This window comes from Mangifera indica, chromosome 1, assembly GCF_011075055.1.
Source record: "Mangifera indica cultivar Alphonso chromosome 1, CATAS_Mindica_2.1, whole genome shotgun sequence".
Lineage (NCBI taxonomy): Eukaryota > Viridiplantae > Streptophyta > Magnoliopsida > Sapindales > Anacardiaceae > Mangifera > Mangifera indica.
Window position 1 is genome coordinate 3,578,641 of NC_058137.1, and position 283,901 is coordinate 3,862,541.

At 33.1% G+C, this 283,901-nt stretch overlaps 36 protein-coding genes, 1 long non-coding RNA gene and 2 pseudogenes across 55 annotated transcripts in view; 28 read left to right on the top strand and 11 right to left on the bottom strand.

Moving 5' to 3' along the window:
* The first annotated feature begins 6,013 nt into the window (after window positions 1–6,013).
* LOC123208595 (protein NUCLEAR FUSION DEFECTIVE 4-like) lies at window positions 6,014–8,076 on the top strand. The gene has a single exon (XM_044626133.1). It carries the CDS (start codon window positions 6,087–6,089, stop codon window positions 7,953–7,955), a length of 1,869 nt encoding a protein of 622 aa, XP_044482068.1. The 5' UTR covers window positions 6,014–6,086; the 3' UTR covers window positions 7,956–8,076.
* Window positions 8,077–17,635: 9,559 nt separating this feature from the next.
* Window positions 17,636–24,388, top strand: LOC123210754 (serine/threonine protein phosphatase 2A 57 kDa regulatory subunit B' beta isoform-like). Of its 2 annotated transcripts, none has more exons than XM_044629227.1 (3): window positions 17,636–17,795; window positions 17,970–19,141; window positions 23,747–24,388. In XM_044629227.1, exons 2-3 carry the CDS (start codon window positions 17,978–17,980, stop codon window positions 24,068–24,070), a joined length of 1,488 nt encoding a protein of 495 aa, XP_044485162.1. In that variant the 5' UTR covers window positions 17,636–17,795; window positions 17,970–17,977; the 3' UTR covers window positions 24,071–24,388. The 2 variants fall into 2 exon arrangements, with proteins under 2 accessions (XP_044485162.1, XP_044485171.1); XM_044629236.1 differs by having other exon boundaries at window positions 17,638–17,795; window positions 17,908–19,141.
* Window positions 24,389–24,854: 466 nt separating this feature from the next.
* Window positions 24,855–27,816, top strand: LOC123210778. The gene is made up of 4 exons (XM_044629258.1): window positions 24,855–25,123; window positions 25,208–25,318; window positions 26,781–26,849; window positions 27,466–27,816. The coding sequence occupies exons 1-4, from the start codon at window positions 24,980–24,982 to the stop codon at window positions 27,514–27,516; spliced, it is 375 nt and encodes a 124-aa protein (XP_044485193.1). The 5' UTR covers window positions 24,855–24,979; the 3' UTR covers window positions 27,517–27,816.
* A 1,340-nt stretch (window positions 27,817–29,156) lies between these two features.
* On the bottom strand, window positions 29,157–32,120 carry LOC123210770 (probable pectate lyase 12). The gene is made up of 5 exons (XM_044629247.1): window positions 31,785–32,120; window positions 31,008–31,468; window positions 30,257–30,699; window positions 29,600–29,808; window positions 29,157–29,388 (listed from the first exon to the last, which is right to left on the bottom strand). Exons 1-5 carry the CDS (start codon window positions 31,937–31,939, stop codon window positions 29,223–29,225), a joined length of 1,434 nt encoding a protein of 477 aa, XP_044485182.1. The 5' UTR covers window positions 31,940–32,120; the 3' UTR covers window positions 29,157–29,222.
* Window positions 32,121–42,170: 10,050 nt separating this feature from the next.
* Window positions 42,171–44,590, top strand: LOC123214740 (alpha carbonic anhydrase 7-like). Its single transcript, XM_044634709.1, has 7 exons — window positions 42,171–42,479; window positions 42,595–42,812; window positions 43,536–43,645; window positions 43,740–43,854; window positions 43,934–44,098; window positions 44,180–44,233; window positions 44,335–44,590. Exons 1-7 carry the CDS (start codon window positions 42,386–42,388, stop codon window positions 44,416–44,418), a joined length of 840 nt encoding a protein of 279 aa, XP_044490644.1. The 5' UTR covers window positions 42,171–42,385; the 3' UTR covers window positions 44,419–44,590.
* A 1,066-nt stretch (window positions 44,591–45,656) lies between these two features.
* On the top strand, window positions 45,657–49,401 carry LOC123225920 (alpha carbonic anhydrase 7-like). Its single transcript, XM_044650282.1, has 4 exons — window positions 45,657–45,672; window positions 48,167–48,384; window positions 49,111–49,220; window positions 49,321–49,401. The coding sequence occupies exons 1-4, from the start codon at window positions 45,657–45,659 to the stop codon at window positions 49,385–49,387; spliced, it is 411 nt and encodes a 136-aa protein (XP_044506217.1). The 3' UTR covers window positions 49,388–49,401.
* Window positions 49,402–54,213: 4,812 nt separating this feature from the next.
* Window positions 54,214–57,295, bottom strand: LOC123211248 (E3 ubiquitin-protein ligase RZFP34-like). 5 transcript variants are annotated; one of them, XM_044629864.1, is made up of 13 exons: window positions 57,137–57,295; window positions 56,685–56,784; window positions 56,507–56,594; window positions 56,353–56,412; window positions 55,899–55,931; window positions 55,712–55,789; window positions 55,582–55,625; window positions 55,426–55,466; window positions 55,254–55,336; window positions 55,078–55,169; window positions 54,902–54,971; window positions 54,747–54,788; window positions 54,214–54,658 (listed from the first exon to the last, which is right to left on the bottom strand). In XM_044629864.1, exons 2-13 carry the CDS (start codon window positions 56,753–56,755, stop codon window positions 54,509–54,511), a joined length of 852 nt encoding a protein of 283 aa, XP_044485799.1. In that variant the 5' UTR covers window positions 56,756–56,784; window positions 57,137–57,295; the 3' UTR covers window positions 54,214–54,508. The 5 variants fall into 5 exon arrangements, with proteins under 5 accessions (XP_044485799.1, XP_044485791.1, XP_044485806.1 ...); XM_044629856.1 differs by having other exon boundaries at window positions 57,049–57,278; XM_044629871.1 differs by lacking the exons at window positions 56,353–56,412; window positions 57,137–57,295 and having other exon boundaries at window positions 56,685–56,920.
* Window positions 57,296–66,046: 8,751 nt separating this feature from the next.
* LOC123193558 (transcription factor JUNGBRUNNEN 1-like) lies at window positions 66,047–68,680 on the top strand. Its single transcript, XM_044606596.1, has 3 exons — window positions 66,047–66,340; window positions 66,998–67,296; window positions 68,064–68,680. The coding sequence occupies exons 1-3, from the start codon at window positions 66,139–66,141 to the stop codon at window positions 68,496–68,498; spliced, it is 936 nt and encodes a 311-aa protein (XP_044462531.1). The 5' UTR covers window positions 66,047–66,138; the 3' UTR covers window positions 68,499–68,680.
* A 4,834-nt stretch (window positions 68,681–73,514) lies between these two features.
* Window positions 73,515–74,713, bottom strand: LOC123227054 (aquaporin TIP1-1). Its single transcript, XM_044651681.1, has 2 exons — window positions 74,219–74,713; window positions 73,515–74,125 (listed from the first exon to the last, which is right to left on the bottom strand). The coding sequence occupies exons 1-2, from the start codon at window positions 74,600–74,602 to the stop codon at window positions 73,751–73,753; spliced, it is 759 nt and encodes a 252-aa protein (XP_044507616.1). The 5' UTR covers window positions 74,603–74,713; the 3' UTR covers window positions 73,515–73,750.
* Window positions 74,714–85,058: 10,345 nt separating this feature from the next.
* On the top strand, window positions 85,059–86,289 carry LOC123193333 (zinc finger protein ZAT5-like). Its single transcript, XM_044606238.1, has one exon. The coding sequence runs from the start codon at window positions 85,305–85,307 to the stop codon at window positions 86,115–86,117; it is 813 nt and encodes a 270-aa protein (XP_044462173.1). The 5' UTR covers window positions 85,059–85,304; the 3' UTR covers window positions 86,118–86,289.
* A 2,818-nt stretch (window positions 86,290–89,107) lies between these two features.
* On the bottom strand, window positions 89,108–93,960 carry LOC123211566 (splicing factor 3B subunit 4-like). The gene is made up of 9 exons (XM_044630374.1): window positions 93,658–93,960; window positions 93,510–93,558; window positions 92,178–92,266; window positions 92,013–92,069; window positions 91,691–91,753; window positions 91,532–91,597; window positions 90,483–90,569; window positions 90,077–90,170; window positions 89,108–89,851 (listed from the first exon to the last, which is right to left on the bottom strand). Exons 1-9 carry the CDS (start codon window positions 93,760–93,762, stop codon window positions 89,337–89,339), a joined length of 1,125 nt encoding a protein of 374 aa, XP_044486309.1. The 5' UTR covers window positions 93,763–93,960; the 3' UTR covers window positions 89,108–89,336.
* A 2,542-nt stretch (window positions 93,961–96,502) lies between these two features.
* Window positions 96,503–99,279, top strand: LOC123212551 (poly [ADP-ribose] polymerase tankyrase-1-like). 2 transcript variants are annotated; one of them, XR_006501561.1, is made up of 7 exons: window positions 96,503–96,741; window positions 97,023–97,114; window positions 97,229–97,307; window positions 97,404–97,498; window positions 97,830–97,925; window positions 98,006–98,507; window positions 98,975–99,279. XR_006501561.1 is itself a non-coding variant. In XM_044631735.1 (6 exons), the coding sequence occupies exons 1-6, from the start codon at window positions 96,570–96,572 to the stop codon at window positions 98,090–98,092; spliced, it is 621 nt and encodes a 206-aa protein (XP_044487670.1). In that variant the 5' UTR covers window positions 96,503–96,569; the 3' UTR covers window positions 98,093–98,539. The 2 variants fall into 2 exon arrangements, 1 of the variants encoding a protein (XP_044487670.1); XM_044631735.1 differs by lacking the exon at window positions 98,975–99,279 and having other exon boundaries at window positions 98,006–98,539.
* Window positions 99,280–100,432: 1,153 nt separating this feature from the next.
* LOC123216212 (ras-related protein RABE1c-like) lies at window positions 100,433–103,501 on the top strand. Its single transcript, XM_044636613.1, has 8 exons — window positions 100,433–100,755; window positions 101,787–101,859; window positions 101,944–102,044; window positions 102,271–102,336; window positions 102,500–102,597; window positions 102,694–102,756; window positions 102,840–102,932; window positions 103,031–103,501. The coding sequence occupies exons 1-8, from the start codon at window positions 100,683–100,685 to the stop codon at window positions 103,112–103,114; spliced, it is 651 nt and encodes a 216-aa protein (XP_044492548.1). The 5' UTR covers window positions 100,433–100,682; the 3' UTR covers window positions 103,115–103,501.
* Window positions 103,502–103,847: 346 nt separating this feature from the next.
* LOC123216223 (ras-related protein RABC2a-like) lies at window positions 103,848–108,576 on the bottom strand. The gene is made up of 6 exons (XM_044636624.1): window positions 107,931–108,576; window positions 107,318–107,386; window positions 106,468–106,533; window positions 105,475–105,596; window positions 104,595–104,723; window positions 103,848–104,304 (listed from the first exon to the last, which is right to left on the bottom strand). Exons 1-6 carry the CDS (start codon window positions 108,067–108,069, stop codon window positions 104,194–104,196), a joined length of 636 nt encoding a protein of 211 aa, XP_044492559.1. The 5' UTR covers window positions 108,070–108,576; the 3' UTR covers window positions 103,848–104,193.
* A 2,998-nt stretch (window positions 108,577–111,574) lies between these two features.
* On the top strand, window positions 111,575–115,079 carry LOC123216234 (splicing factor 3A subunit 2-like). The gene is made up of 7 exons (XM_044636635.1): window positions 111,575–111,741; window positions 111,833–112,002; window positions 112,829–112,905; window positions 113,558–113,623; window positions 113,790–113,864; window positions 113,966–114,040; window positions 114,336–115,079. The coding sequence occupies exons 1-7, from the start codon at window positions 111,590–111,592 to the stop codon at window positions 114,768–114,770; spliced, it is 1,050 nt and encodes a 349-aa protein (XP_044492570.1). The 5' UTR covers window positions 111,575–111,589; the 3' UTR covers window positions 114,771–115,079.
* A 513-nt stretch (window positions 115,080–115,592) lies between these two features.
* Window positions 115,593–122,649, bottom strand: LOC123226664 (phosphatidylinositol 4-phosphate 5-kinase 9-like). Of its 2 annotated transcripts, none has more exons than XM_044651175.1 (9): window positions 122,444–122,649; window positions 120,122–121,512; window positions 119,506–119,673; window positions 118,712–118,877; window positions 118,182–118,292; window positions 117,732–117,919; window positions 117,264–117,409; window positions 116,458–116,614; window positions 115,593–116,093 (listed from the first exon to the last, which is right to left on the bottom strand). In XM_044651175.1, exons 2-9 carry the CDS (start codon window positions 121,387–121,389, stop codon window positions 115,829–115,831), a joined length of 2,469 nt encoding a protein of 822 aa, XP_044507110.1. In that variant the 5' UTR covers window positions 121,390–121,512; window positions 122,444–122,649; the 3' UTR covers window positions 115,593–115,828. The 2 variants fall into 2 exon arrangements, with proteins under 2 accessions (XP_044507110.1, XP_044507119.1); XM_044651184.1 differs by lacking the exon at window positions 122,444–122,649 and adding an exon at window positions 122,208–122,230.
* Window positions 122,650–132,314: 9,665 nt separating this feature from the next.
* On the top strand, window positions 132,315–139,612 carry LOC123193473 (WD repeat-containing protein 3-like). Its single transcript, XM_044606488.1, has 12 exons — window positions 132,315–132,584; window positions 133,046–133,261; window positions 133,337–134,458; window positions 135,372–135,494; window positions 135,828–136,009; window positions 136,123–136,354; window positions 136,501–136,710; window positions 137,183–137,311; window positions 138,038–138,106; window positions 138,284–138,406; window positions 139,036–139,086; window positions 139,169–139,612. The coding sequence occupies exons 1-12, from the start codon at window positions 132,348–132,350 to the stop codon at window positions 139,334–139,336; spliced, it is 2,862 nt and encodes a 953-aa protein (XP_044462423.1). The 5' UTR covers window positions 132,315–132,347; the 3' UTR covers window positions 139,337–139,612.
* A 337-nt stretch (window positions 139,613–139,949) lies between these two features.
* Window positions 139,950–141,141, bottom strand: LOC123225951 (expansin-A4-like). The gene is made up of 3 exons (XM_044650336.1): window positions 140,943–141,141; window positions 140,544–140,871; window positions 139,950–140,429 (listed from the first exon to the last, which is right to left on the bottom strand). The coding sequence occupies exons 1-3, from the start codon at window positions 141,139–141,141 to the stop codon at window positions 140,120–140,122; spliced, it is 837 nt and encodes a 278-aa protein (XP_044506271.1). The 3' UTR covers window positions 139,950–140,119.
* Window positions 141,142–145,125: 3,984 nt separating this feature from the next.
* On the bottom strand, window positions 145,126–148,300 carry LOC123213927. 4 transcript variants are annotated; one of them, XR_006501780.1, is made up of 7 exons: window positions 148,119–148,300; window positions 147,142–147,275; window positions 146,438–146,519; window positions 146,186–146,336; window positions 146,007–146,060; window positions 145,782–145,850; window positions 145,126–145,579 (listed from the first exon to the last, which is right to left on the bottom strand). It is a non-coding gene; the product is annotated as an uncharacterized LOC123213927 (long non-coding RNA). The 4 variants fall into 4 exon arrangements; XR_006501778.1 differs by having other exon boundaries at window positions 147,142–147,264; window positions 148,119–148,299; XR_006501776.1 differs by having other exon boundaries at window positions 147,142–147,249; window positions 148,119–148,296.
* An 866-nt stretch (window positions 148,301–149,166) lies between these two features.
* Window positions 149,167–150,022, top strand: LOC123194525 (thaumatin-like protein 1b). The gene has a single exon (XM_044607761.1). It carries the CDS (start codon window positions 149,285–149,287, stop codon window positions 149,996–149,998), a length of 714 nt encoding a protein of 237 aa, XP_044463696.1. The 5' UTR covers window positions 149,167–149,284; the 3' UTR covers window positions 149,999–150,022.
* A 3,744-nt stretch (window positions 150,023–153,766) lies between these two features.
* On the top strand, window positions 153,767–155,011 carry LOC123212513 (thaumatin-like protein 1b). 2 transcript variants are annotated; one of them, XM_044631677.1, is made up of 2 exons: window positions 153,767–153,927; window positions 154,248–155,011. In XM_044631677.1, the coding sequence occupies exons 1-2, from the start codon at window positions 153,876–153,878 to the stop codon at window positions 154,919–154,921; spliced, it is 726 nt and encodes a 241-aa protein (XP_044487612.1). In that variant the 5' UTR covers window positions 153,767–153,875; the 3' UTR covers window positions 154,922–155,011. The 2 variants fall into 2 exon arrangements, with proteins under 2 accessions (XP_044487612.1, XP_044487620.1); XM_044631685.1 differs by having other exon boundaries at window positions 153,769–153,927; window positions 154,251–155,011.
* Window positions 155,012–157,856: 2,845 nt separating this feature from the next.
* On the top strand, window positions 157,857–158,951 carry LOC123220342 (thaumatin-like protein 1b). Its single transcript, XM_044642538.1, has 2 exons — window positions 157,857–158,017; window positions 158,121–158,951. Exons 1-2 carry the CDS (start codon window positions 157,960–157,962, stop codon window positions 158,783–158,785), a joined length of 723 nt encoding a protein of 240 aa, XP_044498473.1. The 5' UTR covers window positions 157,857–157,959; the 3' UTR covers window positions 158,786–158,951.
* Window positions 158,952–159,091: 140 nt separating this feature from the next.
* On the top strand, window positions 159,092–163,373 carry LOC123220325. 3 transcript variants are annotated; one of them, XR_006503033.1, is made up of 11 exons: window positions 159,092–159,651; window positions 159,728–159,899; window positions 160,461–160,686; window positions 160,793–160,940; window positions 161,447–161,535; window positions 161,629–161,671; window positions 161,829–161,885; window positions 161,988–162,084; window positions 162,466–162,731; window positions 162,908–163,002; window positions 163,094–163,120. XR_006503033.1 is itself a non-coding variant. In XM_044642515.1 (10 exons), exons 2-10 carry the CDS (start codon window positions 159,746–159,748, stop codon window positions 163,190–163,192), a joined length of 1,008 nt encoding a protein of 335 aa, XP_044498450.1. In that variant the 5' UTR covers window positions 159,092–159,651; window positions 159,728–159,745; the 3' UTR covers window positions 163,193–163,373. The 3 variants fall into 3 exon arrangements, 2 of the variants coding, with proteins under 2 accessions (XP_044498450.1, XP_044498457.1); XM_044642515.1 differs by lacking the exon at window positions 162,466–162,731 and having other exon boundaries at window positions 163,094–163,373; XM_044642522.1 differs by lacking the exon at window positions 162,466–162,731 and having other exon boundaries at window positions 160,793–160,898; window positions 163,094–163,373.
* A 2,676-nt stretch (window positions 163,374–166,049) lies between these two features.
* LOC123209658 (histone H2B.3-like) lies at window positions 166,050–166,699 on the top strand. Its single transcript, XM_044627788.1, has one exon. The coding sequence runs from the start codon at window positions 166,138–166,140 to the stop codon at window positions 166,555–166,557; it is 420 nt and encodes a 139-aa protein (XP_044483723.1). The 5' UTR covers window positions 166,050–166,137; the 3' UTR covers window positions 166,558–166,699.
* A 1,282-nt stretch (window positions 166,700–167,981) lies between these two features.
* Window positions 167,982–197,776, top strand: LOC123200447 (protein SHOOT GRAVITROPISM 6). Of its 6 annotated transcripts, none has more exons than XM_044615674.1 (51): window positions 167,982–168,141; window positions 168,223–168,313; window positions 168,401–168,455; window positions 168,549–168,680; window positions 169,589–169,660; window positions 171,015–171,105; window positions 171,219–171,314; window positions 171,460–171,538; window positions 171,626–171,689; window positions 172,118–172,221; window positions 177,506–177,611; window positions 178,753–178,842; window positions 178,997–179,074; window positions 179,265–179,332; window positions 179,411–179,510; window positions 179,605–179,727; window positions 180,430–180,513; window positions 180,675–180,740; window positions 180,948–181,046; window positions 181,623–181,697; window positions 182,274–182,333; window positions 183,612–183,701; window positions 183,913–184,034; window positions 184,874–185,003; window positions 185,075–185,154; window positions 185,659–185,794; window positions 186,647–186,728; window positions 188,293–188,438; window positions 188,547–188,627; window positions 188,729–188,829; window positions 189,646–189,884; window positions 189,994–190,103; window positions 190,233–190,361; window positions 190,453–190,527; window positions 190,603–190,736; window positions 190,852–190,924; window positions 191,075–191,206; window positions 191,771–191,952; window positions 192,039–192,161; window positions 192,304–192,364; window positions 192,462–192,557; window positions 192,683–192,783; window positions 194,030–194,135; window positions 194,484–194,597; window positions 194,701–194,775; window positions 195,975–196,073; window positions 196,332–196,403; window positions 196,479–196,564; window positions 196,661–196,754; window positions 197,018–197,125; window positions 197,214–197,776. In XM_044615674.1, the coding sequence occupies exons 1-51, from the start codon at window positions 168,102–168,104 to the stop codon at window positions 197,352–197,354; spliced, it is 5,091 nt and encodes a 1,696-aa protein (XP_044471609.1). In that variant the 5' UTR covers window positions 167,982–168,101; the 3' UTR covers window positions 197,355–197,776. The 6 variants fall into 6 exon arrangements, 5 of the variants coding, with proteins under 5 accessions (XP_044471609.1, XP_044471670.1, XP_044471752.1 ...); XM_044615735.1 differs by having other exon boundaries at window positions 189,997–190,103; XM_044615817.1 differs by lacking the exon at window positions 197,018–197,125.
* Window positions 197,777–199,885: 2,109 nt separating this feature from the next.
* On the top strand, window positions 199,886–201,553 carry LOC123215303 (UDP-glycosyltransferase 73C3-like). Its single transcript, XM_044635343.1, has one exon. It carries the CDS (start codon window positions 200,017–200,019, stop codon window positions 201,499–201,501), a length of 1,485 nt encoding a protein of 494 aa, XP_044491278.1. The 5' UTR covers window positions 199,886–200,016; the 3' UTR covers window positions 201,502–201,553.
* Window positions 201,554–202,003: 450 nt separating this feature from the next.
* LOC123194895 (UDP-glycosyltransferase 73C4-like) lies at window positions 202,004–203,502 on the top strand. The gene has a single exon (XM_044608401.1). It carries the CDS (start codon window positions 202,004–202,006, stop codon window positions 203,450–203,452), a length of 1,449 nt encoding a protein of 482 aa, XP_044464336.1. The 3' UTR covers window positions 203,453–203,502.
* A 577-nt stretch (window positions 203,503–204,079) lies between these two features.
* Window positions 204,080–221,991, bottom strand: LOC123226017 (CASP-like protein 1D1). Its single transcript, XM_044650454.1, has 3 exons — window positions 221,701–221,991; window positions 208,430–208,559; window positions 204,080–204,298 (listed from the first exon to the last, which is right to left on the bottom strand). The coding sequence occupies exons 1-3, from the start codon at window positions 221,940–221,942 to the stop codon at window positions 204,080–204,082; spliced, it is 591 nt and encodes a 196-aa protein (XP_044506389.1). The 5' UTR covers window positions 221,943–221,991.
* Window positions 221,992–222,614: 623 nt separating this feature from the next.
* LOC123209604 (UDP-glycosyltransferase 73C12-like) lies at window positions 222,615–224,451 on the bottom strand. Its single transcript, XM_044627717.1, has one exon. It carries the CDS (start codon window positions 224,268–224,270, stop codon window positions 222,801–222,803), a length of 1,470 nt encoding a protein of 489 aa, XP_044483652.1. The 5' UTR covers window positions 224,271–224,451; the 3' UTR covers window positions 222,615–222,800.
* Window positions 224,452–229,307: 4,856 nt separating this feature from the next.
* Window positions 229,308–230,786, top strand: LOC123226036 (UDP-glycosyltransferase 73C4-like). Its single transcript, XM_044650489.1, has one exon. The coding sequence runs from the start codon at window positions 229,308–229,310 to the stop codon at window positions 230,784–230,786; it is 1,479 nt and encodes a 492-aa protein (XP_044506424.1).
* A 3,610-nt stretch (window positions 230,787–234,396) lies between these two features.
* Window positions 234,397–236,106, top strand: LOC123216354 (UDP-glycosyltransferase 73C4-like). The gene has a single exon (XM_044636787.1). It carries the CDS (start codon window positions 234,414–234,416, stop codon window positions 235,905–235,907), a length of 1,494 nt encoding a protein of 497 aa, XP_044492722.1. The 5' UTR covers window positions 234,397–234,413; the 3' UTR covers window positions 235,908–236,106.
* A 2,448-nt stretch (window positions 236,107–238,554) lies between these two features.
* Window positions 238,555–241,892, top strand: LOC123194154 (UDP-glycosyltransferase 73C6-like). Its single transcript, XM_044607316.1, has 2 exons — window positions 238,555–238,579; window positions 240,274–241,892. The coding sequence occupies exons 1-2, from the start codon at window positions 238,555–238,557 to the stop codon at window positions 241,761–241,763; spliced, it is 1,515 nt and encodes a 504-aa protein (XP_044463251.1). The 3' UTR covers window positions 241,764–241,892.
* Window positions 241,893–245,047: 3,155 nt separating this feature from the next.
* Window positions 245,048–246,815, top strand: LOC123214559 (UDP-glycosyltransferase 73C4-like). Its single transcript, XM_044634398.1, has one exon. The coding sequence runs from the start codon at window positions 245,082–245,084 to the stop codon at window positions 246,573–246,575; it is 1,494 nt and encodes a 497-aa protein (XP_044490333.1). The 5' UTR covers window positions 245,048–245,081; the 3' UTR covers window positions 246,576–246,815.
* A 4,016-nt stretch (window positions 246,816–250,831) lies between these two features.
* On the top strand, window positions 250,832–252,536 carry LOC123225878 (UDP-glycosyltransferase 73C4-like). The gene has a single exon (XM_044650200.1). It carries the CDS (start codon window positions 250,915–250,917, stop codon window positions 252,424–252,426), a length of 1,512 nt encoding a protein of 503 aa, XP_044506135.1. The 5' UTR covers window positions 250,832–250,914; the 3' UTR covers window positions 252,427–252,536.
* Window positions 252,537–254,047: 1,511 nt separating this feature from the next.
* On the top strand, window positions 254,048–256,897 carry LOC123225894 (annotated as a pseudogene).
* A 49-nt stretch (window positions 256,898–256,946) lies between these two features.
* Window positions 256,947–263,597, bottom strand: LOC123225887 (UDP-glycosyltransferase 73C4-like). The gene is made up of 2 exons (XM_044650212.1): window positions 263,439–263,597; window positions 256,947–258,707 (listed from the first exon to the last, which is right to left on the bottom strand). The coding sequence occupies exons 1-2, from the start codon at window positions 263,494–263,496 to the stop codon at window positions 257,278–257,280; spliced, it is 1,488 nt and encodes a 495-aa protein (XP_044506147.1). The 5' UTR covers window positions 263,497–263,597; the 3' UTR covers window positions 256,947–257,277.
* A 1,448-nt stretch (window positions 263,598–265,045) lies between these two features.
* On the top strand, window positions 265,046–266,179 carry LOC123226064 (annotated as a pseudogene).
* Window positions 266,180–267,406: 1,227 nt separating this feature from the next.
* LOC123209079 (UDP-glycosyltransferase 73C5-like) lies at window positions 267,407–269,166 on the top strand. Its single transcript, XM_044626831.1, has one exon. The coding sequence runs from the start codon at window positions 267,574–267,576 to the stop codon at window positions 269,035–269,037; it is 1,464 nt and encodes a 487-aa protein (XP_044482766.1). The 5' UTR covers window positions 267,407–267,573; the 3' UTR covers window positions 269,038–269,166.
* Window positions 269,167–276,020: 6,854 nt separating this feature from the next.
* LOC123213889 (UDP-glycosyltransferase 73D1-like) overlaps window positions 276,021–283,901 on the top strand; it is an 8,427-nt gene continuing 546 nt past the window's right edge. The window contains exons 1-2 of the mRNA XM_044633520.1: window positions 276,021–276,300; window positions 282,765–283,901. The exon at window positions 282,765–283,901 is cut by the window's right edge and continues 546 nt beyond it. Of these exons, the coding sequence (XP_044489455.1) occupies window positions 282,775–283,901 (1,127 nt within the window). The 5' untranslated portion in view covers window positions 276,021–276,300; window positions 282,765–282,774. The remainder of the gene's footprint in view (window positions 276,301–282,764) is intronic.

Here is a 283,901-nt window from a genome sequence, read left to right on the forward strand (position 1 = left end):
CTTATTTAATATTAAATAAGTTTGATTTGATGGTATATATATTTAAATATGATAAATAAAGTCTTAATTTAAATTTTCATAATAAATTTTTAGAAAAATATCAATTTTTATATTAATTAAATCAAACTTAGTTTTATATATGATTCAATTAGTTTAATTAATAGTTCATGATTCAACTAATTAATCTGATTTTTAAAATCATGTTTATTTTTAATCCAATTTAATTCGAAAAAAGAGTACCAAAATATGTATGATAGAAATGAAATAAAAAAAGAACACACATTTTTGTAGAATTTCTTGTATCTTATTTTCTAAAACAACAAAAAAAAATAATATTAAATGAATAGATTCAAAGTTCTGAAATTCTGAAATACAAGTCTTAGTTTTGAATTGTATCCTAGTGTTGAAAATTAACCCAATGGAGCCCTATTATATTTAGCAATGCAAAAGTCGTTTCAAACAAGTTTAGTTCTAAATTAAGGAAAAATACAAGAAAGAAACCCCTACCCTCATTGTCTTTGATTTTGAAATTTATAAAATAATAATAATAATAATAATAATTTAAAGAACAATAAAACTATGTGTACCCACTTTGGATACATAAATATGTACACATTTATATATGTCATCATGTGATTGGATGATTCTGAATTAATAATAAAATAATAACCAATCATATGATGACACATATGAGTATATATATATTTGTATACCCAAAATAGATACACATAGTATTGCTCTTTAAAGAAAGGTAACAACAATGCTTTCAGTGAGTTCTACTTGAATAATTAATCTGTACAAAATGGAGCCTACAGAAATCCCAAAATATATTTATCTCTAATTAGATAAATTCATACTATTTGTAAATGGCCAAATAAATATTCCCACCCAGAATTTGATAAAATGACATTTTTTGCTCTTTTAGTTTGAAAAAGCCAATTTCCTACCTAACTATTAAATTTGTTAAATTTTTTATAAAAAATATTGAAAAGATTTAAAAAAAAAAAAAAAGCCCATCTAACTAAGTATCATTGTGCTCTCAAAAGTTTATTAAATAATTTTTATACTCATAATTTATATTAATTTTAATCAAAAATAGAAAAATTACTAGTACAATTATACATAAAAATGTCAATGATATATAATTATATGTTTGAGATAAATTATTTTTTTTTTAAATTTTAGGGGGTTTTAAAATTCTTAAAAAGTTTGGGAATGTTTTTCAAATTTTTATATTTCCATATGCTTCTAAAAAATTATAACTATACCCCAAAAGAAATTAATAGAATGCAACAAATTAGAAATGCAAATTTTATATTAAAATTGTTAGAACTATAAGTATATTTTTAAGATATGTAGGGTGAATAATGTACATTTGGTCTCTAGTAAGTTATCAAAAAGGCCAAAGGACTGTTTTCCACCTAAGTTTAGATACGTTATCAAAGTAATACTTGTGAGGTTTGAAAAGTTAAAAGTATCACTTACCTGTTTAAAAACTCAGTTAGGATTAGAGATAAAACTGTTATTTAATAAAAAATTTAAAAAATTAAAATCTTCTTATGTTTGCCCCCTCAGTTTGAAAACTCACAATTCTCTCCATCTAAAGTTTGAAAAATCAATATTTTTTCCCTAGGGTTTGCAAATCGTCACCGGAGACGATCGTCTCTAGCCGTGTTGACTCTTTTTTCTAGTTTATCTCTTCCTATCGATCAAATCTCAAACACTGAAGAATCCGATTTTTTACAACGAAGACAAAATCGTCTTCGTTGGAGTGTCTTTATCTCTAAAGAAAATAACCATCAGAGGTCTCAAATAAAGACGATGTGTCTATCTGAGACCTTCGATGATCATCTTTGTCTCAGATAAAAATAAAATCGTTTTTGTCTGGGATGAAAACACTCTGTTGAAGACAATTTCATCTTTATTGGAGGAAATCGAGTTCTTCAATACTTAATATTTGATCAACAGAGAGAGATAAATCGGGAGAGAGAGTCAACACAGTCGGAAAAGGCGAACTTTGTTGTCTCTGGCAACGATTTGCAAACCCTAGGGGGGAAATGTTGATTTTTCAAACTTTGTATTGGAAAAATATGAATTTTCAAATTGACAAGGATAAAGGAATAAAACTTTAGTGTTTTTAATTTTTTTTGTTAAATAATAATTTTACTCTTAACCTTAATTGAAATTTTAAACTGATGAGTGAGATTTTTAGTTTTTTAAACTTTACAAGTGTGACTTTAAAAACACATTTAAACTTAGGTGAAAAATAGACCTTTGGCCTGTAAAAAATGATATTTATACTATGCACTGTGATATTTGGATAAAATAGATATAAATACCTTTTCATTATTAAAACTAAGATTTTAACAAATAAATAAGAAATTAGTTTTTTAAAACTTAATGGGTTGGAATGTCATCAACTAAACCTCTATAAATTATAGTTTATAAAACGATGTCGGCCTCATAATTGTGATTTGGGCCTACATTATTACTACATTCGCACGTCTTTGTAGTAGTAGTTGTGTTTTGGTATTATATTCCTTGCGATCAAAATTCTAGTAGACAGCTTTGACTCTGAATCACATGTCTGAATTTGCTTCTAAAATTCAGCTTTATACTCAACCAGTCGACGAGAGTGATGGAAAGTAAACGGTGAAAAAAACCCATGTGACACTCTGACTCCTCCACAAATATTTGCATCTTCCAAGCAAATTAGGCCACGCTTTCATTTTGGCATTTTCTCTTTGTCATTCGTCAACTCTTTAACAGTGAAGCTAGTCTCGTACGTTTGATATTATTGATAAGTTCTCTTCCTTTTGTAAAGTTATGATCCTTCGAATTATAATTTATTTGACCAACCATGAACTATATTTATAAATATACAATGAATGCAATGATTCTTGCAGGTTAATCATGCAATTCATGTACTAAAAACATCACTGTAGCAGCTGATCATAATATATATTGTTGTTGTGGTGTTGTCATTTTCCTGGAATTGACTTTCTCTAGAAGGAAGATGACGCTTGAGCTCACATAAGCGGCTGGAAGAAGAAATGCCATTTTCTCTGTGAAAATCCGAAACAACATCTCAAAATCCTCAGTGGAGTATAAAATATATATTTTATAATATGATATGATATATATAAAAATAATATATATTATAAAATATATTAAAAATTATTAATATGATAAATATATTATATATTATATAATATAATATATATTATCGATATAAATTAATATATTTTATAAGAGAAATAATGATATGATGAAGGTATATCGGATAAATTTTAGAATTTCAATTAATGTTATGATACTTTTCAAGATAAATATGTAAAAATATGAAATTTTTGTTATTTTATTATTATTATTAATAAAAAATTGTATTATATAATGCGATATAAAAAATTAAATTTTTGATAAATAATACGATATATGATTCAAATACCATTACGTGCATACAAAAATATCTATACTCAATATTTTGTTAGGAGTACTACGTTTTCATATTTGTTCTATTCTAATTTTTCATTTACATTTTAAAGGAGATATTAATTCATATTCTCCACACAATCTTGTATGTTAAATGAGAATATATGCCTGCAATTAATTTTCTATCTTGCCTGTAATTAGATTCCAAGGAGGAGAAGCAGAATATGAACATGTCACAGAAGCACGTAAGAACATGGAGCATGAATGAGATCACGTTGGGAATCCTGATAATAATTAAAAATAATAAAAGTAAAGATGCATGTGATGAAATTAACAGACACTTATAGAGAAAAGATCCTTAGATTTTCTGCAAGAAAAGCGACCGGACCGGTTATATACACGGTAAGAATCATGCAGCAAAGTTAAGATTGGGCAAAATTTGAATTGAATAATCCACGGGAACTCAACTTAATTAATTTATCTCTACATCTTACCAAACAAGAGCATCAAATCTCAACTGCAAGATCTTCTCATATGTAGTAGAATTATAAAAATAGTATAGTACATTTATGTCTAATTAATTTTATATTTACGGTCTAACTGAATATGATATAATTTATTCTCCTAATGCTTATAATAATATGATTTTTTTAATTAAAATTTGATAGAAAAAAGAAGTTTCTAGTATTAATTTGCTGAAAAAGGTTTTGAATACAAAAATGGATTAAATAAAATTTATCACCGGCAAAGACTCTTAAAGGTAATTTGAACGAAAAAAGAAAAAATTGTATGTACAAGAAAATATAAGTTCAAATCTTCTTTGACGATATATTAATATTGAACATTTGACTTAACATTACATGTATCTACTGTTTCATACACAAATACATACAAATACACAATATTATTGCTTTACAATAAGCTTTTCTTAGCCTATTTACAATAGCAACTTAGATAGATTGAAATAAGTAAAAATTGCAAGTGTCGGAATATATATTGACTTATAAGTGTGAAGATCGAAATCTATATTATACAAAACCAAATAGACTTGTATTAATGTCTAATCCACACACACTTATATACCACTTATTTTACTCAATTTTATTAGATGTGAGACTCTCTTTCTTTTTATTTGAGTTTCTAATATCTTTACACAAGTACAACTATCATAAACTGTTAAACCCACCATTTAGTTCAATCAATTCTCAACTAAGTGTGTTGTTATTGTTATTTTGAAATACTTAGAGTATTAGACCTGTTATTTGACTTATACTTTGATACTATTTGAGATTATATATTACGCTTATAAATATAGAGATTATAATGTATATTATATACAATCAATTAATTTATATTAAAGTCTAATCTATATATTTATATACTATTTATTTTAATCAATTTTTATTAAATGATAATTTCGGCCTAATAAGGCTGTTCTGTTGCCCCACCCCACTACTAAATTATTGACTTATTCAAAATTAACAGGGGAATAATACCTTTTCTAATATAATTAGTATTTATTTTAACTATTTACAAAAACTTTCCTCCTACTCGGTATACAGATAATGTTATGTGTCATAATGTCCCATTTCAATTTTTTAAATCACCAATTGGGAAGTAGGTACCTCACCGCCCCTTCCAAGAACCACTCCAGTCAATTGAAACTCTTATTTTTTTAATGGGAAAAGGACTATATCCTACCAAAATTTTAGTTTAATTTCAAACTCATAGGTACAAGAGATAAAAAACTTAAACTCTCACCTATAGCTAAATTGTCATTCAAATTTTTAGTTAGAAACAAAGATAAAATCATCGTTTTACCTATAAATTTTAAAACTTTAAATTTTATCATTTCCCCCCTCAAGGTTTTAAAAATTAACACTTTAACTCATCCTCAAAATTTGAAAAATTTAAATTTCACCCCTAAAGTTTGTTTCTTTCTCTGGCCACCATCAATGGCCGACGTTTTCCATCGATCTCCCATCTCAGACTACAAAGGACGACAAAAAATGACTCTTTATCGTTCAAATCTGGACGATAAAATGTCGTTTAGATCTGAAAGAACAGACAAAGGACGACGAAGTATCGTCCTTCAACATCTGGATGGTGCGACGAAGAGATCTCCGTCTCTTCATCACACCACTGCTGTTGCACTAGGAGAAGGAGGAAGCCGAAGACAACGTTGGAAGATAAATTTGAAAAGTGATGGTGAAACTACTATTTTTGAAAATTATGAGGGGTGACTGAGTTTGAAAAAATATGAAAACCCTAGGTTTGGGGGTAAAAATATTATTTTTTAAAATTTAAAAACTTTAAGTAAAGATGAAATATTAGTTTCTCAAACCTTAGGGGAAGTAATAAATTTTATAATTTTTTTAATATAAATAGTAAAATAACTATTTTACTCATTTTTTAACAAAAAAATAATAAAAATTTGATTATAGATGAGAGTTTATATTTTTCATTTCTCATGAGTGTGAGTTTGGGATTCGGCTAAAATTTGGGTAAAAAATAGTCCTTTTCCCCTTTCCCATATCCAACTACACTTCCAAATTCAACTATATATACAAGCTCGGCTCTTCTCCCTAATCATCACCACCCACGAACAAAATAACATTTATCCTCAAACTTTTGCATAACAACACAATACAACAATGGTGGCAACTGAAGTAGGTGGCGGCGGATTCAGAGATATGAGAAGTTTCGCCTTCCGTTTAATCACTGGCCGATGGTTCATGGTGTTTGCCTCTCTTCTAATCATGGCTGTCGCCGGTGCTACTTACATGTTTAGTCTTTACTCTGGTGATGTCAAAACATCTTTAGGCTATGATCAAACTACGCTCAATTTGTTGAGCTTCTTTAAAGACTTGGGTGGCAATGTTGGAGTCCTGTCAGGGCTTATCAATGAAGTAACGCCACCATGGGTGGTTCTATCCATCGGGGCTGTCATGAATTTCTTCGGGTATTTCATGATATGGCTCGCCGTCACCGGCCGCATTGCGAAGCCAAAACTGTGGCAGATGTGTCTTTACATATGCATCGGTGCAAATTCTCAATCTTTTGCCAACACTGGAGCTTTAGTTACTTGTGTGAAAAATTTCCCAGAAAGCCGAGGCAGTCTTTTGGGCCTTTTGAAAGGTTTTGTTGGTCTCAGTGGTGCCATTCTGACTCAGTTATACCATGCTCTCTATGGAGACAATTCAAAGGCTCTTATTTTGCTCATTGCGTGGCTTCCTGCTGCTGTTTCCTTCGTTTTTCTTCGAACAATTCGGATCATGAAGATCGTTCGCCAGGCGAACGAGCTGAAAATTTTCTACAAGATGCTCTATATTTCTCTTGCTCTTGCTGGGTTTCTCATGGTTATAATCATATTTCAAAACAAATTCAATTTCACCAGGCTTGAGTATGCCGTTGCTGCCTCATTTGTTGTTTTATTACTCTTCCTTCCTTTAGTGATTGTTGTCCCGGAAGAATTTGCTCTCTGGAAAAGCAAATTACAAGCCCTGCATAATCTTTCTCAGCTGAAAGTAGTGACTGAAAATCCACCAAATCCACCACCTGCTGTTGAATTACCACCAGTACAAGCACCATCCACCGCGGAGTCTCTTCCCCAATCCGCCGATGTTCCGGCAAGTTCAGAGGAAAAGTCAGTTTCTTGCACGGAGAACATCTTCAAGCCACCAAACAGAGGCGAAGACTACACCATTTTGCAGGCACTTTTCAGCATTGACATGCTGATTCTTTTCGTTGCTACAACCTGTGGAGTGGGCGGGACCTTAACGGCCATCGATAATTTGGGCCAAATTGGCGCTTCATTAGGCTATCCAGTTCGTAGCACCACCACATTTGTTTCATTAGTAAGCATATGGAATTATCTCGGACGAGTTGTAGCCGGTTTCGCCTCTGAAATCTTGTTAACCAAATACAAGATCCCTCGTCCATTATTGCTCACATTTGTGCTTCTCTTCTCCTGCATCGGCCATCTTTTAATCGCCTTTGGTGTTCCAAATTCACTCTATGTTGCCTCTGTCATAATCGGGTTCAGCTTCGGAGCACAATGGCCATTGATGTTTGCTATAATATCAGAAATTTTCGGCCTCAAGTACTACTCAACATTGTACAATTTCGGAGCCGTAGCCAGCCCGGTTGGTTCATATATTCTTAATGTCAAGGTAGCCGGTCATTTGTATGATAAAGAAGCCTCGAAGCAAATGGCGGCCTTGGGTATAACAAGACAGGATGGACAAGATTTGGCTTGTACAGGAGTGGAGTGTTACAAAATGGCTTTCATTATAATCACTGCGGCCACCTTGTTTGGGTGCCTTGTTTCGGCCATTTTGGTGCTGAGAACCAAGAAATTTTATCAGGGCGATATCTACAAGAAGTTTAGAGAGCAAGCCAAAGCTGCCGAGACTGATATGGCCACCAATGGAAATGGTGTTATACCATTGAAAGATGTTGATGAATCAAAAACCACCAAAGCCACCACTGAGGCCACCGCGATGACCACCGGCCATGACTAGAATCAGTTCAAATTAACTGATGGCTAGATTATGCATAATTAACTAACTTTTGACTCTGACCTTAATTACCAGGGTCTCCCTTGTATTATAAATTATGCTATTTTTATTTCTTTTTGCCTTTTTTTCTTGTTATTTGTAGAAGAAAATAAATCATTATGCAATGGATATATACTTTTTTTTAATTTTGTTTAAAACATAGAAAATATCAAACTAATTAACAACTATCTTCAATTCGTTAAAAGAATAATTTGAGTGATAAATAAGAGAGATATTAAGCTTGAAAGTATGTGTTCAAACATGTGTTATCGTAACAATTATTATAGTCTAAAATGCCTTTGTAAGAACTTGAAAACCCTAAGGTTGATATAGTCTAGAAATCTTGGGAAGGATAAAGACTTGAATACTTGAGATAAGTAGAAAAAAGCCTCAGGCGAAAGGTGAATGTCTAGTTGACAAAAAGTTTTATTTATAAGTTGAAGGTCTTAACATGAGATTGTAGAACCTGAGAGATAAGTTTTTTCGAGATGTTGCTCTTTTACACAAAAGAGATGGACTACAACAAACTCCCAAGTTGCAGGAGAAATGGTTCTCAAATTTTGGTAACAAATTCTACAACATAAATGTTGTGATAAAAGAAGGTTTTCTTTATCATGTTCGACCATTGCTATAATGAAAAACTCATCTAATTGTAGATTATTAAAATATTAAGACTTATTTATTTATTTTCATATGAAATTGTATTTTTTTAGAAAATATTTTTAAAGAAGATCGTGATCGTAAATAAAAATTATAATTATGAGAGCCCTACTAAGGATTAAAAAAAAAAAAAACATTACAAATATAACTAGACCTGGCCACGGTTCATGAACCGCCGGTTTCGGTTCGGAACCGCCGGTTCACGGTTCGAAAATATAAGGACCCTGAACCGAAACCGTAACAGGACGGTTCGTCCACGGTTCGGAACCGCCGGTTCCGGTTCATGGCCCCGGTTCGGAACCGACGGTTTCGGTTCGGAACCGACGGTTTCGATTCGAAACCGATATTGAACCATCAATTCTAATACATGATCTTGATTTAATTTTTAAATTATTAATTACAATAATTGAAATTTAAAAGAAAGGCTTGGACTTAATTTTTCAATTAAGCTTCCTACGTATCTTCTTGGGGTTTAGAAGAATCAAAGCCTACGTAGTTCTCTTACCTTTGCATATCTAATAGCTGGCAGTACCCCCTTACCTTATCATTCACCTCCACTATCTTGAGTATTATTTCCCGTCGTCATCGAACTATCTGTAGTTAAATCAAGCGATTCTTCATTGAAGTCTACTTTTATTTCTTGTTGTCGTAATTCGGCTCTTGTCCAATCGTCCACGCATACTTGAGCTTCAATAGATTCGGGAGCCAAACTTGATCGTCTCTCATCCAATATATTACCCCCTTGACTAAAAGCTTGTTCTACTGCGACAGTTGATACCGGTGCTGCTAGAACTTGTTTAGCAATAGCTGTCAATATTGGAAAAGTTGATGCGTGTCGACTCCACCATTCTAAAACTGGAAAGTCTTTACCTATATTGCTGTCACCAAACTCAAAAATAGTAGTTAAATAAATATCAAGCTCCGAGGTGGAGTCTAATGTTCCTCTTGGTCTTTTGCCCCTTTGCATCATAATACGATCACCATAACTCATATTTTGGGTTGATGATGGGGCAATAGGTGGTAGAGAGGAAGAAGAACCACCATAAATTAATGCATATTCAGCATAAATTTCTTTAATTAAATTCATAATATTAGTTATAGTTAATGGAATATTAACTTCATCTAATTGCAAACATTCATAGTATAATGTCAAATAATCTGTGACACCATCTAATTTAAATCTAGGATCAAAAAAACATGCAACAAGAAAAAGTTCTGGAATTATTTTATAGTAATTTAACCATTTTGTTTTCATTAAAGAAACAACTTCTTGTAAAAGAATATCTTGTTCGGCTTCTTGTAAAGCTCCAATAATATTAACAGCTTCATTTAAAAATAAATGAGAAGTGGGATAATAAACCCCACTTAAAGTATATGTTGCATTATTAAAATTTCTTAATACATTTAAAATTTTTGAACAAATATCCCAATGTTGGGGATATAATATAATTTGTGGCACATTTTGTGAAATAAATGAGCATAATAAATCCTTATAATCAAATGACTCGTTGAGTAATTCATATGTTGAATTCCAACGAGTCGGCACATCTTTAGGAAATCTTTTTGGTCTTTTATTATGTTGTTTACAAAATTTACCCCATTCTTTCATAATTTGGGGATGTGTCCATAAATATGAAATTGCTATTTTTATTGGACTAATAAAATTATTAAGACATTCTAAACCATCTTGTACACATAAATTTAACACATGACATGCACATCTAATATGAAAAAATCTACCACCTAAATTAGGTCTGCAAATTTCAATTAATTTATTTATTGAGGCAGTATTTGAACGTGCATTATCAAATGAAATTGAAAAAATTTTATAAAGTAATTTATATTCTTCTAATATTCCTTTAATTATTCTATAAATATTATCAGCCGTATGTCGTTCATCAAACATCCTAAATGATAAAATTCTTTTTTGTAATAGAAAATCATCATCTATCCAATGACAAGTTATACCCATATAAGAGTGAACTTGCCAATGGTCACTCCAAATATCACTATATAGAGATACACGTCCATTAAAATTTGTAAAAAATTGAATTAACTCTTTTTTTTGTTTTTTATATAAACTAAATAATGTTCTTTTTAATGTATTTCTTGGAATAGTTTTATATGCAGGATTTAATGCAGTTTTACAATAATTATTAAAACCTAAATTTTCACCAAAACTAAATGCTAAATGATCTATTGCTACCATTTTTGCAAATTCTTCTTTACTTTTATTATCACTATACATAAATAAAGATTTGTGTGTAGAAGAACCATACCCGGTTATTTGTGTTTGACCTCGGCTTTGTCCCATTTTTTCCGGATGTTTTGACTCCAAGTGCCTTTTGAATGTTCCGTATCCACCTCCTTGTTTGAATTTGTAAATTCGCCTACAATAATTGCAAGCAACATCAAAATTACCATCTTCCTTTTGCATTTTCTTGAAATGAATTTTGAAAATATCGGATGTAGGAATTTTTTGAGATTGTTGTTCCATCTCCATTTGTTGTTGATGTTGTTGTTGTTGCTCCACCTCTTCATATTGGTTTTCACTTTCTTGTGAATGAAAATCATCTATAAATTGATTTTCATTCACATTTGATATATGTGAATATTGACCAAATCTTCGTGAACCGGAAGAATTTCCACTACTTGTCATTTTTTGATAATAAATAAAATTAATTATATAAATAAATTATATGATTAATTATAAAAGATAATAAAATAATAATAAATAAAATTAATTATAGAAATAAATTCTATAATTAATTATGAATTGTATAAAAAAAATTGAAATTGAAATTAATAAAAAAATAAGAAAGAATTTAATTAAATTTAAGAAAATTTAATTGAATTGAAAGATTGAGAGAATATTAAGAGTTTAAAGAATGAGAATGAGAGTTTGAAGGATTGAGTGAGAGAGTAGAGAGATTGAGATTTGAGAGAATAGAATTTAAAGGGGTATATATAGAAAAAAATTTTTTTGAAAAAAATTAGAAATAGGGAGGTAAATTGAAATTTCAAAAAATTGCAGGGGACCAACGGTCCCCTGCAAATTTTCTTCAAAAGGCAACGGTTCCCTGCGCAGGGAACCGTTGCCTTTTTAAATAAAATTCAAAAAAAAATAAAAAAAATTTCAAAAAATTTTCAAATTTTTTGAGGTTCAGCACAGTAAACCGCCGGTTCATAAACCGGTGTGAACCGGCGGTTCCACGGTTTCAATTTATGTGAACCGGAACCGAACCGTAGAGCCACGGTTTCGGTTCCGGTTCACTGCCAGTTCCGGGTCTGCCGGTTCCGGTTCCAAGTTTAGCTGGGCCGGTTTCGGTCCGGTTCACGGGCCAAACCGGCCCGTGGCCAGGACTAAATATAACATCCCACCAATTTAAGGTGATCAACAGATGTGAGAACACGCAAAACATGTGATGTAATAAACATGGAAATTAAGACGCCTTCACTCTATTAGTAGGCAAATTATGTCAAACCACGTTAATATCGTGTCTCTTTCCGTGTTGTATTTTTATATTAGGCCAAACAACTAGTTCACCCCCAAGTTTAGTTGTAGTCTAGGTCTTGCCTATGAAGTTTGAAAAATCTGAAATCTCATTTATTAACTAATTGAGATTAAAATTTTTCATTAGAAGTAAAGATGAAATTATTATTTTATTAATAATATTAAAAAAATAAAATTTATTACAGTTTTCCTGTTAAGTTTTAAAAACCAACATTTTACTATTCTTAAAGTTTTTAAATTTTGAAAAGTCACATTTTTCCCACCAAAATCTTAGAATTTTTTTCTTTCCCTTTAGCTATTATCTCCAATAATCTGGAAATAATGACAACAAAGAGATATGAAATCTTTTTGTCTTTGTCATCGGATCTCTTCATCTTCTTCTAGATTTCTTTCTATGTGTTACCTAACGATTTAGGATAGAGAAAAGAGGTTGTCAATATCGAAAAGGTGAAGAAAAAATTCTATAGTTTGGGGGTGGGGGGGGGGGAAATATGATTTTTTAAAGTTAAAAAACTTTAGATAAGGATAAAATTGTTAGTTTTTAAAAATTAAAAGAGAAAATGTAACAAATTTTATATTTTTTAATATTATTAATAAAATAACATTTTTACTGTTACCTCTACTAGAAAATTTTAACAATAGTTATATTATGATAACATTTTAAATTTTTTAAACTTTATGAATATGATTTTGAAAACATACCAAAACTTAAGTATGATATAATCCTTTGGCCTTTTATATTAATATTTTATTTTGTTTTTCAAATTACCACACTTTATATCCTTTCTTTAACACAATTGTTTTCATACGTTAGCTAAAGAAGCTTTAAACTCCCTGCAAAACCTTTTGTACTGCAGCAGTCAAATGTGAAACTACTTGAAGTAGTCTACGCTGGATTCGAATTGAGTTAGTTCAAGTTTGAGTTTGACTCAAATAAATTTAAAATGAGTTTGTCATAATCGAATTTGAGCTTGAGCTTAGGCTAATTATCAGATTTTTTAATTAAAAATTTTGATACAAAACAATATCATTTTGATTAATATATATTAAAATAATATTATTTTAATAACGAAAAATGAATCCAATCGAATTTAAATTTAACTTTCACTAGTTTAAACTTAAATTCGAATTTAACTACATATGAATTGAACTAAATTTGAGTTTAAATGAATTTAAATTTGATTCAACTCAAATCTAACCTTAGACGGAAGAGATTAAATTTCCATGGTTGACACAAAAGAACAAAAGGTATTATGATATGATTTAGACATTTTCTTGCTTTTGGGAATCGGGTTCATCTATCTTTCTCACTTTCCTTCATTTTCAAAAAAAAAACAAACAAAAGGAGCATTTAGCATGCAATTAATGTGGAGGAATTGGGCAGATGCTGCGGGGTGTTTATGCCCACCACTCGTTCTTTCTTCCAAGATTTTGGCCACCAGCCCCACCACCAATAATGCAACACACCGCCAAAAAGAGCGAACCCACTCATTTACAGCCACATGCCATTTGATCATTCTTTCATCATCTTCACACTCTCAGCCCCACTGATTCATCGTCTTTTTTAATCATTTTCTTCTTTTTTCCAATTATAATTGACACGAAATATGCCGACTTATTATTGACTTGCTATTTCTGTGCAACATGCAGGGAGAATCATTAGGGCTTAGTTTGTGGTTTATTCTCACAAGATATAGGGTTTATATTCTCTCAAATACGTATTATTATTGTATTATATTGATAATTATATTTTTAATTAGGATTAATAAAAAGTGAAATGAGGCAATTGCCATTTTAGACGTCAAATTTGATCTGAATGGAAAGAAGCAAGAGAAGTTTCTTGCGGATTTGGATTGTCTGGCAGCCACTCGAATTTTGATAACAGCAACCACGTGTTGCATCCATAAATTACACAGAAAAAACTGAACACAGCAGTTTTTCATGACTGATGCTCGAGGATTTATGCTAGGAAGATGAACATGATACAGCCATCACTGTCTCCACTCTACGTAGAGAAGAAGCGTTTTTGAAAACGCTTTGTCTGTTTAGCTAATTTGCATGCCAACGCCAAATTTTAGGTACAAAAATGGAGATTGATGATAAGATGATGGGTGGAATGATTATTTCCCACTCTGAGACTAATTCTTCTGATAACCAAATTTGTTAAATGAAAAGTAGGAAATATCAGTTTTTTTTTTTTTTTTTTACTTTTTTTGTAAAACTTTTCTTTTCTATTTATATATTTTTTTTACCTTAATACCTTCTTGAGTACCTACCAATGCCCCCATCAACTTTCACGCATTGCTACTAATTTCGATACCAAATTTTTTATAAACATATCATTTTTTGAATAAATTATTGAGTCTAATTAAACATAATAATAATAGGTCATATCAGGTTTTAACAAATTGAATCCAACACAATTTACCTTATTTAAAAGTTGGGTTGACCTACAAAAATGTCAAAACTTACGACACAATCCAAGATACCCGGTAGATTGGCAAATTTTATTTTTAAGACTTACCAGATTTTTTATTTTTCGATTCTAACTTACAGGAATAATTTGATAGGTACCAGATGAAGTGGGCTAAGGCTTTTAAGTTACCAGGGCCGATGGTCCATTTTGATCATCACCAATTTTTGAGTCTCAAGTGTCTTAAAATTTGTATGTGGAATAAGTATTATTCTACTCTTGATACAATGATAGTACTTTATCAATCAAAGACATGTTGGTGTTACTTGTGTATTAATTATTTTAATACATGATGATATGATTAGCACCTTACAACCCTTGCTATTTTGTGAGAATTATTTTGAAAATACAGAATATTTTACATACAATACTAGTAAGTTTTATTTTGTATAAACTAAATAAATAAATCAATTAATCCCAAATTCGTAGGATTTATGTATAAAATATGAATTAAATATTTTAAAGTTATAAAAATACCTAAACCGTTATACAATTTAAATCCATAAAATTGTTGAGTTAATCTTTCAACGTGACTTAATCTTCCGCTTCGGAAACCTTCATAAATAACAACTTTCAATGAGCCAAGTTATATTACATTAGGTTTCGGAGTGAAGATCTAATCAATATATAGTAAAGTAATTGACCCTCTCATCAAATATCCAATAAACCTTAAGACTCACATTAATGTAGTTTACCCATATCATAATTTTTAAGTGTATTGAGTTTATTTGTATTAATCACTCAAACTCATCTATAAATTGTCATTAGAGTATTCAATTATCCTATTTTATTAAACCAAAATTATAATTAATATTATCCTAGTTAAAAAATTTCTAACCTATTAATTATATTGTAATGTTGCAATAATATTTGGTATATGCTATGTGTTATCACCAAAACATAAAGTTATGAACCAGATCAATGGGCATTTATAAATTGTTAACCATTTTACACACGTCCTAAAACTTTTGCAAGTTTCTCATTTTTCTCCTTTTCTCATGTGTTATTGATCTATAATAAAAGTTAAAGTGATGAAAATTTTATGCTTTTATTTGGAATGTGTAACATTATTCTTCTTACGCAAATAATTTATATCTTTTGATTGCATCAAATATACTCATATAGTATTTTATTGTTTTTTTATAATATTAGATTTGTTTATATAAATTTAACAGGTTTACGTCACAGTAGTCAAATATTTTATATTTAGATATGTGATCGAATGATTATTTTTTAACTGTATTTTTGATCAAACAATAATTTTTAGTTTTTTAAGTTTAAAAAATCTAATTTTTCACTCATTATCTAATTTTACTATCTAATTTTGTCGATGTATTGTAATAACTTTAAAAGTAAAAAAAAATCCCTATCTCTTTCACTATTTTGCTCTCTCTTAATATTTTCTTTTCCCTTCTCCTTCTGCCATTTCTCTCTCACCTCTTTTTTACTCTCTTGCTCTTGGGAAAAGCCTCAACAAGCTTTCCCAATCTTAGATCAAGCCTTTATCAGTTCTAGCTTTTCTTAACATTGATAAGGTCAGACCAATTTTTGTCGTCCAATCTATTAACATGTATATTCATGAGACCACATTTGACCTTTAGGTAGGTAGTTATAAACAACAACAAGACTTGCAAATACGGTTTTGTAGAGGCTTCCAAAGTCTCTATTGATTGTCGTTAGGTGTGATACCTATAGACTAGAGGCACCATACATAAATTTAACAAATTATAGTTTAGTTATTCTTATTTTAGATTTAAAAGCATAATAAATATGAGATTGACAAAGTGAAAATGAGTGGTGGGATAATAAATTAAATTAAATTAAATTAAATTAAATTAAATAAAACTGATGATAAGAACAAAGAAGATCTTTAAGTCTCTGAAAGTTACATGACTAATTTATTATGCACCACATGAACATATTCCATCCTTAAAATGAGGGAATTTGCCAAAATTATTCACAACAATTTTCGCTGCTATCTATAACCATAGCCATCACCTACCTCTACACTTCTGCATTATATCAAAGTCACCGCAACATCTAATATGGGGTGTTGATCAACCCAAAAGTTATAGTCATGCTTTGAAATTTCTAGCATCAAGTTATCTAGTCTTATAGTAAATCTCATTTATGTTGACTTAATCCAATATTTCAACATTAACGTAGGGAAATGTTAGTGTTAAGTGGCATTTCTACCTTTCCACATAACACGTTCCATTATAATTTTTTTTTTATGTACATCCGGATAGGCTGCAAAGTTTTACACTTTGGCCCTTGATAATACCACGTCGAGGTAACAAGATTCAAACTTATGACCCTTTATACCCAAAACAAATGTGCTAACAAAACTATAGTACCCCTTATCTCAACACACCCCCATTCCCATCCACCTACTCTCCTATAAGTATATGAATCCATTTGATCGATGAACACTTGAATTGAATATGCGTATCATTTGGGACGCAAAGATACGAGAACAAATTCGAGTAATCAAACCCGCTTTTACAATTTATAAAGATTTGTCTCCTATGCTATATGACTTTTTCTTTTTTCCTTTTTTTTTATTTTCACAGAGAAAAAAACAAATAATTTAATCTGTTATAATGTTTACGTTATAAAATATTAAAAAACGACTCTTATTTTTATTGTATATTTTAACCTATCACATTGGAGTGGATTATATATATATATATGTATGTATGTATAGTAATTTAAAGACTAGCAGTTATACTTATCAAAGGCATGTTAGTGAAAATAGAATAATCAGTTGCATAATAATAGTTGGGAGACAAATAATTTAGAAAAAAATAACAAAATGCTTCCATCTTAACATGACATCACATTTAATACACATCCTCAATTTCAACATAAGTCAACAACATCTTATCTTAAACAGCAAAATTCAACAATTATGTTGTGGGACCTGATCTGCCAAATCAGCCACCTGGAAGTAAGAAGCCTGATTGATAACAATGAGCCATTTTGCACACGATAAAAAATTAAAACTAATATTTAAAAAAAATGACCACTCTCCTCACTGCCTATGTCACTTTTTCTTTCTCTTTGATCTCTGCCGTCCGATTAATCAGGTGACCGGCATTCCGGTGATCTGGCTTTCTGCCTCGTTGAATCAACGGTCATGAGTCTGCAAATACCGGTACTCTTCTTCGCTAATTTCTCTCTCAGATCCACTGCTAATTAATTCAATCCTAAATTTTATTCAATAAATTTTATTTTCCTTTGTATACATGCACGTCGATCCATCCAAGTTCATAGGCTCCGACCAATCACAATATAACAACATTCGTCTGTTTGTGGTTCCAAAAATTAGGGTTTTCAATGTTGAAGAAGATCATAAAAGGAGCGCGAAAGCCCTCCAAATCGGATCCTAACGATACGTCTCTTTACGTATTCACTCCGCCTGCGGGTCGAAACCCGGGCTTAAATGTGGTAGTAAATCATGCTTCTCGGGTCGGGCCGGGTCAACAGATTCCGAGCCCCGGTGGGGCAGGGATGGTGGTGGCGACTCCCCCACCTATGGTTAGCATAGAATCGCTGCCGCTCTTTCGTGACGTGCCAGTTTCTGATCGGCAGAATTTGTTTTTGCGAAAACTTCAAGTTTGTTGTTTTTTATTGGATTTTTGGGATACTACGAAAAGTGTTCGTGAAAAGGAGATTAAGAGACAGACGTTACTGGAGCTTGTTGATTTTATTCAATCCGGGTCGGGTAAAATCACTGAGACTTGTCAAGAGGAAATGATTAAAATGATTTCGATTAATTTATTTAGATGTCTGCCTCCGGCCTCTCATGAAAACACAGGGCAAGAAGTGGGTGATCCGGAAGATGAAGAACCGTATTTGGAACCATCTTGGCCTCATTTGCAGCTTGTTTATGAGTTGCTTTTGAGATATGTTGTGTCTTCTGATACAGATACTAAGATTGCCAAGAGGTATATCGATCATTCATTTGTGTTAAAATTGCTTGATTTGTTTGATTCTGAGGACCCACGAGAAAGAGAGTATTTGAAAACTATTCTGCATCGGATTTATGGCAAGTTTATGGTTCATCGTCCCTTTGTTAGAAAGGCAATTAATAATATATTCTATCGATTTATATATGAGACTGAGAGGCATAGTGGTATTGGTGAGCTTTTAGAGATTCTTGGCAGTATAATTAATGGGTTTGCATTGCCAATGAAAGAAGAACATAAGTTATTCCTTGTTCGAGCACTTATACCATTACATAAACCCAAACCCATTGCTATGTATCATCAGCAACTGTCTTATTGTATTACCCAGTTTGTTGAAAAGGATTACAAGCTGGCTGATGCAGTTATTAGAGGGTTGTTGAAGTACTGGCCTGTGACTAATTGTCAGAAGGAAGTTCTCTTTCTTGGGGAACTTGAAGAAGTGCTAGAAGCTACACAGGCTGCTGAATTTCAGCGCTGTATGGTTCCTCTTTTTAGACAGATTGCCCGCTGCCTTAATAGTGCTCATTTTCAGGTTTGGCAACAACTGTTAACTTTTGAAGAGCCTGCAGTTTTGTTTGCATAGTCATGAATTTTCAGTTTCTGATCATTTTCTTGTGGAGTCATGTTTTTATATATATATATATATATTTTGGATTCCCTTATTGCAATATGTGGAGTTTTTGTTGCTTAATAACTTGTTGGGTCGAAAATTTTGACATTTTTTGTTAGTATTGCTGGTGAAAGTGATTGTGATTCTTTGTTTGGAATCAGACAAATTTGATTATCATTTTAAATCTGCATTCTAAAGAGAGTATCTGGAAATGTGTTGGTTATCTCTAGGAGAAGTTCAGAGTGTTTTTTCTGTGTTTCCCATATCTTTACCATAGTTGCTAATCATGGTGAAGAGGTCTTAGTGCTGTATTGTAGTCTAACTGTTCAGCATATACACAGTGCTTTTGTTTCTTCTATGATTTGGTGGTCCCCTCTTTTAGCTGATCTTTTAGATTTTTAATTCTGGTTGTCACCAATTACTGATTTTGGTAACTTATCAAGTTGTGGGGTGAGAGAAATTGTTTGACTAAGATAAGTAGAGGGGGAGATTTGAGGAAAAACTATGGAGAGTTTTATATATAAAGTTAAATTTTGAAACAATAAAAATTTCAAAGTTTGTTACGTGCCTTTGATAGCTATTTTTTTCATTAATTTTTTAGTGTTATTTTTTAATGTTTACATACACTATGGTTCTCATGTTTGATCTCATAGATTCAGATATTTGTGTAACTTGTCCTACTTTGACGATTGAATGTCAGAAGTCAAAATTATTCTCAACAAAAAACAAGGTTGGTGGGTTGTTTGTCAAATAATTTAATTATTAATAAATGCCGTCTTTTTTATTTTTAATTCTTTTCTCATCCATTTCAATTTTTTCACTTGGAGCTATTTTAGTCCAAGCTGTTAAGTATCAGGAGAGAAACTAGGCCTTTCGCTCTTTTCACTTTTGTTTCCTTTTAGATTAATTTATCTCTGTATTTTGAAGTAAGTTGATTTTTTTTGTTATTTTTGTTTATTGAGTTGGGGCTTTGTTTTGATTGTATATGTTGGAATGCTCTATTTGTTTTATTGTTCTATCTATATAATTCACAGTTAAGATGTCCATCATTTGCCTCCTTTTGTCCCGACAGTGTTATTGAAGCATCATCTTCTTCTTTTTCTTACCATTTGCCAAGACATGTTTTTTCAGTCATTGTTTTGTTTGTTGCAGTGTCTGGTGCAACATTCATTTATGAACATGATTGTAGTTAACACGTGGCTTTACGATATTAAGTTAAAATAGAAATTCAAAGTAAACTGTAACATGCACATGGATCAAAAAAAGAGAAAAAAAAATTTAGACCATCAATTAAGCACTGATCAAAATTTAGAGGAGACATCTGAACAAATATAGACCATTGTAAAAGCACACATACAATAAGGTTCAATATTAAATTACAGCATAAACACATAAGTTCTAATTGTCATGGTTTTCTCTCCATGCATCAAACATTTGTAATGCCAAGTTATCCTTCTTTGAAGACCATTGCTCTGATGCAGTTATTTGCCCAGTATTATTATGATCTGCATAGCTCTCAAAATTTATTAATATGATACTCCCATTGGATTGCTTTTTTTTTCTTTCTCACCATGGTTAATGTAGAAGACAAAAAGTTTTTTACTTTTTATCTGACTATATTTTACTGGGCAGAATGATGTGTCTTGACATAGTCAAAACAATATTCTATTCCTTTAGGTTAACAGGTGCATATTCATCTCTTTGTTTTGATAAATGATATCTTGCTCCTCTACATGATGCAATGAGTCTGGTAACATTTTGTAGGTGACATCAACATTGTAATCACAAAACATGTGAAGAATAAGAAAAGAGACAACACATTATAAGAAAAAAATTTCAAAAAAGTTATTTTAGGAGAAAATAATAAATTAATAAAAAAGAATTGAACATGAGAAAGAAACATGTTTCTTCTTTGATACTTCATGGCTCAGAAGAAAGAAATTGGTAATGGTCTATGAAAGATAGAAAGAGAAAAATTAGGTGAAAGCATCTGTTAACTTGAGAAGATGAAAAGAGTTTTCAGGATGGGATTACAAACACCTTGCGAATAGAATGTTGCTAGAGCCTGTGGGTACCATATCTCTACTGCCATGGTATGTCCATGTCATCAGACTATGAAATGAGGATAAGACTTGGATTGGTTTTATCCCACATTCCATAAACAACTGTGAAGTGTATGACACATTTAATGAAAAAAATTATTGATTTGACATGTAACTTGGACAAATTTGTTTCGCAAGGGTTGTCCTTGTTGATTGACTTCTGAGTTCTGACTATTGGATCAAATAGTCAGAATTATAAGTCTCCCAGTTATGTAAAATTTTGGGAGACTGGAAGTGAGAACCAATCTGTTTGCTACAAAACTTTGGGATATTGAATTTATTTAGCTTTCTAGAAAAATTATTTTTATTTTTTTCAACCATGAAAATTGTTGTATGCTCTATAAGATCAAAAGTTACTATCCATTCCTGCAACCTCTTTCCAAAGATTATATACTTCTGTTGAAATCTCCAGTTCATGAATCCTGGTTAAGAATTTATCAAAATAGCTAAGTTACAATTTGTCTTTAACAGTCTCTCATAAAGACAGTATTTCTACCTAAACTGCTAGTTCACGAATCCGTGACAAGAATTTATCAAAATAGCTAGATATAAAACTAAATCTTCTAGGTCCTATTATTTTATGTTCATGTTTCTAAAACACCAGACATTTAAACTGGTATAAACATTGAACTTTAGTACATTATGCACTATGGATTGTTACCATAGATAATATTTTTAGCCATACGTTCAGGTTCCAAGCTTTTGTAAACATTGCATTATTAGGGTATAGAAACTGCATTTATATGGTAAACAAGACAATTTTATGATATTCTATAAATTTAGGCAAAGAGATGGAAGAGCGAGTAATTAGGTACTAAGGAGACATTTGGTTTGGGTAATGTTTGATTACTAAAATAGAAAAATTACCTTGCAGATAGAGTACTTAAAAGATTACTGGGTATAAATGATTACTATGTTTGATAAAATTTGATAGGTATAAATAATTATTGTATTTGGTTAAAGGTAATAAAAGATTACTAATAAATTATTTTACTTAAATGCGTTTGAATATAAATATTTTAAAATATTTTTTATATTATTTGTCATATTAATTAAAAATAAATTTATTTTTATAAAAAAAAATTAATAAATAATAATTTTTCTATAATAAACTCAAGATTACCCTAGTAATCTTTAAATACCTAAGGTGAAGGTGGTAATTAGATTACCACCTATATTACCTGTCACGTCCGCATTGGTAATAGAAGATTACTGTAATTTTTTATTACTGACAAACCAAACAAGGGAATAAAAAATAGATTACCAAGATACTCTTAAAAACCCTTAACCAAACGCACCCTAAGTGTCCTGGTAGTGTGAGGACACAAAAATATATTTAATGATTCACAGAAAGATACAAACCATGAGAAGGGATGAATTGATTCTAGGCTTTCTTGGTTATTCCAAAAGCAACTATTATGGGGTTTACAGGAGATCTCGACTGTAGTTTTACCCTTTGCATTCTCTTGTTTTTATTTGCTTTTAGCATCTACTTTAAAGTAGTTACTCCTTTTTAATTCTCAAATGGAGTTGTCACTGGTCTTTGGTGCTTGTGATTCTGGTCAGATTTTTTTTTTTTAATTTCATATTTATTTTGTGCTGCCCCCATTTGATAACAGGCTATGAAGAATACAACAGTAAACTCATATGTTCATTTTATTTTTTCTCTTATAACTTTTCTTCCCCATTCTGCATTGAATATTCCTATTTCCCATTTGTGAGGATACATTCTTAATACCTTCTATGAAGGATGGATAGATTTCTGTTTCTTCTCAATAAATATTTAATATGCTTATGACTTTATTGGCCACTATATGAATTCTTAAGAAAATTCCTGTGGCTTTGTTCATTAGCTTTATTCTAACTTTACAGCCTCCTTTAGATCTCAATCCTTTGGCTCAGTTAACAGGATGGTCTCTTGCATTATTCGTCAACATTGTGTTTCAGATAATAGTGCATTTAGTGCTATTGTACTCCTTTATCCTCAATCACTAAGTCCTGTTAGCTTGGACTGGAAGGATTGCTCTGGAAGAGTGAAGCATATGTTTTCTTGATGAGTTCCTTAAATGAACTGGCTGGGCTCGTAGTTGTTTGTTTTATGGCCTAAGTAGGTTTGGATTGTTTGTTTTATTGCAGTTGACCGTGATGAAGATTTCTCAGGAGCACTTGAGGATAATATAGTTGGAGAGTGTTTTATTAGCCCCTAATATATATGATGTGGTTTAGTACATGTTTTTCAATATTTTCTAATTCATTAATTAAGTCATAGTGTTGTGGAGGATTTTCTTTAAAGGAAATGAGGTTTAGGTTTTAGCTTCTATGTGTATTAGAAGTGTGGGGATTGTATGTATGGTGATAAAGGTACTCTTGAATTTTGTAGTTAATAGTTTTCTTTAAAGTTTTGCTTAGGTAGTTTGCACTGCAGGTTGCAGAACGAGCCCTCTTTTTGTGGAATAATGAGCACATCGTGAGCTTAATCGCCCAAAACAGGAATGTCATATTACCTATCATTTTTGAGGCAGTGGAGAAGAATATCCAGAGTCATTGGAACCAGGCAGTCCATGGGCTAACTGTTAATGTTCGGAAGATGTTCTTGGAAATGGATATGGAATTATTTGAAGAGTGCCAGATTCAGTATACAGAGAAACAGTCGAGGGCCAAAGAGATGGAAGAACAGCGAGAGTTGACATGGAAGAGGCTGGCAGATGTGGCAGCTGAGAGAGGGGGAGAGTATATGGTTACGGCCTAACTGATTGCTGTGAGTCAGATGGCCCATCCTAAAAACATGGATGGTTAGACAGTAAAGATGACAATGGATAGCTCATCCCTGTTTTGGTGACATTTTTTTTCCCCTCTAAAATTTTATTCTCTTTAATATATATATATATATATATATTATCTCATTAAAGATATCAGAAAACAGCAGCAGCATAATATGTAATTTAACCAGTGTGGAATTTGTTAGTATGATGCTGCTGATTAAGAATTATTTCTAAAGGATATGTTGTAATTTTGTTCACCCATATTTGCTCCTATACAAAACCAAAAAAAAAAAAAAATTGAGTCACCCAGTTTGTATTATCACTTGTAAATTAGAATTGTTATTTTCGGATAAATTATGTGAAATTATAGATATTAATAATGGGTGGCTTTGAAGAGCCGCAATTATGTGGCTTTTCGGAACAGTGAATATAGACAGCACGAAATTTTGTTTATGGTTTATGGGTTACGTGGGAGAATTGAGGATGGCGAATCGTGTGAGTTGGGTAGATGGAGCTTGTCCATTTTTATCAATACACGAGTGAATACGTATAATTTATATGTGATTTCAATCGTGAAAAATAAATTTATTTCATATTTGTTTCCGGGTAATTTCGTCCAAACATAATGTATGTATTAGTTTTGTGTGTCTGATCCTTAAAAGGCTGTTCAATTTAGTTTGAATTCCTCTAATTTTGATCATCTTCCCACCAGTCTTTGCCATCAAGTGGTTAAAGCCAGCCACACAATAATATTATTATATATCTGGGATAGAAATAGAAGTGGGGAAAATCCTTTAGTTCTAGAACTCCGTCAACATCCAATCACTTGCTTTCTTATTTTCTCATCTAATCCCCAACACAACACAGCACGGCACAACTACTCAATTGGAGCTTTAATGTCGAAAAAAGGAGGGGCTGCACTCCAAAAGGATGCGCCTTGGAGGCAATCCTCTGGGAAACCTATTCCCAAAATCCATCACTCTCCTATTGTTCGTCTTCCCAATACTCCTTATTCTAATTACGCCCTTTCCATCTCCCAGGTGCCTGTTATCTTTAAAGCTTTTATAACTTATTTATTATATGCATCAATTTGATGTGGGTTTTATATTTTTATTTTATTGCAGCATCCTAATCCTGTAGGAACTGGGTTGGCTATGGATGCTATTGTTGAAGCAGCTGGTCCTGACTGCATCGTCCCTGGACAAATTAAACCCATCAGATTACTCGGTCTCAAGGTGCTTCTTCTCTTTCAATCTTCTTTTGTTATTATTTTATTTTTAAACTTAATATGTTCTACATATTATTAACCTTCTTGTGTTAACGAAATCATAGCTTCACTGTTATCCTTCTTTGGCCATTTTTATTGCTATGACATGGATAGTGCAGAAATTTTTTAATTAAGCGTATCTCTTCTCCAAGCAATATAAGCAAGATTAAATTTTTGTCATTTGAGAGGTGCCTCTTTTAGTCTTTATAGTCTCATCAGAAAATTTCCTATGCGAAATTCATGGGGGTGTATAATAAATTCACAATTCAGAGGTCTCTTCCCTCAATTTGTACTGTTGAAAACAGAGAACAAAAGAGCATAGTTCTATCTTTTTTCTTTTGTTTTCTATGTTCCAAGTTAATTATCAATTAAGATGAACAAAGACGAAATATGATAGGGAAGTCTTACAATAGCACGAAATAACAGTTATGTTGGCAGTTGTAATAACTACACTCTTATGTCGCTCTTGTTTGTGGACAATTAACTCAGAACACAGAGGAACAAAGATTCATTGCTAAATGTTCTTTTGTTCTCAGCTCCCTATTTTGCACATCAAGGCAAGAGGCCTTTGTGCTGTGTATTTGTTATATCCTTCTCAATTTTTGTACAGGAAATTTCAGTGAGATTATTGAAGACTAATAGAGGCACATGTAGCACTCAAATTACTGTATTCCTGTTCATATTGCTTGGAGAAGAGAGAATTATGCTTAATAAAATCTTGCATTGTTTAGTTTCCGACTACTGGATCCGTTTGCAACATGAATTAGCTTTTACATCTGATGCAAGCAATTGATATATGGACAATATTGAACTTGTAAAAAAGACCATTTAACGTGTAATTGAATATACATGTTATGGTAAGATAAAAATACCTTGAAATAAGATTTTGTTATTATTTGTTGCTGCTTTGCTGTTATTCCTGATATTGATTTGTTGTTGGTGCCTCTTGTTTATTTGGTGGTGCAAATGCAGAAATATGTGACTGTTACTTGAAGGAAATTTGATATATGTTTAGAAAGAGCATTGAAACCTTTGATTTGGTGGTCATTTAAGAAATTTTTTGTTTTCCTTCTGTGGAACATCCACTTGTTTTTGTAACAGATGTGAATGCATGGTTCTCTTTTTGTTTTTTGTGGTTATTTTATAAATTATACTATTTTCATTTTAAAGGTTGTAGTTGCTTCTTATGCTTAGACTTTTAGTTTAATGCTTTTATGAAGAGAATGTGAGTTATCCTACATAATGCAGTTTGATAGGGAGAACCTAAATACACTGGTCTTTCATGGTTCTTATTATGATGGCATGGCCTCCTTTTATTTCTTGGTCAAGTGTATATCATTGAAAAGTGCTGTTCCTATTTTTCCTTTTATTTTTTCCTCATATGTTTTCTGTTTCATCCTTACATGTTTTTCCTTTCTTGTATATGGCAGGTTTGGCCAATTGAAGTTGACCTTAAATTTTTAGAACCAGTTGGAAGAGAACTTAAGCTGCTTGGAAAGGTAACTCTCCATAATTTTAGATTCTCTTTTTGGTCTTTCTTAACGTTTTTTCAAGCAAACATATTCTATGTATTTCATATTCATTCTGGGTGAAGATTGTATGATTATTCTCGTGTATTGAATTGTAGAACTCTGAATAAGGTGTTAGGTCGCTTGATGTGAATAAAAAAGAACCAGTCTGTAGAACACTCTTTCTTTGATCCCATCTGATGTGATATCCTTCAACTTTGGCTCAGTACAAATATATCTGCATGTGATTTTAGGCTGACTAGTGTTTGAGTGATTATCATTCCTCCCTGATTGATTAGCTGGCTGATCTTATATACCTGTATGGTTTAGCAGACCTTAGCTGATTCAGTTGGTCTTCAGGCATCTGTCTATAAAATATCAACTATAATCTAACACAGTTTCAGTCTAGTAATAGAATGAGATCATTAACCTAATTGGAATCCTAACCCTGACTGCAAGTAAACATGCATGATATGCATCTCATTTGTGTGTTGATTTTTTAATGCTTTTTGTGAATTTGTTTGCTGTCTTCTTTCATATATAAAGCATGCAAATTTGCATAGCCAGTGGAGTTTCATAATCAATTTTATTGTTGCTCTGTATGCAGTTTATGGATGATGCAGTCAGCCTCATGAACAAATCCTTCATAGATCGGTAGTTGCTCAAGAGTTTTATTTGTTAAGAGAGCACAACTGCTGCCTGAGTATTCTGAATCATTCTTGTTATGCAGAAGTCTAGCCGAACAGAGTGACTGCAGATAACATTTTCTTCTGCACTAAATTTCTTTTCTTTTAGATCAAACAATTTCTTGAAAAGTGGATGTAGACATATGGAGGTTTAAGTTTCTTCAGTGTTTTTGGCTGCATAAATTTTGTCTTGTGGACTTATATACTATGACTGGAAACGAAGATCTGTATAATATCTTAATTTTGAATAAATATTATATTTTTTCTTTTAATTTTCACATTTTTAAAGAGCTGCATGCATAGCATTGTTCATGTCTGATGGATATGCTGCTTCTGGTTTATATATGTACTCATTGACACACTGAAAGAAGTGAACACAAATGAATAATACTGTTTATCCCAAATTGCTATTTTAAAAAATGCGGTGCATTGGCTAATTATGTCTCCCAGTTCATTAACTGCTCTAATGTACTATTGAAAGGAACCAAAACTCTTCTAGTTGGGAGCTGTTCTAGGTATTAGGCCGAGAAACTAATTAAGAAGATGAGCTTTCCTCTCGGCCAGTCAACACTCCATTCAAAGAGATAAGGGAGACGATATATGATAAGTGGGATGGAACTATCTGATGAAGCGACGGAGGAAATCTAGATGGAGATTCAAATTCTGGTCTTATGCCTAAAACTCCTATCCATATAATGTCTCTTTTTTCTTTATTAGTGAATAATTTAATAAAATATTGCATATGTTTTAATAATTGGCAGGTACACTAGCTATCCGCATATGCCATAGTAGAAGTTTGTAGTAGAAGTAACCCCTGCATGTAAAGCCAGTTAATGATGCAAAGAGGGGAGAAAGAACTCCATCCATACATTGAATGATGACCTCACTGTTTCTTTTGCTTTCTTTACCCAACATATTTCAGCTTGTATAGGAAGGCTCCAACCTCTCTTAAGTTTGTCACAGTTCACAACAGTAATGCTTACCAAGCGGCTATGCAAGGAGACAATTTGCACAAGGGGCCTTGGCATGAGGAAGATGACGAGTGATAACTTCTGTGACCCTTATGGGATTGCTTAGCTAGAGCATCGGATCAAAAATTAGATGGATGGAAGTAACAGACGATTCTGCTATTTCATGAAACAAATGATCTAATTTGTCAATTTTTTTTCAGCCTGCAGATCTAAAGAGGAGTGGTAAGAGTTGCAGGTTGCGATGGGTGAACTATCTTTGTCCCAATGTTAAACATGGTGATATAAGCATTGAGGAATAAATCATCCTTCAACTTCATAAACACTGGGGTAACAAGCAAGATTCTTTTCATAAATCATATCCATTGAGAATTTCAGGTGCTGAGCTATTAATAATATTTGTTACACAAAATCTCCCTCTAGGATCTTTTGATCAGAAGGGGGGAGATTACTTGGATCATAGATTAATTAATCTAAATAATTGAAATCTTATTAGCCTTACTAATCCAAGTCCTTATGCTTACAGTTGTTCACTGGACCCTCATAATAATGATTAAAAGGTTATGTAATTTTGGATTTGAGAATACTCAATAGTACTACTGGTTTGTTAAAAAATCTCTTGAGTTCATGTTCATCTTGTCTAATTTGCGAAACAGATCAAACCTTGAGGAAGTTCTTGCTTAAATTGTCCAAAGTTGTGTCTACAAGAACTAACAGATCACATTAAACTTTTCCCAGGTTGAAGAATACAAGAATAAGAAGCAAGACAATGCAATTAAAGCAGAAGTTGAGAAAGGCATCATTTGCTTTCTGCTTCCTGACCCGAATTTGGTTTCATCACCGGGTCCTCTGCTCCACATTCCCAGGTTGTTGTCCCTGCTCATTCATCCATCACACATAAAATCAGTATCACAAACATCTTTGAACTTAGTTGAGCTAAAAATTACAAATGATGGGTAAGTAGTGATAATTCCAAAAGCTGAGGGGCTGAAAAATGTAGAAAAAGAAAAAGGGAGGAAAAGAGAGAAAAAGAAAAAGTAAGAAAAGCAAGAAAAGAGGAAAAGAGGAAGTAAAAATTAGTGTTTACCTGCCACCAACACCAAGAACACCAGCATGCCAAGTGAGCTGCACGATAAGATCAGCTGATTTAGGCTCCACACTATAAGCTTTTTCATATTTCACCTCAACTCCGGCACCTGATGCCACAAAAAATGCACCATTCACCAGTATGTCTCCTTCTGATCTCCAATTCCATCCCTTCCATTCTCCCTCAGCTGTATCAACTCTCTTTGTCACCTGCACCACAATCACGTATATCTATTAACTTCAACTTTTTTACCTTCTCAAATAAAGACTTGCGATTGATCAGTGTTCCAGGATCTTTAAAAGCTCAGCTTATGATCATAATTCCTTTGTTTATCACATTCTATCCTTTATTCCTATGCTATGCTAGTATTTACCGTTAAGGCTTGGTTTAACTGCAGACGCTTTGATTAAATACAAATAAAATCCCAGAAGCTAGTTACTGCTTCTGCAATCAATGAAAATTTTCCTTTTTCTGAACAGTGTTTCATAATTAGTTTACATTAGACAATGCTATAAGCTTCTTCTTCAAATTTCAAGTGGGAACCCACCTTGAAAAAACTTTAATTTTCGGTGATTTGACAGTAGGACATTCAATTTCTAGTGGACGATTAATTTCAAAAAAGCATAAAGAAAACACGTAGAAAAACTAGGTCTATACCTCCTTAGCATTGGGATTCGAAGGTGCATTATAGCGATTTCCTTGGCTATTAATGGTGGGATTTCCACTACCACCAATGGCATACATTTCCCACTCTGTATAATCATTGTTCACCACATGAATGTATCCCCTTCTGCATCTTGGCATTCTCTGCACAAGCTTCTCCCCAAAGTGATTAAACGCTATTGTCACTTGCATTCCTGAGTCCGGCAAGTAGCCATCACTGTGACCAAGCAGCATTACTTCATTGTGATGAGAAAAATAATTGTTTGATATTGTGATGCCTGTGGAACCCATCACGGCATCAATCAGCCCGTCCTTGCAGTGAGACAGTGAACAGTGATCAATCCATAAGTCTTTGGACCCGAATATGGAGATCCCATCACCGTCCGACTTTGTTCTCCACCCGAAATGCGTTGGACTCGAGCGTACATTAGCCTCCCCTGTGTCGCAAATTTAGAAATTTGATTGAAAAAACTCTAATCCTGGTGGGACTTTTCAGAATAATGTAAAATCTTGGAGTTCCTTTTAAATGCATTGGATTCTTATTCTCTGGACCCCTCAAATACAAATGTGTTAAAGCTTATCCAAAGCAATAAAGCTTCCAGTTTTAATGTATTTAGTCAAGATAATGTTGTTTTACAGTTTTCACTGAGAAATGCGGATGGATTTGAGAGGATTTACTTTAAGATTTCTTACCCATGAAAAAGATGGATCATTTGAGGTTTTTTAACTTGCAGCAAAATCTTACCTGACTGCACACAGTGGTGAACATGAATGTTGTGAATGATGACATTGCTGATGTACTGCAGTGTAATGCAGCCACCGCCGGTAATGTGGACATTGGCGCCGCGACCGTCAAGGGTCTTGTAGCTATTAAAGATGAGTTCCTGAGATAGTTTTATGTGCATGTTGCTTGGGAACACTATCCACAGAGGTTGAGTCTGTATTACAGCATATCTTAGTGTGCCTGGCTTTGGAGTCACAGCATCATCATCCGAAGAATCAGTGACAATATAGTATTCACCATTTTTGCCCCCCATTGCATACTGGCCGAACCCAATGGCGCAATCAGCTAGCCGCTGGCGGTTATTGGCCCAGTCTGGGTCACATTTCCAGCAGTCGTCTATGGGGTTGCCAGTAATGCACGAAGATTGGTCCTTTTCAGAAATTTGTAGCGTCTGCCTTCTTGACATTGAAGCATTTACTCTTCTGCATTGCAAAAATGTGGAATCATTAGAAGTAGAAAGGCATAACAATAAAAATGAAAGAATGCAGGACAGCCAGAACAACCCAGAGCTCAAATAGTCAGAAGAAGTACAGAAGTCCTGCACTTATACTTCGCAAGCCTGAAACTTGAGGTTTATCATAGGGAAGCATGAAGCAATGCCTTTGGCTATCATGTGAACATTTTGACAACTTAATTATACGGAAAATGGAGGGTGAACCCAGATCAGACATGCTAAAAAAACAATGAGTTCTATGAAAAAATTACAGTGAAGAGTGCAATAGTGGAGCGACATTATACCTGTGAAGTTCTTGAACAACTTCTTCGGGATTGGGGTGGGGAGTAGGCAAGGTGAGGTTGAGCATTGCTTTACCAAGTGGGAAAAATGAGCTCAAAAGAGAGATCAAGACAATGCAGTTGCTGCGAAACATTGTTGTGGAAGAATGCTGTGGCATGCTTGCTGGTTCAGTCTTAAGAATTGACTGAGATGTTTGGTATCCCTTTAGTGCTCGGTAACATGCATTTTCATTATAAGATTTTGTTTAATAATGAGCACCAGTGAAGATTTATGAGTAGAAAAGAAAACATGACTTTGTTTTTGTGTTTTTTTGTTTCTCTCACTCATCCATCTTACAGTCTTGAGTGAGCCTGTAGGAGCTGATTTATAATCATGGTAATAATGGACTTTTGGGATTCGCTTTAAAAAATAAAAGACAAGCAACTTAGGGAGAGAGAGGGAACGCCTAGTCTCAGGGGAAGCGGTCTCAAATTTTCTCTGTGGGTGTAGGGAGGCCTTAATAATTCCACATTACTCAAAAAGTTCTCATAAATTTTCTTTTCAAGTTTGAAATTTACATCCCACTTCTTCCGAGAGTATAGATTTAGATTAACATTATGCACAAACTTGTCTTTTGTGTGTTGGATGTTAGACAAGTAGTATCATTTCTTGAATTATATCTGTGCAGTAAAATAGATTTGCAAGAGAAGGTGTGTTTAAGAGTTTGTATTTATGGGTTGAGCTTGTGAACCTTCTTGTGGTGTCGTTGTATTGGATGTTTTGCTAAGGGGGGCTTTGTTTGTCCTCTGGCTCCTCGCTTGAGGTTTCGGTTTGATTTGTTTATAACATACTTATTTACTCACCATATAAAGCCAGTTGATATGAAGCCAACAGTGTCAAATTTAAATCACGGTTCATTAATGTGTGAAGTTCTATACTTCTAAAAATTTTGCATAAAAATAATAAATGATAGATTATTTAGTTAATCATAGTAGAGATGACAATTTAATTAAAAAACCAGGTCTTCAACCCACCGTTCCTTAAATAAAGAGACAATTCCCAGATAAAAACTGAAATTGCTAAAATCTTCATAATCGAGAATGGGATGAGAATGGAGATATATATCTTTGACCCGTCTCTTTCCTGATTCATCCTTAAGTTTTGAATTATTACAAATATATCTTAAAACCTAATAAATATTTTATAATTTTCCAGCAGGAATAGGAGAGGAAGAAGAGAAAAAATTTTCCCACAAAGAGGGAAAGGAGATTCTTCATCATTACCATAATAAAAGTAAAACAAACACAACAAAAAAATTAAAATCAATGAGAGAAAAATAATTTATTTGGTTATTATAACTATTATTTTAGCAATTAATTATTTTTATTGTTATTAAAACTAAATAAATTTATAACTTTAATTAAGGGAAAAATATTCCTTAAAAGTCAATCTCTCATTTTTTTAAAGTTTTAATAACGAAAAAAATCTCATTATCATCTGTTATTATAACTTTTTTTATTAAAAATATTATCGTCATTAATACTTTGAATGGGAAAAGTTATACCAACATATGACAACGAGAATTTTTCTATTACTATAACTTTTTAATGATAGAAAATAAATTTGTAATTATTATTTTCCTTTCATCGAAGTTATAAATTTATTTAATTTTAATAAGAATATAAATAATTGGTTTTTAAAATTACGAATATAGTATTTATAATGATTTTATATATATATATATGTTCGTGATAATATTTTCACTAATGCTAATTTTTTTTTTTGTAATGAAGGTTTTCTTTTTGAAGATAAAGACAAAGATTAAGGTATTTGACTTCTACTCACCTCGTTGTTATCTCTAAATCATATATTACTTTATTCAAACTCTCCCATCTAGGTATTTTCTAAACTATTAGTTTATTAATAGCTTTATTTGTATCAATTGCTATCAAAATTTCTCTTCTGATATGTTTCTTAAGTTTCTAACTGTGATATTCCTTTATTCATTAACCAAGCTGAATTGGCAAGATAGAAAGGATAGAGAAAGTTCTTTAGTGGCTACAAAAGGTTACATTACATACATGGATTATGAACATCGATTCTCGAAACCAAAATAACGGATTATATGGAAATTCCAAACTTGAAGATTAGATATCCTATAAAGACTGAAGATTCTAATTCAACCCGCCGAATCCGGAACAACAGAGCGCTAAATATTCTGCTACTTTTTATGGGCATTGGGGACAACTCTAAGAAAAAAATAAAAGATAACTTAATATTATTGATCACCTTCTAATAAAACTCCTACTTTATCTTGTGTCTGCCCTTTCGTGTCTTGGGTCCCTCTTGAACAATCTTTTGTATTTAAATCTGTCTAAAGGGTTATTGGATATTTGGTTTTAATCCATCAAAGAGCTTCTGGGTTTGGCAAGCAAGGTACCCAATGATCTGAAAATCTGAGAATATATAGAAATACTATATATCTTTGGAACAATGAAGTTGAAAGTAAATGTGTTCATATTCCTTTCCTCTACAACATGTAAAGTAGAATACTCCCTAGGGTACCAAAAAAAAAAAAAGATATAAGGATTTAAAAAATGGTGAAATGGGTCCCCGTCCCTTGATTAAATGCTGAAAAAATGCACCCATTAGATACACCTTGCTGTTCTAATGAACTATTTAACAAGTAGGATTAACTAGTGACGGCTTAAAGCATTATTCATTGCATTTCCAACATTTAATTATCACTTCATCAGAAACTTATTTAATAATAAATAAATGTGTCTATAACTTTTTGTTCTTGGATACTTCCATGTTTTGTTTTTTGTTATATGGTCGTTTACTACTCTCCATAATTTTAGGTTTCTTTTGGCACGAGAGTCTATGAAAAAAAGAGTATATTAGAATAGAGCTATAAGAGCCTGCTCCTGTTAAGAATTTGTTAAGTATTTGATTAGAGAAATGCAAAAATGCGTATTAGCATTAATTTATCATGAATATGTCAAGCCAAATTCTTAGAATCATTTTCTTGAAAACTTTTTCGCTTAATATCATGAGCTTAAATTTCTCGTTTCCATTGTTCCAAACAATCATTCAGAGGCAACTGTCTATAAAAATACCAATAGGGATCTCAGTTTTGTGAACAAGAAATCACTATCTCATAACATTTGACGATAATGCGCCAGATTGGAAACAGTTCCTGCAGAAACTGAGACTGGCCCTGGAATTATTAAGAAATGCAGTTAGGTAGAAGATGACTTCTCTCACAGTCACTGCAAATGAGTCCCCACAAAGTTTCTACTTTTGACTTTTTTTTCATTGAATCAATTTGAAGGTCCCATCTCTATGACAAAAGTATGACTACAAAACAATCTGCTGCATATTTTCTTTGACACAAATATTCATGTAAATGGTCACTCACACTAGCGGTATCTTACTGTTTACCCTTCTAAATACATTAGGCCAAATGACTGTGTCCCTCCCAAGGTTGGTGCAAACCTACTTGTCATCCATTAATTATAAAAAATCTAAATATTTATATGTCTGTTAAATTTTATTATTATTATCAAGAGTAAAATTGTTATTTAAAATATTTAAAAAAACTAAAAGTTTATCATATATCCCTTCCGGTTTAAAAATCTAACAAATATCCCTATTCAAAGTTTAAAAAATGAATACTTTTCTCTAAGGTTTTTCCAATCACTGTTGCCAATTGTCGGTAGTGGCAATGACCGTGTTCTCCCTCCCTCCCAACTTTTCTCTTTTTCCCATTCTATTTTCGACCATCACTAACTTAGAAAAACAATCAACAAAGACATATCTTCGTCTCTAAACAAAGACGTGATTCATCTTTATCGACGGATTTTGTCTATCAATAATGGTAAAAAATAGAGCACAGTTGAGAGAGAAGCCAAGAGGGAGGGAGAACACCGTCGTCGCCATCTTCTTTAGTTGTCGACAGTGTGCTGAAAAAATTCTAAGGGAAAATGTAAATTTTTCAAATTTTGGGTGAAAGAATTTGTTAGTTTTTAAATCTATGGGGTGAAAATGTGATAAATTTTTAATTTTTTAAATATTTTTATTAAATAATAATTTTACCCTTGATAATTACAGTGAAATTTAATAGATAAGAGGATATTTGAATTTTTGATAGTTAATGGATGGAAAGTAGGCTCTCATCAAACCTTGGGTGGGAAATAGTGATTTGACCAATATATCATGATGCCTTCTTCTATTCAAATGTGAATAATTTTAGGTGATTTATGCAAGCAAAGTCAATAAGTGTCAGTATCGTTATCTGCTCTTAAAACTTTATCCAAAACTTGATAACATGTTCATAAACAAATTAATAATAATTTATATCCTAAATAATACAGGTAGGGCCTCCGTAATTACTGAATAACATGTAAACTAAGTTATGCATGCTTCGTTCTTAACTATTTTTACACCTAAGTCATAGCTAGTTAACAATCGTATCCTTCTGAATGGATTTAATATCTTTGACTATTTAGGTTAGAGGTAAATGCTTAAAGCTGTATCTGCTGGATCATTTTCCTTCAAAAACTGTTTCATAAATTGTATATTTTGGCAAACACTTAAAATAAAAATTTTCAAAACCAATTTATGATTTCCTAAACAAAATGCAAAGACATAGGCATCATCAAAATTCAAAACGGTCCTAAAATCTAAATTTTAACTCTAGGTAACAAGAATTAATATACTCAAAATTTCTACTCTTGAATATTATAAAATACGCATAAATTATCTTGCAAGCAAGATTTCATATTTTAATGTCAATAATTTTAGCCCCCTAAAACTTTGATGAAGCAAAAATTTCTTACCCTTTATGTTTAAAATGTTTAATTTCTCGTCCGTCCCTCAATTTTGTCAAAATAAACCATTTGATTTGATTATAAATTTTTGGGAGAAGGACTATTTCCCATCCAATTTTTGATACGTTCTTAAAATGTCATCCACGACAGATGAAAATCTACTTTTTCCACCCATGAGCCGTTAATATGGATGATATCTATTTGTATAAGAATAAAATATCGATTTTACCCTTATTAGATGAAATAACAAAAATATCCCTCAATTTAATCTGTCAAATTCATCCCAAAATTAACGTGAGAGTTTTTCCTTCACCCTCCTTAGGTTTTAGAAACTAACATTTCACCTTACCTAAAGTTTTTAAACTTTGAAAACTAACATTTTCACCCCCAAACCTAGGGTTTCCATATTTTTCAAAATGCAGCGGCCCCCATAACTTTCAAAACTAGTAGTTTCACGCCCATTCTTCAACTTCATCTCCCGACGTCGTCTCTGGCATCGTCACCAACCTCCTCCTTCTCCTAGTGCGACGACAGTGGTGCAACAAAAGATCTTCATCTCCTCGTCGCATGATGCGACGAAGAGACAGAGATCCCTTCGTCGCACCACCGTGCGACGAAGAGGTCTCTCTTCGTCACTCCACCCTAACGCCATGCCACGGTCTCTCTTCTTCACTCATCGCGTCGTCCAGACGCCACAACGAAAGACGACGAACGTATGTTCTTCCAGATCTGGGTGACACTTCGTCGTCCAGAACTAGGCGATGAAGGGTCGTCCTTCGTCATCATTTGTAGTTGGAGATGGGAGATCGGTGGAATGCGTCGACTGTCGGTGGTGGCCGGAGAAGGAAGCAAACCCTAGGGGTGAAATCTAAACTTTTTAAACTTTGAGGATGAGTTGAGGTGTTAGTTTTTAAAATCTGGAGGGGGAAATGATGAAATTTTAAAGTTTTAGGGTTTAATAGTAAAACAACGATTTTACCCCTTGCCCTTAACTGAAAAATTGGACTGTAGTTTGGTCATAGGTGGAAAAAGTGACTTTTCATCTCCCGTGGGTATGCGTTTGAGATAGGGCTAAAAAATAGGTGGGAAATAGTCCTTTTCCCTAAATTTTTAATAACTGTTTTATTTTTTTGCATAGTGGTTTTTATCAATAGAATTGATAGACATGCAAAAAATTGGACTTTCTAAAGGTAAAACATTATCATTTTATTAAGGTTCAGGGCGGGAAATAGTCATTTGGGCTATAAAATAAACCACCACAAAGAGTAGTTAGTTTAAAAGTTTTCAAATCTATGGGTCCAAGAAGATTTCTATAGTGGTAGGACAAAATGAATTTGCCTTTTGATTAAAATATAATTAACGGCTAAAGGTAGGTTCGCATGCAACTCGAGAGACTAAAATGTGGGTCATTAATTAACTTAGATTGTGGAGGAACCTATGAGGCGAACAGGGTGAACTGGGTCATGGGCACCCCACCGTTTTTAGAACCAGCATGGTAGTTGGTTTTTCCAATAGATTATTAACTAACCTGAGGTGGGAATTTAAGCAATTGTCTGGTTTTTGTTTCGTTCAAGTTGAAATTATTGACAAATTGGATGTACACTGTGGCAGTAAGAATAAATGTTCATTCACATGATTATATTAAAAAGGCCAAAGGACTTATTCCCAATATTCTCTTAAATTTCCATTATTTAACTTTAAAAATTTTAGTTATTATTTTATAAACGGTTAAATTAATTAATTTTAAAGTAAAATTATTATTTTATATATAATATTAAAAATAAACTAAAATTTTATTTTATTTTCTCTCTCTAAATTTAAAAAATTAACATTTTTCTCCTAAACTAAGTTTGAAAAAAATCATATTACCTTTTCTAGGGTTTAATTTCAATATCTGATCACTTTCTACTGATATCATCACCAACTATCTCTCCTTTTCGATGATTCCTCTTCCCTTTGATGTCATATGGGGTTAGGGTCTCATTGAGACAAACTGTCGAAGAAAGGGGCATGGTCAAGAGGGAGAGATGACTGACGATAACACCAAAGAAAATGGTCGGATATTGAAACTAAACCCTAAAGGGGAAATATGATTTTTTCAAACTTGGCTTAAGGGAGAAAATTGTTAGTTTTTAAAATTTAAGGGGGAAAATAAGATAAAATTTTAAAAGATTAGAGTTTCGTTAACTTTAATCATTTATGAGTAGGTAAATGAGATTTTCAAAATTAAGAAATAGAAACTTGAGAATACAATATACTTTGGTTACGTTCTCGGCTTGTTAAAAATAAAAATAATACTACGTTACATTTAAACTACTAATTTGGATAATAGTAATATTATTATATTATTATGTAATTTAGTATTTTTTTAAAAATTAAATAACATCCAACTGTCTATATTTAATTATTATTTTACACCATATAATCATATATCATAATTTTATTTATATTTGTTTTAAGATTGAAGAATTGTAAGAGGACATAGGCCAAAACAAATAACAACAAAAATCAGAATAATATAAGAATATTTTTCTTAATTGAAAAAAAGGATGGGATTATAACATATTAATATGTATGCAGTTCCCTGCTGATCTTTAAGCTTCTAGAGTTAACTTCAACTTTAGTCATCACCATCCTCTTATTATTCATGGCGCAACCCAATTCAGCCATCAAAACCAGCAGAAGCATCGACAAACATACCAACTTCGTGGCCTTCTTAGAAATATATCTAAAACTGGCTCTTGCAAGAGATAACATATATGTTCAATGTGTATTCAGCTAGAGGCTAGAGCTACTTACATATTGAAGGACAGTGGATACAATGAAGGTGGGTTGGAATTTAGAAGAAACCTAATAGCGAATTTTCTGGTAAGATAAGATGATGATTTACTTAGTTGAAATGAATGCTATAATGTTCAATCTGTGCTCCCCGAATCAATATTTGTGTAGGGAACAATCGATCCTGCAATTTTATGGCCCAATGGCCAAGTTACACCTTGCTTGGGTCAGGCCACTTGATTCCATTATCAAGCAGGGTGTGATTAGAGATACGAAAGAATATAATTTTTTAATTTTCATCAATTAAAATCAATTATTATATTTTTAAGATAATTTATATGAATAATTTAATCGTGTATTATAATTAAATTTTAACTTATTAAACTCATAATCTATAAGTTAGTAATATTAACTTTCTTTTTTCAATTGGATTGTTGGTTTAAATGATTTTTTTACATTTTCACTTATATTCCTTGATAAATTTAAAAATTTCCCTTCTATCATCAAATTTGTTATATTCATATTATATCCGTTTTTAGTTTTCATAATTGATGAATTTTTTAAATTTATTTTCTTTTCTTTATTATAATTGACGTTAATTCTCTGTTACTGTATGCAAAAAATAGAGTAAAATAATAACAAATTAGGTTGAATAGGAAAAACATAACTTAATATGATAATTTATTAAAATTTAGTTTGCAATAACTTAATATGAATTCTGATTATTCATAATCTAATAATAATAAATTGATTATCATATAATCAAATATTTTTATGATCATAATCTAATAATTATAAATTATGCTAAACAAACACTTGATTATAGATTATTTTTTTTAAGTGATGTAAGAAATGATTATCACATAATCAATTATCCAAAACTTAAACTTGGCAATTGTCTTAGAAGATGAAGATAGTATTTTAAGTAATGCCAGAATCTTAACTAGTAACAAAGTACAAAATAAAGTGCAAATATAAAAATCTTACAATAGATTTGAAAGCACAAAATAAAGTACAAATATAAGAATGCATAATCACATAACTAGTAATATTTCAAATAACAAAACACACAAAATACCATCCATGCTTGTAGTGAAAAACAATCTAAACAAAAACAACTCAAGAATCCCCTCTTTAAGCTTACCTAATTTTAGGGAAATACTATAATTGGTTATAGAGGAACCCTAAAACACCTTAATGTTGACACATGTGGGTTGCATGGTGAATAAGAGATGGATTTCAAATTATGACTAAAGGGCGATGAATTAGGTTTTGTTTATTAGGTTCATTAATTAAAGTGACAAAATGACCTTATTTTGTTAAAGACAAAAGAGTGGGTGGAAGGTTTAGGAAAATGGATGATTCGATCTTTATACGTAACATTAACAAGAATGATTCATAACTAATCCATATTAATTACTTCTACACTATTAAAATGCAAGCACCGAAAATTCGGCAAGACACATGCGCTTAAGGTGAGTGTGGAAAGTTTAGGCAAGGATAATTCGATCTGCATATTTAACACATGTACTTTGAAGTAGGTGTGGGCTTTCATGTACCCGTGTCTAGATATTTCTTGGATGTCTTCATGTTGTTTGCCTACATCTGAAAACGTGTGTGGCTCATTTCTTTGTCTTTTCTTATCCCCTAAGAATTTACCCACCCTCGCTAGTCACTAAGCATGTCATATATTAAGATTTAATTTTATTAAATACATAAGAAACTCATATGGTAAAACAAAATAAATATATATATTATCATATTATAAAGCCAAAAGTTGAACCACAGTAAACTATGCCTTTCTTGGTTGTTTCCTTGTATTAAATTTTTTTCTCTGGTTTGTCTTGTAGTTAGAATTTTAAATATGTTTGGCAATTACAAATGAGAATCCTTTCAATTCAGCTAATGCATCCAAGTTATATATGTTAAAGAGAGTTTGATAGAAACCTTGCAGAAGGATAAACATTCATTTACACCAAGCATGTATTTGAAAAACAAAACTTATTTTTCAGAAGTTTTCTTTAAGGTAAACTATATAAAAAGAGACTAAAAACTTATCCACTCAGTTCAAATTTTATTCATTTACCTTGCTTAATCTTAAAAAAAATATTACTATTTTCATATATTATGTAGGTTTGTAACTTTTTAACAATTCAACAAGTGAAAAATTAATTTCTTAAAATTTAAAAAATGAGAATTTATCATTTCATTAAACGTTGGGTGGGAAGTAGTCCGTTGGTTTTTTTAATTTAAAAAGCTGACATAACTTTTTATACCCTTTTAAAATTATTTTTTTCAAAGAAATTGCAATTTCAGTGAGACATAAAAGGATTCAAAGGTGAGAATTACTGGTTTTCCATATTTAGGTGAAACATGGTAACTTAGTTTTAACTGATTATCTCAACGGTTTGATGTAACTTTGTCACAAATTTTCTTTCCAAAACTGATTTAGAAAAAGGGTTAGGCCGAAATTAAAATTAGGAACGGGCTGGCAAACTGAAATATCAATTTCCCAAATTAAGATGAAATATTAAAAACAACCATCTGAATCGACATAATTATACCAACTAGGAAATAATTAGTTAAATATTTGTTCAACAGCGTTGCCTGATTAATTTCTATTGCTCCTTTTCTTTCCTAAAAACTGTTAAATGAATATTCCTATGGATATACATTTTCCTTTATTTGATTGTAATTAACTGTAATTTCTGTATTTCTCTTTTTAAGAATTCTAATTTCTTATTTGGCTATAATATAATTGTATTACAATTCTCTACTAATTAAATACACAAATTATTCTAATTCTTCAAATCCCTGCAAATAATTTTTAGTTTGTGTCCTACGAAGGGTTTTGGAATCCTAGAAACTTGCAGGAAATTCAGTGTTTTGTCTCTATCATCCAGCTATATATATGCGCGCGTGTGTGTGTAAGAGGTATCGCCATATCTGAAAAAGAATCAGCATTTCTCACACCTGCCATTGTTAGCTTCTTCTGCACGTTCGGCTTCTAGAACATGAAGAATCAAAGCAAACCCATCTTTATCTCTTGTTTTCTGATCTTTGTGCTTCTTTGTTCACACTCAATATCAGTCACAGCGCAAGAAGTTGGTAATAATTAATGCATAATCAATTAACGCATGATTTATTAGCTTGTTTTTCTCTTTGCCATATTTTGTTTCTGTACGAAGAGATTTAATTTGATGTAAAAAAAAATATGATGCAGAGGATGAGAGAGAGTTCGATTACTCAGAAGATGGTGAGAAGGGACCAGCACACTGGGGAGATCTGAAGAAGGAATGGTCAGCCTGTAAAATTGGAACCATGCAATCTCCTGTTGATATGAAGATTGGAAGAGTGAAAGTGATCTTCAAATCAGAAAATTTAAAGACAAACTACAAGCCTTGTAATGCCACTCTTAGAAATCGAGGCCATGATATTTCAGTAAGTAATAATTTATCAGCTCTTTAAACTCAACATATTGCGAGTAACTTTATAGATGATCTGCTCAAATTGAACTCTCTTTCAAGAACAAACATCTGCCCAAACACTCTACAATCTTACAGAAGACCTTTTTTTTTCAACCAAAAATCTTTCTTGTGTCAAATCAAATAGGTGAAATTATCGTAAATTAAGGGTTTAATATTGAAATGTGGTAGTATTTGAACCCAAACTCTTGTGGTAGGAATCACTCAAACTACCTTTAAGAGCCGATGTTAGCTTTGTAAAAGTTGATGAATTTAAAATTTCCAATTATAGTTCCTACGCAGCGAATCGGCTTAAGAGAAGACCTCCCGGCTTTTTCCTAAAAAGGGCCAGACTAAGAGCATCCTGCACATGGGTTAGTAAACGAATAATTGAATTTGGGGTCATATATTTTATGGGGAATATATAAAAAAACCGAATTTTAAAGGCTTAAAAAAATAATAAACTCTAAACTACATTAACTAACACATTGAACAAAAATACTCTTGTTCATTCACATAACGTTGATTGGATGAATATCTAATTGTTTTCTTTAATGAAATATATTCTTTTTTTGTGGACCATTATTGTTTATGACAATTGTACGATAATTATATTTTAATTATTTTAATCAAACTAATAAATGAATATATGTTATTGATTAAATAATATAGTCGTATTGTTTTTGCTTTGCAAATGCAGCTAAAATGGTTAGATTACAAAGCCGGAACCCTAAGGGTGAGCGGCGCCGATTACGTGCTTGATCATGCTCATTGGCACTCACCTTCTGAGCATACGATCAACGGCTGCAGGTAAATAATCTTGTATAATTATTACCTTTCATAAGGAAAAATAAACATCAAGGAGGCTTTAATTTATATGTTTATTGTTTAACTAAAATGTTAGGTATGACTTGGAGTTACACATGGTTCATACAAGCATTGACCCTAACGCTACAAACAAAATTACTGTAATTGGACTGCTTTACAAGATTGGCGCCCCGGATCCTTTCCTTTCTAAGGTAAAAGACTTTTACGTAATTTTATTTTGTTGATATCTTCTGTTCTCATTCTCTTGATTTTTGAACAATTGATTATCAGTTGATAAACACTATAACGTCCATGGCGGATAAACTGGAAGAGAGAGACGTGGGCATAATTAATCCAAACGATATCAACCTGGGTGGCAGAAAATATTTTAGGTACAAGGGTTCACTAACTACTCCTCCTTGCACTGAAGGCGTAATTTGGACAATCATCAGAGAGGTAAGTGTAAATCAATGTGATTTTCTTCTTATTTTCTAATCAGAAATGAAAAGCTTATGTCTGTTTTAATGGAGATCCCAGATAGACACTGTCTCGGTGGGCCAAATTAGGGCACTTCGAAACGCTGTCCATGATGTAAGTAACTAACTACTCTGATTTTAAGGCTATGTTTGACAATTATATCTTTGACTAAGCAATGAATTATTCTGATGTTGTATGATGAACAAAATTTGCAGTATGCAGAGATGAATGCGAGGCCATTGCAGCCGATCAATGATCGACAAATAGAATTATATTTTCCAAACCCTACTACTAACTAACTGGGAGGAGATTGCAGAGTTTGGACGTTAACCACTTCTCATTTTATAGAAATAAGAATGTATAATGAGAAACAACGTTCCAAATTTACATGCAGGCTGCAGCATTGTATTAGCCATGATTAGGGTGGCTATAGAATAACCAAGTGTATGACATTTCTTTTTCTTCTTTTTATTTCCTTTGTTTTACCCACACAGACCAAATATCAAAGAGTATGGCTAATTACAGCACATCATAATTACAGCAATTAAATGTCATCCTTTAGATAAAGGAGATTAAAAAGTAGCTACTCCCTTCATGAGAAATAATCTCACAAGAAGTAACTCAATTACCATAAGAAACCGAATCCGCAAATAATAACATAAGCAAATATAAAACAAAACGCTCTTTACTTTCCAGAAAATACCGCCCGGAAAATATTTTTGGGCCATAGAAGACACACTATATATAATAATGCATTATATCTATGTGAAGCTACGAATCCTGTCATACATTATTATTTATTCTTTTATTTTTATCCGTAGATGTGTAACTTTTGAGTACTATATCAAGTGATCGACCAAATTTGCCAAACTCAAGCTATGAATATGTTATTATTGTAAGCTTGAAAACAAGTTTTGAATGTATGTAATATCATAACACGTTTCAAATCTGTTTACCACTTTTTGAAATTTCCAGGACTTTTTTTAAGGTTTTGGTGATCGGGAATTCAATTGTTAACCAAAATCAAGCTAGCCTTTCAACTTCAAAGTTTAATAGTACGGTAGTACCTATAAGGACAGCCACATATGGTCACTCAAAGATTCGTTGTTCTTTGCGAGTTCATTTTGTCCTTATCAAAATCTCATAATAACTTGAAGAAGATAAAGAGACTCGAAGTCAAAATTTGTTAACCTATAATTAATTTAAGTTTATGTATTTTTTTTTAATTTTATAATGGCCAAAGGACTATTTCCCACCCAAGGTTTAGTAAAAAGACAGATTCTCATTTATTAACTTTCAAAAACTCAAATATCCATCTATCAGTTAAAATTCACTATTGAAATTAAGGGTAAAATGGTTATTTAACTAAAAATATTTTAAAAACTAAAAAATTATCATATTTTGCCCCCCTAGGTTTAAAAATAACATTTCCCCTCACCCAAGGTTTGAAAATTTTCCATTCCCCCTTAGGGTTTGTAATTTTTTTTCCAGTTTCTTCGGACGAGCAAAGCTAGCCTTTACCATTAATCTTCCGTCAATGGCCAAAGAAGAAGGTAGACAGATCTCAACCACAAGTAGAAGCATCTCTTCCGGCAAGTTTATGTATTTTTTTTTAAATTTTATAATGGCCAAAGGACTATTTCCCACCCAAGGTTTAGTGAAATGACAGATTCTCATCTATTAACTTTCAAAAACCTAAATACCCACCCATCAGTTAAAATTCACTATTGAAATTAAGGGTAAAATGGTTATTTAGCTAAAAATATTTTAAAAACTAAAAAATTATCATATTTTGCCCCCCTAGGTTTACAAATAACATTTCCCCTCACCCAAGGTTTGAAAATTTTCCATTCCCCACTAGAGTTTGTAATTTTTTTCCAGTTTCTTCCGGCGAGCAAAGCTAGCCTTCACCATTAATCTTCCGTCAACGACCAAAGAAGAAGGTAGACGGATCTCAACCACGAGTAGAAGCATCTCTTCAGCATTGTCATCGTGCTATTCATCTCTCTAAAGACGTCCAATGATTCGTCTCCTTGGTGTCTTTTTCATCGCATGATTTGTCCCTCTGATGTCTCTTTTGTCGCGCAATTCATCTCCCCAGTGTCTCTTTCGTCGACATTGGGTCTCCCCAATATCATCTGTCATCGATCGTCATTAGGGTTGAAACCTACTCATGGGTTTTAAAGTTGTTAGTCGTCAACAGTGAAAATTGACGACGTTTGGAGGGAGAGGGAGTGAGTGCTGGGAGAAATAGATTGACAAAGATGGAGACAACGACAAAGAAGCTCATCGAAAGAAACTAGAAAAAAATTCCAAACACTAGGGGGGAATGGCGAATTTTCAAACCTTGGGTGGGGGGGAATGTTAGTTTTTAAACTTATGGAGGCAAAATATGATAATTTTTTAGTTTTTTAATATTTTTAGCTAAATAACCATTTTACCCTTAATTTAAATAGTAAATTTTAACTAACATGTGGGTATTTGGGTTTTTGAAAATTAATAGATAAGAATCTATCCTTTCACTAAACCTTGGGTGGGAAATAGTCCTTTGGCATTTTATAATATTCTAAAATGGCACGATTCAATTTGAATCATGCAACCTTAGTGCTGAAATATGAGATTAGACACTAAACAAGCATATCAAAAACCATAACTTTTTTGAAGAAAATTAAAATTACGAAGAACACAGATAAAGAGAACTTTATTACAATACTTGAAATGAATTGTGAAATAAATTATCTATTTCCTAACAAAGTTTGATGAAACAAGTAGTTACTACCATAAAAGTTTTAAAAGGTCAATTTCTCACTCATCTAACAAATTCAACCATTAGTAGGTATTATTTATGTCATTTTATCTGAAATTATAATAAATGTATAATTAATTGTCATTTTATCCTAGAGATTTAAAAAATTTCAATAATACCCTTGTTAGGCTAAATGTGAATAGTGTTAAGTATTAGGGGGTGTCAAGTCATTTTTTAAAATTACTAGAGGCAAATGGATATTTTCTCCCCATCTTGTTTTAGAAATTATTATTTCACCCCCTCATGTATTTTAAAAATATCTTAACCCCAATAATTTGTAATGTGACATTAACATATCTAATTTGTTGCATATTGTTTAGTTTGTTGGGGTATAATTATTATATTTGAATCTATTGAGGGGCATATTATAATTTTAAAATTTTCAAAAATACCTACACTTTATTGAAATTTCAAAAACCCCTTTAAATTTTGCATTAACACTCTCCAATATTTTTAAAAATTTTAATTTTTTACAAATATAAAATTATACGTCATTGACATTTCTATCTATGTTTATATTAGTATATTTTTTATTATTTTTAATTAAAATTAAAATTAAAATAAGTAAGTTAAAAATTTTATTTAATAATATTAGCATATTCTCAATCAATCAATTAGATCAATAATGAATTAATTAGATCATGATTTTCTCAATCAATCAATCAATAAGAGTATGAGTAATTAACGAAATTATGTTCTGATTGATTGATTGAGATTATGCAAATAAATAAAATTTTCAAGATAATTTTATATAAAATACAACGAATTTTTGTTTAAATAATTATCAAATGAGTGAAAAATCAACTTTTGAAACATAAAAGGTAAGAATTTGTCATTTTATCAAACTTTAGGTGATAAATAGTCATTTAGCATTTTTTATTTAAAAAAAAAAACCTTTTATACTTACCCCTTTTAAAATTATTTTTTTTTTTAAAGAAATTGCAATTTAAGTTAGAGAAATAAAAGGATTCAAAGAAGAGAATTTGTGGTTTTCCTTGTTTGGGGGAGATATAGTAATTTACTTTTAGTTGATCCTTTGACAGTATCATTAGGTCGTTGGGGTAACTATCACCTATTTTCTTTCCAAATCTTTGTTCGCACTCAATATCAGTAGCAGCGCAAGTAGTAGGTAATATTTGATGCTTAATCAATCAACACATGATGTGTTAGCTTGTTTTCTCTTTGCGATATTTTGTTTCTGCAGGAAGAGATATAATTTGATGAAAAAAAATAATATGCAGAGCAAGTGAGAGAGTACGAATACGCAGAAGGTAGTGAGAAGGGACCAGCACACTGGGGAGATCTCAAGCCGGAATGGTCAGCATGTAAAACTGGAACCATGCAATCTCCTATTGATATAATCAGTGAAAGAGTGAAAGAGATCTCCAAGTCAGGAGATTTAGAGACAAACTACAAGCCTTGCAATGCTATTCTTAGAAATCGAGGCCATGATATTTCTGTAAGTAATATTTTATCAGTTACTTTATCTCAACAGATTGCATGTAACTCCATACAAGATTTGCTCAAATTAAATTCTCTTTCTAGAACAAACATTTGCCCAAACATTCTACAATCTCACAGTTCCAACACAGCAAATCAGCTTCACAGAAGACCTCCCACCTTTTTCTTGAAGAAGCCAGCCCCAGATCATCCGGCACGTGGGAGCTGGTTTGGGGTCAAATTTTTTATGGGAAAATTTGAAATAACCAAATTTTAAAAGCGATACTATTAATTCAACCAAATTGTATAAATTCTTTTATACAATATGGTAACTTATAAATGAGTGATTTTAAAGTATTTGTCATTAAGAAGAGTGATTTTAAAGTATGAGAAAAAGCATACAATTATATCACACAATCATCCACTATTATCTCAATTTGTATAATTTATTTGTACATATTATTTTTTATTTGAATTTTGAAGAGTTAAAAAAATAATCACATCTCTAAACTATATTAGCCAACACATTGAACAAAAGTACTCTTGTTGGCTCACATAACGTTAATTGAATGATTATCTGGTTGTCTTCTTTGATGAAATATCTAGATGAATGATTTTAAAATATTCCCCTTTTATAGATCCTTATTATGTTTGATAATTATACATTAATAATTTTAATCAAACAAATGAATTCATATTATTGATTAAATAACATAGTCTTATTGATTTTGCTTTGTGAACGCAGTTGAAATGGTCAGATAACAATGCTGGAACCGTAAAGGTGAACGGCACTGATTACATGCTTGATCAAGTCCACTGGCACTCACCTTCCGAGCATACCATCAATGGCCAAAGGTAAATAATTATGCATAATTAGTTTCCTTTCATTAAAAAATAAGAAAAAAGATTAAAGAGCCCTTTAATTGATGTGCTAATTGTTTCACTAAAATGTTAGGAATGACTTGGAGTTACACATGGTTCATAGAAACATTGACAAAGTAGCTGTCATTGGACTGCTTTAACATGGTTCATAGAAATATGTCATCATAATTAATCATTTGATTTCCTTATAACAGTTTATTCATATTGTATATATTTAATTTATATACATACAATCAATATGTCATTAGAATTGTAAAACTGTGAATAGAAAATCAAATGATTAATTATAAAAACTATTTATACACATTTGATGGTCATTCTAAAAATGTTAATAATCTCGACTTTATTTTGATCAAGAGTACAAGCAATGGTGATGTGATTATCATAGTATTAACAACTTCATCGAAATGTGGCGACAGTTTTCACCTGTCAAAGCTATTTGTCAACTGCTTGGTACAATACGGGTGCATGTTGTATATGTGTTCACCAAATAAACCGATTTGAGAATTTTTATATGGATAATTGTTCTAATATCTATAGAATACATCTTCTAATTTATAAGTACGTGTGACCCTTCGACTTGAGGTCATAAGACTGTCTCATACAAGGATCTATACAGTTTGATGTCACCCAACATGTTGTAGAAAGGATAGTCATAAAAGTGATGATTGGTCATACCCAGACCTCTACAGAAACTGTGGTGGATCAATATAGGATTTGTCACTCTTGAATATATGAGAAGATATCTCTGATGAGTATGCTGATAGACATCGACAACCAATCCAATTTGTGATCACAATGAGTTCGGGTCAAATTCTAATCTGAATTATTTAGTTGTTGATATTTATCAGTTCATATCAAAGAGTTTTTGAGATAGACACTATATATGTGTGTCAACCTGAAGAGATGCTAATTGACGAAGTGATAGTATTGTACTTAACTGTAAAGTTAATGAGATTTAAAGTTGTTCATTGATACTCTATTAACCGAATGACCATAATGTTTTGCTATAGATTAATCTATAAATTCAATCCAAATTTGGATACTACCGACTCAATAAAGAGCCTATGAGTTATACACAATAGGAGTTAATCGAATTTTGGAGGCATTAGATTATTTGAATTTGGTTTGAACTCAAACACATGATAAATCATGTTTTGAATCAAACTCATGTATAAATTAAATATAGAAATGATGCTTTAATTTAAATTTTGATAATCATGGGGTAGTTGGGTAAAACTAAAAGTCTAAAGTGATTTAAATATCCAATAGATTAGGATTTATCCTAATTAGATAATGTTGAAATTCCATATAGATTTGACTAAAACTCTAGCTTTCAAATCTGTGTTTAACTAGGATTGTAATTGTTGGGTGCATAAAACCATTGTGTTTTCAATTTTAGTAACGCCCATTTTTTTTGCACTCAAATACCCATTATATACACCTTATATTCCAAGTAGTTTTTCTTTGGCATACAAAGTCTCCTTCCATTCGTGTTTCATATGGATATTGAGGTTTTTCCTTCCATAGGTTGGAATGTAACATTCTTACCATGGAAAGATTGAAAGAGTCATCCAACTCACATATATATTTCTTTAACGTTTTTTGAATATTTTATACATATTTCGTGAATCTTTCTTCTTAAAACGGAATCCACCCATTGTTTTTTAAGTTTCTAAAAGTTTTTGTGTTATCTTTTGTTGTTTTTGTTAGTTTTCCATATTTTGAAAAGCCAACATAACTAACAACAACATATTATAAATACAATCAATGTACTCCAACTTTTTTTTACCATGATAATTAGGTAGCATTTCGCATTACTAAAAATCATATTTTTCATGAAAGATTAAACATATTGAGATTGATTATTATTTTACTTTTAAGAAAATTTAACAACTCATTTATGCTAATCATATTCCCATCTCACAATAACTAGTAAATATTTTCACCAAACCTTTCGATAAAAAACCTCTTGAACGTCTTCTTTGGACATTCATGAAATTCATGCAACACCTTGAAGGGGAGTATCAAGCTTAGAAAATATTGTCTGTTAACTTTCCTTGTAATCTCTGAATCATTTTCCTTGTACATAATTATAATCTTTTAATTTTAACTTACAATCCTATAGAATTAGGATAATGATTTCCTTGATTTATGATATATGTTGACTAATACATGTATAAATATCTTTGTTGATATTTGTTTTTATTATTAACATAATTCATTTTTCTCTCAACTTGACATGGTGTCAAAGCAGACATGATCCATCATCATTGCCCCTTTTTTTTTTTTCCCTGTTATTTCAAATATCTGTCTTCCAAAATTTTATCAAGATGTCTACAGGTAGAATTCCATATAATTCCTCCCTTAATTTCTTCATCACTCCGAGACTGCATCTTGTCTCAACCCTTTTAAATGATGATAATTATCCCTCTTGGAATCAAGCCATTACTAGTGCTTTAAGTGCCAAGAATACGCTTGGATTTGTGAATGGTACTCCAAAGAAACCAGATTTGTCATCCAATAATTATGCCACTTAGACTCGCTGCAATAATTTGGTTAAATTATGGATCCTTAATGTTGTATATAAAGGGATTGCTTCCAGTATTATTTTTAAGACATTAATATCAAAATGCGGTTTGATTTACAAGAAGGGTATGCCCAATCTGAAAACGAGTGTGGCTCATTTTTTTATCTTTTCTTATTGTCTAAGAATTTTATTAAATACATAAGAAACTCATCTACAACTATATATATATATATATAATCATATTACAAAGACAAAAATTGAACCATAGCAAACTATGGCTTTCTCGATTGTTTCCTTCTTTGTTTTTTACGGGGGTTTGTCTTATAGCAAGTATTTTAAGTATGTCTGGCAACTATAAATTGGAATCCTTTGAATTCGCCTTATGCATCAATGTTATATATGTTGAAGAGAGTCTGATAGACAGCTTTGCAGATGGATAAGCATTCATTAATTTACACCAAGCATTAAAAGCAAAACTTGTTTTTCAGAAGTTTTCTTTAAGTTAAACAATAAAAAGGGACTCAAACTTATAAACTAAGATCAAATTCTTATCCATTCACGTTGTTTAATTTAGAAAAAATATTACTGCTGTTACTTATTACGTAGATTTGTAATTTTAGCAATATAACAAGTGAAAAATTAACTTTTTGAAACTTAATAAAAAAAATAAAAATTTACCATTTCATCAAACTTTGGCCGAGAATTAGTCATTTGCCATTGTTAATTTCTTCTGCTGCATGTTGGGCTTCAAGAACATGATGAATCAAAGCAAACCCATCTTTATCTTTTGTTTTCTATCTTTGTGCTACTTTGTTCACACTCAGTATCAGTCGCAGCGCAAGAAGTTGGTAATAATTACAGCTTAATCAATTAACACATAATGTGTCAGCTTGTTTTTGTCTTGGCGATATGATGTTTCTCCAGGAAGAGATTTAACTTAATGTAAAAATATGATGCAGAGGATGAGAGAGAGTTCAATTACGAAGAAGATAGTGAGAAGGGACCAGCACACTAGGGAGATCTGAAGAAGAAATGGTCTGCATGTAAAACTGGAACCATGCAATCTCCTATTGATTTGAGCAATGAAAGAGCGAAAAAGATCTTCAAATCAGGAGATTTAGAGAGAAAATACAAGCCTTGTAATGCTACTCCTAGAAATCCAGGCCATGATATTTCAGCACGTAATAATTTATCAGTTATTTGAACTCAGCATATTGCATGCAATTTCACGGATGAATTTCAGTTACTGTCGTTGGAATCCTTAAGTGTGAATCAATGTGATTTCTACTCGTTTACTTATCAGAAATGAAAAACTTATGTCTGTTTTAATGGAGATACCAGATGGAAACTGTCTCAGAAGACCAAATCAGGGCACTTCGAAACGCTGTCCATTATGTAAGTAACTAACTACTCTGATTTTAAGGCTGCATTTGACATCTTTATTCTTTAGTCTAGTGTTGTATGATGAATAAAATTTGCAGTACGCAGAGAAGAACTGAGGCCATTGCATCGACAAATAGAATTGTATTCTCCAAACCCTACGCCTAGGAAGAGATTGCAGAGTTTATACATTAACCCACATTGCTTCTATGATTCTTCTCATTTTATAGAAATAAGAATGTATAATGACAAACAATGTTCCAAATTAACATGCAGCATTGTATTGGCCCTGATTAGGGTGGCTATGAATAAACAAGTACATGGCATTTTTTTGCTTCTTTTTAATTCCTTTGTTTTAACCACACAGACCAAACATGAAAGAATAAGGCTTATAACAAACAACAGCAGATCATAAATACTGCAATCAATCGAATGTCATTGTTCAGATCTACAAAATAATTCAGGTTTTCAAATTATGTACAGTAAATGGAGATTAAAATTTAAAGTAGCTACACTCTTCATAAGAAATAATCTCACAAAAAGTAACTCAACTGCCACAAAAAATCAATTCCGCAAAAAATAACATAAGCAACAATAAAACAAAACAAATAAAATCTTTGCTTTCCAGGAGATACCATCCAAAATATATTTTTGAGCCATAGAAGACATACTATATATAATAATGCACTATATATATGTGAAGTTCCAAATTAAGCTACGAATCCTGTCATACATGTACCAAGCTAATAGTGCATGTTATATATCTGTCATTCCCCCTTTCATCAATCGAAGGAATTAATATAATTAATGCTTCTAAAATAACTATCTATATAACGAAGTTTACAATAATTAATTATCGGCTTGCTAAATGTATGACACATGTACAGTACACCCTATGTTTAGAAAACCCACATAAAACACATTACCATTGACTACTTATCATACAGAGCATATCTTATCTAATTTCCTGTGATTTGCTTTTAAATTGGTCCAGTAAACAAAGGCTTTGCAGACAAAATATATAGAGATTGAAATCAACCATGAAATCAGAGTATCTCTAGGAAACTTTTTTTTTTTTAAATTATTAATAGTAGTAGTATTGACAAAGCCCTTTGAAAATGGGTCTGCATAAGAGAAAATAAAAAACTTCAACAAAAGATTGAGCCCCTATTATAACAAACATGTGAACAAGTTGGCAAATGACAGCCAAAGAATAAAGGAATGAATACCCAAGGTTATCCCCCTACTGTCTCTGGTGCACTTACTTCATCTGAGGACTTTGTTAACAACCGATAAAAAACCAGAAGTTGATTTTTGACTGTTCCTGAAGTTTGATTAAAGAAGCCAATCATCACATCATCTGAGAAATCCCTGGTGAGTATGAAGCAGGCCCCCCACGAGTCTTCCTTGTATTGTAGGAATTACAATTTGGGCATTTGTGGGCCAAGACATGAAAATTTACTTCTGATGATTCCCCACAATCATTACAGAGAATCCAAACCTAAATAATAATAATAATGCCAGAAGTAATATTAACAAACTGAAAAATCAATGTAGAAATCAAATATTGCGACCATTATATTCCTCACCATTTTGTTATCATACATTTGAGGCATGGGCGTCGACGCAACCTGAATTTTGTGAATTTTGTTTTTATAAAGTTTCAGTTAGAAATTATGACACAGATAAAAATGCAGAAATATTATAATTACTAAGAAAATTCAATTTTCTACCAAAGAAGTACCTCTTGGTCAAGCTTTTCCCACACTTGGGACATATCACAATATGATTTCAAGCAGATTGGGCAAGAGTACCTGAAAGAACTTCACTAATACATAAGCCAGCTGCCAATAATGACATAAAGAAATTTAAATCAATAATCATTTTACAAAATCTAGTCACAAGGAAACAGCACATCACCGGAAATGTCGTTCCATCTCCTTCACACATTCCAAATGAATAGTGTGTCCACAACGCAACACAGTTATGTCTCTTGTTGTATCAAATAGGAACTGCAGAATGATAGGAATTCAGTTACATTATTTAATAGAACCTTTAGGATCACTCTAGTTAAGCTTATCAGCCACTGAAATTACCTCGAAACAAACTGGGCAATTATGGTGCATTGCTCTTTCCACACATTTGTGTGAATCCTTCAACAAGTTCGAATAGCAACAACCTAAAAAGAATTACCTCCAAATTAAGTAACTCATTAAAGCACCAATTAAAATATTTCTCAAACAACAAATAATGAAGCTTCAATCTTACCACATTTGCTGCAATGGAAAAAGTTCTCCCCCCCACCAGTTCTGCATGCAATACCAACACAGCAATTTAGATAAAATGTCCATAAAGAACCATAAAGGTGAACAAGGTAAAACAATGGCAAGAAAATCGCAGTACTAATAGTGAAAATAAATTAACCTGCATATACCACATTCGTTACAATGGTATTGATTCTTCGAAACCTAATAACATAAATGATCAATCAGAGAGCGAGACTGATTTAAAAGACTATAAACTTCACAAAAAAGCCTCAAACTAACAGGCTTACATCATCATCAAAAAACTTGCATTTGGAGCAAAAATACTTCCCCATGCAAACCCCACAGTTAATGCAGTGTTGTTGAACCTAACGAAAACGACAACTTAGCATATGATTCATAACCTTTTCTTCATCATGTGCCAATTCTCAGTGACAAATTTTAATAGTATGACAAGAAACATTTTCAATAACTTACATCTTGTTCTGTGGCACACAAGGAACAGATGACCTGGTAAAGAAACAGAAAGCACAAGTAGTAGAGTCAACCAACATAATTCGAGAGAAACAAAATCCAATGGAGGAAAATCTTGCGTGAGACCATAAGCGTCTACACATGCGTTGAATAAAATCATTTATTTTTAAATATTCCCCTTTGTACTTTCCATTCAAAACCATCCCCCAAGTCAATTGAAAATCAAAAGATAGATAATACTTATTCTTAATGTTTGCAACTTTTGACATGGAATTCTGTTAACTTTTTGCAGACATCAAAACATTCTTAAGGAATTGTATCTATCTTCTCTTTATTTATATGTTCATTTTGTTCCAAAAATTTATTTGAACATAGTTCCCAAAGCTTATGCTACAATAACAAAGCTAAAATGAACTGTTATCACAATAAAAAAACTAGAGATGGTAATACAACAAACCCTTTTCAATTCATGGCGAGGAACATCGTGACGATGACGGGGATCAACTTCCATAGAGTTCTGTTATTAAAAACAAAAATCCCCAAGTTGTAATTTTATTAAATTAATTATCAATAATATAACTAAATTACAAAAATTTAGTAAAAAAGAAAACCTTAGATTCGTTATGGCAATGTCTGCAGCCAAAAATCTCATCACAACATGGAGTTCTAATTTTGCACCTCCTTCTGTAGTGCGAGCACCTTAATTATTAAAACAAATAAAAAAATCACAAATTTGAATCAGAAATCAACCAATAAGTAAATGAAAAATCATTTAAGTAAAAAAATTACCCAAAATCTCCATAACCCAGTTCCATTAGAGACTCTTCAGAAGACATCTTGAGCTGGAAGCTGATCTCCATTCTCTCAAAAGTTGTGAATTAGATATTACCTGAAACCCACAACTCAACAACTTCAACAATGCGTAATCAATATAAGAACAAAATGATGAAACAAGAAAAGGGGCTATATAACAAGGAGGACAGATTTTATTGCGAAAAACTCATTAGCCCAAAGGATTAATGGTAATTTTAAATATTTGATTATGTTCTGTTGTACGGATTTCCATATCGGGAAATTCTTGTGGAGCGACACGACAGCACTTGGCCGGCCAACTTTAATTATGGGAAAACAGAAAACAATTCTAAAACTTTACGCTTGGATCAAAACGACATCGGTTTTGCTTTGTAACAGAAAGATAACGTGGAAGACGGTGGAGTGTTGAGTAATGTAACGTGATGTACCGGTGGTCAAGGAGAGAGAAATGAAAAGAAAAGAGTGGCAAGTAACGTAACGGGGGCTGGCGCTGAGCTGAGATTGGTTGGGTTGGGTTGAGTTGAGTTGAGTGTTATGGGATCCGCACTGCATTTAACAGTATTAAGAGGTGAACAGTGAAGAAGATCACGCGCGTTTGGAAGATTTATTGGTGAACCTCAGCGTTGTCAAATGGGAGAAAAGTATAAAGTGTGAGTGGTCTCTTCTTACCTTCCGTGAATCATCTTTTCAAAAAGAATGACGTTTTCCTTCTTACATTATCTTTATCTACTAATTATTTTGTGAATTTATCCCATTTCAATAAAATAAATGATATTTTTTTTAAAAAAATAAAAGGGTAATTAATTAAATCAGACATTTTTTAACAGTAATTAAAATACAACTTTCAGATTATACTAATATCACAGTCATATTAGGTTTTTAGGTTAAGTATAATTTAAAAGATTGCAGTGTTGTTTTAATGATTTAGTTGGAATCGAAGAAACTAAAAATGTTTTTACATGATATTGAATTGATTTACAGACGAACTAGGCAACATTGACGGATCTTGACAATATGTGTAAAATTGCCTTGTCATTATTTTGAGATAATTATTTTGATGTTTAAGTTATATATTATAATTTAAAATTTACATTCTGAATGAGACAGTTTGCCGGATAAGGTTTCATAATTGGTCAAGATTCTTTATTTATCCTAAAGAAAGAGGATGGGATTTGGATATTTGTCAGAACGATCCAATAAAGTGTAGCAGCATGGTGATTGTAAATACGGATTAGCTCAATCTTGAGTGAACAAGAGAACAAAACCATCACTTTCCGAGAATGGTGAAAATGAAGCATTTCTTATCTAAATCAGGAATTTAGACATAAAGTTGAAGCAGACACACAAGATATTTGCACCAGAAGAATTTGGAAGATTGATTCTACAAAAATGGCTGTTTAATAAGATATCATAGAAACATCATACAATATGAGTAATTAATCAAAAACAGCTTTTATAAGGAGAAAACTTTGAGAAAATTTGATGTCTATTGTTTGAAGAAATCTCCAATATCATCATCAGCATCATTTGCGTTAACTTGTTTACAGTAAAGTCGGCAACCTTTCTCGCAAGCAGCTTCGCTTCCTTGGGTTTGTTTCTTGCAATTTGGCAAGCAATCTTTCACACAGTCTGGGGGAGACACCTGGTCGCCAGCTTTCCCAAAAATCACCAGACTCAGTGCCAACAACATCAATAACAATCCACTGCTTTTCATCGCAATTGTCCTTCTCGTTGATCTCTTTGTTTCTGTTGATCAATGAGTTTGAGATGTATTTAGAGAGTTTACTTGTTTAGGTTTATGTGGTTCATAGAAGTTGGGGATCGAGGAGGGGAAAATAACATATTAAGAAATGGAAATATTTGTGGAAAACTTTAATCACGGAAGGTATTAGGGTTTTGACATGTGCTTTAATCACAGTGCTGAATGAATAAGTCAACAATTCTAATAATATAATTAATGAAACGTGCGTTTAGTAAAACACAAACATGTGATTAACTGTGATTTATATAAATGAAAATATTAACATATGATTGACTGTGAATATGCAAATATTAAAAAGGAAATTCATAAATGAAGGTAAAATTACAATTTATGAGTTTATTCTGATAAAGAATATTTACCACATCAACTTTAATTTATGGGGATTTTGCACATAAAGTACAAAATCAACTCACATGTACCAAGCGCAGCTCCCCGAGAGCTTATTCAAAAGAGAGATTGCAAGCTCCATAATTGAACCAGTATATTGTATAGGAACTTTTTTTTTTTTGTAATGATTGAGGAGCTTGTCGGATTAGTTGGACAAATAAATTTTTGATACAATTGTTGAACTTATAACCATTGTATTAAGAAATTCAAGGTTCGGTTCGATATAATATCATCAAGTATCGAATTCAGTTTATTCACTTAAGATTCCACAACTCATCCATTCAAGCTAATCTTTAAAGTAATGTATAAAAATATTAACTCCTTCGAGAATAAATTCAGATTCTTATTGAGAAGTTTCCTTTGTCCTCTACTCGACTTCATTGATCATTTTGGAAGCATAATCCTACTTCTTTATCATATCGATATAAACACTCTCAAGATAAGAATACTTGAGTCCAAGATTCTCACAACCAATGACCTTTCTTAGACACCAAATTAGAAAGGGTGGGGTTGGCTCATGCCCTAGGTGAAGATTTTCGATAGCCACCACATGAGCTCGTTTCACAATTCGAAGATTTTTCTCCATAATTCTTGTTTTCCCCTCCACAACTCGCAACCTTTCTTTTGTGGCTTGGAGGTTTTCTTCTACCGCCCACAACTTTTCCTCAACCTTCAAGAGTGACTCCTTGAGTGGAGTGGCTTCTTCTTGGCCATCACCCCCGGTCAAGTTGTGTGTGCGGCCATCACTCTAGTCAAGTTGTGCGTGCCAAATATCTAGTTATGGACATGAAGCATAACTCACAAAACATCATAACTTTTGAATCTATTCAATGGTCACACAACTTGCATATACAGTGTATTGAATATTTTACATCTAACATCATCTAGACAATCACAAAATATTGATTGATCATGTGACATCTATTTGTGTGTAACAGAGGGAAAGAGTTTTCGCAAGACTACTCATACTCTCGAAAATAAAAGGTAATTATTATATGATAAAAATTCTTTCTCAAAGTCAACCAACAAATATAATTTTCATCAGGGACTAATGATCCATAAACAAGTATTATTCTAGCCCGCAATCTATAGAGTAAATCTAAAGTAAGATGTATTTTCTTTTAGAAGCCTTGAAACGAAAAACAATGATCACAATAATCATTTGACATTAATTAAATGTTTCTTGTTGTTATGGAATTATTGTTCCCAAAATCAAAAGTCACAATTGAAATATAATTATTCTGCAACACATGGAAACCAATACACTATTATAACTACTACACCATTCTAAATTTGTCTAATCGTAACTCTCCCTACTACAAATACACAACAATAAGAAAGGGAGGCATAACATGAGATAAACTTATAGACACTAAACAATATATTATACTACCAAGCTTAACATACAATTTTTTTTTGGCTTACTTTGTAATTTTGCGTCATTGAAAAAATGATGTCACAAATACAAGTTATTACTCTTTCCGATCTAACCACGTAAAAACTATTTTTCTCCTACTCATATTATTGTGATAGTTTGTATCCTTGTACTCAAATCTTTGGGATTTGGTGTGCTTCTAGTTTATGCACACTTTCACATTACCAATACACAAGGAGAAGAAGTTGTTGAAGGATTTTCCAAACCTGTTTTCAAAAAGTAAAAAGGGAAAAAAATGTGAAACTTTACAACTAAAGTTTAGCAGAATTCTTAAGGGTTATTTAATATGCCAACGAAAATTTTGAATTTCGATGAACAGTTAGTTAAATTTACATAAATATTTTCAATGACTGATCAAATTCCATTACTTCTGTTCGTTACCAATTCCTAGTAATAGATTCACATTTTCGAAACTATTAATCTTTTATAGTTAAAAGAGTTCTAAAAGTCAAAAAAATAACATAAATATTAGTCTTTTATAATTTTAAGAGTTTTAAAGTAAGAGAAGAAACCAAAAAAATTCTGAAAAGTGGCACAAAAGTGAACAAATGGTTCATAAAATTGCAAAACGAGAAATATAAAAACTTTCAAAAGTAAAAAAAAAAAAAAAACTCAAATTGATTAGTCGTATGCTAATATGCTTATTTTGCATTATGTTTAGAGTGTTATGAACGATAAACATAAAGATAAGGATGAGAATTATTATAACAAGACATTTACATAGAAGCCTACCCAAGTGCCAAGGCCCAAGATCATGTGAAGTAATAGCCAAAATTGACCAAAATAATTTGCATTGCTCCTATCAATAGTTCATCAATCTTTAGCGCTCCAATGTTGACCACTAGAGTTTTTATTCTTGCTGACCATCAAGACCATTTTTCATTTGATTCTCCAATTAGAAACACGTATTGAATTAATAGCTAAGATGAGACGATGACAGACATCTTTTCATTGATGAAAACAAAGAAATATTTTATCTTAGTTATTATCATCGTCAGAAAGAGAAAGAAGAAACCTAACTATCTAGAGGGGGAGAAGCTATTTTTCAAAATTAAAAAAGTTTTAAAGATATGATAAAATTGTTATTTTTCAAAACTTGAAGAGAAAATATGATAAAATTATATTTTTTTTAATATTATGAATAAAATAATAATTTTGATTTTGATTCTAATAAAAAATATTAATAAAAATTAAGTGATAAATAAATATTTAAATTTTTAAAAATTTGATAAATATATATTTGAAATTTTACTATTTCTTTGAGTGCGAATAAGTCTTTTGGCCTTCTTATATTTACAGAATCCTCTGGGAGCTTTGATTACGAAGACTGGAATGACGTGAAGGTTATTTAATTGAATAGTTTGATTGCGAGCTTGATTTCAAAATGCTTATGTCATAGGCATGACTTCTGAAGCTACCAAAATAATTGAGGTCAAAGAAACGAGGGTTTTCTTCTGTAACATCTTTGGTATGTGGCAGCGGATGGTTAATTTATGCAAACTTTTTGGCCTGATATTCAACATGCAACACATCTGTCGGTCGGTTTGCACCTTTAGGCAAATTTATCTTGCTAAAATACGGTAAAAATATTGAATCTGTCCTTATATCTTATATTATTTAAGAATAAAAAAATTAAATTGGTTAAATAGTTTGTAATATTTTGAATTACAAAATTTAAAAACAAAATCATAATAAATTATTTGTTTAAAGTGGACAAAATATTAATAATAGATTAAAATATTAGATTAAGAATGTTTATAACTATGGCCATAAGAAAATTATATACATGAAACACAGGGTTCAAATCATATATGATAGTTGGCATGTTTACACAATTTTAAACCCAGTTCAGCATAATTGAACCAAACATGAGGAAGTGGACTGACATTTTATCAAAGAGAAACTTGAAGCCAAGATAGTTCAATTTCTGTTTATAAAATCAGAAGACGAGTTGGTTGATATATTAACAAAGGTTGTCTCAAGTAAAGCGTTCTACAATTCACTAGACAAATTTTTTGTATGCAATATTTAGCTTTTGAGTTTTTCATGGGATGATGTTTGAATTCTGAATTACGCAATTAACAGACAGTCCTTAATTTTCTTCAGAAAGCGGAAGATGAATCTCTTGACTTCTGACTTTTTCTCTTCTGCCTTGGCTTTATCAGGGGTCATTAATCTCCGTAGACTATTGATCACGGAAATCTCTTTTCTTTTCATATTATTGTACCACAATTCTAGAATTCTTAGAATTTTCCAACACATTAAGACTGAACTCCATAACAGGGGCCAAAGTGCATAGACAAACAATGGAACTTCAACTTTTCAAGCACGTGGTTTCGGATGTAGTATTATATGAGCATATATACGAAGGATTAAGATAATTCAAACTTAGAATTTTCATCCTTTGATCATTAAGATAGTTTAATGTTGAAATATTATAAAAAAAATTTTGAAATCCTTATTTTTATGTTTGAAATTTTACCACTTTGTCACTCAAATTATTCGTGGGAGCCTGAATGTGATTGTATTATTTTTAGGAGAAAAAATCTATGAAAGAGGACTGAATGGCTAGAAAGATGAAGCTGAACTACCTTTGACTGACCAGTTGCTCATTCTTGACTTGGTAGCAGTATAGTCGAGTCAATCCTGGTATTATTAGGTTTGATTCTTAATTTTTTTTAATATTTATGGTTTAAATACAACTCTTTAATCAATGGTGACCCACTTTCGGCGCCATTCTCTTCCTTTTTGGATACAATTCCCATATGTTATAATTCTTTCGTTGTATATGCTACTGTGATTTGAAAAAAAATATTTGCACGGTCAAATGTTATGTGCTATCTCAGAAGAGACTATGAAGCTTGAAGGTTTTATTAGTCAAAAGGGTTAAGGTTTTTGAATTAATAATACTTATGGTTGTGTTAAAGAAAAAATACATATAAGTTGAGGAAAGTAATAATTTTGTACTGAAAAATACCAATATGGCTTTTGAAGGATTCGTTCAATGGTAATAAAGTGTCGATAAAGTAAGTATCAAATGAGCCAATAATATCCGGCCATGAACCTTTCAGATTCAACCTGATTAATAAGACAAGAATACAGTCAAAGGACATGTACCCTAAGTCAAGCTTTTACCTTGTCAAACATTGAAAACATACAACCAACCCAGGAATCCTGTGATTACTTTTCTGTAATTAGCGGCAAATTTAGCCATCCGTGGAAAGAGAAAAGCATGGTATTCAAAACATCATCAGAGTTAACAAAATGAGTAGGTTATTAGAATTTTTAAAAAGAATATTTAAATTTGAATTTTTATCATGTTTGTAAAATATATATTCTTTTTTCTATTTTAAACATATATTTTTAATTATGTATACTTATAATGAATATTAATTTAAACATTAATGATAATATATTAATATTTGATTGAATAATAATAATAATAATAATGTGTTACTGTATGATTAAGTGTTACTTTATTGTTAATTTAAAATTATCTAATCATATTATTATATGCATCATCATCGATTCTTAAATTGATATTCATTATAAATACACATAATTTTATTATTTTGAATTAAAAATAAAATAAAACTTAATTATATAATAATACATCATTATTAATATTTAATTTAGTATTTATTGTAAGTGTATATAGTCTTATTCATCCAAAAGTTACGAAATTGTTTAAGCGGCCTGGTCAAATATTAATTGCGACTTCTAGATTGCTAGCAAATATTTCAAGAAATCATATTTAATCTTGGCATCATCAGACAAGAAAACAAATGTACATTTATGATATGTAATTTGAACACTGTTGGATTTCAAAACTTTGATTATTATTCAACTCTTTCAATATTTTATTTGATCAAATAAAAGTATAAATTTGAAACACCAACACAAATTAACAATAACGTCAAATCCTTGTCATGGGATGCTTTTTACTTTCGTGACTGAATGATCTTCCTTCTATAGTAAACTATAAACGGAAATTCATGAAGTGGACTCATCATCTAATTGTTTCTTTCTTTTTTTTAAACATTTTTTTAGTTGAATATTACTGTATTATGGACATCTGGATAAGCTTGAAGTTACAGGGAAAATATTCTTCAAAATTGATCATTTACAAGGTCTCGATTCAAGTAGTTGCTGCATCTTCACGTAAAACATGTTAAATAAATGGTAAGACTAATGTATTACACATACAAGTGTGGTTGATCATTTATGTATTACACATAAATGGTGCATGATGTGCTTTTCCATTGGTGGGACTTTAGGTTCTAACAATTCTCATGTTTTCTTATTCACCTTATGTGATAGTTTAATAGTTTTTTTTTTTTTTTGGTTAACCTGAGAAATCCTTGTGGTAAACCCCCAAGGGCACGCAACCATCTAAACCCATAATTATGAACCAGACAAATCAAGAGGATAAACTTTATTGTGATATATTATGTTGTAATCACTTAAACTCTGGACCTTTGTAAATGATCTTTGACTATTCACCACTTAAGTCAACCTCTAGGGTCGATGGTTTAATAGTTTGACCAAACAATTAAACCTTGAACCATGATGGTTCAAAAAGTTAAATTGTGGGTCAAAGTAGTCCAACTGTAAAAATAAAAATTAACTTTATTCAGAGTAGATAAGACAACAAGCCTATGGTTCACATAAATAAGATAATTTAATAGTTCGACCAAATGATTAAATCCTAAACCATGATGGTTCAAAAAGTTTGATTGTGGGTCAAAGTGATATAACAATAATCAGACATGTAAACAAGATGGTTCAAAGAGTTCAATTGAGTTAGAAGTGCCCAATTATAAAAATACAAATTGGCTTTATCCAGAGTAGATAAGGCCACAGGTCTACTAGTTGAACAAGTCGATTTGGTCTCATAACCCTGCTTCCAAACCTAATGCAATTAAATTTAAACCTATGTCCTATATATAAATATTAATGTTTCAGAACTTTGTACTTCAGTTATCAAGATTGATCCTGTGTCAGCATTGTATGAATCGTAGGAAAATAAATTATTGTTTACATTTCTACAACTTATCGGAACGTCATCAGTCGCATTCTCTTGGTATACAAAGTGACATAACATTATTGATAATCAAGATTATTATAAAAATTAATTTTAATTAGTTTAATACAGATTTAACAACCCCCATTCTACTCTTTTTTCTTGTTTGTGTTTTGAAATTTGAACAAAATTTCAAATCATAAATGGATGCATTCAAACTTGACAGAGTTCTATTCCTTGTTATTATATGGCTGATTTTTCTCCAGCATTATGGTCCACTGGCGTGCCATCCCCTTCCACATAAACCTGATCGCCTCAAGATCTAACTTTTATTTCAACAAAATTCTCAATACGTTTGAAAAGGGTTTAAATCTTCTCCTCGGTATAAACAAATGAAATTTTAAATCAATCTAATTATAATTTACTATAATTATAATTCGATGATGCCATACATGCAATACCATTATAATAAACTAAAAGGCTTCACCATTTGTGTATCAGTGGCAACCAATAGGATGATTTTAGAATGATCTAATGGATTTAGGGTTTGACCTAGTATGATTTTATCTTATTGGGTATTAAAAAGACTTAAAAATTATTGGTAGTTGTAATACCTGACTGGTAACTGAGACTTATTCTAATATCTTATGGCTCCAGGAGCCTTAGGCTTTCAATGAAGTCAAACGAGGACGATTGACTTGACTTGAAGAAAAACCTACCCCTCATGCGACTTTTTCACATTACGAAAGAGTAAGCTCATGCTCAAAACTGGAGTCGCCATAAAATATTAGAATAGGTTTTGGAGAAAATTAGTCGATCCATTATGACCACTCAAAGCACTGCTTGCTTGAAGACTAGCTCTATGCATGAAGATGATGAAAAGCGGCTTCCGGGGTTTCGGTTTCACCCAACAGATGAAGAACTTATAGGGTTTTATCTTCGAAGAAAAGTTGACAAGAAACCCATCAGTATCGATCTCATCAAACAGATTGATATCTACAAGTTTGATCCCTGGGATCTTCCAAGTATGAATACGTACCCAGTTTAATTTCCTTTTGAGTTCGTTTTTAACGAACCATAATTGAATATATCATCATCAGTTTTAATTTTTATTAACCTAAAAAAGGGGTCTTGAGGTTCTTAAATCTATGTTAATTTGTTGCTATCTATTTTGATATTATTAAATCAAACGAAAGAAAGCCTTTGAATCTTAAAGAGTCAATAAATCTTATTCTTTGATTCAGCCAAAGAACTTGATCGAACTAATATTTTTGCTTCTAGCTTGCGTTTTTCTTAAGAAGATGAACGTTTAGTTTGCAGGTGCAGTCCTATTTTAAATTGAAGATGATGGTCAAAAACAATTTTTTCACTTTTCATTAATCGTTTCTTACAATAACTTCAATGGAAATCTGCTTCCTTTTCGTCTTAGATTTAAGAAGAAACCTAGAAATCGATAGCTGATCCAATTCACAGTAGATATAATAGCACTATGTGAAAGACAAAATTTTTCATAAAACCTTTTAATCAATGAGCTACCAGGGATAAAACCAGTAAAAATGTTAACTGTACGCTTTAGTTGGTTGGTCCCTCTCGATCAGTTATGTTTGGTAATCGTTGACACACAAAAAGGGTAATTCTTATCAATCTTCTTCTTGTTAATTTATGAATGAATTTTGGTGCAGAAATTACTACTACGCTGGACAAGGAAGGGTACTTCTTTTGCAAAAGAGGGAGAAAATATAGAAACAGCATAAGACCAAATAGAGTGACGGGGTCCGGATTTTGGAAAGCAACTGGGATCGACAAGCCTGTCTATTCTGAGGAAGGAGAAAAGCGAGAGTGCATTGGACTGAAGAAAACACTTGTATACTATCGTGGAAGTGCAGGAAAAGGCACCAAAACTGATTGGATGATGCACGAGTTTCGCCTTCCCTCCACTGATACTGCCACCACCAATGCTAAAACTGTTCTTCAAGAAGCGGTAAGCACAGTATATATACATATAGACACTCACAATTACTTACACAATTTTAAGTATATAATTCAGTATACAAATAATGTATTATCATATAATTAGATATTAATTTATCTTTAATTTAAAATCACTCAATCATATTATTATGCATCATCTATGTGCTCAATTACATACTTAAAATTGTTTGTATATAGTTTTATTGTATATAGAAATATGATATAATTTGATTCAAATTATAGTTTAGATTGAATTAATCGAATTCTAGCCGAGAATTAGATTTGAATATTCAAGTTTGAACTCAACATAGGTTACATCTAAATTAGATTATTTTCGAATCTTTTATCAATTTTGAGTTGAGTTTTCTGAGTTTAAGTTAATTTTAAGTTAAACCTTACTCAGATTTAACCCAAATAGAATCTATTCTAACTCTACATAGATGGATGAATAAACTAATGTCAACATGTTAATTAAATAAAGATTATTTGAGTTGAATTATTAAAAAAAACTCATAAGCCATTAATGAAAGTATCCTAAAATTAAATCTATATAAATTAAGATAATAATATCCGATTAAATGATTTTGAAATAATTGAAAAAATAAATAATCATATCATTTGATCACAAGTTGTCAATACAATTTTTAAAATTTACTTATACACATAATTTCATTTAAAGATTAAACCTTAAAAAAACAATTGAAGTAATTGAGAGAATCTTAAAAGTTATTTGCCTTTTTTTTTGTAAATTTTTTGTGTGTTTCATCAATATGGCAGGAAGTATGGACCATATGTCGAATCTTCAAGCGAAATGTGACATACAGAAAAAACACACAAGATTGGAGAGATTCATCTTCTTCTGCTAAACGTCATTCGACTTTGGCATCAACCTCTAAAACGTTTACTATTGATTCTAGCAACCAGGAAAGCTACATTAGTTTTGAAGCGTCTGGTGTTCATCATCATCTTCATCAACTTAATAAGCCAATGAAACCCCTAGTTGATCATAATATCAATTATCAGACGAACCAGCAGTACGTAGCTGCAGAGCAGTTGAGCAGTACCATTGTCAATTCTCCAATATCAGCAGCATCCTCTTCTATATCAAACTTTCAGAATCCATATGGAAATGAGTTGTTGGCATATGAGAATTGGGATGAACTCCGATCAGTCGTAGGATTTGCATTTGATGATACGCATACAGTCGGTTAAACGTGGCGATTTATGTACTTACATATAGCGATATTCAATTGAATACGCGTATTATCTATGTATGATGAAATGGTATACGTAGGATTTTATCGTAGATATATATAGTTACATATGTAGTTATCATATTTGTATGGACATTTTTAATTGGGTTGTGACAGTTTATTAGAATTATATAATAAATCAAAGACCTGATACTGCTATGGTGATTGATTAATTAGAAAATTTGCGCCAAAGTTTTATTTCCCCAAAGCATCAACGATATTTGTATTCTATAATATACGATATGTATTTTATAATATGATTTGATATGATATAAAAAAACAATACATATCATAACATGTATCAAATTAATACAATACAATAGACATATCCTAAACTTTTAGAAAAAAATGATAATATAGTAAGGATATATATAGAAATTTTAAATTCTCAATAATATTTGTAATATTTTTCAAAATTATGTCATATCAATTTTAATTTTTTATTATTTTATTAATATTTTAGTTTTTTATTTTTTAAAAATTGTATTATACGATAAGATATTTGATATACAATACGAAAAACTAGGTTTTCGATACCTAATATGATATACGATTCGACTGCCATAGTAAGTTTAGTGGCAATATTTAATACACTGTAATAAAAATATTTTGAGTTCAAGTGGTAAATTAACATATTACAATTATTTCTCATATATTATTATCATATTCAGGATAAAAATGTGATCATTCATCAGCGGAGAATATTTATTTTGTTTATTTTGGCTGGGTGAAATAAAAAATTTAAAGATCCTTTAAATAATTTGTTTTTAAAATCGTCTGGATATAGAGTGAACAAACCATATTAATCATAGGAAGTGTTATATAATTTATAGAGGAAACTATATGTATGTTTGTATGGTAATTAGCATAGCATAATCCTTATATTATATGTTTGGAGTCCTCCGAAATCCTTTGAAACTAATTAGAGGTTGATTATTTATCATAATCTAGGGGATTTATATATATATATCTACTTTTCCGATTTAAGTAATGTTATGTATACATTTTTTCAATATTTGATTGATTACTCAGAACATATGTCATTATATGTTGAATGTTATTTTATTTTTAATTCAAAATTACATAATCATATGATGTTATTTACACTATCATTTATTAGCTTAAAAATTCAATTTAAATACAAATATAAAGCCTTCAACCTATGCTACCTCAAATACGCTCAAAATATTTAAAAATACTATTTTATCCTTGGACATAGTAGTAGATATTATACGCATAAATTATTTTTTTCACCTAAAATCTAACTCTGCAAAAAAAAAAAAAAAAAAAAAACCTAAGGCTATAAAAAGAAATTTGTAATTTTACCATCCAAATAATAAAAATAAAAAAATAAACTCTTTTATAAATTTTATCTTAACCTTTTAAACATGACAATTTGATTATTTTATATATTTATAAAATTATAATTGTGTCATTGTAATTCCAATTTAGAAACTTTAGTTATCATTATAATCAACCAAAATCCGCTACACCACCATAATGAGCCACACTCCACCATATATTATAGCAAGTTTAGTTTTGAATTAATTATTTTTTAGATATTAAGAAATCAAAATTTTATTCAGGAAAAGACAAATAATTCAATTGATAATGATCAAATAAAATCTGAAAAGATAAAGTAATTCAACTAATGATAATATAAAGTTTTGATCTTGAACTTCAACAATTACTTCTTAAGTCTTGTAAATGTTTTATCCATTATAATCAAGTTTTAATCTTAACCTTAATTACGATTAATCAATCCAAATGAACAAATCAGAACGATCTTAAAGCCTTTAAATTTTAACAATCTTTAGCGAGCAAAGGTTGAAGAAACCGAAGAAGAAAAAAGTTTAGATGGCAAAAAAGTTAGACCCGTTACATTAAATCCTTCGTTGTTTAAAATATTCTAAAGCATCTAGATTTTTTATATTGAAATGTTTTATGTTAAATGCAAGTGAAAAAAAGTAAATGATGTTTAAATGATTAAAAGTTAATGGTTATAATTTATTTAAAGAGAGAGTGGGGTATCAGGTTAAAGAGTATAGAGTAACTTGTTGGAATAAAAAGTGGTGATTTAATGATAACAATAGTGGTGAGAGAGACTAATCTGACCTCTCTGAATATTGATCAGGCTAACATAGGCCACCCAACAAGAAGAGATTGAAACTGATAGAGAAAAAAACGTGTTAATGTAAATTTGATATATTCTGGTAATTTGGAATTATAGATAAATTATGAAAAATAAAATAGTTAGCCATAGCATAGTAATATAACTTTCTAAGATTGTGTTTGTGTAAGTTTTTTTTTTTTTTTTTGGGGTAAATGGACTTAAATTTTGAGTAAAAAAAAAAGTGGTTAAAATGTTCAATAAATGACAGTTTTCAAGGCCAATCTTTGAATGGGAAAATTTTAATTATTCGTAAACAGACTGGAAAACAAATTGGATGGGCCAACAACAGGTTGACCATTTCAGCCCACGTACAAAAATCCTAGTGTTTTAGGAACAGTAGACGTTACCAAATTGAATTGAAATAGAAATTTGAGTGATTTTGTCAGGGACAAGAACCGACCATATTGTGAGCCAAAATTTGAGGCACAAGGCTCGCTTTCAAAGGCTGAAGAATCCACCGTCCACGTGAAAAAAAACAGTGAAGCAGTTTTCAAAGAGTTGTCTTGTCGTGGACAAAACATGTCTTGAATAAAGCACATTTATTCGGAACTCAGTGGCTCCATTCGCCTAATCACTGGGAGGTCCCAGAATCTCCTTTTATGATCTCACGGACCATCTCAGCCATTATAAACCACATACCTCTTGTAGCTCTGGATAAACAAGTATCTTCCCTTCTTTGATGCCAAATTCCAATTCAGGCCTACCCATTGATATCAATTTAATGTTTATCATGCTATGATGTAATTCATAGAAAGCTAATCTTAGCACAAATACTCCACCAAAACAAGAACATATATGATACGTCTATGCCTCTTGATCATTTCCAAATGGGTAAGCTGGAAAGTAATGGCAAAATGTCTGTAGGGCTTGAATGAAAAGGGTATATGTTAAGGTACCAAAACTAAAGGAATGAGATTATATGTATAATTTTATATAAAAATAATAATGTATCATTTTATAATTATATATTATTTTATTTTTAATTTTTAACTATCTAATTATATAATAATATTATATTAATATTTATACATAAAATTATATATAAAAATTATACACATGATATTCACCTTTCTAAAATATTGATTGATAATGACATGTGGGTGGGTGACAAATTTACTTTTTTTCTTTTGTGGCTATGGTTAAGTAACGTAGGCCACATTTTTTTTAATTATGGAAAGCAATAAACGAGGAGGCCTGTGAAGGCTCAGTAGAGTAGTGCAGTGGTTGAATCAGTGAAAGAACTGGGAGTAGTATTTTTGTTTTTTTCCTTTTCGAAAAGGAATAGACTTAAGAATTACCGCAAAAATGGGAACACAAAGGACAATTGAAGCTGGATCCAATTTTTGAAAAGCATATGAAGCATGGTGAGTTTGATGGTCCTGAATTTTCACGTGCTGTGTTGCCTTTATTTTTTATCAGTATTGTGAGGAAGGAATCTCTATGTGCCTTGTGTACGTAACTCATGATGATCATAGCAGCAGATTGATTTCATATTTTTCCTAGTTTAAAAGACTAGTTCAATGGACACAATGAGTGCAAAAATAAGCTCATAGAATCAGAAATAGTCCAGAATTCGCACTTGACCACTTCGGCGGACATGAAAACAATGAATGCTTAAATGCGTTTATATTATAATAATGTAGCAAAGGTCAAGTGAATTGACATACGAAGCCTCTACACTTCCACTAAAAGACAGTCGGTTATGAAAATAATTCCCTCGTCCCTCCATCCCAAACAAACCTGTCTTTCTCACATTGATGGAATGTTAATTACTACATAATTATTGTCTTAGATACGGTAAATAAACTTTAAGGGAAAAGGACTATTTCCCATCCATTTTTTAAGCTTATTCCAAACTAATACTCACGAGAGATAAAAAACCATTTCTCCAACTCATGATCAAGCTGTCGTCTAATTTTTCAGTTAGGAGCAAAGATAAAATCGATATTTTATTATTTATATTAAAAAGTTATAAAATTTATTACTTTTCACCCTCCTTAGATTTTAGAAACTAACATTTCATCTTTAACCAAAGTTTTTAAACTTTGAAAACTAATATTTTCACCCTCAAATCTAAGGTTTCCATATTTTTCAAAATACAGTCGTCCCCCATAACTTTCAAAAATAACAGTTTTACCTTCATTCTTCAATTTCATCTTCCGACGTCGTCACCGGCCTTTTCCTTCTCCTGGTGTAACGACAGTAGTGCGACAAAGAGATTTTCATCTCCTCGTCACACGGAACGACAAAGAGACGGAGATCTCTTCATCGCACGATGCGACAAAGAAATAAAGATCTCTTCGTCGCTCCACCTAGACGACGAAAGAAAAATCTTCGTCGTCCTTCGTCTGTTCTTCTAGATCTAGAAGACTCTTCATCGTCCAGATCTGGGAGACGAAAGATCGTCCTTCGTCCTCCTTTATAGTCAGAGATGAGAGATCGATGGAATGCGTCGGTCGTCGGTGGTAGTCGAGAAGAAAGTAAACTCTAGGGATGAAATCTAAACTTTGAGGATAGATTGAGTTGTTAGTTTTTAAAAACTGAAAAGAAGAAATGATGAAATTTTAAAACTTTAAGGTTTTAAATAGTAAAATATCGATTTTACCCCTGTCTTTAACTGAGAAATTGGACGACAGTTTGGTCATGGGTGGGAGAAAGGGTTTTTCATCTCCCATGGATATCAATTTGGGTTTGGTCTAAAAAATGGGTGGGAAATAGTGCTTTTCCCTAAACTTTTATTTTAACTTTAATCATTTGGGATAAACAGAAAGGGTAAAAAGGGAAGAAAAGGCGGATAAAATCTGACAATTACAAAATAACTAGCAATTAAATCATACAACCCAGAGCAAAATAACACAGCATAATCACACGGTACAACATTTCAGTGGTGATGGTGATGAAGATCATCACGATTGAAAAACAGATCAACGCTCAGGATTAAACAACAAATTTTAAAAGACAAATAGAAACCCTCATAAACAAATTAAATACACAAGGAACAGAAGAGCCGCGCGTGTCACTTGGTTTGCGTTCATGGCTTAGTAATCGGCTGCTGTTGGCAGCTGTTCGTGTGAGCTGCTAATGAAAAAGAACTCGTAGACGAGGCCGGCAAGCCCACCGCCGATCAATGGACCAGCCCAGTAGACCCAGTGGTTTTCCCAGGTCCAGCTCACCAAGGCTGGCCCAAAAGACACGGCTGGGTTCATTGAAGCTCCATCAAAAGCTCCACCGGCCAAGATGTTGGCGCCCACAATGAAACCGATTGCAATTGGGGCAATAATTCCCACACTGCCCTTCTTTGGGTCAATGGCTGTGGCGTATACGGTGTATACCAAACCAAAAGTCATCACGATCTCGAAGACGAATGCGTTCCATACACCAACTCCTGATGACAGAGAAAAAGCTGACGTGGTCTGCGCATCACATAACCCAAAATTAGTTTCTAAAGTAACTGTAATTAACTAACTATATCACAAATTAAGAGTATTAAGAAGTGACTAACTTACCATGCCGTTGGTGGAGAATTTAAGCAGGAGGCAAGCGACGGTGGATCCGAGAAGCTGAGCGATCCAGTAGAGGATGCCACGCAGGAGGGTGATGTTGCCACCAACGAAAGCACCGAAAGTGACAGCGGGATTAACGTGACCACCGGAAATGTTGGCTCCGACGGAAACGGCAACGAAAAGACCAAAACCATGAGCAAGGGAGGCGGCAACAAGGCCAGCGGGGGTAGTGGAACCGTTATCAGTGAGCTTGTTGAAGGCCATGCCTGAGCCTTCACCGGCGAACACAAAGATTAGAGTAGAGATAAACTCTGCTAAGGCAGCTTTTAGGGCGTCGGGATGGGTGGCCTCACGGGGATGGCCAACGGCAATGTTTCTGATCGGCATAATGATCAAGATCAAGAGTAGAGATCGTGAGTGAGAAAAGTGTACAACTCACAGGAGCGTTCAGTAACTGGTCTCAACTTCATAAACTGGAGGTGGTACTTATAATCGAAGTGTGTACATGCTGAAAACCAGTTGTAGGCCGTTTCCGGTAAATAAAAAATGGAAATTAAAAAAAAAGAATTATTAATGTTGTAATCGGTGGTAGATTAGTGGACTAGTGAGAAATAATTTTAATAATTGGTGATAAGTGAAGCTACCGGCAGTTTTACTAAGTACAGCTCAGCAGTCTACAGTAAACGAAGATAGAGTGACACGTGTACGAATGACGTAACATGGGACTGACTGTAACAACAAAATTATTTTTGTCAATAAATTTCTGTTGAAGATATACATGAGATGAACACGACAAATTGGCATGCATCACTAAATAATAAAACAAAGGTGATGAGTCTAATCAATCTTGTAAATGTAGTAGTGTAAACCCCTAAAGTAGCTTCATAGGTGTTGGCTTGGAATCCTCGATAATGAAGTTTTGGGTTTAAGGTCGGCGAATTTACATCCAGATTAAATATTAATTTATTTAATATAATAATTACAAAATTAACCATTACTTAAAATTTAATTTACTTAATATAATGTTATATAAGAAATTTAATTTAAAGAAATTTTTCGTTAAAAAAATTAAAATATTCATATTTAGAGTTAGAAATTATAATTACCAAATTCATAGATTATGAACAGGATTTGTTTAGAAATTATAATTACCAAATTCATAGATTATGAACAGGATTTGTTAATAAATTTTTATTGAAAATATAAATGAGAAATTTGCTCTTTACACATGTGCATGCTTTGAGATTTATATTTTGTACCTTGAAAAAAATGTTTTGTAATATTATTTAAATTACAAAAAACGTTGGTTTGATGGCCAAAGAAGCATCTACACATTTTCCTTTTATTAAATCAAATAATATGATTTAAGATTTGAAAATAAAAATACTTAGTAAGACCATCCTGCGGTGGAGTTGGATATGTATTAAAAAAAAAAAAGTTTGTTTTGTTTTTGTCAGGATAAAATCATGACAATTGTCCTTCATCAATTACATTTAGTGAGGCTGTAGTTAAACTTTTATCTCCTAGAAAAATAATGACAAACGCACTCAATCAATAAATACCTAATCATTAAATAATAATTAATTATACAAATAATAAAATTAAATTTAAATTTGAGTTCGCCAATCTCCTTTTAAACTTATTAAACTTAAATTTTAAACTAAGTTAAATATTATAATCGAAAAAGCTGATTAAACTCCATAGATATTTTTTACGGATAAGCACGACCAACAGAACCCTTTTGTCTCCTTTCAATAATTTTTTTTTTTTCAATGAATAGCGGAATTGTACATGGTAATAGACAACCGTTAGTATTATCACATTGGTTTTTTAGTCAAATTACTTTAGAAAATTAAGTTGAAAGACGTTATTTTGTTTTCTTGTTGATTAACTACATAAAGTTCCAAGACTAATTTAAATGAATAATAAAAAATAAATAAAAAGATTCTTCGAGATGTTTTTTTTTCTCTTTTCTACACCCTGCTAAAAAAGGAGCTGAGCCCATAAATAAATAAATAAATATGCTTTTTATTCTACCGCCATGATTGTCGCAAATAATATTTTTGCATACGAGGCTAAATTACGAAATTGGGTTTGGTACAGTTAGGACAATAGTAGTCTTTCATATCTTTTGCTAAACTCACCAACATGTCATAAAAAAAGATTAAATAAACATAATTCTAAGTTAAAAAACAAAAAGGCTCTCATGGAAATCAATTAACTTTCCAGTCCAGGGGATCTTCACCATATAAAGCCGAGTCCTTCTCAGGTCATTTCCCTTGTAGCTTTTATTCCTCCTACTCTGTCATAATATTTTCTTAGAATTATTAATAATTATGGATAAGTAAGCTGTTAAGCAGGTGACTAAACCATATTAAAAAAATCTTTGTACTCAAATCTTCTGATTGTAGTGGATTCTTTATTAATAATTTGATTCATTTCAAAAGCAATCATTCATTCAGGATTTAATTTAAAAAAAAAAAAGATGTAGCATATATTATTATTATTTAATGAACATGTGAACAGCATCTATAAAAAACATAAATGTTAATGTAATCCTTGGAATTAGAAATATTGAAATGCGGGCATATGATGATTTTAAAACAAAACAATAACGTGGATCAACGATTGTCTTTTGTCCGGAAAGGAATTTGGGATCCCCTTTCGGTAGGCATTGTCAAAAAAGTGCCACAAATTGAACTCTTACCTATCAAGTAAATAAAGATGCATTTATTTTTATATGAAAATATTTAAAACATCTAAGTTCAATTATAACTCCTCCCACTTCAATCCCTTTGGCAAACCGCCCAAATTTCGACTAGGAGTGTCCTTGGAAAGCAACATGTTAGCTGGGTTCTTTTTATATTTATAGTAATTAGACTGCCTTTAATTATTACAACCCAATTTAATTTAAATTAAATAATATTTATAGTAATGGGTAAATCAATGCACCTTCCAGATTCGGTAAACCAGACAAAAGAACCTGAATACATAACTAGGTGAATCAGACAGGAGAATCCGTCCCTGTCATAATTGGTTGGTGGTATTAACACTTTTTTTTCTTATATTACTGTGGGCTTTTTTTTTCTTTATGATTAGACATGAATGAAATTGCAGGGTGCAGCGGATGAGGATTGAAGGCCGAGGGAGAAGGGCATGTGAAAAGTGGATCAAAATGATGAGGATGCAGGGTCAACAGCCTGGCAGCAATTTGATTGGTCTATCTCAATAGGTAGCAAACCAATAAAGGACAGCTGTCACATCTACTTTCAGTAGTGGTGAGCGTCCATTGTACACGTGGCCAATGACAAATTCACAATCCAAGACCCTATGCTGACGATGAAATTCTAGTCGGTTTATTTTTTCAGTCGGCAGAGGCTTCTGGTTCTAGTCTTCTCCCCCACCAAGTGAAAAAGACATGAACGATTAAAATGTTGAAAAATAATACTTTCAAGAGCTTTCTCAAATAAACTATAGTATATACAATGAAATGTAAGCGTCCAAAATTTCTTCATGAACATGGATCCAAGATTAGAACAATTTTGTCAGCAATCAATGATGCTTTTCTTTTCTGTAAAAAAGTCTAATAACAGCGACCTCATCTTCTCCTTTTCATTAAACAATAACAATTCTGCAGCCACACATCTAATATAAATTTTTTAGAATTGGGTTCAGTGGATTTATATATGTCCAGAAATTTCACGAGACAGTTTGATGGTGGGGCAAGATTCTGAGTTCATGATTGATGGAGAGGCAGATGAACAGTATTATCTTGTTGCAGCATAAGCTTGACGTTTAATTTTGGAGTATATAGAGTTGTCGATAGGCAGGAAGGATAAGATCCTCGACATTATATAAATAAATAACAAAATTATATTTTTTAAATAATATATATAATTATATGTATAAATAATAATATATTATTATGTAATTAATGTTATTTTATATCTAATTTAAAATTATTAATTATATAATGATATATTATTATTTATATTTACAATATTACTCATAAATAAATTAATTAAATTGCTGTGCTTGTGTAATTGTATATAAGGTTGGGTTCGGTTTGCATGGAACCGACATGAATTCGTAACATTTCTTACTTGCCACACAAATAAATATTTGAGCAGAAGAGCAACTTCTACTACTGGAGTACATTCCAAACAAAGAGCTTATTTGACAGAAGGCACACCTACTATGAACACTTTCATGGTCTAATCGTTTAAGCATTGCTCGAGCCCTCGAATGTCTCCACTTAATCCCTGACACACCTATTATCCTCAGAGGTGTGAAGCCCTTCCCTTGATTGATTGTAACCATGCCAAGCTTGCAGATTTTGGGCTTTGCAAATTGGGCTATGAAACATTTGCCCAGGCTCTTTGGGTTACACTAAAACTAATTACCTCAAAACCGGAATCGTTTTACCCAAAGTAACGTGTATAGCTTCGGAGTTTTACTTCTGGAGCTAACAACTGGACTTAAATCAACGCAAGGTTCAGAGACACTAGCTGAATGGACAGAAGAATGCAGGGAAAATGATGATTCAGGGGTTTGGGGTCAATTGTTGGACCTAAAACTCAAGGGTGAGGCTGATTTAGAGCAACTAGAGTGTTGGTGGACATAGCAAACTCGGCTCTAGTTAAGAATTGTGAAGGTAGACCAGATATGAGCTGCATTGTTGACAGGATTACGAGTTGTATGGAACTTCAATCTCATGATAAGCTTGAGTAGTTATCTGTATAGTTAAATCAACAGTCGTAACAAATCTTAATAATTTATTATATTGATTCTTTTAATTGTAACAAGTATAATTATTGTAAACAAATTTATGAACACCACTAAGCCTCGTTTTATAGAATTCTTTTGAGCATAGAGGGAAAGAAGAAGAGTGAAGAGACAAAAAGGCCCAACTTACTAGACACCGTGCAGGGCACATTTTTGCCAACTTTAAAATCGCCTACCGTGGCCTAAAATGTAGAGACTTTTTCTAACGTGCAAGGAAGTAGATAAATTTGAGTTTAATGAGGTTATGGGTGCAGTGAGGGCAAATAGTGAAGATGCTTACAGTAGGTTCTCCTTTGTGAGCCTTACTATGAGTATAAACTTGTATATAAATAATTTTATATTATTATATAATTAATATTATTTTATCTATAATTTAAAATAATCAAATTATATAATGATATATTATTGTTTATATTTATTATTTATGCTTAATTTTATTGTGTATGTAAATATTTTTTTAACCTTTAATTTTTTTGAACTTTTTATTTAATTATCTAAAATTTTATTTTACAGATTGTGAGGATGAATATATAACATAAGTAAAGGAATTGAAATGTTAATTTCTTTTAAATGGTTTCTTATAAAAATGAGGTTTTGCGTGCGAATCATGGTAATTGAATCATGAATTATGTATCTTATTATGTATCAAAAAGTTAATTTTTTATATTATGTATTTAGTTCATATTATATAATACAACTTTAAAAATATAAAATATTAAAATATTAATAAGATAATAAAAAATTTTAATTGATACATTATTATTTTAAAAAATATCATAAAAACCCTTAAACTTTTAAAAATTCACATATATACTTGTATTATATCATCATTTTTTTTTTAAAAGTATATAGATTCGTATCATTATTATATATCATATCGTACGATATGTTTATTATACGCATTAATTCAATATTCTATATAATACTATTAATTTTTATCTATATTATATTATATCATAAAATATGTATAATATATTGTAAGATATTGATACTACGATGCAAATACCCATAGGTGAAAGGTGTGGTGTCAATCTATAATGGTTGATGTGTCATTTCTTATACTAGGCCAGAGCAAGCCATCCTTTAAGGTGAAGGCCTAAGGCTCAATTTGTAGCCCAATACGGCATATGTTGGAGCTTCAACAGATTTCATACTGCCCTTTACGTACCCAACCCCATCTCTTAACTTCTACTTTATTGAGACTATTACTTTATGTTAATTATATTTCTAGTAATGTTACTTACAAGGCGGTGGAGTGTTGCCGCCAAAAACATGAAACACGGTTGAGGTGGACCCTTTTGGTAATGATTTTGCGATGAAAAGTTGACATTTTCCCTACAGAGAAGCTGCCTGTGATATCATTAAAAACAATAACATGATAAACATTGCATGCCTAATTATTAACTTAACATTTTGGCTTATAAATGGAATCATTATCACTTACTTTTATTAGATTTTTGAAGGTTACCTGGATACAAAGTAAATAGATTCAACAAAAAGGGTTAGCAGGAGCCTTTGTTAGCATTAAAGTTAGATTCAAACTGAATTTGTTTAAGTTTGAGTTTGATTCGAACGAGTCTGAAATAAGCTCGAGCTTATGCTTGAAAGTTCAATATTTTCGAGTTTAAGTTTTACAAGTGATCAATTCGTCAAGCTTAAGAGTTTAAAAATTTTGATACAAAATAATATAGTTTTAACTAATATACATTAAAATAACGTCATTTTAGTGAAAAGTTAAACTCAAAACTCGATTCAAATTCAACTCATTTGAAACAAATTTAACTTAATTCGAATCTAACTCTAGTTAGCATATTGTCTTGATGCTCAAGTCATAACAATATTTGTACTTTATGATTAAATGGACTAATTTATGGTATAAGAGAAGAAGAGAGTGTCTCTAGTTTGTCAATACTATGTTTATACGAATGCACGCTTTGGATTACCCTTGATAATGGTTATATATTTGTATGTTTTTGTGTGAGAGGGACATGTGCAATTGAGGTAGACCTTCAGGGTGATAATGTTTTATCACAAAAAATAAAAAATTAGTTTAAAGATAGATTAATTAGAAAATTACCAGTTATAAGTTATTATTATATTTTATAAAATTTGATAAAAACTAGTAAATATAAATAATTATTATATTTAGTTAGAAATAATAAAAGAATATTAAGATATTATTTTACTTAAATATCATTCAATATAATTATATTAAAATATTTTTTATGTTATTATATTAATTGAAAATGCAGTTATTTTTGTCCTAAAAAATTAATAAGTAAGAATATAATTGTAATAAAATTAAGATTACCTTAATAATTTTTAATAAGATGGAGACGGTCATAAAAATACTATTTAAATTATTTGTCACATCATCATTAGTAATAGAAGATTATCAAAATATTTTATTATTTACAAATCAAATAAAGTAATAAAAGTAATAAAAGATCGATTACCAAAACAATTTTTTAACACTTTTCATCGAACAATATCTCAATGTTTTTTTTTTCCCAAGTGAGTGCGGAACTATTGGGCTCACATACCATACTTTTTTGTCTTTGTTGAGTCCACAATTAAAGTGTTAGGATCTCAAAGTATAAAATATAAAACTTGAATCTCATATCAAAAAATATGTGTTTATGATGTAGAACTTACATGATTTTGGGCTCTCTGATCTTAGCAATTAGTTTTTAAGTTGTAGTTCTTCTAAGGTTCATATCATATGATATCAAAGCCACCATTCTATCCTCGTTGCAATTGTGTGACGCGGGTGATAATATCGACATTGCAATGTCTACTTAAGCTAAATAAAGAGCTAATATACAGCCAATCCATATGAGCATTGAGGCTGCAACGTGTAGTGATATGTTAAGATTGTCTCTCAACTACAATTGTGCGACAAAAAAAAGTGATATCAACCCCATATGGGCGTTGAGACTGCAGAATATAGTAATATGTTAGGATCCCAAAATATAAGATTTAGAACCTACATTACAAAATATAAACTTCTGATGTAAAGTTTATATAACGTCTTTCATGTGATACATTCATCTTATTATAGTATAGATTGATAATCACGGTAAAAACATTAACATCAACACTAAATATGTTACACGTGAAAGAACTACATGTTGTAACTACCTTACATACTAATTTTACGTTAGGTTGGTTTGTGGTTCAAGGTTTACAATGAAATAAGAAACAAAAAAAGAAAGTTTGTCTTGTGCTTCACGAGACGGCGAAGACGCTCTGAACCTTGCGAGCTTAATACCTAGGAGAGGATGAGGAGGTATTATTTTCTCTTAACTGGGATTTTTTTTTTTATAAATATATTAGTCAAAAAACCTAGGTGTCAAATGAAGGGAATATTGACACTTTCCACACAAAACCTGTTTGTTGTTACTATGAAATATAATTATAATAAAATAAGCTACATGATAATTTGTCATGCACCACTACAACGGCTTAACTCTTCTCTAGCTACATATTTGCCAATTACATTTAGAAATAACTCCCATTAACTACAAAATTATTTCAAGAAAAACCTATAATCAAATGGTGACCATTTGTTTCTTAGCAAGGTGAGTACAATATAAAAGGTTCAATTAATTAAGTTAAAAGCTTAGTATTTACGTATTTCGAGTTTTCTCTTTGGCAACTAGGAAATCTTGTCTGGTTTGATAAGACAGATAAACCCTGAGTGTAATTACTAGACCTATAATCACTATACTAGGTAAATCAGAGTTTTATAAACATAACAAAAGCTTAAACTCAGATTTTCTTCTTGAAAATTTTAATGTTTTACTGATTTTATTAACCCTTATAATCTATTTTAAGTTTTAATTAGTTATGTATTTCTTCAATTTTAACGTGAAACTACCTTTTCTTCTTTCACAATAATAATTGAAGCCCCATCTTTGTTAGTTCGAACATGTGAAAATAGAATAGCTAAGCTCAAAATAGTAATGGTAATATAAAAAATTGTTTTTGTTAGTGACTTGCTTTCCATTTTGTCAAACCAAAACCTTAAATTAATAATCGATAGTAGTAAGTTAAATAGAATAATGGCAGTAAAGGGTAGTGGAGAAGTAGTAGTAGAGGAGTTAAAGGAAACGACAATAACATGGTAAGTAAAGAATAACCAAATAAATCATAAATTAATATTTCAAACCAAATTCAACCCACCAACCAAATCCAGAAATATGACTGAAAATGTAAACGAGATTTTTTTTAAGATGCTTTCCTTTGAGTCACTAACTATTCATTGTGCAATGTTGTGGTGGCTTCTGCCATTACGTGCCCTTCATAATCCTCCTTTTCAATGATTCTTTACGCCAAGAATCTTCTCATTTTCACAACACACACTCTTCTCCTTCTCTTTCTCTATGCTCACTTCACACCCACAAACTCTCCCTTCAATCATTTCCATTAGAAATCCTCTTTCTAAGGTCACCGCCCTTCGTTTTATATTTTTATTATTAACGTTTGCTTGTTGCTTAATCAGTTTCTTGGAACATATACTTCAACTTTCAGTAATATTTAAGTTAATTTCTATATATTTGAACACTATTTAATTCTTGCATTCTTGACATTGCTACTAAATAGGAGGCAAGGTATCTCTTCTCTCGAATAACAATGTTATGTATATATATTTTTAATACACAATTTAGGTACATAAATGATATATTATCATGTGATTAAATGCTATTTAATTTTTAATTTAAAATCATATAATCACATAATTATATATCATCTGTATATTTAAATTATTTATCAGAAATACATATACATAGTTTTATTGCATAGCATTGTCTCCTATATTACATTGAAGGGTTGTCTCCTCTGCGTACAAAAAATTATATAGAAGGGTTTTCTCCTATGTTAGATAGTATGGAGGAAAAAAGGGTCATTTATAAAGAATTCAACAAAATTAACAACTGATGAGCTGTTTAATTAAAATTTTAGTTTTTTTCTTAATTAATTATTTCACGCCGTGAGGACAGAAGGATAATTAAGCATCAACTCACTGACTTCCTGTCCATCATCTTCCAAACCTCCATAATAATCTGCTGTATGTCTATTCTAATTTCCAAAACTCATGATAATTAATCAATCATGTTACACGCATATCGTGTCAAGACTATAAAAATATGCTTCACATTTAATTATTTCATTAGACAATGGAGCATGCCACTTCACATTGCTACATTTTCTATATGTTTTGGTCTCCAAATTTGATGCATGCTTGGTTATAAGCCCACTCCACATTAAGCTAATTATATTTGACTTAATAATTTGTTTAGGGTCTGACTAATTATATTTTTAGTGAAGGATACTTCTCTCTTTATCACCACATAAGTAGTAAAAAATTATGTAGCAGTAAGTTAAGTTTGATTAGAGAGATGGGTTCTTTTAGGTTTAACTTTACCAACTCTTAATGATTGGGTAAAGCATGTATTAAATTGGATCATTAAGGCGGCGTGATTGTTGGGAATTTGGCTAATTAATCTAAGTAAAAATGTGTGAAAAGGGTGGGTCAACTGCACATCTAAGTGTACTTCTCCCACAATCTTAATTTATTTACCCTTGATGAGTAGTTTGATTTGCAAAAAAAGATTCAATATATAAAAGAGTATAGTTTTAAATCTCTTTTTAGAATATATCAAAATTAAATTTTTAATTTACTTAATTTAATGATTATAGAGTCGATTATTAGATTTAAAGTTTGTTCTGTTTTGTATGATTGAATTTGACCAAATATAACGATTCAGTTTGGATAAAATTTCTCATTTAAAAAACAAAAAAAAAGACTTAATAGATTTTATAATTTAAAGGGTTATATAGTTATCCAACCAACCAAACAGTGCTAGTGTAAGAAGCAAATAAAAATTAATTAAAATAAAAAACTGAAAATTGATGAAAGAGAAGGAGAAAAAAAAGGCAAATTATGTGGTTCCAGGCTTGCAAACCAATCCTCCAAAAAGGAATCGTTGGCAAAAAGTAATGGGTTTGCTTGAAAGCCAACCGAATCTCACTCGTTTCCTCGCCTCCTCATACTTACATTGCATCTTCTTCTTCTTCTTCTTCTTCTTCTCTCTCTCTCACTTCAAACACCTGTTAATTTTTTCCTATATATACCTTTCTATAACTTCCATCCTTGGAAACGCAAGACTGGCATACTAAATTCCACCATTACTGCTCTTCTTATTTTCCTTTGACTCTCTTCCCTTTCTCTTAACCACCCAATTGCCTTTTTATATATATTCACATTCATATATACATTCAAATTCCTCCATTGCTCGTGATGGAAGTTCAGGAGGAAACTATGGCTCTTGTTATCAAAGGAAAAAGGACTAAGCGTCCTCGGCCGAACTCTCCACTTACGTTGCCTATGGTTTCTACTTCTTCTAGTGCCGTTGAAAGTGAAAGATTTAGTGACAATTCTTGTCCTACTACATCTTTTGATTTCGCCACAACCAGTACTGAAGAAGAAGAGGACATGGCGAATTGTTTGATCCTTTTAGCTCAAGGTCGAAGCTTTGAAAGGAAAGTTTTTACGGATGATGATCATCATCATCAGCTGGTTGAGAATTATCAGTGCAAGACGTGTAACCGGTGTTTTTCTTCATTTCAAGCCTTGGGCGGACATAGAGCCAGTCACAAGAAACCCAAGAATGTTAATGAAGAAAAGAAAACTTTGTTGGTAATCAAAGAAGACGAAGATCATATCAGCCAGATGAGCACCGCCCTTTCTCTGCAATTATCAAATAGGGCGTCTCTCTGTGTCAGCAATAACGTCAAGGTCAATAAAGTTCATGAATGTTCCATTTGTGGCGCTGAGTTCTCATCCGGGCAAGCCTTGGGCGGCCATATGAGGCGACACCGAGCGTTTATAAGCAATAATACGACGACGTCAACAGCTTTGAGTATTGCTACAAGCAGTGATCATCATCATCGTCATCATTTGGCGGAGGCCAAGAGAAAAAGAAATTTGTTGCACTTAGATCTTAATCTTCCGGCGCCGGAAGATGACTGCCGGGAATCGAAATTCAGCTTCTCTTCAAAAGAGCAAGTTATCGTCTTCTCAGCTTCTTCGTTGGTTGATTGCCATTACTAAACGACTGCAACAAACAACCTTTATCTTTATCTTTTTTTTTCTTCTTCTTTTTAATGGAATTGTGTTACGAAGAAAATGTCAAAAATTACCATTGTTAAATTCTGTATAATGTAAGTGATAATTGTTTATTCTTTGAAATTGATGGAAACGGAAATAAGAGATTGAGGAAACAGTGGATTAGGTTGCAAGAAAGCTAAAGCAAAAGCCAATAGGAGGAAAGGGTGAAAAGGGATGGCAGGCAAGCAAAGGCACAAAATAACACGACCTAACTCTAACTGCCCCTCTTTTTAAGGATCCAACTTTACACTCCATCCGTTGTACTCTCCCAAGCAACTTGCTCAACTTATCATTCAATCCAAATCTCATCATTAACATAAGAGTCTTAACAACAAATTATGTACATAAATAATACGTATAAATAATGATATATTATCATATAATTATGTATTATTTTATTTATAATTCAACTCTATCCAACCACATAATAACATATAATTGTTTACGAAGAAAGTTGTATACATAGTTTTACTCAGGTCTTAAATGATATGATAATTTATGTGTCAAATAATTACATTTTATAGAATAATATTATGTGCACAAATATTGAAATATCATTATGTGATTGAATAATTTTAAATTAAAGATAAATTAATACTCAATCACATGGTGACATGTCATTGTTTGTATATATAATTTTATTGAAAGACAAAAGCTTACATAAGATATGAAAAAATGAAGCTAGTTCCTTGATTTTGTCTTCTTTTAAATTGAATTAGAATAATAAAATTATGTGTACATATTCTGAGTATACATTTGATATGTCTTATTAAGTGATTGATGATTTTGAATTAAGGATAAAGTAACGTCTAATAACATGTTAACACACATGAAGTATATACTTATTTATGTTCTCACAATGGATACACATAATATTGCTAGTACTAAAAAGCGATTTGCCATAGAAATTAACATTTACAGAAGGCCAAAGGACTATATCCTACCCAAGTTTTAATACGTTCTCAAAGTCACACTCGCAAGAATCGAAAAACCCAAAGCCCCACTTGTGGGCTAACTGCTGTTAGAGGCAGAGATAAAATCATTATTTTACTAATAATATTAAAAAAATAAAATTTATTATGTTCACCCCCCTCAAGTTTTAATAACTAACAACTTCACTCTTACCTAAAATTTTCTAACTTTGAAAAGTCACATTCTCCCCCCTCAAAATTTTTTCTTCACCCCTCCGGCATTGAGGACCTCCCTTCTCCACCCTAAACCGTTGATCGGTGCATAGAAAGTGATTTGAAGTAGATCTCTTCGTTAAAGACAAAGAGATCTGACGACAAAGAGATTCTAGATCTCTTTATTGACGAAGAGATCTAGAGATCTCTTTGTTACTGATCTCATCATCTCTATTGACGAGATCTACTATATATCGTTTTACGTGTATAGTCAATTGTTTAAGGTAGAAAGGAAAGGTTATTGACATCAAAGATAATGGTCAAAAGGATGAAGAAAAAATTTTGGGGAGAAATTATAACTTTTTAAAGTTAAAAAACTTTAAACAAAGATGAAATTGTTGGTTTTTAAAACTTAAAGAGAAAATATAATAAGTTTTATATTTTTTAATATTATTAATAAGATAACAATTTTACTCTTATTTATAATAGAAAATTTTAACTATAGTTGACTCGTGAATAAGACTTTAAATTTTTTAAACTTTTACAGATGTAGTCCTATATTAAAATATGAATGTCCTGGATGCTTTGTGATGACTTTGGTAACGTTCTTGCGCATATTTATATTTTTGTTTTTGATGTTATGTTCATGTTCCCTCACGTATTCGCATCATGTTAAACCCTCTATTGTACTCTCCATATTCTTTTGTTATATTCTATACCACTGGTTCTATCCTAAATAAAGGTCCAATTGTTATTATTTTATTTCTGTATAAAATACATAAAAGTATTTCGGAAACTACTGAATTTGTCATCATATCATTTTTATGATATGTCCATCCAACTATTTTTTATACACGTCTTTTAAAGGTAAATATTTCTTATAATTTAGTTTTGTGATTTGAGTTCAAGGTTATAGAATATAATTTAAAATATTAGAATTTTTTTATTTAATTACAGAAAAGGATTATACATAATTTATATCTCCAATAAATCTATTTGCCTCTAAATAATATGAAAAATCAACATTACAAAATATTAATAATAAATCCTCCATTTCTAAAATTAACAAATAGAATCATATGAATATTAAAATGATGATTTTTTAATCTAAAAACTTCAAATTTTGAATAAATTTGACTGATTTGTTTGCTTCTTTATAGTCTAATTACAAGTGTTAAGTTGGCCTTTTTTTTTTTTTTCACATAAAAATATTTAAAAATTATCATCTTGATATATATATATAATATTAAAAAATATAAACTTTGAAGTAAAAAATGTCGAGAGTATAAATAGATAGTTGAAATACATTTGTAAATGAGTATAGATGGGATTATAAATAATTTCCAAAGGTAACGATGTTAATACAATTAAAAGATACCAATCAAAAAAGTATTTAGTAATTGAAAAATAATAAAATTATATATACACATTTTTTTTACATAATTTAAATATATAGATAACATATTATCATATAATTGAATGATTTTAAATTAAAAATAAAATAACATTTAATCACATTATGACACATTATCTATATATACAAATTATATATCAAAAATATATACACGTAACATTGTTCATTGAAAAAATATATATAGCTTTTTCAATTCACTATATTTTAGTACAGAAGCGAGTATACTAAGTTAAAAAACAATCCAAAGAGACTGAAAACCATAAATTAAGCTAGATTCAGACTTAGGGTGAAAAAAAGCAACTAATTTCTTGACTTTTTTTTTTTTTTTCAGATATATTTAAATGATTAATTTATTAATCTCTATTTGGGTATTTCTCTTAATATTCTCGGGAGAATTGGTTTTAAGAATAGTGAACTCCATTTTGTAAAATGTATTAAGAATTAGACAACTAATATCTCTACCTCTCTTTGCTAATCAATTTGGAGCTCAAACACTTTGTATTGTATAGACATTTAAACATTTAAAATGTTCTAACTATAAAAATAGTTAGAATCAGCAACCTTCAAAATAAAGACAAAAAATCACAAGAGTGATCACCTTCTTTCAAGATGATTCTCAAGTTTTCAACTTGCAGGTGGTGGAGGGACATTGGGCCGGGGTGGTGCTGCCATTCCCATATGTTGCATGGGAGGCCCTCCAAGCTGTTGCTGAGGGGGTGGTGGTGGCCGCCAGACAGGTGGTTGACCACTCATTCCCATTGGTGGTGGAGGTGGCCTTTGATGAATTAAAGGTACCTGTGGAGGTGGTGGCATGTTTGGTGGAGGTGGCCTGTACTGCACAGATTGTGGAGGCAGGACTGGCTGTGGTACTGTTTGACCTAACTGCTGAGGCTGACCCTGCCAAGCTGCTTGTCCACCTATGGGGATGGGTGGGAAGGCTCCAGCTTGTGGAGGTGGTGCTGCTGGCCGAACAGCTTGAATAGGACCCAGAGCAGCCCCATTTGCAAAAGGCCGAGGAGGCACGGGTCCACCAACAGCACCATTGGCCTGAGTATTCTGAAGGGTCGGAGGTCCACTAGCAAACAAAGTGTGTGGTCTACTCTTCTGGGTACCTGGATTGTTTGCTGCCAAAATTCTCTCTGCATCAACATGGGTAGCAAAAAGTCTATTAGTCAGTAATGTGATGAAAAAACTTGGATCCTTTCTCCGTACAAGGCAGGTGAAACACAAATCCCCTGAACATCTATAGAAGATAGGCAGCATTATTCATTTCACTTTAGAAATAACACACAATCATAATGCTAGGGCAAAAACACGAGGGAAAAAACCATAAAGGTGGCAGGCAGAAGTACACGAAGCCTCACCTGCTGGGGTACCATGGCGCTCTCCTTTAGTGTCTTTCTTGTATGCATATGAGACAGTAATTTGCCGGTTACAAAGGTATTGACCATTCATTGCCTTTAACAACATAAAAATCAATTAGAATTAGAAAACATTTTAACAAAATAGACAAAAACTAGTCATAAATGTTCATGAAGTACTGGTCTTCCAAAACTTCAGACTAAAAATAAGAAACGCCAAGAAATTTAGTTATGATAGTACAAATGCTGCAGTAATTCTATGAGTTGGAATTACCATCAAGCTTCATAAGCCCATACTTAGTTTCAACAATTATAGCTAAAATAAAAGCAACCAGAGCTTCTAGAATCAATGTCAGGTTTTCCTCAGGAAAAAATTGGCGGTTGTATTAGGTTTGAGCAGGAGACATACCTCAATAGCTGCATCAGATGCCTCAAAAGAATCATAACTTATGAAACCAAAACCACGGGAATTTCCAGTATCAGGATCTCTCATTATCTGAAAAACATAAATGTAAACATCTGAGTCCAACAACATAGAATGTCACCTTCAAATCAAAGGAAAAATTCAAGAGAAAAGACTCATTAAATAACTGCTGTTAATACAAGTTTGCCAAGAGAGAACTAAGATTAATAGACTTGCCTGTGGATAGGAAACATTTTCTTTAATTTTTTATTTATAGGTATATCAGGGTTAAGTTCAAGAGCCCCACGTTTTTTACACGATTGTTGAGCTCTTTAATTAATGAATTTGAATGGTTGAGATTAAAAACAAAAATCAAAAATCACATTATGTTTGTGCCTTGGAAAAAAAGTTGTAGAGCCTCTCACATGCACACAAAAAATGCAAATTGTCTCAAAACTTTATGATTTCTGTACAAATATTATAATTTTTCCGTCTCAATTAAGCAATACTAAGTCTCTAATAAATGTTATTATGCAAATGAATGCAATGCACCGGAAGAATTAAGTTGATTGATTAAACAATGAAGAAGTGATGACAAATATCCACGTGCAACTGTGCCATTTTTCTTTATCCTCAAATATTCTGAGGTAGGAAAGAGACTTAACCTATGGCACTATAATGACACTGACAGATTTGTTTAATATATATGGCTTGGAGAACCATTAGAACAAGAAGGTTTCAATTGGGTAACTATAATCATTGCTTGGGCTGAGTACAGAATTAAGACCTTCCATGTACATCACATAAGAATTCCCTTAGTGCTCTGGCACAACTTAGGGCCAGTACAGTAACACCTATATAATTTAATTAATCACATAGTACATAATGATGATAATAAATAGATTTCTTCAAATATATACAAAAGCAGATGGCAAACTGGTATTAAAAAATTATAAGCACAGAACAGATTAACTGCTTAAACATCCATAAAGCCAACAAAAAGACTGATATATGTCATACCAAAATAAGGATAAAACAGAAGTTGTTGGCATTACCTTAGGATTTGTAACAATGACTCCAAATGCACTGAAAGTATCATAAAGTAGTTTCTCATCCACATCCTGAAAAGATAATTCAGGCCAAAAACAAAGTCAAAACATGCATACATTGTTTCAAGAATGACTTAAGCTTTTGATACAAATAAAGCAACTCACAGGATCAAGGTTTCCAATGAAAAGGTTTGCCCCCACGTCTAGGCTCTTTTTATCTTGGGATGCCTGAATAATCAAACATTAAGATTAAAGATCATGAAAATCAATTAAAATCACATATAACATACATAAACTTTATGAGGAAAACTGTAGAACATATTTGAAATAAACATGCGTCATAATTTACAATTAAAGTACCAATAGATTGGAAAAGAGAAAAAAACTGTCGAACATATTTGAAAGAAAAAATACATCATCATTTACTATGAAGTACTCAAAATAAGAAATAGGGTAAGTGATAGATTGGGAAAAGAAAATTGAGTACCTTATTCACACGTATTGGCTTCCCATAAAGCTTAATCATGTTAAGCACCTTAATTGCCTGCACATTTAACAACAGAAAGAAGAGAAAATTAGGAGCTGAACTACAAAGTTAACTGCGAGATTAAAACAAGCAATGAAACAACTGTTGAAAGGGAAAATGACTTACATAATCAGCATCTTCTTCGCTTCGACACTCTACAAATCCATATCCTTGATGAAGGTTTGTCACTCTATCTTTTGGAACATACACATTAACTGATACACAAGCAAAAAAGAGATTAACATAAGCACAGTTAATTCCTTCTAGAAAGCTAAAATTAACAGCTAGCACAATTTTTACAAACAGATAGCCTTTTGTTACATTCTTATTTCAAAACTTAATTTCTTTACCCCAACTTTTAAGAATTCAATGATTTGAACCCAACAATGTACCATAATAAATGTTCTTTCAAATGTTTAATTCAAGAAGCATCTGATTCCCAAAAGTATAGTGAAACTTAAACATAATAGAGAAGCCAATTAAGCCTCAACAACTTGGTTAGAATAGGATGATTGTGGTTGGAACAGTAGACTGCGATTTCCAACCACAATCATCCTATTCTAACCAAGTTGTCAAGGTTTCATTGACTTTTGTATTCCACTACGTGAAGTGGTATCAGAGCCGATGGCTAGCCAAGGCAGAGGTCGAGATAGAGCAATCAACACCAACAAATTGAGTTGCATGAGATGAGGAAATGATTGAGGACTTGACCCGGGCTGTACAAGCCTTGTAACATCAGGAACAAGTGGAAGTCCAAATGGAGACACTCGAGATTCAAAAAGATCTTGAGGATGAAGATGAAACTGAGGAAGTTAATCCTTTTCATGAAGTTGGAATCGCCAACCAAGCAGCACAAGGTGGATTGGAAGAGTGGTTGCTACATTCTCTTGACTTGAATGGTGCAGGAATCAAGATTGAAGTAGCCAATTTTCATGGAAAGTTGCATGCAGAGGACTAGTTGGATTGGGATGCCAGCTTGGAGAGTTAGTTCAAATGGAAAACCTAAGTTGACAATCAGAAGGCGCTGTCTGTGAAGCTGAAATTGAAGGGTACTGCATTTTAATGGCGGAGGAAAGTTGAGAAGCAATGTGCACAGCATGGTAAACCCAAAATCAACACTTAGGATGCACGGCATCACATGGACTTCCCAAGCAAATCAAAGCATAACAGCAATACATTTTGTCAGAGCTTAAATACAATTGTTAGCTGTTTTTATGTGAAAAGGTAACTTAACACGATAATAGAGTTAGTTCCACCAAAATGTCTCAAATTCCCAAAACAATACTATAATCACATTGACCAAACAGTCTTGTTTCAAAGTCGCAATTATAATAATTAAATGACAATACTACCGTGTGAGATTATAATAGACTCTTGATGCAGCGAGCTAGAGCTTAACACTTAACTATCAGTTTAGCTTTTAGGAAAAAGTAAAAAGAAAAGAGTAATGAAATATACCAACAGGACCAGCTTGAACAAACAACTCCCACAGTAACTCCTCTGTAACCTGAAACCATATGAAGAAATTCAAATCATAAACATACAATGTGTGGAACTATAGCTGAATAATAGTAATAACACTAATGATAATAATAATTTTAACAACCTGTGGATCGAGATTGCCGACATAAGCAGTGGCGTCTTGGTTTCGCTCGGCAGAGTGTTGGCCGAGCAAATTAGCTCCGACTCCAGGAGCGATTCGAGTCGTCATGGATTTGCGAAACCTAAAACCCCCATGCTCTCCAGAAACCAAGAACGGGAGAGGAAATGGTGAACTGTGAAAGATGCAGCCAACAACGTCGAAGTAACGGCAAGGGAACTGAAGAGGCGGAGTCGCGGTGCCGACGGCAGAGGAGATGGCGTCACGTAAAACTGGAGGAGTCGAGGAGATGGGCGTAAAACTTAAACTATAAAACCATTTGCATAATTTTATTGGCCAAACGACTATTTCCCACCCAAGGTTTAGCGTTTTCTCAAAAGTCCCCCCTTTAACTATGGAAACACCAAACACCCACCCATGGCCGGTTAGATTTAACTAAACCCTAACGGCTGAAAATTTTATCTCCTTTTGCCCCCCTAAACTTTAAAAACTGAAATTTTCCCCCCGCCTAAGTTTTAAAAAATGACAGTTTCACCCTAGGGTTTGGTTTTGAAATCTCCGGTGACCTCTCCGGCTCCGTTGCCGACGGCCGCTCCCTCCGGAAGCAACCTCTCCTTCCGGCGATCTCTTTCCTCCCATTTGGAGGTCCGATCGACGCCCGGAGACGCCGTGGGAGACGAAGACTTCGTCGGGAAGACGAAGTTCTTCGTCTTCCCAGACGAAGCCGATGCCGTCGTCCTCGTCTGGGAAGACGGTCGTCTTCCCAGAGGTCTTCTTCTGGGAAGACGAAGAACTTCGTCTTCCCGACGAAGTCTTCGTCTCCTACGGCGTCTCCGGGCGCCGATCGGACCTCCAAATGGGAGGAAAGAGATCGTCGGAAGGAGAGGTTGCTTCCGGAGGGAGCGGCCGTCGGCAACGGAGCCGGAGAGGTCGTCGGAGATTTCAAAACCAAACCCTAGGGTGAAACTGCCATTTTTTAAAACTTAGGCGGGGGGAAAATTTCAGTTTTTAAAGTTTAGGGGGGCAAAATAGATTCTATTTTAGTTTATTTTTAATATTATAGCTAAAATGACGATTTTACCCCTACCACCATTAGGGTTTGGTTAAATCTAACTGGCCATGGGTGGGTGTTTGGTGTTTCCATAGTTAAAGGGGGGACTTTTGAGAAAACGCTAAACCTTGGGTGGGAAATAGTCGTTTGGCCTAATTTTATTCCCAAACGATAATACGCTATAATATGGTTAGTAATATATAATAATTTATATGTAAAATTATATCTATAACATTACCCAAACTTAAAATTTAGGTTTTACTAAATTTTTTAAGGCCAAATAGGGCTGGACTCGAACCGAGCCAGCTCAAGCTCGATTCGGTCGAGCCCAAAATGAGCTGGGCTTGGCCGAGCTTGAGCTGGCTAGGCAGATTTTTTATTAAAATTTTTTATACAAAACGACATCGTTTTGACCAATATATATTAAAAATAATATCGTTTTGATAACGAAAAGCGAGTCAAACCGAACTCGAGCCCGAAATGAGTCGATCTTAGCTGAACTCGAACTCGAACTCGAGCTGTCCATATATGAACCGAGCCGAGCTCGGCTCGATTCGAACCCAGCCCTAAGGCCAAAGGACTATTTCCCACCCAAACGATGCTAATTTTTCAAATTTTTATTTGTTAATTTTAAAAATCTTATTTATCTACCTATAAGTAATTAAAATTAACTGAATTTATTAGTTATATCAATTTTTTCCCTAAACTCTAAAAACTAATAATTTTTCTTAATTTAAGTTTTCAAAAATTGTATTTCTCCTCTAAGATTTTCAAACTTTTAGATCCAATTTTTCTAACGATGATCGATGATCTTCAGACACCGTCTTTTTTTTTGGTGTCTTCCCCTCCTCGACGTTTTCGTCCAGAGACAAAAATGACATCTTTGTCAATGATGACACCGAGGAGGGGAAAAGGTTATACGATTGAAAAGAAGAGATGGTGCCTAGAGATCGTCGGTCGTCGCTAAAAAAACTAGATCTGAAAGTTTGAAAACCCTAAGAGAAAAATATAGTTTTTGAAAACTTGAATTGAAAGAAAATTGTTAATTTTTAGGGTTTTGGGGATAAAATAAAATAAAATAAAATTTAAGTTTATTTTTAATGTTATAGATAAAATAACGATTTTACTCATAAAATTATTAAGGTTAATCATTCGTAGGTAGATAAATAAAATTTTCGAAGTTAACGAAGAAAAACTTGAGAAATCAGCATACTTTGGATGGAAAATAGCCCCTTAGCCATTTTTTAACTTATTTCAATCAGCACGCTATGCTTAACATGCAAATCAAGCATAAGCCCCTTTCAGGGTTGGATTTGTATTCGTTTTTCTTATTACATCCAAGTTTGTATTTAAACTTATATTAGTTTAAAAGAGACTTGTTTTGAACTTGTATGAGCAAAACTTATTTTGAGTATAGGTATACAAATTATATGATTTTAATTTAAAAGTAAAATATTTATTTAAAAGTGTATATACATAATTTTTAGGTAAAAATGTCTTAAAAAATCAATAAAATTATGTGTATATATTTTAGATTTATAAATATATATATATATTTATATATATTATCATATAATTAAGTGATTTTAAAATACGAATAAAATAATACTCAATTATATAATAACATATATAAATATGTATATATATTTATATATCTAAAATAAATAAGTATAATATTGTTAAAAATATATGTGTATAAATATTTCACACCAACCAAAATCATATTAAAATCCGACCGACCCGACCCGGACCAACAGTGACCTGACTGCCAAAACCCTAGGCTACCGACCTTGGACCTTTTTGAAGCTCTTTCTGTTTTCCAATTGAGAGAATCAAAAACAGAAACTGAAATTTAATTGAAAGAGTAATGGCGGTACCGCGTAATGGAATGATGGAAGAAGATGACAATGAAGAGGACAATGCTCTCTTCGAAGAAGATGGTGTCAATTTGGACCTCGAATCCGACACTCCTCCGCATCTCCGTGAACTCGCCGCCGCTGCTCAGCTCGGTGACGTTCAAGCCCTCCGTCTTGCTCTAGGTTTTTCTCTTTGTTCTTTGACTTCTTTATCGTTTGATTTCAATTTTTCAGCCATAAATGAACCCGTGGGATTATCTATCATCTATCAATTAAAGTTGTTTTGTTACGCTGGGACTTAAATTGCCACAACTTATTACTGGGGTTTTAGACACACGCACAAACCTAGTGCTTGGAATTGATTTGTATTATGTGCCTTAAAATACGAGCAGAAAGTAATGTGCAAATTTTTGGGCTGGTTTTCATGTAACATTTGTTCTGATGCTTTTTTCTTATTGCCGCAGATAACTTGAGTGGTAGCATTGATGAACCGGTTGAAGATGGAGACACTGCTCTCCATCTGGCTTGTCTATATGGCTATCTGCCTTGTGTCCAGGTTAGTTTTCTTATATTTACGATTAGAAATGGGAATTTTATAAATTCTATGAAACTTTAGGCAAAAAGAGCCAGAAAACTCTTTGATTTGAGTGTGTTCGTTTTCTTTTTATAGTTGCTTTTGGAAAGAGGGGCTAATATGGAGGTTGTGGATGAAGATGGAGCTATACCTCTGCATGATGCCTGTGCTGGAGGTGGGCGATTATAGTTGTTATTATTTTCATGTCCTAATGATTTGTACTCTGAAATTTTATATATTATATTGACTTATTTGCTGAATAATTTTGCAGGATTTATTGAGATAGTACAATTTCTCATTAACAGTGCTAACAATACTGCATGTGTGAAAAGGATGTTGGAAACTGTTGATGCAGAAGGTGATAATGTGAGTACTTCCTAAACCTTAAAGCCATTTCAAGTTTTAATCAGTAATTTCAAAAGTTGAATTAGCTGATTAATCCTCGTTCAATAATAAAATAACATTCTGTTTTGTGAACTAGGTTGACTATAGAGGTAGTAAATCAAAATTATTTACAGATTTATGTTTTCTTGGATGGAACAGTGAAGGGGCTTTTCTCTTCACTGCTGCCTGGAGTATGTAATGACCAAAATTATTAGATTAGGTGGAATAAGCTTTTAAATTTTTACCTTATTCATCAAAAATCCTTTTTTAACTGGGTCTTGTTCTTCATGTTCTATGGGTGTTACTTTTACAGCCTCTTCATCATGCGGCAAGAGGTGAACATGTGGATGTTATCAGAATTTTGCTCGATTCTGGTGCTTTGCCCACAAAGGCAAACTTAGCTGGGAAGGTTAGTCCACTTAAGGATCTTTGTGTTGCCCTTCAGTAATCGTATCATCTTTTAGTTTCTTATTCGTAATTTTTTGGCAGATCCCAAGTGAGTTAGCTGATCCTAATACTGAGGCTAGGAGAATCTTGGAAGCTGCTGCTAATGCTACTGCTACTGCTAATGCATAGGCTTGCCGGTAAACTTAACCTGCTGGTTGAAGATATTTTACCTTTTGGCTCTTGGGTGCTGTTTCTAGCTATTTTTATGGTTAGGTTACAGTGACAGGTTTTTAGATGGAGAGAAATCTGTCTCTGATCTCTACGTGGAAGAATTGAGCATACAACTATTCCATACATTTTATTTATGAGGAAACATACTTAATATAAACGAATCCTTATACAAGTGACATTACTTTTTTACGTCAGATTTACTGTCTGTTTGACAATACTCGTACAAAAACCAGTTGTAATATTGGTATTTGGCTTTGCATTCCATAAACCTCTTCAGCTTCCAAAAAATTTTTGTGGTTGTTTGGACAGGGAATCTATTGATTCCATGGAGATGAAAATGAATGCAAGCAAATGGTGTAGTCGTAAAGCTAAGGTATGAATAATTTGAGTTTGGTTGGGCATAAATAGTTTATAATAAAATTATATATACCTAATTTTGAGTATTCAATTGGACACTCAAATAATATGTCATTATATGAGTAAGTAATTTTAAATCAATGGTACAGTAACACACACACACTAAAATTTAATACACATGCAAAATTTTGATAACATTTTTTCATACAAATTAATTTATGGTGTGGTGGTGGGGGAAGCAGAATCCGGATAGGAGGAAACCCATGAAATTGGCAAAAAGAGAAAGAAAATCAGGGTCTATTTTCATTGGTGATTCCAGAGAATAGGGTGAATGATATTGAGTTTTGGACTTTTTTTCAAATTCTTGTTTGGTTTTTGGGGTTTGGAGAGAGGAAAGAAGAAGTTTGAAGTAGTAATCGTGAAGTTTATGCATAATTTTGATGAATGATGTTGAGGTTGGACTCTTTTCAATTTTGTGTTCAGGTTTTCAGGGTTTGGAGACAAAGAAAGAAGAAGTTTGAAGTAGTAAACGTGAAGTTTATGCGTAGTTTCGGTGGGGCGACAAGAAAGGAGAAGTGGCGGAATGCTTTGTAACTTAGTCATAAAAACGTTTGTCATTGATTGAGTAATGTAACTTAATTTCTATGGATAAGTTAACCAAAAACATCTGGACATGTAGTAACCTGAGAGAAATGAGGAAACTTACAGCCTAAACTAAAAGGCTGGAAAAATGTCATTAACACAAATCTTGAATGAGAAACAATGTAGGTAAATTCTCAAGCACCTAACAATTAGCGAGGCTTTTTAATATAAATTATGAACTTCTTAGATTATTTGTTAAACGGTCAAAATTGTATTATAATTATTCATAAGCTGTACCAAATATGTTTATTACGTAATTAATTATTTTAATTGGATGACAAAATGAGGAAATTGATTTTTTAAGACAAATCTTGATTGAGAAATAATCTTTCACAAATTTCTCGGGCACATAAACAATGATCATTTTTATTAGATTTTTTAACATAAATAATTAACTTTTGTTAAATAATATTAAGATTGTATATACATTTGTACCCATTTATGATTAACACATAATAATTATTCTTATGATTAGTGTTTTTAAAATTAGATTAAATCAATCAATTTGATTAGTTAAATTATAAATCAGTGTAGTTTTATATGCCAATTTAATCTATATAAATATTAATTTATTTAAAATTTTGTTAAACTTAGTAAACCTATTAAATTATAAAAACTATTTAAAATCAATAATTTATAATTAGTTTTTTCTTTATTTATATAATAAAATGTCGATTATTTAATTAATATATTTAAAATTATAATTTATATGTTTTATATAATTTATATTTAAAAATATAGTAAATGTTTGATACTATTTAAAAAATATATAATAATTTGATAATAGATTAAATTGATTGGTTATCCAATTAAACTGATCGAAACATGAACTAATGAAATACCCAATTCAATCACCAATTTAATTTTAAAAACATTGCTTATAATAATTATTTACATCATTATCAAAATTTCTGTCATTATAGATCTCAATCTTGATATATAAATAATAAAATTATGTGTACAATTTATATATATATAATTTATATATAAATAAAAATTTATTATTATATAATTAATTATTATTTTATTTTTAATTTTTAACAATCCAATTATATAATAATTCATTATTATTTATATATAAAATTATATATAAAAACTTCACACATCACACCTCTTATTTATATATAAGAGGACACCAATTAGGAGAAATATTAAAGTGAGCAAGTAACTAGTCGCGTGGACACACACGGCAAGGCCAGTTCTAATTATGGGAATAATAACTAATTGATAATATATTTACCAGATCATTGTCGTTCAATAAACCAACCAATCATTTGTTTCCACAGTGCCACGTCATCCAAACAACCGGTTCTTCTTCGGACCTAAAGACAGCAGATCCCTTCCCTGCTCAAGCCAAATCCTGAACTCAGGTTACTTGTGAGGTTAAAGGCAAAGTACTTGTTGCTCGACTCCTCCCTCTCTCTTGAGTCAGCCTGCCCAGCCAGCCAGCCTTCCTGATCAGATACGAGACTAGATCGCTCTAAAGCTGCAGATCTGAAAGTAAACAGAGAGATTTGTGTCTTGTTTATCGTAGAAAGCTTCGAAAGAAATGGCAGCTGCGCCGGCTAGGGCTCGGGCCGATTACGATTACCTGATCAAGCTCCTTCTCATCGGGGACAGTGGCAAGTATCTTTTCTCTTTGTTTATGTTGAATTCAAGTTAATTTTTAGTGATAGTTACTCAGTTGACTGAAACTGCGGGCTTTTCCTCTTCTTTATTTGATGGAAATCGTGTAAATCTGATTAGAGGTGTTTGTTCGCTATTATGTGATCTAATTTTTTTTTTTGTTATCTTGGTGGTTTGAATGGCTTAATTTGCATAAATTTCAAGACTTTTTGTGCTTATCACAATAATTGAGTGGTTTGTAATACTTCTCTCTTTTTTAATGAAAAATTGTAAGTTCAATCTCTCGAGTTTTTTCAATTACTGGTGTTGTTTGGATGGAGCTTTCAGCTAAAAGCACCTAAATGTGCTGTTTGAAAAATAACTTATCTGTGCTACTTTTGTTTTCAGTCTGAAATCTTCTTTCTGAGGCTGCACTTATAAAGAGCTTCTTTAAGTACTTCTTACTATAGCGTTTTTTTTATCTGTTTGGTTCTTGTATTTTCAGCTTTTAACATACAAAAGAGATTGTTGTGGTTGATTTCATTTCTCTAGTCATTATCGATATATGTAGCATTTGTTAGAAGACCTAATATGGTTAAGTTCATTGTACGAGATGACTGCTTGTGGTAAGATCTGACCTCCGGTTTAAATTTAAGTGACTTCATATTGCAGCCAGTTTGGTAACCAATTTCTGCAGCCCTGTAATTTCATGTATGTTTTGTTCTTAAATATTAATATTTGGTTCCATATGCTAAGCCTATCATCACTTCACCTGCAAAGCAGGGGAGTAGTAGAGTTTCAAACATCTTTTAAGCTAATCCTTGGACATGACTGCTTATACTTAAGTTTCTGCAATTATCAGTCCAAGCTTTTAGTTATTGTTTGTCTAACAGTTTTAATGTTCCTCATTGACCGATTGAATTAATAAATTACATTTTGGTTTTTGCTTATATTGAAGATGATCATTATTAGTTTGATGTATCTTAATGAACATAGTTATTTCAAGCTATGAGTCCTGTCCCATGCGTACTTATCTGTATATGTGCAGGGGTGGGCAAAAGTTGCCTGCTATTGCGTTTCTCAGATGATTCTTTTACAACAAGTTTCATTACCACAATTGGGTTTGTTCTTAACTCCTTAAATCTTGTACTGTTATTATTCTATTGTTTTTGTGCATTCTCCTGAACTTTTAATGCCTTTGTCAGGATTGATTTTAAGATTAGGACCGTTGAGCTAGATGGGAAGCGAATTAAATTACAAATATGGGATACTGCTGGACAAGAACGTTTTCGAACAATTACAACAGGTGCCTTCTTGTCTTAGTATTCTTAAAGTTTTTGGTAATTGGATGCTTATTTGTCTCTCTTTGCTTGAAAGAGCTAATCTGCTTGTAAGCCTTTCCAAGTTTCTTAACTGTGTCTGGTCTCCTTTTGGAGACAATGTTAATGGTTCTCTCCCTTTTTCCTCGTTATTACATTGGTTGAGTGTTTGATATGATCATTCAGAACCTTTATTTCTTCAGTTTTTTTTAGCTTATTACAGGGGAGCCATGGGCATATTGCTGGTCTATGACGTGACAGATGAATCATCTTTTAACAGTATGCTTTTAGCCTTCTCTTCAAGACTTTTTTCTATATATTTGGCAAATCATACTCATGCCTACTTCGTTCATTTCATTTCTTCTATGAGCTAAATTACTGAAATACAGTAGAAACTAAAAATTTTCATGTTTCTTATAACCTCTGGTCAATTATTATGTAGACATCAGGAACTGGATGAGGAACATAGAGCAGCATGCTGCTGATAATGTCAACAAAATATTGGTGGGTAACAAAGCCGACATGGATGAGAGCAAAAGGGTAATGAGTTAAACACATGGATAAAAATAACTTGACTTTTCCTTTGTAGAACTCTAATGGAAAGTACCCTTTAATATATTTTTATTCTTTTTGTAGGCTGTCCCGACTGCAAAGGGCCAAGCATTAGCTGATGAATATGGTATCAAATTTTTTGAGACGGTATGTTTGTACAACATGCAGAGGTGACCGAATAAAGCTATCAAATTTATTTCATCTCTGATAGTGTTGTGAAATTTGTGCAGAGTGCAAAAACAAATTTCAATGTGGAGCAAGTTTTCTTTTCAATTGCAAGAGATATAAAGCAAAGACTCGCAGAAAGTGACTCAAAAGCAGAAGTATGTATTTTCTTGACTGAACTTTCATGTGTCTGATGATTGATGTGATATATTAAACTGATGTTTCGTGATTTTGACATTGCCCTAATGCCATGCAGCCTCAAACTATCAAGATCAGTAAACCAGACCCCGCCAAGGGCTCAGCAGCTGCTCCAGAGAAGTCAGCATGCTGTGGTTCTTAAACTAAAAGAAGACCATGGTTGTTTGTGTTCCTATTGCATGTGTTACAGGCCAATGATGGGAAGTTGTTTCCAGCTTGTTCAGGAACAGAAACATGCAGCATCATCTGCTCATAATATTGTAATTTCTCCAAAAAAAATGTCGGAAGAAAATGTTTTAAATCCTATTTCTATGGCTGACCTGCAGCCTGCATAGGTTTACAATGATTTTATTTGGGTGTTCTTGTTTGTCTTAATAATTTATAGTAGGTCATGATCCTTACTCCCTAGCAAAATATTACTTTATTGTTGTGCCATGTTCTGAGACAGATAGTTATCACATTTATTTGTACTTTATGTTGTTTGGATCTTTTTGCATCTTATGTATATTTAAACAACATCTTCTCCGAAGATTGTGATGTCGAAATTCGAATTTGCGTACTCATGAAGTGTACCGCTTATACTAAGTTATCACCTTATTATTCATATGGTTCTAACAAAAGCCTGAAGTAGCAAGACTAGAGCTCATCAGTCTGAATATAGTAAAATAGGGTTTTATGAATCATCTGCTTGAAAACTGAAAATTTGAAAAAAAAAAAAAAATGAAAAACAAAGAAAGAGATTAAAGCTACCATTTCAATCAGCAATGTATCTTCTAGGCAGCAGCAGCAGGAGTTTTAACACCAGTGTAACTGAACCCAGATAAATCTGAACCTTTAAAAAGTATCCTGTTGATCCAGCAATTGGTAGATACAGCTTTTGTTAAATGTGTTCATCCAAACACTATATGAAGCAAGAATTAGTGTATTACAAATAGCATCAGTCCGAAAACTCACTCACTCATAATCAATAAAAAACATGCAAAGGCAAACCTTTACACAAGCTAATAGATGTTATTCGAGTGCCAACATCCCAGAATAATGCTACAACTATGGCAACTCAGTGAAAGCAACAGCAGCCACTAATAAATAACAGGAAGAAATTTCATATACATGATCTGTTTCATGATGTTAAGGGGATGCATAGTATAAGCCTTAAACAGGTGGACTAGGAGTTGATATTTTAGTCCTGCTTTCGTATTAATGCCTGCATGCTGTTGCAACTTATTGGCAACAGCCACCGCTGGGAGGCACCGGGTATTCTGGTTTCTGCTTTAAAATGTTTCTCTTGACTGCAGTGGATCCTTCTTCGAAAAGACTAGGAACCTCCATTATCTGTAAAATAATTCTCTAACTGTCAGAAGCAGAAAAGGAAAAATTCACATTCTGCATACATGTTTATCCTTGAACTTGTGTAACTATCATGGCAGCAGATAGCCAAGGAGTTATCATAGTGTTCGCTTGCAGAAGATTTAGAAAAAGAAAATAAAGGAAAAGGATTATTATTACAACTGAATTCTCAACTTTCGTATGCTCATTCAATTCTACATTCGAAATAGAACTTGTTTATTGCAAAATGCATTTGAAAACAGTTAAAATGCACAGAGGCTTTCTCAGAATGTTACCTTCAATGCAAGCTCCTCAAAGCATTGCTCCACATTTTCTCTAGTTTTAGCACTACATTCAAGGAACAAACACCCATGCTCTTTTGCAAGATTCATCCCCTCTTCTCTGCTTACAACCCTTTCAGAATCCTGGAATCATACCCAATTAAATTTAAAAATAATACAAGAATGAAACTAAAAGTAAAAGCCTCGTAATATCTGTATATCCCTATAATTAACTGGTAAGTAAATCATCCATGAGCATGAATATTTTATATATATATATATATATATATATATATATATATATATATATATATATATATAATAAAAGAAGACTGAGCATATTTTTCAAGTCATTAACTAAAAAGTAATACTATGTATACAACTTTGTACACAAATATTGACATATGATTGAATAGTTAAAAATTAAAGATAAAACTCGTAGTTTGTGTTTATAGTTTTATTGTTAACTAAATACATACAAACCCACAAATTTAGAATTTGACTGAAAAACCCTTCATAATTGGCCTTAAAATGGTAAGCTACGGAACAGCAGGTTGACTTTTGATTCCGGCTGAACATATATATATATATAAATAAAAGAAGACTGAGCATATTTTTCAAGTCATTAACTAAAAAGTAATACTATGTATACAACTTTGTACACAAATATTGACATATGATTGAACAGTTAAAAATTAAAGATAAAACTCGTAGTTTGTGTTTATAGTTTTATTGTTAACTAAATACATACAAACCCACAAATTTAGAATTTGACTGAAAAACCCTTCATAATTGGCCTTAAAATGGTAAGCTACGGAACAGCAGGTTGACTTTTGATTCCGGCTGAACATATGGGGTCAATGATATTTTTCCAAATAGCTATTATAAAACTTACTCTGTCAACTTTATTTCCAACAAGCATCTTGACACAATCCTGATTGGTAGAGTAAAGGTCCACTTCCTTGGCCCACACATCTGATAAGTTTGTGAAGGTTTCTCTCCTTGTGACATCATAAACTATTATAATAGCCAAAAAAGAAAGTCAATGCTTGTCATCTAAAGATTGGAGAATAATATATAAAAAAAATGGAGATTATTCACAAAGAGTTAACAAGATAATTCATTGGAGTCATGATTGACCAAATAAACTTGTAGTTGTGGAAATCAAATAAATTTCAGGTCAATAAGCCAGCCAATGCCAGCAGCCACATCCAACATTCTATGCAAAGTTGAGAATCCGATGCTTGCACAGTAAATATAACTTTAATAGAGTAACAGGTAAAAAAGTTCCATGGGGCCTAATTTGGCACAAGAGAATCAGATGTCACAATCCAACTATCCAGAGTACCATGCAAAGAGAAGATAGATGCTTGAACAGTAAAAGAATCTTAACTGGAATACTAAAGGGAATAATAGCACGCTGAAACAAGTTCTACTTTGGTTTAAGTCATGAAATTGTTCCATTCGGGAATGCAACAGTGTTAGACAGACATTGACTTAACCTGTGCTGATGTCGATTTCTGTGTTTCCTTCATGTATCAACCAACATCTTTATCTTTTGGTTTCCATAATCAAAACTCAATAACCCAATTTCATCTCAGTCAATCAAGCCAATTTCAGAAAAGCAATCTATCAGCAACTTATTTTAATGTATGGTAGTATACTATGTTGTAAATCAGCCAACATTTTTATCTTGGCAGTCAGCCTTTGATTACAGCCAACCTCCCCACCTGTCATCAGACATGTCAATGCCTTTGATTTGAATGTGTTATATGTCAAAATGAATAATCAGTTTCTAGTTGATAACAGTATCATCCTCCAAACAAGAGAGTAGAGTTTCTCTTAATGCTTTTAGAAATGACATGAAAATATATTGTTGATGACATACCAAGAATGATTCCTTGGGCACCTCTATAATAAGAGCTTGTTAATGTTCTGAACCTCTCCTGTCCAGCTGCAAGAAGGATTAATCTTTTGCTATTAACCATTTGATAGTGAGTGCAAAACAACTTTTAAAGTATCCTAAAGAGGAAAAAAAGATGCATATTGCCACTAACACTAAAAGAAGCAGAACTCTTAACGGTAGCTAAGTTAAATTTTATCAAGCAAGAGTATTATCTTCAACATCAGAACCGGATACAATGATAATTATTGCCACTCATTGTATTTGCAAAATAAAATAGTAGTTAAGCTGATTACAAGTTAGTGGCATGTAATAGTGGCAACATATTCTAAATACATAAATTGACCAAAAAAAAAATTTTTGCTTAGAAAACATATAAATGGATAGAGAAACGATGAATGAGGACAAGATCAGTCAAACTCAGGCACTAGAAATTAGACCTGCATAGCATAACGGTGTCAAGAAAGACACTCGGAGTATATCCTTTATAAACATAGTTCAACCATAAAAGTAAATTATATACTTGGATTCCAAGTGTTAACTGAAACAAGAGTTATCTACCAAAGAAGTTGTTAAGAAATTGCTAGGCCCCGTTTGGTGAACACATTTTATCAAGTTTTGGACTTATATTGCATCAGTTAAGACTGTTGCATCATTTAAGCTTCAAAGGATGGCAATGGCAATGACAATGACATGATAACAGACATACATATTGGTGATGAACATCAAATGTTCTTTGCATTCCTTGAGTCATTAATTTGATAATAAATATTCTAATTCTAATTCTTAAATTTGAACAGCAAAAATGAAAGAATAGACTACCGCAATTGCATACCTGTGTCCCAAATTGTCAGCTTTAATCTCTTCCCACCAACTGTAAACAGCTTGATCTTAAAATCGACACCTACACATAGTCAAGACAATACCAAAGAAACAACCATCTTTTAAGTAATCAAATCCAGGTAACATGTGAAAGTAACATAAGCATTAAAGAAGGAGAATCTTGTTAACAAAATTTATGATCAATAAATCAATAATACGGTTGTAAAGTTGATCAAAACTTAAATTTTTATGGGGGAATACATTTATGAACCGAGCAAATATTAAATATACAAAATATGCAGCACAGCTAAGTTACACAAAACTTCAGCAAATTATTCAAGTGCACACAGTGGCACTCACCAGCTGAGCTTAAAAACGCAACACTATCAGAGATCCAACACATATAGTCTCTGTTTGGAAACTGAGAAACTGTATGATTGAATCTCGTAATTCCTTCTCATTCACATAATCTCAACAGAACTCAACCCTTCAAAAAAACTAAAACTAGCTTAATTACTACTACTGAATATCAAAAACTTAACTTTGTTGGCTTATATTTTCTCTGCAACCAAATAAAATATTGGTATAAACTTTAATGAATTAAAGCAACAAGAAAAATAAAGTACCAATGGTGGGTGCAAGATCTCCTACAGAGCTTGAAATGAAGCTGACAAGAAGGCTGCTTTTACCAACACCTGAATCACCGATCAACAAGATCTTGAAAGAAAGATCATAGCTATTGCTTTGAGCTGAAGAGGATCCCATTGAATCAACAAACACCCAGTTGAGGTATTGTTATAAATATGCAACAAAGAAGTGAAATTTCTCAACTTTATTAATTAACTTTCAAACACAAGAGTTGTTTCTAATGATGATCAAGACTTGTAATTGTAATGATGTTGTTGTTCTCTTGCTTGTATAAAGCACAGTGAAAAAGAAATAATGGCATATATAAAAGAGAGAAAAAAGGTGAGTTGATGAGAAGTAGTGGTGGGCTGGGCATCAATGTATATGCTTTGTCAAGAGAGAGAAGCTAAAGAAAACGGCTAAGACCTGACACCAACGTTATTCTTTACTTCACTTTCCAAACACCACGCACTTTCACGAGCTTTAGTCGCGTGCCACAAACGCTCCGACTTTAAGGTAAGACGCCATTCTCATTCCCATTCAGCTTCATTTACATATGCCTAATTCAACAATTCTCTTCATATAATAAACAAGCTTCATTCATTCACCTAAACCAAACCCCTTTTCAATGTAAATTTATACAACTGTGTCTATGTCAGAATCATAAAAGAACCTAACTAGATATTGACTTAGTGAAAGTTCTTGGGAAGCAAGCAAGTGATCCAAGAAGGTGACACAGCAAAAAATAATCCTAACCACAGACTCTTTAACACCTCTAATGGGATTTAATTTTTTAGGCCACCTGAGAGATCCCACGTGGTTATTTAACAGTATGATGATACAACAATGATCATTGTGGGAAATGCTATTGATTCAAATTCTAAATTGGGTGGTGCTTCTATTTGAAATTTGTTCTTGTGGTTCATTAGTTGGCACATAAACTAAAATGTCATCACTGTGTAGGACCTGTTTACTTTAGTTTTTTCTAGAGCTTGTCCCCAGTCCCTTCAGGTGAAAAAAAATCAAACAATACTACGACAAAATTTCGATCCTCCTGTTAAATATGTTAAGGATAGATTAATAATAATATTCGAGAATACCAAATGAACCCTTACATTGATACCTTATGTGTCTTCTCCTGATGATAACAAAATGGGTCGTTGAATTAGAAATTACTAAGTCCAATTTCAAAGGTAAGTAATATTATATATATAAATAAATTGTATATAACTGATGTGGTTTAATTGGATAATTTTAAAATAAAAAATAAATAATCACATCACTCAATCACAAATTTTTACATCAATTTATATAAATAATTTTATACAATTTATTTATACGTATAATTTTATTCTTTTTTAGATCTGGCCCACTCTTTTGAAGATAAGACTTCATTTAAAACATCCAGATAAAGATACATATAAGTAAATGTAGTTGAAAGGTATAAAATTTTAAAAAGGTCATTAGATAATTTTGTGTGGCCAAAAGACTTATTCCCACTTAAGTTATAGTGAAACTTCAAAATCTTATTTTTTAACTTTCAACCTAAATACCCACTTATGAGATAATTTTTATTAAAAATTTTATTTAAGGTTAGAGATAAATTTGTTATTTATTAAAAAATCAAAGTTTTTATCGCATTTTTCTCTCCCAGATTTAAAAATCTCACATTTTACCCCCACCCAAAGTTTAAAAAATGAAAATTTCTCTCTTAAGATTTTTTTTCCTCTTTTTTTCGACAATGATTCACTATCATTGACTATCGATCATTTTCCCTCTCACTTTATCTCTCCCTCCTAGTCTCTTTCCCTCTCCTCTCCGACCACCAAGCGACAAAAATCTTCTGAAAATCTAGGCAATTTTTGTTTGGATTTCTCTTTGTTTGGAAGTCACTGTCTAGACAAAAATCATCTGGATTTTCAAATTATTTATGTCGATTAATGGTTGGAGAAGAATGTGAGAAAGGCCAATAGGGAGAGATAAGACAAGAGAAAGGATGATCGATGGCGAATGGTCGTTGGAGAAAAGAGAAAAAAAAAACTTAAGGGAATAAATTATCACTTTTCAAACTTTGAAAGAAATTTGTAGGGGGGGATTGTGAGTTTTCAAATTGAGGGAGGAGAAGTGATAAAAATTTAGTTTTTTTAAATTTTTTTTGTTAAATAACGATTTTACTTTTAACTTTAACTAACAGAAACTGTTTCATAAATGGGTGTTTGAGTTTTAAAAAATTAAAAGGTATAACTTTGGATTTTCATTATACCTTGGATGGGAATAAGTCTGTTGGCCATTTTGTGTTGATTCACTTTTTTTTGGGAATAAATCAAAGAAAGAATAAGCATCTCACCTTTTGTGATGGCTATGGCATCTCTAACCACAAATAACATTTAAAGTTAAAGATAACCCATAAATTTGGTTTAATTGTTACAACTATTTATTGGTATGGGTATGGGTATGCTCTTATTTAATTTCAGACCCAATAAGTTTGTTGATTAGGGCCCAATACTGTTGTCTTTCTTTCATCTCATATTTTTAAAAAGAGGGCAGAATTATCAAAAAAAATATTTTATTTTTTTAAATTTTATAGTAAATTATATTTACAGAGAATAATTTTTTCCAATAAAAATCTATAATTAAATCAAATTTATTAATTATTATATAATATTAAGCAATGTTTTGAGCTACAAGATTGCACCTTTTTGAGAGAATATTATGGTGTCCACAATTAGGGGTAATATAGTATTTTTATAAAAATTAAACGGTTAGAAGTAATATAATCAAGATATTTTTTTCATAACAAAATTAAATTTTTATAGAAAATTTATAGTTTAAGAATTCAAAGATTAGGAATTTGTGATTTCCCTAACCTCGGTGAGAAATTATAATAACAGTATCTGATAATTATCTAAGAAATATTCTGATAGAGTTCCGAGTTATAATATCTTAATGGATAATACTTTTAATAAAAAATATAAATACGAATATAAATATTAGTATTATTTTATTTAAATTTAAAATTATTTAATCATATTATTAATGTTAAAATATATTTATTTACCTTATGGATTATTCATTCATTCAATAAACTAATAATTTTTCATAATTTGGATTTTTGTCTAAAAGATTCTTATGAAGTAATCAAATTGTTTTTTTTTTATATTTTTTATTTAGAGAATTAAATAATATTATTTAAAGATATTAAATTATCATATTTTTAATTAAAAAAATATTTTATTATTTTTTATTTAAAGTATTAAACAAACAAATCGACAATTGTTTGTTTTGTTTTCTTTTCAAAATAAGATGATTAATTTGATAATTTTAATAAAATATAGTAAAAATTTGATTATTTCAAAGGAAAATTTAAAAATTAGTTAAAATTTAGTTAGTCTGATTTAAAAAAAAAAAAGTGATGTATAGATATTTTTAAATATTATTATCATTTCCAAAATCACTTACGTTTTCGAGTAAAATGACTCCACAACCCCTCCTATTTTTGACTAATTTAAAGTTCTTTTTCTTTTTTTACTTCCGCGCCTCATACTAATATAATTTCTTCCAATTGGGCGGATTTGGGCTGGGCCCATTACCCGCCCTCCGAAAATCCGATCTATATATCTAGCGTCGCTGCCCAAGACGCCAATTTAGCGAAATAATAATGGACAGAGAATGGGGTTCGAAGCCGGGTAGTGGTGGCGCCGCATCCGCCCAGAATGAAGCCATCGACCGTCGCGAGCGCCTTCGCAGGCTGGCGCTGGAGACTATCGATCTCGCTAAGGACCCTTATTTCATGCGCAACCACCTCGGAAGGTAGGTCCTTCGATCCATCTCCAGCTTTATTTATATACAATTAACTAGCTAATTATGTGATTTGTGTTGTGGGTTTTCTCTTTGTTTGTAGTTACGAGTGCAAGCTGTGTTTGACATTGCACAACAATGAAGGTAATTACTTGGCCCACACACAGGGCAAACGACATCAAACCAATTTGGCTAAGCGAGCAGCTCGGGAAGCCAAGGAGGCTCCTGCTCAGCCTCAGCCCCATAAGCGTAAAGTTTCTGTTCGCAAGACAGGTATTTTTTACCACTTCTTTCAACCATTATGTCAGATACTTAGTGTGCGTGATTACTGTGACGAGAAATAATTGATTTAGGTCAAATCTTTGCATAATTTATAGAACAGGATTTTTTTTAATCTAATTTGAGAGTGTATGGGTTACAAAAAATTAGATGGTATTACCTATAATTTTAGAATTGATAGTACCATGTGATAGTTGCAGGGGTTAATTAACCAGATTGGTACTTTCGTAGATATTTTGTGAGTTAGCTTTCAAATTAAGTAGGTGCCCTGATTTGATGCATGGTTGTGAACTTTTGCAACGAGCAATAAACTATTCAGAATAGTGCTATAATTGGAGTTGAGCACTGTAAATTTGTTTTGAGTATGGTGCTCCTGTGACCAAGCTGCTATTTTTGTTTTTGGTGTTGATAAATAGATGTTATCTTACCAAATTAATCCTGCTGATGTATTTCTTTTTTTCTTGATCTTAAAATGCTGAAGCATGGCTTACCCATGAGCGTATCAATGAAATCTGCTTCATGAATCCGTAGTCTTGTGAGTGCTATTTGACTTTGATTTTGTAACAGGTTAGGAGATATGTACTAGTAAGCCAATCTATGATGCTATTTAAGTAGCTCAGTTTGTGTTATGCTGCCATTTTTTATTTTTCTTGTCAATAACACTGAAAATGTTTGTGACATATGCTTTGTGTTTACTGTCTCACTGATTTTTCTTTTTCCTTTCTGCTAGAATTCTGCAAGAAATGTGGTATATCAATGACTTCAGAGCTATTTTTCTTTAATATATGAACTAATATGGATATATGTGGTGTGCATGCAGTCAAAATTGGTAGGCCTGGGTATCGCGTGACGAAGCAATTTGATCCAGAGACAAAACAGAGATCTCTTCTTTTCCAGGTGCATGATAATTCTTTTTTCATCTTTAAAGGAAACTGTGTGGACTTTTAGGTTGTGTTTATGGTCATGACAAAGTTTTGAATTGGACTTTATAATTAATTTCGGTCCTGGCCTCATGTCCGGGCCTTTTTACGTGATTGGACTAGTGCACCCAAATCTGAAAATTAGTCCTAAGATGGTGGAACTACTAGTTTTTCCCATAGTCATGGGACACCTTATAATCGGACAAAATAACTCTAAAAATTAAGCATTGTAGTTATAATTGACTTGAAATCATTGTTTTTAATTTTTTTTAGTTATTTTTAAAGCAAACAAATAATTTTCATTTAGTTATAGCATCATTTTTTTCAATTAAATTTGCAGTCAAAAGTTAAAATATCGTTATTTTTAGTAATTAACTATAAAAGTTCAGTTATCGATTGATATTTGCATAAAAAGAATGAGAACTTTTTAATATATTCATATCCTAGTTCTGTGCTACTCCAAACAAGGGATTGTACTTTATAGATCATCCTCTTCAGTCCAATTCCAATCCCAAAAGATAGTACAGTCCTGCCTTCCAAATGCACCCTTAATTTTTTGTGTTCTATTCTTCAATGATGTAATCATCTTATATTACTTGTATTTTAATGATAGTTTGGTTTTAATGTAGATTGAGTATCCAGAAATAGAAGACTTATCAAAACCAAGGCATCGATTTATGTCATCATTTGAGCAGGTAGGGTCCATTTGTACTTGAGTTCTGAACCTAATGCATTTTTCATGATATTTATGATTGTTTGCTTTCTCAATTTTATTGCACTAAATGTAGATTAATAAAGTTATAATTTAAGCTCCACTTTTGCTTGCATAAAGCAACCTAATCGTTTTCTGTTGTTACTCAGAGAGTTCAACCGTTTGATAAGAGATTCCAGTATCTTCTGTTTGCAGCAGAACCATACGAGATAATAGCCTTTAAGGTACATAAACCATCTACTTGCATGCTTTGGATAATTATTTTATCATATCATCTTGTTGAAATATCAACTTTTTTTTTTCTTTTGTGCAATTTATGTTTTAGGTTCCTAGCACGGAGATTGACAAATCCACCCCCAAGTTCTTCTCACATTGGGATCCAGACTCAAAGATGTTCACGGTTAGTTTGCTTCAAAATTTTGTCAGATCCAGTTCATTCTGCAACATGGTTGTTTTATGGGGGTTCAACCTTAGGTCTCTTTGAGTTGCTTGTAACTTCACATGGATTTTGAATTTTGGAGTAAGCTCAGCTAGTGGATCCAGCTTTAGTTTTGACTTCCATTATATATAGTTACTCTAGTTGCTCATGTTACTCAGCTGACAAGCTGAAATATCTACAACTTTTTGTCATTGGCAGGATAGGCGTTGATCTGATTGCAATTTATTTTCTTGTTTTGTCGATTTGAAATATGCAGCTGCAATTATATTTTAAAGCCAAACCACCAGAGGCAAGTAAACCACAAGTGACCCCTGCAGCAAATGGTACTTCAGCTCCAGGTGTTCCTCCAAGGCCTCTATCCCAACCACCACCACCACCACCACCACCTCCTCCACAGGGGCTACCACCAGGTGTGCCTTCTGGAAATCCCCCTAGAGTTCCGCCTCCGCCAATGAGTGGATCATTACCTCCTCCTCCCCCTCCAATGAGCAACGGCCCTAGACCCATGCCTCCTGGTGGAGCTCCGCCTGCTCCTCCACCCCCTCCTAGTGGCAGTGGGACAATGGCAAATTTCACTCCTGGTGCTCAAATGGGTAGGCCTCCATCAATGCCTCCTCCCCAAGGTTTTATGAGCCAACAGATGCAGAATCAGGGTCTTCGTCCACCTCCACCGCCTCCTAACATGGGGTAATAATGTGTCCCTGACTTCTGGTTCATAGCATATCTTAAGAAGTTGTCATGCAGCTGGTTGTGATACAGTATGTATGCAAGATTAACCCAAAATTGCAGTCTGCATGATACTTAATGCATTAGATAGTATTGGTTATCACATCTGATGTGTCAATTAAATTTAGAACTGTATCGCAATAGTTAGCTTAAAATTGTACTTTTAGTTGTCTTTTTGAGCGCTGTATTAATTTTTCCCCCAAAAGAACTGAGTACTGTTAAGATGTTGAAGTTGTGGAAAATGGTAAAACTTTGCAACGTGATTTTAGCTTTACCTGGCCAACTGTTAATTGGTGCTGCCGGTACAAATGCCAACTGTATGATGCCAATTTAAAGGCATACATAATTATGTAAAGAAAAATACTATATGCATAGAAATTTTGCTATGGAAATCCGTACCGACAAGTGTGAAAGCTGATAGGGCAGTTTAAATAATCATGTGGAAAAGAAGTTTGAGCTGTCTCATCAGTTTTCACGATATGTCGGTATTAATTTCTGTATCAAATTTTCGGTGCATAGGGCACCACTGTTACGAATAAGTTAACAAAATATATTTTTGTGTCTTTATAGCACTAAGTAATCCATCGGTCCTTGCATATTGCTCCATGAGAGTTCGGATGATTCCTGAAAATGAAAATATATAGCATTTCCGGGCAATGGCAACATCGAACACACCCACTTGATACATTCCAGAGCACCATTCGACCGACCACGTTCAGCCATTCTGGTCTATTTTACTTAGTACTCATGATAATCATATCGAAACTGAGTAGCATAAGGCATAATATAGGAAATTTGCAAGTGCTCCATTAGTCACAAAATGGAATAATTCTTGGTCATACAACGCAAATTCTCTTACCGTCAAACTCACCACTCCATTACACTCCTACTGGTCGATTACTACACAATACGTACAACCCCCATATAATAGTTGTGCCTTTAACAATAATTCTACAATAGGCAATCATGGGATGTGGCCTGGCATAAAGCTGAACTGAAAGAGGAGGCAATATCTAAAACTTTTTAACTTGTAATGGGGAAGACTTTCTTGATAAATTCTAAGAACCGCTGTGAGTAGAACATAGGGTCTACAGCAGAGATGGATACAGAATCAAATTGAAGAGATTTGTATGCATGTTCAATCTTCTTAGACATGTTGTAATCTTGCAAGATATCAATGATACCCAGGTACAGAACAACATCATATGACTGATGAAATAGATCTTCCTGCTTCCCAGGAATTAGCTGTGCCCTTGACGGCATGTTCACACCAAGCTGAATCTGCAGTCTGCTCACCAAGTAATAGTTTAAGCAAAATAAACAATTAAGTTCATGTACTGCAGGATATTTTAGTAGAAATCAATTTAGTCATAACAAATAAATGAGACTGATCAAATTAGGTATCTAAAATTTTTAACTTACTTAGCATGTAACATGTTTCATGCTCTGAAATCAAGCATTATTGGTTTCATTAGAAAGTAAACTTTTTATGCCTCATTTTGTTACGATTTATTACTCCAAAGGGTCCAAAGGTGCCTGAATCTGCTAAGGCAACTTTAGAGGGATGAACAGTCTTCTAAGTTTCTGATAATGCAAGGATATTATAATATGGCTTTGGTGATGATATTAATAAGGTGTGAAGATATTGATACCTTGCTGTACCAGGAAGAAGGAGATCCACCTCCTCATAACCAGCAGATGATGCTCGCAACCGGCTACCTCTAATGTGAGGGCCCACAACAATGCTACTATCATCTGTTCCACGGGGGACCAAAACAAGGCCATCTGGGTAGTTGGAAATTTCGTCCTCTAGAGAATGTGACATTGGAATACCACCAAAAAATTGATATCAGTTTACTCCCTAATATATTGCACAGCCATGCAAGCTATATTAACAAAATATTTAAATTCAGAGCAGAATCTGAGGATAAGTTCAAATATGAGGTGTCTAGGTCATGTACTACGAGTAAAATGCATCATTTAATCTGCCCATTAGATGAGACAGAATATAGGCAAGAAACCGACTCATTCTAGTCTAAGCAATCTGTTTTTTGTGTGCCATACGGAAATAGCTTACTGTTTACAGAATAATTTATAAGGGCCTCCAGCTTATTTAGGTCAGAGGCATACAGACCTTGATCTGGAAACTTCAACAAGCTATAATATGACTTTGACCAAAATAGCTCTAGTTAGCTTACCAAAAAGATTAAGAAAAAAGCTCTAGTTAGATTCAATTTACAACTCTTGTTTTCATTATGATTCTATCCACCAAAACACTACCGTATTTTATGCGTGGGTCTCAACCTACAGACACGTCTTTTTATCTAAACCGACAATTTTATTTAATAACTATGAAAGGATTTTTTTAAGTTATCTCTGTTTGAATTTTACACCAATCAGACTTAGCTGGCTGGCATGACTTTCTTATACAACATTCGACAGTAAATGTGATGCCTACCTTCCTCTGCAACAATTCCCAATCCATCTGCTTGCATGTTCATGAGAGAGCGCAAGTGCTGGGGAGCTCGATAATGCACACCCAGCAAAAGGCTGTAATCCATAATGTGCTGAGCTTCCAAAAATTTGCTGTCAGTTTCTATCTGCCTGCATCAAATAAGTTAGATATTATTTTTAATAATCACAAAGCATTTGTGTTAATTACATGCATAATACCAGTAATCAAAAAAATGTAAGTCTGATATCCAGAAAGGCTAGCCATCTATATTCTCACAAATGATGGTTATGGCATTCCAATAAATTTAGTTCATATAATATTACAGATAAAAGGAAGGCTAATGACATCAATACACCTCTCCAAATCATATAAAGTCTCTCACCACATAGAAATAGGAAGTCCTCTGGTAGTTCATATGTCACTTTGAAGACAAATATACAATGATGTCACAGTTTAGGAGGCATCACTTACTTTAATAAAGCCTCTCTCCAAGAAGGTTCCAGATAAAAGCTGTAGTTTAGATCCAAATCCTTTAGTGTTGTGTTCTCATCAATTTCAATGTTGTCTGTTGAGCGCCCCAATGATGAGCCCTTCAAATCAAATCTCCGATGAATCCTTAGTTCTGTGCAGAACATATTTCCCATCACTACAAAGCGAAACTGCAAAGTATGAATTAGTTTAGAACTATTAGCTTCTTGTGATAAAGAGCTTATATCATTATTGAAAGCAGGTTCCATGAACAGTAGCAGTGAGGCAAGCCATGGAAAAGCCAATGAGTAAACAATGCCATATAGTCTTTTGGTAAAATCTAGGAAAAAGAAATTTCTGAGAGTAATTACCTATGAAAAGGATCATCCTGAAATTAACAGTACATATCAAGTTAAAAGTATGAGGAAAGCAGTAATTCACTATGTTTAATACCTTTTGACCACTTGAAGGTTTGATCCTGTGAAGACCAAAAAATTTTGTTATGAGTGTATTTTCATATGACCTCACATGATGATGATAGGTCGGAAGCATTCTTAGAAGAACCTACACATTAGACCTCAGTTACCAGAAGCTAAAACCATTAAAGAAAGCAGAAATAAGATAATGAGCTAGATACAGAATATGAAAGATGGTAAATTAAGAATGTATTATGTATTAGGATAACAATGCTCAATTGAAAAGCATATGCAAAATGGATGTGATGAATGCTGTCTGTGGAAAGACAAATAATTAGTTAGTTATCTCCAAACTGTACGAAACACCCAAGTTCTTCCTCTCCATTTTGGAAACCTGGATCCCACTTAATTTGAAATGACCAAGTAACATAAGATTTATTGTAAACAAGTTCAAAAAAAGACATTTCCTGAAAAAAATGTTTTTGCAGTTTACCAATATAATGAAATAGCAAAACTGGAATAATGAAACAAAACTTGAGCACAAAGTTCTTGATTGAGAAGGCAAACCTTCACTTCAGATTTCCGGAGTGTCTTAATCATGAAACGATCATCTTGGGAAAGGAAAAAGACACTACCACTTTTCCCAGGAGAAGAAAGTTCCCTGAGAGCATCATTTCCACAAATGGACATCATGTAGTCAGCTGCATTAATTTTGAACATCTCCCTTAAATTCCTGTAATGAGTATCAAGAATGAAATTCCTAAAAAAAATATGGGAAAAGTATAGCTTGAGATCCACAGAAAAATATAAAATAGATATTTTGAAAGCCATACCAAAGAATTACAAGCCATCACCAATAGCTTTTTCCAAATATTTTTTTATTTTTCAAAATCTCAAGAAAAGTCAGGCATGCTTATAAACCCAGACAAAACAAAAATATCTGTTAAGAGTGTACCAAGAATTAATTCACCAAATGTTATCTAAATAGAGGTGCCCTCTGTCACACACTACTATAAGGGCAAACTAAAGAATTTGACCACATACTGGTAAAATAAACTGTTCCTTACTGAAACAAAGCACACAAGCATTTCTGCTTCATTTACGATTTTTAAATAATGAAGAATATGACAACAAGTATCCACTTCTTTAGAAGTGATTGTGTCCTATAAGATTTTATTTCAAACAAGTTCTCAACACTATTTATTTCCTGAAAAACAATTGTGTTTTCTGGTTTATAAATATAGTGAAACATCAAAACTGAAAAAATAAGTGAACCACCAACAATAAAAAGCAAACCCAACATAAGTGGGCGGCAAACTAATTTTTGTTGAACTGAAACAAAATGAGAAATATTTAGTAACCTAAAAACCATTGGGCAATAGTCTTTCCACTTGAAATCTTCTGATTGATGAGGCGGTGTTAGTTGAGACCCTTGTTTCGGAAAAATCATCCAAAAACTTGCCCGAGGACCAAAGTCTGATGCTCGAACTTCTCGCCTTTGTACAGGTGTTATTTTCCCCACAGTATATCTGACCAAATATAAGCATGATATAGCTTCAAAATCTCAAAAAAATATAATAAAGACAAAAAAAAAAAAACCAACCAAGATATCATTTATCTTACTTCTATGCCAAGTGAACTGAGTCTTTTCATGAGTTACACACATTGGACACCATTAAATAAAAATTACATAATTACCTCATTCAAGTAATAGCATGAAAATGTGTAGTAGCATACATGCTAAGTAGATCTTTTAGTTGTCTATAAAAGGACTTTGCTATATTGGGGTTATTAAAAATAAAAACAAAGAGCAGTTTACTAACTAATTGGCCTACAGTGATTGATGAAGAAAAGCATAAAACTATCAGGAAATCTTGGAATATACTAGCAGAAAATTTGTTTCTTCTTTATCAAAAAAGAAATATCTAATTAAGTGTCAAGTGAGCGAACATAACATAACCAAAAAAAAGAGTGTACCTGATTCCAAGCTGTAAACTGAGCATTAAATCATAACTCCTGTGACCTTTAATGATTGCCTCACCAGGTCTCTTCACTTCTTTCACTAGTTTTTTTTGTCGTCGTTTCTCTCTTCTAGAGGATTCTGAAAAACTGTTATTTAAAACAAGTTCACTGATCAAAACACCTTGCATATATTCACGTTCCACAATTGGTGGTACATTGGCATCACTCTCTTTCTCCAAGCCTTCTGAGAAAGATTCAGACAAGTCTAATGATGAATCATGTCCAATCACCTTTTCAATAGATACCTCAAGGCTCCAACGCCTTTCCAGGGAAACATTTCTGCTACGAGACTGCTCCAAATTTATTAAATTCCCCTTGGAGAGATTATCAGCTGAAATTCGACGACATCCTCTGTGCCCACCAATCTTGGCATTTGCCATATCCACTGAAGAAGTATGATGAGCATTTGCATGCATTTGCTTTCTCAAATCTGGCAATAGCCCTCTTTTTCTCAGAGCACTGAGGTACAGTTCTTGTGAAGCTGAACCCCAGCTGCCTTTGGGATAAAAAGATCCTTTCCCATCTTTTAAACCTCGTGACCAAGTTCCAACATAGCTACCACCATCACTCCATGTATACACTCCAATTCCATGCATCATACCATTTAACCAGCTTCCTTCAAATGAGTCTCCATTTCTCCAGGTAAGTGTTCCTTTCCCTGACATTTTCCCTCCTTTCATATTTCCCAAATAAATGTTGCCATTAGCCCAGGTATACATACCATGCCCTTCAGGTGTTCCCTGGATCCAAAAGCCTTCAAAGACATCTCCATTTGGGTAGACTTGACACCCCAACCCATGTTTGAGATTCAACTTCCATCTTCCCTTAAAGGTCAAACCACCAGGGCCAGTATAAGTTCCTCTGCCATGAATATAACCACCTAAAAATTCACCCTCATAAATAGCTCCAGAAGGCCACAGAATTTTTCCGTTTCCATGTCTCATCCCACGTTGCCATTCGCCCTCATATATACAACCATCTTGCCAAACATATTTCCCTGGACCTTCAGGTACATTGCCCAGTAATGACCCAGAATAGGATTCCCCATTGGTAAGTAAGAGCTCCCCGGCTCTAAAACCACTGGTTTCAGTTGTATGGACAGCTTCACCATTGGCCAATCTATTTATATGCTCTTTGTCAGAGATGGCTTCAAGAGACTTTGTTCTGTCTGCACAAGTAAGTGCTCCTCCGGCATTACCAGCAAGGGCCACAGGGCCAGACATGCACAATGCCCAAAAGGTCACAATTCCTTAGAAGATAATGTCTCAATATATGACAAGTAGAGATGTCATAGAAATAGCTTACAATGAAACCTGATGATGCCTAGAAAATCCTTGTCCTTTGATCTATGCAAAACAGAGAAAATAAACACTTATCAATAGTTGGAGAATAAAAAATTTCAAAAAGCATTAGATGACATCCCAAAAAGAGTCCTGCTTCTTAGTTATGGATCGATAAAAAATGAAAATGGAACACTTTCAAACAAACACAAAAAGGTACTTTGTCCACCAAATATGCTCATTCAAAGTTGTAGATGAACCAAGTATGGTTTCCAGGCTATAACGACATGAATATATGAGGGGTAAAATGAAGAATACAAGCTGACCAATTAAATAATTAAAGTAAACTTTGAGGCAAAAGCAAAGTGCATACTATTCTAAATAGGGCCAGCAATAGTAGAAATAGACTACCATATCAATTAAAATATTCCTTCTAACTATCTTTCAGCCTCTCAAACGGCAATGCAGGGAATTTATTTGTGATATTAATAAATAATTTCTTTTGAAAAGAATAAATTCACTCAGAAACTTTTTTTCCAAATGTCTTTCAAACCAATTTCATACTCATGTTGCAGGACACGAAAACAGAAATAAAGTAAAAGGAATCGAATCTCCTCAAAAACACCTTTTTAGTACTCAAAAGTATGCAGAAGAGACAATTAAATTACCCAGCTATTACTCGATTCCTATAGCCAGATGAGCGGCCATAAGAAATTTTATTACATGTTTCTTATCAAATGAAAATTAAACAGAATGAATACTTTTCAGCTTTATGAACGAATAAATCTGCCATAAAAACACGCGTTTAAGCCACAGCAGACGCTTCAAAGAAAACTTTATTTAGCTTCACCTTCTCTCTCCAAAAATCCAGCTACATAGCTTAGCTTGCATAAAACACACACCATATATAAATATATAACATCTAAAATCATTTCCAAAACAAATAAATTGAAGTATAAGCAGAAGCTCAAGAGAGAGGAAGAGCATGGCGGAGTACCTTTTAATGCCGGAAAGGGAGGAAAGAGAATCGAAAAGTGAGGGTGGAGAGAGAGGTAGTTTTGTGGTTGTTAAGAAAAGCTGAGCTGACTATGCTTAAAGGAAGATTTTACTTTTATTAAGTCGTAGATATTTGGATCGAATCCCAAGCAATGTAGACGTAGAGCTTACTGCCATTTAGCCAAAACATAAACACAAGGTAGGAGGAGGCTGACTTTATTGAAAAGCATCAGATAAATTCAACGCTAATTATATGTTTTCAGCTGAATTACTATGTCCCACCCGAACTTTGACGAAATGACCCACCCCTTAAGTTTGAAAAGTATATTTCTCACCCTTTTTTTTTCAATTTGTTAATAAACTCTATTAAAATTTGTATGAAGTCTACGTAAAGACACAATTGTACTCTATTTTTACTAAAGTTATATAATAATTTAGCTCCCAAAAAATAAAATTTCTATCCACCCTGAGGGTTAGACTTTCTTATTGTTATTATATTTTTGATTTATATATAATTTTTTGATGTCATTATCTTAATCTAAATCTACTATATCTCTTAGATCTATCACTTCTCGTACAATTCTATTATTGATGAAATCTATTTTAACTAGATTTTATTATAGCATTTTGTCATAGTCTATATTGACAAAATTGTTATTAATTATCACATGTTTTCTTTGACTCACTAAGTTGATGTTCATCAACTATCTATTTGATGAATTGACTAACTCAAGGGAGGAGTTTTGAGCAACATTCAATGATATGAAAAGGGTCATAAAAGAAACTTGTTCATGATTGATAATCACATATGTTGAAAGTATCCAAGAGGTCAAATCCTTCTCTCATCATTTCTTGAAGCATTTTGAGTTCATCGCATGCTTTTAAACTCATATTTTTCTCCTAAAGACATTGCCCATGATTGTTGTTCAAAGTAGCATTCGAACGAAATTATAATTACAAAGACATAATTTTCATTAAAAAATTCCAAGATTTAAGAAACAATAAGAAAACAAAAAACTTATATCAACACCCAAGAGAACAATTGTGCAAAATGTTTTAGAGAGAAAAACTTTTCTATTCTATTAAAGACAACCCAATTGTTAAACATATATACATTTTCAAAAGTGTCTATCTACATATAAAGTATTTTACCTCAAATTTTCAAAAAAAACTTATAAGATTCAATCATGAAAGTAATTTTAAAACTTAACATAACACCAGCAATAAGATAAGTAAATCTCTTATATTTTTTTCTCATCAATCTCTTAAACACATGAACAACGGAGATTTGAATATCCATGTCTTTAAAGATGATCTCATTCACTTATGTGAAATTCTCGACATAGGTAATTTGTTTCTTCTCCTTTAGAACAAAACAAACAATAAAAATTTATGTTTTTTTTCGACCCTTTATAAAAGTTGTGGTAACCTAGTGTAAAAAAAAGCAGTTTTTGTAAAAAAGTTTGGGGTGTTGAAGAAGTGGGAAGATTTATGGACTACAGCGGCGAATAAACCAACCTCCATGTCTAGTTTACAACGGACTTGAAATGAATTCAGTGTTGTTTTATAGAAGCAATCACTTAAGCAAGAGCGAGAAAGCAAATTGCTTGGAGTGTAGACAAGGATGTCTCTTGGCTTAGATTAGAGGTGTTTGCATAAGAACATGTAGTTATTTTGCTTTTGTTTGTGCACAATGTTTCAAAGATGATATCATATTCAATTATACATATAATATTACTTTTTTTTATTGTAGTGTTATATATATAAGCAACGATTTGTTATCATGTGATTGAATATTTTTTATTTTTAATTATCTAATTATACGATAATATATCGTTATTTGTATATATAAACTACTCTTTTTTAATAATATTATATGTGTAATTTTTACATATAAATAAAAATATGTCATTATATATTAGATAATTAAAAATTAAAAATAAAATATTTTTTAAATTATATTATAATATATTATTATTTATATATAAATTTATAGATGTAATTATATTGTTTTTTAATGTTTTTTTCAAAATTTTTTGTACGGTCAAAGTTATGCATAAATTTAATTTGATTTAGATAATCACCGCATCAGTAAAAGACAGTTCGGTGTTTTGACAGTTGAGAAGAAATCGCCAAGAGTTGATGTTTCAACTTTCAATCAGTAATCAATTAATGAATATAGGGGCGCCCTAATTAACAAGATGGTGTGCCCATGCTTACCTCATATGGCAGTGGATTTTTTAATATAATAAATTAATATTTTATTTCGCGGTTCTTTGAAGCCTAGAGTCTTCGACGTTGATAAATTGTGCAGATATTTAATAACAAAGCGATAAATACGTCGCTGTAAATCCTCCGTTCATCACTTAATTTTGATTTGGCTTGGTTTGTGGTTGATCGTGATTTGTTAAATTGGCCCCACACAAACTTGAAAGGAATCCGTCTTTTCCAGTATTTTTATTATTCTACACTGCGAATCACCTAATAATAACCCTTGTAAGACTAACAGCCACCTCAAATACTTTTATTTTCTAATTAATTACTTATTTAAATTTAATTTTTAAATATGGAGTGCAATTAATTTGGTATTGGTGTGATGTGGGTCCCATCCAGTATTTATAATGGAGATTAGTTGAAGCTGATGATATGACAATGAGAGCTTATCTTGTAATTTAAATTTGAACAGTGCTCAAGTTTATAAAATGTTAATATTAAAAAATAAATACATATTTAAGTTTCAAAAAAAAAAAATCCTCAAGGATAGTTTGGTTATTATTTATATTATGGTCTCCATCATATAGTAAATTCGTGAAAAAATATTATTTGCATATAGAATTTGTTCATATGTTAATGTATTATAACAGTTTCCTTGCTAGTTGCCATAAACTATATTATCACAAGCTGGAAAACAAAAACAGATCCAAATTAAGCAACAAAAATATTCTTCATTTGTAAAATTAATTAATTGTTCTTATCAACTAGTCACACTTTATTATGTTACAAGAAATATATTGCTCTTAAGTTTTCATAATATTATAGCTTTAGTCTTTACTTTATAATACGTCTTGGTTTAAATATAAATAATATTATGTATATTTATTTTTTATATACAATTTATATATATAGATTATGTATCATTATAAGATTAAAGATTATTTTTATCTTTAATATATACATAAATTATATATTAAAATTAGATATATATAATTTTATTATTTAAATATTATATAAACTATAATATATATGAAAGATTTTGTTGTACAAAAATATAAACTAGATTGATGATGTCCATGTGTTGGCCGTTTCTACGTTAATAAAATTTATTTTTAGTACGATAATGGACTGCCGGATTTGATTTCATTTTACCATAAACTATGTTAATAGAAGACATTAGTCTTATAATATATATATGGGCTCAATGGTATTTTCCACACCAGGGTTCGCCAGATTTGTCTTTTTCATCCATAAAGGTGTAAAAAAAAAAAAAAAAAAATTCTCATGCACAGATAAAATTCATATATTATTTTTAAGGCTAAAGCACTATTTCCTCTCATGTTTTAGCACGCTCTCAAAATTACACTCGTAATATTTGAAAAATTAGAAGTTCCACTCATAGACTAACGTTTGTTAAAATAAATAAGAGTAAAATCATTATTTTATTAATAATATTAAGAATATATAAAATTCATTATGTTTTTCTCCCATAATTTTAAAAACTAATAGATTTACCTATGTCTAAAGTTTTTTAACTTTTAAAAGTAGTATTTTCTCTCTCAAAATTTAGGATTTATTTTTCAAAGGCTATCCGACCACCATCTTTGGCCATCGGAGAAAGAGCTTGAACCCACCATCTCATTGGCCACCTCCAAAGATTATAGATGACACATCGAAGACGCATCTTCGTCCATTCTAGAAGAATCGACAAAGATCTATCTTCGTTGACTCCATCAATTCTTTTGGAATTGAAGAAGTCTTCATCGATTCTAGATGAATCGATGGAGACAAGAGTTTTTGTCGATTCTAGAAGAATCGAAAAAGATGCTCGTCTTTGTCGATTCATCTAGAATCAACGAAGAGATTGTCCATTTAAACGAATTGATGCATCTTCATTGATTCGTCTATAATTGATAAAGACGCATCTTTGTCACCTCTTTTTCCATCAGAAAGTGAAGATCTAGTGGCCAACGAAATAGTGGATTGAAGCGTTATCATTGGTTACTAGAGATAATGGTTGGAGAATGTCTAGAAAATAATCTCTAGGTTTGGAGGGGGGAATGTTACTTTTGAAAGTTAAAAAACATTAGATATAAGTGAAATTGTTAGTTTTTAAAACTATGAGAAAAACATAATGAATTTTATATTATTAATGAAATAACGATTTTACCATTACCTATTATAATAAAAGTTAGTTTATAGGTGTGACTTTGAGAATGCACTAAATCTTGGAGGGGGGGGGCAGAGAGGGGGAATAAGTCCTTTAGCCTATTTTTAAAAGTAAAATTCAACTGGAACGGAAGTAACAATGGTTTTACAAAATGAAGATCAATGGTGGTTTTGAAAAGCGATAGTTAATGATAGTGGAGGAAAAATGGGGATTGATGCGGGTGTGTTGAGATACGTTATTTAATTTTAGATTTTGTAATTAAGTTTTGTGTGAATAGTTATATGGGTGTAAAATGTTAAAAAAAAAATTAAAACTTGATATCTAACGTGGCAATATGCCATCGTGGTAAATGGTGTGTTGACATGCGAGTGGGTACCAAACTAGGCCAAAGGACTATTCTCCTCCTCCCCCATAAGTCAAAATTTGAGTGTATTCTCAAAGGTATAAACTAACTTATGTTAAAAGAGGTAAAGATAAAATAATCATTTTATTATGTTTTCTCTCCACAGTTTCAGAAACTAACTAAAGTTACTCTTGCCTTTTTTAACAGAGTTTAACCTATAAATGAGATTTCTGACTTTTCAAATTTTACAGATATGATTTTGAAAATACATTAAATCTTTCTAGGGGAAGAGGAATCGTCCTTGGGCCTACCAAACTATGTACCCAATTTTGGTACATGTAGTATTTTTAAAAATAAAAACATGATTTCATCTATTGTATGATATATATTACAAGTTTTTATTTTTTTTTGCAAGTAATATATATATTATAAGTTATCATTACATACATCCCTAAAATAAAACGACCAATTTCCTTGGGAATTAATCAGTTAAATCCTATTTAAACCCAATGCCATAATCAAAATAGTGTTCAATGCCATAAGTGACAACGTTTTGAGAGAGAAATTGGTGTTCAATTTTCGTAGACATTGCAAAATTGATGAAAGATCCTTTCATCATTTTACCACTGCACTGTGCATGAAAATATGTAAAGAAAATAAAACTAGAGTGAGAAAATGTCATGCTGACGGCTGACCGTATCTATATGGTTATTATGCTTTAAAAATGGTTAAATTAATGTTATTTAATGTAAATGATAAATTTATCTTTTTTTTTTTTTCATAGTATATAAAATGATGTAACATGCTGGCATATTAAAATAGCAACTAGCAATAAAATGTTAAAAAATAAAAATAAAATAATTAATTAATTAACTTTGAAGACAAACATGTCGTTTATAATTGTCTTCTCAAACATATTTCATTATTGTAGAAAGGCTTCTTAAGATAATTTTATATTTTCTTGATATACTATAAAGTTTATGGTTTGAGCTAATAATTTATTGTGACAAATAACTGGGGGCGTGACCAATGAAAGCAAGTTGGAGTCAATTTAAAGATGATTATTTTACAAGTGCACGCATGTCATTCCTATGTATATTTCTCTTAATAAACTATATTTATTTATTTTATCTCTTTCTATAGGCCAATTACATTCATGAATTCCACTCTAAGTCACATAAAAAACTCTTCTATATATGTATAGTTATATGATGTCATCTCACTTTTATTCTATTCTCACCAGTAACCTCGTATGTGTTTTGTTTTGTTTTAAATTTATATCCCATTCACTGATTTTGAAATAATCACAAATTATAAGATCGATTATTTCTAAAATTTGTAATACATTTTTTTATGCTTAAACTTTAAAAATGATATTTTTTCCACCTCCCTTTAAGATTTATTAGTAAATTTTGTTGTAAAATAACATAAATTTCTTTTATAGTTGACTTTTAAAATTTATATATTAATGTGATAAGTTTAATTATTTTTATATTTTTATGGTGTGTTTAATTTGAGTAATATTTTATTATCAAAATAAAAAAATTATATTAAAAATAGATTACTTAAAAGATTATTAAGATAAATTATACCAGTATATAATTTTACTTAAATATCTTTGGATATAATTATTATAAAATATTTTTTTATATTACTTGTTATATTAATTGAAAATAATATTATTTTTGTTCTAAAAAATTAATAAATAATAATATAATTAAAATAAAATCGATATTACTTGAGTAATATTTTAATACATAAGGTAAATGTGGTAATCAAATTATCACTTATATTACCTATGACATCAATTTGGTAATAGAAAATTATCGTAATATTTTATTATGAGCAAATCAAATAAGATATTGTAAAAAATAAAATATAGATTATCAAAATAATTTTTATTTACTGAAAAACAAATGACTCCTTCAATTATCGATGATATCAAGGATTTGAATTAAGAACACATATATTAAAACCATAAGAACTCTTTGAAGTACCAGAATTTGTTCATGTATGTATGTATGTATGTATGTATGTATTCTCTCTTTTACGTCCGCGTAAATTCCTTCAATTATATCAAGGTTGTGGAACTTCACTTTAACTTTATTTAGGGATCGGTTAATGCAACTAGTGACAAAAGAAATGTCAAGTAGCATTGTGATAGATCCACATGTAATCTACTTTTTATCCACCTGATAATTAAATGAACCAACCAACCCACCCCACAATATATCCACCTTTGAACCGCCACCTCTTAGACTCCACTATTGAAGATGCCTGGCCAGACCCAATTGCATGCATGCCTTCACTTTACAGAGAACAAATTTGGTTTATGATTCTACCTAACAACTATATGCATTTTAATGCTGCCACTTTCATGATATGTTAAAGGCCAAAGGCCTATGTCCCACCTAAATTTAGGTGCGATCCTAAAATCACACTCACGAGATTTAAAAAACCTAAAATCTCATCTTATGACCAATTGGATTAAATTTTTTTGTCAAAATCAAGGGTAAAATTGTTATTTTACTAATAATATTAAAAAATAAAAATTTATTACATTTTTTTTCTCTTAAGTTTTAAAAACTAATATTTTACTCTTTCTAAAGTTTTTTGTACTTTGAAAAGTTATACTCCCTCTCAAAACCTTAGAATTTTTTTCTTCCTCTCCGGTGATCTGAAAAGGACGACGACAAAATCTCTTCATCGACGAAGAGATATGGGTGAAGAGACTCCAAATCTCTTCATCGACGAAGAGATTTGGAATCTCTTTGCCCAGATCTTGGCAAATCTCTTCGTCTTCAATGAAGATATTCGTTCCAGATTTATTTACATGTATTGATCAATGGTTTAGGATGAAGAGAGGAGGTCATCGGTGTCAGAGATGGTGTCTGGAGAGATAAAGAAAAAATTTGAGAGAAAATGTGACTTTTCAAAGTTAAAAAATTTTAGATAGAAGTGAAGTTATTAGTTTTTAAAACTTAGAAGAGAAAATCTAATGAATTTTATTTTTTTAATATTATTAGTAAAATAACAATTTTACCTTAATTTCTAACAGAGAATTTTAATGGTAATTATGTCATAAGTAAAATTTCAAGTTTTTCAAATTTTATGACTATAATTTTGCGGACTTAAGTAAACTTGAGGGGGAAAAAGTCCTTTGGCCTATAAAGAATGTTCAATCTGCTACGAGCACATGGTAATCTCTTAGTAAACTCGGTCGGTAGCATGTGATTTTGACATATGAGGATAATGCCACTCACCAAAACAACTTAAAGTCTTTTGGTTTGGCCTTCTTCTCTTGTATGATCTCATCTTCCTATGATTATGTGATAGAGAAATAATGGGCGGTTCATAAAATATTACTAACCCATTTATCACCTTCTTCTCTTCTGCCGGCTACCGACCTTCTCCACCGCCGATTTCTTTTTATGTATTATTTTCCTATTTAATTAATTTGCAGCATGCCTGGTGAGCTCATATGGCTCATTCGTATCTATATAATATTCCCAATTTGTGGGCGCCTTCCACTATCGGCCATTTTCCCACCTGGTTCAATAACAAGGCTTTCCCAATAAGATAGGATTATGTTCTTTAATTTTTCCCTGTCTTTTCGTGTAAAAATATCTTATGGCACTATGTTATCTTAAACAGTTATTTTTATTTATATATACATTGGGATGACTCGACTTTCTCCATCTATAGATGATTTTATCTGTTATACATACATAGCCATCTCCTACCTGTTCATGGAGGACAAGAACAGTTAAATGTCTTTCTTATTGAGCGCCTGAGTAAATTGTGAGAGTGGAAAAAGGAAAACACAAGCGAATTTACTTTGTAATTTGCCAATTATTTGAAGGCCAAATAATTATTTCCCACCCAAGGTTTGATATAAATCCAACTTCCCACCAATTAACTATCAAAAATCCAAATACTTTTCTGTTTATTAAATTTCATTATTATTGGAAGGGATAAAATCATCATTTAATAAAAATAATTTGAAAAAATTATACACTCATCACATTTTTTTCCTAGATTTAAAAACTAAAAATCACCTTCCACCTTCCCCTCACTCAAAGTTTGAAAAATCACTATTTTTCCTTTGGATTTGCATTTTCTCCTTTGCCGCTTCTCCGACAACTGGAGCCAACAACCTCTGCCCTCCTATCTTCTAGACGAGGACAAATCATCAACCAATAGAAGGTCAGTCGATGATTTGTTGGTGAGGATTTATGCGATGCATAGATCTGTGGATTGGATGAAGACCTAAACTTTTTGTCTGACTGATCTGTGTGATGCATGAATCTGTGCATCATACGAATTCTTGCCATTGAATCATCGATTGATGATTTGTCCTCATTCGAGAGATGGGAGCGTGGAGGTTGGTCAACTTTAGTCATCGGAGAAGTGACGAGGGAGAAAATGCAAACTTTAAGGGAGATACAATGATTTTTCAAACTTTTAGTGAAGAGAAGGTAGGGGAAAATTGTTAGTTTTTAAACCTGGAGGAACATATGATGAGTTTATAATTTTTTCAAATATTTTTATTAAATGATGATTTTATTCTTAATAGTAATAATAAAATTTAATAGATGAATGAATATTTAGATTTTTAATAATTAATGGATGAAAAATTGGATTTACATCAAACCTTAGGTGGGAAATAGTTATTTGTCCTTATTTGAAACATAATGTCTCTGCATGGGTGGCATTATCCTCGGTTCATATGACAATCAGTTATTGTATCATTTCATGTAATGTTATACGTGTAAATAAATTTTATAAACTTATTTATATAATTTAATATAGTTACATTTGATTTAATGATTTTGAAATAAAAAATAAACAATGATATCACATAATTATAAATTATCATCTTAATTTATATAAATAAATTTATATAATTTATTTATATGCATAATTTTATTTGTATTATTTTGTTTGGTATTTCAAATTTACTCTACTCTTCAATGTTAAAAAAATAAATAATCCTATAATAAAGGAGGGCTTTTATGGTAACAGGAAAGGAGGAGCTCTTTAATAGTTTGGGCTTTCTTAGCCCAAAAAGTTGCCTAAATTTGGGCCTGGTATTTGACCCATGAGATGAGACGGAATACTTAAAATGATTAAACCCTTGAAAAACCTCGCTCAACAAAATTTTAGCATAACGCAGCCATGGTGAAGGCGTACCTAAGGTACGAACCAGCGGCTGCCTTTGGAGTCATAGTGTCCGTCGATTCAAACATCACATACGACAGCTCAGGCAAGCACTTGCTTGCTCCGGCTCTTGAGAAAGTCGGAGTTTGGCACGTCCGTCAAGGCGTCTGCACCAAATCCCTAGTCCCTTCTACTTCCTCACGTGCCGGTCCCTCCCTCGCTGTCACCTCTTTAGCCTCTTCACCTTCTTCTCTGGTATGTATTTCTTACTTAGCTTATGTTTCTTTGCTTAGGAGATAAGAAAAGTGGATGATTAATGAAGAAAAAAAATGATTCAATTCAATATATTTTACTGGTCGACCCATCTATTTGGAGAGCAGACATAAAGGCGCTTTGTATTGGAGGTTTTTGATAAATTTGTGAAACTTGACGAGGTATGCAATGATTTTAGGAAATAAATTATTGTTTTCTTAACTTCGAGGAGGTTTCTGGCGAATTTTGAAACTAGCTGGTAGGCATTAATGTAGCCAAACTTCATGAGATTTCTATTGAATATCTGAAAAAAAGGAACAAATAAGCTCTAATGGAATTTGGGCTATTTTTTTGGTCTTTTTACAATTTTTCAAAAATTTGACGGTTGTAACTTTTGTGGTTATGTCTGCACTGTTTTAAATATATTTTTAATTCTTAAATTTGGAAAATTGGTCTTAATGTAGGTGGCAAGTGGGTATGCCGATGGTAGTATAAGAATTTGGGATGGTGACAAGGGAACTTGTGAGACCACATTGAATGGACATAAAGGGGCTGTCACAGCTTTAAGGTATAACAAGCTTGGTTCTTTGCTTGCATCTGGAAGCAAAGATAATGATGTTATATTATGGGATGTGATTGGTGAGACGGGTCTCTTTCGCCTCCGTGGGCATCGTGATCAGGTTTGTTATTTACAGAATTTTATCCATATCCATAGCTTGGATTGTTTGCTGAGTGCTATTGCTTATTTCTTCTAGGTCACCGACCTAGTTTTTCTGGATGCTGGTAAAAAGCTTGTTAGTTCTTCCAAGGATAAATTTTTGAGAGTATGGGATCTAGAAACCCAGCATTGTATGCAAATAATTAGTGGTCACCATAGTGAAATATGGTCCATAGATGTTGATCCTGAGGAAAGATACCTGGTCAGTGGTTCAGCTGATGTGGAACTGAGATTTTATACTGTTAAGCATGACTTAGTTTACAGGAAATCCATATCTGATCTCAGTGGAAAAGAAAATTTGAATGATGCTGATACAGTCTCTCAAGATAAATGGCAAGTTTTGAAGCACTTTGGTGAAATTCAGCGACAAAACAAAGATCGGGTTGCAACTGTGAGATTTAGTAAGTCTGGAAATTTACTGGCTTCTCAAGTGGCTGGTAAGACAGTTGAGATATTCCGTGTATTGGATGATGCTGAAGCAAAGCGTAAAGCAAAACGTAGGATTCATAGGAAGAAAGAAAAGAAATCTATTAAAGGGGCAGTTGAAATAACTGAAAATGGAGAGACAAATCATGGAGCTGAAGATGACGGGAATAACCTTGTGGTTACAGTTCCAGATGTTTTTAAGCTGCTTCAAACAATTCGAGCTAGTAAAAAAATCTCTTCCATTTCCTTCTGTCCAATTAAACCAAAGAGCTCAGTAGCTACTTTAGCGTTGTCTCTGAACAATAATTCATTGGAATTTTATTCTATTGAGAGTTCTTCAAATACAAAAACACTTGCTATTGAGCTACAGGGACATCGTTCTGATATCAGAAGTCTTACACTTAGTGCTGATAACACTCTTTTGATGTCAACAAGCCACAATGCAGTGAAGATTTGGAATCCTAGTACTGGTTCTTGCCTGCGAACTATTGATTCTGGATATGGACTCTGCGGTCTGATTGTTCCTAATAACAAGTATGCATTTGTTGGAACTAAGAGTGGAACAATAGAAATCATTGATATTGGAAGTGGTACTTGCATGGAAGTGGTGGAAGCCCATGGCGGCTCCATTCAGTGGATTGCTGCCATTCCAAATGAAGATGGTTTTGTGACAGGAAGTGCGGATCATGATGTTAAATTCTGGGAGTATAAATTTAAACAGAAACCTGGTCAGGTATGATTCATACATTGTCCTGTGGTCTTTTAATTTGCCAGGTCTGTGCTCTGGAAATTCCTACAAGAAGAGCGTAAGACTGTGTGATAACAATGTGTAGAGAACATTCATGTTCTATTTGTGTGCTTTCATTTAAGAGAGCGTATATTTGAAATATTTCCTTTTGTTCACTGTGTTAGAAACAAGGTATATATGCGAGAGAGTGTCGGTAAGTGAATTCAAATTTTAGTCTTCTCTTGATACTTGTGGATGGTTATGTTCTTTTATAAATAGAGGACACTTGCCTTGGGACCTTATAATATGTTTGATGCAATTTTCATACCACATATATGGGTATTTTTATTTTCTAAATCATTTCTGACAGTTATAATTTATAGAGATGTGTACCATTTGATTTAGATGAGTTTTGGCCTATCCAAACTAAGCTAGAAATGGTAGGGCTCGCTAAATTGTAAACCAACCAAAGTAGTTATGTGAAGAACCAAACCATTTTAGATTGATACTTTGTTTATATACATAAATCAATCTTTCAAGTCAATAAATATGTTGACCCTAGAGATATAGATTGATACCTGTTTATATTTATAAGGAATTTGTATATTTTTGTTTGATTTGCATTCTTTGGTATGATAAAATTAGACCTAGACCAAGCTAAAATAAATTAGACTTGGGTTTATTCTACCTGTAAACCTTAATAGTTCCCTAAAGCGCACCTCAAACTGCCGAGGTGGCTTGTTTTGATTTTGTGTTTATCCTTCTTTTTTCTTTTTCCTGCACTTTTACAGTATCTGCAGATATATCTAAGCAGCTCATGTCTGAAATATGTTTCTTTTATATGATAGAGATTGGAGATTGTACCGTTCTTTTAGTGTATGATATGTTAGAATGCTAAATTGATTCAGTTGTTTGACAGGACTCTAAGCCTCTCTTGTTGTCAAATGTAAGGACTGCAAAGATGAATGATGATGTTCTAGCTGTTGCTGTTAGTCCTGATGCTAAGTATATTGCTGTTGCACTTTTGGACTGCACTGTGAAGGTTTATTGTTTTCTTTAATAGTGCCATATTTGAATTTTTACTTTAGTTGTTGCTCTGGTTTGACTTTTGTATTGTTTTCGATTTTATATGTGGAATTGTAATGAGAACATCTAAGTCATAATATTTTGGTGTGAGCCTCAAAAAAACTGTTTTCCATAGCTTCTTTCGTCTAACACAAGTCTTGCTCATGCAGGACTTGTAAAATATGAATTAGGTTGTTTCACAGTAATAGTCTTCCTTCATTAGGAGTACCTCCTTATGATTACTTCCTTTCTCTCTTGTTACTATAAGCATTTTTCTATCCTGATTCATTTCTGTTCATTTTTATTTCAGGTGTTTTTTGTGGATTCACTCAAATTTTTCATTTCCTTATATGGCCATAAGTTACCTGTCCTCTGCATGGATATTTCATCAGATGGAGATCTGATTGTGACTGGCTCTGCAGACAAAAATTTGAAGATTTGGGGGTTGGATTTTGGTGACTGTCATAAATCCATTTTTGCACATGCTGATAGGTGATGTGTTTATATAATTGAATAATGAGATTAGAATCTAGCGTATTGAATTTAAAATCTCCTCAGTAGAATTTGGAGTAAAATTTTGTTTAAACAACCTATTTGTTTGGCAGTGTCATGGCGGTGCAATTTGTGCGCAACACCCATTACATGTTTAGTGTTGGGAAAGATCGCCTTGTCAAATACTGGGATGCTGATAAGTTTGAGTTGCTTTTAACTCTACAAGGACATCATGCTGATGTTTGGTGTCTTGCGATGAGCAACCGTGGTGATTTTATTGTCACAGGGTCTCATGATCGATCTATACGTCGTTGGGATCGTACAGAAGAGCCATTTTTCATTGAGGTACTATCTGGTCTCAGACTATTACAGTGATAAGGTGGTATGGAGAAAATGATGATGTTGGTCCTTTCTCCTGATTGTAATCATGTTAAGCTTTGGCTTCTTATTTTTTTCCTTAATTTTTCCTGAGTGAAGTCTTGCCAGTGCAGGAAGAGAAAGAAAAGAGGCTGGAGGAAATGTTTGAGTCTGACCTTGACAATGCAATAGAAGACAGGTATGCACCCAAGGAAGAACTCCCAGAAGAGGGAGCAGTGGCCTTAGCTGGGAAGAAAACTCAAGAAACCCTTACAGCAACTGATATGATTATTGAAGCTCTAGACATAGCAGAAGAAGAATTGGAGCGTATTGCTAAACATGAGGTATCTTAGCATTCCCTTTATCTAGCAACCATCCGGATTTGATCTGTGTTTTTGTTGTTTTCTCTTAAGTCTTATGAGGTATATTAATGTTCCCTTATTAGACAACTGTAGCAACACTTATAAGAGAAGAAAGTTACCATGCACCGTACTGCACTGCTTTATACCCACTTAGATTAAACCACCTCTCTTAATCAAGAGAGGTATGATAGGAGTTCAAGAGTAGCTTCCCTCAGGTTGCACGGTCAAATAATTAGGATAATCTTGTTTTTCTACAACAAATATTAATGCTGAATGTCCTTGTTTTGCTCTTAAAAAAGCATTGTTTTAAGAGTACAGATAAAGTGTATGGAAATGGGCAGTGTGGTGCATATCTTGTATTCAGAATATAGTTGCTACAATAAAATATTGGCTGACTTTAAAGTACCCTATAACATTTTTATTACATTTGATACTTTATTTTTGTGATTTTCAGGAAGAGAAAACAAGTGGAAGTATTGCTGAGTTTCAACCAGATATAAGAATGCTTGGGCTCCCTCCCTCAGATTACGTTCTCCGTACACTCTCAAATGTTAACACTAATGATCTGGGGCAGACATTGCTGGTAAGCAACAGCACTTCATTCATTTTTTTTCCCATCCCGCATAGTATCCAGTTCTCTGAATAAAGAAGTAGGAAACCAAATATTATCAATTTCATTGTGCTAAATTATTTACAATTTTGTGTTGACGGAAATTTAGGATATAAAGCTTTTAGCAAATTGCTTCTGATGAGCATTGATTTATTTGACTAGTAACCTTCTGTGGGTTAGTTTTATCATAGCTAATTTAATACCTTCGGTCTGTATTTCCTATGTTTTAACTGAAGCTGTAAATTAAGTGCTCTGTATATGTAAGTTGTCCAAGTTAGGAAGTTTATCAAAATGTTGTATTTAGTGTATATCTCATCATTGTCGCCACAATTAATGTCTTATTTTGTTGGAGTTTGGTATATTTTTTTCCCTATCTTCCTCAAAAATGCTGGTTTTTGGTTCACTCGGAATAAATAAAAAAACTAATAAGAAATCTAGTGCATCTATAATAGTCTCATACTATGTGGGTTTGAAAACTATTGCTAAATAGACAAAGGGGATTAAGAAGAGGAAGAAAAATTGGACCTTTGCTTATAAAAGTAAAAAAAGATTGTGTCAGGCATGTCAAGAATTCACATATTTTCTTGCTGGGTTTTTTAAAGTAGTTTTTATAGTAGTTCTTGGATAGTTGAGCTCATCCATTTATCATATTTACAAATCAATTTTTAATTGAAAGTTTGATATTTATTTTCTGTTTAGGCCTTACCATTCTCAGATGCTCTGAAGCTTCTGTCTTATTTGAAGGATTGGGCTTCTAATCCTGATAAGGTATCCTCTTTGCACTTTTGATTATATAGAATTTTTGGCACTTGTAGTGTTACAGAATATACTGCCTTTTGTTATGCTTTGGGTTACCTATCTTCAAATTCCTTGCAAATGTCATTTTTATGGGTTTATGTATCTTGGTAAAATATAACTTGTAATACTATTATAATTGTTATGCAGGTTGAGCTCGTTTGCAGGGTTGCTATGGTGCTATTGCAAATACATCATAATCAGTTAATTACTACTCCAGCAGCTAGACCTGTGTTGACTGCCCTAAAAGACTTTCTATATGCAAGAGTCAAGGTAAATATATTTATATTTATAATTTTATTTTAAAGTATACATTTGTGTTCTGTGAGGTGAGTGGAAATTCTGTAATATGTTAGCTGAGTATCCAAAATCTGACCTTCTCCTGATTAAATTTGTTTTTCAGTGTTGCTCTGTTAATTCTGTACGAAATATCTTTTTGTATGATTTAACCTTGAAATCTGGTATTCCGAGAATTAATAGAATGAAGATGATATGTTATATATATGAGTGTGCTTTCATGTTTGCACAAAATTATATATTATTGATGTGGTAAAATGATCACATCTATCAATTCTTTGCAATTATTATCATTATTATTATTATTTCAAAATGGAATAATTCCTTTAAATTTTGTCATTGATAGAATGTAATTGCGTGCTACAAAGAATTTTATTGCATGAAATTTTGTTATGATGCTTGAAGAAGCCACCTGTTATTGTGATATCCATGATTGTATTAAATTTTCTGTATCAATGGGGTTCCTATCAATTTACTGAAATGATGGTGTCATTGTTTTTTCTTTTTGTTAAGAATTCAATCAGTCTGGCTGTTTCATGATAAAGAATATATATGATAAATTTGAAGATCACTCAATGACTAAAGGGTCTGTGAACTTGTATCAGGAACGGAAAGATACTGTTGGTTTTAATCTCGCTGCGATGGATCATCTCAAGGTGGGTGGTTGATTTTATGTCTAATTTTACAAATTGTTATAATAAACAAGCCTAAGATTTTAACTTTTGTTTGTGATTCCAGCAATTGATGGCTTTGAGGTCAGATGCGCTCTTCCAAGATGCAAAGGCGAAATTACAAGAAATTCGATCATATCAATCGAAATGTTTGGAAGCAAGGGCAGACACAAAAACTGAAAAACGAAAAAAGAAAAAACAGAAAAAATCAAGTGATATACATGCTTGGACATGATGCTGAGAAGTCAAATTTTGAAGGTATAGAATACTTACTACTGCACAAGCTGAAGATAACATACATGATAAAATGCATTGGTTGGCTCAAGAAAACAGGCAGTAGGAAGGGCATGTACAACTACAGGCACGTCTATTTTATTATAATTGATTTTTTTTTTTTTTTGGTTGTGGCTCAAAGCATGTAGAAAGAGGGCTTTGCCTCTCTAAAGTTTTGTTTATTGTAATACATGTCAGTGATATCTATTCTCTTATTTATAGGTTTTTTTATTTTTTATTTCTTCAATTCTTATATTTACAAAATAAAACTTGAAAAGAATATTTAACTAGGAAAAAAGTATTATAATTTTTTATATGGTAAAGAAATCTACTTTTTTGTGCATAAATGTTTTCAATAAAGTTATATATTTACTGTTTTGAATATTCAATTAAATACGTGGATAATTTATATGATTAATTGATTTTAAATTAAAAATAAAATATTATTTAATTAGGAAATATCATATTATTTTAATATTTAATTGTAATTTTATGTATGTAGTATTGTTCAAATGTTATTATCGTAAGCCGATTGTCCTATTACATCTTATAACTCGCAAAACTTGGGAGGAAATTGCTACAACTTACAAACCCCAAAAAAATCTAGAATAGAATGCACAACACTCGTGCTACCTAAAGCTCACCATAAGAAGCCTTGGTTGCTACAAATCATAGAATTGTTAGGATTTAAAAAAGAAAAAAGAAAAAAGAAAAGAAATAAACTAGGGATAATACAGGTTGGGTTTTACTTGAAGTTCTTGCCCTCAAAAGTTTGACCGAATTGCCAATTCTCAGGCACAACATGCCATGAGGTTGAGGTTCTACCATCACTTGTTCCAACTCGAAAAGTCAGTGACTCTCCAACCATCATCGCATCCGTCTGCCACTTTTGACCCCAATTTCGTGTCATTTCAGTCCATTTCAACTTCTTATTGCCCTTCACCAACATTTTAACCACATCTCCAGCTCCTCCTACATTCCACACAGACACTAAGTTGAAGTACGGATTCCCAGTTATTGTAAATCGAATCCCCCCTTGCTTTTGGCATGGAACCCTGCAATAATCAAACTAATTAACTCATAACCATAACTATTTCATGCATGCATGCATGCAAGCTTAATCACATGTTATTTTCGTATGTGTAGATGATGAAGATGAAAGATGAAACCTCCGATAATCAATGGAGACAATGCCGGCGGTGTACTCTGCAATCTCGTTAAATGCAGGATAAGCTATGTCAAAATGTTCACGAGGTGGGTTGCACCATCCGCCATTTTCAGTTGCTTGATTTTGACTTGGTGGGCACAGGTTGGTTGCTGTGACAATGAGCGAATGTTCGGGGTGGCAATACTGGGGGTTTTCAGTGCATTTAATCTCATAACAAGCTCCACAAATTGATCCATTGTTGAACAAAGGTGTGCTTACTGCTACTGTGCCTTTACCATATCCTTCTTTGCCAATATCTTCGTAGCCACAAGCTCCACCTTTAAGCAAATACAAATTTAGAAGCAACACAAAATCAAAGGCATGATAATTATATTAATATATTGAATAAAATCGGCCATACCAAATGATGCATCGTTTCCTTGATAGAAGGTGGCATGAGCCTTCTTCCAAGGACCTGGCATAAATTTTGGTTTTGGATGTTTAATATGGGCCACAGAAGCTTGACACTCAAGCAACATAGCAGCTAAAAGAAACAATATAAACACGAAGGATTTTGTAGGCAATGCCATGGCAATGTTAAAAGAGGATGGGTAAGCCATTTTTATGCTTTACTCCCTTGATAATTGCTTTTTTAAAGTTCGATAGATTGCATGGATATATATACTGCAGAAGAAATTAGCATGTTGTGCCTTTTTTAAGATATGAAATCTTTTGCTCCTCCTTGCAAATAGAAGGGCTACCAATTTTTCAGGAGTTTTGCGAGTCAGATTATCTTGCAGCAGTCGCCCACTCATTCACATTCTGTACATAGAATGGTCCTCCACCGGACGACAACCCATGCTATAAATAAATATATAATAAATAAGAAGCTATACAATGATGTAATAGAAAGAATGACAGACAATACATGATTCAAGGGGTTAAATTAAGCATATAGCAAATAAAATAAAATAAAAAATTGTAATATTTTTTGTTATATAAAGGCCTAACAATGCCACTGAAGTTATCCAAATAAGATAAGCCTTAACATAATTTTGAACTCTTTTATTTCCTCATATGACCTGTAGAGCTGGAGAGGATTAAATCAGGAGATAGGATTTCCAGTGCTCTAATTCCCTCCAACAAGAATATGTGCTTAGCAGCCATGGATAAACTTTTTTTTTTTATAATGACAGGGAATCTACCTAACTTTGTTAGACAAATAAACTCTGAGATACAGTGACTAAACTTACAACTATTGCATTGGATAATTCAATATTTCACTTTGTTATATCAATTTACTATTTAATCTCAAGTTAATCAGTCTAGGTTTTTCACATGAAAGAAATTATGCTAATCAAACTCTGACTTTTCATGAAGAGGTATTTTCGTTTAACCACTAAAACTAACCCTTGGTTTAGCAATGGATAAGTTGCTTTATGCTTCCATGTCTTTCGAGAAGTAGTTGATTTTAGAAATCCATGCAGTATAATGCAGTCAAAACCAAATCAAGCTTGATCTTTGTTCTAGCTCTAAATGGTCGATATGATAGGTATAAGGCAATAAGACTAGCTTGTTCAATGAGAGTTGACAGCCCACTTAAGAAAACCAGACTAAAAGTAATATATGAAGCTCTGGTAATAAACAAGAATAATGAGTCTCTCTCTCTTATCCCTAATAACAAAAGAAGACCTTATCGATGAAAATGTTACATACAGATTGGGTTGAAATCTTAATAAAACATGACAGTGTGGGATTCAAAAACCAAATTTCTGCTACAGTATATACTTCCTACAAGGTTGGAAATTGGAAGGACTTAAAGAAGTTGCTTACCAAATGGTTCTGTAATTGGCTACTGAAAGATCAAACTAACAATAATAGTACTGATATGTAAATTCTTCAGAAATATCTACCAAATCCAGCAAATGAAATATGTAAAGCATTGCAATGACAAGTTTAACAGAAATATCAACAAATTTGTCAATTACAGTGAAAGTAGAAGTGTTGTAAATTCTTCAGCAAAGAAACTGGCATAGAGGTTTTCTGAAACGTGATGGCAGATTTGTGAATATGTTATACAGTTCACACTGTTTCATGAGGAGAATTTGATTTACAATCTCTAAAGTCAGCTATATATATATATATATCCTCCATTGCATCTGTTAAAATCGTCACTATCTCCCTTGAAATTATCAGAGAGCTCTCCTAAAATGCGAGGGACCTCTTACCTATTTATTAGACCAAGCAATTCTGTCATTAGTTAAACCAAACCTCCAGGAGGTCAATGAAGAATGCCCATTCAACAAGCTTTAACGGAACAACTCTTTCATGTCAATAATCATGTAAAGAGATGCCTTTTGCCCCTAATCAGAAGTTAACATTAAGATGGATCTTCCTTTATTAACCAAAATAAAATTTTGCAGTTCAAGTAGGTTTTAACATTATGCACATTTTGGCTACATGAGAACTAAACTAAGATTGGAGCTTTATGCAGTTCAACTAGGTTTTAACATTATGCAGTTCAAGCAGGTTTTATTGAACTGTGACTGAAGCTTTAGGTGGAGTTGCAAGTTTTTCAGAGTTGAGCTGGTTTTGTTAAATAATTTTGGCTCATATTCGAAAATGCTTATCCTAAAGTTCCAGGATTGATGGAACAAACATTCCAATACAAGGAGAACAAGCATTCCAAACAACGTAATAATAGAACAGGTTCATTTAAAAAAGGAACAACTGTTCAAAACATCATTGCAGAGAAGAACTGTAACATCTCTGGTCCAATAACCCCGGCGCACTATCAAGATATTGTCCACTTTTGACACACAGTCCATCATGGGTTTACTTATGGGTTTTGCAACCCAAAACGCGTTTTGACAGTTAAGGAGCTCACAGGCTATTTAACCAATCAAACTCTCCCACCACTAACCAATGTGGGATACATAGACAGACCCAACATCTCTCCCGTGCTTTGTCGATGTGAGATTCGCCTAAGGGTATCACATACACCCCCCCCTTACGGGACTCAACATCCTCGCTGAGGTTTGCCCTACCATCGTTCAAGAGGATACGCGAAGCTGCTCTGATACTATTTGTAACATCTCTGGTCCAATAACCCGGCCCACTATCAAGATATTGTCCACTTTGGACACACAGTCCATCATGGGTTTACTTCTGAGCTTTGCAACCCAAAACGCATCTTAACAGTTAAGGAGCTCACAGGCTATTTAACCAACCAAATTCTTCCACCACTAACCAATGTGGGATACAGACCCAGTATCTCTCCCGTGCTTTGTTGATGTGGGATTCCCCTAGGGGTATCACATACACCCCCCCTTACGGGACTTAGCGTCCTCGCTGAGGTTTGCGCCACCATCGTTCAAGAGGACACGCAGAGTTGCTCTGATACCATTTGTAACAACCCTGGTCCAATAACCCGACCCACTGTTAAGATATTATCCACTTTGGACACACAATCCACAATGAGTTTGCTTCTGGGCTTTGCAACCCAAAACGCGTCTTAACAGTTAAGGAGCTCACAGGCTATTTAACCAACCAAATTCTTCCACCACTAACCAATGTGGGATACAGACCCAGCATCTCTCCCGTGCTTTGTCGATGTGGGATTCGCCTAGGGGTATCACATAGGCGAATCCCACATCGACAAAGCACGAGAGAGATGTCGGGTCTATCTATACTCTGTCTATGTATCCCACATTGGTTAGTGGTGAGAGAATTTGATTGGTTAAATAGCCTGTGAGCTCCATAACTTTTAAGACGCGTTTTGGGTTGCAAAGCCTAGAAGCAAAACCATGATGGACTGTGTGTCCAAAGTGGACAATATCTTGACAGTGGGCCGGGTTATTGGACTAGGGATGTTACAAATGGTATCAGAGCAACTCCGCGTGTCTTCTTGAACGATAGTGGGGCAAACCTCAGCGAGGACGCTGAGTCCCGTAAGAGGGGGTGTATGTGATATCCCTAGACGAATCTCACATCGACAAAACACGAAAGAGATGCTGGGTTTGTATCCCACATTGGTTAGTGGTGGAAGAATTTGGTTGGTTAAATAGCCTATGAGCTCCTTAACTGTTAAGACGCATTTTGGGTTGCAAAGCCCAAAAGCAAACCCATGATGGACTGTGTGTTCAAAGTAGATAATATCTTAACAGTGGACCGGGTTATTGAACCAGGGTTGTTACAAGAACGATCACTCCACCTATCTTTTCGTTGCCTGTACCAAAAGTATCTTAGTTTTTCTAAGAAGGAACAAACTGTTCCAAGCATGTCCATTTGTGAGAAATAGAACATGAAGGGAAACAAAATCATTCCATGGAGGAGTAAGAGTAATGAACTAGAACACCCATTCCATTGGACGGAAAGAAGAACTTAAGTCGAAGTATTATTATATTTAGGCTTCACTACATAAGGAAAATTCTAGTATACGCAATGTACAAGTTTTAGACATATTTTCTTCAGACTAATAAGACAACTTTATAGACACAAGCACATCACCAAACCACATAAATTTGTGTGTTTTGTGATTAATTGCTTTTGCCTTGATATTCCAAGTTAATTGTGAAACAGAAAACTAAACACAACAGAACACGTTAAAGCAGAAACAGAAAACTAAATTGTTTTAAAATAATTATTAATACAATAGATTAAATTTCACAATTTACACAGTAAAGCATTTTAACTAGAGTAACAAACATAACAAGCCGACACACAGCTCAGAGAGTCCTAATCAATACAATGGATCTCACTATACTCACATCAGAACCATACCAACTTTAATCTGACCACCGTAATCATGCTTTCAAAAAACAAATTTGTGACACCAGTAAGGGGCACAATTATCATATTCATCCCTATATTTCAGGAAGCAAATAACTCTGCAGGGGCATCAGAAGGAGGCTCTGATTGTGATGAATTTCCCTTATTATCTGCTGATGCTACCACATTAGGGGCTTTTAGTGCACCTCCAAGTTTCTGCTGCTCCTCGATGATCTTCTCCAGGTATTTCCCCTGAGCTTCAATTCTAACTTGTAACTGTCTTCGCACCTGAAACAAGTGTACCTAAACATATTACGGTTTCAATTACATGAAGGCAAGCAAAGTGTTCTGAAGAAATTTACTTCTATATATTTTACATTGTTTCCCATCGCTACAAGAAGAGGCCTTAACCCTATTTATGTTCTTTGTTTCAATAATTCGGACAATGATACCCCAATCCCACTTAAAAAAGAGAAGCATGAAACCAAACCTCAAGCTGCTCATGAAGACATTTTTGAACCTCCATTGTAAAGTCAGTGCTTCATTAATTTGCACTCCCCTGAAGAAGACAATGATATCCACAATGATATCCACAATGTTACGGTTAGCATCACTTGATCTAAACTTTTCCTTCAGAATGAGAACCTAAGCAAGAGTTGTGGGCCAATGAATGTACGAAGATGCAATGTTTCTGGAAGAGAACAAAAGTACACACCTGGAAGAAATCCTCACCAGACAGGCTCTCTCCAGAGACTTTCCTACTTAGAACCTACAATTTAAGGAAGAGTTCTCTCCAACTTCAGAAACGCAAACTTGAATGTGAAAAAGAACAAAATAAAAAGTGAAAAAAGTAGTGAAACAAGTAAATATTTAAAACAGAAATGAGTACTTTACCTTTACCAGGAGATTCTGGCAACAACTTAGCAAGATAATACTTTTACAACAAAAATGAAGACACTTTGCAATCGCTTTGAGAAATCAGGTACATCAACTCAATATCAGCATGTCTTGTACCAAAGATCTAGTTTCAACCGGATAATTGCACCTGCAAATGGTTCTTCACATGATAAATGGTCTTTCCAGGTATACCAGTGTTAGGCACATAGACAGAATAACTTCCAAAAAATTGAAAAGTTTTTCAAGAACCTTTATAATTTGGACAGCCCTCAATCCTCCACATTAAGAAGAAAAAGTCTTCAGATCCAGACAGGATATCCATCCATCAGTTCTGACGTACACAGAATATTTGTACATTTGAAATTTTCCATGGAAATTCCTCATACTCAAATTATGTTAATGTTGAAGCTAAAAGTCTAGTCCAAGTCAAATGAGATCATTTGGATATATACTTTATTAAAACTGCAATTAGCTAATCAAAATACTTAAGAGTTTTTGGACTATGAAATTCAACCCAAATATAAACCATTTTGGTAATATTGAGTTTTTGTTTGCTCCAAACAAACAAAGAAGAAAAGATTAACCTCAGAGAGCTTTACACATGCAGAAAAGAATGGAGTAATTTCTGCCAATATTCACACTACAAATCAATAAATAAAACAGTTCTCGGTAAATTTGTAAGAGGAGAGAGAGTTACCAGAAGCAGCTGTGCAATTAGTCTAGTATAGTGGTGTAGATATATATTAAAGAAAAACGCCAGAAAAGAACAAATCATTTAATTATCATAGGCATAGACACCAAGTTCTTCATAATATCTAGTAATCACAATTAGCAGACAAACTGTTTATTGACTTGATTCACGATTATGTTTCTCATCTGTCACCTCTTAATATAATCATTTAAATGAGAGAAACAACGAGCCAGATTATCAAATTTTAAATAAAAATACTCACTCTCTGGTCCAACAAGTTGCAAATTAGCATTCACAAAATCGTCATGAACATCTGAAGTCCACTGCAACCACTGCCTCCCAGATCCACCACCAGAAGTTGATCCTTTAACTGCAATTTTTCAAGCTGTTTAACAACTTGAGGTTTATGTTACACTAAGCATGCAGTTGAAAATTTCTTCAAATGAAAAATGTTGGATAGACTACAACTCAAACATACTTAGGAAAGATAAATATATATGATTCTGCTCTTGAGCTCCCACAAAGAGTAGGGTGTAATTGGTATCTTTTTCAAAACTGTATTCTGTTTTTTGGAATCCAAAAGCAGAAGAAAAAAAAATCTTTAATATATATGAAGCGAACGATCTGTAAACACAACTGGTTTAACTCGTTATTTATTTAAAGACTTTTTCATGTTCATTTATTTTTTGTGAAATAAGGAGACAAAGATTCCCAGATTCAAAAACAGATGAAATCTCTTTTCCCGTTTCTCCAAAGACAGTTTCGGGCACAATTACCAGATGCGCTTTCACTAATTTTGTTCTATAGAAAAAAAAAAAAACATTTTGAAGATACCAGATTCATCTATTTTTTTATTCAAATTCTTATTCAAAATTATGTTTCAACTCTTGCAAGTAGCAACCAACAGAAATAATTACCCATCTAATCTTCATAATAAATCCTTCAAATCTAATCAAGATAAAAAATAATTTTAAAAAAACTCTCAAGCACAAGTATCCCATACATTTCAGTTTCCAAATTAGGTAAGAATACTCATATCTCAAAAAGAAAATGCAGTTTCTCTGTTTCCCAATAACACCATAACTTTTTTGCTTACAAAAGATAACCAACAGGTGACATATGCAGGTATTTTTGCTTCATTTGTTATTGTCAACAAATCAAAATAGGTGAATAAATTCCAGAAATTCCATGAAAATGCAAACTTTAGAAAATAAAAGAGTGAGAGTTAGGAAATAGTACCAGAAAAACCAGAGAGCGAAGTAGAGTGTTAGAGAGAGTTTTGGGATACGAAAGTGGGATTGAAATTCAAGTGAAGTTTTCAAAATTAAAATATACAGCTCTTCAAAACAAGGGAGTATGTTTTGTTTGTAGCTGTAGAGCTCTAAACTTTACTGGTAGTTCGTTTGATCCGCTTGGTTGGTCAAGCTTCAAGACTGGTGGGTAGCCACTGGTTCGCCAACTGAATGTTAGACTACACCCCACTTTCTTTTTGAATTTTGCTCTTTCGGGGAAGTTTTTTAGGACTACAAAATACCCCATTTTCTTTTTTTCAATTTTACTCTTTGGGGAAATTATTTACACTTTTAAAAACTTTTTAGCATCCAATTTTTTAAACACCTCATTTTAAAATTCATTGAATTTCCAATTTTATTTTTATCTTTTTCAAATGTTAATATGAATTACAATTTTAATTATATTTATGAATATAAATTATCTAAAACTCAATTATAAGATGACATTTAGTTACCAGATTGTAAATATTATTTTGTTAATTTATTTTTTATTATTTATATTTTTTATTTAATTTATAAGTAATAAAAAATTATGACAATCTGTTATTACTAATGATAATATGACAGGTAATAAATGAGATATCACTTTTACTTTGAATATTAAAATATTATCAAATAAATTTTTATTTTATTATAATTATATTCTTATATATTAATTTTTTAAGAAAAATAATTTTATTTTTAATTAATATAACAATAATATAAAAATATTTAAAAATAATTATACCTTATGACATTTAAGTAAAATAACATATTAATATTTTTTTTATTTCATCTAATCAAATACAATAATTATTTATAACTATCAAATTTTATCGAATATAGTAATTATTTGTATCACGTAACCTTCTTAGTAATCTATCTTTAAAATATTTTTTTAATTTTAATAATAAAATATTATTCAAACCAAATACCCTTTAAGAGTCTTAAAAATAAGACCAAATTAAGTGAATTTGGATTTTAATAACACTAATTCTTCTTTTTTTTTTCTGTTTTTTAATTAATATTAAATTATATATAATATATAATAGAATATTACAGTAAAAACAATTTATATTTACTATTTTGGTGAATAATTTACAAGAGAATATGTATTTGTTTTGACATATTTAAATGGCTGATGAATTGATAAATGCAGGTGTTCATTCAGCCACATTCACATTGAAAAACAACTGTGCCTTCACCATCTGGCCAAGAATCCTAACCGGAAAAGGCAAACTAATTTTGTCCGGATTGGAGTTGGTCTCCCAAGCATCATCAACCTCAGACATGTCTCCTCCATGGTCAGGCCGCATGTGGGCTCAGAGCAATAGCACCAAGAATGCCTGTGGAAAGTTCACTTGTGCCACAACAGATTGCGGTGCTCCTGCGGTTGAGTGCAATTGTGCTGGCGGAATCCCACCTACTTCACTTGTCGTGTTCACACTAGCGGAAAACGGGGGACAAGATTTTTATAACGTTAGTCTTCTTGATGGCTTCAACTTGCCTCTTTCGATTACCCCACAAGGTGGAACCGACACTTGTCCGTCCACTAGTTGTCCGAAGAATGTGAACTTGACTTGCCCATCGGAGCTGGCGGTGAGCGACTCCACTGGGAGTGTTATTGTGTGCAAGAGCGCCTGTTTGACCTTTAATCAATCTCAATATTGCTGCACTGGAGATTTTTGTTTGCCAGAAACTTGTCCGACGACTACTTATTCTAAAATATTTAAAAAAGAAAGAATAAACTTAAAACTTTTCTTAGGAAGGTTACCTGGGCTGCAGCTCAGGCTATTCGGGACTGCATTAGAGATCCCTTGCCCTTCACGAAAGCAAGAAAAAATATAAATTTTCCGCATGAAAAGAAAGCAGATAAAAAAATCTTTCTTAAAAGGGCTTAACAATTAAAAAATTATAACATCATCGTTTATGACTAAGCAGGTCAAGCCATGCTACCTCAAAATTTCATTTATGAGACAGGCCGGGTTTCAAGATAAGGCTAAATATTACTCCCACCCTAAGTTAGTAAATTTCCCGCTGTTGCCTTTAGTTTCGAAAACTATCAATGTTCCTCCTGTCATTAGAGCCCGTTGATAAATTTTTCCCTCTGAGTTCTGACATAGGTTCAGAGATTGCAATGACGACATTGCCCAAATTGCATTATCAAAATAATAATAACAAAATAAATAAATACAATCTTAAAAATTAGTTATAAATTAAAAACACTTGGTCGAGGTCCCCAGCGGAGTTCAGCCCGCAGATATGTGGGCTATGCTAGAGCCCCAGGGCTCGGCCCCATCCGCAAATCGGCCCTTTACAGTCTGAAAAAAAAAAACATAATTAAAATTAAAAATAAATATACAATGATGTGGCAGGGCAATGTTTTTAAGCACACGGCTCAGTCCATTAAAAATCTCAGAGGCATAACCCAAAAGACTTTGGATCATATCCCGAACCCTGTCGTATGCAGACCAACACGGCCCATTGACAAGCCAGACCACACAGAATTTAGCCCGTGTTTAATTGGGATTAGCAGATGCACAAGGCAGAGAGAGAGAGAGAGAATCAACACAATTAATGTCTCCAAGGCCAGTCAATTTAACTGTAGTAGCTGCTAGACCTGTGATATTCATAGCTCAATAAATATTGGTGACCGGTGTTTATACACGGCCCATATTTTTCTAAAATATTTTTGGCTGAAGGACTATATCCCACCTAGGATTGCTGTTTTTTTCAATGACCTCTTTTAACTTTAAAAATCTTAAATACTCATTCATAAGTAGTTAAAATTAACGAACCCTAACTTCTTAAAATTTTAACTCTTTTTTTCTCATAAACTTTAAAAACTAAAAGTTTTCTCCCAACCTAAGTTTTAAAAAATGACAGTTTTCCCCTAAGGTTTGGTTTTTAGATCTCTAATGCCGTTACCAGTCGTCTATCCCTCTTGAAGTTTTCTCTCCTTTTGATGGTCTCTTTTCACCAATTTGGATGTTCGATCGATATTGAATGAAACTTGGAAGACAACGGGAGATGAAGAGTTTCATCGAGAAAGACATAGCTCTTCGTTTTTCAAAAGAAGATCGATGTCGAACGGGCATTCAAATGGGTGGAGAGAGACCGCCGAAGAGAGAAAAAGCTTCGGGAGGGATAGATGGCAGGCAATGTTGTCGGATTTAGTGTCGAAGATCTGTAAACCAAACCCTAGGGGAAAACTGTCATTTTTTAAAACTTCAGTTAGGGGAAAACTTTTAGTTTTCAAAGTTTAGGGGAGGAAAAAGAGATTATATTTTAGTTTATTTTTAATATTATAGATAAAATAACGATTTTACCCTTACTACCATTAATTTTAACTGTTCATGGGTGGATATTTGAGATTTTCAAAGTTAAAGGGAGGATATTTGGGAAGACAACAATCCTTGGGTGGGAAGCCAATATTTATCAAAAAGTTTTTATTAAATTTTTTATATGTTATATGAAATAACAATTTAAGTGCTCAAAATAATTATAAAATCAATAAAATATATGTATAATTTTTTACACAAATAATAATTTATCATTATATGGTTAGAAGTTGTTTTATCTTTAATTCAAAATCATTTAATCACATAATGACATATTATTATTTGTGTATAAAATCATGTATATAGTATTACTCTTATAAAATATTCTAGTCACATAATGGAAACCCTAATAGCTAAAAATTAGTCTTATCTAATTATAAAAGAACCATCTATGAAGGTGAAGTCACAAAGACATAAGATATGTCTTGACAGCTCAATTATTAAATTGTCTATAAAGGTGCGAGAGTGGCACATTGGACTGGGTGACATGGAGTGCATTGCCTAGTTTCGTGGAATTGCATGGGAATTATGGTAGTGTGCAACAAGGATAAGATATATCTCGACAACTCAGTTAATCAAGATATATGAATAATAGAGCAAATTATGGAGTGATTGAGATGACCCTCATAATCAAGGATGAGCAAATCATGGAGGAATTGTTGGTAACTCCTATAATCAAGCAAGAGCAATTCAAGGAGCAGTTTGGGGAGAAATTGTTGGGATTTGATTTAAAATATTGTATCATTCTTGTATAAAAAGAGACATAGAGATAGAGATATAGAGATACACAGCCATATAAATATACAGGCTTAGAGAGATACACACCCATATAGATATATACACATAGAGAGAGACACAAAGAGCACAGAAGTGTGGAAAGAGACATTGTGAGAGAAAATATAGCTTATAAGATATGAGTGAGTGGGTGGGTGAGAGACCATTTGTTAGTATCTTTTTGTATGATTTATACTTAAAAATAAAAGGTTGGGTTTAATCCTTAATTTCATTGTGTTCCACATGAGCGCAAAAGTCATTGTGGCGTTTTTCCTTGCACTTAGAGTGCGAAACCTTGAGCAAAGTATGGGGAATGTTGAGCAAAGTGTGGGTACACTTGGTTGCATCAAAGTGACTGTTTTGAACCCATTTGCAAGTTGAGAAATTGCTCCTATAATACCTAGCATGGTGGGGTCATATCCAACAAAAAGCAAATGGAGGAGAATGACCATTTGATTAGAGTAGTTCAAGATCAAGCTTCGCTTGCTCGATTGACGCTAATTTTGTTGGAGAAGTTACTAACGAAAAAAAAAATGTTAGAGATAAAGAAAATAAAATAATTAAGAAGAATAAAAATCATCAAAGAAATGATTTTATCAATGATTTTTCAACAATGCAATTGAGTTAAATTGACTTAACTCAATCTTGAGTTGGGATTACCCTTACTTGAATACGCACAAGCTAACTTAGATTGCATCCAACCCAACTCATGAGTCTTTCTTCATATATAGGTTGCAAAAGTCCACATATTTTAACTTGTATATATGTCTGTATAACATCTTCTAGAATATTCTTATCCCTTCTTATAATAATAAGAAAGAGTTTTAATGTACATAAATAATAATATATTATCATATAATTGATAATTTTAAATTAAAAAAACAATATTCAATGACAAAGTAACACGTTTTTGTTTGTACCAATTTTTGAAAATTGGATGGGACTGATCAATTCAACCGAGAACCATTTTATAATCTAGTTTGATTTTCATGGAATATTTGATCAATTGAAAAATCAATCCAATTTAGTGAAAATCAATATAAATAAACAAATTTAAAGTTAAATTGGTCCTTTATGTTGGTATATTTGGGGGTGTTTGATAGATGACATTTATATTCATGAATTGAATAATTTTATATGATTGTGAAGTGTTAATTCAACCTTTCATAAGCATTTATTCAATTATAAGACCTATATTGAAATTGACCGGTTAAACTATAAATCAATAAGGTTTGATTACTAACTCGGTTTTGAAAAAATGGGTTTATATAAAAATTAATATATATTATTTATGCACGTAATTGTATTAAATAGGGAATACTGCAAAATTGATATTATCCTCAGAGACATTAAGCAAGTCATAAACGTTTCTCTCTACTTAAAGAAATATATATTTTTTGTAGAATTCTTCGAATAGCAGATAGCTTTACTAAAGTTCTTCATATGGCAACATAATTTTGGCAGTATTAAAACGGTATTGATTGGCCTGTGTTCCTTTTATTATCATTTATTCCCTCCTCTCTGTTTAAATAATGCCTATATAATGCAACACTGGTTTTAACTTCTTCGCATTACACACTGAAAATTTTAAACAAGAAGAATATTCAGTAATGGAGATTCAATCTATCTTTGCTCTTACCCTCACCGTTATCTTCTTCTCTGGTAAGATACAGACTAACTCTTTTCTTTTTAACATTTTTCTGTTTTTCAATTAATATTAAACAGGATATATAATAACAACGTTAATATAACTTTAATAAATTATATTTATTTTTAATTTAAAATTAACAAATTATATGATAATATGTTATCGTTTATACACAAATTTTTAATTATATAGTGATTTATCATTGTTTGTGTATAAATCGTAATTATATAATAATATGTTATTGTTTGTGTATAAATTTATAATAATTGTTTGTATATATAATTTTATGGGTTGTTTTGACATATATGCATGGCTGATGAATTGACGCATGCAGAAGTTCATTCAGCTAGATTCACCTTGGAAAACCATTGTGCCTTCACCATATGGCCAGGAATCCTAGCCGGATCGGGCAAGCCGGTTTTGTCCGGGTTTGAGTTGGTCTCCCAAGCATCGTCAACCTTAGATATCTCTCCTCCATGGTCAGGCCGCATGTGGGCTCGAACCAACTGTGCCACCAACGCCTTTGGAAAGTTCACTTGCGCGACAGGAGATTGCGGTGCTCCTGGGATGGAGTGCAATGGTGCTGGCGGAACCCCACCTGCTTCACTTGTTGAGTTCACACTGGCGGAAAATGGGGGACAAGATTTTTATGATGTTAGTCTTGTTGATGGCTTCAACTTGCCTCTTTCGATTACCCCACAAGGTGGAACCGGCACTTGTCCGTCCACTAGCTGTCCGAAGAATGTGAACTTGGCTTGCCCGCTGGAGCTGGTGGTGAAGGACTCTGCCGAGAGTGTTATTGCGTGCAAGAGCGCATGTTTGGCCTTTAATCAACCTCAATATTGCTGCACTGGAGATTTTCGTTTGCCAGAGACTTGTTCGCCGACTACTTACTCTAAAATATTCAAAGACCAGTGCCCGCAGGCTTATAGCTACGCTTATGATGATAAATCTAGCACTTTCACATGTACTGGTGGAGCTAATTACGTTATCACCTTTTGCCCCTGAACTATCCAATTTCCTAAAAATGTCATTACAAATTTAGTTGTACACACATTGTTCTATTCAATTAATAAAGAGTTTGTTGTTGTTATTTTATATTTATGGTTTTATTATACAATATTTATTAAATATTTTTATCATTTGTATTTTATTTGTTTAAAAAAGAAAGAATAAACTTAAACTTTTCTTAGGAAGGTTACCTGGGCTGCAGCCGAGGCATGCTACTTCAAAATTTTATTTATGAGACAGGCCGGGTTTCAAGTGAAGGCTAAATATTTATGAGACATTGCCTTTTTAATAATAATAAATAAATGTCTTTTTAATCACTCATTCCAAATTAATTATTAGTTGGGACTGGAGGAGTCCAAGAGGCCGAGTACAGCCCGCAGATATGTGGATTATGCTAGAGCCTCAGGCTTCGGCCCTGTCTGTAAAATTGGCCCTATACAGTCTCTAAAAGAAATAAATTATTAAAAATTATTAAAACAATAATTAAAATTTAAAAATAGTATATGATGTGGCAAACCGATCCGTTAAGGCGCATGACTCAATCTGTTAAAGACCACAGAGACACGTCTCAAGAGACTTTGAGTCATATCCAATCCTTGTTATATTGCGGGCCGACGCAGCCCGTAGACATGCCAGCCACACTGAATTCGGCCCATGTCTAGTTGGGAGAAGCGGATGCAGCCATCAAAATAACTTGACTCTTAAGCATAGAAAAAACAACACAACTAACAAACATCTCCGAGGTCGGTCAATTGAACAGTGGAGGCTGCTAGACTTGTGATATTTCTAGGTCAATAAATATTGGTGACAGGTGTTTTTATAGGCCCATATTTTTCTAAAATATTTTCCTAAAAGCTTTTGTTGAATTATTCAGAGTTAATTGAAAGCGGTGTACCTCTGAAAGTACCAATAAATAAATGAAATAACAATTTAACAGCCCCTTGTTACAAAATTAATAGAATTATGTGTTCAGATTTTATATATAAATTTTAAATTATTATTTTATAAATAAGTATTAATTTATTTTAAATTTTTTTACTATCTAATTATATAATAACATAATATTATTATTTATACATAAAAATTATATACATAATATTATATTTATAAACAAACTTTATATGAAAATGAAGATACAAAAACGTAATTTTATGAAAAGTAATGCTCTCTCTCTCTCTCTCTATATATATATATATATATATATATATATATATATATATATATATATATATATATATAAAATAAATGTATATAATTAGGTGATATTTTATTATTAATTAAAAATTATTTAATTATATTATAATATATTTATATATTTATTAAAAATATATATATATTTAATTGGGAAAAGGATAATTCACCACCTAAATTTTAGTTGAAATTTAAAATTATATCCATGGTAAATAAAAAACCAAAATATCAACTTATAGACTAGCTGTCATCCATATTTTTAGTTAGAGATAACGATAAAATCATTATTTTACCTATAAACATTAAAACTTTGAAATTTTTATCATTTTCTTTCCAAATTTTAAAAATTAACACTTCAACCCATCCTTAAAAAGTCATCCTTAGTTATTCTTTGGAGTCAGAGATTAAAGATCGAAGGAAAACACCGATCATTAGTCAGAATAATGGTGACCGAAGAAGAAAACAAACCCTAAAGATAAAATCTAAACTTTTCAGACTTTGAAAATGAGTCGAAGTATTAGTTAATAAAATCTAGAAAGGAGAAATGATAAGAATTTTAAAGTTTTAAATTTATAGATAAAAATAACGATTTTATCTTTATTTTTAACTAAAAATTTAGATGATAATTAATTTATAGATAAATATTTAAGTTTTTTAATTATCATAAATAAGTTTTTGAGATTAAAATAAAATTTAAGTGAAAAATAACTTTTTTTTGTATATTTAATTTTATTGATTAAAAAAATCCTCACATTTTAACGAATATATCGCTCATATAAACTATATACTCCCGTCAGTCATCACTCGTAGATCGCGCCTCAAATTAAAATTTGTAGTATGACTATGATAGCGGCGTTAGAGTTGGAGATGTGCTTAACTTCCAAATTGACTATTAGGCCTATTGACGTTGAGTTTTCGACTTTTTCTGAAGTGAAAATTCAAGGGAGAGAGACACGACTATGGACTTTCAGTTTCAAAAACAAAGTTAGCCATACTTTTTGTCTTCATCTAACAAGGTTTACAACATTAAAGTATCACAAAACGAATATTCAGACAAAAGCCCATCTTATGTGCCCTTTCCAACTAGTTTCCCTTTGCCCCATCTAAATTTTAATCCAATCTCAATGTTAAGGGTGAAAATTGAAACACGAGTTTTTAAAATTAAAAATAAATGAAAACATGAATTTTTAAACTTTAAAAAAATATATTTTAATATTATTAATAAAATAATAATTTTATCTTTAATTTTAATAAAAAATTTTAACGATTATTGATTTGCAGACGGATGTTTGTATTTTCAAATAACTATGGGTATGTTTTTGAAATTGAATTAAGATTTGGGTGGGAAATAGTTCTATGGCATTTTCTCTTTTAAGGCATTACTAAAAAATGATAAATTTTCGGCTTAATTTATATCTTTTACTGGATTTCTAGATCAATCTAGATTATATTTTTATAATACGTGTCTTCGATATAACAAATTAGCAGACGTGGAAAAAAGTACCACTTCTAACATACTGTATAAAATTATATATCTAAATAAAAGAATTAATGGTCTAAAATTCTTACATTAACAGATTTCCTAGAAGCCTTAACCCACACGGCATGAGCACTTCCTTGACTGAAGACTTAAGACCTTTCAAAAGATTAGATGCAGCCCTGAATTTGCGGCAACATTTTAATTATGCCAGGACTCGACTTGTTTGCTTGTTGAATCTTCCACAAGAGGATTAATATCAATCGTCAGTAACGTATCACCGCACGGCTCCCAACCCTATAAATACCTCCACTTGTGCATCATTTAACTCCAAAGCAAGAGCATACTGAAACCAAACCGAAGCAAAATGGCCATCATGTCTGCTCAACTTATCTTTTCCCTCACCCTAGCCTTCCTCGTCTCCGGTATACATCACATTTCATTTCTTTATTACAGTTCATATATATATTTATGTAGTTGATGAGAGTATATATGTACTGATGCATATTTTGATTGGTTTACTTGCAGGTGCTCACTTAGCAACAGTGTCCATCACAAACAATTGCCCATATACCGTTTGGCCTGGGACTCTTGCCAACGCTAACCAGCCTCAATTAGCAGAAACGGGATTTGAGTTACCCTCCAAAGGAACAAAGACCCTCAACATCCCGGCTCGATGGCAAGGCCGTTTCTGGGCCCGAACCCAGTGCTCTGGCAGCTTCACTTGCGCCACTGCAGACTGCGGCTCAGGCCAAGTCGCATGCAATGGTAAAAGCGCAGTCCCACCGGCATCACTGATGGAAATAACGTTCCAGTCAGACGACGGACAGGATTACTACAATCTTAGTCTGGTGGATGGTTTTAACATTCCTCTTGCAGTTGCCCCACAAAATGGCGCTGGGCCGAAATGTGTCACAGCTTCCTGCTCAGCCAATGTGAACGCGGCTTGCCCAGCGGAGCTGCAATTGAAAGGAAGCGATGGGAGTGTGATTGGTTGCAAGAGCGCATGTGAACAATTTAAAGACCCGAAATACTGCTGCACTGGAGCTTATGCAGAAAATTGCCCGCCGACCAACTACGCTACCTTTTTCAAGAACCAATGCCCCCAAGCTTATAGTTATCCTAAAGATGACGCGAGTAGCGTTTTTGCTTGCACTTCTGGAGCTAACTACGCCATTACTTTCTGCCCATGAGGATGAGGGAGACCCTGAAACTCCTTGATATTATATACTAGAAAACTTATGTACGACAAAATAAAACTCAGTGCTGTTCTGGACTATCCGGATAATTTTCTTTCGAGAATTATTGTTATATGTAATAACTGAGGAAGAAATAATAAATAATTCTCATTATACTTTACATTTATGTCCATGTTTGTGCTTTTGCTCCTGTCTTGTCAATGGCCGATGGCATTGACAAGATTGCCCAACTGAAAAAAAAACATGAATGTCAAAAATAATGTATATTGACGAGACTGACCTGTTCTATATGTGTATTAATTGTCCTCTTTCAAATTATCCTTCTCAAATGTAAATATATCAATAAACCCCCAATTATAAATGCAAGGAGGCAACTAGTTATATTCTAAGTAACTTTCTGTCCAAGTTGATTTCTCACTTTAGATTTATTTGTTTCAATATTTCATATGATTTCAGTCCGGGTTATTTGAATCTAATGGCCTAAATTGTATACGCGAAGTATACTTTCTTTGAATTGAAATATAAGTATTATTCGTTCTATTTGAAAAGTAAACTGAGTAATAAATTAGATTGTAAAAAAAGTCTTGTTTCTGCAGATTTTTTTTTTTTTTATGTTTTTTGGAATTTTTTCTGAATGTAAAATGTGATTTTAGAAGAGGCACATGAAGATCATTATGAGTAAAATTATCATACTAAATGCTTCAAGAACTTGGGATAATTTTGAAACTGTGTGAATGTGGATGTTATCAGCCAATAGCTGTTGAGAGAGAGCCATAGTTAATTTCGTTAATAGCTTAGGATGAGCTGTAGCTTAACAAAACCGCATCAAAAAGGCAGAGAAAGGAGGAGAGAGATCGAAGGTAACCGAGGTTATTTACAATTTGATAATTTTGATTTGGGAAAATTTTTTTAAACTTTCTTCCAATCTCTCTGAAGATTTTCACACCTAAAGCAATGGCGAAGAAGACAACCCACATGAACAAGAGGCAGAAACTGAAAGAGATTGATAACATACCAAAATATTCTCATCAACCCAGAAGCCCTGCACCCAAACGTCGTCGTACTGACTTCTCTGTCTTCTCCAATTCTTCTTCTCTCTGCAATTCAGGTCTCTCTCTCCCTATTTTAATTGAATATGGTTTAATTTCATTGGAATTGGCTTAGCCTTTCTTCAAATGTGTGTTGCTTTTGTTATGGATTTTTCGTTCGTTTCTTTTTTTGTGATTTTGTAACATTGATGATTTATTACCCATCATTCAGTTTTCTCCAATATTAAAGTGCAATAATGTAGTAGCTCATTAATTTTCTGCTTTAGGTGACTGATTACAAAGGCTATGCGGTTCGGTTGAAACCCCAACCTACATTGTGATCTGATAAATTTTCTTAGTTTCATTGAACTAGAATTGTACTTCACTAGGTATAGAAAGATATGGCTGAGATACAATGAAACTTAAATAGAGTTGATTGGTAATTTTACATTGAAATTATGTTGTTTATTTTGATAAGTGGGCAAAATAACTTATCAAAATAAACAACGGCTAGCCATGAAGAATGAGCTTTTGATGCACTTTTCTTAATGTCATTTGATGTAAGGTTTGTTCAAGTATGCGAATCTGACACACTTTTTTTTTTTTTTTTTTTTTTGCATCTTTGCACAATTTATGAATAGGTTACTTACTGGGGCAATCCTCAGTTCAAGATGGATTGTCCTGTGCTACCATAAGCAGTTCAGCTGATGGGCAGGATAATAGGAAAATGATGCTTGAGCTCTCTTCGGCTCGCTCCTGCAAATCCCAGGGTCAAGGAGATAAATTATTTTCTAAATTCTATAAAGCTCCAGCAATGGAAGCAGAATCAGTTGTCCATGATGCAGTAATTGACCTTTGTGGTGACAGGTTTGTTGAGTTGCTATTATGTACTGAGACCTTGCCATGCAGGATGTTGTCAGTTTGAGTCCTTTTTTTCTCAAGTATTTACCTTTTATTTCTCTATGATATGTAGGAAACTTGGCAAAGAAATAAAGGATAATGAAGAGATATTGGATATTTCCCCAAAGAGAACACAAGTTCTAGAAAAAATTGGAGTTTGCTTAACTCCTGGAAAAGTGGTATGGGCTAAAACAGCTTGCCAGATGTGGTGGCCTGCTGAAGTAGGTTACTCTTTTCTTGTTGCACCTCAGTATGAACTCGGAATTATTTATGTTCATTTCTATTTTGACAATATTTATATTCCTTTTTAAAAATGATATAATGTGCTAACCCTTGAAGCCTTGCTCTTAAAGTTAGTTGCATAAACATCTTAAAAATTAGACATTAAGGAGGACTGAGATATTGCTTTGATTTTTCTCAAATGTGGACTCAAAGTGAAGATCTCTTTATTACGAGTGTTAATTCGATATTAATTACTTGCCTCAATGTTGAGTTGCAATTTCATTGGGGAAGTTCATGTTTAGGTCTGCATCGGAGATCTGACTATGTTCTGCGTAATTTATGGGATCCTTAAAAACTTATTTGACTTTTAAAAGACTTTAATGCATTTGAATGCCGTTTTTGTCATTATTGATGATTAAAATTCTTGAATCCATCACATGTGAGCATTTTACATGATGGAAAATTCTGTATCAGATCATCAATAGGATCCTGTTTATGTTTTCAGATCATTGAAGAGAAATCTCTTTCTATTAATTCAGCAAATCAAGGGAGTGATGGACATGTTTTGGTACAATTTTATGGGAACTGTCACAGGTAAGATTCCTAAACACTGCTTTTTTTATGTATCTTGAAAATTTCTTGTTCTGGGCATTGTATAAGCTAAAATATTAGTGAATTGCTTTTCAGTGCTTGGGTTGATCCAGCTAGAGATGTTTCAGAGCTTGAGGATGTGAGTATATAGGTTGCATTTGGCTATCCCTAAATATGAAGCCAACTTTGTCCCTTACTAAGCTAATTACATTCAACTTAACAACGGTTTAGATTAGTCACTCCCCCCATTTGTGTCAATGTGTAATATCATCTGCATGATCTTTAATCTTTTCCAGAGCTTTGAAGAAAGGTGCCTCAACTCTTCGGAAAATTTTCAAGATGCTTTAAAACAAGTACTTGCTGATCCCTAATGAAATTGCAATGATAATTCCATGATTACTGCATTTTGCACCATGTCAATTGTACATTTTTTTGTTCTGTTGTATTGTTTGCAGGCCTTGTTACAGAGGAAGGAACATATAAGTTCATGCCGAGAGTTTCTTGCAAGCCCTGATAGGTCCAATCTCTCAGTTCAGCAAGACCAGTTGTCTGGTATGCAGTTTGACTTGATATCTGTGTGATGCTTTCTACCTTAAACTATATCTGAAAAGTAAAAAGAGTTTCAGAGAGTATCACAAAGTTTAATATGGAAGATAACATCACACTGTTTATAACAGTTTCTTGTTTGCATTAATGAATTTTGTATAACATTACAACTGCTAATTCTACAAGCACCCATTTATATTACCTTCTTTTTATTTTTTTCATTTTTATAAAACTATTCTGTTAGGATCCCAAGTGCAAGGTATGAGACTTGAATCCTATATTGAAAAGTATGAGCAACTAGTGTGGGGTTATGGTCTTGGGCTCTCCCATCTCAATAGTTAGCTTTTGAGGTGTGGTTCTCCTAAGGTTCGTATCATTTGGTATCAGAACCATACCATGTCTCCCAGTTGCAATCGTGCGGCGCGGGTGGTGACGCCGGCATTGCAGTGTTCGCCTGGGGTTAGCAAGGAGCTAGCGCACAACCAGCTCGCGTGGGCGTCGAGACTGCGGAGCGTGGTGGTATATTAGGATCCTAAGTGCAAGATATGAGATTTGGATCCCACATTGGAAAGTATGAGCAACTAGTGTGGGGTTTATATGACCTTGGACTCTCCCATCTCAATAGCTAGCTTTTGAGGTGTGGTTCTCCTAAGGTTCGTATCATATTCATATTATATGATATAATTGCATCCCATTAGCTGCTGCGTATGTCAGTTTTAGTTGGGGTACAAGTGATTTTGCTAGTCTTCATTTCACTTTTCAAGAAGATAGTTACATGCGTCCTTTTCTCCCATTGCCATACTGATTTTGCAGCATCTTGTTTGCACAGGTAAATGGACTTCATCAACTTCCAGTGGATTGGTTACCAATCTCCCTAAAAGAGGTAAAGAAAAGAGAGAAAGGAAGCCGAAAATTCATTTTGATGTAAGTGGCCTTCGTAAATTTAGCCTATCTATTGACTATTGTGACTACTTAAATGGTAGCATATTTACAGTTTGTTGACAATCCCTTGTAGGAGGTGACATTTCCACTAAAATCTTCGAGGAAGATCCGCAGGTTTAAGATAATGCGGTACCTTGGTCTCATAGCTCCAATTGGTTCTCCATTTTCTTAGTTATGCATATGGAATTGGGTAGTGTCAATTGTTTGTTATCAGTTATAGCAATTTTGTAGGTGAAGAAACTTTCATCTTTATTCATCTCATCTGTAATCAAATGCTGTTTACTCCTCCATGTTTATATCATCAGTCCCATTCGGGCAATACTTAAAAAGGTTTTGGACCGTATTTAGCTGCAGTCCCCTTGCTTAGTTTATGTTTATGTTAAATATTTAAATTAAACAAGCCTTAATATTTAGATACTTATTTTGTTTATATTAACAATGTTAATTACAATGAAATGGGTAAATGCTAATCCAAAATATATTTAGGGTATGAGTTTCAGCTTAGAAAGATGTGAAAACGAAATGATATAATAATGTTAACTTTTAAATAATTTATCAATTAACGTGTCTTACAAGGAAAAGCACTATTTCCCACCCATTTTTTTGGTTTATCTCAAACTCATACCCACGGGAGATGAAAATCTAGTTTTTCCACCCATGACCAAACTGTCGTCCAATTTCTCAGTTAAGAACAGGGGTAAAATCGATATTTTACTGTTTATATTAAAAAGTTATAAAGTTATTATGTTTCATCCTCTTTAGGTTTTAAAAACTAATATTTCATCTTTAACCAAAGTTTTTAAACTTTGAAAACTAACATTTTTACCCAAATCCTAGGGTTTTCATGTTTTTCAAAACACAGCCATCCCCCATAATTTTCAAAAATAGCAGTTTCACCCCCATTCTTTAATTTCATCTTCCGACGTCGTCACCGGCCTCCTCCTTCTCCTGGTGCGACGAAGAGATCTTCATCTCCTCATCGCACCACTGTGCGACGCAGAGATCTTTTTTCGTCACTCCACCCAGATGACAAAGGACGACGTTTCGTCGTCCTTCGTCGCTCGTCGAGTCGTCTTGATGCGACGACGAAGGAAGACGAAGCGTCGTCCTTCGTCTACTCTTACAGATCTGGACGACGCTTCATCGTCCAAATTTGGGCGACGAAGGGTTGTCCTTCGTCGTCCTTTGTAGTCGGAGATACGAGATCTGTGGAATGCGTCGGCCGTCGGTGGTGGTCGGAGAAGGAAACAAATCTTAGGGGTGAAATCTAAACTTTTTAAACTTTGAGGATGAGTTTAGTTGTCAGTTTTTAAAACTGGAGGGGGAAAATGGTGAAAATTTAAAGTTTTAAGGTTTTAAATAGTAAAATGTCGATTTTACCCCTATCCCTAACTGAGAAATTGGATGACAGTTTAATCATGAGTGGAAAAACTGGATTTTCATCTCTCGTAGGTATGAGTTTGAGATAGGCCTAAAACATGGGTAGGAAATAGTCCATTTCCTTGTCTTACAATATAGTTTTGTGTATACATGTGAATAAGACTATATAGTCTTAAAATAGGGATATTAATTAAAATAGACAAAAATTTTTCCGCTTATACCTTTTTAGGCAAACGTACAGTAGTTTTACTTTTATAAGCAAATTTTTGTGTAATTCCAAAAATACCCTCCCAGCCTTGTATACGTAGGCACTGGAAGAAAGGTTTGAGTGCGTGGGTGCGTGCGGAGTGCGCGTAGAGTGCGTGAGTGCGTGTGGAGTACGTGGGTGCGCACAATGCGTGTGCAGTGCGCGCACTGTACACAGTGCACTGTACACAGTGCACTGTACATATATATATAATATAATATTATTATATATATTTATTATATTATAATATTATATATATTTAAAAATTATTATTATTATTATTTATATATATTATATTAAATATTTAATATATTTATTTATTTATTATATTTTTTTATATTATTTAATATATATATATATATATATATATATATATAAAAGAAAGGGTGCGCGCACTGCGCGCGCACCCTCACACTTTGTTTATATATATTAATCAGGGTGCGCGAACTGCTCACGCACTGCGCGCACCACGCACGCACTCACGCACTCAAGTTTTCCTTCCAGCGCCTACGTATACAGGGCTGGGAGGGTATTTTTGGAGTTACAAAAAAATTTGATTATAAAAGTAAAACTACTGTGCGTTTGCCTAAAAAAATATAAGCGAAAAAATTTTTGCCTATTTTAATTAATATCCCCTTAAAATATTTAAAGTGTAATAATTTTAAAATATTTAAGGGTATATGTGAAAATATACGAGACTAAATGAATACAACTGAATAAATCCATAACTGACCAAAACTCTCATGATTGTGCTTTGTGGTGGATAAAAATTTTGTCTTATCTTTATCAATTTTCGGGACTTTGGTTGATTGTTGAAATCACGAGATGTGAAATCAAGGGAAGACTGCAAGACGAATGGGCATATGAAGCAAAGACTAGAAAATTAAAAAAAAAAAAAAACTCAAACTAAATAGTTCTTATGTTTCCTATTATATTAACTTGATAATAATCGGTTATTGTAATTTTTTATAATATAATAAATCAACAAAAATAGTGCCAATTAAAAAATAAACTCTTATTCGCTCGGCCAAACTCAATCTGAATTTCTAAATAAATTATAACTATTATCAAAATAATACTTTTTTAATATTGGAAAAAATGCTAGAATATCAGAACAAATTCTACTACAAAAGAGTGGTCAGCTGCGGAAGGAACTGCCGTTCATTACAAAGATCGACACGTTGTCATCTCGTAAAATACCAATCCCGCCCTTCACTTTTATTTTTGCGCGAACCCTGGATTTACAAAATTTTCACCAAAATCGTTTACTCATTTCCCGCTGTGCTAATATAAAATCTCAACCATCCAGTTCAGTATTCTTAAAACTAACGGCATCTAGCGCTCGATCCGCGCCACTTAAATTCAGCCAATCATATCCCTTTCCAGTCCTCTATATATATGAAAGCCAATCACAAACAAAAATAAACGCAAATCTCTCATACAGTCTCTTCTCTTCAATTTTTTAAGTCTTTAAGCGATCCAAATTCCAAATGGCCCCGAAAGCCGAGAAAAAGCCCGCCGAGAAGAAGCCCGCGGCTGAGAAGGCTCCCGCCGAGAAGAAGCCAAGAGCCGAGAAAAAGCTTCCTAAGGATGCGGCGTCCGCAGACAAAAAGAAGAAGAGAACAAAGAAGAACGTAGAAACCTACAAGATCTATATATTCAAGGTCTTGAAGCAGGTCCATCCTGACATCGGGATCTCCAGCAAGGCCATGGGCATTATGAATAGTTTTATTAACGACATCTTCGAGAAATTGGCGCAGGAGGCATCTCGTCTCGCCAGATACAACAAGAAACCTACCATCACTTCTCGCGAGATTCAGACTGCGGTGCGGCTCGTACTGCCTGGTGAGCTGGCAAAGCACGCCGTGTCTGAGGGGACCAAAGCCGTCACTAAGTTTACTAGCTCTTAGGGTTTGACTGAATTTAGGGGTTTTATGCTTAGTTTGTAACTGAACTGCGTTTCTAGGGTTTGATTAGTACCTTACTAGTCTTCTTAATGCTTGTAATTTTCAATTGGATGTTCGTAATTAATGAAATTACGTCTGTTATTAATGATTGGTTTGTTTCTCGGGTTTTCGACACTAATGATATGTTGCAGGTGGGTTGGAAGTTTTCAGAAAACGAAATGGTTTATTTTGAAAATTAAGAGTCTCTTCATTGAAAAAAGAAAGTTAGGTTAGACTTTCGTTTGAACAGGAGATCTTTGAATCTTAGTTGCCAATGCTTAATCTTATCAGATCTCCTTTACTGCGGTAATTGCGGATTTTTATATCGAAAAAAAGTTGGAAAAAAGGGCTGCTTTCAGGAAACCAAATTACCAAAGTTTTCATAGGGCCGGTCTTCGGTTTGATCGGTTGGATCAGCTGTTAGACCGCAAAAATAATATTATTTAAATATACATTTTACAATATAACATAAATATATTTGTGGTCTGACCTTATTTAAATATTAAGACAACAATGTGTTGGGTCAATTGGGTCTTATTCTCATTGCGTAAAATAATTTAACTCAGGTCAAATTACAATTAATTGGTTTATATTTTTAGAAGGCTACCTATGGATTATTTCTAATTTAAGTTTTTAAAAATATATTTATGAGATTTAAAAACTTTAAAATCTCATATATGAGTTAATTTTTGTTTAAAATTTTAATCAGAATTAAGATGAAGATAGTTATTTAATAAAAAATTTAAAAAATTAAAGTTTTATTTATTATTATTTTTAGTTTAAAAATTTTATTATTCTTTTCATTTAAAATTTGAAAAATCAATATTTTTCATTTAAAGGTTTTAAATTGTCGTTGGAGATAATAAAATTCATTATTTTTAGTGATTGTTTGCAAATTTTAAAAGAGAAATATTAATTTTTTAAATTTTGGATAAAAAAATGTTAAATTTTCAATTTGAAAAGGATAAATTTAATAAGCTGTGGTTTTTTAAATTTTTTTGTTAAATAATATTTTTTTAATTTTTATTGGGATTTTAAACAAGAGTTAATTTATTATGGGATTTTAATTTTTTAAAATTTTATAAATATAATTTTAAAAATACATAAAAATTCGAATGGAAAATAGTCTTTATACTTTTTTAGAATTATAGATGTTTATCAATAAACACGGTAGGATTTTGCAGTTATATTTTATCATTATCAATTTTAAGTTTAATTTTTGGAAAAATATACTTTACATTAATAATATTAATTAGGATAAAAATCATATAATTTTTCTAATGTTTATCAAAATATAAATATAATTATCTATCTTTAACGGTAAATTTCGGTGGCACATGAGACAGAGAGAGAGTTATGTTCAGGCATTTTTACCATATGGTATAATTGGAACGCGGGTGTAATTTGTAGAAGTAGAATTTAGAAGCACCAACCGTACGATTTCCAATTTCCGTTTCTCTATCTTCCTTCTCATCTTTTCTCGCCCTCTTCAGTCACCTTGATTTATTATGGCTTCTTCAAGTTCAGGAATCCCCGTTCCGGCTAAAGGTTATTCCAATATCAACCTTCGTTTTGATGTTCATATTATTCTATTTCATGATCCAATCACACTTCCTTTATTTCTTGCAGAAGCCATTCAGGTCCTGGTCTTATCACTCGCAGATGAATCTCCTCTCGTTAGACGGGAATCCATGTCGTCTCTCAAAGATATCGTCGCCTTGTATACTTCCTTCAATTCTTCGATTCTTTAATTATCTCTTTACCCATTTCACTAATTTTCATTCTCTTCAATTTAATTGAATTGCAGGAACCCGCTCTTGGTTCTTGATTGCTGCTATGCTGTTTCTAAAGGAGGACGTCGGGTACGACTCTTTTTTTATTTATTATTATTTTTATTTTTTAAAATTTTACTTGTAATCTACAATTAAATCTTAGGTTTTGTAAAATGTTTTCAGCGGTTTGGGAACATGGCTGGGATATTTCAAGTAATGGCAGTTGGGATTCGTGCATTAGATAAAAAAGATGTTGATCCAGCTTTCATGGCCAAGCTCTCTAAGATTGCCACTGCCGAGATCATCTCTTCCAAGGTTCTCTACCTACTCACCATTTCATACTTCGTTAATTTTTCAGTATTTAAGTCCTTATAGGTTTCATTGGTGGGAGAATTAGAATTTACTTTAATAATTTCTTGTAGTAAATAAATCAGTTACTAAGTTGTTCTCTTGTATTTCAAGTCGTTGGAACTTAAAATGGAGGTTAGTTAATAAAAGAGGACCAACAGGTAATTATTAGAACAAAATAAAAGTATATATATTAAAGGAATATGGCCATACAAACTATGCTGTTGTTGACTATGTTAGGATTGGCCTTTTCTCTCTCGATTCAAAAGTGATTGGGCCTCCAATGATGGAGGTCAATGCCTTTCACCTTCAACATTGCACTCTTTGGCCGTGTTCTAAGAGTTGTTCACTTGAGCAGAGAGGCCTTGTTACATCATGCCAAAATCCATACTCCAACGTGACGTTCCACAATTGATCCCATGACCTTATGCTGCAGACATTTCTGGGACTTTAATACCACTTCTGAGGATCAAGCTGTGCAATCTTAATTGAAAGCTGAATGGTTTTTGTAAAGGGAGGCTGAAAGCCATTTAATTCAACATTAAAATCTGTGGACATGTTTTAAGAGCTGTTAACATTAGTGGAGTGGCCTTGTTGCATTTAGTTAGGGCTTATGCACTGGTTAAGGTCAATGACAAGCCAGGATTTTGTTTTGGTGGGGCCAACTTACAACAAAAAAATTGGAACTATATGCTGATTGGCAAAGGGCTGCTGCATAACTGATGTTTTAGTATTGGACAAATGTCTCGCATCCTAGCTTTTACTTTGGGATTTTCTTTGTCATGCTTCTTTGTTTCTACGTGCATCTTTCGACATTTAATCAATCCATTTATGGATCACCTCGTTTAAATTCATTTCACTTTTCATTGATGTAGGAACTAAATGCTGATTGGCAAAGAGCGGCTGCTGGGCTACTTGTTGCAATAGGCTCACATTTGCCTGACCTTGTAAGTATTTGCCGTCACTTTGTCCTTTGTTAACACAATAGCTTAGTTGATGTAAATATAATCCTGCGAAGTTACTCTACATGCCCTAGTACCCCAGGACGACTTGTGGTGGCTTTTTTCTGGTTTGTATCTCTTCAGATGTTTGTTATCTTAGAATGAGGAAGAGCAATATTATAAGCACACATTTTTGAGTATACAATTGGGTATATAAATGATGTATCATTATGTGATTAAGTGTTACATTATTCTTAATTAATAATTACCTAATCACATGATGACACATCATCTGTGTACTCAAAAGTGTGTGCACATAGTTCTATTGGAACGAGGAAATGTTCTTTATTACTTGCCATTTTTTTCTTCAAGATCACTATTCTTTTTTAATTTAAAAAAAAATTGAATGCTCGCTAGAATGTATCATCATGAGTCACATGATTGATAACAAAGTAAATAGTTAACAATGTTAAGTGAAATTTTAAGACTTATAGCAAATTAAATTGATTCAAATTAGAGAGAAGAAGGACACCATGAGAATAAGAAAGTAATAGATACACTAAGAAAGAGTAGATATATAGAAAAGTAAAGAGTTCTAACAGAGAATTTACTATGAAAGTATAGACAAGTTTAAGAAATTAAAAAAATGAATTAACTTCTGCTCTTACAAGACAAAATTTGTTTGTCATAAGAAAAGATTAGTGGGGTAGCAGTGGAAAACAACTCTCTGAGGCATATTTGTGCTTCCAAGAATTACAAAAGGATTGGTTAAGTCTGTCCACACTGAACTTGACATGCTTTTGCTGCTGTCTATAGCATACCTTTGTGTTCACATTTGATGAATGATAGTTGAATTTGAAATCATATTGTCTTATTATTTTAACTCAGAGGGTCAGCAGTTGAAATTCTATTGTAAAATAATGTCAAACAACATTTTAGTAATCTATGTTGCAACTAAAGAAATTAAAAAACTGGATTGTGAAAGGTATAATTTAATAAAGCTAAATGGTAGTACTGTTTGTTTAGTGTTTAATAGTTCTATTGGCATCTCACAGTTTATGTTTTTTTATGGATGTGTTGGATTTATTATAGTCACCATCTTTGTATAAAGTTGGATAGCTACTTAAAGTTTTATTTTGGGGGGTGGGGAAACAATACTGAAATTCATTTATTTACAATGAAATTGTTGCTTGAATTAGTGTCTAAAGATTCTGTGAAATGGCTTATAACTTTTGGATTATTCTCTTAATGTATTCTTTATTGACATTCTCTATATCAAAACACTATGCATTGACATTGTCACTCTTTCTACTGCTTTTGTTGAATCTGTCTGTTGCTGGATTGCTTCTGCTTTTGGCAGATGATGGAAGAAATATTTCTCTGTTTTTCTGGGGCAATATCAGCTTTGCCAGCTATGGTTCAAATACTTGCAGACTTTGCCTCTGCTGATGGTTGTCATCTGAATTCTCTTTTCTTCATGTTTATTGTTTGGTTGGATTCCTTTTGTGTCTGCTTTGCTTTCTGAAACTAATTTATTGCTTGTATTTTTATAATTCAATCAAAGCTTTACAGTTCACTCCACGACTGAAAGGTGTCCTGTCACGAGTTCTGCCTGTACTTGGAAATGTGCGAGATGTCCACCGTCCGATATTTGCAAATGGTATGTTCAATGAACATTTCCCCCATTGTTGGATATGTGCAATTTGATATTGGTGTGATTACATATCCGGTAAGCCAGAGCATGAAAGCTGGTTTTAACGTACCTAACTCTCATTTTTGGTGACATAATTGTTGTGGATTTCCAGCATTTAAATGTTGGTGCCAGGCTGCTGGGCAATACAGTCTTGATTTCCCTTCACATTCCTTTCTTGATGGTGACATCCTGTGAGCTCAATGTTCTGTTTTGTTTTACTTCTCAAGTGCCCCTATATTACAATCACTTAAATGTACTAAATGTTTCCTGTGGTGTAGGTCATTTTTGAATTCTGCTTTTGAGCTTTTATTGAGAGCTTGGGCAACGTCACGGGATTTTAAGGTTTGCTTGAATTTTTTTTCTTTTCTCTTCTTGTGTTCTTTTCTTCATTACTTTCTTTTTTCTTTTTTGCTTTGTTACAACTATTTTGTTATTGGATGTTTTTCCATTATTTATATATGTGTTTTCTTGGATTTTGTTTTTTAAGCTAGAGCAAATAGACAACATTATGGCTTTTTAGGACTTCTTGATGTGATTGCTAATAATTGCTTCTAGAATATAATTGTAATTTAATTAGCAACATCTTGCCTCTTCCCATCTATACTCTTGGATGTTCTTGCATATTGTATGAATTGTGCTACTCATTGTATATGTGCTTTTTGTTTGGATTAAAAAGAATTGAAGTAAAGAAGAGAAGTTTAAAAAAATAAAATATGAAGAAGATTATTATTATTTTCTTGCATTTGAAGTAAATTTCTTACTTGTAATAGGTTCGCACATCAACTGTGGATGCGCTGGGTCAAATGGTTGGTCTTATTGCGCGGACTCAATTAAAGAGTGCTTTGCCAAGACTTGTTCCCACTATATTGGAATTGTAAGATTAATTTTATCTCCAATGTTTCAACTAGTTACTAAGATGTTGCATTGCATATACATATTCTCTAACCCTAAGGGTTAGGTTAAGTGGTTAAGGACTTTAGTTTTAACCAAGAGGTTAGTGGCTTGACTTCCTTTGGACCATGGGTATGGCATGTTGTATTATATTATAGAAAAATAGGTAGAAGATAGAAGAGAATGGATTAAATTGGTACAGGTTGCTTCCTATTCCCTATTGTATTTAACTATTTATATACAAAAAAATTTAAAAATATGGGAACCAATCTCATGATCTTAGAAATGGAATCATTAATTATTATGAACAATGACTATGAATTCCTTAGTTAGGGTCAATAATTTACAAGAGAGTACTTAGCTTCCTAAATTATAAATTTCAAATTCATTGGCTAGGTAGGATTTTAGTTTGGAGATTTCTTCAAAGTGATCTACTCACTACTATATCATCCACATAAACGATTAGTATTGCAACTTGATCATTTACATGTTTAAAAAATATTGTAAAGTCTACACCTCTCTGTTGATATCCAAACAACTTTGTAGCCACACTATTGGTCCAAGGTGATTGCTTCAAGCCGTATAGTGCTTTCATAAGTTTACATAGCTTTCATAGAGTTTTTTGACGAGAAAGACTAGGTGGGATATCCATGTGAACTTCTTCCTTTAAGTCTCTGTGTAAGAGTGCATTCTTTATGTCTAGTTGATGTAAATTCCACCCAAACTGCACTAGAGAGTAAATTTCCAAATGGTGTTCACTTTGGCCATTGGAGTGAATGTTTCCTCATAGTCCATTCCATAGGTTTGAATGAACCTTATAGTCACTGGTCTTTCCTTGAAACGATTAACAGATCTATCAACTTTGTGCTTCGTGGTAAAAACCCATTTGCATCCTACTGTTCTCTTACTGGGGGGCAACGAAACAAGATGCCAAGTGTCATTATTTGTTAATGCTTTTATTTCTTCTTCCATTGCCTCCTTTCATCTTAGGATTTTTCGTAGCATTTTTCCAATTCGAGGGGATAGGCTTACAGGATAACCCTGATACAAATGCTTGATAGGACGGTGATATGGACTCGTAAGAGATAAAATTAGAGATAGAATGTTGTGCCATTTTTCTACTAGATTCTTTCAACAAAGGCTTTTCCTTCCCATCTTGTTCCTTATGGCTATTGTTGTTTTCCTCCACAGGTTAAGGACTTCTACCTTATGAATATTCTTCTCATCTTTCTTAATCTCCTCATCCTCATTTTTAGTCTCCCTTTGATCTGTAGTGCTAGTCTCATCTTCTTGTTTTATTGTCCAAGTTAAGTAAAATAGATGAATCAAACACCAACTCATTATTCATCCCATTCTCCCCTTGGAAAGGATACAATGGAAAGTCAAAATAGCCTTAGACTCTATGAATGTCACATCTATACTCACATAATTTTTTGGAGTGTGGATCATAACACTTATAACGCTTCTACATTATTGAATACTAAATGAAGAAGCATTTGAATGCTCTTGGGTCCTATCCACTGTGATTATTATTATGATCTCGAACTAAGCAAGTGTTGCCTATGACTCATAAGTGTACGAGTCAATTAAGTAATACATAAAGATGTTGGTCCCATAGGGAATGATATTAAGTGCTAGTTCGTTTTGTAATTTGAATTGGTTAGAGAAACCAAATATTTAATTCAGAAGAATGAATAAAAATGCAGCAATTTAATTAAAATCAATGAAGAAATTGATTAAAACAAAAAATCAAATGACTAATTATCAAGCAAACATATCTAGGGTTTAAGATTTCATCATGAATCACTTGTAATTGTTAACGGATCAGATCTAAAGCAATAAATTGAAGAGAAATTGATGGGTTGTTATCCTAAATTATTTAATTCTTTTTTTGAAGTTGATTAAGTGTGTAAAAATTAAGAAATTATCTACTTTCATGGTCAAGTATTAATCAAGACCTATTAAAAGCCTTTATGATGATTATAAAATCCACAAGGAACCTAAATTTATTTTTAAATAAAAATTTTAGGTTTAGAAATTGCTTGAACTAATTGATTATCTATCTTTCAATATAAAATCAATTTATAAACAAACTAGATGTTGGACCCAAAACATCAAGCAAGAAAGAAGCTCATAATTACTAAATCAAAGCTTCATCAACATTAAATTAAATAAAAAACCCATCAACAATCTCAAAAATTCATAGATCCATTATAAAGCCTAGGTAGGAAATTTAGCTACTCATATCTATCGTAATGAATCTACAAAAATCAATTTAAAAAAGATTTATCATGTTCAAAATAGAGGAGAAACAATTATCAAGAAGAAAAATGTTAGAGAAAACTCTCGAGTCTTCAAGCTTGATAGGCTAAATCCTCTCTAACTTGATCCTTGAGCTTGAATTTTGAATCTTCCTCTTGGATCTTGTGGTTTTCCTTTGAAAATTTTCTCGCCAAGGTGCCGTAGTCATTCTCCCCCATAAAGAGATGAATTTTTTCTTTTTACAGTAAGCCAACTCGGCCCTAATTTGTTTTCTGCATTTTTTTTTCAATTCCCATCATCAATTATGGGCATAATTGAATTGATTATGACCATAATTGACTTCTGCATCACTTTAACAATTCACGCCCTTTTCTTATTCCGATTCTTTAATTCTTGTCTCAATCAAGCCCGAACCTTACCAAATCATCTATTCAAAGTGTCAAATAAGAGTAAATCTTAAAAGAAAACTAAAATTAAGAAAATTAATGAAAATAAACTAAAATTTACCAAAGACAAACTAATTAAAAACCGTAAATGTGTGTATAAAATACACACATCAACAAGTGCCTGAAAACTCCTTGAGGAATCATGTAGGTTAATAGTCCTTGTAAGATTTCTAAGGGAGCCTTGAAGTCAAGTTCTTTTAGTTGCTTCTAGTTGATAAAATAAGCTTGCTAAAAAGGATAGAATCTCCCTAGTACACCTTTGGCACCCTTATAGTGAGCAAGAGTTCTTTATTTTCCTCCAGAAGATGTTGATTCTTCCTTTTTGCCACTCCATTTTGAGCTGGTGTGTTAATACATGTTTGGTGAACTATGCCATGATCCCATAGATAATCTGGAAGTGAATTTTCATTGAATTCAGCCCATTGTCACACTGCAGAAGTTTGATTTTTGCACTGAACTGACTAGATATCATTGCATGAAATGTATTGAAGCAAGATGTGACTTTACTCTTCACACTCATTAGTTAGACTCATGTTGTCCTATTGTAACAATCAATAAAACTCACAAACCATTGGTGCCCACTAGGTGAAACAACTTGACTAGGACCCTGTAAATTAGAGTGAACCACTAGAAAGGAGCATCACTTTTATTAATTTTAAGGTGGTGTTTGGTTAAGGGTGTATAAAAGTTATTTTGATAATCTATCTTTTATTACTGATATTCCTTTATTTGATTTGTTAGGTAATAACAAATTTCAGTAATAATTTATTATCAATAGTAATGTGACAAGTAATATAAAGGGTAATCTGAATGCTATCTTCACTTTAAGTATTAAAAGATTATCTAGGTAATCTTGATTTTGTTACTATTATATTTTTATTTATTTTTTAGAACAAAAATACTTTCATTTTCAAATAATATAAACATAAAGAATATTTTGGAATAATTACACCCAAAGACATGTAAGTAAAATAATATTTTAATATTCTTTTATCACATTCAACTAAATATAATAATTATTTATATTTACCAATTTTTATCAAATATAATAATAATTTATACTTAGTAATCTTTTAAGTAATCAATCTTTGGGGTAATTTTTCATTTTTGGTAATAAGAGATTTTTCAAACCAAATGCACTTAGTAATCTTTCTTTCTTGCCTCTTCTTCCTTGGTCAGGACACCTGTGAATTTGCTAGCAGGTTTCTTGGATGTTTCTATTCTTTCCACAATAGTCACATTGTAGAGAATCTTTGGTGTAATCTAAGCTTTGATTTAAAGGTCCTTTACCTTGAGAAGTTTGAACAAATATGCTTACCTATTTTGACTAGAGGATGAAGCATTGCGTATCTTCGGCTTTCCTCTTGATAAACATACGAATACATCTGATTTAGTGTAGGAAATGGATCTTGGCCAAGAATTTGCACTCTGATTTCATCAAACTCAATGTTTAATCCAACAAGGAAATCAAATACCCTTCCTTATCCACCACCTTTTGAATTGTGGTTGCATCTTCAACATACCTAGCTTGAAAATCTTGATAATAATTCAATTCTTGCCAAACAATACCGAGTTCAAGGAAATATTGAGCTATAGTTAACTCACCTTGCTGTAAGTCTTTGAAGCAGCATTCCAGATTTTCCAAGCTGTCTCCAATAGCAGATACCCTATGGCGATGTTAGGCTCCATTGTGTTTCTGAGTGAAGGCATGACCAAATAGTTTTCAGCTTCCCATTATTTCACTGCAGTAGCATTTCTGGGTTTCAGCCCCTTTGTTTGAGTAAGATAATCATTTAACCAACAACGTTTAATGAATGATTTGCAAGAGCAAGCCTGGCCAAGTAATTGCTTCTATTGAGCCTTATTGGGCTGATCTACAATGACGAATTCTCACTGAGTTATGAGTTTTCCACCATTTGATCCACCAGATGTTGCGGTGGAATTGGAATAAGCCTTTGCCTCAGTCGTTTTTCAAGAGATCTGTTAAAAAGAGTAAAAAACAGCTTCTTGCTGGACTATAATGCCCACAGGAGACAAAACTGCTGGAGAACCTCATGGCCAAAGATAAAGAATCAAGTAAGGTGGTTAGCAGATCTAGGATCTGATACCATGTAGAAGAAATAGGTAGAAGATAGAAGAGATGGACAGAATTGGGATAGGTTGCTTCCTATTCTCTATTGTATTTGTATACGACAAAATTTACAAAATATGGGAACCGATCTCATGATCGTAGGAATAAAACATTAATCAGCACGATCTATGATTCTGATTTCCTTAAGGTCAATGATTTATAAGAGATAACTATCTCTAATTTTCTGCCTATGATCATGCCAACACGTATAATCACAAGTTGTTCAAACCAGATACATTATTTTCTCAGTGAATTATGTGTTCTGTGTTTTCTGTGCTACTGTTTTCTATGATAGTATTGTTGATTTACTATTATCTATTTTTGTAAACACAAAGAAACATGCACAGTTACTATATGCTGTCTGTCTTTGTCAGGAATATCAAATAGAGATTACAGCTTATGTTTTATTTCTATTTTCTGTTATTTAGGTATAAAAGAGATCAATATACTGCACTTCTTGCAACAAGTAGTCTTTACAATCTTTTAAACGCATCATTACTTTCAGAAACAGGTCCTCCCTTGCTTGATTTTGAGGTACTGCATATGTTTTTCAATTATCCCAACTATATTGGTTTTAGTTTTAATTATCATCATCATCATCACTTCTTTTTGTAGTTGCTAATTAAGTTTAACTTCTACAAGTCAAATTTTGATGTGTTCTAAAGTCAAACAACAATTTTTATTAATGTATAATGGAGGAAGCTTGAGTTTATTTTCCTGATTTCTCATTTTGTTTTATAATCAGATTATATTTTGTATTCATCAGGTGATTGCTGCTGTTTAGCCATTCATTGGAAGTTCCCTCTTCTGACATCTGACATAATTCAGCTCTGTGACGATTAACCAAAACTTATGTGTGATTATCTACAAACTGACATGATAATGCTATGTTAAAAAAGCAAAATTGCTAGTAATTCTGTGTCTTTCACTCTTGTTAGTGTGGAGATAATGCTATTTGTTGCATATCATTTTCTATTGTTGTGTATTTAAAATTATTGATAAAAAAAATAACACTGTAAATTAGAAAATGAAAAAGAAACTTTCTGTTTTTAAAAAAGAACTCTTGGAGAAATATAATGACCTAAATAGTTTGGTGACAGTGTGATCATTGTAAACAAGGTGTGTTTTTATGATACAGGCAGACTATATTTATGGTTATGAAAATAGGTAAGAGAAAGAAGGATGTTCATAGACAACCAAAAAGGAATTGGCAATCAGATACATGAAAAAACACTATAAAGTGACAATACATATCTGAGTTCACCTTCTTAGAGGGTAAGGGGATTAAAATTGAAGTGTTGTTTTATTTTGAGAAGGGATTTGGGATTTTAGACAACAAGAATCCATGCAGTGGTAAATTTCTTCTTCTTTTTTCTTTTCCCAAAAAAATTAGTGCTTAAAAGCGAGTAAGAGACAGGAGAGGAAAATTTAATAAAGCTTTGTTATTTCTCCGGAAAACAAGCTAAAAGGTAGATGGTCCAACTAAGGTAGTCATTTTATGTGAATGCTTAGAGTACCATGTTCCTCTTTTCTTTTTGTATGGCTGATTTGCTTCCAATTTTGGTTTCATTTTTGAAGTAAAAGATTTTCATTGCAAGTTTTATTTGACTATGGAAATATAGATACACAATTAATTGCTAGGCTCTATTTTGATAGATCATATTTAAATTTGCAGGACCTCACAGTTATCTTATCAACACTGCTTCCTGTGGTTTGCATTTATAATGACTGTAAAGAGAGTTCATCTTTTTCAGTGGGACTAAAGGTCATCTTCTTCACTGGCTGGTGCCAGTCTTTATGTGAACGGTCATCATCTGAATATTACAAATTCTATTTATCATATCTGCCTCAAGATTTCTTTTGCCCCTCACTTGTGTTGTTTTTCTTTCTATTTTATCTTGTATCTTTGTGTGTTGCAGACGTATAATGAAGTTCAGCGGTGTTTTCTTACTGTTGGCTTGGTGTACCCGGACGATTTATTTTTGTTCCTTCTAAATGTGAGTGTCGTTTGTAGGGTAGTTTGGTTACACTTTAAGAGATGCATCATTTGTTGCAAACACGATGCTAATCATTGTTATTTTTCTTGTATGAACGACAAGTAATTTAGGATGTTTTTCTTTCTTGTTTAAAATATGGCCTAGTTATATGGTGTATTGCATATTATGATCCTACATGTTGTGATAGCAGAAATGCCGGCTAAAGGAAGAACCTTTGACTTTCGGTGCACTTTGTGTTCTAAAGCACCTCTTGCCAAGGTATCTTCTCTGCCTATTCAGTCAATACTCATTAATCCCTATTTGATTACATGACCTGACTTGTATTTCTTTTTGGAGGTCGTCTGAAGCTTGGCATAGTAAACGACCTTTGCTTGTTGAAGCGGTGAAGTCCTTACTGGATGAACAAAATTTAGGTGTCCAAAAGGCTGTTTCTGAGGTATGTGATTGTGGACTGCTCAGTCTTTATAGTGCTTAAATTGTTTGTGAGACACTTTCTTTTTCTTCTCAATTTTGTAATCCTTTGTTGGCAGTTGATTGTGGTCATGGCTTCACATTGCTATTTGACTGGTCCTTCTGGGGAGTTGTTTGTTGAATATCTTGTACGCCATTGTGCTTTGTCAGATCGGGATCAATATGACCATGAGAGCTCCAAGGTAGGGTTTGCTTTCATTGTAAAAACTATTGAAGGTTTACATCCAACTTTTTTATGGTGGAAAAAATTATATTAACATTGGTTGAAGTTGGTGATAAAGAAGTGGAGGAGAAATAGAGAAGAAGAGAGAATTGGGAGAAAACAGAGACGGATAGATTAGGGAGAACAACAAAGGGGGAATCCAGAAGAGTAAGAAATAATCAAATAGGGAGAAAACTAATAGTCAAATTTATTCATATACCAAGCATCTTTATGAAACTAAATTCTATTTAAACAATGAAATAAAAAGTTTAAAGCAATAAAATAAAAGTTTTATCTAACTTAGGGAACTCAATCCTAAAACATAGAAAGATAATGTCTAAATTGTCCTTTGGATCCTTCCTATATGTTCTATATAATTTAAGGCAGACAACTCAATCCTAAAATGTAGAAGGATAGTGTCCTTTGCATCATTCCTATCTGTTCTACATCAATTGGTTGGAACAAAGACATTCTGTTGAGATGCAACATGCTTACCAAAAGAATATTGTGAAACTATGTTATTATGACAGTGAGAATCAGCTAATTGTGGTGCATCATCTTTCAAGGGTCAAGTTTGGTGTTGGGGTGACCTCTATCACTTTGAAATATTCTATCAATCACCTAAAATGCATTCATTATTGATAAAATATTGCAATTTAATACTAATTTTTTGCTGGTGAAGGTAGGGATATTTGGTCCAGCAGAGCTAAGAGCAATATGTGAAAAGGGCCTTCTTTTAATAACTTTTACAATTCCTGAGATGGAGGTAGATATCATTGTCTTTTAACAGTCATCATAGTCTACTGCTTATTTTATTCTCATCAGTGAGAGCATAGTTTGTTAAAGGGCATCTCACTGTGCTTAGTGAATGCCCTTAACTTTTCACTCATAATATGATCTCTTATTGATATCTAAACTTTTGTGCAGCACATTCTTTGGCCTTTTCTATTAAAGATGATCATTCCACGAGTTTATACTGGCACATCTGCCACTGTAAGATGTTTTATGTGTCTATTTTTTTTTTAAAAAAAAATTATGCAAGCAAATGATTTCTTTTGTTGATAGGGGCAAGCAAATAAGTTTTAGTTCTCATGTCTACTGGCTATTGATGCATGTTTGATACTGTAAACAAGTTTTATTGGAAGGTGGATTTGGATTTGGCGTTCTTAAACTTTGTTTACATATATTTTTTCTTTTCAGGTTTGCAGATGCATCTCAGAATTATGTAGACATAGATCTTCTTATAGCAATGCCATGCTAGATGAGTGCAAAGATCGTGCTGGTATTCCAAATCCTGAGGTAGAATATCTGATGCCCCTTATCAAAAAGTGTGCATGAAAAAGAAAAAGTTTATTTTTTGATATCTATGACTGTCATATGTCACATCCCACATTACTAGCGAATGAGAGCTTTAGTCAATTATAAACCTTGGGCCCTCTCTACTAAATGGAGACATCTTGGGTGAAGAAAGCTTGCATGTTAATTGAAAAAAAATCCATGCGCTGGCTGGGCCCAAAGTGGAGAATAGCTACATAGGTGAGTCTAGGCTGTTATAATTGGTATTAGAGAAGGCTCATGACCCAATTGTGTGGTGTAGCAACCTCACAAGGAGCCAAGTTCATAAGATGGGAAGTTTATCACATCCCACATTGTTAGTGTATGAGAGCTTCAGTCAATTTATATACTTTAAGTTCCCTTGACTAAATGGAGTCATCTTGGGTGAAGGAGGCTTGCCTGAAGTTCTAAAACAACTTTGTACAGTCTAGTCTCCTTGGTTAGGCTTGAGTTGTTGCAATGACAAAGTCATGTTTCACTTTTTAGCCGACCACTTGTATAGTTGTCAATCATCTATCTGGGTGTGCATGATGTATTCAGGAGTTATTTGCTCGATTGGTGGTGCTCTTGCATGATCCTCTGGCTAGGGAGCAACAGGCAACTCATATTTTGATGGTAAGCATTCCTTACACTGATTATTATAGGCAGTTTACAAAACTTAAATGAAGTGTCATTGTTGCTGGGCATTGGTGTAGGTACAAGATAAAATCTAGGAGGTGCATTATCACCATGTTTTACAAAAGTATTAGATAATGGAAGGGAGCAGTTTGTTTTGAATATCTATTAGGTTTCAGGGTTCTGAATTATATTGGGCTTTTCTCATCTCTTCATCCTAACAAATAGGTTTAAGTTCTCTTCTTCTTGCTTCCTCTATCTCTATACTGTGAGTGAGTAATGTGTTTTTGCACTTTCTTGGCTGAGGTAACATGGAATGAAAGATGGAAAGGCTAATAAGTGTAAAGAGGGCATGTCAAGCCAAAGATAAAGGGATTTTAGATCCACTGTTTTTCTGTGGTTAATGTGCAGACATCAGAATCTTTACATTACAAAGAATTGTCCAAAATATTTGATTATGTTTTATTATGAAGCTCCTCATAACACTTTGAGGGAATCATGTAGCTTGGTGTAACAGTTCAAGGAATGGATAGGTTATTTTTAAATGACAAAATGACCCCCGTTTTGTACTTGCAGGTTCTCTATTATCTGGCACCTCTCTTTCCAAAGAACATTAACTTATTTTGGCAAGATGAGGTAAACTATCTTTTATTTATTTTATTTTTATGTTTTTTGGTAAAAAATTCATTAGAAATTGAAGTTCATGTTCTATTGAGCACAGACACATATGGTGGTTTATGGAGTATAGAGAAACTAAAAAAGTATTTGGACTCTCTGCCCTCCAGACAACAATGATTATGGAAATGCACAGAGTTGGTACTTGTTAGTTTTATTTAGTTTCCTTAAAAAAATTAGCAGACCCCAGGTTAAACTAGGATCTGTTAACTTTAAAATTTAGTGCTTTTTTTTCCTGTTAAGAAACTAAGATAAATTATTAAGATGATGGTGCTAAAAAATATTTAAAGGACAAGCCTGAAAAAGAAAGAAGATCGATAGACTATGTCCACTAATGATGCCCAAAACACCAGCCAAACAAAAACCTGAATATAAAAACTAAAATAACCTAGAATTTCCTTTTAGTTTAGACAAATGAAGAAGAAATAAAGATCCCAAAATTCTTTTGAGGCAATCCAAAAGTGAAGCTGTTAGACCCCCAATTGTAAGGTGTATTAGAAGAGGGGTGGTTGTTGGTGTTGGGGATCACGTAGACCAAATATCCCAAGTGATTCTCCATTCATGGGAAAGGGCCATGTGCCCAACTAGGATTGGGAGATTGAGACAATTTGTTATGTCTAAGGAATAAAATGGAGAGGCTTTGGGCAATAAGGGGTGGGGGGTGGGGGGTGGGGGTTTGGATTGGGAAGCTTTGGCTTTGGGGAGGTGACTCCTTGAACAACCGACAGTGCTCTTTTTGTTTTTGTTTTTTTGTGTTAACCCTTATTTTTCTTTCTCTGAGTATTGTTTGACTTGTATTTCTCTAATTTAAATCAATATCACACAGGCTAAGCTTTCCTCTTCCCTGTTTGTTACTAGCTTTTCTTTGGATTGCTGTTATTTCTCTGGTTTTCTTTGGGTTTCTGATCTGGTTCCTAAAAGAAGCGAAAAGCTGGAATCCATCCATGCAGAGTGGATTTTTGTGAACAGTTGGTCATTTAGCTGCCACATCATTGACTTTTGGGATATAATTTTTTTTTCCACTACTACTGCTGATACTGCTACTGCTAATACTACCATTGCTTTATTTACTCTTGTCATTATTTTTGTTTGTGTAATTTAAAAATATCGAGTCTATGATTCTGTTCATGAAGCAATTTATTTTCAATCATATCTCTTTTAACCCCCATGCTTGAAGTGCTTGTAAAGTAAATGGTTTGCTATAGAATTTAAATGGTTGTCATCCTTGGTAAGCTCTAGATTCCAAAAATGAAGGCATATGTTAGTGATACAGAAGACCTAAAGCTGGATCCTTCATACCAGGAGACATGGGATGACATGATAATCAATGTAAGAAGCTTTAGCTTTTATATATATATATATCTTTTATATTTAGGGAGAGGAAGTTCCTTTAAATCTGTTAACTCACCTCTATATTTAATTTGCTGCTGTCATAATATATAAGAAAGCATGACAATGTTATATAAGAAAGCATGACAATGTCAAAGGCCATTTTCAACAACTGGTAAGCTGATGTCTTTTTTTTGATATTTGGTGACAGTTTCTTTCAGAATCTTTGGATGTAATTCAAGACACTGCTTGGGTGATTTCTCTTGGATATGCATTTACTGAACAATACGTGCTTTATACACCTGATGATGAGCATTCAGCACTTCTTCACCGGTATTAATTTTTTGAATTTTCTTTCTTGAATTAATGAAACACTGGATGAAGCATTGCTTATTATTTTTTGGCACTAGAAAAAAACTCTTGGGAATTTGTAATAAAAAAGTACCAGTTGAGGAGTTACAACTAAGGACTACATGTCCATGAGATTAAAAAAGCCTTGGGAAGGCAAAGAAATCTACACACTTATATGTAGTGACTAATCAAAATAGATCACAAACTATAAAATTAGCCCAGAACCACTTCCCAATTGAGATGAAAAAAAGAAGAATCCTTGTGCTCCTTAGCAATTGAAGGCAAAGTGAAGAGGAAACGGACTTATACTGCTAACTTGCTACTGTTTTCTTCTGTTTTGTCATATAAAATGTAAGTAATTTTATCCAAATCACCTAAGAAACAGTGTATCTTGAAAAGGTTTGGTTTATTACCTCTTTCAAAGGCAACTACATTGTCTATGAGAAGTCAATCACAAGATTATGTGATGATCCAGGGCATCTTAGCTTCTAAACAAGCTTTATGTGGGGCTTCTTTTACCTAGTCTAATCTTGAAACTAATCCATTATGTTGCAGGTTGGATAGATTTCTTTCTCACCAAACTGGGAGGGAGATAGATGTTGTATTTTTATTATATTTTTATATATTCACTTTGCTTTAGTACTTTTCAAGGTGTGCAGTGTTGACATATTTGGTATTTATCTTAGGATGCTTTGTTCACATAGGTTTCTGATTTCAATTTATTCACTTTTCTGGAAAATTTTTTGTAGTCTTGTTTTCAATTAGAAGTTTGTATTGTTGGAGTCTTCTCTGTTGTTGTCATTTCATCTTTTCTTTTGCAGTTGCCTGGGTATTCTTCTTCAGAAAGTTGATGATAGGGCTTATGTTCGTGATAAGATTGATTGGATGTACAAACAAGCCAATATTGCTATTCCAAGTAACAGGCTTGGTTTGGCAAAAGCTATGGGATTGGTAAGTCAGAGTTTAATTCTTATAAATGCAGTTTCTCGATGCTTATCATTCGTCCATTAAATTGCTCCCAGGTTGCAGCATCCCACTTGGACACTGTACTGGATAAGCTAAAAGCTATTCTGGATAATGTTGGGCAAAGTATTTTTCAGAGGTCTGTGCCCATACTTAAATGATAATGATGTACTTACACCAACAACCTTTAATAAAATGTTTTCCCATGCATTATGTATTGAGTGATATGATTTTCTTCTGGTTTCAGAAAGATCTCTCCCCTTGTCTGTCCTCTCCGTTTGTTTCAGGTTGAATCTTGATGTTCTAATCATCTAAAACTCAAAATTGATGACCTTTTTTTCTTTCTTTCTTTCTTCTCCATTTTTGTTTTGGTTATCAGATGTTACACAGTGGTTCTTTCAAATCTTGAATCTAAAAATTTTATGGTTACCAAGTACCATGCATACGGATACTTAATTTTCTAGCTAAGAAATTCAAAAAAGCTACTCCCACAAATTCGAGGGGAACTTTGAATTGTGTTTTTTGGATTTTAGTTGTTGATGAAAATTGCTCACCGAGATCGGGCTTTATTGTGCAAACTGTGAGTATGCACAGAGAATGTATGGGCTTTGATCTGAACTATTTGCACTTTCACCTATTGCAGAATATTATCTTTCTTCTCAGATGGTCGTAGAATGGAAGAATCTGATGATATACATGCTGCTTTGGCTTTAATGTATGGATATGCTGCAAGATATGCCCCATCAACAGTTATTGAAGCCAGAATCGATGCACTTGTTGTATGTCGCCCTTTTGTTTGTGTTTTTGACTTAAAGATATCCTTTCATTTGGGGAGTGTCATATTAATTGGGTTTGTAGTTAAATATGCTATATATATTTGTTGGGCTCGTCCACAGAGCTTAAGCTGTTGGGGTGGCCTCTCTAATATTATGTTTTTGCTTCTTTAATTTCTGACCACTACCAAATCAAATGGTTTACCCACTGGGTTTTTCTTCTAGCTTATATTTTTGAAATTGGAAAATATGATAAATTTAATAGACTGACTGAGTAAACAGCAAAGCCCGATATCTCTGCTTGAGATATAAGTTCAGAAACACTCTCTGTTTAGAGGATGCTATCCTTATCTCTTTGATTATTTTGAGATACAACATTGTGCAGTGTTATCCCATGATGAATCATGGGAACAATTTAAATAAAACTCTGGTTATTACTCTTACTCAGTGGAGTCCTGGGATTCCATTTAACAAATTGCAATCAACTGAAGATAATTAGTTGAGCCAAAGTGGACTTACAATTTACTGTTCTATAAAGCGTTTTTTCTTTTTCTGTAATCAGTAGGAATGTGGATGGAGATGTTTTACTTTGTAATCATCTTGATTAGTTGAATATCAAGGCATTACATAAGTAAAAAGATAATAATATTAAATTTTTGTAAAAAAATTAAGAGAAAATAGTTATTTCAGCCAATTGGAGCCAATAGCCATCCTCTCAATGCCTTTGGTATTCTTAAGTTGATGCTTTCTATGTAGATTATAGTTAAATGTGCATGCTCTGCTGTTTTATTGTGTTATTATTTGTGTGACCCTTTTCATACAATAGATAACTTAGTTATATGCTTCTCTTGCCTGCAGGGGACAAATATGCTTTCACGGCTTCTTCATGTACGCCACCCAACAGCAAAGCAGGCTGTTATAACTGCTATCGATTTACTAGGTTTGTGTTAAATAGTTGCTGTTTTTATGTTATTATTAGTTAGGAATTTTTTCATACTTGTTTTTTTCGCATATTTCAATGAGAATTGTTATTTATATGGACTTATCAGTGCTTTCATTTACTAAATTCCTTACATGTTGCCCTTATGAGACTGCTGTCAAACAGTATTAATGACATTTTGGAGTTCACAATATTCTGTAAGCTCACTTTTAGTGGATGATTTTTGCGTATTTTCGGATTGGTTTGAGTTGGCATGGGATTTTATTTTCTCTTCTCCATTCAGTGCTTATTTTTGGACATTATGTATAATTTCAATAGTGACAGATTGGGTGTGCATAATTTTATTGGGGTGCAAAAGAGTTTCGGGCTGTCAAAGTTTTGTACTAGATGCATATGTAACAAGAGAAAGACAAAAACACTCCTAATGGGCTGAAGAAAGTTTTCTGCAATTCATATTAATTATTGCAGTTGAATGTTGTAGAGTTATATACCTTTTGCGTGCTTGATGGTGGTTAATTTAGTTGGTGAATTTAGAACAACTTCCTCATCTTTGTCAGCATCTTAATGCCTTTGATGATATATTTGAATGTAAAAGTGATTAAGCTTGAAACTCATAGCCACTGGAATAAAAACATAAAATCACTGTGTTTTTTTTTGTCATTAATAAAATGCTTTAACAACCTGAAGTATTTCTTCTTCGTTCATCTCAATTGGGAAAAGTTTTTGAAGTGTTTAGCTTGGGTTGGGGTTGTATAGAGAAATGGGTTCTGTTTCTGTTGGCATATTTTCGGATGCTAAGAGTTGCCCTTATTTATTATTGAGGATGGTTGGTTCCCTTTACACATGTAGCAATTTCTTTTTTTTTTCCCACTTTAACACATTTTGAGTTTCTTATTAAAAATGAAAAAAAAAATTTAGTTTCTTGTTTTATTCTCTTCCTACTGCAAACTTATCTCCTTAGGGTAACACGAGTGGGTCGGTAGATCCCCATTTGTTCTTTAGAGCCAAAAACTAGAAGTCAAGGCTGTGCTTTAGTGCAGTTGGTTTTTAATTTTCAATCATCACATCATCCAGAAAGCAAAATGCTGAGGAACAAAATCAACTCAATTGTCAAAATCAAAGAATAGTGTAGTTAACCAAGTACAGCTTTTATCTTTTAGGGTAGAAATGGGAGATTGATGTTTGGTCTGTCGGTGTATTTATCAACGCTAGTCTTTTCAGTTCTTTCATACTTTAAAAAATGTATTTGTTATCGTCCTGGTAGTGGAAGATTCGCTTCTCGTAGCATGTGGAGCACTGTGAAGAATAGTTATGTAATTTTAGAATCGAGGAGGCATATCCCTAGCTAGAACTTGTATAGTTTCTCTTACAACCTTCTTGAATTTGAATCTGTGGCATAAAGCCTGTTAATTGGCAAATGATTCTGTTTTCTAATATTTTATTGTTCTCAATATTGTGAAGATGTCTTAATTGGCAAGTAATTCCGTTTCTATTGTATTTTCTCTAATAAATATTGTTAATATCATATATGAAAATATCACATTTAGGAATGGTTATCATGCAGGCCGTGCTGTCATTAATGCTGCAGAAAATGGTGCATCTTTCCCTTTGAAAAGGAGAGACCAGTTGCTCGACTACATATTAACTTTGATGGGCGTAGATGAAAATGATGATTTTGCTGATTCAAGTCTTGAACTTCTACGCACTCAGGTGTTTTAATTGCATTGGAATGATTATGTATAGGAGCATTAATGTCTTGTCCTTGAAACTCATATTTGAACTTCTTTTGACCATTTTTCAATCTTGGTTATTCTTCAGGCCCTTGCTCTAAGTGCGTGTACTACCTTGGTTTCCGTGGAGCCAAAGCTGACAATTGATACAAGAAATCGTGTTATGAAGGTACATTTATTTTTTTTGATTATTTATCATTAACAATTATCACTTATTTTCATAATCACCTTGTTCACAGTCTAACGGAAGTGCTCTAAAAACTTTGACAGGCCACCTTAGGGTTCTTTGCATTACCAAATGACCCGATAGAAGTTGTCAATCCACTTATTGACAACCTTATTACTCTTTTATGTGCGATTCTTCTAATGAGGTATTCTTTAATTAGGAGGTCTATGCTTTTGTGAATGCCCTCTTGGAAAACATCACATGTTTCTTCTTGTTACAATTTTTGTTCAGCTCCATCTGCTTTGAGAGTAACCAGCTACTCCCGTAGAGCTTATTGTAGAGTCTTAATTGTTTTGTATTGCTGAGTATATCTAAAGCAATTAGAAAATATATTTAGTGCAAAAATTTAAGGAACCCCTGAACTTTTGTAAAATATTATTAATATCTCTCTCTTTTTTTTTTTTTAAATTATCAGGAACCCCTTGTTAATATTCCATACAAAATAGATGTTACCTTTTGAAATATCTTTTATACCCTCAACTATTAAAACCTTTTCTGAAAAAATATTGATTCTGCATTTTTCTGTGAAGGAAACATATAAGTTGGCCAATCTCCAGATTTCTTTTTTTGGTAATAAATGATAAAAACTATAAATTAAAGAAGAGATTGAAGTATGTATATCAGTCAATTAGAGCAAATCTTGGCATTGCCCATTAGAGACTCTGTTAATGTATGCTTTTTTGAGATTATGTGGGATTCTCTAAATATCAGTTTTACTAGTACTGCTATTGTATCAGTATTCTTTTGCATGCATTTGCATTTTCTTCTTGTATTTAGTTTTCTTTCTGGAGACTCATTACACCCTCTAGTCTAGTTGTCCTGTCAAGGTTCACCTTTAAAAAGAATCCCACAAAGAATAGGTGAAAACGTGTGGTTTTATTTTAAGTTATTGCACATGTAAAATCATGTACTGAACACTTAATGACCCATCTCCTCTCTGGAAATATGTGTTAACATTTAGTGGAGAGGATGGAAGAAGTCGAGCAGACCAACTATTGCATATTTTGCAACAAATTGATCAATATGTTTCTTCACCTGTGGAATATCAAAGGAGAAGAGGTTCTCTTGCAGTGCATGAGATGCTTCTGAAGTTTCGGACACTTTGTGCTGGTGGCTATTGTGCACTAGGCTGCCATGGGAATTGCACACACAACAAGCAGATTGACCGTACTGTGCACGGGAATTTTTTAAACTTACCATGTAATTGTGTTTCCTGAAACAACTAACTCTTCTGCGCTTTCCTCTAACTATGTCTTTTTTCTTTAGTTTTTTAGCTTATGGTATGACACATTTTCTGCTCATCTTTCAGCAGCATATGTATTTCCCAGTCGTGAAGCCCTGTGTTTGGGAGATAGGGTGATAATGTATCTTCCACGTTGTGCAGACACTAATTCTGAAGTTAGAAAACTTTCTGCTCAGGTATGAATTTTGTAGGCAGTTGGTAGTTTCTCCTATGGTTAAATACTTGCAAGTCTTTTATATAAAGTTTAGTAGCTCTCCAAATTTATTACTCAGAAATTTATTCTTCCTGAATTTTTATTTTGGTAGATTCTTGATCAGCTCTTCAGCTTCTCTCTTTCACTTCCAAGGTCTCTTGGTTCGAATTCAGTTGTGGATATAGAAATGTCTTACAGTGCGTTGTCCTCCCTTGAGGATGTTATTGCCATTTTGAGAAGTGTAAGTTCATTTTATGTCTTATTATTAGAAAATTGATGCCTGTTTATATCTGCTTACCTTCTAATTTTTGGTTCCCCTTCTGTGTACTCAGGATGCTTCTATTGATCCATCAGAGGTTTTCAACAGAATTGTTTCTTCTGTTTGTACTCTGTTGACGAAGGACGAGGTAAGATTCTATTTCACTAAATATGTTTTACAGTTTCTTTTAAGACACCAGCATTACTTGTGTGATTTCTTGAAGCTTGTAGGCACATTGCATAGTTGTACCACGGCTATATGTGATAGAATTAAACAGTCTGCTGAAGGGGCTATTCAAGCTGTAATTGAGTTTGTTACAAAGAGGGGAGCTGAACTGAGTGAAACTGATATTTCAAGGTTTTTCTTAAAAATATTTCATTTAGTTCTGAACTGAAGCTTTTAAATTCCTGATGTATATGATAGAGAAATAATTAAAAATATATTAGAAGGCTGATTATATCTTTGTCACCAGGACCACTCAATCTTTGCTCTCTGCTGCAGTTCATGTGACTGAGAAACATCTGCGGTTGGAAACTCTTGGTGCTGTATCTTTATGTCTATTTTTGTATTCAGAATAATTGGTGCTTAAGTGTATGTTTCTATTTCTACTTGTTTTCATCTGCTTTTAGTTGATTCAACCGTGGAGTTGCTTCATTGTGTATTGTATTTTCGTCTATATCCTTAACTATAAGCAGATTTCTTCTCTAGCGGAGAACACCAATTCAAAAATTGTTTTCAATGAAGTATTGGCTGCTGCTGGAAGGGATATAGTCACAAAGGACATATCTAGACTGCGTGGTGGCTGGCCCATGCAGGATGCTTTCTATGTGAGTTCCATTGGATTATAAGTTGGAAGTTCGTTTGTGTCATTTTGAATAGTTTCATAATTTTAGTATTATTGAGGTGTAATACTATTGGAAGTTATTTTAATAATGCTTATTTAATTTGCTGCAACTACAAATTATTGATGCTTATTTAATCTGTAAATAAATTATTTAGAGTACCAATTGGTGAGAACCTTCTGCTTCATGGGATGGGAATTTAGTGAAGTTGAATGTATGTTCTCATTGGCATGTGCAATGGCATTACTCTTTTCTTTTCAAGTCTGATTCCTTTAGTTCTTGGCAGGTTAGAATCTGCAATGAAGATTAAATCCAAGATTTGTTTCACTGGAAAACTTTAAATTGTCTCTTCAAATGTCAAATTTCATGCATGAAATGTAAAATACTCCTTAAGATGAATGTTGCCTATTGTTTACAAACTATGGAAGTCCTTTTATTTTTTATTTTTTTTCCCTTCTTTCTTGTTTTCCCCTGAAGAATTAGGGTACTATAGTCATGCAAATGATTTTTAACAGTTTAATGATTATATTCTTCTTTATTCTTGCATAGGTTTTCTCCCAACATTCTGTTCTTTCTTATTTATTCCTGGAGCATCTTATTTCCGCCCTTAATCAGAGTCCTGTTCTTAAGGGTGACAAGGAGAAAGGAGAAATTTCAAGTCATTTTGCTGATACTCAGATGGATGATGACATTTTGCAAGCTGCTATTTTGGCTTTCACTGCCTTTTTCAGGTTTCTGTGATCAGTTGTATTCAGCCATTTTTATTTTTTGTGGATCTTACATTTTCTAGATTTTTTATATAAATTTTACATTACAGGGGTGGTGGTAAAATTGGAAAGAAAGCTGTTGAGCAAAGTTATGCTCCTGTTCTTGCTGCACTCATAATCCAACTGGGAAGTTGTCACAGTCTAGCTAGATCTGGTCAGCATGAACCATTACGGTATGCATTGTATAATTCTATTCCTATTTGAATATGAAATTCTATATTTCCTGTTTGAATATCCTAAATCTTCTTCTTTCTGTCTTTTCATACTCAAGTCTTACTTATCTTTCTTTAAATGAATGTTTTCCCGTGTCTGCAGAGCTCTGTTAGCTGCATTTCAGGCTTTTTGTGAATGTGTTGGAGACCTTGAAATGGGAAAGGTACATGAACATATACGCAGAGCACTTTCCACTTCAATAATGGAGAGCTAGAGTATTTTTAATTAAAGATAAATTAACCGTAAAATTTAATCTGCAGATTTTGGCTAGAGGTGGAGAGCAACATGAAAAAGAGAAGTGGGTTAATCTTATTGGAGATGTAGCTGGATGCATCTCTATAAAGAGACCAAAAGAGGTATCATGTTACTGTTAATTATTTAATTGTTCAGTCATTGCACACTTACCTAATTCTTTTGTGCTGTTTTGGCCAAAACTATTTGAAACATTGATGTTTATTATTTTTACTGTCAACCTGTCCAGGTTCAAACTATTTGTTTAATTTTAACTAAATCCTTAAACCGGCAACAAAGTTTTCAAAGAGAAGCTGCAGCTGCTGCACTGTCGGAGTTCATCCGCTATAGGTTTGTGTAAATAATCTACTCTTGATAGATTTTATTTATATGTTTGCTTCATTTGTTTTATTGTTTCATGCATTTATTGAATGTCTTAATTGCTTTTCTGTATTTATTATTTTTCCAAAGTTATATGGAAAAAGATAATGGCTAGATTGAAGATGCAATTTCTTTTGACTGGTGGGGTGTCTGACCATGTGTTCATTTGTTGCAGGTTACTCTTTTAGCTATCTTTTTGTCCATTTTCTTTCTCATCTCTTTCAATTTGCTGTTTCTTTTCACATTCTTTTCATCTTATATCAGTGAAATTTAAATTTAATCAGACTAACTAAAGCAAGACAGCCCAAACTCTGCTTTCTGGAGATTGATATTCTCGAAAATTCAATTTGTTAGTTATTTTAATTTACTTCAGTTTGTATTTTTACGAAGTACGTGTAAACTAAACTAAGCTAATCCATCTTGGCCACTCTATGCTATATGTCAATAGTATTGGGTCTTGAGTGTTACAAATCTAACCGGTTAAAGAATGACATGGTCTTATGCGGGAACCAAGCTGGGTTAGACTCTCTCTGGCCCACACTGTGAGGTAGGTTTGGCTCTTAAATCAATTGACATGCTCTCACATTCTATGATATTGTCCACTCGAGACCTAGGTTGCACAAATTTGATTTTGGGATTCCCCAAAAGGCCTTAGACCCAGTGACCTTATCTACTAGGAAATTTGAGATTCTTAAAGAAACTCTCCTCATCCATCTTTACAATGTGGGATTCTGAAACACATTCCTATCTTATCTACATTTGGTCACCCTACTCTATAAGTCAGGATTGTTGGGTCGTAGGTGTTACAAGGTATTACAAGATAAACAATGTGTGTGATATCTTTTCTCTCAGAGCTTCTTGATTATGGGATGTTAGTTTGGGTATCATGTTAGCCTTTTATTGAACCACCAGTTCTTCTGTTCTTGCATTAATCTTGAAGTTCCTAGGGCCAATTAATAATTATTCTTTCTTCAGTTTATAGGTACTTTGCATAATTTGATGGGTCCATATGGTTTTGTTTGATTTGTTATACCAGCCACATATAGTCTGTTACTATAGTTCAAATGAATTTCTTTTCTTTTCATGTGTGCTTCCTTGCTTGTTATCACTCCTTTTCATGGGAAACTTGGAACTTGTATTCATTTATCTTGTTATAGTTCAATATGTTGAGTTTGACTTTGATATAAAGTACTTATAATTATTCTCAATGGTCCAGTGGTGCATATAATTCCCTATTGGAACAGATGGTTGAGGCCCTCTGTCGATACGTATCAGATGAATCTCCAACTGTTAGATGCCTTTGTCTAAAGGGACTAGTGCAGGTAAAATACCTGCTTAAGCACTATATCTTTTAGTAATAAATATTTTAATTTTACTTGCTATCAGTACTAAAACATTTGGTACAGGTTATATTTCCTTTTTTTTTCCATTATAATATTTGAATTTTCTTGATTGTTCAAGTTGGAATGTTTTGCCTTTACTCACATGCATGCAGATATTAATAACATTATGGAGACCAAAAGTTTGTAGATAAAATTTATGTTTCATTTAGTAGGGATGGGAATCTGGTCATAATTTGTCTATCTGAAGGCTGGCATGAACATCTGTTTATATAATATTTACTTTCTTTCTTTCTTTTGAAAATGAACTTTTTTAATTTGTTGTTGCAGATACCATCCAACAATATTTATCAGTACACTACTCAAGTTCTTGGTGTGATATTGGCATTGCTTGATGATTTGGATGAGTCAGTGCAACTGACTTCGGTATCATGCCTGCTGATGGTGATTCTCTCCATCTCCTTTTTTCTTTGTTTTTTTTCTTATGTTTCTAGTCCTGGATATCTGGCTTCATTGCTTTCTGGTCACATTTTCCCTTTAATCTTAGATTCTTGAGTCATCAACCAATGATGCTGTGGAACCTATTTTGCTGAATCTTTCTGTGCGGCTCCGAAATCTTCAAGTGCGTTTATTTACTTTCTGTGGTCTTTTCTCAAAAACTTTTACATGATTTTCTGCATTCACATTGTTTCCATTTTGTTGTAATTTATATAATATTATGATCCCAAATGCACGTAATCAGGATGGCCAATTATCAGGTTAAATTTGTTGTTTAGAAACAGGGAAGGTTCCATCTTTTCTATTATGCATGTTACTGTTTCATATAATTTTTATAGATAAATTTTGGAATTTGTAAGTTGGTGTGGTTTTGAAAATTAATGAAATTAAAGATTGGAAATATATTAGGTGAAAATGCATGATGAGAGGGATAATGCTTTTACAGATCTAAGAATTTCATCTACAATTGAGGTGAAATTATTCAAGCTGTTAGCTGGAAACTCATGAGTTTTCATGAATACTACAGTCAGCTAACTAATGACATTCGCTGACTTCAAAATAAGCTTGTGATGCTTCATCACAGTATTTCACCTCTATCATGTGAAAATGCTTGCCAAAGATATTTCATCATCCAATCAAACGACCTGGTGGAAAAGTATGCAATAAAAGAAAATGTTACAATCTTGGTCATAGCTTTATAATGTTTCTGTCATACATGTAAGATTAGGCATATAATGCTTATGTGAATGATAATTTGGCATAAAAATGGAAATTTTTGCTTTATGAGCGTGGATCAGTTATTCATATGACTGATTGCAACCTGATTTTTGTACGGTTAATCAAAGAAAATGTTGTAATCTTGATTATAGCTCTAAAATTTCAGTCATATGTGTAAGAGTTGGCATATAGCATTTATGTGGATGATAATTTGACAAAATGGAAATATTTTATATGAGCGTGGATCAATTATACATGCGATCGATTACAACCTATTTTTGTGCGGTTACTTCATTTAAGTAGTCAGAGTCATGCAGAATGTATATGTAACAAAAGAAGCACAACTCTCTCTAATGATGATCTGTGTGTCTATTTGCATCCAGCTGCGGACCTAAGAGTTGGTCTGTACTTAGGTAATCAGTAATTTTTATATTCATGCTTCAGTGAACTAGTGATGTGTTAAAGACTTCTATTAGTAGGGATATAGTGCTGAATATTCAAGCATATCGGAGGTTTTTAAGTTACTTTGTTCTTGACCTGCGCATTCTTTTTATTGTGCTCACTTAATTGAACTAATACATTATTTGATGTTCTTATTTGGAAAAGGCATGCATGAATGCAAAAATACGGGCAAATGCCTTTGCAGCATTTGGGATTCTAAGCAACTTTGGAGTTGGGGAACAACGGGAGGCATTTCTTGAGCAGGTCCTTTGTTTACTCTTATTTTCCTATAGGAGTCCTTTAATACATCAGTGTTTTTGTTTATGCTTACGTGCTTAAGATTGTTAACATAACATGGCCAAATTTCATTTGTTATTCTTCATTTTGCTTCTTCTCCTCTCTCCCCCTTTTTTCTAAGTAAAATGTCACTGTAATATTTATGTGTTCTTTCTTTATAGTTGTTTAATAAATTATGTTCCAGTGGAGAATATAAAAGGTAGCTAATGCAACCTGGTTTTTCAGATTCATGGCGCCTTCTCACGCTTGATTTTGCACCTTTATGATGACGATCTTAGTGTTAGACAGGCTTGTCGAGTAAGTGATTCTTACCTTCTTTTACTTCTCTGCATGAGACTTATTTGACAAAATTTTGACATGTTTAATGAATAGAATACCCTCAAACGAATCGCCCCTTTGATGGAAATGGAAGGATTGATTGGTTTGTTCAACTTACATGGTTTTAGTTCTGACCATCGGTATGTATAATGAATCTTAAATGAGCACATTATGATAAACTTTGTGGGTTCATGTCCCTCATCATGGCGCTTTTTTTTTTTTTTTGTATATTTCAGAGTTGACTATGAAGGATTTTTAAGAGATCTCGCTAGGCAGTTACTGCTTCATGCTCCCTCCAGAGTTGACAATTGCGTTGCATCAACCATACAGGTTTGAATTTTACTGATCAATTTGGATGTTTATTAAGAATTGCTCTTTGTTTTATATTTCACAATTGACTACAATGCGGTTTAGCAGCTTATGCAACCTTAGCCCATTTGCATTGGATTAGCAACTCTGAATCCTTTTCTGCTGCTTTGCTCTATTTCATATTTTTTTGTTGGACGAAAGCATTGCCATCTTTTCTCTTTGTTTTGTCTACATAAATACTGTTAAAGTATAATAAGAATGGTGACAAATCTTGGCTAATTTAGGCTTTTGAAGCACCATGGCCCACAATTCAGGCAAATGCGATATACTTCTCCAGTAGCATAATCTCTCTTTCTGATGATCAACGTATATTAGCTCTGTATTATACACAGGTCAATCTCCAATGTTCTTACTTACTATCAATTTGGTGGTATATTTAAATGTACTTTATTAAAAAGAAATTTTTTTATCTTCATTTAGGTGTTTGGAGTGCTGGTTGGTAAGATGAGTCGCTCATCGGAGGCAATTGTTAGAGCAACATGCTCTTCATCACTGGGCTTGCTACTTAAATCACCTAATTCAGCTTCATGGAGAACAGCTACACTTGAGCGTGTGGACTGATATCAGTGAGTTTATGATTCTGACCCTACTAAGAAGTAGCAATGTGAATGATATGCTGATGTGATAGTGTTAATCGTTGAGCTCTGAGCTATGACCTTTCTTTGATTCACGAAACTGGAAAATGTTGATGGCGATTATGGCTGTGTCATTGATGGTATCTGAACAGAACAAAATGGTGAATCAGGGTAGTAAAAGTTGTGTTGATGGTAATTTATGACCCTTTCTTTGATGCCAATCAAACTGAACAATTTGGCGAATTTGTTTTAAAAGTTGTGCTTATCTGCTGAATGTCTTGAAGAAGTTTGATGATGGTGTAACAGTAAAAAATGTACAGTTACAGTTTCTGCTTCATTTCTCATATGGTAGGTTTGAGTGATTTGTTTGTAAAGCGTGTAATAATAATAATAGCTTTCTTTGTTGTACATTATTTTGTAACTTATTTGAATAAGTTGCCTTTTTGGTTCGAGTATAAAGTTGCTCTTCCATGAGACAATAATTTTAACAAATATCCTAAATGTTAGTAAAAACTAATAGAACATTAGAATTTTTACAAAATTGACCCAAGTATGAATTGGAGATAAGTGGACTCAAACCAGTTGACATCTGCCACAGGGTAAACCACCGTCTTTAAGGCTTCCATTGATTCTACCATAGAGGCCAACAATGGACAATAACTCCTCTCTGAACATAGCTTACAACTTTCATCGTATTATGCTCTTCAAAGAGCAACTCTTCTCAAGATTTCAAAGGTTGTTTAGTTGGAATTCCATTCTAAGTAAGGATTCTTGTGATATTTGTGAAACTCTGAATTATTCAGTGTAGTGATTGTAAATATGATTATTGTATCTTAAGAGTTATCATCCAACAAATCCAGTCAAGGGTTTTCTAGTTAAAATTTTCATTTTTCTTTTTAACAAATAACAAGACTTAAATCCACTTGTTCCATTGATTCCTGATAGCCTTCTGTTATAAAATTATCAAATGAGATTAATGGACAGTAAGTAATATTTTTAAAGTCTAATAAAGATTTTCATAATTTGATAAAAATATCGGGGTCCATAAAGCCCCATATAAACAATTTGAAGTTTCTATGTTTATTAAAATAAATAATATTATCAAGTGACTAATTAAATATTATGGACGGTAACCAACCAGTGGGTTTAAAAATCGTCAATTCTGGATAAAATTCATGAATATTAATTACTTTATGTATGAAAGTTATATTCTCGGGAATACGATCATAGATAGATATGCCAAGAGTAAGAGATTTGTAATAAATCTCTATGGTTTGAAGGCCATTATTCTAATATTTGGATACTAAATAAGTTGATTAGAAATATTTAATCATGCTTAAAATATAGAAAAGGATACACCACCGCCGACCAATAATTATATAATGGATTGTGATAAACATCTCTTAAAATACCAATATGAGAAGTTTCATTGAATAAAATAGATTTTCCGTTTGAAACTAAAATGATTAATTTGAGAACAGATTTAATTCGTTCAAATAATTAGTAAATAATAAAAATTATTAAAAAAAGTATTTAAATCCAAAATAATTGACCAAAACAAGAAAAAAAGAAGAACTCTAATTGAATTGAATCAAATAACAATTTAAACTTGGGCAAATTGAATCCACCCTTTTGTAGGAGTTGACAACAGCTGGGTCATTATTAATTAAAATGAACCAAAAAAAATAAAAAAATTTAAACATAAAGAAAGCTTCATAAGTTACTAGGACGAATCTGACAAAAATCACATGGTATGAGCATCAGCATAAAAAGAATTCATCCCTCCTTACACAAAACACTTGCATATGAGTTTGTCTCTCTGTTGTTCTTTTTTCCACCTATCAGTCCATTCTTTTTAGTTAGTTAAATCTTCACCTATCATAACTCAACACATCACAGTCAAACTACCAATTTCAGGCATACTGCCAGACAATGTCAATCACCTTTCTGCATACTGCAAAATTGAAAAGCCTAAGACATTAGCCTCTTAATTGGCTGGAAAAAAGTCAGATTAAATTTTATGTTTTGTTGCTTCTGCATAGTGCAAACATATGGTTTCCTTGCTTTCTTGGGGTGTTCATGTTGTATCATTTATATATTTAATGGATGAAAATTGCTTAGTATATAATTTAAAATTTAGCAAAAATAAATTATTGTTATTTATTTTTATTTTAAAAATATATATTTTTCTAAACACAGGATATAAAAAAGATATTGTTGAGTAATAGCTTAATTTTACGATAAATCCTTCCATCAATAAAAATAAATTTTAAATGAAAAAATAAATTAAAAAAATTAATAATCAATGATGAAACAGTAGATAGATGCAACATTTATATGAAAATTATTTATATATATAACGTATCCATTAATTATATTTATATGTTAAAGAATATTTAAATTATTTATTTTCTCTTTAATTTAAAATTATTTAATAATATAATTATTTGTATTCTTTACTTTGCATGGCACAACCATTATGCTGTGGCCAGCCCAAAAATTCCCATTTTTCCTTTTTTCTATATAAAAACAAATTGAACGGTAATCCTCTGAAGATGAGCATCTTCATTGAACACAACTGACTAAGACTATCCAGACTTCGAATTTCTAATTCATCTCACTTTCTCCTTCCACTCAACCCATTTGCCATGGCTTCCCAATTACTTCATCATCAACTTCATTTTGTTCTCATACCTCTGATGTCTCCTGGCCACCTCATTCCCATGATTGACATGGCTAAGCTTCTAGCACAACATGGCATCATCGTTACAATTGTCACCACTCCCTTAAACGCCGTTCGTTTCCACTCCACCATCCAACGTGCTGTTGAATCTGGCCTCTCCATCCACCTTCTGCAACTTCAGTTTCCCTCGGCTGACGCTGGTTTGCCTCCAGGATGTGAAAATATGGACAAGCTTCCTTCACGTAATTTGATCAAAAACTTTTTCCATGCCATTAGCTTGCTGCAAAAACCCTTCGAGGAGTTGTTTCACAACTTGCAGCCCCGTCCCAGCTGCATAATATCCGGTAAGAATCTTCCGTGGACAGTTGATACTGCTCGCAAGTTTAAGATTCCAAGGATATTTTTCGATGGAATGGGCTGCTTTTCCTCAACCTGCACACACAAATTGGAGGTTTCTAAAGTACATTCAACTGTCTCCAAGTTTGAGTCCTTTGTGATTCCTGACTTGCCTCATCGTATTGAATTAACCAAAGTGCAGTTACCTGAAATTCTGAATCCGGGTTCTGAAGATTTGACAGAAGTTCGTGACAAAATCAGAGCGGCTGATAATACTGCAGATGGGATTGTGATTAACACATTTCAAGAGCTGGAAACAGAATACGTTAAAGAATATAAAAAGTTCAAAGGTGATAGAGTTTGGTGTATTGGTCCTGTTTCAGCTTGCAACAAATTGAATTTAGACAAGGCTGAGAGAGGTGAAAAGGCCTCCATGAATGAGAAAAAATGTTTGCAGTGGCTTGACTCGTGTGAATGTGGCTCAGTTATTTACGCATGCCTTGGCAGCATATGTGGCCTTACCAGTTGGCAACTTATGGAACTTGGGTTAGGCTTAGAAGCATCAAATCATCCATTCATTTGGGTGATAAGAGGAGGTGAAAAATCTGAAGAACTAGAAAGGTGGATCCTACAAGATGGATTTGAAGAGAGGACAAAACAGAGAGGACTTTTAATTCGAGGTTGGGCCCCTCAAGTATTGATCCTATCTCATCCAGCAATTGGAGGTTTCTTAACACACTGCGGTTGGAATTCAACGCTTGAAGGAGTGTGTGCAGGCCTGCCATTAGTGACTTGCCCATTGTTTGCGGAGCAATTTTATAATGAGAAGTTAGCTGAGAAGGTTTTGGGGATCGGTGTAAGTGCTGGAGTTGAGGTTGCTGTGACATGGGGACTTGAAGACAAAAGTGGGATAGTGATGAAAAGGGAGAAAGTAAAAGAAGCCATAGAAAAGGTAATGGATAAAGGTGAAGAAGGAGAAGAGAGAAGAAATAGAGCAAAAGAGCTTGGGGAGGTGGCAAGAAAGGCTATTGCAAATGGTGGATCTTCTTACCTCAACATGGAAATGTTAATCAAATTTGTATTACAACAAATTAGCCACGGCCCATCAATGTAATTCCAATGATAAATGATTGAACTACTTTGCTTAATAATATTTTTAAGCATTTAATCTAAATGTTCATTGTTAGTGCCAAAAAACTTCAACAAACCTCTAAAAAATGTTTTTTTTTTTAATGACTAGAACCCTTTTTGGCTTGATCGGACATGTAAAATCTGAATATGGTGACTGGACCTACAATTACTGTATTTGATAATTCACGATTTTACTAGTCACGGATTAATATAGTTTGAATAAGACCCTCCTCTTGGGGAATCTTGTAGCTCTACAATCTTTAGAAAATGTCACTTGCGAAAGAAACAAGGGACTGCCGGCCCTTGTGCCTAATCCTGACAGAAGAAATTGGGTTAGCTAGAAAACAGACAAATCAAATATAGAATTTATAGAGATATCCATCTCATAGGATTGATAAACCAATGTGCTTCTGCAAACTATTATATAAACTTCAAGATGCTAATTCAGATGCTCTCATAATTTTCTCATCTCTCCAAATTGAACCATGAGTTCCCAAGTCAGAAAGCTTCACTTTATCTTGTTTCCTTTAATGGCTCAAGGCCATATGATTCCCATGATAGACTTGGCTAAATTGTTGGCAGGTCACGGTGCTATTATCACTATAATAACCACACCTGTTAATGCAGCCCGGTTGCAAACAGTTCTTGCTCACGCTGCACGATTCAAGCTGCAGATTCAGTTATCTGAAGTCCAGTTTCCATGTCAAGAAGCAGGACTACCAGAAGGTTGCGAGAGTTTCGACATGCTTCCATCAATGGACTTAGCCTACAACTTCTTCAAAGCAATTAGCATGGTGCAATTCCCAGTTGAAATTTTGTTGGAAAAATTAACAATTAGGCCAAGTTGCATTATTTCTGACTTGTGTTTTCCGTGGACTATCCACACTGCCGCCAAGTTCAATGTTCCCAGGATTGATTTTCCTGTATTTTCTTGCTTCTATCTCTTGTGCATGCGCAACTTGCGAATATCAAAGATTCTTGAGAGTGTTAACTCTGATTCAAAATATTTTTTGGTGCCCGATTTGCCTGATCAAATAGCTATTACAAAAGCTCAACTACCAGGATCCATGCCTCAAGAAAATAGAAGTTTTGGTGATGAAATGATAGCTGCAGAAATGGCATCGTATGGGGTTATTATAAATACATTTGAAGAGTTAGAGTCAGCATATGTGAAAGAATTCAAGAAAGCCAAAAGAGGAAAAGTCTGGTGCATTGGCCCTGTTTCATTATGCAGCAATGACAACAAAGATAAGAATGAGAGGGGTAACAAGGCGTCCATTGATGAATTTGAATGCCTAAAGTGGCTTGATATATGCCAACCAAGCTCTGTACTATATGTTTGTCTAGGTAGCTTATATAATCTAGCATCTTCACAACTGATAGAACTTGGTTTAGCCCTAGAAGCATCAAAGAAACAATTCATCTGGGTTATCAAGGGTGGAAATAAATCAACAGAATTTGAAAACTGGTTAGAAAAATTTGAGGAAAGGATCAAAGGGAGAGGACTTTTGATCAAGGGCTGGGCTCCCCAAGTACTGATTTTGTCACACCCTGCAATTGGAGGATTCTTAACACATTGTGGCTGGAATTCAATACAAGAAGGAATATCTGCCGGGGTGCCAATGGTCACATGGCCACTATTCGGAGACCAGTTTTGTAATGAAAAATTAGTTGTGCAAGTGTTAAAGATTGGAGTGAGTACTGGGGTGGAGTTTCCGGTGAATTTTGGGCAGGAAGAGAAGGTTGGGGTGCTGCTAAAGAAGGAAGACATTGAAAAGGCTATAAGGATACTCATGGTTGAAGGAGATGAGAGAAGAATAAGAGTAAAAGAGTTTGCAGAGATGGCAAAAAGAGCTATAACAGAAGGGGGATCTTCATACCTCAATGTCAAAATGCTTTTCCAAGATATTATGCAACAAGTTACATCAACATAAACATACGAGATTGAGATGTGCCTTCATTTACATTATGTGTCTTCTTCCAACATTTATTTATCAGTCATTTTCTTGTGTGCTTCTTATTTTTCTAAAATTCTTATATTTGCTTAATTTTCTCACTTGCCATGCCGAGAAAATATGAGGCTGTTGAAAATTTAAGTAAGGTTAGAAAGCTAAAGGAGATGGCTACAGGTGGTATGTTTACAACTTAATTAGCCCATATCTGCTTGTAGGTAGGAGAAAATTTGTTTGTAAAGGTCCAGTTGTGACATGCCTGACAACTGTTTTTAAGGAGATTCGGATCTCTTGTAAATTAGGCCAAATTGGGTAAAGTTAGTAAATAGGTGGCATTCCTCAATTGAGTTAAAGCAGGAAGTCTAATATAAGAGAAGGAGATCCATGATATAATTTGGAAAAAAACACCAAAGGCATCTCCTTGGAAACATATTTAATAATTATACATGTGAAAAAAAAAAGGTACAATTACACTAACACATTTTGGAAGAAACAAAATCAGTAGAATCAAAAGAAACTAGATAATTGATATTAAACTAGTATTGCTCAGAAGATGATATGAGCAAAGACACAAGGTAATTAATATGTTAATTAGCTTAAATTAATTGATCACGACCCCGTTTGTGAAGAGAATATGGATAACATGCTGAGCAAAAACAGAATAACGGAGGCCAGAAGTGACATAGCAATGGATTTTGCTGTATGACCACAAAACTTGTCATAAATAGGACATACTTTTGACCACCCAACATGACCGTTCCCCTTCCATCCAACATATCCCACGGCACCGGCTGCTCCTGTTGCTGAAACTACTACCCCATAAATCAACTGCATCCAAACCCAACTTAACAATATTAATTAATTTGTTAGTTAAATTTTAATTGTTTTCCATTATTTTTTGCTGTCATCAACAAAGAAAACATAATATAACTTTGGCATTTTAAGCAAGTGTGATGCTCTAAAATCAAAAGTTTGTTTACTTATTCGAGTTTTGATTGATGTGATCACTAATGCATATGTTTTGATTCTCTTTACAAAGTTTGAAAAAAAAAAAAATTGCCATGGACAATAATATATTAAGATATGCTTACCACGTCCAACAATGCAAAATGGAGTAAGATATTTTTTGAGAACATAGGCTTGAAAATCTTCGAGAACATGGCTATGTTCTGCATAGTTAAATTTAGACATCTGCACGAGATAGTTGGTTTTCATATCGTATGTAGTTTTCTAAGCAACCTGCAAATGCAAAATGTGTGTAGTATGTGTTAGGGTATATAAAAAACATGATGAAGGATTCTTAGACATTGCACAAAAGGTGACAATCGTCTACTTTGTGGTGACTTATTTGTTTTTTAAAATATTTTTTTATAACTTGAATGTTAATTTTAAATATGTGTTTTCTTTTCTTTTCTTTTTCTAGAAAAATGTGTAATCTAGAAGAAGTTGAAGAACAAATGGGGCTTCTAGTAGAGCATTGAAATTTTGACTAAATTCTTGCTAGTTTGTTTTGTTTATTTCTAGTTCAAGTATCCGGTCAATTCTTTGGAGACTGACAGTAATAGCTTTTTTAATATTTGGTCAAGTTTCTTATAAAAAGAAATGTAATCTATTACAAATTACAGTGGCTGACAGAGAATTATAGTAAAATTTAGAACAATAGGAAGTATATACATTTTTAATTATATAATTGGATATATAATTAGATATATAGATAATATGTTATTATGTGATTAGGTGTTATTTATCTTTAATTCAAAATTAGTCAATCGCATTATTATACATTTTCTATATACCAAATTATGCACTCAAAAACATATACACATAATTTTATTATAAAATTTATTATTTTTGTTATACCTTAAGGGGCCGTTTGGTTCCAGTATTTAAAGATTACTTTGGTAATCTATCTTTTATTCCCTTATTTGATTTGTCAGTAATAAAAGATTACAGTAATCTTTTATTACTAATACTAACGTGATATGTAATATAAGTGATAATCTGATTATCACATTTACCTTAGGTATTTAAATATTACCAAGGTAATCTTGATTTTATTGTAATTATATATTATTTATTAATTTTTTGAGACAAAAATAAATTTATTTTTAATTAATATAACAAATAATATAAAAAATATTTAAAAATAATTATAGTCAAGGGCATTTAAGTAAAATAATTTACTAGTATTCTTTTATTACCTTTAACTAAACACAATAATTATTTATACCTACCAAATTTTATCAAAAATAGTAATTATTTATACTCAGTAATTTTTTAAGTAATCTATCTTCAAGGTAATCTTTCTATTTTGGTAATAAAACATTACCCAAACCAAACGTCTCCTATGAGTAATATTTTATTACCAAAAATAAAATATTACCATAAAGATAGATAACCTAAAAAATTAATAAGTATAAATTATTATCATATTTGATAAAATTAGTAGTTATAAATAATTATTGTGTTTAGTTGGATATAATAAAATAATATTTTATTTAAATATCCTTAGATATAATCATTCAAAAATAATTTTAATTTTATTTGTTATATTAATTGAAAATAAGTGTATTTTTATTCCAAAAAAATTAATATATAAGAATAAAATTAAAAAAATTAAAATTATATTGATAATATTTTAATACCTATAGTGGAGTTAGTAATCAAATTATCTGTCATAATAATATTGTTAGTAGAAGATTATCAAAAATTTTTATTACTTATAAAATAAATAAAATAATATCAATAATAAAAGATAAATTACCAAAGTAATATTTGATTAACTTGAATTAAACCGCTGCTAATTGTTATATCTTAATTGTTAGATCAGTTAACCGGCATTGTGCATGTAACAACAAACGTCAATTATGATGGAAAACATTATAGAATCCGATTACTACAATGGAAAAGGTAATATAAGTTATTTTTGCCGTTTAATTTTCCGTTTAATCTAACAGAAGTTATTGTTCATAGAACAATTTTTCTTTTCTAATTTTTTATTTTATTTGGTTAATTTGTGTTCGTTGCATTATTAATAGGTATTGGTTTTGTTGACTAACTTAAATGTGATTTTTATTTTGTTTTGTTTTTTTCTTGTTTGTAGAGATTTATAATAAATTATTGCGAAGGTGAATATGGATTTCACAAGGCCTACTAATTTCTAGTGTAGTTAACAGTCTGGGGGCATAAGCTCAAAGTTAACAATGACACAGAGGGACATATTAAAAAGATTGTGTTTTGCTATCTAGACTTAGATGACCATTGGTTTAGCACCTTAGTAATATATGAGACGGATTTGCACGAAGTGTGATGATCCATCGTGTGATAGATTTTCAACAACTCCACTTCCAGTTGTCACCTTTGTGGCCTTTTCGTGATCGCGTCTTCGTCATGGAGGCTAGAGGGAGCGTCGAAAGATGGAAGGTTGGCTGGATAATGTTGCCAAAGAAGGAATGACAAAACCTAGGGGGAAATGACAATTTTTCAAACCTTGGGTGGGGTAAATGTTTTATTTATAAACCTAAGGGGAAAATGTGATAGTTTTTTAGTTTTTTAAATATTTTTAGTTAAATAAAATTTTACCCCTAACTATAATAGTTAATTTTAACAAATTGGTGGGTATTTAGGTTTTTATAGTTTTATGGGTGGGATTTCATTAAACCTTGGGTGGGAAATAGCTTCAATTAAAATCATGAGCCTGCTTGTAAAGAGAGAAAATGGATAGCATGCTGAGCAAGAAAAGAGTAATGGAGGCAAGAGGTGACATAACAATGGATTTTACTGTATAACCACAAAAATTGTCATTAAGGGAGAAGGACTATTTCACCCCCAACTTTTGATGCGATCTTAAACTGCCACTCACGACAGATGAAAATCCACTTTTCCCACCGATGACCAAACTGTCGTCCAATTTTTCAGTTAGAGACAGGGGTAAAATCGTCATTTACTATTTAAAACCTTAAAACTTTAAAATTTTACCGTTTCCCCACTCCAGGTTTTAAAAACTAATAACTAACATATCTTCAAAGTTTGAAAAGTTTAGATTTCACCCCTGGGGTTTGCTTCCTTCTCCGGCCACCACCAACGGCCGACGTATTCGACTAATCTCCTATCTCCGACTACAAAGGACGACGAAGGATGACCCTTCGTCGCCCAGATCTGGATGACGAAGCGTCGTCTAGATCTGGAAGAACAGATAAAGGATGACGCGACGAGTGACGAAGGACAATGAAACGTCGTCCTTCGTCGTTTGGGTGGAACGACGAAAAGATCTCTGTTTCTTTTTCGCACCAAGAGAAGGAGGAGGTCGGCGACGACCCCAGAGACGACGTCGGGAGATGAAGTTGAAGAATGGGGGTGAAATGCTAGTTTTGAAAGTTATGGGGGGCGGCTGTATTTTGAAAAATATGGAAACCCTAGGTTTGGGGGTGAAAATATTATTTTTTAAAGTTTAAAAACTTTAGGTAAGGTGAAATATTAATTTCTAAAACCTAAGAGGGGTGAATGGTAAAATCATCACATCAATTTTGGGATGAATTTTACAGATTAAATTGAGGGGTATTTTTGTCATTTCATCTAATAAGGGTAAAATAGACATTTTACCCTTATGCAAACAGATATCATCCATATTAACGGGTCATGAGTGGGAAAAGTGGATTTCCATCTGCCGTGGATAGCAGTTTAGGAACGCATCAAAAGTTGGGTGGGAGATAGTCTTTCTCCCTCATAAATAGGGCATTCTTTTGACCACCCAACATGACTGTCTTCCTTCCATCCAACATATCCCACAACACCGGTTGCTCCTACCGCTGAAACTACCTCCCCAGAAATCATTTGCATCCAAACTCAACTTAACAATGTTAATTAATATGATAGTTTAAAAAAAGTATTGTGATTGGCAATAAAAATTTTTAATATATATATATATATATATATATCTGTGTGTGTGTGTGTGCTTACCACGTCCAGCAATGCAAAATGGAGCAAGAAATTCTTTGAGATCAATGTAGGATTGAAAATGATAGAGAACAATGTAACTGTTTTTATGATATTGTATAAACATGTAATCGATAACGCTATCACAAGATATCTGCATAAAAACAAAGTAAATCAGTTAATAACTTATATTTGTATTATGATAAATGCAAATAAATTTAACCTTTTCTTTTTAGGCCAAAAGACTTATTACCACCCAAAGTATAGTGAAATCTCAAACTTATATATTTTAACTTTCAAAAATTCAGATACCTATCTATCATTCAAAATCTGTTAAAATTTTATTTTAGTGTTAATGATAAAACCGTTATTTTACCAGTAATATATTTTTTATCTCATTTTCTTTTTAGGTTTTGAAAACTAATAACTTCATCCAACCTAAACATTTTCAGTTTTGACAAGTGACTATTTCCCCCACACACCTAAGTTTTTCTTTTCTCCCCTCTCCGACTATCACTCCATCACCAACACTTCCTTTTCCCACCCTCACTGTCAGAATAGTTTGGACGATCATCATGGGAGGCCATTCAACGAAGAGGGACAAGGACGAATCATCCCTCTCCATCGACAAATCGTCTTCGTCTCTTCCAAGATGAAGAAATCGGCAAAGAGACTGTCTCTTTGTCATCTCTTTGTTGCATGGGCTTCCAAGGTGATTGGCCAAACGATTCCAATATTGAGGGTGGGAATAAGAAGTCTTTGGTGATGAAGTGGTGGTTGGAGAGAGAAGAAAAAAAAAACCTAGGTATGACGGGAAAATAATCATTTTTCAAAACTGAAAATGTTTAAGCAAGGGTGAAGTTGTTAGTTTTTAAAACCTGAGGAGGAAAATGAGATAAAATAATAATTTTTTAATATTACTTATAAAATAACAATTTTACCCTTGACTCTAATAAAAAATTTTAATAGATTTTGAGTGATGGGTGGGTGTTTGAGTTTTTAAAAGTTGGAGGATATGAGTTTAAAATTTCACTATACCTTGGGTGGGAATGAGTCTTTTGGCCATTTTTTAATTCTTTTTCAAATATATATATATATATATATATATATATTTTGTGATGCTTCGACTTGTATCAATGAGAGAATAGGCTTGTAATGAGGTGTTGGTAGCATACTTTGATCACTTTTAGTCTTTACAAACTTCATTATTTAAAAAGAAAATTGTTACTTTTTCTAAAGTTTCTTCTTTCTATATATTTAAAGGTATTTGCCTCATGTGAATGTTACTGTGCCTTTAAAAAGCATGCAAATAATTGTAGTCAAAGGGGTTGAAAGTGTTACAGATTTTATATAATTGGAACAAAATATTGAAAGAATAAGAAAAGATGAAAGCTTAAAAGAGAATCAATTTATATATCTATTTCTCACTTACAAATGAAGAGAGGGGGGCATTTATAGAAATTATTGTCGCCCCTCCAGTTAAGAAAAATGACTATTTTTCAAATCAAATTTCCTCCTAAGGCAATAATGCAGCTCACTATGCATTCAATGCATTCACACCATGCTTTTAAATTTTCTTTTCACAAGGTGGAAAAATCCATCTTATATAACACTCTCCTTTAGATTTTCACCACTTATAGATAATTACATTAACTTTGTTAAAGAAAAACCCAGTAGAATAAAAACTAAAGCCAAAGAACATAATTATTTAATACTCTATTGTAATACCTTCAGATATATTTTAGGGGTAATTATATTTTTTGACCCTGTTTTGAGATATTTCCTATTTTAAATATATATGTATGGGTGTGTTTATATATATATATATATATATATATATATATATATATATATATATATATATATATATATATATATATATATATAAATACAAAAAGACAAAAAAAAAAAAAAAAGAGATAAAGAGAAGCAGATAAAGAGAAAAAGAGAAAAACAAAAGACTTTTTCATCATTTCCTGTCCATATTCCAGCAGCCACCATTCTTCATGTTTTTTCTTTGTTTTCTTGAAGAAAAAGGAAGGATTTGAAGGAGTTTGGAAGACAAGAAAGAAAAGAAAAGGAAGCACTTGGAAGCTTTGGTAACCAAAGATCTCCTTCCTTTCCCTTTATCTATGTTTATATGCATGTTATGTGAATATGTTAGTGTGTTTTGGTATTGATTTAAAGTGGTTTTGGTGATAAAGGAAGCAAAACAAAGAGAATGAAACCAACTTGCAAAGATTTGACTTGAAACAAGGTAAGGGGTATCATCCTTAATATCTTGCATGTTTTAGGCTTTTGGCTCCTTGGATATATGTTATAAATGATGATTTTGAAGTTGAGAAATGTTGTTTTGCCATTTGGGGTGTCTATGTGTGTGATTTTGTTGATGGTAGAGAGTTGGACATTATTTACAGTTTTGCCACTGCATTCGTCCCACGTTTTGGCTGCCTTATCTAATGAATTATGAGTTCTATTATAGCTTGTTGGAAAGATATTTGAATCCTCTTTCCAATGATATATAGATTGTATGAATTGGAGATCATTTGGACTGATAAATATGATATGAACCATAAGGACTGTTTTACCAAATAAACAGGGGAGAGTTTTTGCCACTAATTTCATCCGACATTTTGATTGCCTTAGCTAATGAATTATGAGTGCTATTATAGCGTTTTGGAAAGCTCTTTGAATTCTCGTTTCATTGATCTATAGCTTGTATAAATTGGGGATCATTTGGACTGTTAAATATTGTATGAACCACAAGGGCTGCTTTACCAAATAAACAGAGGAGTCAGTTTTTGCCACTGATTTCATTTCAGGTTTTGACTGCCTTATCTAATGAATTATGAGTTCTATTATAGCTTGTTGGAAATTTCTTTGAATCCTCTTTCCAATGATATATAGCTTGTATGAATTAGACACCGTTTGGATTGTGAAATTGTATGAAACAGAAGGCTGCATTGTCCAATGAACAGGGTTGTGAACAATATTTCACAGTTTTGGAAAGGAAAGGAAAGGAAAGAAAGGAGAGAAAAAGAAAAGAAAGAAAAGCAAGAAAAGGAATTTGAGGCTCAAGATTCAGGGGTCGTCCCAAGAGTATGGTCTGGTGAGTTATGAATAAATTTAGATGGAAGCAAAATTAGTAAGATATAAGGCCTGCATGAATGCTATAAACTATGAGGGGACACTTTACACTACACCGCTCGTAGTAGGGCACGTCCGCAATATGACACATCCGTAGTAGGGTTCGCTCGCAGTAGAGCATGCTTGTAGTAGAGCTCAATTTAGATTAAAAAATGGTGTAGTGAAAGAAAGAAAGAGAGCTCGAGCTTAGAAAAGTGCCAAATCCCTATAGTTAGCTTCCAGAAAGCATCAAATAGACACCTGATGGGACAAAGTATGACCCAAATAGTAAAGAATGAACTAGATTATCCCCTCGATTTCTTATAGGGGTTATGAGTGAGGTTGAGTCTCGAGAGTGAGTTAGAACAGGAAATGAAATAGTTTACTTAATTCTTTCCCTTTACTGAGTGTTCTTATCACTCACTTTCTTTTCTTTCATGATTGCATGTACAAGTGATCGAGGTAGTTGCGAGGCAGGGTCAGGTCAGCGAAGATAGATCCAACTGGAACATGTTATCTCTGGTTTATATTATATGCATACAATGACATGTTTTGGTCGACTTTTGACCTTTTTGAGATGATTGTATAATTGTATATGATTACTTCCTGTTTTCAGACGTTTTCAGATGAGTTTTCATATAAGTATATACATCTTTTGTTCGCTTCCAAATTTTCAGTTTTCTTGGAATATTTTCTAAACACTTTTAGTGATACGTTTATTTTAAAGTATTTTAAAAGAAAAAAAATTATATAGACGCTCCGGATATTAATTCGTAACATTTCTCCTTTGGTGGGTAGTACTTCTAGGGAGGGGTGTTACATCTATAAAGTAGGGTTAGACGTGCTAAAAACTTCCTCATTAAAAACATTATTAGGAAAACTTAATGGGACAAAACCTAGTGAAGGGAAAAAGAGTATAGTGCATATTTTATCCAATTTGTGATAATCTTCAAGAATATGCCCCTTGATAAATGCTCCCTCTGATGAATGCTCTCCCTTTTTGTAGTGAGATTAATTTGATTGCTTGTTAAACCGTCACATATCGATGTTATACATTAACTTTTCAAATATTGATATAGGTAATGTCTTGATAAACAAATATGCAAGATTCTTACTAGATTGTATTTACTTGACATCAATTTTTTGCTCTACTGGAGCTCATGAGTGTAAAAGAATTTTAATGGTATATGTTTGATTCTATCTCCTTTAATGTATCCACCTAGAGACGTCAATGGGCCGTGCCGGGCCGGGCCGGGCCGACTTCAGCAAGGCCCGTTGGGCTAATGGGCCGGGCCGGGCCCGAGGCCCAAACAGTAATGGGCCTTCGGGCCGGGCCGGCCCTTTGAAATATAAAGGCCCAAAGCCCGGCCCATATACTAACGGGCTTTAAACGGGCCGGGTCGGGCCTTAGTAAACGGGCCGGGCCGGGCCTCAGTAAATGGGCCGGGCCGGGCCTCAGTAAACGGGCCGGGCCGGGCCTTATTAAATATTTTTAAAAAAAGTTTTAATTAAAATTTTTAAACACAAATTATTTTTCAATTATTAAAATCGAGGACAGTACCCCGAATATTTTATTTATAATCCCTCACTTATGGCGGAGGAATACCGTGGTTACATGATAAAAAATATTATAAATTGTTAATAAAATACAAATAAATTAATTTACATATTGTATAAATTACAAAACATAAATAAAATTTATCTACTATATAATATTTATCTATTCATCTTCTACATCCAAATCTTTGAATTCTTCAAAGACATCTTCTGTCACACGATTCTGTAATTTAAAATCAGCTTTGATCCAATCTTTCATGCACATTATCGCTTCGACCATATTTGGATGTAAATTGGATCGTCTATCATCCAGCACACATCCCCCTGCACTAAAAGCGGATTCCGATGCTACAGTTGACACCGGAGGTGTTAGTAGATCTCGAGCCATGGCTGCAAGCACAGGAAAGGTTTCTGCCTTGTCTTTCCACCATGCCAAAACATCTAGTTTTTCAGCATTATATCTTTGAATAATTTCAGGATAATGGTCAATATTTATATAATTGTAAAATTGACTATAATTTGTACTTTGACTAACAGTTTGTTTACCTTTGCGCAATAAAGACCATATGCGTGACTTTTTTTTACCTGAACTACCAGAGCTTACCTCTGGTGCAGAACTTTGTCCAGTTTTTCCATATTTTTGTTCATAAATACTATACATATCAAATAAAAATTCTTGAACATATTCAACAGAATTTACATTGCTATTAATTGACAAATTTTCATTAATAACATCAAATAAATTTTGTAATCCATTAGTTTTTGCCCTAGGATCTAAAATAGTAGCTGCAGAATAAAGTAAAGGAATTTCACTCCAATATTTTTTAAATTTTTGTTCCATTTGCATACATATATTTTGAAAAGCATTATGAGAGTGACGATACCTATGTTCTTTAAATATATCACTTATTTCTACCATATTATATATTATAGAACAAGTTGTCGGATAATACACACCTGAGCAATGATCTGTGGCTGTTTTCAATGGCTCTAACAAGTTCATTAAAGCCATAGCTATTTCCCAATCTTGATCTGTCAAAAAAATAGGATCTTGCGAATCCATTGGTTGGGTATTGAAGTATCGTGTTATAGGAACTTCATACCCTTCGCATGCTTTCAACATGAGATATGTTGAATTCCACCTAGTGCTAATATCTATTTTTAATTTTTTCCTTCTTAACCCCATTGATTTACATAATTGATGATATGCTTGTACCCGTGATGGGGATGATGAAATATATGCAATGGCATGTCTAATTACTTCTAAATGTTTTTTTGCCAAACTCAAGCCATCTTGAGCGATTAAATTAATAATATGACATGCACACCTAACATGAAATAATTTTCCATTAAATGGAGGAGATAAATGATTATGCATATATTCAATAACTTTATTATTATTTTTAGCATTATCTAAAGTAATTGAAAAAATAGAATTATTAATTTTATATTCATCAAAAATATTTGCTAATGAACGATAAATTGCAAGACCATTATGTGGATATTCTAAATTTCTAAATGCAATAACTTTTTTGCATAATTGCCAATCAGAATTAATATAATGAGCAGTTGCACAAAGATACCCTATACGTTGATTTGTAGCAGTCCATAAATCAGAAGTTATTGAAATAACACCATTAAAATTACTTAATTCTCCAATAATTTTTATTTTCATTAGTTCATAATTTCTCAATATATCTGACCTAAGAGTTGACCTAGGAATTCTTCTAAATGCTGGTTGAATACTATTTTGCATCATCCATTCTAAAATTTCATCTTCTGCATAACTAAAAGGTTGATCAGAAGCAACGACATACCTGGCCATGTAATCTCGAACCTTCATTTGATCGTACGTAAAAGTTGACATTTCTCCCATATGTCCAGAACCGCTCGGACCTCCTGCTGAAGTGGCACCTGGACCAACAGATCGCGATCTGGTGAATGCAATTTGTTTTTGTCCTCTAAGTTCATGTGGAATTTTTTTACAGTAATCAGTAACATGTCGGCGAAGATGTCCCGTCCCACTTGTACTTGCACATGTTAAACAAGAACCGCAATGTTTGCATACTGCTCGACGAATTAATTTCCCCTCTATTGTTTCCTCTATTCTATCAAAGTGTTCCCATACCATTGACGTTTGTTTTCTTTTTCTCTCTGTCGAACAATGCGAACCTGTACCCGTACCACTTTCACCTGTTGGTGCTCTACCTATCCCACCTTGTGCATCATCAATAATATCATCAACGCCAGCATGATAATATTCAAATGGATTGAATTCATTTGACATTGGATCCATTTGTAATATTTTGTAATGATAAAATTAAAATAAAATGAAATTAAAAATATAATAAATAGTTGAGATTGAGAGTTTGAGAGATTGGGAGTTTGAGAGATTGAGAGTTTGAGAAATTTGTAATTGTAATTGAAAATGAAAATGAAAAATTGAATAGGTTTTTATAGGAAAAAATCAATTAATTAAAAAAAAATTAAAACAAAGTTTGGCAACGGCTACTGGCGCCAGTAGCCGTTGCCAACGGCTACTGGCGCCAGTAGCCGTTGCCAACGGCTTCTGCCTCTGCCTTGTGGCAGAAGCTAGCCAACGGCTTCTGCCACAAGGCAGAAGCTAGCCAACGGCTTCTGCCAAGGCAGAAGCGGTTCTGCCAGGCAGAAGCGTTCTGCCTGGGCTTCTGCCTGGGAGAAGCTTGCTTCTGCCAGGCAGAATTAGCTTCTGCCATTTGGCAGAAGCAGCTTCTGCCACCAGGCAGAATTACCTTCTGCCACCAGGCAGAAGCAGCTTCTGCCACCAGGCAGAAGCAGCTTCTGCCACCAGGCAGAAGCAGCTTCTGCCATTTGGCAGAATTTGCTTCTGCCATTTGGCAGAAGAAAAAATTAAAAAAAATTATATATATATGTGAACAGTGCCGGGCCGGGCCGGGCCAGCCCATGGGTTTAATATTAAGGCCCAAGGCCCGGCCCGATAAGCCCATGGGCCCGGCCCGGCACGCTACAGTACCGGGCCGGGCTTTATCGTGCCCGGGCTTTTCTTCGTGCTTCGGGCCGGGCCTCCATTCGACCCGGCCCAATTGACGTGTCTATATCCACCTCTAATTTAAGCAATACATGCTGCATTGTTTTTATATAATATGGAAATGTATTTGTTGTAGAAGGAAGACTGCATATATTTCGGATATGATGGATGACAGACCGTAACCATACGCATTCTTGCTTGGCTTCATGAAGAGCTAAAATTTTTGAATGATTTGAAAATATTGCAACCAAGGTCTATTTGGTGGAGCGCTATGATATTGTTATGTCATTATAAGTGAAAACATATTCCGTTTGTAAACGGGCTTATAAAGGTCAGAAAGATAATCAACATCTGCGTATCCAACTAAACTATAATTTTTAGGGGATTTGATAGAATAGAATAATCTCAAATCTCTAGTTTCACATAGGTAACAAAATATATGTTTGATTATGTTTTAGTGAGAGCTAAATCGGATTAATAAATTGACTGTGAAAAATATATCCGATCTAGTGCATTTGGTCAAATATAATAAGACTCTAATGACATTAAAATACAGTACTTCAAGACTGAGTATCTTTTCATCTTCTTCTTTAAAACGAAACAGGTCTTTTTTCGGATCTAGAGACCAAACAACCATTAGAGTGCTTAAAAGATAAGTCTTATCTATATTAAAATGTTTTAATAATTTTTTAATATATGTTAATTGATGAATAAGTGTTTCATTTGAATTATGTTCGATCTGCAAGCCAAGACAATATTTTGTTTTTCTCAAATCCTTCATTTCAAATTTGTTTTTCAAATATTTAACAGTTTTTAAGAGCTCTTTAGGAATCTCAATTCAATTCATATCATTAACATAAACTGCTATAATGATAAATCCTAATTCTGACATTTTTATAAAAACACATGGACATATAAGATCATTCATATAACTTTCTTTTTTTAAATATTCACTGAGACGATTATACTATATTCGTTCGAATTGTTTTAATCTGTACAATGATCTTTATAATTTAATTGAGTATATGTTTTTTGAATTGACTATTTTTACTTTAGACAATTTATATCATTCAGGGAGTTTTATATAAAATTCAGTATTCAAGTTTTTATATAAATAAATAATAACTACATCTATTATATGCATATTCAATCTTTCAGAAACTGTTAAATGTGCTGATAATTTGTTACAAATTTTATATAATTAGAACAAAATATTGAAAGAAAGATGAAGAAAAGATGAAAGCTTAAAAGAGAATTAATTTATGTATTTATTTCTCACTTACAAATAAAGAGAGGAGGGGGATATTTATAGAAATTATTGTAGCCCCTCCAATCAAGAAAAATGGCTATTTTCGAAATCAAATTTGCAGCTCACCATGCATTTAATGCATTCACACTGTTCTTTTAAAATTTCTTTTCACATGGTGAAAAAATCTACCTTATATAACAGAAAAGAACATTTTGTTACTTAAACTAATATCTGTTATAAACAGCCTAAACGATATTGTCCGCTTTAGGCTTCAGGCCCGCACGGCTTTAAAATGCGTCATTCAAGTTAAGGGTTTCTGGCCCCTACCTATATACACGCTCAGTGGACTGCACGAGAGCGATGTGAGATTTCAGGTCACAACACACCCCCCCATCGCGAATCGTGCTGATAACGTGTTATTCAAGTTAAGGGATTCTGGCCCCTGCCTATATACATGCTCAGTGGACTGCACGGAAGCGATGTGGGACTTCAAGTCACAACACACAACTTTCTCTTCTCTTCTCTGCATCCGGTTCATATAAAAGCATTCTCTCAATACTTTCTTACTTCCTTCCATCAATTCTTCCTTAATTTTTTCATCATTCATATTGATTAAATTAATTTTATAACACATTATCAACACCATCAGCTCAGGTATATTATATTTTTCCATTATGTCGTTATGCTGCTTATATATTATAAATACGGATATCCCAGTTGTGATGTCCCAGTAATTTATGTTATATTTCTGCTTAATTTTTCTTTATAATTGTATCATATTTGCAACCCGAAGATTGCAAAATTGTAAATCTGGACTTGAAGTCCTGAAACTCTTGAATCTAGATCTGAAGTCTGAAATATCATAAATCTGAACTTGAAGTTCTGAATTTTATTTGTAACTTGAAGTTCTGAATCTTATTTGTAACTTGAAGTTTACAAAATCATGAATATGGATCTGAAATCCTGAATATTATTCGTAACTCGAAGTTTACAAAATCATAAATTTAGACCTAAAGTGATAAATATCATTTGTAACCTGAAGTTTACAAAGATCAAGAATCTGGACTAGAAGTCCTGATATTATTTAAATATTTATTTTTATTGTATTCCATTTATTTGAATATTTATTTATTCGCATATTTAGTTATTGAATCTTTATTTATTTGAATTGTTTATATCCGATTTACAACCTGAAGCTTGTAAAATCGTGAGAATATATATATATATGGGCCTGAAGCCCAAAGCGATGTTATAAACAGCCTGAACGATATTGTCCGCTTTGGGCTTTGGGCTTTGGGCCCGCACGACTTTAAAGCGCGTCATTCAAGTTAAGGGCTTCTGGGCCCTACCTATATACACGCTCAGTGGACTGCACGGGAGCGATGTGGGACTTCAGGTCACAACACACCCATCCTATCGCGAATCGTGCTGATAACGTGTTATTCAAGTTAAGGGCTTCTGGCCCCTGCCTATATACACGCTCAGTGGATTGCACGGGAGCGATGTGGGACTTCAGGTCACAACACACCCCCCCCCCCCCCCCCAATCGCGAATCGTGCTGATAACGTGTTATAAACAACTTGAACGATATTGTCCGCTTTGGGCTTTAGGCCCGCACGGCTTTAAAACACGTCATTCAAGTTAAGGGCTTCTGGCCCCTCCCTATATACACGCTCAGTGGACTGCACGAGAGTGATGTGGGACTTCAGGTCATAACAATATCATACTTCTTTTCAGAGAAATTAAAGTGGTTGATTTAATAATTGATTTTCTCACAAATGTAAAGCATTTTATGTCCAAATATTTCATATGCACTTTTTATTATCACTACTGATTAAAAGCACCTCCAGTTTTTATTCTAGATTTTCTCCTATAGAAGATCCAATTTAATTAAAAGAAGGTGGAAAACTACGCAAATAATCTCCTTACATACATTTAACAAATACACGAGAGAAAAGAAATTACTTTTAATATAGGGAAATTACATTAAATGCCCAAAATTAAAGAGTGTTAAGCGAAATTGCCTAAAATTCTAAGGTTTAAGCAAAAATGCCATTAATTTAGAAAATGACCAAACTGCCTTTATATATAAACCCCACATTTCCCATGGATTTATTGTTCAAAATCAAAGCAAAATTCGGGTTTCCCACAGGGGCAACGGGTTTTCATCTTTTTCGTTAATTTTTCATATTTTTCGACAATCGAAAATGACAAATAAGGATAGGACATCATCCTACTTCTTGTTTGAATCAATTTATTGATAGGATTATTGAGATTTGAGGGAGATTTTGAGGTTTGAATGTTTCGGGTTCCGATTTTGAACAATGCATAAAATGTTTTGATTCTTTGTTGTTTTGCTTGAATTTCTTGAGGGGTTTTGTGTTATTGGATGTGTAGATTTGATTTGTGTTGAAATTAAAGGCTGGAATGACGATTTTTGGTCAGAAAATAGGTTAGATCTGCCGGCGCTACGTAATCTCTCATGGGAGCCCGTGGGATAAGGGGAAATTTAACGTGTTCAAAATTTTAGGAGGAGGGGGAACATGGGGAGATCCACGGGGGTCCGTGAAAAATTTTACATTGAACCGTGGGCAGTCCGTGAAAATTCTGGGTTGGGTGGAAATTAACTTTTTTAAAACTATAGGGTCTATATAAGACAGACTTTGAACGATCATAACTTTTGATCTAGGAGGAGTTACGGGGTCTGTAATATATCAACGCGAAGCTCGTTTCGAGCTCTATAAAGACAACTATTTTTCCGGTTGCACCAAATTTGGAGGCCAAAATAAAACTGTTTCAATGTGTATTATGCAGTTTTTTTGTTTTATCAAATTTAGGATTTTCGATTTTTATGATTTTGAGTTTGTTTGTGATCGGGCTAAACTTTTTTTATATGTAATTTTCAAATTTGATATTTGTAATTACGATATGCTTTTTTAGACACGTTTTATAATGTAATTACGAAATTTTTGATCGATTTTTCGGTTTTCTTGTTCATAAGCTATTTGAACGTGTAATTTTCAAAATTCAAATCTAGTTTTTTAGATTTTCGAGTAATTTTTTTATTATTGACATTCTAGGGTATTTCAATAGATATATTTATTCATAACATATTATTTTTAATATAGTTTTCACGAATTGATTTTTTTCGATTCGAATTCAGAAATACGAATTTTTTCTTTCTGAACGAACCCGTAGTAATTGATATTAAGTAAAAATGAAAGTAAAAGTGATATAAGAAATGTATATAATGAGAGTGAGAGTGAGAGTGAGAGTGAGAGTGAGGGAGTTTATATAAGGCCAAACGACTATTTCCCACCCAAGGTTTGATGTTTTCTCAAATATCCCCTCTTTAAATATGGAAACACCAAACACCCACCCATGAGCAGTTAAAATTAATGGTGGTAAGAGAAAAATCGTCATTTTCTCTATAATATTAAAAAATAAACTAAAATATAATCTATTTTTGCCCCCCTAAACTTTGAAAACTAAAATTTTCTCCCAACCTAAGTTTTAAAAAATGGTAGTTTCACCCTAGGGTTTCGTTTTGAAATCTCCGGCGATATCTCCAGCTCCATTGCCGATGACCTCTCCCTCCCGAGACATCCTCTTCTTCCGGCGATCTCTTTCCTCCCATTTGGATGCCCGATCGACGTCGGAGAAACCTTGGGAGACGAAAAACTTCGTCGGGAAGACGAACTTCATCTTCCTAGACGAAGACGAAGCTATCGTCTTCATCTGGGAAGACAAAGAGCTTCGTCTCCCAAGGCGTCTCCGACGTCGATCAGGCCTCCAAATGGGAGGAAAGAGATCGCCGGAAGGAGAGGATGCTTCGGGAGGGAGAGGTCGTCGGCAATGGAGCCAGAGATTTCAAAACGAAACCCTAGGGTGAAACTGCCATTTTTTAAAACTTAGGTTAGGGGAAAATTTTAGTTTTTAAAGTTTAGGGGGGCAAAAAGAGATACAATTTTCAAGCATTAGGGTTCTGTTAAATTTAACTGCTCATGGGTGGGTATTTGATGTTTCCATAGTTAAATGAGAGATATTTGAGAAAACATCAAACCTTGGGTGAGAAATAGTCGTTTGGCCTTTATATAAATGTGATGAAGGGTAATTTTGGTATTTTAAAAAAAAATTAGGGTGTTTTTACTTAGAAATAGAGAATTTGGGCATTTTTATTTAAAAATAGTAAAATTGGGTATTTTTTATTAATGGAGGTGTAATTTGGCCATTTATTATAATTTCCCTTTAATATATTACGTTTAACTAGGAATTTAATAGGAAAAAGGGATATGGTTTTCTTTTTTTTTAAACGAGCATAGGAAAGGTACTCACGCGAAGGCCGGCTCCTGACTAAACTTTGCTGTAAGTGGAATCTTCAATCCCACCGGAGCTCCTGGAACGGCCACAAGCTCTGTCTGCTTGCTGGTCACCATGAAAACAATTCCAACAAGTGTTGCTGCATATAGTGAGATCCTAATAGCCACGTCACCGATAAAACAATCTACACGAGATGTTGCCATTGACGGAGTTTCAGATTCTTGTGATGTAGGCAGTTTGTCGGCTGAATTTTCCATGGTTGTTTCTTGACTAAAATTGTTTGTTGTTTCTAAGGGCAAAGGTGGTGAGTGAGGCAAATATGACAAATTAAGTCATTAGTGTGTGCTTATATAGAACAATTCGGGTCGCAACCTGAAGAGAAAAACATGTTTAGCATTTGATACATATGTATTATTATATGCTATTCTGCATAGTCAAATTTAGACATCTGCAAAGATAATTGGTTTACTTTGTGGTGACTTACTTGTTTTTCAAAACATATGCTTCAATCATCAATTCTATACTTATAACTTGAATGTTAATTTTTAAAAGTGTGTTTTCTTCTCTTTTTCTATTATGTTGCTTTAAGGAAAGATTTCATGTTATCTAGAAAGAAGTTGATGCAGATTTCATACTGCATAAGCTTTTGCAGGCCAAAGACATAGGGATTAAGGTGGAGAAATGAAGTATAATTTTATTTTTTTAAATATTGTTGATTAAATAACAATTATATCTTTAATAATTATAGATTTTGTTAATAATTAAATTTTCGAAACTTAAGGGAAGTAAGTTTGATAATAAACTAAACCTTCGGCGGGAATAAGTCTTTTGGCCAATTGACAACTATGATGGGGATATAATTTTAGGGCCAACAAAGACTATATAGAAGAAACTAATACATTACGATTATTAAAAGCAGAAACAAGATATAATGGTAAATACAAACATATGGACGGTTTATTCATGCATTTTCACTGATCCAAGATGGTTGTCTTCATCAACATAGCAAGCCAGCTACATTTTCAAATTATTGAAACATACAACTGAAAACTATTCTATCTGAAATGAATAATGAAAGGTCAAGCAGCAATCTTTGTATAACTTGCGTAATCCTCTCATATATCAGCAGGCTTTTTCCTGGAACGAACTTGTTTTTTGATATCATCAAGTAGAAGAGCAGTGTTGATTTGAGAGGATCCCCCTCCTTGGACAGCTAATTTTGCCATCTTTCCAAGCTCTTTAGCTCTTTGTCTTCGTTCTTCTCCTCCATCCATCAACCTTTCCACGGCATTTTTTATATCTTCTCTCTTCACCAGCACCCCAATTTTTTCTTCTTCTCCCCACTTCACAGGATGTTTCACCCCAACACTAACTCCAATTTTGAGTATTTGAACAAGAAGTTTCTCATTACAAAATTGGTCCCCAAAGAGTGGCCAGGTCACCATTGGCTGCCCAGCACACACGCCTTCTAGCGTCGAATTCCAACCGCAATGTGTTAAGAACCCACCGATTGCACGGTGTGACAAAATAAGAACTTGCGGGGCCCAACCCCTGATCACAAGCCCCCTCTCTTTGGTCCTTTCCTCAAAACCATCTTCTATAAGCCATTTTTCTAACTCTTTGGATGTTTCTGTTCCCCCCCTAGCAACCCAAATGAATGGCCTATTTGATGCTTCTAAGCCTAACGCAAGTTCTATCAACTGTGAAGGAATTACATTACACAGACTTCCAAGGCAAACGTAGATTACGGAACCAGGATCTTTTGAATCAAGCCACTTTAAACATTGGCTATCATCAATTGCTGCTTGGTTACCTCTTTGAACTTTGTCCACGTAGTCTTTGTTGTATAGTGAGACCGGGCCAATACACCATACTTTGCAACATTTTTCCTTTCTAAATTCCTTAACATAAGCAGGCTCCAATTCCTCAAAAGTATTTATGATGACTCCATATGTGAGTCGTTCAGCTGCAGCAACTTTCTCGTTAAACGAATTTAGATTCATAGAATCAAATAGCTGAGGAAGGGTGAATTCAACTTTATCGGGCAAACGTGGCACAAGAAAGTAATCTGACTCCGAGGTCATACTCTCCGGGCCACCGTAGCGAAAGAAATTGTGCACGCACAAAAGGGTGAAGCAACAAAATCCATGGAAAATGAATCTTGGAATGTTAAACTTGGCAGCTATATGTGCTGAATAGGGCAAACACATATCAGAGATTATGCAATCTGGCTGCGGTTTTAACTGCTGGAACAATTTTTCTACTGGCTCCTGAAGTAACTGAGCTGCGTTTAAGAAGTCCAAGCCTGAGCCAAGTGAATCAATCATGTCAAGATTTTCACACCCTTCCCGAAATCCTCCTTCTGCACATGGGAACGGAAGTTCGATTATTCGGAGTGGAAGTCCGGATTCTGTAATCCGATTAAATGCTTTTCTGTTTCGAGCTGCATTAACTGGCGTAGTGATTATACTGATAATTACTCCACGCTGTGCCAGCAGCTTGGCTATGTCAACCATGGGAATCATATGGCCCTGGGCCATGAAAGGAAACAAAACAAAGTGAAGCTGGTTTTCTTCAGAACCCATTACAATTGGAGGGAGAGATGAAATTAATGATATGACCCAAAATTAAAAAAACTTATATAACGTGGTTCACAGAAAAGATCTTGGAGGCAATTCGGTTTGACATATATAAAATCAAGAATTGGAGGCATATCCAAGTTCACAAATTTTACTTTCGTATTATTGCAATTAAGAAGAAACAATTTATTGGAATACAACGTGGTTCACAGAAAAGTAAAGAGAATTTGATGATAATTTTACATAGAACATGTGGTGGCAAATACATTCAAAAGACATTTATTTTGAGTAATATTTTATTATCAAAATTAAAATATTATTTTGACGATTACTGAGTATAAATTTATTGTTATGTTTGGTAAAATTGATATGTATAAATAATTATTATGTTTGGTTAAAAAGTAATGAAATAATATTAATATATTATTTTATTTATTATATGAAAGATTAATAGGTATAAATTTTTTTATGTCATTTATTATTTTAATTAAAAATTGAGGGTAATTTTGTTCTAAAAATTTAATAAATAATAATAAAATAGTAATAATAATTAATATTGTTATTGAAATTTTTTAATACCTAAAATGAATGTGGTAATTAGATTACTCATTATATTATCTGTCACATTACTACTAATAAAAAATATTACTGAAATATTTTATTATTTTGTAAACCAAATAAAATAATAAAAATAATAAAAGATAAATTACTAAGATAATATTTAAATCTTCAAACCAAACCGACCACAAAGTTTTGATGATAATGCTATGGAAATAGCACATGACATTGCATCAACCGTGGTCCATGGGAATCATATGCCCTGGGCCACGAAAGGAAACAAAACAAGGTGAAAGCTGGTTTTCTTCAGAACCCATTAAAATTGGTGGGAGACGTGACCCAAAATTAAAAAAAAATTACAAATTTGATACATTTTTGGTTTGACATATATAAAATAAAGATCTTGGAGGCATATCCAAGTTCAAAAATTTTACTTTCGTAATATTTCAATTAAGAAGAAACAATTTATCGGAATACAACGTGGTTCGCAGGAAAGTAAAGAGAATATGATGACAATGTTTACATAGAACATGTGGTTACAAATACATTCATAGTTTTGATGATAATGCTATGGAATGACGTTGCATCAATCTTTTATAGATATATCATGAGTGATAAGTGGTGACCCAGAACGTGAAAACAATAAGAAGTGGATTCTCAATCATGAAAACAATCAGGTATACAGTCCACAAGTTTAATTTGGCAGAATGCTTGTATGAATTCCCTTTCCTTAACTCTCACTTCACATTTTGGAATATGCTCATACAAATTGTTAGGAGTTGGAATATGCTCATCAAGTCTCACTTCACAAGTTTGATAAGATAACCATTATACGGTTTATATTTAGTCAATAGTTAAATAATTATTATCAAAGTTGGAATATATTCCTGAACTCTCTCTCCACAAGTTTGATAAGACAATTATTATAAGGTTTATATTTAGTCAATAGTCAAATAGTTATTGTCGGAGGTGGAATATATTCCTGAACTCTCTCTTTACAAGTTTGATAAAACAACCATTTTATGGTTTATATTTAGTCAATAGTTAAATAGTTATTGTCAAAGTTGAAATATATTCTTGAACTCTCTCTTTATAAGTTTGATAAGACAACCATTATAGAGTTTGTATTTAATCAATAGTTAAATAGTTATTGTTGGAGTCTTGAATTTAAATCTTTGTTTAAATAGTTAATGATAATTAGTTCAGTCATCGTTTAATTAATTAAGTTAAATAAGTTTTATTATTTTATTTGGAGTCCTTATAACAATAGGACTTATTATCACCTTATTAATTAATTTAGTCAAGTCAAGTTTTATTATTCTATTTGGAATTCTTATAACAGTATGAGTCAAGTGAAGATTATATAAAACCTCAAATTCTTTTAGGTATATCTATGCAAAATTAATTTAAAAAAAAAAATTCCTTCTTAACCATAATTCTCTTCCTGTTGGGCCTCTCAAAGTTGATATGTTTGTTTCAATGACTAGTTGTTGACGCATTGTGTAAGTTCCACCACAAGTGTCTTTTCGTATTATACATGCAAGGGCCAAGTTGCAATAATTATGTTAAGTGTTGAATAACGGGGTGGAACAGTTGTTCGTATAAGAGTGTAATGCTCATTTCATAACTTGCTTATTGTTTTGAAGGATAAACAATCGTTTATGAAGTTGAGAATAATTTTTCTGATGGAATGCCCATTTCAATACGAAGAAAGTCTATTCTATAGTAGAGATAATTAATAGTGGGAGACGTTTGAGAAAAGTGGATAATGACGGATAATATCTTCATTTTTCTTTTGTACAATCTGTCTCATTGATTCAATTATTATACTTCATAATATATATGTAACCCCATGAGTATTGGCTAAATGCATCCAAGTCATCAACTTACAATAGGAAGCGATCTCGAACCACCTACCTAATGTTTACCCCCATCAACTCATGGCAAAGAAAATAGAGAACAATGAGCTTTATAACATCTTCGTCACACTCACTTTAGGATTGTGATTTGAATATCATGTGTAAGTTTAAATGAGTAACGATCAAAAACTTAAGGAAGTACCATCATCTCAATTTGGAGACTTTTAACATTGTTACATAAGATTAGATAATTACATCATCATTAAAAATTGGCTTTATGATCTACAAGAACTCTATAAAACCAAATTTAACGTCGGTTTTTTGTAATATAAACCAAAACTCTTTTATTGGGCCTCCGTTGTTCATTTGTCGGAAAAACGTTGAGTATATTAGTATGATGCTAAACCCAAAGTCACTCAGTCTAGAAAATGACCAAAATATATCCCCTTAAATATTTCCTTTTGTGTCATAGTTAACTTTGAGCAAATGTTTGGAATTGTCTTTGTGCCCCCAGATTGTTAATCGCACTTGGAATTGGTGGCCCCATAAAATCTGTATTCACCTTCAAGGTAATTTGCTGCAAATCTTTGGAAAAAACAAAAATCACGATGCATTTAGTCAACAAAACCAATGCCTACTAATAATGCAGCAAATACAAATCAATCAAAAAAAACAAAAAATGGCTACTTTGAACAGTAACTTCTATTACTGTTTCATTAGATTAAACAGAAAAGTTCTGTTAATTGATCTAACAATTAAAGTACAACAATATTAATAACTGATCAAACAAAATGGTAACATTTTCTCTATGAATGATTATTGTGTAATCGACATTCATGCTTTGATATGATTGTTTTTATCAGTTTAATCTTATCTATATAAATTCATATGGAACGACTATTCCTATCCTTTAGAGCAAACAGTCAATCAAGTTTGTTCCACCAGTTTATGTTCTATTGACATATATCTAACACCCTAAATGCGAAAACGTAAGTTTCCATGGGTGCAATCATGTAATCACCCCATCTCATCCTATAGCATGTTATAGCACCCAAACCAGCTCATAATGGGCATGTACAAACTCACATATTCCAGAATTCATAATTTCTCATATCTTCATGCTCACCATTATCGATTACAGGCGCCGAGCATGCATATCTATATTTACGAGTATCACAATTTAAGCTTTAATAACACAATTCGTAATTCCAATATTACATACTTAATACCAGGATCATTAACATGCAAATAATAGCAATTCCATAACAAAAATAAGATGGGAGGATCCAATTACTTGTCTTACGAAGATAGCACAAAATCGCCGTTGGAACTCAAAATCTCTATCTGTCTTTCTCCATCTAGAACTGGAATATGTATGATAATGTAAAACTCTCGCTTGGAAACTGGGCTCCTTTATATGGATTTTTATAAAATAATTGTCAAAATAGTTGTTTTTCCCTGATACGAACGGACGTTCAAGACAGTTATGGGCTTATATTTTGGAACCACATTTTTTCTATTGAAATTGGCATTCCATCGGAACAATTATTTCGAACCTCTTAGATGGTCGTTTATCCCTCAAAATGATATGCAGGTTATGAAATGGGTATTATACTCCAATATAAATGACAATTGGACCCCGTTACTCAACACCTAACATAATTTTTACAGCTTGACCCATGCATGCACGACACATCTTGGAGTTACCCAATGCATCGACAACTAATCATTGAAACAATGCAACTCAAACTTGAAAAGCCTTGAAGAAAAAGAATCGGGGAGTTTGATTTAAAGAATGTTTTATTATTAAAATTAAAATATTATCTTAAAGATAGATTACTTTAAAGAATATTGGATATAAATTATTATTATGTTTGAGAAAATTTAGTAAAAATGGATAGATATAAATAATTATTGTATTTAGTTGAAGTAATAAAATAATACTAATATATTATTTTATACCATTGGGTATAATTATTATAAAATATTTTTTATATTCTTTATTAGATTGATTAAAAATAAGATTATTTTTGTTTTAAAAAAAATTAATAAATAAGAATATAGTTATAATAAAATTAAGATTATCTCTTATATTATTTGTCATATTACTATTGGTAATAAAAAATTATAGAAATTTTTTATTACTTATAAACCAAACAAACTAATATAAATAATAAAAGATAGATTACTAAATTAATCTTTTTACCACCAAAACCAAACACCCCGTTAAAGTTAAAAAGAAAGTTTTTATTTTTTATTTTTGTTTTTAATTTTGCATAGAAAACCCTGAAAGAGGGGTTACTTGTTGTATTCAATTTACAACATAGGTATTTTTGTCCTTGAAAAATAATAAGCATAAAATGGTAACAAAAATAATAATTATGAATAGAATGGTAATAAAATCAAAATTATTTTAATAATTTTTTAATATTTGAGCTAAATGTAATAATTTGAATACCTTTTATGTTATTTACCACATCATCATTTTTAATATCTGAGATTGAGATAATAATTTGATTACCTATTATATTATTCATCATATCACCATTGTTAATATAAAATTAATGATTATTCTTTATTTTTTTCAACCAAAACACCCCTAATTTCATCTCTGCCAACATTTTTCATGGGTTCTGAAGAAAACCAACTTCACTTTGTTTTGTTTCCGTTCATGGCCCAGGGCCATATGATTCCCATGGTTGACATAGCCAAGCTACTGGCACAGCGTGGAGTGATTATCAGTATAATCACTACGCCAGTTAATGCAGCTAGAAACAGAAAAGCATTCACTCGGATTACAGAATCAGGACTTCAACTCCGAATAATCGAACTTCCGTTCCCATGCGCAGAAGGAGGATTACGAGAAGGGTGTGAAAATCTTGACATGATTGATTCACTCGGATCAGCCGTGGACTTCTTTAACGCAGCTCAGTTACTACAAGAGCCAGTAGAAAAATTGTTCCAGCAGTTAAAACCGCAGCCAGATTGCATAATCTCTGATATGTTTTTGCCCTATTCAGCACATATAGCTGCCAAGTTTAACATTCCAAGAATCATTTTCCATGGATTTTGTTGCTTCTCCCTTTTGTGCTTGCACAATTTCCTTCGCTACGGTGGCCCGGAGAGTATGACCTCGGAATCAGATTACTTTGTTGTGCCACGTTTGCCCGATAAAGTTGAATTCACCCTTCCTCAGCTGTTCTATTCTGTGAATCTAAAGTCATTTAGCGAGAAACTCATTGCAGCTGAACTGCTCACGTATGGAGTCATCATAAATACTTTTGAGGAATTGGAGCCTGCTTATGTTAGGGAATTTAGAAAGGAAAAAGATGGCAAAGTATGGTGCATTGGTCCGCTCTCACTATACAATAAAGACTACGTGGACAAAGTTGAAAGAGGTAACCAAGCTGCAATTGATGATAGCCAATGTTTAAAGTGGCTTGATTCAAAAGATCCTGGCTCCGTAATCTACGTCTGCCTTGGAAGTCTGTGTAATGTAATTCCTTCACAGTTGATAGAACTTGCGTTAGGCTTAGAAGCATCAAATAGGCCATTCATTTGGGTGGCAAGGTGGGGAATAGAAACATCCAAGGAGTTAGAAAAATGGATTATAGAAGATGGTTTTGAGGAAAGGACCAAAGAGAGAGGGCTTGTGATCAGGGGTTGGGCTCCGCAAGTTCTTATCTTGTCACACCCTGCGATCGGTGGGTTCTTAACACATTGCGGTTGGAATTCTAACCTAGAAGGCGTGTGTGCTGGCAAGCCAATGGTGACCTGGCCACTCTTTGCGGACCAATTTTGTAATGAGAAACTTGTTGTTCAAATACTCAAAATTGGTGTTAGTGTTGGAGTGAAACATCCTGTGAAGTGGGGAGAAGAAGAAAAAATTGGGGTGTTGGTAAAAAGAGAAGACATCAAGAATGCTGTGGAAATGTTGATGGATGGAGGAGAAGATGGAGAAGAAAGAAGGCGAAGAGCTAAAGAGCTTGGAAAGATGGCAAAATTAGCTGTCCAAGAAGGGGGATCCTCTCAACTCAACACTACTCTTCTACTTGATGACATCATAAAACAAGTTCGTTCCAGGAATAAACCTGCTGGTATATGAAAGAATTACGCTAGTTACACAAAGACTGCTGTTTGACCTTTCTTTGTTCATTTCAGATAAAATAATTTTTAGTTGTATGCTTCAATAATTTGAAAATGTAGCTGGCTTGCTATGTTGATGAAGACTGCTATCGGAGATCTGTGAGACTATTTTATTCTGCAAGCCCTTTGTTTTGGAGGAATAAAAGGTTTTTCTTGTTTAATTAACCATATGCCTTCTAATGTCATTCAAGTATTCTATTACATGCATATATTTTTTATTTAGTCAAACCAAATTCCTGTTTTTGTCGTCTATTTCTTTTACCACTGTGATTACTTCAACTAACATGGGTTATATTCAAATAGTTACTTTGCATATTTTTAAAATATTATCTTTGTCAATAATATATTAAGATTTTTTATGTTATCAAATTATTAAGTTAATAAATTATTGCTTTTAAATTGTCATCTTATTATTAATATTTTTTTCTAAATTATTATCCATATTACTTATAATTTTAATGAAAAATTATGAAATTTTTGTCCTAAGAAATTAATAAATTATAAAATTATAACAAAATTAAGATTATCTTAATATTTATTAATCTCTAACATTGAAGTGGTAATATGTATTGGGGCTAGCACTAGTTCAATGTTGAACTCAATTTCTCTTTCAGATGCCAACTTTGGTAACTTGTTTGAAAATGCATTTGTAAACTCACATACCATTGATGTGCTCTATAACTCTAGGCTTGAACTCTCACCTTTACTTACCACATGTGTTAGGTATCTTGTACACCATTTGCTCAACACTTCATGAGCCTTTACATAATTGATCATCATCATATCGTATTAGAGCGTAGCTCTCACCGAAATTGAACTCATCATCATCATCTAGCCTTAAGTGAACTTTCATCTTCCAATTGTCTATCTTAGCTATATATCTCCCTAAGAAATCCATCTCCAATATCGTTTTGAACTCTAATATGTCTAACACTATCATCTCTCTTCCTTTCATAATCGTTGTTTGACTGATGAACACCTTGTCACTTATCACACTATTGTCGTAAGGCAACTTTAATTATCTTGACTCTCTAGGCTACTATGGTAGGATTCAATCTTAGTCTCTTAACTATGCCATAAGCTATGAAACAATGCATGACTCCAAATTATATCTATGCATATAAAATGTTGTTAATGAAGAGTAACTTATTAGTGACTGTGGACAACCTTGCCTTTGCATATCTTTGGGCAATTGTGTAGAATTTGGCATTTGCACCCTCTACAATCTGTTTTGCTTTTGTTGGGATTGTTGTTTAATTCTTTGCCACATTTCCTAGTTGTCTACATCTGAAACATCGACCTTATCCAACCAAACACTCTCCCTGTTGTTATTTCCCACACATCTGACAAGTGAGGTCTCATTTTCTCTTTACTTAATTATTTTCCTTCTAGTTCTTCATCTTATTATACTGGAAGTGTCTTTTGCTCTTGTCAAATTTGTCTGTAATATGTGGCTCAACTTTTTGCCCTGTACTACCTAATGCAACTCTTGAAACTATCTCTTGAGTGATTCTTTTAACAAACACCTTAGGTCTTAAAACCCTACTAAGTGCCTCATTGTAAGTTTAGTGAGGCTAGGCACCTATCATAACATCTCATGTAATCTTTAGAATCAGTCCATGTATAAATTTCTTCATTGGGTTGTACTAGTCATACCTAGAGCATACCTCGTTAGAGCATTAAACCTAATGGCATATTCTTTTACTGGGTTACTTCCTTGTTGCAAATTAGTGAACTTATATGCCCTCAAGTAAGTCATGTTTGTGATCTTATATTCTTTGTCAAACAACCTTCTAAACTTAGTCCACGTCATCTTTGCCACCTTATGAGTCTTAATGGTCATCTTCCACCAAACCGTTACATCATCCCTAAGAAGGTAACTTGCATGTTTGACCTTCTCTGTATCGAACATTTAGAAAAGGGACATAACACTCTTTACTACCTCAAGCCATTGACAAGTCACTAGTGCCTGAAAACCTTAAGGGTTAGTTCATAGTCGGCTGTGTAACCATAGACTAGATGTAACTTTGTTTGGCCAATAAGCAATGTCATGTCACACTCTTTGGATGTTTCCTTTGGTACTATATTCATTGGCAATGCCAATACTGGCTTAATTGAACTACTGTGCTTTTGTAGCACCATTTTTAACTATATTTCTTGTGTCAATGATACATTTAGACCCTATTGTGAGATTAAAGTAGAAATATCTATATTTTGAGCCTTTGGTGGGTTAATTGTTGGGATATTTTTATTAAGTCTCTTGGATCTTCTCATCTTGATCCTAAAAACACCCACATTCATTATTTTATAAACATAACTTGCTAGTAAAATAAATTTTTACTTAGACACCCCATAGTCATTCAATTGGAAATTTAAGCCTTTGATTCTAGTGATTGAAAGCAACAACTTTAATCTAATCTTACCCTTGATCTCACCAACAAAGAATGCACATATTCTAGAATTGTTTGAGAGAGACAACAAGAAATCCTCTTTCGATCGAATGACAAACCCTCACCCTTTCTTTACTTTTTGTTTTAAGTTGAAACCTTGTGTTTTGGTTATGACCAAAATGCTCAGTTTCAAAACTCATTAATATCTTCTTCTTCCGTTACAACATTGCACCTTCAACACAACTTCAATTACAAAACTTCAGGCTTATACTTCTTGACAAAACAATTTTCTTAATCTTGTTACAATCAAGATTTCTTGCGAAAGTGATGTAGGTAGGATTTCCTTTTTCTTATTTATTTTTCCTAGGGTTTTCTTAAGAACAGACAATATTTAGGTTTGCAAATATTTGCTGAACATGCTTAGTCCAAATTACTTCATCTTCGTCTGGGGAGACAAAGAACTTCGTCTCCCAAGGCGTCTCCGACGTCGATCGAGCCTCCAAATGGGAGGAAAACATTTGTCTAAAGGAGAGGCTGCTTCGGGAGGGAGAGGCCGTCGGCAGAGATTTCAAAATCAAACTCTAGGGTGAAACTGTCATTTTTTAAAATTTAGGCTAGAGGAAAATTTTAGTTTTTAAAGTTTAGGAGGGCAAAATTAGGTTCTATTTTAGTTTGTTTTTAATATTATAGCAAAAATAACGATTTTATCATTATCATTGTTAGAGTTTTATTAAATCTAACCAATCATAGATGAACATTTGGAGTTTCCATAATTAAAAGATAAAAACTTGAGAAAACATCAAACCTTAGATGGGAAATAGTCGTTTGGACATGTTTTTATCTCTTCTCTTCATTTGCTACGACATACCATTAATGCTATTTTTTTTTTCATTTGTATCTACGTACAATGAATAGTGATTTGCCTTTAATGTTTTTAATGTTTTTTAATTACAGTTATAATTTACTTTCCTTTTTTGTTTCTTTTGTTACCTCAAGAATTAGAAGTTGTCACCAAATTTAGTCAGAAATGAAAAGAAAAGCCTGTGAGGTAACGTGGGGACCCCCTTTGTCCATTCTGTCATGTCCTGGTGATTGAAAATATACCATCAGTCCATCTATTTATTTGCTTGTTATGCAAGACTCCTTTGTCATATCTATATTTCATCGACAAACACAATTGCGCCCAGTTAATCACAATGGCTACCCTATCCGACCGCCGACACCAACACCGACAGCTTCATTTTATCCTGATTCCCCTCATGTGCCCCGGCCATCTTATACCAATGGTAGACATGGGCAGGCTCCTAGCACAACATGGTGCCACAGTCACTTTAATCACAACACGTCTGAACGCCGTTCGATTTGAAAAGATCATCGATCGTGACAATCAATCTGGTCTGCCTATTTGGCTTCTTAAACTCAGATTTCCTTGCACTGAGGCTGGCTTGCCAGAGGGATGCGAGAATGTAGATTCTCTCCCCTCTCCAAACTTGGCCAAGAATTTCTTTGATGCAGCCAGGATGTTGCAGCAGCCAATAGAGGAGTTCTTGGAAGAGACAAACCCGGGCCCAAGTTGCATTATTTCCGATAGATATCTCCCTTGGACGATTTACATTTCTCATAAGTTTGGAGTCCCTCGGCTAGCTTCTGACGGGACAAGTTGCTTTGCTTTTATCTGTTCACATAATATTCAGTCGTCCAGGATTCATGAGAAGGTCTCTGATTCAGAGTTCTTTGTGGTGCCTGGTTTGCCGGATAGGATTGAAATAACCAAGGCTCAGCTACCAGCCGTTATCAATCAAGCCTCAACGACCTTAAAAGATAGGTCAGAAGAAATGAAAGCGGCAGATGAGGCATCATATGGGTTGGTATTTAATTCTTTTCAAGAGTTGGAAGAAAGATATGTGGAAGACTGTCAAAAGGTAAAAGGAGGCAAAATTTGGTGCGTTGGGCCGGTATCACTATGCAACAAAGAAAACATAGATAAGGGGCAAAGAGGCAATAAGACTTCAATTGATGAAACTCAATGCTTGAAATGGCTCAATTCATGGCCATCAGAGTCTGTAGTATATGCCTGTCTTGGAACCCTTAGTCGCATATCATCTCTGCAGCTAATGGAACTGGGTTTAGGGTTGGAAGCATCGAAGCGGCCGTTTATATGGGTTATAAGAGAAGGTGCTCATTCAAATGAGCTCGAGAAATTGTTGTATGAAGAAGGATTTGAGAGAAGAACCAAAAATGTAGGACTAATAATAAGAGGGTGGGCACCGCAAGTATTGATTCTGTCACATCCAGCCATTGGGGGATTTTTAACACACTGTGGGTGGAATTCTATACTAGAAGGAGTTTCAGCTGGCTTGCCAATAATAACATGGCCTATTTTGGCGGAACAATTTCTCAATGAGCAGTTTCTTCTGCAGGTACTAAGAATTGGTGAGAAGGTAGGGGCTAGCATTAATATAAATATGGGAGAGGAAGAAAAGTTTGGAGTGATGGTGAAGAGAGAGGAGATAAGGAAAGCAATAGAGATTGTAATGGATAAAGATGAAGGCAAAGAGAAGAGAAAGAAAGCAAGAGAACTTGGGAGGACGGCAAAGAAGGCAGTTGAAGAAGGAGGATCTTCCCACTGGAATATCAAGTTACTAATTGAAGATATTCTCGAGGAATCCAGGAGAAGGCTTGGCATGTGAGCATGGGAGTGTGGTAACAATAAAACAATGCACTTAATTTTTAGTATCAAATTGGATATTAAGATTATGTGTTATTATAAAATTAGATTATTTTAAATTAAGGATGATATAACATCTAATTATATAATGATATATCGTCTTATTACTCAATTTGGTATTTAAAATAAGGTATATATAATATTGCTTGTATGATAAATAAGATGAACAAATAAAGATTTATTTTTTTGTTTCTTCTAGCATATCAATATTTTTTGTCATGTTTTGGTGTATTTTTAGCATTATATAAGTAGATATATCAATTAGATCGAATCAAATAGAGAGTTGGTTCAAAACACAAAATTGAGACTCAAATAAAAAAATCTAATCTAATACTATAGTATACCGGGCTAGACTCATAAACCTATCATACCAAACTTAAGACTTTAGTATTAAGCCCATAGCCCAACTGATACTGTATAAAAAATAAAAAAACATATTTAGCTACTTGTGGTAGAAGCAATTGATGCTTAACTTCTGCAATCTGACAGGCAGAAGCTAGTGGCTTCTGTGCCCATCTTGAATTTGTTTCAATTTGTTTAAATTATTTATTTTTTTTATATAAATCTATTCCATTTTTCTTTATTTTTAATTTTATTTATAAACCTCTCGATCTCAATTTTTTATTATATTTTCAATTTCATTTTCTCTTATTAACTCTCTTTTAAAAACTATTTGAATTTACAAATAATAATTCTTTATGTTTATAATTTTATATTTTATTTTATAAAAATGAGTAGGTAAATAATATAGTATATATATATTATTTATATTTTGTAATTTACATAGTATGAAAATTAATTTATTTATACTATGTTATATACTTATAATATTTTTTATTATATAACTATGGTATTCCTCAATCGTAAATGAAGTATTATAAATAAAATGTTCGAAATACTATCCTCAGTTTTAATAATTAAAAAATAATTTGTGCTTAAAAATTTTAATTAGATTTTTTTAAAATATTGTTCAAACAGGCTGGGCAAGCCTTACTAAGGCTCGACCCAACCCTATATATATAGGGTCGGGCATTAGGCCTTCACATGTCAATGGATTAGCCTGACCCAAAGACCCATTACTGTATGGGTCTAAGACCCGATTTGGCTAGAAGGTCCATTATTGTATAAGCCTAAGGTCCAGTTAGGAGGCTCATTACTATATAGGCCTAGGGCCCGACCTGACCCATTAGCCCGATGGGTCAAGCCGAGCTGGCTTGGCCTGATCCATTGACATTTCTATATGTGAGTTTATAATTGATATACAATTATTATCCATCTTTAAAATAATTGTAGTACTTTTAATTTGGCATAAAATAGTGCAAAAAAAAAATTTTAATTGTTAAAACTAAATTGAATTATTCAAAATTTGTAATTTAATTTAGGTTGTAAAATGATTTAATTTAGATTAAAAAAATACGAAAAACAATTTATGATTTGGTTTGCTGTATAAATAGGAATGAAATAGGATCAAACTATAAATCTTTTTTATTTTTTATTTTACAAAACGATATTGTTTTATTACTTTTATTAACAAAACTCGCACTCGACTTCTTCCCTTAGCCACTTCATTTGTTTTCCTCAACATAACTAAACACAACTTATTATTAAGTCCTAAGAATTTTTTCAAGTGGTCGGTTATAGCAACCCGTTTTTGTACCTCAATGCCACCATGATCTTGATAAAAAAAAAAACTTGTTATTCCATGTTTTCTGGGTATAAAGCTCTTGAATCTTGTTCCACAGAGTGTGAGCATTTGTCTCTACAATAACATGGTTCAAACCATTATCACCTACTTGTTGTCTTGTCTGATGTACCCAGAAACTAATCTATGAAATAAAATCCACTCCACATCACCCTTCCTTCGTATCTAATTTCTCTGTAATAAACACCAACAACAAATAATAATCCTTCAATGATAAAGTAGATCTTTCATCGTTTCTTTTTATATATGATAATATGAATGGTTTATTTAAATCAATCATTCTACTTGTAGTTTTAGACTTTGTATTCAAATTACTACTCCATTGGGAGAGGACACAGTGCCGAATAATTTGTTCTCCGTCTGCTCAAGAGGGCTGATAAGAAGAAACTAGAAAAAGGAAAAAACAGTGATTTGTAAAACTTTAATACAGCAAATAAATCACACAATCACCCACAATAACACAATAATGGGAATACAAAAATTCTCTCTGAATAAAAAGTTGAGGCATACACCAGAAGATTTTTGCAGGACAAAGAAATTTTTTTTTACCAAACTGACGTATCAAAGGATCATTAAAATCTATATTTGCAACTCCAAAATCAGTCTCTACCATTCATAATAAAGAACAATGAGACACGAACCACCATGTAACTTGTGATCAAGATGGATCGAACCAGTACAAAAATTAAGAAATGTCTTCCTTCTTTTCTCTTTGTCTTTCAATCTTTTCAAACCTCTCAAACCGTTGAATCGGTCCTCATTCTATAGGAATCTGAACTTTTTCTAAGATTTCACCCGCGTAATATTCCATATGTATTTTAGCTTTGTGAATCTGACTTTAAAAAAAACTAATGGCAGTCTTTGTAATTAGGAGAATAAGTTTGAGGCAAAGTTTGGGTTGTAGTTAATGTCCAGGGGCAGTTTAGTCTTTGCATTGTTAAGCCTTTACCTAATGGATATAAACCATTAGTTTGGTTTATTGACAAAATGAAGAGAAAAGAGGCATGCTGTTTTAAAGAAAAGGAAAAAGCAGAAGCCTTTTGGGTCAAAAATTCTCATTGGCTCTTTATACTCTCTTTGCTAGGGTTTCTAGGAAAAGTTTCAATCTACTGTTTTTTCTTAATCTAACTGTCTAAGTTCTTGAGTTGGTATATATAGTCATTGTGGTGCTCAGATTTAGAGAGAATTCATATCGGTAATGCTAGATTGGCTTTCAATTCTATAAATTGTACTATATTTTTACTAATTAATAGATTTTGTTAAAAGATTTCTCTACTTTGAATGTAGGGTTCTAATATTTAGATCTGAATCAAATATATTACTGTATTGATTTGTGCATTGATGTTATCATACTATTTTTGTACAATTCTTGAGTTATAAATAATCTGGATTTTGATTAATATTTGAACTCGATAATCTTAAAACATTAACAAGATTTAATTGGGCCATCTTCACATAGAGGGAAACGGAAACCAATTAGCTTCCAGCAGACTTGGACTCATGAGTCCACAAGAATGCAGGCTTGTGACCAAAATTCTGTGATTGTAATCTTTCATCTAATAATGTAAATAAGGCTGAGGCACTATTTCCCGACCAAGTTTAGTTAGATGATAAATTCCCGCTCATTAACTTTAAAAAACTTAAATACTCATTCAAATAGGTCAAGACAGTAGATTGCGAATCCACCATCTGCGGGTTCAATTCCCATCCTTCACCCATTGCTTATAATTAACTATTAAACTTCTAACTAATTAATAGTTATAATTCTTTGTTATCATTATTTCTTTTTCTGCTTTTGTATTTGCATTAAACATACGTTACAGTTAGAGGTAAAAATATTATTTAATAAAAATATTTTTAAAAATTAAAAGTTTATTATATTTTCTTTCCTAAATTTAAAAACCAACAATTTTTCTCTAGCCCAAGGTTTGAAAAGTAATTGAATCCCCCCTTAGGGTTTCCTTTTTCCTTTCTCTAATGACCATCTCTGACAAAGGGCCTTCCCAGACACATTTTTTCCAATTGAAGCATGCCAATCTTTGGTTGAAATCGTTAGATGAAGACAATTCGTCTTCGTTTGATAAAAAAATATATCGTCGTCTGATCTCTAATGAGAGAGAAAGATACAATGAAGGCCAATTGTTGGCCGAGATTGAGGTGATCGTCGAAAAAGAGAAAAGAAAACTTTATGAGAGATTTGATTATTTTTCAAATCTTTGATTGAAAAAAATTATTAGATTTTTAAACTTAAAAAAAAAATATAATCAATTTTTCAATTTTAATTTTGCATAGAAAACCTTGAAAGAGGGGTTACTTGTTGTATTCAATTTACAACATGGGTATTTTTGTCCTTGAAAAATAATAAGTATAAAATGGTAACAAAAATAATAATTACGAATAGAATGGTAATAAAATCAAGATTATTTTAATAATTTTTTAATATTTGAGCTAAATGTAATAATTTGAATACCTTTTATATTTTTATCACATTATCATTTTTAATATTTGAGATTGAGGTAATAATTTGATTACCTATTATATTATTTATCATATCACTATTGTTAATATAAAATTAGTGATTATTCTTGATTATTTTCAACCAAAACACCCCTAATTTCATCTTTGCCTACATTTTTCATGGGTTCCGAAAAAAACCAACTTCACTTTGTTTTGTTTCCTTTCATGGCCCAGGGCCATATGATTCCCATGGTTGACATAGCCAAGCTACTGGCACAGCGTGGAGTGATTATCAGTATAATCACTACGCCAGTTAATGCAGCTAGAAACAGAAAAGCATTCACTCGGATTACAGAATCAGGACTTCAACTCCGAATAATCGAACTTCCGTTCCCATGCGCAGAAGGAGGATTACGAGAAGGGTGTGAAAATCTTGACATGATTGATTCACTCGGATCAGCCGTGGACTTCTTTAACGCAGCTCAGTTACTACAAGAGCCAGTAGAAAAATTGTTCCAGCAGTTAAAACCGCAGCCAGATTGCATAATCTCTGATATGTGTTTGCCCTATTCAGCACATATAGCTGCCAAGTTTAACATTCCAAGAATCATTTTCCATGGATTTTGTTGCTTCTCCCTTTTGTGCTTGCACAATTTCTTTCGCTACGGTGGCCCGGAGAGTATGACCTCGGAGTCAGATTACTTTGTTGTGCCACGTTTGCCTGATAAAGTTGAATTCACCCTTCCTCAGCTGTTCCATTCTGTGAATCTAAAGTCATTTAACGAGAAATTTATTGCAGCTGAACTGCTCACGTATGGAGTCATCATAAATACTTTTGAGGAATTGGAGCCTGCTTATGTTAGGGAATTTAGAAAGGAAAAAGATGGCAAAGTATGGTGTATTGGTCCGCTCTCACTAAACAATAAAGACTACGTGGACAAAGTTGAAAGAGGTAACCAAGCTGCAATTGATGATAGCCAATGTTTAAAGTGGCTTGATTCAAAAGATCCTGGCTCCGTAATCTACGTCTGCCTTGGAAGTCTGTGTAATGTAATTCCTTCACAGTTGATAGAACTTGCGTTAGGCTTAGAAGCATCAAATAGGCCATTCATTTGGGTGGCAAGGGGGGGAATAGAAACATCCAAGGAGTTAGAAAAATGGATTATAGAAGATGGTTTTGAGGAAAGGACCAAAGAGAGAGGGCTTGTGATCAGGGGTTGGGCTCCGCAAGTTCTTATCTTGTCACACCCTGCGATCGGTGGGTTCTTAACACATTGCGGTTGGAATTCTAACCTAGAAGGCGTGTGTGCTGGCAAGCCAATGGTGACCTGGCCACTCTTTGCGGACCAATTTTGTAATGAGAAACTTGTTGTTCAAATACTCAAAATTGGTGTTAGTGTTGGAGTGAAACATCCTGTGAAGTGGGGAGAAGAAGAAAAAATTGGGGTGTTGGTAAAAAGAGAAGACATCAAGAATGCTGTGGAAATTTTGATGGATGGAGGAGAAGAAGGAGAAGAAAGAAGGCGAAGAGCTAAAGAGCTTGGAAAGATGGCAAAATTAGCTGTCCAAGAAGGGGGATCCTCTCAACTCAACACTACTCTTCTACTTGATGACATCATAAAACAAGTTCGTTCCAGGAATAAACCTGCTGTTATATGAGAGAATTACGCTAGTTATACAAAGACTGCTGTTTGACCTTTCTTTGTTCATTTCAGATAAAATAATTTTTAGTCGTGTGCTTCAATAATTTGAAAATGTAGCTGGCTTGCTATGTTGATGAAGACTGCAATCGGTGATCTGTGAGACTATTTTATTCTGCAAGCCCTTTGTTTTGGAGGAATAAAAGGTTTTTCTTGTTTAATTAACTATATGCCTTCTAATGTCATTCAAGTATTCTATTATATGCATATATTTTTTATTTAGTCAAACCAAATTCCTGTTTTTGTCGTCTATTTCTTTTACCACTGTGATTACTTCAACTAACATGGGTAATATTCAAATATTTACTTTGCATATTTTTAAAACATTATCTTTGTCAATAACATATTAATATTTTTTATGTTATCAAATTATTAAGTTAATAAATTATTGCTTTTAAATTGTCATCTTATTATTAATATTTTTTTCTAAATTATTATCCATATTACTTATAATTTTAATGGAAAATTATGAAATTTTTGTCCTAAGAAATTAATAAATTATAAAATTATAACAAAATTAAGATTATCTTAATATTTATTAATCTCTAAAATTGAAGTGGTAATATGTATTGGGGCTAGCACTAGTTCAATATTGAACTCAATTTCTCTTTCAGATGCCAACTTTGGTAACTTGTTTGAAAATGCATTTGTAAACTCACATACCATTGATGTGCTCTATAACTCTAGGCTTGAACTCTCACCTTTACTTACCACATGTGTTAGGTATCTTGTACACCATTTGCTCAACACTTCATGAGCCTTTACATAATTGATCATCATCATATCGTATTAGTGCGTAGCTCTCACCGAAATTGAACTCATCATCATCATCTAGGCTTAAGTGAACTTTCATCTTCCAATTGTCTATCTTAGCTATATATCTCCCCAAGAAATCCATCTCCACTATCGTATTGAACTCTAATATGTCGAACATTATCATCTCTTTTCCTTTCATAATCATTGTTTGACTCATGAACACCTTGTCACTTATCACACTATTGTCGTAAGGCAACTTTAATTATCTTGACTCTCTAGGCTACTATGGTAGGATTCAATCTTAGTCTCTTAACTATGTCATAAGCTATGAAACAATGCATGACTCCAAATTATATCAATGCATATAAAATGTTGTTAATGAAGAGTAACTTATTAGTGACTGTGGACAACCTTGCCTTTGCATATCTTTGGGCAATTGTGTAGAATTTAGCATTTGCGCCCCTTACAATCTGCTTTGCTTTTGTTGGGATTGTTGTTTAATTCTTTGCCACATTTCCTAGTTGTCTACATCTGAAACATCGACCCTATCCAACCAAACACTCTCTCCGTTGTTATTTCCCACACATTTGACAAGTGGGGTCTCATTCTCTCTTTACTTAATTATTTTCCTTCTAGTTCTTCGTCTTATTATACTGGAAGTGTCTTTTGCTCTTGTCAGATTTGTCTGCAATATGTGGCTCAACTTTTTGCCCTGTACTACCTAATGCAACTCTTGAAACTATCTCTTGAGTGATTCTTTTAACAAACACCTTAGGTCTTAAAACCCTACTAAATGCCTCATTGTAAGTTTTGTGAGGCTAGGCACCTATCATAACATCTCATGTAATCTTTAGAATCAGTCCATGTATAAATTTCTTCATTGGGTTGTACTAGTCATACCTAGAGCATACCTCGTTAGAGCATTGAACCTAGTGGCATATTCTTTTACTGGGTTACTTCCTTGTTGCAAATTAGTGAACTTATATGCCCTCAAGTAAGTCATGTTTGTGATCTTATATTCTTTGTCAAACAACCTTCTAAACTTAGTCCACGTCATCTTTGCCACCTTATGAGTCTTAATGGTCATCTTCCACCAAACCGTTACATCATCCCTAAGAAGGTAACTTGCATGTTTGACCTTCTCTGTATCTAACATCTAGAAAAGGGACATAACACTCTTTACTACCTCAAGCCATTGACAAGTCACTAGTGCCTGAAAACCTTAAGGGTTAGTTCATAGTTGGCTGTGTAACCATAGACTAGATGTAACTTTGTTTGGCCAATAAACAATGTCATGTCACACTCTTTGGATGTTTCCTTTGGTACTATATTCATTGGCAATGCCAATACTGGCTTAATTGAACTATTGTGCTTTTGTAGCACCATTTTTAACTATATTTCTTGTGTCAATGATACATTTAGACCCTATTGTGAGATTAAAGTAGAAATATCTATATTTTGAGCCTTTGGTGGGTTAATTGTTGGGATATTTTTATTAAGTCTCTTGGATCTTCTCATCTTGATCCTAAAAACCCCCACATTCATTATCATATAAACATAACTTGCTGGTAAAATAAATTTTTACTTAGACACCCCACAGTCATTCAATTGGAAATTTAAGCCTTTGATTCTAGTAATTGAAAGCAACAACTTTAATCTAATCTTACCCTTGATCTCACCAACAAAGAATGCACATATTCTAGAATTGTTTGAGAGAGGCAACAAGAAATCCTCTTTCGATCGAATGACAAACCCTCACCCTTTCTTTACTTTTTGTTTTAAGTTGAAACCTTGTGTTTTGGTTATGACCAAAATGCTCAGTTTCAAAATTCATAGTTTCAAAACTCATTAATATCTTCTTCTTCCGTTACAACATTGCACCTTCAACACAACTTCAATTACAAAACTTCAGGCTTATATTTCTTGACAAAACAATTTTCTTAATCTTGTTACAATCAAGATTTCTTGCGAAAGTGATGTAGGTAGGATTTCCTTTTTCTTATTTATTTTTTCCTAGGATTTTCTTAAGAACAGACAATATTTAGGTTTGCAAATATTTGCTGAACATGCTTAGTCCAAATTAAATACTCATTTCCAAACACAAAAACCAAAAATGTCACTAGAGTTCTCTATAAAATGAAAAACAGGTATGAAATGTTTTAATCTCTTCTCTTCATTTGCTACGACATGCCATAAATGCTTTTTTTTTTTCATTTGCATCTACGTACAATGAATAGTGATTTGCCTTCAATGTTTTTAATGTTTTTTAATTACAGTTATAATTTGCTTTCCTTTTTTGTTTCTTTTGTTACTTCAAGAATCAGAAGTTGTCACCAAATTTAGTCAGAAATGAAAAGAAAAGCCTGTGAGGTATACGTGGGGACCTCCTCTGTCCATTCTGTCATGTCCTGGTGATTGAAAATCTATCCATCAATCCATCTATTTATTTGCTTGTTAGTGCAAGACTCCTTTGTCATATCTATATTTCATCGATAAACACAATTGCGCCCAGTTAATCACAATGGCTACCCTATCCGACCGCCGACACCAACACCGACAGCTTCATTTTATCCTGATTCCCCTCATGTGCCCCGGCCATCTTATACCAATGGTAGACATAGGCAGGCTCCTAGCACAACATGGTGCCACAGTCACTTTAATCACAACACGTCTGAACGCCGTTCGATTTGAAAAGATCATCGATCGTGACAATCAATCTGGTCTGCCTATTTGGCTTCTTAAACTCAGATTTCCTTGCGCTGAGGCTGGCTTGCCAGAGGGATGCGAGAATGTAGATTCTCTCCCCTCTCCAAACTTGGCCAAGAATTTCTTTGATGCAGCCAGGATGTTGCAGCAGCCAATAGAGGAGTTCTTGGAAGAGACAAACCCGGGCCCAAGTTGCATTATTTCCGATAGATATCTGCCTTGGACGATTTACATTTCTCATAAGTTTGGAATCCCTCGGCTAGCTTTTGACGGGACAAGTTGCTTTGCTTTTATCTGTTCACATAATATTCAGTCGTCCAGGATTCATGAGAAGGTCTCTGATTCAGAGTTCTTTGTGGTGCCTGGTTTGCCGGATAGGATTGAAATAACCAAGGCTCAGCTACCAGCTGTTATCAATCAAGCCTCAACGACCTTAAAAGATAGGTCAGAAGAAATGAAAGCGGCAGATGAGGCATCATATGGGTTGGTATTTAATTCTTTTCAAGAGTTGGAAGAAAGATATGTGGAAGACTGTCAAAAGGTAAAAGGAGGCAAAATTTGGTGCGTTGGGCCGGTATCACTATGCAACAAAGAAAACATAGATAAGGGGCAAAGAGGCAATAAGACTTCAATTGATGAAACTCAATGCTTGAAATGGCTCAATTCATGGCCATCAGAGTCTGTAGTATATGCCTGTCTTGGAACCCTTAGTCGCATATCATCTCTGCAGCTAATGGAACTGGGTTTAGGGTTGGAAGCATCGAAGCGGCCGTTTATATGGGTTATAAGAGAAGGTGCTCATTCAAATGAGCTCGAGAAATTGTTGTATGAAGAAGGATTTGAGAGAAGAACCAAAAATGTAGGACTAATCATAAGAGGGTGGGCACCGCAAGTATTGATTCTGTCACATCCGGCCATTGGGGGATTTTTAACACACTGTGGGTGGAATTCTATACTAGAAGGAGTTTCAGCTGGCTTGCCAATGATAACATGGCCTATTTTGGCGGAACAGTTTCTCAATGAGCAGTTTCTTCTGCAAGTACTAAGAATTGGTGAGAAGGTAGGGGCTAGCATTAACATAAATATGGGAGAGGAAGAAAAGTTTGGAGTGATGGTGAAGAGAGAGGAGATAAGGAAAGCAATAGAGATGGTAATGGATAAAGATGAAGGCAAAGAGAAGAGAAAGAAAGCAAGAGAACTTGGGAGGACGGCAAAGAAGGCAGTTGAAGAAGGAGGATCTTCCCACTGGAATATCAAGTTACTAATTGAAGATATTCTGAAGGAATCCAGGAGAAGGCTTGGCATGTGAGCATGGGAGTGTGGTAACAATAAAACAATCCACCTAATTTTTTTGTATCAAATTGGATATTAAGATCATGTGTTATTATAAAATTAGATTATTTTAAATTAAGGATGATATAACATCTAATTATATAATGATATATCGTCTTATTACTCAATTTGATACTTAAAATAAGGAATATATAACATTGCTTGTATGATAAATAAGAGGAACAAATAAAGATTTATTTTTTTGTTTCTTCTAGCATATCAATATTTTTTGTCATTTTTTGGTGTATTTTTAGCATTATATAAGTAGACATATCGATTAGATCGAATCAAACAGAGAGTTAGCTCAAAACACGAAACTGAGATCCGAACAAAAAGATCTAATCTAGTACTGTAACATATTGGACTAGGCTCATGAACCTATTAAATTGAACTGATGACTTTAGTATTAAGCCCATAGCCCGACTGATACCGTATAAAAAATATAAAAAATATTTAGTTGTTTGTGTCAGAAGCAATTGATGCTTAACTTCTGCCACAAGCCTTCTGCCTAGTAGAAGGCAAAAGCCATTTTGCCAGGCAGAAGCTAGTGGCTTCTGCGCCCATCTTCATCTTGTTTCAATTTGTTTAATTTGTTTAATTTTTTAATTTATTTATTTATTTTTATATAAATTTATTCTATTTTTTATATTTTTAATTTTATTTACAAATCTCTCTATCTCAATTTTTTATTATATTTTTTATCTTATTTTTTTTTATTAACTTTCTTTAAAAAATTATTTGAATTTGTAAATAATAATTCTTTGTGTTTATAATTTTATTTTTATTTTATAAAAATAAGTAAATAAATGATATAGTATATATATTTTATTTATGTTTTATAATTTATATAGTATGTAAATTAATTTATTTATATTATGTTATAAACTTATAGTATTTTTCATCATATAACCACGGTATTTCTCCATTATAAGTTAAATATTATAAATAAAATGTTCAGGTTACTATCATCGATTTTAATAATTAAAAAATAATTTGTGTTTAAAAATTTTAATTATTATTTTTTTAAATATTGTTTAAATAGGTTGGGCAAGCCCTATTAAGGCCTGACCCATCCCTATATATATAGGGTCGGGCTTTGAGCTTTCACATGTCAATGGGTCAGCTTGATCTAAGGACCAATTACTGTATAAACCTAGGATCTAGTTCGGCCAAGAGGCCCATTATTACATAGGCCTAGGGCCCGATCTGATTCATTAGTCCAATGGGTCAAGCTGAGCTAGCTTAGCCTGATCCATTAATATTTTTATATATGAGTTTATAATTGATATACCAATATTATCCATCTTTAAAATAATTCTAGTACTTTTAGTTTGGCATAAAATACTGCAAAAACAAAAAAAATAAATTGAATTATTCAAAATTTGTAATTTAATTTAGGTTGTAAAATGATTTGATTTAAGTTAAAAAAAATGAGAAAAACAATTTTTGATTTGGTTTGCAATTTAAATAGAAATGAAATAGGACCAAACTATAAATCTTTTTTTTTTTTTCACAAAACGATGTTGTTTTATTACTTTTATTAACAAAACTTGCACTCGACTTCTTCCTTTAGCCACTTCATTTGTTTTCTTCAACATAACTAAACAGAACTTATTATTAAGTGGTAAGAATTTTTTCAAGTGGTCGGTTATAGCAACCCATTTTTGTACCTCAATGCCATCATGATCTTGATAAAAAAATAACTTGTTATTCCATGTTTTCTGGGTATAAAGCTCTTGAAGCTTGTTCCACAAAGTGTGAGCATTTGTCTCTACAATAACATGGTTTAAATCATTATCACCTACTTATTGTCTGATGTACCCAGAAACTGATCTATGAAATAAAATCCACTCCACATCACCCTTCCTTCGTATCTAATTTCTCTGTAATAAACACCAACAACAAATAATAATCCTTCCATAAAGTAGATTTTTCATCGTTTCTTTTTATATATGATAATATGAGTGGTTTAAATCAATCATGTAACTTGTAGTTTTAGACTTTGTTCTCCATTGGGAGAGGACACTGTCGAATAATTTGTTCTCCATCTGCTCAAGTGGGCCGATAGGAAACTAGAAAAAGGAAAAAACAGTGATATGCGTGATTTGTAAAACTTTAACACAGCAAATAAATCACACAATCAGCCGCAATAACACAAAATTTATCTTGTGGAAAAACTCTTTCAATATAAAGAGGTGAAAAAACCATGCAACAATAATAATCTCCAATATATATAATCAATAATGGGAATACAAAAATTCTCTCTGAATAAAAACTTGAGGCATACACCAGAAGATTTTTGCAGGACAAAGAAATTTTTTTTTACCAAATTGACATATCAAAGGATCAATAAAATCTATGTTTGCAACTCCAAAATCAGTCTCTACCATTCATAATAAAGAACAATGAGACACGAACCACCATGTAACTTGTGTTCAAGATGGATCGAACCAGTACAAAAATTAAGAAATGTCTTCCTTCTTTTCTCTGTCTTTCAATCTTTGAATCGGTCCTCATTCTATAGGAATCTGATTGTATTCCTATTAAGACTCTCAAATCCTATTTTAATAGGATTCATATCGCTGTAATAATTGTATTCCTCTTTAAATTTACTTTTTCTAAGATTTCACCCGCTTAATATTCCATATGTATTTAGCTTTGTGAATCTGTGACTTCAAAAAAAACTAATGGCAGTCTTTGTAATTAGGAGAATAAGTTTGAGCAAAGTTTGGGTTGTAGTTAATGTCCAGGGGCAGTTTAGATTTTGCATTGTTAAGCCTTTACCTAATGGATATAAACCATTAGTTTGGTTTATTGAGAAAATGAAGAGAAAAGAGGCATGCGTTGGCTGGCTGTTTTATTTAAAGAAAAGGAAAAAGCAGAAGCCTTTTGGGTCAAAAATTCTCATTGGCTCTTTATACTCCTGGGTTATAAAGACTCTGGATCTTGATTAATATTTGAACTCGATAATCTTAAAACATTAACAAGCTTTAATTGGGCCATCTTCACATAGAGGGAAACGGAAACCAACAGGTAGTTTACTTGGTCCTCTTATGGTAAGGATGTATTAGCTTCCAGCTGACTTGGACTCATGAGTCCACAAGAATGCAAGCTTGTGACCAAAATTCTGTGATTGTAATCTTTCTTCTAATAATATAAATAAGGCCAAAACACTATTGCCCGCCCAAGTTTAGTGAAATGATAATTCTCACTTATTAACTTTAAAAAACTTAAATACTCATTCAAATGGGTGAAGGCAGTAGATTGTGAATCCACCATTTGCGGGTTCAATTCCCATCCTTCACCCATAGCTTATAATTAACTATTAAACTTCTAACTAACTAATTGTTATAATTCTTTGTTATAATTATTTCTTTTTCTGTTTTTGTATTTGTGTTAAACTTATGTTAAAATTTATTATTAGGATTAGAGATAAAAATATTATTTAATAAAAATATTTTTAAAAATTAAAAGTTTATGATATTTCCTTTCCTAAATTTAAAAACCAACAATTTTTTCTTAATTCAAAATTTGAAAAGTGATTGAATCTCCCCTTTCTCTAATGACCATCTCTGACAACCGGCGTTCCCAAACTCATTTTTTCCAATTGAAGCATGCCAATCTTTGGTTGAAATCATTGAAAGAAGACAATTCGTCTTCGTTCGATGAAAAAACATATCGTTGTCTGATCTCTGATGAGAGAAAAAGACACAATAAAGGCCAATTATTGGTCGAGATTGAGGTGGTTGTCGAAGAAGGGAAAAGAAAACCTTAGAAGAGATTTGGTCACTTTTCAAATTTTTAACTAAAAAAAATTATTAGATTTTTTAACTTAAAAGAGAAAATATGATCAATTTTTAATTTTTTAAATAATATAATTTTAACAAACTAATAAATATTTAAGCATATTAAAATTAACATATGGAAACTTATCATTTCAGTAAACCTTAGGTGAGGCATAGTCCTTTGGCCTCTAAGTAATAGTAAAATTATTCTCGATTCGAAGGCATTGGTTTTTATTTGTTTAAGCAAAAACTCATACCTTCCAGAATCACAAAACTAGTTGCCATTTGAACAGCTTCTTATTATTTTAATAAAAGAGTTTTATCATATCAATGTTGCCAATTTTCTCACGTAAGTTTTTATGTTCATTATTTTCCTGACAGGTTTATGAATCCATTGTTTTTTCCTATGTTTATGTATGCCCTTGCGTCACAAGAGAAAAAAAGCCAACTGGAAGAGACCCAAGAAACCGCTATATTAGTCATCATTGAAGCTCCTACTTCTTGTCAAACACTCTCAGCATTTTATTTGCAATGGCTCCTGAATCACAGCCTTACCAAGTCCAACCTCACTTTGTTTTGATACCCCTGATGGCTCAAGGCCATCTTCTCCCAGCGGTAGACATTGCCAAGCTATTGGCACAGCGCAACGCTGTAGTTACTATTGTTACAACACCTCGAAATGCTGCTCGATTTAGCAACATAACAAATCGTTCCGTTCAGGCCGGGCTTCCTATAAATGTTGTACAAATTGAGTTCCCGGCGACTCAAGTTGGGTTGCCTGATGGGTGCGAAAGCGCAGATGCAGTTCCTTCACTAGACTTGTTCAAGAATTTCTTCACTGCAATGAGGATGATGCAAGAACCAGTGGAAAAATTGTTCCAGGAGCTGAAACCAAGTCCAAGTTGTTTAATTTCGGATAGAAATTTCGCATGGACAGCTGATGTCTCTTCGAAGTTTCAGATTCCAAGGATTTTATTTGATGGGACAAATTGCTTTAGTCTCTTTTGCTCCCATAATCTGCATAAATCTAAGATCCATGAGACTCTGTCCGACTCAGAGTCCTTTGTAATACCAGGATTATCTGACCAATTCACGTTTAGAAGATCTCAGCTACCTGGTCTCTTTAATCCAGGCTCAAATAAAGATTTCAATAAATTCAGAGAAGAGGTGAAAGCAGCAGAAGCAGGGGCGTATGGGGTCATTGTTAACAGTTTTGAAGAATTAGAGACAGAATTCCTGAAAGGGTTTCAAAGTGCAACAGGAAGTAAAGTGTGGTGCATTGGACCAGTGTCACTGTGTAACAAGGATGACTTAGATATGGCTCAGAGAGGTAACAGCGAAGCCTCAACTGAAGTGAATCCCTACTTGAAGTGGCTTAATTCATGGCCAGCAAACTCAGTCATTTATGCTTGTCTTGGAAGTCTCAGTAACCTTACACCTGCACAATTGATAGAGCTTGGTTTAGGCTTGGAGGCAACAAACAGGCCGTTTATTTGGGTTATAAGAAGAGGGCAGCACGATATCACAGAATTGAACAAGTGGTTAGAAGATGGGTTTGAAGAAAGAGTAAAAGGACGAGGGCTATTGATAAGAGGATGGGCACCTCAGGTTCTGATTCTGTCACATCCCTCAACTGGAGCATTCTTAACGCATTGTGGGTGGAATTCAACACTAGAAGGGATTTGTGCCGGCGTGCCAATGATTACATGGCCTTTGTTTGCTGAGCAGTTTTTCAATGAGAAGTTAGTAGTGCATGTGTTGAAAACTGGTGTGCCTGTGGGGGCTGAAGCTGTGATGCATTTGAAAGAGGAGGAGAAGTTTGGTGTGCAAGTGAAGAAGGAAAAAATAAGCGAGGCTATAGAAAAGGTAATGAATGAAAATAATTATGAAGAGAGAAGGAAAGAAGCAAGAAAGCTTGCAGAAACGGCAAAGAAGGCAGTAGAAGAGGGAGGATCTTCTTACCGTAACATCACTTTGTTAATTGAAGATATCATTCAGCAACAAATGAGCAAAAGGGAGAAAGTGATGATGCAAGAAAATTAGTGATTACACTTGCAATTTCTATATTTTTATGTTGTCTGTTAGTTTAAAAAACTTTTGTAGCACTGAAGCAGATATGCAGAGTAATAAAAAGTATGTAGAGTTTTGCTTAATCTCACATTAAATAAAAGGAGGATGTTAAACTCAATCAGGTATGCATGTTGGTTTTAGAAGAAGAACAAAAAAAAATGAATGAAGATGAACAGAGCTGATGCAGCAGAGAAAACACCAAAAAATAATTGATATGTTTCAGTCAAGATATTATTTTTTATTGCTTCTAGATCTGTGGACTCCTTGTAAGTGTTTTCATATTGCCGCTACTGTAATGAAAAAACATAATTAAGCATAGGCCAAACGACTATTTCCCACCCAAGGTATGCTGCAATCTCAAGTTTCTATCCTTTAACTATAGAAATACTAAATATCCACTCATGACCGGTTAAATTTAACGAAACCCTAACCCCTGAAAATGTAATCTCATTTTCTCTCTTAAAAGTTTAAAAACTAACATTTTTTCCCTAAGCTAAGTTTGAAAAGATCGCATTTCCCCCTTAGGGTTTATTTTCAAACCCTTTCACTTTCTCCGACGCCATTGTCAGTGTCTTCCTCTCTCGACGATTTTTCTTCTACTAACGGCCCTCCTCAACTCTACCCCAACCCATCCGGCGCAGAGAGACGTCGTCTTGAAAGAGAAATCATCTTCCCAGATGAAGACAACTCGTCTTCCCAGAGGACGACGAGTCGTCTCGTCTTCCTAGGCGACGACGATTGGAAAGACGAAGAACTTCGTCTTCCACGGCTTCTCCGATGCAGATCGGGCGTCCAAATGAGAGGAAAGAGATCGCCGGAAGAAGAGGATGCTTCGGGAGGGAGAGGCTGTCAGCAATGGAATCGAAGATGTCGTCGGAGATTTCAAATCGAAACCCTTGGATGAAACTGTGATTTTTTAAAACTTAGGCTGAGAAAAAATTTTAGTTTTTAAAGTTTAGGAGGGCAAAAGTATATTCTATTTTAGTTTATTTTTAATATTATAGAGAAAATGACGATTTTACCCTTATCACCGTTAGAGTTTTGTTAAATTTAATCAGTCATGGGTGGGTGTTTGATATTTTAATAGTTAAAGGGTGGAAACTTGAGATTGCAGCATACCTTGGGTGAGAAATAGTCGTTTGGCCTTAGGCATACTGCCAAAGTAGTGTGTAGACCGTAAGAGATTACAACTGATTTTGTCGGCATTTCTTTTATCTATTGAGGCTTTGTCGCCTCTCTCCATTTTAGACATTGCTTTTTACTAGATTCTACTTAGAATGTGTCCATTAAATCACATGCTTGATCTGAAGTTCACATATTTGTTGTGATGAGCAATGAATCTGGCACAGTCTCTTTCCAGAACTATATTGCTTATGTAGGCGCTTACATCACTAGCTATACTGAAAGATTTTGAGGAATCCAAACTTTTCTGTTGTTATTCTCACATCAAGGAACAAAGGATGTTAGTTGAAGACACACAGAAAGTTAGTTGAAAGCCAAATCTAGGATGTAAGCTCCAGGTTAGATTTGTTTTTAACAAAAACTAAATTCTGAATTTTCAACCTTACTTTGATACGCCCCTCCAACATAAATAATGGCCTCTCCAAACCAACTGCTTCAATTTGTTTTTCTCCCACACCTGGCTCGTGGTCACTTAATCCCCAGATTGACATGTCTAGACTGGTGGCACAGTAGGGTGTAAATGTTACTGCCATCATAACCCCTCTAAATGCTTCGCAATTCAAAACAATTTTTGCCTGACCATTGAATCCAGGCTCCATGTCCAACTTTACCAAGTTCCATCTCCATACTCAGAAGCTGGCTTGCCTCACGGATGTGAGAGCCTGGATGTACTCCCCTCGCGAGATATGTTTAAAAATCTCCTTGTTTCCATTAGTATGCTGCAAAAGCCAGTTGAAAAAAATTCTTGATGAGTTAACATCCTTGACCCAGTTGTATAATTTCTGATAAGAATCTTGCCTGGAGTCACCATTCCGTTCAAGAGTATCGAATTCCAAGGCTCGTATTTGATGGGACAAGTTGCTTTTCTCTGTTGTGTACCCATAATGTATTAGCTACTAAGATTCATGAAGGTGTTTCTGAGTTTGAGTCATGATTCCTGGTTTGCCTGATAGGATAGAAATAACAAAAACTCAGCTACCTAATGCTGTCATTTTGGGCTCACTGGATACTAGGGAAATGTGCTATGAGATTAGAAACAATGAACTAGCAGCCTACGGAGTGGTAGTGAACACTTATGAGGAGCTGGAATCATCATATATTAAAGAATTTTTGAAGTTTAGAGGTGATAAGGTTTGGTGCATTGGACCAGTGTCATGCAACAAGGAGTTTCCGATAAATTCGAGAGAGGTGACAAGCTTCAATTGCTAGAGACCAATATCTAAATTGCTTGATTTACAGGATCCTATCTCTATAATCTATGTTTGTCTGGAAAACCTTAGTTGCCAGGTGGCACATCAATTGGTAGATCCTAGCCAAGGCTTTGAAGCATCCAACCAAACTTTTATTTGGGTTTTCAAAGCTGAAGTAAAAAGTTCGCCAAATGGATATCAGAAGAAAATATTGAAGACAAAATCGAAGGAAGAGGGCTGATTGTTATTGTTCAAAGTACAAGCTTCACAACTAAGGAGGCGTTTGATTTGAGTAATAGTTTATTATTAAAATAAAAAAATTATCTTGAAGATAGATCACTTAAAAGATTACTGGGTATAAATGATTACTATGTTTGATAAAATTTGATAGATATAAATAATTATTATGTTTGATTAAAGGTAATAAAAGATTACTAGTAAATTATTTTACTTAAATGTTTTTGAATATAATTATTTTAAAATATTTTTATCTTATTTGTCATATTAATTAAAAATAAATTTATTTTTGTCTCAGAAAATTAATAAATAATAATATAATTATAATAAAATCAAGATTACCTTAATAATCTTTAAATACCTAAGGTGAATGTGATAATCAGATTATCACTTATATTACCTGTCACGTTGACATTGGTAATAAAAAATTGTTATAATATTTTATTATTGACAAACCAAACAAGAGAATAAAAGATAGATTACCAAAGTAATTTTTAAAAACTGAAACCAAACGACCCCTAAATGTCATAAAAGAGACAAGATGATGTTAAGACCTTTTTTAGGTGTTGGTAGTTGTCTAGGACTAGTGGACCAATTTTGAAAGTAAAACTTGGACTCTTGTTCTCAGCAATCAAATACAGTATGAATGGCAGTTGGCCAATGAACTTGTTGGGGCATCCACTATTTCATAATCTATACTTAATTTTATTTCTTTGTCAAAAGAATATGTGTTGGACAAAAGTAAAAATAAGGCCAACGGAGTATTTCTCACCAAAGGTTGAGTGCAAAGGCAAATTTTCATCCATTAATTTTAAAAAATCTAAATACTCACTTATCTACTAAAATTTATTGTGAAAGTTAAAGGTAAAATTGTTATTTAACTAAAAATATTTAAAAAAACTAAAAACTATTACATTTCGCCATCTAGATTTAAAAATCCAACATTTTCTCCACTAAGGTTTGAAAATTCGTCATTCTCCCCTAGTGTTTGAATTTTTTTTCAATTTCTTCTGACGACCAGAGCCCCATTCATCTTCAGTTGGTGACCAAAGAAGAAGGTCAACAAATTTCAATCACAAGTGGAAGCATCTCTTCAGGGTTGTCATTGCTCGATTCATCTCTATGACGACGTCGTGCAATTCGTCTCCCTGACGTCTCTTTCATCGTGTGATTAGTCTCTCCAACGTCGTCGTTGTGTAATTCATCTCCCCAGTGTCTCTTCTGTCTAACGTTTGGTCTTTCCAACATTGTCCATTGTTGATCATCATTAGGGTTGAAATCCACTCGTGGGTTTTAAAGTTGTTCGTTGTTGACGATGATCATCGCACCTCAGGTTCTGATTCTGTCACATCCCTCAACTGGAGCATACTTAACGCATTGTGGGTGGAATTCAACACTAGAAGGGATTTGTGCCGGCGTGCCAATGATTACATGGCCTTTGTTTGCTGAGCAGTTTTTCAATGAGAAGTTAGTAGTGCATGTGCTGAAAACTGTTGTGCCTGTGGGGGCTGAAGCTATGATGCATTTGAAAGAGGAGGAGAAGTTTGGTGTGCAACTGAAGAAGGAAAAAATAAGCGAGGCTATAGAAAAGGTAATGAATGAAAATAATTATGAAGAAAGAAGGAAAAAAGCAAGAAAGCTTGCAGAAACGGCAAAGAAGGCAGTAGAAGAGGGAGGATCTTCTTACAGTAACATCACTTTGTTAATTGAAGATATCATTCAGCAACAATTGAGAAAAAGGGAGAAAGTGATGATGCAAGAAAATTAGTGATTACACTTGCATTTTCTATATTTTTATGTTGTCTGTTAGTTTAAAATACATTTGTAGCACTGAAACAGATATACAGAGTAATAAATGTTGCAGAAAAAAAAAATAAGGAGAGATTAAAACTGAAGATCTACTACACTTTTATTCATAAATCAAGAGCCTTTATATATAGGCATTACAGCAACAAAATTCCAGAAAAAATGCAACTAAAGTCATCAACTGAAGCCCACATAAATGCAACGTAAACTATCCCTAAAGAATAGGACAAACTGACTTTTTCAACAAGACTTATTCTTCAACAATAAAAAGTATGTAGAGTTTTGCTTAATCTCACATTAAATAAAAGGAGGAAGTTAAACTCAATCATTTATGCAGAAGGAAGATGGTAAAGATCCAAAAACAAATTCATAATGCATGATGAAATTTGACAGAAACAGTCTAATTATATTATGAATGGCCTCTTGCTTGTTGAATGATATCCTCAGTTAACAAGGTAATGTTATTGTAAGAAGATCCTCCCTCTTCTACTGCTTTTTTGGCCATTTCGGCAAGCCTTTTTGCACGTTTGTTTATCTCTTCTCCTTGATCTTCATTCATTGCCTTGTCTACAACCTCTCTTATTTTCTCCTTCTTTACCAGCACCCCAAACTTCTCTTCCTGTCCAAAAGGCACCATAACATCACTCCCTAGCGGCACTCCAATTTTCATCACTTGAGTAATTAGCTTCTCGTTTATAAACTGTTCAGCAGACAAAGGCCATGTAACCAATGGCACGCCTGCGCATATCCCTTCTAAAGTTGAGTTCCACCCGCAATGTGTTAAGAAAGCTCCGATTGCAGGATGCGAAAGAATCAGAACCTGAGGCGCCCAGCCTAGTATCACTAGACCTCTTTCCTTCACTCTCTTTTCAAACTCATCTTCTTCTAACCATTTCTGGATTTCCCTTTTCATTTCACCTCTTATAACCCAAACAAATGGCCTGTTTGTAGCTTCTAATCCTAAACCAAGTTCCATCAATTGTGCAAGTGTAAAACCATTGAGACTTCCAAGACAAACATAAATTACAGAATTTGCAGGCCATGAGTCAAGCCATTTCAAGCATTGATTTACATCATTTGAAGCCTTGTCACCTCTCTCAGCCTTATCTAAGTCATCCTTGTTACATAATGAAACCGGGCCAACGCACCATAGTTTCTTTCCTGTGGCCTTTTGGTAGCCTTCAACATAGTCTGGTTCTAGCTCTTCAAAACTATTAACTATCACCCCGTATGCACCAACCTGACCTTCTCTCATCTTTCGTCCAAGAGCCTTGAAGTCTTCGCTCAATCCTGGATTGAACTCACCCGGCAACTTGTTGGTCGTGAGTTCAATTTTGTCGGGCAATCCTGGAATCACAATAGGTTCAAACTCAGATACTTTCTCATAGACCTTAGATTCTTGTAAACTGTGGAAGCACAATTGGGAAAAGCTACTCATCCCATCAAATATTACCCGAAATGGAATCTGAAACTTGGCCGCAATATCAGCCGTCCAGGGGAAATTTTTGTCTGCAACCATACAACTAGGACTCGGCTTTAGTTGCTCAAACAATTTCTTTACTCGCTCCGGCAACAAATCCGTTGCTCTAAAAAAATTTTTGATCAAGTCTCGTGAAGGTAGTGTTTCTGGAGATTCATACCCTTCAGGCAGGCCAACCTCAACAGATGGAAACTTAACCTCTAAGACCTGGATTGGCAGCCCGACTTGAATGGAACGATCAATGACGTTGCTGAATCGAGCAACATTTAGAGGTGTGAGAACAATGGAGACTAAAACATTACGTTGAGCCAAAAGCTTGGCAACGTCGATCATGGGGATGAGATGGCCAGGAGTCATATATGTTATCAAGTATAAGAATGAAAGAAGATCAGGAGTATTAAAATGCTGAAGAAAAGATCAAGCGACAGATTAAGAAAGTTACGCCGGAGCAGAGTTGTAAAGTGAAGGAAAACTTGAAAAACAGAGGAAGATATGAGAGAATTTTCTGCTGTATTTTTCTGCTTCTGTTTCGTTCATAATACAAGGCTTTTTTAACATCACTAAAACAATGAAGCCATGCTTACATTAAATGCAAACCATACTTGACTGAGCAAAAGTACCAAAAATTATGGATCATCACACATTCTAAAGTTCAACTGCCTTGAATAAGTAAAATACAAAAACAACCTCAATATTTAACACTCCTCCTTTGAGGTTATTGTAGTAACACCAAGCTTAGTTCTTAAATACTCAAACTGTGGCTTAGGCAAAGCTTTGGTGAATATATCTGCAACTTGATCTTTGGAGGAGCAGTGAGCAATTTTAATGTCTCCAGATTTAACAGCCTCTCTGATTGCATGGAACTTAACACTGATATGTTTTGTTCGGCCATGGTAAACTGGATTTTGAGTGATGGCTATGGCAGCATTGTTGTCAATATGAAGCACAATCCCATTGTTCTGCATTTGTCCAAGGTCAGTGAGTAACTTCTTCAGCCAAATAGCTTGGTTTGAGGCATTTGAAGCTGCTATGTATTCAGCTTCAGCTGAAGATTGGGCAACTACAGCTTGTTTCTTTGAATTCCAGCAAAAGACAGCACTTCCAAGTGAAAAACAATAACCTGAAGTGCTCTTTGAATCTGAAAGACTTCCAGCCCAGTCACTGTCTGAGTAACCAATAACATCACAGCTTTGAGATTTCGAAAACCACAGTCCAAACTCTATTGTCCCTCTAATGTATCTCAAGACTCTTTTAACAGCCCTCATGTGAATTAACTTAGGTGACTGCATGAATCTTGATAGCAAAGAGGTAGAGAACATTATGTCAGGTCTAGTGGATGATAAATACAAAAGACTTCCAATTAAGCTTCTGTAACTAGTGACATCTACAAAATCACTGGATTCCTTGTCTTTAAACTTTTCATTTGCAACTAGAGGAATGGTCACAGGCTTGCAATTCTGCATATTAAACTTCTTAAGCAAATCAGAAGCATATTTGCTTTGAGAAATAAAAATGCCATCCTCAAATTGATTAAACTCTATTCCCAGAAAATATGTCATCACACCTAAGTCTGCCATTTCAAATTCACACTGCATATTGTCTTTAAATTTTGAAATGAAGCTTAAGTCTCCTCCTGTCACCAGCAAGTCATCCACATACAGAGACACAACCATTTTTACTTTACCTTTTCCATACTTGACATACAAAGTGGATTCATTTAGGCTGCAGAAAAAGCCTTGACTAAGTAGATAATTATGAATTCGGGTATACCAAGTTTTTGGAGCTTGCTTGAGGCCATAGAGTGCCTTATGTAATTTATACACTCCATCTTCTTTACCTTTCACAACATACCCCACTGGTTGCTCAACATAAATGGTTTCATCAAGAACACCATTAAGGAAAGCCGATTTTACATCAAGGTGGTAAATTTTCCAATCTAAATTAACAGCCAAAGTAGTCAAAAGTCTGATGGTGTCATACCTTGCCACTGGAGCGAAGGTATCAGTGAAATCAATTCCAAATTGTTGTTGATATCCTTTCACCACTAATCTTGCCTTATGCTTATTAATTGACCCATCTGGATTGTACTTGGTCCTGTAAATCCATTTTACTCCAAGCACTTTGTGATCTTGAGGCCTTTCTACCAAAGTCCAGGTTGAGTTTTTATTTATCATTTGAAGTTCATCATCCATAGCAGTCTTCCACTCATTACTTTGGACAGCTTCTTCATAAGAGCTTGGTTCAACTAGTGCCATATTACACCTGTTGTAAACATCTTCAAGAGATCTCATTCTAGTTTCAGGAACATTCTCATCATCACTGGAATAAGATTCATCTTCAGACCTTTTATCAAAGTTGGGCCTAATTCCAGAAGGTTGTTCTGTTTCTTCATCAGCTTCCCAATTCCAAGCTACAAGCTCACTGAATTTTACATCTCTGCTTATCACAACCTTTTTTGTTTTAGGATTATAAATTCGAAATCCTTTAGTAAGGCTGCTGTAACCAATAAAAATTCCTACTTCAGCCTTTTCATCTAGTTTTGTTCTTTTTTCCTTTGGTACATGCACATAACATAGACAACCAAACACCTTCAAGTGATCCACCTCTGGTTTGTTTCCATACCATAACTCATGAGGAGTTCTATAATTTAAAGCCTTGGTAGGAAGTAGATTTAACAAATATGCTGATGTGTTTGAAGCTTCAGCCCAAAACTCCTTAGGGAGTTTTTTCTCAAACATGAGACACCTAGCCATTTCCAAGATGGATCTATTCTTTCTCTCAGAAACTCCATTCTACTGTGGAGTGTAAGGGGCAGTGAACTGATGCACTACTCCTTCAGCACAACAGAAATCAGCAAACTCTTTAGAGGAATACTCACTTCCATTGTCAGTTCTTAAAATTTTCAACTTGAAACTGGATTGCTTCTCCATTTCTGCTTTAAATTTCTTAAACAAATTCAGAACTTCAGTCTTTTGTTTCATAAAATAAATCCAGCAGAACCTTGAATAGTCATCAACAAATAGCAAGAAGTATTTGCTTCCATTTAAGGAAGGAATGCTCATAGGTCCACACACATCTGAATGCACTAAATTCAGTCTTTCAGAAGCTCTAGAGTTGCTGCTTGCAAAAGGAGATCTAACTTGTTTACCCAACTGACAAGTTTCACACACATCTTCAACCTCATCAACTGTTGGCATTTTTAAAACTATTTGCTTGGCATGCATTTGTTTCAAAGTTGAGTAACTGAAATGGCCAAATCTTTTGTGCCATAATTGTGAATTAAACTCAACATGATGTAAAACATTGTCACACAATTGCATCCAACTTATTTCAAAATTTTTATTATGCATTTCAACTATCATCAATTCATTTCCTGCTTGATCTTTAATTGAGCATGATTTGTTTTCAAAATGCAAAGAATAACCCTTATCAACCATTTGAGCAACACTCAGCAAGTTATGATTTATTCCAGGAACATAAAGAACATCATTAATGATTTTGGTACCTGTTTGAGTTGGAATATGAACAACACCCTTTCCTTTAACTTCCAACAATTCTCCATTACCAATCTTCACTTTAGATGAATAGGAAGTATCCAAGTCCTGCAAAATTGATGCATTAAAGGTCATATGGTTCGAACAGCCACTATCTATCAACCATACTGATTTGTCATCTTGTTTTGCATAGCTAGAGGCAACAAACAGGTTTTCTCCTTCATTATCCTGCTTTTCTGCATTTTGAGCATGCTGCACTGGATGATTTCTAGCTTTGTTTTTGCACACACGATCAATATGACCAAGCTGTCCACATAATCTGCATTTTACATTTGGTCGAAACCAACACTGATTTGGAAAATGCCCCTTTTTTTTGCAATGAGGACAAGGGTTGTATTTTCCCTTTTTCTCTCCACTTTTTGAAACTTCGCTGCTATGTTTACCTTTATCTCCTCCTTTCTCAAAGTAATTTTTCTTACTGGAATTATATCCAGATTTTTTCTCATACAGCTTGGCATTAAAAGCTCCTTCGACTGACTCCTCTTGTCTAAGTGCTCTTCTTTGATCCTGAGCTTTTAGAGCATTGATTACTTCTGATATGGTGAGCTCAGAAAAATTTTTTGTATCCTCAAGTGAGGATATTTTTGACTCATATCTCTCAGGAATACTAACGAGTACTTTCTCAACTATCCTCTGATCAGTTAAAGTCTCTCCAAACAATCTAATTTGGTTGACAATTTTCATTGCTCTATCAGCATACTCTTGAATATTCTCTGTCTCCTTCATCTTCAACACTTCGAATTCTCTTCTTAAGTTCAAAACTAACATCTGTTTTGAACGTTCACTTCCCATGGAGTCTTCCCTTAGCCTATCCCAAGCTTGTTTAGCTGTCTCACAGGCCATAATCTTGGAGAAGACAGCATCTGTAACAGCTTGGTGTATCACAGACAAAGCTCTGGGTGCTTTGGCCACTTCATCCTCATGCATCCTCAACTGATTCAGAGTAGGATTCGGTCCTAAAAGAGGTGGTTCCCTTTCCTCCTCAACATATTGCCACAGGCCAGCACCTCTCAAGTAAGCTTTCATCTTAACAGCCCAGATATGGTAGTTTTCTCCATTATAAACTGGAGGTGACATGGAAGAAGAAGATGTTGAAGCCATAAATTTTTAGAAAAAACACAGTTCAAGGAATTGTTATTTTTTGAGCCTTCAACCACACAGCCCTTTAAGAACAATAATGCTCTGATACCATGTTATCAAGTATAAGAATGAAAGAAGATCAGGAGTATTAAAATGCTGAAGAAAAGATCAAGTGACAGATTAAGAAAGTTACGCCGGAGCAGAGTTGTAAAGTGAAGGAAAACTTGAAAAACAGAGGAAGATATGAGAGAATTTTCTGCTGTATTTTTCTGCTTCTGTTTCGTCCATAATACAAGGCTTTTTTAACATCACTAAAACAATGAAGCCATGCTTACATTAAATGCAAACCATACTTGACTGAGCAAAAGTACCAAAAATTATGGATCATCACACATTCTAAAGTTCAACTACCTTGAATAAGTAAAATACAAAAACAACCTCAATATTTAACAATATAAGGTATTAACACAAAGTGAGATTGGTAAGTTTGAGAATCCATTGCAAGAAGTTTCATTGAAGGAGAAGATGATTACATTTTGAGATATATAGGTACGGCTTTGCTGAATTTTCTTGGTTTGACTGCTTTGTTCTATTAAGACGACTGCGAAGTTTGTTGACAAATAATAGTGTCCGCGACTTTTTGACGTAAGGGCACACGCAAAGAGATAGAGAAATGAATGATTGGAGGCGGCTGCCTGAAGTGTTCTGTGGCTGCAGTTTAAAGTTGACATAAACAATGTAGTTAGAACGCTACTTACCTTTCTCAGAATTTTCAAATCGGTTGACGGCGATGCACAAATCCAGGAGATCACTGAGTTGATAAATTTATATATGGTTGCTTCAGAGGATTCTTGCGTCTGTTAATTAGGCCTCACAAATATAAAGTTGGATCTACATATCAAGTGGGTTACGCTGCCCAATTCCATCAATAGTGTTGTAAATAGACTGCTCGAGCGTTGTCTCCATCTTTATTGGATAAATCTTTTTCCATGCCTTCCATTCACTTGGTCCCTCAACCAAGATATTCATTTTTCTATACGGGTCAAATAATTTTTCCGCTCAAACTTTATGAGACTACTTTCACACTCTGGAAATTTTAATTTCTAACCACGGTGGCGGAAAAACGAAAATAACCTATTTTTATCGAAATTAACTAATTACTTATCCCCAAAAAATTTATAAACTTTATATGCACCACTAATAAATAATTATAAAATTCAAACTAAAAATTACAATAAATCATGATTAAGATTCTGAATTTTGATTGTTCGCAACTGTTTTTTACTCATTATATTTTCCTCTTCCAAGACTCAACCAATAATTGTGTCATCTCTCTTGGAGGTTAGATCAACTGTTAATGTTAATTTCTTCTTCTCTTCCATCGTTGCCACCACATTGTCTTCTCCTCCTCAATCGAGTTCTTCTCTAACTCCAACCATTTCTACTTCTTCAATCTCCCTTCTACCACCTTAAACTCCTACTTTAGTAGAGAATGTCACTCCACCTCTCCACTAACTTGCAACTTACATCTTCCATCTAGAAACTTTTGCTTCCACATCTATGGACTCCTTGTAAGTGTTGTCATATTGCAGCTATTGTGATGAAAGAACATAATTAAGTATACTGCCAAAGTAGTGTGTAGACCGTAAGAGATTACAATTGATTTTGTTGGCACTTCTTTTATCTATTGAGGCTTTGTCGCCTCTCTCCATTTTGGACATTGCTTTTTACTAGATTCTACTTAGAATGTGTCCATTAAATCACATGCTTGATCTGAAGTTCACATATTTGTTGTGATGAGCAATGAATCCGGCACACTCTGTTTCCAGAACTATATTGCTTATGTAGGCGCTTACATCACTAGCTATACTGAAAGATTTTGAGGAATCCAAGCTTTTCTGTTGTTATTCTCACATCAAGGAACAAAGGATGTTAGTTGAAGACACAGAGAAAGTTAGTTGAAAGCCAAATCTAGCATGTAAGCTCCAGGTTAGATTTGTTTTTAACAAAAACTAAATTCTGAATTTTCAACCTCACTTTGATGCGCCCCTCCAACATAAATAATGGCCTCTCCAAACCAACTGCTTCAATTTGTTTTTCTCCCACACCTGGCTCGTGGTCACTTAATCCCCAGATTGACATGTCTAGACTGGTGGCACAGTGGGGTGTAAATGTTACTGTCATCATAACCCCTCTAAATGCTTTGCAATTCAAAACAATTTTTGCCTGGCCATTGAATCCGGGCTCCATGTCCAACTTTACCAAGTTCCATCTCCATACTCAGAAGCTGGCTTGCCTCACGGATGTGAGAGCCTGGATGTACTCCCCTCGCGAGATATGTTTAAAAATCTCCTTGTTTCCATTAGTATGCTGCAAAAGCCAGTTGAAAAAAATTCTTGATGAGTTAACATCCTTGACCCAGTTGTATAATTTCTGATAAGAATCTTGCCTGGAGTCACCATTCTGTTCAAGACTATCGAATTCCAAGGCTCGTATTTGATGGGACAAGTTGCTTTTCTCTGTTGTGTACCCATAATGTATTAGCTACTAAGATTCATGAAAGTGTTTCTGAGTTTGAGTCATGATTCCTGGTTTGCCTGATAGGATAGAAATAACAAAAACTCAGCTACCTAATGCTGTCATTTTGGGCTAATTGGATACTAGGGAAATGTGCTATGAGATTAGAAACAATGAACTAGCAGCCTACGGAGTCGTAGTAAACACTTATGAGGAGCTGGAATCATCATATATTAAAGAATTTTTGAAGGTTAGAGGTGATAAGGTTTGGTGCATTGGACCAGTGTCATGCAACAAGGAGTTTTCGATAAATTTGAGAGAGGTGACAAGCTTCAATTGCTGGAGAGACCAATATCTAAATGGCTTGATTTACAGGATCCTGTCTCTATAATCTATGTTTGTCTGGAAAACCTTAGTTGCCAGGTGGCACATCAATTGGTAGATGTTAGCCTAGGCTTTGAAGCATCCAACCAAACTTTTATTTGGGTTTTCAAAGCTGAAGTAAAAAGTTTGCCAAATGGATATCAGAAGAAAATATTGAAGACAAAATCGAAGGAAGAGGGCTGATTGTTAATGTTCAGAGTACAAGCTTTACAACTAAACGCCATGAAAGAGACAAGATGATGTTAAGGCCTTTTTTAGGTGTTGGTAGTTGTCCAGGACTAGTGGACCAATTTTGAAAATAAAACTTGGACTCTAGTTCTCAGCAATCAAACACAGTATGAATGGCAATTGGCCAATGAACTTGTTGGGGCATCCACTATTTCATAATCTATACTTAATTTTATTTCTTTGTCAAAAGAATATGAGTTGGACAAAAGTAAAAATAAGGCCGAAGGAGTAAAAACACATATTTTCACTCATTAATTTTTAAAAATCTAAATACTTACCTATCTATTAAAATTTACTGTAAAAGTTAAAGATAAAGTTGTTATTTAACTAAAAATATTAAAAAAAACTAAAAATTATTATATTTCACCCTCTAGATTTAAAAATCAAACATTTCCTCCACCAAGGTTTGAAAATTCGTCGTTCTCCCCTAGGGTTTGAATTTTTTTTCAGTTTCTTCCGACGACTAGAGCCCCATTCATCTTCAGTCGGTGACCAAAGAAGAAGGTCAACATATTTCGACCACAAATAGAAGTGTCTCCTTGGGGTTGTCATTGCTCGATTCATGTCTATGATGACGTTGTGCAATTCGTCTCCCTAACGTCTCTTTCATTATGTGATTAGTCTCTCCAGCGTCATCGTTGTGTAATTCATCTCCCCAGTGTCTCTTCCGTCGCACATTTGTTCTTCCCAACATTTTCCATTGTTGATCATCATTAATCCCACTTGCAAGTTTTAAAGTTGTTCGTTGTTGACGATGAAGATTGGTGACGTTTGGAGGGAGAGAGAGTGCCAGTAAGGGAGAGAGTGCTGGGAGGAAGAGATTGACGAAGATTGCGATAAAGAAGCTTGCCAAAAAATCTGGGAAAAAAATTCCAAACCCTACAGGGGAGTGGCAAATTTTCAAACATGGGAGGAGAGGGAAAAAAATTATTAAATTTTTAAACCTATAGGGAAAAGAATGTTTAGTTTTTTTATTTTTTAATTAAATGATAATTTTATTTTTAACCTTAATAGTAAATATTAACAGATTTGTGGATATTTAAGTTTTTAAAAATTAACAGATAAAAATCTGCCCATTCACTAAACCTTTGGTGAGAAATTCTCATTTAGCTTAAAAATAATAATAATAATAATAATAATAACAATAACAATCATTATTAACTTCAATATTTTCGAAGAGAGATTATACTGGTATATCTTTATTGAAGATATGGAAAATAATTTGGGTATCTAATTCTTATTATGTTCAAATCTACATAATTATTGATAATATGTTAAATTTATAGTCATTTCAAGTACCAATAATTAAATTGCCCAACTTGCTGCGATTAACAAACAGAAGTTAACTTTAAAAAAGAAAGGCTAGAGATAAGCTTGCAAGCCTATAGAATACAACAAGAAATCGTTAAATCCCCATTATTTAAGATGCTCATCCGCTGCCACTCTGCAAAGCTCTCCTCCAATGGCTACCCAAACTCACGGCCAGCTTCGCTTCCTTCTTGTTCCTCTGATGTCCCAGAGTCATCTCATCCCCTTCACAGACATGGCTAAGCTCCTTGCCCACCACGGCATGGCCGTTTCAATTATCATCACACCTCTCAACGCAATCCGATTCAATGAAATTATAGATTATGCTAAACAGTTGAACCTCAGCATCCAATTCATCTCCCTCAAGTTCCCTGGTGCAGAAGTCGGACTGCCCGAGGGATGTGAGAACATGGATTCCCTCCCTTCTCCAAGCTTAGCCCCAAAATTCTTTGATGCAAGTAATATGTTACAAAAACAGCTAGAAAATTTGCTTGCAGAGTCAGAAATAAAGCCTGATTGTATCGTTTCTGATCTTTGTCTCCCTTGGACTTCAAATATCTCGATTAAGTTTAACATTCCAAGGCTCATCTTTCACACAGTTTCATGTTTTTGTCTCTTGTGCTGTCACAACATTGAACGCCATAAAGTTATGCAGAGTATCACATCTTCATCGGAGCCATTTTTGATTCCTGATATCCCTGATAAGATTGAGTTTACGGAACCCCAACTGCCTATGACAAGATCAGACCTTTCAGATGGTTTTCGAGCCCGCATGACGACGTTTAGAGAAGCTGAAGATTCGGCAGAAGGGATTTTGGTGAATACTTTTGAAGAGTTGGAACCCAGATATGTTGAAGAATACAATAAAGTGAAGAGAATTTGGTGCATGGGTCCACTTTTCTTTGCCAGCGATACGTTTGCGGGAGAAAATTATAACAAGGCCCCCATTGACCACGAGGCCTTGCAGTGGCTTGATTCGAAGCCGCCAAGCACCGTAATTTACGTTTGCTTTGGTAGCCTTTCACGCTTGAAATCTCAACAATTGATGGAGATTGGACTGGGATTAGAAGCCTCAAATCATTCATTCATCTGGGTTATCCGAAACGGAGATCAATTAACGGAACTGGAGAAATGGTTTGAAGAATACAAGTTTGAAGAGAAGATTACAGGGCGAGGTTTGATTATTAAAGGCTGGGCGCCTCAAGTTTCGATACTGTCACATTCAGCTACCGGGGGGTTCTTGACGCATTGTGGGTGGAACTCAACGCTGGAAGGCGTGACTGCGGGGAAGCCGATGGGGACTTGGCCGATGTTTGCGGAGCAATTTTACAACGAGAAATTGTTGGTGGAGGTTCTGAAGATTGGAGTGAGAGTTGGGGTTGAGACGTCTGTGCCGTGGGCGGAGAAACAAAAGATTGAAGCTTTGGTGGAGAAGGGAAAGATTAAGAAGGCGGTGGAGATGGTTATGGAGGAAGGAGGTGAAGGAGAAGAGAGAAGAAGAAGAGCCAGAGAGATTGGAGAATCGGCCAAGAAAGCTCTCAAAGAAGGTGGGTCTTCCTACTTGAGCACGACGTCTTTGATTCAACACATCATGAAATTACAAATCAGTCGTCAATGATGAAACCCATTAAGTTTCAATATTTATTTTTTTAATAACAAGCAAAGGCTAAAGTTAAAGGTGCCTTTAAAGTTTACAATTTAGATTTGGCCAAAGGACTATTTCCCATCCAAAATATACTGTTATTTCAAGTTTTTTTTTAATTAATTTTGAAATTTTCATTTATCTACTATAAATAGTTAAAATTAACAGTTTCAAAGGTAAAATCATTATTTTATTTGTAATATTAAAAATAAATTAAAATTTAATCTCGTTTTCTCCTCAAAATCCTAAAAACTAACCATTTTCCCCGAGACCAAGTTTTAAATAATCACATTTTTCTCTTAGGGTTTAGTTTTCAATCCCCGGCTCCAAATCCAACACCATTGCTAGTGACAAAGCTTTCCTGACACATCACCATGCTTCAACGATCTCTCTTCTCTTCTTTGAAACGTCGAGCGATACAGATTTGGCCTGAAAAAACGAAGAACTTTGTCAGGAGACCAAGCTCTTCATCTTCCTAGACGAAAATGAGGTTTTTGCCTTCGTCTGGGGAGACAAAGAGCTTCATTGCCTGACGAAGCTCTTCATCTTTTCAGGCCATATCTGCATTAGTCGACGTTCTAAAAGAGGAGAGAGAGACCATCGAAGCGTGGTAATGCGTTGGGGAAGCTTCGTCGTAGGCGATGGCTGTAGGGATTGAAAACTAAACCCTAAGGGGGGAATTTCATTTTTTAAAACTTGACCTAGGGGAGAAATAATTAGTTTTTAGGGTTTATGGGAGAAAAAATAGATAAAATTTTAAAGAGTTAGAGTTCGTTAATTTTAACCGTTCATGAGTAGATAAATGAGACTTTCAAAATTAATAAAAAAAAACTTGAGATAATAACATACTTTTGGTGGGAATAAGTTCTTTGGCTTTTAGATTTGGCCAAAGACTTATTCCTATCCAAGATTTAATATATTGTAAAAGTCATATTTATTAGTTTTAAAAATTCAAATATCCGCCAAAGTTTTCTAAAGGATAATAATTATTTAACTTATAATATTAAAAAGTAAAAATTTATCTCTTTTTTTAACCTAAATTTTAAAAATTAATAATTTTTTCCAATGGTAAAAACTTAACTTTTTCCCCTTAGGTTTTTTTCTACTTTCTTCTCTAGCATTCATCTCCATCTCTGCCTGAGCATCTTCCCACCCAACTTCTTCATTGGCTCTCTCTCTTTGTTCGTTATTTTCATCGATGAACCCTTATAGAAGATGAATCATCTCTCTCTTTATCAATGAAGAGACAAAAACGATTCATCTTCATTTTTGTCTCTTTGTAAATGAAGATAGACGCCCCTTCGTTGATAAAGATAAATCGACAAAAAAAGAAATGATTCGTCTTTTTCTTTGTCTTGGGTTTTTGGTTAGCTCATTTCCTCGATTTTACATTGGCTCAATCTTGAGTTTTTTATCAATTATCTTATCCAACAAAATTGAGTTGTTGTTTATTAGATTTTTTTGTCGATTAGAGATAAAGGGAGAAGTCATGTGACATTCATTGTGAAAATGGTGAAAACAAAACTGCAAATGTAATGTTTCTAAATTTTGGGGTGGATGAAAATTTGAAATAATATGAAAGGGGGAACAAGTCATTTTTTAAAATAATACACTTATTTTTCAAATTTCATTTTTCCATGAGTATGTGTATTAAATGTTAAAAAAAGTAAATTTATAATTTATAATTAAATTATCGGATTTTATTAATAGAAATTAAATGATAAATAGATATTTAAATTTTTTAAAATTAGTGAAAATAAGTTTGGTAATAGACTAAACCGTGAATGGGAATAAGTCTTTTGGCCTTTAAATTTTAGTTTTTCAATATCAATTCCAAATGAGCCTTTAATTTATTATAAAGTTTGGGATAATCTTCTTTAATATATTACTACAATTAGATGCTTACTTTCCTAGTGAATCCCATGTTATGCTACTAGTAATTATCAATATATCAAATGTATGCATTAAAGTCTAAATATGTGTTTAAATTATTCACAAAGGAAAAAATAAAAATATATTGGGCTTTTAGATTGAGTGTAAGTGACAAAAAAGAGTGGGTAATGAAGTGTGGCGTGGTGGGGTGGACAGTTCATTTTCCACCATACAAAGCCAAAGGAAAGAAAACAGATGAATCCCCATAGAAAATGATTGATTGAGTGGTGTATAATCTACTATGACTATGAACACAACAAAATACTAGTAAGTTATGAATCTTAATTTAAAAAAAAAAAAAAAAAAAAACTCTTTATACCCCAGTCAATACCAAAAATAACCTTCCAAAAAATGGTTGTCTTGGCATAAAAAAATAACCTTCAGTTAAAAATGGCAATGGTCAACATAAAACTTGGCAACAATCGCACAAATCCAAGAGAGTGTGTCAGCAATAATGTTAAGACAAAAAGAAAAACGACAATAAAGTCTATTGGATTTCAACAATTAAAGATAATATATTTAGTGGGTATCTCAATAAAAATTAAGATTGCTAGTTGTTCGGTTGCATGCGTATTCACATTTCAAATACATGTACTTGTATGAATTCGTCCATATAAAAAAAAAAACAATAATATAAATCCAAAATGACACATAGGCCAAAATATAACAATATAACATTATCAATTTTAGGTCAAAAGAATGGCGTTGATTGAATTTGACCCATTTGGACATATTTGGTCAAAACCTTGGGATTCAATGGAAACCCCATTTTAGCAAACCTTCTTCTTCATCCCTTCTTGAGTATTCAGAATGAAATTTGGAATATGGATCAATCCATGAGTTTAAACCAAAAAATGTAAATTTATTACATAAACTGATCATATTTACATGACTCGGTCAACAATTATATAAATTGGAAAACACAATGAAGATAGAAAAATCAAATGAAGATGGAGAGATCCAAATGTAAAGAACTCTAATAAAAATAAAATAAATATAAAATTAAATGAAAATAAAAAGAGTTAATATTATTGAACTCAAGAATATATTTGACAAAAAGAGTAGTTAAAAATAGAAAGTGTCATTTATCCAGAGAAAGAGTAGAGAGTGTTAAATATCGGGGTTGTGCATAATTTAACTTAAATCTCATCAAATACACCGAAGCCCAAGTATAAGAGATTATACCTATTACTACTTCTCCAATAAGGTTTTCATAATATTAAAGTAGATACATTATCAAAATTGTATTGAGTAGTGGTATATGCACAATTTTATATAAAAATAACAATATATCATTAGGTGATTAGATAGTTGAAAATTAAAAATAAAACAATACTTAATCGTATGATAATATATCGTTATATATACACAAAATTATACATAGTGGATTACCCCTTTGAAAATTGTTATAATGTTTATCTTTACATTGAGAATATAATTCTGCGTTTTCCTATATTTTTGCTGGAATGCAAAATGTCAAGTTAATTATATTATAAGATTTTATGTTTTTTTTTTTTTTTGGCCTTTTCAAGTTATGAATTTGCATTCAATATTTATATGGGAAGACCATTCACTGCTCTATAATTAGGAAAATCAACATACCTCATGACACGCAAATTAAAGGCCGATTCAGTTAATAAAGGCTTGTCAAGATAGGAATTAAATAATATTAATTAACATTATGGTCATTAATTATTCCCTAAAGAATTATTAGGGAAACACGCAACTTTTCATTTCTCATTTTGAATTTGATTAATTGTATTCTGTTTCTTCCTTTTTCACATAGGATTATGATTCCTTATTTGATTATATTATACTTATATAAATTGCACAAATTATATATTAATTATAAATAGTTAGTTCTAATAAAACACTCTCTCTCTCTGTTTTTTTGTTTTACTGAAACCCTGATCGGATTAATTGGATTGGATTGATAAACCCTAATAAAACATTCTTTCCTTGTTCCATAAGTAATCCTTAACCCTAATAAAACAATCTTTCCTTGTTCAATAGGTAATCCTTAACCTCTTCGGGTATGCACCTTTATAATTAAGTTTACACAGCATTACTGAATCCTTCTTGTTTTAACGCTTCAATAGTTCGTCCAAGGTCCAAGGTATGAAATTCTCAGAACTTTTTTTGCTTTTTTTTTTATTAGTTCTTTCTTGTTCTTTTGCTTTGAAAATTTCTGAAACTTATTTTGGTTCTTTGTTTTTCTTTGGCTACTTTATTATGCTTCACTTTGATAATTAACGTGTCGAGGTCATAGCACAGTAGGGTTAACCTAATTTCAAATTCTATTGAAATTTTTAATTATATAGGCTTAACACTATAAGATCAAGTATTTGATATATCAAAATTTGTTAATTTTTTTGGTCTACTGATTAGAAGGTTGTTTATGTAAGACTTGGCTCACATGACACATACTATTATCAAGCAAAATCGTATTTATTTAATAAAATAAATTAATATTTAATAAGATTTTTTATATCAAAATTTTATCGGCTAATATAAAGATATGATTTGATGAAAATATATGACTCTTTATGATTAAAATATGTGACTATTTATAATGAAAAAAGTCAATTCTTTATAATGAAAAAAAGTGACTTTATATAATAAAAAAAACATATAAGAAGTTCTTTTATCCATCATTGGGTCAAGTGATCAAGTAAGAGAAATTAACATCATTTATATTATTTATATATTCTTTTTATATTTGGTGTGTTTTAAAATATGATAGATTAATATATGTTTTTTTATTTTTAAATTTTATGAAAAATATGAAATTTAAGATCTATGAACAAAATAGTTTGATATTTAATTGTTTTTCCCTTAATTTAATTATTATGATTTATATTATGAGCATGATTGACTTACATTACGAGCATAATTAATTGTTTATTTATGAATGTATTAATGACTTCATTATGAACATAATTAATTTTTTTATTTATGAATGTGTCAATGACTTATTATGGCCATAATTAAGTATTTCTTTATAAATGTAATTATGTTTTACTTGAATGGTTGTTTGATATTTAATTATTTTTGTTTAAATGTAATTAATTATTTTTAAATGATTCTTTGCATGTTTATATAATCATTAGAAAATAAGTTGACTATTTGCAATAAAAAAAAATTAGAACATAATATAAAGTAGAATTTGGGATTAAATTTATAGACCTCGTTATGGCTATTGAAATACGTAGTACTGAAAAAGTCTAATAAAGAAACTTAATTCCTCATGTTTATAATTAGTCCCATTTGCATATGTGCATTCATGGCAGAATCTGCAAAATCTAAATATATCAATGATTTTACTTATGCCAATTCTGTGAAGGCAATCTTCCATAGACAATCTAATAATAATTTATGCTTTTGCAGATGAATCCATTTGGTTGTGAGATTATAGAATGTTGTTTTGAATGTATTTGTGAGCCAAAAGGAAGCAATAATTATAAACCAATGTTCAAGCAACAAGATGGTTATCCGACTGAATCGCAAGTGCTTTCGTTGGAAAAAAGGAGACTTCTTTTCCAAGAAATAACCCTAAAACTACCAGAAGATTTGACGAATAAAATAAAAGAAATGGCAGCAAACGCACATGAAAAGGATCTCATGTTGCCGAGCATGCAACAATACTTATTGTGGAGGAATAGATATCCAGCATTCGAATGCCCTTCTCACGTTTTCGAACCCGAATGGATCGATGGAGGCCTCGTTTCATTGCAAAAATTAGAGTGCCAAAATCCTGAACAACTAAAACATTTGCCCCGAATTGTAACATATGCAATCTCATGTTTAGGACATCTGGCCCCAAAATACCTGATGACATACATTACATCAACATTGCTAGAAAGATCAAGAGACGATCCTTTAAAAGTTTATTATCCTTATCAAATATGGGAACTTCGGCCTTCTTATAATGAATGTTCAGGATTTGGTATCAGGTTGCCTGATCCGAATAATTATAATGAGGAGAGATGGAAGAATTATTGGGGTGCTCCTTTGGATTCAAGAATTCAGAGAGTTAGTGCATTTGTGGATCAACTGAGGGGAAGTTTACAGAAAATAGATAGAGTTTGGTTGCTTTTTTATGGAAGAAGAATAGTTACAATTCCAAAAGAATGGGTTGTATTTGTTGATAGGAAAAGACGAATGATTCAAGGCTGCAAAATGTTGCTGAAACAGTTCCAAAAGGAACCCTGGAGTTTGAATTTGCCCCCATGTGTCATAGATGAATATGCAAACAGGACAAAACTTCGTAGATGATATAAAACAGTGTTTTTTTTTTAATTGGCAACTCATACACATATTGTACTAATATTTAATTTAATCCTAAGGACACCGAATTGCTTATTTCTTTTTGTTTCATATTAATGCTTAAATTCATTGACTTTTTTTTTTTTTTGTGTTAATTGGGGTATTAATTCGTCGACATATACTTGCTCTCTGGAACTAAAATGTAAAATATTGCAACCAAACTTTGGCCTGATTTTATCTCAGTGTAGCATATCTGGCTCCCAAATACCTGACGGCATACGTTACATCAACATTGCTAGAAAGATCAGAGAGGATCCTTTCAAAGTTTTTTATCCTTCAGGTTGCCTGATCCGAGTAATTATACTGAGGAGAGATGGAAGAATTACTGGTTTGCTTCTTTGGATTCAAGAATTCAGAGAGTTGGTGCATTTAACAGAAAGAGTGCCTCACTGTTTCAGGGGATAAAAGAATCACATCCCAGATGGTATTTGTTCGTGAAGAAATCATGTCTTATTCATGGCCCAATGAACCCATTAGACTAAAAAGAGTTCAGGATTTAAGAATCGGATTGGACCATAAATTGTTTTGAGATCTAGTTCCAATATTCGTAACATAAAAGTCAACATTGCATCGATAATGGAATGAGTCAATGAGCATTTAACTATACATTGAGGGAGTCAGTGTGGATGTTGACGTATAATATATATTAAATTAATAGCACATCTTTATATATAAATTATAAAATTGCATCGATAATGGAATGAGTCAATGAGCATTAATAATGCATTCAGATGTACCAATCAATCATTGCCTCCCCTTGAAGAAGAAATAGAGAACGTCACCGAAGTTGAAGAAGAAGTCCACTGCTAGAAGTTAACAGCAAAAATAGTCGAAGTTGAAGAAGAAATGCACTATCAGAAGTTGACGGCAGAAACAACCCAACTTGAAGAAGCCCTCTACCGTTGATTCGCCTTCATGCGTGGTGGCGGAGAACAGTCAAAAGCCATCAAAGTTGAAGTTTTTGATTGTCGGCAAAAATAGGTGTGTTTATTTAACGGCATAACAACAACGCGGTGTAACTGTGATTTTAAAAAAAGTAGAATGCATTTTACTGTTTAATTTTTTTTTCATTTTATGATGGTCTTCTATGAACCGGATTCTATTTGAACTACGGCAAACTGAGAACTGGTGATGAATCGCCGATCCAATCGCAGTTCAGTTAGTCTGATTTTGCAAATCATAGTTTGAAGGCCACCTAATATTTTCTACTCCATGTCTGTTTGTTTAGTTGTTCGATTTAAAAGTGATTTTTTGTTGCTACAGTGTACTTGTCTTCAGCCCATCTAGCCGAATACACCTTTATTATAAACTAAAAAAAAAAAAAAAATCTCTTGAACCCCATTGGGCCGGCCAAATGGAGCCTCGATACGAAGCTTAAAAATAAGGTCTGGCTTGACATTGTACCTGTCAGGCCCAATCTATTACCGTAGAGTATTGGACTCGACCTATGAGTCTTTCAAGTCAGACTGTAGGCTTAGGTATTACGCTCATAGGGCAATTCGATCTAATTGATTACTGTTGAAAATATTAAAAAATAAAAAAATTATGGCAGTTGGCTTATGTAGAAGCTTGATTTTTTTTTTTAACTTGTGGTAAAAGCCAAAACGACTAGTGGCTTAATTTTGTTATTTTTTTTTCTCCTATATAAACAATTTAAACCTTTTCTATTTTTCAATTTTATTTGTAAATTTCTCAATATCAATTCTTTTATTATATTCTCAATCTCATTTTCTTTTATCAACTCTCTTTTAGAAACTGTATGAATTTGTAAACAATAATTTACTGTGTTTATAATTTATTTTCATTTTAATTTTATCATTATAAAATATTACAAATAGATCCAAGGTCAAATGAATTCAATCCATTTGAATATTATTTATGTAGATAATTAGTATGGTATATATATTTTATGTATATTTATAATTATACAGTATGTAAATTAATTAATTTATATTATGTTATAATATTTTTTTATCATATAACTACGGTATTTCTCTATCATATGTAAAGGATTACAAATAAAGTATTCGAAATACTGTTATTGATTTTAATAATTAAAAAATAATTTGTGCTTAAATTTTTATTTTTAAAATTTGTTTAAATAAGCTAACCCGATTAAGCCCTGGTTTTAGGTTTTAAAAATTTCATGGGTAACCCAGCCCAAAGACCCATCACTGTACACAGTCGGCCCGATCTGACCGTATACACTTCTAATCCCAATTAATACCAAAAGTGACCTTCTAAGCTTAATTAGGTATATTTCCCTCTAAATTTTGATTAAGATGTTTGTTTTACACTTTTTCTCCCCTAAATCAACTTAATTTGCACCTCTTTCCCAATTTTCTAATTTCAACTTATTTTCCTTTTTAAGATTCATATTCATCCTCCTCTGTTTCTTATGGTTTTAGAATTTTATTTTCATTAAACAAACAAATATTTAGAATAAAAATGTGAGAATGAAATAAAAAGGGTTATCAATTTAGAGTGATATTGTGCATTTTAGATAATTTTAAAATGCGAGAATGTACCTTATTTTTATAGAATTTGTATTAAATAATCATCAAAATAGACATTCTTTTTAATTAATAATTATTTAATAATTAAATCTTCTTTGATGTGACATATTGTTTGATGTGTTCATATGACACACTATGAAAAACATTTACTTTCATGTATAATTGTTCAACAACTTTATTCACAATATTTTTAACTTAATCATTTTTAAATTTCTTCGATACTCAAATTTAATTAAAAAACAAAATTAATCTTGGTTTGTACGTGTGGACAATGTAGGTGAGTAATGAAACCATTGCATTGGTCTCACATGCTAGCAGACCCAATAGTGAAAGAATGAATTTGCAAAATTTGGCCATTTGATTTGTCTTAATCACATCAAACTTCTTTTTTGAGTTCTCACTAGGGCTAAATTCGAACTGAGTCAGCTCGAGCTCAGCTCAGTTGAGTCCGAAACGAGCTGGCCTTAACCGAGCTCGAGTTACTGATCAGATTTTCTAATTTAAATTTTTGATACAAAACGACATCGTTTTGATTAATATGTATTAAAACGATGTCATTTTGATAACGAAAAATCATCCAAGTCGTATTCAAACAGAATTCGAATCGGCCTCAGTTGAGCTCGAGCTCAAACTCGAGTCAACTATATATGAACCGAAATGAGCTCGAGCTCAAGCCAGTTTGAGCTCGATTCGGCTCGAATCCAACCCTAGTTCTCACTTGAGCTCGATTAGGTTCGAATCCAGCCCTAGTTCTCACACATCATTGTATCATATTTAACCAAACACCCATTTGTCATACATCAATCTTTCCTTCTTAATCTTTGTTTTCATTCTTCCAATACAAATTCTTTTGTTTTTACTATAATTAGGCCAAAGGACTATTTCCCACCAAAACTATGCTGAATTTTCAAAGTTTTCTCCATTAACTTCGAAAATCTCATTTACCCACTCATGACCGTTTAAATCTATTAATTCAAGGGTAAAATCATCATTTTATATTTAATATTAAAAATAAACTTAAATATGATTTCATTTCCCCCCTAAATTTAAAAAACTAACTTTTCTCTCCTAAACCAAGTTTGAAAAAATCACATTGACCGAGTTTAGTTTCAAAACCCGTTCACTTTCCCGACGTCATCGCCGATCGTCTCTCCCTCCCAATGGTTTCCCTTCCTCCGAAAATCGTCTCAACTTTATCCCAACCTATCCAATATCAAGAGACATCGTCTGGGAAGAGAAATCATCTTCTCAAACGACGAAGACGAGATCGATCAATCTCGTCTTCATAGTCTGGGAAGACGATCGTCTTCCTAGACGAAGACAAGGAAGACGATCTTAGATGATGAAGACGAGATAGATCAATCTCGTTTTCATCATTTGAAAAGACGATTTCTCTTTCCTAACGATGTCTCTAAGTGTCGGATGGGTTAGGGTAGAGTTGAGGTGAGTCGTCAAAGAAAGGAAAACTATCGGGAGAGAGAGACAGCCAGTGATGGCGTCGGAAAAAGTGAACGGGTTTTGAAACTAAACCCTAGGGGAGGAAATATGATCTTTTCAAACTTGATTTAGGAGATAAAATGTTAGTTTTTAAACTTTGGGAGGGGGGAATAAGATTAAATTTTCAAAGGTTAGAGTTTCGTTAAATTTAACCGACCATGGATGGGTAAATGGTATTTTCAAAGTTAATGGAGGGAGCTTTGAGAATTCAGTATAGTTTGGGTGGGACATAGTCCTTTGGCCCTATAATTATCTCATCCATTGAGGGTAACAAAACTAGGGGTTCAAAAAACTAACACGGAATTAGAATTGTTATATACTTGACCATCACTTTCAATTTTCAATTGAGACCAATTTTTATCCAAATAGGTTTCAATTTCAATCGCCTGAGCTAAAGTTTTGCTCACCAGACTCTCACGAGTCAAATCTAAAGATTAGTATGGGTCTTATATTTAGAAGGGAGAAGGACTATGTCCCACCTAACTTTTGATGCATTTGCAAAATGTCACCCATGGCAGATGAAAATCCACTTTTCCCACCCATAAGCTGTTAAAATGGATGATATTTGTTTGCATAAGGGTAAAATGTCTATTTTACCCTTGTTAGATGAAATGACAAAAATACCCCTCAATTTAATCTCCCAAAATTGATGTGAGGGTTTTACCATTCACCCCCCTTAGGTTTTAGAAATTAACATTTTCACCTTACCTAAAGTTTTTAAACTTTAAAAACTAACATTTTCACCCCCAAACCTAGGGTTTCCATATTTTTCAAAATACAACCGCCCCCCATAACTTTCAAAACTAGCATTTCACCCCCATTCTTCAACTTCATCTCCCGACGTCTTCTCCGACGTCGTCACCGGCCTCCTCCTTCTCCTGGTGCGATGGCAGTGGTGCGACGAAAAGATCTTCATCTTCTCGTCGCACGGTGCGATGAAGAAACGGAGATCTCTTCGTCGCACGATGCGACCAAGAGACCTCTCTTCGTCGCTCGTCGTCCAGATCTGGGAGATCGGTTTCAAACTTTGCTCGTCGTCTAGATCTGGGAGATCGCTCGATGAAGGTCTCTCTTCTTCTCTCTTCATCGCTCGTCACGTCTGGACGACACGACAACGAAGGACGACGAAACGTCGTCCTTCGTCTGTTCTTCCAAATTTGGACGACGCTTCGTCATCCAAATCTGGGCAACAAAGAGTCGTCCTTTGTAGTCGGAGATGGGAGATCGGTTGAATGCGTTGGCCATCGGTGGTGGCCGGAGAAGGAAGCAAACGCCAGGGGTGAAATTTAAACTTTTCAAACTTTGAGGATGGGTTAGTTATTAGTTTTTAAAACTTAGAGGGCGGAAACAGTAAAATTTTAAAGTTTTAAGGTTTAAATAGCAAATGACGATTTTGCCCCTATTCCTAACTGAAAAATTAGACGGTAGTTTGTTCATGGGTGGGAAAAGTGGATTTTCATTTGTCGTGGGTGGCATTTTGAAAATGCATCAAAAGTTAGGTGGGAAATAGTCCTTCTCCCTATTTAGAAATAGGCTCTTAACTAGGGATGGTAATTTGAGTCCGACTTTAGGGGCCCCGACCCTAACGGGGAGGGAATTCCCTGATAGAAACGGGGAAGGGGACAAGAACAGAGATGAAAAAAATCCCCGCAATCGGGGATGGGGATACATGTGTCCCCTCCCCGCCCTTATCCTCGCCCCTTTATATTAATATATTTATTTAAAATATTAATATATTTTTATAGTTTTAAATTATTTATATTTTTCAAATTTATTTAGGTTTTTGTTGTGCATATTAAAGGAGTTAATATATTGTATTTATGATATTTGAAATAGTAGATTAATTTTAATTTTGCTTAATTTTGTTATTTAATATATTTATATTGTATTTACAAGGTAAAAAATATATTTTTTTTTTTGTAGATACAGGGAGGGAATTTTTTCCCGCGGGAATGGGGAGGAGATTTTTCTTTGCGGGGAGGGGACGGAGAATCATTTTCATCCCCGTAGCGGGGACGGGTCGGGGATGGGAATTGATATCCCCTATGGGGACGAGGACGGGGATTGAGATCCCCTCCCCGCCCTTCCTTGTTGTCATCTCTACTCTTAACCGATCCTTATCTCAAACAGTTTGATCCTTGAGGACCTGAATCCTTCAATAGCCCAGACCCCCATTTGCTCAATTCTACAATTGATTTTGAAAGTATTAAGTAATTCTACCAAACAATATGGTGTTGAAAAGACTTATTAGTATTAAGGTAGACATCTTGGTTCGTAAAAATTTTTTATTCTCTCGATATGTTCAATGTAGTAGTAGGTTAGATTTAAACGTAATATAATTAATCTAAGATTAGACTAGACTAACTAACTTGATAGATAATACGCAAAGTCTATTGTATTGAATTGTAGAATTAGAAGATTATATACAAGTACGAAAAATCAAAACTAAACCCTAAGGCACGCAAAGGTAGGTCAATGAAAGAACAAAAGTGGAGCCGTATGTGGACCAAGTGAAGCTTCATAATCATGAATCTGTTGGTTGATTTAATACCGTAGCCAGTGGTATTCACACTAACTATGAGGAAATCTATCTAATTATGTAGCAATCAAATGTTTAATTAAAGTCAACTGCACATTAATTGGGCAATTTTAAACCACTAAATTTGCTTCCATGCATTCCACGGTATCAGCAAAATTGGCTAAGACTGCTACGTACATTCACACTAACTGATTTATCCAACTAATCCAATTATACATCTATTAAAATGTTAATTTTTGTCGGTCAGATGTCTCATTCAACCATATTATAAATTTAATTATTGCGTACATATGCATTATGAACTTCTTTCCCTCCTCTGATTTCAAGTTTCTTTCTAGGAAAAGAAGGCCAATATTTAACTTAAAATGCTTATCTTTCATAAAGAAAAACCAACGGAAACTCTATTGTATAATTGAATAGTGCTTCAGAAGTAGTTGAAAAGCACAGGAGAATGACCATGGTATCTAGATTAAGTTTTACGTCATTAATGGTGTGCTAATTAAACACAGCTAATCAGGTTGTATTTGCCTGGGGTAAACGCTAGCATGTGATCCTTCTGAAAATTCAGAAAGAAAAATATTAAGAGATTGATAAAAGAATTCATAGTTTTGGACTCCATAGATAAGTTTAAATTGTGATGTTATTCCAATAATCCATCTCGGGTCAACTAAACCAATTCAATCAACTATATATGCCTTGGATTTAAGTGGTTGGACTTGTTCAAAGTCAAGTTCCACTGATAACACCTAGGCAGTTGGGAAAAAAGTTTGGCTGTAACCAATCATGTAGCGTGTATATTCATATTCTATTCATAATTGTCTCGCCGATTAGACATTATACTTGTGATCATAAACCTATAAAAACCGATAAAATCTATCATTGATTTTCGTCAGGGTCGCTGCCATGGCTTCAGAATCCGGCAAACTTCACTTTGTCTTAATGCCCCTCATGGCACAAGGCCACATGATCCCAATGATAGACATGGCGAGGCTTTTTGCAGAGCAAGGAGTGATGGTTAGCTTGGTCACAACTCCTCATAATGCTTCGAGGTTTGATACAGTTATTGCTCGAGCATTAGAATCGAACCTGGAAATTCAGCTTGTACAAATTACTTTTCCATGCCAGGAGGTAGGCCTCCCTGTGGGTTACGAAAATCTCGACACACTCCCTTCGCGAGATCTGTTGGGCAAATTTTATATTGCGCTTGCTATGCTACAAGAGCCACTGGAACGGTTCCTAGAGAGCCAAAAGCTACATCCTCCAAGTTGCATAATATCAGATAAGTGCCTTTCCTGGACGTCCGAAACCGCTCAAAAGTTCAAGATTCCTAGGATTGTTTTTCACGGGATGTGTTGCTTCTCATTATTGAGCTCTCATAATGTAATGCTACATGATGCTCACCGTTCTGTGTCATCCGATTCTGAGCCTTTTGTGATTCCAGGGATGACAAAAAGGATTGAAGTAACAAGGGCGCAGCTTCCAGGGGCGTTTGTGAGTATACATGATTTGGATGATGTTCGGAATAAGATGAGAGAGGCGGAGTCATCTGCTTACGGCGTTGTGGTAAATAGTTTCAGCGAGTTGGAGCATGGCTGCGTTGAGGAATACGAGAAGGCGATTGGAAAAAAAGTCTGGAGCATCGGTCCAGTTTCGTTATGTAACAAAGAGAATCTAGACAAGTTTGAGAGAGGAAACAAAGCTTCAGTTGACGAGCAACAATGCTTTAAATGGCTCAACTCAAAGGACGAAAGGTCAGTTATATACGCTTGCCTTGGCAGCCTTTGCCGCTTAGTTCCATCTCAGCTGATTGAACTGGGACTGGGATTGGAAGCCTCAGGAAAACCCTTTATTTGGGTTGTGAAAATAGGCCCTGAGCTAGAGAAATGGTTATCGGAGGAACGATTTGAAGAAAGGATAAAAGGGAGGGGACTTCTGATAAAGGGTTGGGCGCCTCAAGTGTTTATTTTATCACATCCAGCAATTGGGGGATTTTTAACTCATTGTGGTTGGAACTCAACGATAGAGGGGAT

Bases quoted from the DNA above. Each gene is read 5' to 3' on its own strand.
- LOC123208595 (XM_044626133.1), top strand. From the start codon at position 6,087: ATGGTGGCAACTGAAGTAGGTGGCGGCGGATTCAGAGATATGAGAAGT.
- LOC123210754 (XM_044629227.1), top strand. From the start codon at position 17,978: ATGTTGAAGAAGATCATAAAAGGAGCGCGAAAGCCCTCCAAATCGGAT. The intron at 19,142-23,746 runs GTTTGGCAACAA...TTTGCACTGCAG, and splicing joins TTAATAGTGCTCATTTTCAG to GTTGCAGAACGAGCCCTCTT.
- LOC123210778 (XM_044629258.1), top strand. From the start codon at position 24,980: ATGTCGAAAAAAGGAGGGGCTGCACTCCAAAAGGATGCGCCTTGGAGG. The intron at 25,124-25,207 runs GTGCCTGTTATC...ATTTTATTGCAG, and splicing joins ACGCCCTTTCCATCTCCCAG to CATCCTAATCCTGTAGGAAC. The intron at 26,850-27,465 runs GTAACTCTCCAT...CTCTGTATGCAG, and splicing joins AACTTAAGCTGCTTGGAAAG to TTTATGGATGATGCAGTCAG.
- LOC123210770 (XM_044629247.1), bottom strand. From the start codon at position 31,939: ATGCCACAGCATTCTTCCACAACAATGTTTCGCAGCAACTGCATTGTC. The intron at 30,700-31,007 runs GTAAGATTTTGC...TTTGCGACACAG, and splicing joins TCACCACTGTGTGCAGTCAG to GGGAGGCTAATGTACGCTCG. The intron at 29,809-30,256 runs GTATAGACCTAG...ATTGTGGTGCAG, and splicing joins CGAATCCCAATGCTAAGGAG to GTGACAAAGAGAGTTGATAC.
- LOC123214740 (XM_044634709.1), top strand. From the start codon at position 42,386: ATGAAGAATCAAAGCAAACCCATCTTTATCTCTTGTTTTCTGATCTTT. The intron at 42,480-42,594 runs GTAATAATTAAT...AATATGATGCAG, and splicing joins AGTCACAGCGCAAGAAGTTG to AGGATGAGAGAGAGTTCGAT. The intron at 42,813-43,535 runs GTAAGTAATAAT...TTGCAAATGCAG, and splicing joins ATCGAGGCCATGATATTTCA to CTAAAATGGTTAGATTACAA.
- LOC123225920 (XM_044650282.1), top strand. The intron at 48,385-49,110 runs GTAAGTAATATT...TTGTGAACGCAG, and splicing joins ATCGAGGCCATGATATTTCT to TTGAAATGGTCAGATAACAA. The intron at 49,221-49,320 runs GTAAATAATTAT...CTAAAATGTTAG, and splicing joins CATACCATCAATGGCCAAAG to GAATGACTTGGAGTTACACA.
- LOC123211248 (XM_044629864.1), bottom strand. From the start codon at position 56,755: ATGGAGATCAGCTTCCAGCTCAAGATGTCTTCTGAAGAGTCTCTAATG. The intron at 55,932-56,352 runs GTTTGTTGTATT...TTTCTTTACCAG, and splicing joins CTCGCCATGAATTGAAAAGG to GTCATCTGTTCCTTGTGTGC. The intron at 55,337-55,425 runs GTAAGATTGAAG...AATTCTTTTTAG, and splicing joins TTTCCATTGCAGCAAATGTG to GTTGTTGCTATTCGAACTTG.
- LOC123193558 (XM_044606596.1), top strand. From the start codon at position 66,139: ATGACCACTCAAAGCACTGCTTGCTTGAAGACTAGCTCTATGCATGAA. The intron at 66,341-66,997 runs GTATGAATACGT...ATTTTGGTGCAG, and splicing joins TGATCCCTGGGATCTTCCAA to AAATTACTACTACGCTGGAC. The intron at 67,297-68,063 runs GTAAGCACAGTA...TCAATATGGCAG, and splicing joins AAACTGTTCTTCAAGAAGCG to GAAGTATGGACCATATGTCG.
- LOC123227054 (XM_044651681.1), bottom strand. From the start codon at position 74,602: ATGCCGATCAGAAACATTGCCGTTGGCCATCCCCGTGAGGCCACCCAT. The intron at 74,126-74,218 runs GTAAGTTAGTCA...TGTGATGCGCAG, and splicing joins AATTCTCCACCAACGGCATG to ACCACGTCAGCTTTTTCTCT.
- LOC123193333 (XM_044606238.1), top strand. From the start codon at position 85,305: ATGGAAGTTCAGGAGGAAACTATGGCTCTTGTTATCAAAGGAAAAAGG.
- LOC123211566 (XM_044630374.1), bottom strand. From the start codon at position 93,762: ATGACGACTCGAATCGCTCCTGGAGTCGGAGCTAATTTGCTCGGCCAA. The intron at 91,754-92,012 runs GTACTCAATTTT...TTGATTATTCAG, and splicing joins AGCCAATACGTGTGAATAAG to GCATCCCAAGATAAAAAGAG. The intron at 90,570-91,531 runs GTAATGCCAACA...TATGTTTTTCAG, and splicing joins TCATTGTTACAAATCCTAAG to ATAATGAGAGATCCTGATAC.
- LOC123212551 (XM_044631735.1), top strand. From the start codon at position 96,570: ATGGCGGTACCGCGTAATGGAATGATGGAAGAAGATGACAATGAAGAG. The intron at 97,499-97,829 runs GTGAGTACTTCC...TTACTTTTACAG, and splicing joins TTGATGCAGAAGGTGATAAT to CCTCTTCATCATGCGGCAAG. The intron at 97,926-98,005 runs GTTAGTCCACTT...ATTTTTTGGCAG, and splicing joins AGGCAAACTTAGCTGGGAAG to ATCCCAAGTGAGTTAGCTGA.
- LOC123216212 (XM_044636613.1), top strand. From the start codon at position 100,683: ATGGCAGCTGCGCCGGCTAGGGCTCGGGCCGATTACGATTACCTGATC. The intron at 100,756-101,786 runs GCAAGTATCTTT...GTATATGTGCAG, and splicing joins CCTTCTCATCGGGGACAGTG to GGGTGGGCAAAAGTTGCCTG. The intron at 102,045-102,270 runs GTGCCTTCTTGT...AGTTTTTTTTAG, and splicing joins TTTTCGAACAATTACAACAG to CTTATTACAGGGGAGCCATG.
- LOC123216223 (XM_044636624.1), bottom strand. From the start codon at position 108,069: ATGGGATCCTCTTCAGCTCAAAGCAATAGCTATGATCTTTCTTTCAAG. The intron at 107,387-107,930 runs GTACTTTATTTT...GACTATGTGTAG, and splicing joins AGATCTTGCACCCACCATTG to GTGTCGATTTTAAGATCAAG. The intron at 106,534-107,317 runs GTATGCAATTGC...TCCTTCTTGCAG, and splicing joins GCTGACAATTTGGGACACAG to CTGGACAGGAGAGGTTCAGA.
- LOC123216234 (XM_044636635.1), top strand. From the start codon at position 111,590: ATGGACAGAGAATGGGGTTCGAAGCCGGGTAGTGGTGGCGCCGCATCC. The intron at 112,906-113,557 runs GTGCATGATAAT...GTTTTAATGTAG, and splicing joins AGAGATCTCTTCTTTTCCAG to ATTGAGTATCCAGAAATAGA. The intron at 114,041-114,335 runs GTTAGTTTGCTT...TGAAATATGCAG, and splicing joins CAGACTCAAAGATGTTCACG to CTGCAATTATATTTTAAAGC.
- LOC123226664 (XM_044651175.1), bottom strand. From the start codon at position 121,389: ATGTCTGGCCCTGTGGCCCTTGCTGGTAATGCCGGAGGAGCACTTACT. The intron at 117,920-118,181 runs GTATTAAACATA...CATACTTTGCAG, and splicing joins AACCTTCAAGTGGTCAAAAG to TTTCGCTTTGTAGTGATGGG. The intron at 116,094-116,457 runs GTATCAATATCT...CTTGGTGAGCAG, and splicing joins CTTCTTCCTGGTACAGCAAG to ACTGCAGATTCAGCTTGGTG.
- LOC123193473 (XM_044606488.1), top strand. From the start codon at position 132,348: ATGGTGAAGGCGTACCTAAGGTACGAACCAGCGGCTGCCTTTGGAGTC. The intron at 132,585-133,045 runs GTATGTATTTCT...GTCTTAATGTAG, and splicing joins CCTCTTCACCTTCTTCTCTG to GTGGCAAGTGGGTATGCCGA. The intron at 139,087-139,168 runs GTGGGTGGTTGA...TTGTGATTCCAG, and splicing joins CTGCGATGGATCATCTCAAG to CAATTGATGGCTTTGAGGTC.
- LOC123225951 (XM_044650336.1), bottom strand. From the start codon at position 141,141: ATGGCTTACCCATCCTCTTTTAACATTGCCATGGCATTGCCTACAAAA. The intron at 140,872-140,942 runs GTATGGCCGATT...TTCTAAATTTGT, and splicing joins AGGAAACGATGCATCATTTG to ATTTGCTTAAAGGTGGAGCT. The intron at 140,430-140,543 runs GTTTCATCTTTC...TGATTATTGCAG, and splicing joins GTCTCCATTGATTATCGGAG to GGTTCCATGCCAAAAGCAAG.
- LOC123194525 (XM_044607761.1), top strand. From the start codon at position 149,285: ATGGCTGATGAATTGATAAATGCAGGTGTTCATTCAGCCACATTCACA.
- LOC123212513 (XM_044631677.1), top strand. From the start codon at position 153,876: ATGGAGATTCAATCTATCTTTGCTCTTACCCTCACCGTTATCTTCTTC. The intron at 153,928-154,247 runs GTAAGATACAGA...TGACGCATGCAG, and splicing joins CACCGTTATCTTCTTCTCTG to AAGTTCATTCAGCTAGATTC.
- LOC123220342 (XM_044642538.1), top strand. From the start codon at position 157,960: ATGGCCATCATGTCTGCTCAACTTATCTTTTCCCTCACCCTAGCCTTC. The intron at 158,018-158,120 runs GTATACATCACA...GTTTACTTGCAG, and splicing joins CCTAGCCTTCCTCGTCTCCG to GTGCTCACTTAGCAACAGTG.
- LOC123220325 (XM_044642515.1), top strand. From the start codon at position 159,746: ATGGCGAAGAAGACAACCCACATGAACAAGAGGCAGAAACTGAAAGAG. The intron at 161,672-161,828 runs GTGAGTATATAG...AATCTTTTCCAG, and splicing joins ATGTTTCAGAGCTTGAGGAT to AGCTTTGAAGAAAGGTGCCT. The intron at 162,085-162,907 runs GTATGCAGTTTG...TTGTTTGCACAG, and splicing joins TCAGCAAGACCAGTTGTCTG to GTAAATGGACTTCATCAACT.
- LOC123209658 (XM_044627788.1), top strand. From the start codon at position 166,138: ATGGCCCCGAAAGCCGAGAAAAAGCCCGCCGAGAAGAAGCCCGCGGCT.
- LOC123200447 (XM_044615674.1), top strand. From the start codon at position 168,102: ATGGCTTCTTCAAGTTCAGGAATCCCCGTTCCGGCTAAAG. The intron at 184,035-184,873 runs GTATTAATTTTT...TTTCTTTTGCAG, and splicing joins CATTCAGCACTTCTTCACCG to TTGCCTGGGTATTCTTCTTC. The intron at 197,126-197,213 runs GTCAATCTCCAA...ATCTTCATTTAG, and splicing joins TAGCTCTGTATTATACACAG to GTGTTTGGAGTGCTGGTTGG.
- LOC123215303 (XM_044635343.1), top strand. From the start codon at position 200,017: ATGGCTTCCCAATTACTTCATCATCAACTTCATTTTGTTCTCATACCT.
- LOC123194895 (XM_044608401.1), top strand. From the start codon at position 202,004: ATGAGTTCCCAAGTCAGAAAGCTTCACTTTATCTTGTTTCCTTTAATG.
- LOC123226017 (XM_044650454.1), bottom strand. From the start codon at position 221,942: ATGGAAAATTCAGCCGACAAACTGCCTACATCACAAGAATCTGAAACT. The intron at 208,560-221,700 runs GTGAGTACCTTT...GTTTTTATGCAG, and splicing joins AGTCAGGAGCCGGCCTTCGC to ATATCTTGTGATAGCGTTAT. The intron at 204,299-208,429 runs GTAAGCACACAC...GTTTGGATGCAG, and splicing joins ATTTTGCATTGCTGGACGTG to TTGATTTATGGGGTAGTAGT.
- LOC123209604 (XM_044627717.1), bottom strand. From the start codon at position 224,270: ATGGGTTCTGAAGAAAACCAGCTTCACTTTGTTTTGTTTCCTTTCATG.
- LOC123226036 (XM_044650489.1), top strand. From the start codon at position 229,308: ATGGGTTCTGAAGAAAACCAACTTCACTTTGTTTTGTTTCCGTTCATG.
- LOC123216354 (XM_044636787.1), top strand. From the start codon at position 234,414: ATGGCTACCCTATCCGACCGCCGACACCAACACCGACAGCTTCATTTT.
- LOC123194154 (XM_044607316.1), top strand. From the start codon at position 238,555: ATGTCCAGGGGCAGTTTAGTCTTTG. The intron at 238,580-240,273 runs CATTGTTAAGCC...TTTCATCTTTGC, and splicing joins CAGGGGCAGTTTAGTCTTTG to CTACATTTTTCATGGGTTCC.
- LOC123214559 (XM_044634398.1), top strand. From the start codon at position 245,082: ATGGCTACCCTATCCGACCGCCGACACCAACACCGACAGCTTCATTTT.
- LOC123225878 (XM_044650200.1), top strand. From the start codon at position 250,915: ATGGCTCCTGAATCACAGCCTTACCAAGTCCAACCTCACTTTGTTTTG.
- LOC123225887 (XM_044650212.1), bottom strand. From the start codon at position 263,496: ATGAAACTTCTTGCAATGGATTCTCAAACTTACCAATCTCACTTTGTG. The intron at 258,708-263,438 runs ATATTGTTAAAT...ACTTGATAACAT, and splicing joins TCACTTTGTGTTAATACCTT to ATATGACTCCTGGCCATCTC.
- LOC123209079 (XM_044626831.1), top strand. From the start codon at position 267,574: ATGGCTACCCAAACTCACGGCCAGCTTCGCTTCCTTCTTGTTCCTCTG.